The following is a 202556-nucleotide window of genomic DNA, read 5'->3' as shown; positions in this document are numbered from 1 at the left end:
CTTCAGTAACATCTGCTCTTCTGGAGATTTGTGTTGATCCATAGGAAAATGTGAGCAGACATGTGGGAACTGCTCAGAGCCCGAAATTGAAGGTAAAAGTTGATTTTTACATTCTACTTCCTGTATTTCAAATTGGCAATAAATATGCTAATTATTTTAATTTTATGATTTCAGTGAAAATTAAAGATTGCCATATAAGCTCCACAGTTTTATACACACTCGGTGCTGCTGTGTCCGTTGGTCTCATCGTCCTTTTTATTTATCTGAGGACTGAGCAGAAGAAAAACCTTTGTGGCTGTTGCACTGGTAAGAAACACGTCTCTTAAATGTCTTAAAGTTACTTGAGAAGCATTTTGGGCAAATTTACTTCACTTGTGTACTTTTCTTTCACCAAACAGCTCGTTTTACTCTGCTGTTTTTATTTCTCTTATTTTTAAAACAGCTGCCGTACTCAGTTGCACAACAGGCGCGAGTGACGAGGACACTCAGCCGGTGAGGATCAGAACAATCAAAAGCGTTATAGACGTGTAAATACTGATTTTTGATTAACATGGAGATTTTTCCCTGTGTCTGCTCAGACAGAAGAGGAGATGTGTTATTCTGCTCCAGTCTTCACCAGGAGCAAAGCTCAACCAGACAGAGGTCGTCTCAAAGACAAAGAAACAGTCTACTCTGAAGTGAGGACCCCCGTGAGAGGAAATTAATGCAAATGTAGGAAACACATTGTTTATTAAGACAATTCAAATGAAATTACACACAGTACAAATATGGCGACGTTATCGCTCAGCTTTTCAGAGTTTTAAGAGCTGCTTTGTATCCATAGAAGGACCGATTTAAAATTTAAAATTGGTCCGGTCAGGTTTGATCAGTTCTGCTCCTCTCAACCTGAAATTGTTTCTTAATATTGTTCATTGTATTATTGTGATTATTGTAGATTTTTCTTTTTAGCAGTTTTGGTGTTTTATTTCTATATTGTCTTTTTTGTAGGTTTGTTAAACTGTTCTGAAACTTGCTCAAATAAATGCTGGTGTGTCCCAGCAAAAGCATTTATGTTATTATAAACCAGAATTAACTAAAAGTTTGCTTTAGTGTGTTTAATAAACGGCTAAAACGTACCTTTTATGTTTTGTTCCAGATTTTTCCCAATAATTTAGTTCATTTGTAAGGCAGCCGTTAATAAGTTACTATGTATATAAGTAAAATAGACATTTGGTTGACAATGAACAGATGCATCCGATAAACACGGAAATTGAAACCTATGAAACTGTCTAAACCACATAATTGTCTGTCAAACCATTGGCCTAGAATATAAATTAAGTGAAAAAATGTTCAACTATTCTTTATATCCACTGGAGGTCTGGACATCCGCAGACATTGGTCTAGTATTAAAGCACCGTGTGGCTAGCTTTATAAGAATCTTTTATGTGAGCTGATTAGATCAAAAAATTATAATAATTAATAATTATAATGCAATCCTAGTTTATCATTTGTTTAATAATTCTGCACATCAGGATGTCACCAGACTTTGATGGACTGCCTATTAGATTGAGCCACATCAAACAGACCTACTGGTTCCAGTTCAGGTTCAAAAACCTGCTGCAAGTTTAAGCACAAATGCGTAATTGTTGGTGCTGCAGTACAATTTGAATATGTACTGTAGCGTGATGTCTCCCCCTCGTGGTAGATGAAGTCATTACACCACTTGTTTTTCCATTTCGCTTAAACAGACTTGTATATTATTGTTCTTTGAATTTTAAATCTAAATATTTTTGTGCTGAACGTGTCTATTGTCTTTCTAACCCCCCTCTATTGCACCTCTTCCTCTCTCTACCAGTTGGGTTAAAGGAAACAGGGTCATTTCATGGTTTCTGCCTCACCACACTTGCCTCAAGGAGAGAGTTTGTTCATTCTTAATATTATTCTATATTAAATACATGTAATTATTAGTAAATTAGTTTAAATTAAATTGGTTTGAAGTGTAGGTGATCTTATTGGATGTGCTAAAACACAAACCAAAATCTCTTCTAAACATAATTTTGGGTTACTGCTGTAAATTTCTGGTTGGCGAGTCAGGGAGCTAAAATTCAATGAATTCCCTTCACCATCAAAACTAAATACTCTCAGATTTAAGAAAAGGGAAATGTCATCACAGTGCTTTTACTTTAAAAATAAAAACTCTGCTTCAGTTTCAGAGGTTGGAAAACGAGCTGATATCACTTCCCTGTGCTCTTACTGAGAACCAAGCACACTGTGATGAAACTGTTTCCTTCATCTGATCATTTGAGCAGCACCTTTAACCCGTGAGACGCGACAGGCGCACTAAGTAGAAAATGCTGATTCTATTTTATATCCTCCTCTTTCCTGTCAGATTTGGGGGTAAGTAACACAGGAAACTACATTTTTTTTACTAATTAGGTCCAAGAATCTGCTCTTTGCTCTGTCCTTTTGGAGAGATCAAACACATTTTCCTATGTTGGGTGTATTATTTGCCTTTACAGGATGCACAATAACAACATTGAGACCAAGAATGTAACTGTTGGAGAGACTGTGAGACTGAAGTGTCCCCGCAAGACGTCAGCACTCCTCTCATGGATCAGAGTTATTCCTGGAACCTTACCTGAACTCCTCGGAAATAATCTCATCATACAAAAGATTCTCACTTCCAAACCAAAATGGAATCAGGATCATTGATTTGGTTATTAAAAACCCACGTGTGGATGATACTGGAGTTTATTTCTGCATGACGGAGAGAAAAGTGCATTTTTGAAAAGAGTAGACCTAACAGTAGTAGGTGAATATCTGCTGGTTTGGACATAGTTCATCTTTGGAAACTCACAGTTCATTTATCAGAATTCATTGTGCCTAATTTTGTCTCAGAATCCGAAGTTGATGGTGTCCCCACGGCTCATCCCTATGATCCGACCCCTTGGAGAACGCTCTGTGCTCCTCCAGTGTCCCGTCCTCTCTGACTCCGAGAACCCAACGTCTCTGGATGACCTCAACAGCCGCTGCTGTGGCTCCAGATCTGTTGGGCCATTTTTCAGTTTTCATTGCAAGAAACAACGTGGAAGTGGATGAAAACAACTTAAACAGATCCAGAAACAGCGTCTTCAGTAACATCTGCTCTTCTGGAGATTTGTGTTGTTCCGTAGGAAAATGTGAGCAGACATGGGGGAACTGCTCAGAGCCCGAAATTGAAGGTAAAAGTTGATTTTTACATTCTACTTCCTGTATTTCAAATTGGCAATAAATATGCTAATTATTTTAATTTTATGATTTCAGTGAAAATTAAAGATGGCCATATAAGCTCCACAGTTTTATACACACTCGGTGCTGCTGTGTCCGTTGGTCTCATCGTCCTTTTTATTTATCTGAGGACTAAGCAGAAGAATAACCTTTGTGGCTGTTTTGCACTCTGGTAAGAAACACGTCTCTTAAATGTCTTAAAGTTACTTGAGAAGCATTTTGGGCAAATTTACTTCACTTGTGTACTTTTCTTGCACCAAACAGCTCGTTTTACTCTGCAAAGGAACTGCTTGTAAAAGTCAGTGTTGATCCTGCAATCAACAGGTTAAAGACATGATAACAGCCATACATAATGTTTAATAATGATGATTGTCCATGTTTTCTCCCAGACCAGTGAGGAGCAGGATTTGGTTTCGCCATTCCAAACATTGCTCTCGAAGAAAATCAGTGAGAAATGATGATACAGAGAAGGAAGAAAGAAGCATCTACTCTGATGTCAGGGAATACTCTGGAGGGGCTTGATTAAGGCTGACTTCTACATTATACTTCATTTACCATATTTTTGGTCATTTCCTTCATTAACAAATGAAATTGTGTGCAAAGAGATGCTGTGTTTTACGTATTTAACTCACTGTAACTAAATGCCACGCCTCTCTGGGGGCAGCAGGGGAAAGTTGACTGTACCTAAAGGCAAAATTGGTGGCTGATGTTATTGTGACGTTGTGGCCAGGACGAGGAACGACTCAGACTGAGCAGATGGTTTTAAAAACGTCTTTATTCCGCATCCACCAGACAATACTAAATGGCGCTTCGAACAGTGCATCTAATGAAGGGACTAACCACGCCCATCACCCCATGCATCACCTGGGTGTGAGATACACCCCTATGTGTCCCGCCACAATGTAACTCAGTTTAACGCCTGCTTTAGCTGATACCTTGAAGTATCCACTGATAACTCACACATCATCAGCACATGGTGAATATTTAAATGGGGGATTGGTGACAAATGGACCACCCCAACGTTTCCCTAAAATGGTGTTGTTGTTGATTCAGTTCATTCACACACAAAAAAAACCTGTTTAAGAGTTGCTTTACGACCACTTTAATGATTTTTGGGGGACCAAATTAACTACAATAATCGTCATTTTTGGGGGGTTTGGGTTTTTTTGGCATACCATCTCATAACAAAAATAAATGACAATAAAATGAGAATTCTATGTGAAAACGGATCCAATGAGTTTGGTATATATATATTTTATTTATTTATTTTGCAGTAAACCAGTACTTAGTTCCCCTCAGACTGAAACTTAGATTCTCGCATCATTTCCTGATGTGTGCACATTTGCCATTCTGCTAATTCTGCCCACATATATAACCACATGTCTACAATCGTTGCAGTTTTTTCAGAGTCACCACTCCCACATTAGGTCCACAGCAAAGACGCATCCATTTTGTCATCCTGGGTGAAATACCTCTTGAATGATTTTCTTATTTCTTTCTATTTCTATATAAGTCTTTTCAGCCTCTGACACCAGAGTAAATGCACTCTGGGGGTAACTCCCCCTTTGCTGCATGCCTTTTCTTTCTTGAGGGGAAATTCAGCGTTACATAGCTCTCTTCTCTCAACTCGCATCCTGAAAATAATCAACACACGTAAATCTCCAATGATGACGTGTAAATCTGAGGCGGTGTCCAAAATCAACCCCTATACCCTCTATAGTGAGGAACTCAATGTATCCACTGTGACACAGCACCAGTGCGTGTTTGATATTTGTTCATTTGTAGGGAGAAAATAAAATTACTCAACACTGATGTCGCTGTGGTACATAGACATTAAGTGTCTGCAACTTTGGCTGCAACAAATATAGTGATGCATTTGGGCATTTGTGGTGAAAGCTATGCATTACTTGTTTCATTGTTGCAGGATATATCATGACTGACCTCCAACTGTAGCCTTGAGTAACACATTTGTTATACACAAGCATATACATTTGACAAAAGTTGAATCATCATCACTCAACCATGTAAACAAAATTTACTTTTGGGGGTTTTTTTAAGTTATTTGCTGGGCCTTGGGCCCCCCAGTGGTCACAGAGGTCCTAAGCAGGAGGAGGAGAGGGAAGCGAGCATGCACGCAAAGGCATCACTAAAGATGCAAAGTGGAACAGAGGGTAAGTCCACAGTGGTTGGTGACACTGTGATTTTCTTTCAGAACCTGTTTATAAGCATGAGTTTGTCTTGAAAGGTAAAATAAAACAGATTTGCTTCCTAGGAACAATTTTAGAGTCGTTCCTTTTGTTGTCAAATGAACACACATGTATCTCCAGGATTTTAATCACAGACCAAGGAAAAACTGCATCTTTGCCTAGTTAACGCTCCCTACCCTTTCATCCAATATATGCTGCCACAAGTCGTCATTCGCTAAGGAATTTCCTTCTGTTTCCTACAAAGATGAAACCCAATTTTATATAAAACAGACCTGTCTTCTGTTTCACCATCCGCTCCATCTCTACCATCACTCACCTCACTCACTCTCTGTCTGGAGGACATAAAGGCATGAATGAGCCAGAACTTTCTCCTGAATAACTTGTTCATGCCTTCATCTCTTCCAGGCTGGACTAATGCGACTCACTCCTGATAGGAACCAAAATCTCCTGAAAACTTGAGTCTATTCAGAACAGAGCTGCAAGACTCCACCAGTGCATCCACACTAACGCTCCCGACCTCAAAGAGCTGCTCATTCTGAACAACACAACACGCTCCCTCGGCTCAAAATCCTCACCATGAGGGACCCGGGGCCTCTTTGCAGGTCCCCACAGACACAATTTATTAAAAACAACTTTTAAAGACTTTTCCCCCCCATACATATGTGACTGCCTTTCATGCATTTATGTTTTATGATGGATTGTTTGGCACTTTTTGATTTTTATTTATTTCTTTTATTATTTATGTATTTATCTATTATTATTAGTACTACTACTACTAATAATAATAATAATAATGTTATTGTTATTATTAACTCCATGACATACTTTGATAAAGAGTCAGCCTGGTTAATATATAGGGTATGATTCATTTCACATTATCCACACATATATTTACCTCCAGATGATCCTCAGCTGAGCTGTGGGGGTCACCAGTCGTGAGGACTGCTGGTTTTCCTATTAAAGAAAGCATCAGTGCTAAAAAAGCTTTATTCAAAAAATCAAATAAATGTTGATTTTGAATGACAATTCAGTGAAAACGATGGACCTACGCTTACTGCAGATGATTAAAGCAGCCAGCAGCAGCACGCAGCAGACGGACAGTATTCCGATCACAACAACGAATTGGACCCGTGCATCTGCTGGAAATGGAAACCATCACTCATTTCACGTGTGTTTTCTATAAAATCATTATAAGGAACCAAGAATAAGAACTGAAACAACAGCGAATGTAACCTAACAGTTCCATACACACAGTAACACAATATATTTATATATAATTGTGCCACAAATGATAATAGCACAGTTTGTTCAGTCAATTCAAAAAATGTTTCCAACTTTAACCCAATACCAGCAAATCCAGCATCATTCCTGCCACCCAACCCATATTACTCCTTTACATGTTAAATAAAATTGATGAAGATGGGAGATCTTTTTTGTTGTTGTTTTTTTAGGTCTGCAGCACTAATTACCTCGAATAAACTGAAAACACGTTCACAATAGCGCAGTAGAGCTTTGAGATGCTTCGGATGTTTTTACCAAGTAAATTATTGCATAATCACCACACTCCTGCTTATCTGAGAACCGCCTTGCAAAAGTCCAAAGAGAACAAAAGAAGGACAACACTGCAAATTATCCAGCCAACCTCATCAAAACTATACAAGAAAAATTGGTTAATTGTCAGTAAATATATTAATACAGGTAATATTAAATATGTTTCCTTTACTTGGCAGCTGCGTGGTTCCTCCACCAAAAAGGATCTGCCCACACATGTCCACTACGCAGTAGTAGTACGTTCCTTTATCAGAGACGTTGACCGTTTTGGACAAAGTATAGAAACAGCTTCTTTCCTCCCCTTCACAGCTGCTGTGGCTGGGTGTGTAAATGATACTGGGGTGGGATTCTCCTGACCCCAGTCTGATCCAGTACACATTGTCTTCAGCTGGACACGTGTGCCGTTTTTTTTCCTTCTTGGAGTGGAGCGAGCACTGGAGAGTCACCGACCCACCCGGGTGGACTGATTTGCTTTGTTTCACCTGTAGCGAGTTCTGACCTTTGTGGTCTGGGTGAAGTGGATGGAAAAGAGAAAGCATGTTATTCTCAACTCACCAGAAAAAAGACTCAGGTGTGGTCTTACGTTACCGTTCACAATCAAAACTGTTCCGTTGGTAAATGACATTTCGTACGCTGTTCCTGCTTGACACAAGTATGTCGCTTCATCTTCTTTGGAAGCGTTTCTGATCTTAAAAAGATGCAGAGAATTCTCTGTGGTTGCTGTAAATCTTGGTGTGTTAAACTGTCCTCGGAGCGACACTTTGCTGTAGCCACTTGCAAATGTCTGAGCTAAGTAACCGAACTTTATTTTGTGTAAGAAAAACCCAGTTACATCAGAAGAACCTGGACATGTCAAGGTGACATTATCGCCCTGGTTAACCACACGCACAGGGATCTTGTGAGGAACGTCTTCATTTTGAGCTGGAGGCAATGAAAAAACACAGAAGAAACAAAGCAAATTAGTATCTACCTGTTTCGATCTTTTAACTGGAATTATATTGGTTGCAGTCATTTCAACATAAAAAAGGGCACTTACATAACCTACTGAGGAGAATCAGAGCAGCCAGACCTCCAATCATGTGATGCAGCATCTTTCTCTTGCACAATTGGTGTGGTAGCTCACTAACAGTCCTCTCGATATGGGAACGCTTACAGTGTAACTATTCTGATTGGCTGAAAAGCAGGAAATGTGTTTTTTGTAAATATGCCCATCACATTTTCAGACTACAGACTCTTTAATTCGTCTTTGCTGATGCGGTTGAGGGTAAACCATAACGCACAAGCATTCAATATAAAATCAATATAAAATCTGAGCATGAGAAGCATTTTATGTGATCTTTGTTATTGTGGTTTAGTCCTTGTTACTACTTTTAAAATTCATAATCCAACATGCGGAACCTAAAAGTTGATGGAGGGCAGAGGCAGAATCAAGTCAACAAAGCATGCAATCTAGCAGGTATTTAAAAGGTGTAATGTCGCCCTGCTGGTGATTTGCTGTGCATGCACTGAGAAAATACAATTCCAAAGAATCAAAATCAAAACTTCCTTTGGTGTCCATTTGAGGTTTAAGTTTTCGGCCCTAAAGTAGAGCCGCAACTCGAAACATGAAGAGCAGTTCACAAGGTTTATATACAGTTTCATCAAAAAGCAAAGGCTTAGTCCAATTTGTTAAAAACACAGAAAAAGGGTGCAACATTAATGACTGGAAATGACTGTCTGATGCTGATCATGAACGAGACACTGTGGGAAATATCGGGAGGGGAATGAGTCCCTCAATGACACTAATTTTAAATTTTAAGGTCTTTTTTGCACAATCTGGGGCTCATCGTTAAAAACATTAACTTGATGACATAATTCATATTCACTCACAGAAATAAGTGTTTAAATCCTCAGAGAGAGAATAAGTCCTTTGGTATATTGCACACCCTTAACATGACCCATAAGTGAATTTTTAAACAAAGTATCTTCACAACATTTTAAGTCAAACTGTCACCTTTATTTTGGAATCTTCACACGTAAAAGCACATCACATCACCAGCATCACTATATAACTGCTCTGGCTCTTCTGCTTCTTGTGACATCCTTTGATGTCAGGAAATGAAAGAAGAACCCAAATACCTCTCACACTCGATGCTCAGAAATAAACCCATGGGCTCAAATCCAAATTAATTTGACAATAAAAAAAAGTCTGTCAGAGACTGGGTTGAGGAACAGAGGGGTCTTGGTTCAAGGCCCGGTGCCTACAAAACAAGTGTTCTGGTAGTAGGGCCAGGTGTCAGGACACATTTGGAGTGTAGCCGGGGTACCCTTGAGCAAGGTAATGCACCTCCAAATGCTGCAATGAGCTGGCAACTCATTCAAGCAAGTAGCGATAGGCCCCCTGTGAAGAAAAGGAAGGAATGAAATGAAATCAGATATTTCATTTGTCAGTTTGTGGTTGTTTAGGATGAAACATGCACATCAGCCCAGATAAGATATTCAAAGGTTATTTTCAAATAACCTTTTACTGTCTTTTAGCAAAAAACCTACCACAAATAAATAAAATAACTACAGCCAAAATACTTGATAATTAAATTAAACACATTATACTGCATTGCATCTTTTCTCCACCTTGAGGTGGTGGCCCAACCATGTGTGCATGCGTGCATGTGTGTGTGTGTGTGTGTGTGTGTGTGTGGTGTGTTGGGGGACGTTAGACCAGGACTATCATTTTGAGTCACATGTGCTATAGCTGAGAAGAAAGACTAGATTTTTTGTAGAAGTGGGGAAGTAATATTCATTTATCCTCACAATAAGATGTGCCTGGCCTTTTGATTCTTTACTTGTGCTTGTTGGTTATTTTTGACACATTTCCTACTGAAATGGAAGTTACTATATTAAATTTGTCATTTAGAAAATCTAAAGTTCATCTATCACTTCAGCTGCACTGAACTATATTTGATGATCTCATGACCTAGCAAGCATATCACAAGCATCTATTTTTAAGAAATCATGATTAACAGATCAATTTCAGTTGCACATTACTGTGAATTACTATCAACTCCCACCAGCTATTTTTTTTACGGCCCTTGCACTGTCAGCCCCTGAAGGTGCACCTCACAGGAATTTAAATTTGAGTCATTGTTGTCCATTTTTTTCCTGCCAGTACAAATAGGCAAGTTTTGTAATTCATAATCCAAGTTAAAAATGCATTGTTACTATTTATATTTATACATTTTTGTTTTTGGTAAGGAAAAAAATAAGTTTCCATTTCGACTGCATGCCTTGCCCAACTGACAAACATCGGTCTGTGGTATTTGCTTCTCATCACCTTTGAAAGAAACAAGCCAGAGGTAAAAAAGTAGACTGCGGTTGGCTGCATGTCTTTCTTTTACCAGAACCCATATGACTTGCTCAACAGGATACTGGCCCCAACAAATGCCTCAAACAATTTTAGTACATGCGGTTAACATTGTGCAGCTCTGACCTTTTAGTGAGTTGACCTTAATCAGTATAGACAAAAGAAAAGATTTATCAGCTCAAAATTTACCCTCTGCCTCTTCAGTTAACCCATTCATAGCATTAGATAACATCTGCTAAAACTATTAGTGGGTGTAGGTGAAGGACAGCTGCACCAGTGGTCCAAGGATCAAAAATCAAACTAAGTAGACAGATGATGAAACATTTTTGACATGTTTTTTGTTACGCCTGTTCGCCATAAAATCTCTCTGTTGGGAATTTAAAAATAATAAAAATTGCAATTCTTGAAACATCTGAGAAGCAGTTTTATTTTCATATGCTTTAAAAAGAAGTAGACCCTAAAGCCTCATTATGACCAAACCCACCACAAATGTGTGAATTTTCCATGGTCCTTTGTCACCGTGCAAGTGAGAAAGAGAGCAAGAAAGAGAGAAAGAGTGTATGTGTGTGTGGTGTGTGTGTGTGCGTGTGTGAGGGACAGAGAGAGAGAGAGAGAGAGCGCAGTGACAGTCCAAATGCAAATGAATAATTGAGTTTCATTTTTGCTGTGGTGCAGGTGTGAATGTGATGTACAATAACAATAACAATTGTGTAACTAAGAAAGTATCAAGGAAACCATGCAATAAAAAAAAAAAAAATGACATGTGGTCATGCTCTGGAATACAGATGTACTATTATAATGTTTGTCTATTTCATAGTCATGATACTCAAAAAAGGTTGTTTCTGCAGTGCACATATCACTAAGCACATTGTTTCATAGGCCTGGTTTGCAATTTACCAAGTTTACAGTGGCGGTGCAACTCTTTAGTGTTGCTTCCTTTTGCAGAGCGAGTGGAGGTGTGCTGTTGAGACTTTATTTGTATCTGTACACATCTACTCATGACTGATTATCTGTGCAGGCCACAAGACTTTTGCTCAGAAAGTCTCTCATGTACCCACCAAAGTAAAAGTGGGTTAATATTTACTAATGTTAGAAGTCATAAAGCGCAACGTCGCAGCTATATTTGTGTGGTGGTAAATAGCACCACACCCTGTCCTTTGTCTGTGGTTGAGGTGAGCTAGTTAGAAACCTTGATCCCTATTCTGTCAGCGGTTGCACGTGTTTTCTCGGCGAGTGAGAGTTTCTGCAAAATGTCTACCTGGAAAATCACAGTGATGCACTGCAAATGGTGTCTGTGCAACTTCTGGCATTTCCAAGTTTCAGCATTCAGTCTAGACACAAAAATCTGCTCAAAAAAGCGGAGACCCGGGAAGCCTGTTTGGATTCTCTGTGGCCTTGCACCAGCAGCAGAACCCTACCAGGAGGAACCTGTGAGTACAAAACAGCCTCAGTTGTCTTTGAATACACACGTCTCACCAATTGAGGTGTTTTGTCCAGATTGCTGGTGGGAGCTCCACGAGCCAAACATCAGAACCAGGTCAATGTTACCGGTGTTGTTTACCAGTGTGACCTTGCAACAACATCTGAACGCTGTGAGCCCATTGAGTTTGAATAAAGGATGCTGCTGGAAATATGGGCCATTTTCGCTTGCTGTGATGGTTGGGGGGGGTTCTCTTGGTGATTTGTACTTTACCAGTACACCAGTGATTTGTACTTTACCAGTACAAATTGAATTGTATGAATTGTCCAATATTTCACTAGGGTTTGAGTTTTTATTAAGGAACACAAGGGCTTGTGTTGCAGCTTAAGGTTCATCTTATAATTTAGGTCAGGAAAGGGTCAAAACTCTTTATCTGCTTATAGTTCAAAAACAAGTATGAGAAAAAAACAGTTCCTGATTTTAAATTTAAACTCCTCAGTGGTTTTATTTTCTAGAGTTCCTTGAAAGTAGAGGAATAGACGGCCAGTGGATGGGAGTAAGAGTAACAAGTCAAGGTCCTGGGAAAAATGTAATGGTGAGTAACACAACCTGAAAGAATAAAGCAAAACCTGGAAAACTGAAAACCGGTCTCACCTGTTTCTTATCTGTCTCTGTAGATGTGCGCCCATCGTTACCAGCAATGGGTCCCAGATGTTTGTGGCTCACCTATTGACAGGCCAGTGTTACCTCTTAGGAGATGACCTGCAGGCACAGGTCCAGACGCAAGATAAGACGTGGAGGAGGGTGGTTTGTGACTCTGAACATCTCAGCAATTTCCGGAACAACCACCATTGGTTTGCATATTGCCAACAGGGCATGTCATTCTAATATTTATAATAATTTTATGTGATTTATCAGGAATCGTACGCATGGAGGCTATAGACGACTTTCCATTTCCAATTGATGACCCACGGGAGACCGGAGATATTGACCACTTTAATCCCGAGCTTATTCCTCTCCTGAGGAACAGCTACCTGGGTTGGTTTTGAGTTTGGTCTTACTCTTTTCCCATTGAATGAAAGTTATAGTTTCACTAATAAGTGTAATGGGTCTGTCCTCCAGGATTCTCCATTGATCTGGTCTGGCTCTTATCAGGAAGGGTGAGCTGACCATCGTTTCAGGGCTCCCAGAGGAGGTTACAGTGGTCAGGTGGCCTTTCTTAGGCCAGACCCTAGAGAAGAAACACTTGTCTGTGGAGTTGGTCCTCTCTGGTCCGGGTCTAGCCTCTTCTTTTGGATATGATGTGGTGCTGTAGCTGATTTCAACGGTGATGGGTAGGTTTATTTAGAACAATATCTATTAATTATCTTTTATTTATCCTCCGAGACCTTCAACTCTCTCCCAGCCTCTTTACAGTCAATGATGGTATTACTGTACAATTCACCTAACAATCAATATTGACATTAGTGGCTGTTTTTTTCTTTTCCAAAGATGGGAGGACCTTGCTGTAGGGGCACCACAGTTCTATAAGAAAGATGAGTTAGTTGGAGGAGCAGTATATATATATATTAACGACATGGGAGAAAACTGGGAGAAGATCGCTCCAATTCAGCTTCTTGGACAACAAAGCTCCATGTTTGGACTCGCCGTGGAAAACATAGGAGACACCAATCAAGATAATTATGAAGGTTAAGTCATTTTAATATAAAAACGACGGACACACTGAAACGTCAACCACAGAGCTGGCAAGGAGCCGTCAAAGCAAGACGAAACCTAGTAAACAGCGACCTCTGCGGTCATGTGTGACAACTACAGGCTGATAATCTAGCTGAAAAAGAACTGCAGTATATTTAAATACAAATCACACGCTTAAGACAATGCCACGGACCAAAAAACTAATATCGTGTATGTTACTGTTGTTTCCATTGTTAGATATTGCTGTTGGAGCACCATATGATGGGTCTGGCCGAGTGTATCTTTACTGTGGCTCGTCAAACGGTATCAACACAAAGGCAGCGCAGGGTAGGGACGTAAATATGGAAGCCTGGAAGGGACATTTCTGCCGAAAGGGAGATTGAATGTTCTCTTTTCTTCAAGTGCTCTCATCCAGATCCAGATCTGTGACGCTGTTTTGGATATTCACTGTCCGGGAACTTGGACGTGGACGATAATCTGTACCCTGATTTGGCTGTAGGATCTCTGTCCGATTCTGTCTTTGTTTATAGGTATTTAAAAACTTAAGCACGTGGAGATGAAGACAATTGAATTGAAATGATCAACAGTCTTTCTGCGGCTTCCAGCGCGAGGCCCGTGGTCCGTGTCAGCAGCACCCTGCGAGTTACACCGGATAAAATAGACATCACAAAGGAACAGTGTGATAAACGTACATGGTATGGTATAAACGCAAACGATACATGACATGACAACATGAGCACCTTTGATCGGGTGTTCTTTTGCACTTGTACAGTTATTTTACAGCTCAAGCGTGTTTTTCTTACATATCACACTCGTCTTTTCAAGTTTCTCTCTATTTGATTGACTGAAGATGCTACTTAATAGGAGTAAAACAGCGTGAAGTGATATTTTAAAAAATGCATTTACATGATATCTCTTAAAGGCTGCTTAACTGAATCGTCTGCTGCATCCACATGCATTAATTTTCTCCCCTTTGCAGTACTCAATTACACTTTTGAGGCTGATATTAGGAAGAGCAATGTCAGGCTTCCTCCCAGAGTGGGTTTTCTGGGGCTTCCTCGAGTGAAGCTGGAGCTGCCGGGGCAGGATATGGAAATCTGTACTGACATCAAGCTCAGACTCCTGGTACTCTTTTCTTGTGTTACAAGACCCATCATCTGGTTCACAGACAAAGATGACTATGACCACTTCTCTTGCAGCGGGATTTCAAAGACCGGCTACACTCTATCCCCGTCTCAGTTACTATGTCTCTGGGGAGTTCCACTCAATGGACCAGTGGGCAGGTTACACCCATACTGGACCGCTTTCAGCCCAATAACAAGGTCTCAGAGGTACACAAATCTTGACCATTTAAATTTAGAAAGCGCCTTTGTCCACAAGAGCATATTAGAACCTTTGAAAGAGTAACAAATGACCTCTGCCCTGTGTGTTTTTGACAGATCACCCTCCTAAACAGAGGCTGCGGCAGCGACAACATTTGCCAAAGCAACCTCCATCTACAGTATGACTTCTGCTCCAGACAAACAGAAAATGGCAAAAGCGTGTTCAGATCGCTCAGCGGGTAAGACGAGGCACCACAAGCCCAATGGAACAGATCTACAGCTGAGCATGATTGGACGCTCTGTCCTTCTGTCAGAGAGGATGGTGTAGCAGTCATCACTCCAACTGAGGAAGACATCGCTTTGGAGCTGACAGTGACCAACTGGGGCGGGGATGACGCCCACCAAACTCGCTCAATCATCAGTCTGCCAGACACTCTCCGTTACTCTGATATTGTCAGCACAGCTTCGGTGAGTGCCGGAGGATTTAGGAACCTTTGTAAGTTACCAGAGCGGACGACATGCTGCAGCTGTAAAACCAAATCATCTTTCATCACCCTAGGAGCCAAAGGTGGACTGTACAGTCAATGACAAAGGGACTCTAATAGACTGTGGACTGGGAAACCCAATCCAGAGAGATGCAGAAGTCAGTCCCACAGAATTTCCTCACCAGTTTCTCTTCTATCCTCACTTTCTTCTTCCTCCCTGTAGGTTACATTCTGTGTGATGCTAACAACATCAGGCATCTCTTTGAGTACAAAGGCTGTGAATATCACTCTGCAGCTTCAAACGTAAGTGATCAGAGACCGGCATAAGTTATTGATCAGTGAGCTATACTCTACATGAATGTGAATAATCTTTCAGAACCAGCAGGCAGGACTTAAAACCAGTTGAGGCGGTGGCCAAAGTATTTTTTGAACTAAAACTGCAATTATACGGGTAAGTGTGCATCATTACCTCATTGTTTGTCATTTAATAACGCAAATGAAATGTTTTCTTTCATTGTTATGTGCTTTTTGGAGGTCACAGAAGTCAAATGTGTTTTTAATTATCTGAAGATGCAGAACAAGATCTTCAGATGCAATGTAATATGCAAAACTGATAATGAATTTGAGGTTGAGCTTGCAAAAGGTTCATTTTGTCCATCTCAAGTGTCCTTTGGCCAAAGCTTGGAGGGTAAGAGCACCATAAAATCGGCAGAGGATATCGGAGCTGCAGTTCAGTATGAATTTATGGTAAATCATCTTTTCCTCTACTTTTTCATACAACATATTAGGTTTACATCTGAAGCAAAAAGTCAAACCACGCTGTGATGTCTTATTCCGGCAGATAACAAATTTGGGTAGATCACTGAAATCCTTCACTAATGCTTCACTGAACCTCTTCTGGCCAAAGGAGAATTCTGCTGGGAAGTGGCTTCTGTACCTGAGTCACACCAGCAGTAAAGGTGTCCAGTCTGTGCCCTGCTCGCCTGTAAATGAGATCGATCACCTTAAAGATGTAAAGGTACCCAACACCTCTGCCTATTACTCAAACTGTTTTACACAACACTTCTGACCATCATTGAAAACCTGTGAAGTCTTAGCTCTCTGTTTCAGGATTACAGCTCATTTAATTATTTAATGATTACCGTGGATGCGACACTCAGTTTGACAAACTCTCCAGAAAACACTGGGCTAAAATCTGGCAGACTAAGCACACAGGTAAACACCAAAGATAGTAAAATCACACTCAGCTGCCTAACTGTGGGGAATAATCATTCCTATATTCACTTGAACGTCAACAGGTAAAACTGACAGTATTCATGGAGAGAGAGATCGAGTATTTCACCATAGTCGCCTGGTGGATCATCTTCCTCACTGTCACTGCGTTGCTTTTGTTGCTGGCAATGATGGTCTTCTTGTTGTGGATGGTAAATGAAATCATTTCTTAGTGGAGGCTTGAAAATTGCATTCATTTCAGCTATGCTGATGCACATATTAAAACACCAAGTTATTTAACAACGGTTACTCCATGTTAAAGACGGCCCTCCAAACTGCTGCAACATAATATTCTAAATATTGGCTACAAACATACATAATTATTTCTATGTTTTCTGTGTGATCAGCGTGGATGTATCCACTGGCCAACTCGGAATCAAAAACCCCAAGCTGAGGACCCAAACCAAGAAACTCTCCACCTTAAAGATGGGATTTCCTGAAGAAATTTACCTTTTTTTTTTTTTTTAAAGAAATTGAAGCGGAAAATATCACTCGTTTATTACCAAAAAACTGTTACAACATGAAAAAGGCTGTGCTATATTTCAATGTATGAGGAAGGTGCGAGAGGTGGGAAGAGATGGGGGAAAATGTTGAGAATGAATGAATACTGATCATAATGACTATGGATCAGAGAAAGCGTCCATGAGGACCATACTGATGCTTTAGTATCAACAGTGTTTTGTTTTTACAACAGTGTTCATTTTACCATATTTTTGGTCATTTTCCTTCATAAACAAATGAAATGTGTACAAAGAGATGCTGTCCTTTACGTATTTAACTCACTGTTAACTAAATGCCATGCCTCTCGGGGGCAGCAGGGGAAAGTTGACTGTACCTAAAGGCAAAATTGTGCTGATGTTATTGTGACGTTGTGGCAGGACGAGGAACGACTCAGACTGAGCAGATGGTTTAAACGTCTTTATTCCGCATCCACCAGACAATACTAAATGGAGCTTCGAACAGTGCATCTAATGAAGGGCTAACCACGCCCATCACCCCATGCATCACCTGGGTGTGAGATACACCCCTATGTGTCCGCCACAACGTAACTCAGTTTAACGCCTGCTTTGCCGTACCTTGAAGTATCCACTGATAACTAACACATCACCAGCACATGGTGAATATTTAAATGGGGGATTGGTGACAAATGGACCGCCCCAACGTTTCCCTAAAATGGTGTTGTTGTTGATTCAGTTCATTCACACATAAAAAAAACTGTTTAAGTTGCTTTACGGCCACTTTAATGAGCTTTGAGGACAAAATCAACTCAATAATCGGTCATTTTTGGGGGTTTGGGGTTTTTTGGCATACCATCTCATAACATTTAAAAAATAAATGACAATAAAATGAGAATTCTATGTGAAAACGGATCCAATGAGTTTTGTATATATATATTTTATTTATTTATTTTGCAGTAAACCAGTACTTAGTTCCCCTCAGACTGAAACTTCTGCTCATTCTGCCCACATTTATAACCACATGTCAACAATCTTTGTGGTTTTTTGTTGCAGAGTGATTATTCAGAGTCACCACTCCCACATTAGGTCCACAGCAAAGACGCATCCATTTTGTCATCCTGGGTGAAATACCTCTTCAATGATTTTCTTATTTCTTTCTATTTCTAAATTTCACATTCAAAGTCTTTTCAGCCTCTGACACCAGAGTAAATGCACTCTGGGGGTAACTCCCCCTTTGCTGCATGCCTTTTCTTTCTTGAGGGGAAATTCAGCGTTACATAGCTCTCTTCTCTCAACTCGCCATCCTGAAAAAAATCAACACACGTTAAATCTCCAATGATGACGTGTAAATCTGAGGCGGTGTCCAAAACCAACCCTATACCCTCTATAGTGAGGAACTCAATGTATCCACTGTGACACAGCACCAGTGCGTGTTTGATATTTGTTGATTTGTAGGGAGAAAATAAAATTACTCCAGCACTGATGTCGATGTGGTACATAGACATTAAGTGTCTGCAAACTTTGGCTGCAACAAATATAGTGATGCATTTGGGCATTTATGGTGATATCTAAGCATATCTTAACTGCAGCGCCCCCTAGAGTCACCTCCGCCTCCTCCTGAAGACTTCCTTATTTTTGTCAAAAACCAATGAATGAGAGAAAACAGGGGTTTGGTAAAATGTAAAATATGAATAACAATCAATGGTGCACATACAAATTAAGTTCACCTTGATGTTATTTAACGGTATTTGTATTTTACAATAACGTCCTCAACCAGTTCTATTATCTATTATATTAACACATTTCTATCCAGGAAAGCTCCTTCTCAGCAGCCTGTGAGGTCACAGCTCACAATAACATCAGCCAACATGAAACTTGAACCCTCATTTGTGTCGTTTCGGCTTCAATGTGGAGCACGGCTTCCTGGGCTGGACTGTGAATGTTCTGTTGTCTGTGTGTGTGTGTGTGTGTGTGTGTGTGAGGGGTGGGGGCAGTCTGTGAGAGGTTCCTCCACAGTAGTTTGATTACTGCTGAATTTCTACATATGAAGAGAAAAGAAAACTAATTGACAGATTCTTCCAAAGTCTGGTGTCCTCAGTGTTTGACCAACAATGAGCCACATCAAACAGACCTACTGGTTCCAGTTCAGGTTCAAAAACTGCTGCAAGTTTAAGCACAAATGCGTAATTGTTGGTGCTGCAGTACAATTTGAATATGTACTGCAGCATGTATGTCTCCCCCTCGTGTTAGATGAAGTAATTACACACTTTCTTCCCACTTCGCTTAAACATACTTGTATATTATTGTTCTTTGAATTTTAAATCTAAATATTTTTGTGCTGAACGTGTCTATTGTCTTTCTAACCTCCCTCTATTGCACCGCTTCCTCTCTCTACCAGTTGGGTTAAAGGAAACAGGGTCATTTCATGGTTTCTGCCTCACCACACTTGCCTCAAGGAGAGAGTTTGTTCATTCTTAATATTATTCTATATTAAATACATGTAATTATTAGTAAATTAGTTTAAATTAAATTGGTTTGAAATGTAGATGATCTCATTGGATGTGCTAAAACACAAACCAAAATCTCTTCTAAACATAATTTTTGGGTTATTACTGTAAATTTCTGGTTGGCTAAAATTCAAATGAATTCCTTCACCATCAAAACTACCGTAAATACTCTCAGATTTAAGAAAAAGGGAAATGTCATCACAGTGCTTTTACTTTAAAAACTTAAAAACTCTGCTTCAGTTTTCAGACGTTGGAAAACGAGCTGATATCTCCTCCCCTGTGCTCTTACTGAGAACCAAGCACACTGTGATGAAACTGTTTCCTTCATCTGATCATTTGAGCAGCACCTTTAACCCGTGAGACGCGACAGGCGCACTAAGTAGAGAATGGTGATTCTATTTTATATCCTCCTCTTTCCTGTCAGATTTGGGGGTAAGTAACCCAGGAAACTACATTTTTTTACTAATTAGTTCCAAGAATCTGCTCTTTGCTGTCATTTTGGAGAGATCAAACACATTTTCCTGTGTTGGGTGTATTATTTGCCTTTACAGGATGCACAAATAACAACATTGAGACCAAGAATGTAACTGTTGGAGAGACTGTGAGACTGAAGTGTCCCCGCAAGACGGTAGAAACCCACTTATGGATCAGAGTTATTCCTGGATTCTTACCTGAACGCCTCGGAAAATCACTTGAACATACAAAAGATTCTCACTTCACAACCCAAATGGAATCAGGATCATTTGATTTGGTTATTAAAAACCCACGTGTGGATGATACTGGAGTTTATTTCTGCATGAAGGGGCAAAGTGCATTTTTGAAAAGAGTAGACCTAAGAGTAGTAGGTGAATATCTGCTGGTTTGGACATAGTTCATCTTGAAACTTCACAGTTCATTTATCAGAATTCATTTGTGCCTAATTTTGTCTCAGAATCTGAAGGTGATGGTGTCCCCACGGCTCATCCCTATGATCCGACCCCTGGAGAACGCTCTGTGCTCCTCCAGTGTCCCGTCCTCTCTGACTCCGAGAACCCAACATCTCTGGATGACCTCAACAGCCGCTGCTGTGGCTCCAGATGTGTTGGGCCATTTTTCAGTTTTCATTGCAGAAACAACGTGGAAGTGGATGAAAACAACTTAAACAGATCCAGAAACAGCATCTTCAGTAACATCTGCTCTTCTGGAGATTTGTGTTGTTCCGTAGGAAAATGTGAGCAGACATGGGGGAACTGCTCAGAGCCCGAAATTGAAGGTAAAAGTTGATTTTTACATTCTACTTCCTGTATTTCAAATTGGCAATAAATATGCTAATTATTTTAATTTTATGATTTCAGTAAAAATTAAAGATGGCCATATGATCTCCATAGTTTTATACACACTCGGTGCTGCTGTGTCCGGTGGTCTCATCGTCCTTTTTATTTATCTGAGGACTGAGCAGAAGAATAACCTTTGTGGCTGTTGCACTGGTAAGAAACACGTCTCTTAAATGTCTTAAAGTTACTTGAGAAGCATTTTGGGCAAATTTACTTCACTTGTGTACTTTTCTTTCACCAAACAGCTCGTTTTACTCTGCTGTTTTTATTTCTCTTATTTTTAAAACAGCTGCCGTACTCAGTTGCACAACAGGCGCGAGTGGCGAGGACACTCAGCCGGTGAGGATCAGAACAATCAAAAGCGTTATAGACGTGTAAATACTAATTTTTGATTAACATGAGATTTTTCCCTGTGTCTGCTCAGACAGAAGAGGAGATGTGTTATTCTGCTGCAGTCTTCACCAGGAGCAAAGCTCAACCAGACAGAGGTCGTCTCAAAGACAAACAGTCTACTCTGAAGTGAGGACCCCCGTTACAGGAAATTAATGCAAATGTAGGAAACACATTGTTTATTAAGACAATTCAAATAAAATTACACACAGATACAAATATGACGACGTTATTGCTCAGCTTTTAAGAGTTTTAAGAGCTGCTTTGTATCCATAGAAGGACCGATTTAAAATTTAAAATTGGTCTGGTCAGGTTTGATCAGTTCTGCTCCTCTCAACCTGAAATTGTTTCTTAATATTGTTCATTGTATTATTGTGATTATTGTAGATTTTTCTTTTTAGCACTTTTGGTGTTTTAATTTCTATATTGTCTATATTTCTATATTATACTCTGCAAAGAACTGCTGTAAAAATCCGTGTTGATCACTGCAATCAACAGGTAAAGACATGATACACAGCCATACATAATGTTAATAATAATGATTGTCCATGTTTTCTCCCAGACCAGTGAGGAGCAGGATTTGGTTTATGCCATTCCAAACATTGCTCGAAGAAAATCAGTGAGAAATGATGATACAGAGAAGGAAGAAAGAAGCATCTCCTCTGATGTCAGGGAATACTCTGGAGGGGCTGATTAAGGCTGACTTCTACATTATACTTCATTTTACCATGTTTTTGGTCATTTTCCTTCATTAACAAATAAAATGTGTGCAAAGAGATGCTGTGTTTTATGTATTTAACTCACTGTTAACTAAATGCCATTGTGAGAAGAATTATTGTTGTTGTTGCTATTATCATTTAAATGCTATGATGATTAGATTTAGAGTGTTTAAGGAATGTTGTTAAGAAAAGGAATGTGTGAATGTTTAAACTAAGTGCTGGAGCTGTTTATATAACCAGCACTTAGAGATACCCTGTTCGATAAGACAAGGAGGTCGTAAAAATGGGAAAAGTAGTTAGGAAACAAGGAATCGTGAGGTCCTGATTGACATAAATCTTGTATGCACCAAATAAAAGAGGTGAGTGAGCAGCAGACGAGCAGAGTTGACAGATGAAGCTTGAACTGCTGCTCAGCTCTACCTTGAAAGGACTCCAGTTGTTTGTGGGGTTTGTCTGAGTCTTAACATAAGAGTAAAGAACAGCGCGGGTGACAAACTACACCCTCACACCATGCCTCTCGGGGGCAGCAGGGGAAAGTTGACTGTACCTAAAGGCAAAACTGTGCTGATGTTATTGTGACGTTGTGGCAGGACGAGGAACGACTCAGACTGAGCAGATGGTTTAAACGTCTTTATTCCGCATCCACCAGACAATACTAAATGGTGCTTCGAACAGTGCATCTAATGAAGGACTAACCACGCCCATCACCCCATGCATCACCTGGGTGGGAGATACACCCCTATGTGTCCGCCACAACGTAACTCAGTTTAACGCCTGCTTTGCCGTACCTTGAAGTATCCACTGATAACTAACACATCACCAGCACATGGTGAATATTTAAATGGGGGATTGGTGACAAATGGACCATCCCAACGTTTCCCTAAAATGGTGTTGTTGTTGATTCAGTTCATTCACACACAAAAAAAAGTAATTAAGTTGCTTTACGACCACTTTAATGAGCTTTGAGGACAAAATCAACTACAATAATGGGTCATTTTTTGGGGTTTTGGGTTTTTTGGCATACCATCTCATAACAAAAATAAATGACAATAAAATGAGAATTCTATATGAAAACGGATCCAATGAGTTTGGTAAATATATACTGTATTTATTTATTTTGCAGTAAACCAGTACTTAGTTCCCCTCAGACTGAAACTTAGATTCTCGCATCATTTCCTGATGTGTGCACATTTGCCATTCTGCTCATTCTGCCCACATTTATAACCACATGTCTACAATCGTTGCGGTTTTTTGTTGCAGAGTGATTATTCAGAGTCACCACTCACACATTAGGTCCACAGCAAAGACGCATCCATTTTGTCATCCTGGCTGAAATACCTCTTCAATGATTTTCTTATTTCTTTCTATTTCTAAATTTCACATTCAAAGTCTTTTCAGCCTCGGACACCAGAGTAAATGCACTCTGGGGGTAACTCCCCCTTTGCTGCATGCCTTTTCTTTCTTGAGGGGAAATTCAGCGTTACATAGCTCTCTTCTCTCAACTCGCCATCCTGAAAATAATCAACACACATTAAATCTCCAATGATGACGTGTAAATCTGAGGCGGTGTCCAAAACCAACCCCTATACCCTCTATAGTGAGGAACTCAATGTATCCACTGTGACACAGCACCAGTGCGTGTTTTATATTTGTTAATTTGTAGGGAGAAAATAAAATTACTCCAGCACTGATGTCGATGTGGTACATAGACATTAAGTCTCTGCAAACTTTGGCTGCAACAAATATAGTGACGCATTTGGGCATTTATGGTGAAAGGTATGCATATCTTAACTGCAGCGCCCCCTAGAGTCACCTCCGCCTCCTCCTGAAGACTTCCTTATTTTTGTCAAAAACCAATGAATGAGAGAAATTAGGGCTTTGGTAAAATGTAAAATATGAATAACAATCAATGGTGCACATACAAATTAAGTTTACCTTGATGTTATTTACCGGTATTTGAATTTTACAATAACGTCCTCAACCAGTTCTATTATCTATTATATTAACACATTTCTATCCAGGAAAGCTCCTTCTCAGCAGCCTGTGAGGTCACAGCTCACAATAACATCAGCCAACATGAAACTTGAACCCTCATTTGTGTCGTTTCGGCTTCAATGTGGAGCACGGCTTCCTGGGCTGGACTGTGAACGTTCTGTTGCCTGTGTGTGCGTGTGTGTGTGTGTGTGTGTGTGAGGGGTGGGGGGCAGTCTGTGAGAGGTTCCTCCACAGTAGTTTGATTACTGCTGAATTTCTACATATGAAGAGAAAAGAAAACTAATTGATAGATTCTTCCAAAGTCTGGTGTCCTCAGTGTTTGACCGACAATGAGCTGCTGTCTTTGATCTGAATTGTGCGTCTCTTTTTTATGATAATCTTGAGTATTTCTCTGGTCATCAGGTAGTTTCTGCACTGCCAAAAAATTCTAAGGGTGAATTCATGCTAAATAACCCGTCGTGTAAATATTAAATCCACTCAAGGTAATAACTCTTTTTTCCAGTTTCCTGTTGTATTTTGTTTTACTGCATGTCAACTGTAGAAAACCGGACCTGAACATGAAAGAAACCTTGGTGCTGCTGGTGGTTTATGTGTTCCAAAGACAGTTGATTATTTCCACTGTTGTTCACAGTAGTCCAATCAGAGGATGGTGTTTCTGCGCCCTCCCATTTGATACGAGTACATAAGATGGACATTTTTGACATTTCAGCCCATCTAACCGTCTCCTTAGCTGGATTAGCCAAACATGAGGTTTATATTTTATCTGCTGAGTCTCCGACTCGTGCGTAAGTATATACAGTCCTCTTTTATTCAATTTATATTCAACGTTAATACAGAATAGTGCCCATGTTACTGCATTGGCTGTTTTCTTTAGGTGGGGTGGATGAGCAGCACTTTGAGATGAAACGTGCTGATATTGGAGAAAATGTGACTCTGACTTGTGAACGCGAGCAATCTGGAGAGCCAGCAATGTTCTATTGGATCAGATTTGTTCCTGGAAGCCCACCTGATGTCGTGGGAGTCATTTATTATTTTTCCTACAAGCCTCCAAACAAATCCTCTCATTTTATTTGTGAACAAGGGCCTGGCACGATTTTGTTGCATATTCTGTCAGTGACTCCACATGATGCAGGATTTTATTACTGTATTAAAACTACTTATACAAGCATGACATTTCTTCATGGGATATTTCTCAGAATTCAAGGTAAGAATGATGTAAAATAACAATTTACATTCATATTCTTTTAAAATGTTGCAGATAAAGATAAGATATCTTTATTTCTGCCACAGTGGGAACATTTACATGGCTGCAGCAGCAAAGTCTGTGATTCAGAGCGATAGATTTGACAGAAACCCGACATGTTTCTTGTCCTATTTCAATTTCTCAGGGACGGAGCCTGATGTCAAAGCCGTAATCCAAGTGCCTCCGTCTGATTCGGTGCGTTCAGTGACGCTGCAGTGTTCTGTCCTCTCTGACTCTGAAAACACAACCTGCAGAACAGAGCGCAACGTGTGCTGGTTCCAGTCTGGACCTGATGCATCTTATCCCAGTGTCTTTGCTGCACACGGAGGCAGCCAGGATGGATGCCAGGGTGGTGTCAGAGGTGGCGCTCCACAGAAATGGGAGAGCAGCAGCTCAGAGTTACTGGGCTCCTCTGATGCTGGGCCCTTTTCCTGCGCTGTGGCCACATGTGGGGAGTTTTTCTTTGGAACCCTCAACTTCAGGACTGCAGGGGTCTTAGATGAGAACACTATATTGGTGGTTCTGCTGGCTGCTGCTTTGGTTGTAAGTGTCATTGTAAATGTCTGCCTGGTTTGGATCCTAAAGGGCAAATCTTCGAGCTGTTGCGAGGGTACGTTTTTAATTTTTTTTAAGGAGTTTAAAAACGTAAAATTATTTCCCATTATTGTTCAGTGAGAATATATTCAATAAAATACCTTCTGAAACAGCTGCTTTTATTTCTCTTATTTTTAAAACAGCTGCCGTACTCAGTTGCACAACAGGCGCAAGTGGCGAGGACACTCAGCCGGTGAGGATCAGAACAATCAAAAGCGTTATAGACGTGTAAATACTGATTTTTGATTAACATGAGATTTTTCCCTGTGTCTGCTCAGGCAGAAGAGGAGATGTGTTATTCTGCTCCAGTCTTCACCAGGAGCAAAGCTCAACCAGACAGAGGTCGTCTCAAAGACAAACAGTCTACTCTGAAGTGAGGACCCCCGTTACAGGAAATGAATGCAAATGTAGGAAACACATTGTTTATTAAGACAATTCAAATAAAATTACACACAGATACAAATGTGGCAACGTTATCGCTCAGCTTTTAAGAGTTTTAAGAGCTGCTTTGTATCCATAGAAGGACCGATTTAAAATTTAAAATTGGTCTGGTCAGGTTTGATCAGTTCTTCTCCTCTAAACTTGAAATTGTTTCTTATTATTGTTCATTGTATTATTGTGATTATTGTAGGGTTGTTTTTTTTTTTAGCAGTTTTGGTGTTTTAATTTCTATATTGTCTTTTTTGTAGGTTTGTGTTCTGAAACTTGCTCAAAATGATGCTGGTGTGTCCCAGCAAAAGTATTTATGTTATTATAAACCAGAATTAACTAAAAGTTTGCTTTAGTGTGTTTAATAAACGGCTAAAAACGTACCTTTTATGTTTTGTTAGAGATTTTTCCCAATAATTTAAGTTTATTTGTAAGGCAGCCGTTAATAAGTTACTATGTATATAAGTAAAACAGACATTTGGTTGAAAATGAACAGATGCATCCGATAAACACGGAAATTGAAACATATGAACTGTCTAAACCACATAATTGTCTGTCAAACCATTGGCCTAGAATATAAATTAAGCGAAAAATGTTCAACTATTCTTTATATCCACTGGAGGTCTGGACATCCGCAGACATTGGTCTAGTTTTTAAAGCACCGTGTGGCTAGCTTTATAAGAATCTTTTATGTGAGCTGATTAGACCACAAAATAATAAGATTTAATAATGCAATCCTAGTTTAGCATTTGTTAAAATAATTCTGCACATCAGGATGTCACCAGACTTTTATGGACTGCCTATTAGATTGAGCCACATCAAACAGACCTACTGGTTCGAGTTCAGGTTCAAAAACTGCTGCAAGTTTAAGCACAAATGCGTAATTGTTGGTGCTGCAGTTAATTTGAATATGTACTGCAGCGTGTATGTCTCCCCCTCGTGGTAGATGAAGTCATTACACACTTGTTTTCCACTTCACTTAAACAGACTTGTATATTATTGTTCTTTGATTTTTAAATCTAAATATTTTTGTGCTGAACGTGTCTATTGTCTTTCTAACCTCCCTCTATTGCACCTCTCCCTCTCTCTACCAGTTGGGGTAAAGGAAACAGGGTCATTTCATGGTTTCTGCCTCACCAGCCTTGCCTCAAGGAGAGAGTTTGTTCATTCTTAATATTATTCTATATTAAATACATGTAATTATTAGTAAATTAGTTTAAATTAAATTGGCTTGAACTTTAGATGATCTTATTGGATGTGCTAAAACACAAACCAAAATCTCTTCTAAACATAATTTTTGGGTTACTGTTGTAAATTTCTGGTTGGCGAGTCAGGGAGCTAAAATTCAAATGAATTCCTTCACCATCAAAACTAAATACTCTCAGATTTAAGAAAAGGGGAAATGTCATCACAGTGCTTTTACTTTAAAAACGTAAAGACTCTGCTTCAGTTTTCAGAGGTTGGAAAACGAGCTGATATCTCCTCCCCTGTGCTCTTACTGAGAACCAAGCACACTGTGATGAAACTGTTTCCTTCATCTGATCATTTGAGCAGCACCTTTAACCCGTGAGACGCGACAGGCGCACTAAGTAGAGAATGGTGATTCTATTTTAGATCCTCCTCTTTCCTGTCAGATTTGGGGGTAAGTAACCCAGGAAACTACATTTTTTTTTCTAATTAGTTCCAAGAATCTGCTCTTTGCTCTGTCATTTTGGAGAGATCAAACACATTTTCCTATGTTGGGTGTATTATTTGCCTTTACAGGATGCACAAATAACATCACTGAGACCAAGAATGTAACTGTTGGAGAGACTGTGAGACTGAAGTGTCCCCGCACGACGTTAGAAACCCACTTATGGATCAGAGTTATTCCTGGAACCTTACCTGAACTCCTCGGAAAATCATCTCATCATACAAAAGATTCTCACTTCACAATCGAAACGGAAACAGGATCATTTGATTTGGTTATTAAAAACCCACGTGTGGATGATACTGGAGTTTATTTCTGCATGACGGAGAAAAGTGCATTTTTGAAAAGAGTAGACCTAACAGTAGTAGGTGAATATCTGCTGGTTTGGACATAGTTCATCTTGGAACATCACAGTTCGTTTATCAGAATTCATTTGTGCCTAATTTTGTCTCAGAATCCGAAGGTGATGGTGTCCCCACGGCTCATTCCTATGATCCGACCCCTGGAGAACGCTCTGTGCTCCTCCAGTGTCCCGTCCTCTCTGACTCCGAGAACCCAACGTCTCTGGATGACCTCAACAGCCGCTGCTGTGGCTCCAGATCTGTTGGGCCATTTTGCAGTTTTCATTGCAGAAACAACGTGGAAGTCGATGAAAGCAACTTAAACAGATCCAGAAACAGCGTCTTCAGTAACATCTGCTCTTCTGGAGATTTGTGTTGATCCATAGGAAAATGTGAGCAGACATGTGGGAACTGCTCAGAGCCCGAAATTGAAGGTAAAAGTTGATTTTTACATTCTACTTCCTGTATTTCAAATTGGCAATAAATATGCTAATTATTTTAATTTATGATTTCAGTGAAAATTAAAGATTGCCATATAAGCTCCACAGTTTTATACACACTCGGTGCTGCTGTGTCCGTTGGTCTCATCGTCCTTTTTATTTATCTGAGGACTGAGCAGAAGAAAAACCTTTGTGGCTGTTGCACTGGTAAGAAACACGTCTCTTAAATGTCTTAAAGTTACTTGAGAAGCATTTTGGGCAAATTTACTTCACTTGTGTACTTTTCTTTCACCAAACAGCTCGTTTTACTCTGCTGTTTTTATTTCTCTTATTTTTAAAACAGCTGCCGTACTCAGTTGCACAACAGGCGCGAGTGACGAGGACACTCAGCCGGTGAGGATCAGAACAATCAAAAGCGTTATAGACGTGTAAATACTGATTTTTGATTAACATGAGATTTTTCCCTGTGTCTGCTCAGACAGAAGAGGAGATGTGTTATTCTGCTCCAGTCTTCACCAGGAGCAAAGCTCAACCAGACAGAGGTCGTCTCAAAGACAAAGAAACAGTCTACTCTGAAGTGAGGACCCCCGTGAGAGGAAATTAATGCAAATGTAGGAAACACATTGTTTATTAAGACAATTCAAATGAAATTACACACAGTACAAATATGGCGACGTTATCGCTCAGCTTTTCAGAGTTTTAAGAGCTGCTTTGTATCCATAGAAGGACCGATTTAAAATTTAAAATTGGTCCGGTCAGGTTTGATCAGTTCTGCTCCTCTCAACCTGAAATTGTTTCTTAATATTGTTCATTGTATTATTGTGATTATTGTAGATTTTTCTTTTTAGCAGTTTTGGTGTTTTATTTTCTATATTGTCTTTTTTGTAGGTTTGTTAACTGTTCTGAAACTTGCTCAAAATAATGCTGGTGTGTCCCAGCAAAAGCATTTATGTTATTATAAACCAGAATTAACTAAAAGTTTGCTTTAGTGTGTTTAATAAACGGCTAAAACGTACCTTTTATGTTTTGTTCCAGATTTTTCCCAATAATTTAAGTTCATTTGTAAGGCAGCCGTTAATAAGTTACTATGTATATAAGTAAAATAGACATTTGGTTGACAATGAACAGATGCATCCGATAAACACGGAAATTGAAACCTATGAACTGTCTAAACCACATAATTGTCTGTCAAACTATTGGCCTAGAATATAAATTAAGTGAAAAATGTTCAACTATTCTTTATATCCACTGGAGGTCTGGACATCCGCAGACATTGGTCTAGTATTAAAGCACCGTGTGGCTAGCTTTATAAGAATCTTTTATGTGAGCTGATTAGATCAAAAAATTATAATAATTAATAATTAATAATGCAATCCTAGTTTATCATTTGTTTAAATAATTCTGCACATCAGGATGTCACCAGACTTTGATGGACTGCCTATTAGATTGAGCCACATCAAACAGACCTACTGGTTCCAGTTCAGGTTCAAAAACTGCTGCAAGTTTAAGCACAAATGCGTAATTGTTGGTGCTGCAGTACAATTTGAATATGTACTGTAGCGTGTATGTCTCCCCCTCGTGGTAGATGAAGTCATTACACACTTGTTTTCCATTTCGCTTAAACAGACTTGTATATTATTGTTCTTTGAATTTTAAATCTAAATATTTTTGTGCTGAACGTGTCTATTGTCTTTCTAACCCCCCTCTATTGCACCTCTTCCTCTCTCTACCAGTTGGGTTAAAGGAAACAGGGTCATTTCATGGTTTCTGCCTCACCACACTTGCCTCAAGGAGAGAGTTTGTTCATTCTTAATATTATTCTATATTAAATACATGTAATTATTAGTAAATTAGTTTAAATTAAATTGGTTTGAAGTGTAGGTGATCTTATTGGATGTGCTAAAACACAAACCAAAATCTCTTCTAAACATAATTTTTGGGTTACTGCTGTAAATTTCTGGTTGGCGAGTCAGGGAGCTAAAATTCAAATGAATTCCTTCACCATCAAAACTAAATACTCTCAGATTTAAGAAAAGGGGAAATGTCATCACAGTGCTTTTACTTTAAAAATAAAAACTCTGCTTCAGTTTTCAGAGGTTGGAAAACGAGCTGATATCACTTCCCCTGTGCTCTTACTGAGAACCAAGCACACTGTGATGAAACTGTTTCCTTCATCTGATCATTTGAGCAGCACCTTTAACCCGTGAGACGCGACAGGCGCACTAAGTAGAAAATGCTGATTCTATTTTATATCCTCCTCTTTCCTGTCAGATTTGGGGGTAAGTAACACAGGAAACTACATTTTTTTTACTAATTAGGTCCAAGAATCTGCTCTTTGCTCTGTCCTTTTGGAGAGATCAAACACATTTTCCTATGTTGGGTGTATTATTTGCCTTTACAGGATGCACAAATAACAACATTGAGACCAAGAATGTAACTGTTGGAGAGACTGTGAGACTGAAGTGTCCCCGCAAGACGTCAGCACTCCTCTCATGGATCAGAGTTATTCCTGGAACCTTACCTGAACTCCTCGGAAAATCATCTCATCATACAAAAGATTCTCACTTCACAACCAAAATGGAATCAGGATCATTTGATTTGGTTATTAAAAACCCACGTGTGGATGATACTGGAGTTTATTTCTGCATGACGGAGAAAAGTGCATTTTTGAAAAGAGTAGACCTAACAGTAGTAGGTGAATATCTGCTGGTTTGGACATAGTTCATCTTGGAACATCACAGTTCATTTATCAGAATTCATTTGTGCCTAATTTTGTCTCAGAATCCGAAGGTGATGGTGTCCCCACGGCTCATCCCTATGATCCGACCCCTGGAGAACGCTCTGTGCTCCTCCAGTGTCCCGTCCTCTCTGACTCCGAGAACCCAACGTCTCTGGATGACCTCAACAGCCGCTGCTGTGGCTCCAGATCTGTTGGGCCATTTTTCAGTTTTCATTGCAGAAACAACGTGGAAGTGGATGAAAACAACTTAAACAGATCCAGAAACAGCGTCTTCAGTAACATCTGCTCTTCTGGAGATTTGTGTTGTTCCGTAGGAAAATGTGAGCAGACATGGGGGAACTGCTCAGAGCCCGAAATTGAAGGTAAAAGTTGATTTTTACATTCTACTTCCTGTATTTCAAATTGGCAATAAATATGCTAATTATTTTAATTTTATGATTTCAGTGAAAATTAAAGATGGCCATATAAGCTCCACAATTTTATACACACTCGGTGCTGCTGTGTCCGTTGGTCTCATCGTCCTTTTTATTTATCTGAGGACTAAGCAGAAGAATAACCTTTGTGGCTGTTGCACTGGTAAGAAACACGTCTCTTAAATGTCTTAAAGTTACTTGAGAAGCATTTTGGGCAAATTTACTTCACTTGTGTACTTTTCTTTCACCAAACAGCTCGTTTTACTCTGCAAAGAACTGCTGTAAAAGTCAGTGTTGATCCCTGCAATCAACAGGTAAAGACATGATAAACAGCCATACATAATGTTAATAATGATGATTGTCCATGTTTTCTCCCAGACCAGTGAGGAGCAGGATTTGGTTTACGCCATTCCAAACATTGCTCGAAGAAAATCAGTGAGAAATGATGATACAGAGAAGGAAGAAAGAAGCATCTACTCTGATGTCAGGGAATACTCTGGAGGGGCTGATTAAGGCTGACTTCTACATTATACTTCATTTTACCATATTTTTGGTCATTTTCCTTCATTAACAAATGAAATGTGTGCAAAGAGATGCTGTGTTTTACGTATTTAACTCACTGTTAACTAAATGCCACGCCTCTCGGGGGTAGCAGGGGAAAGTTGACTGTACCTAAAGGCAAAATTGTGCTGATGTTATTGTGACGTTGTGGCAGGACGAGGAACGACTCAGACTGAGCAGATGGTTTAAACGTCTTTATTCCGCATCCACCAGACAATACTAAATGGCGCTTCGAACAGTGCATCTAATGAAGGACTAACCACGCCCATCACCCCATGCATCACCTGGGTGTGAGATACACCCCTATGTGTCCGCCACAATGTAACTCAGTTTAACGCCTGCTTTGCCGTACCTTGAAGTATCCACTGATAACTAACACATCACCAGCACATGGTGAATATTTAAATGGGGGATTGGTGACAAATGGACCACCCCAACGTTTCCCTAAAATGGTTTGTTGTTGATTCAGTTCATTCACACACAAAAAAACTGTTTAAGTTGCTTTACGACCACTTTAATGATTTTTGGGGGACAAAATTAACTACAATAATCGGTCATTTTTGGGGGGTTTGGGTTTTTTGGCATACCATCTCATAACAAAAATAAATGACAATAAAATGAGAATTCTATGTGAAAACGGATCCAATGAGTTTGGTATATATATATTTTATTTATTTATTTTGCAGTAAACCAGTACTTAGTTCCCCTCAGACTGAAACTTAGATTCTCGCATCATTTCCTGATGTGTGCACATTTGCCATTCTGCTAATTCTGCCCACATATATAACCACATGTCTACAATCGTTGCAGTTTTTTCAGAGTCACCACTCCCACATTAGGTCCACAGCAAAGACGCATCCATTTTGTCATCCTGGGTGAAATACCTCTTGAATGATTTTCTTATTTCTTTCTATTTCTATATAAGTCTTTTCAGCCTCTGACACCAGAGTAAATGCACTCTGGGGGTAACTCCCCCTTTGCTGCATGCCTTTTCTTTCTTGAGGGGAAATTCAGCGTTACATAGCTCTCTTCTCTCAACTCGCCATCCTGAAAATAATCAACACACGTTAAATCTCCAATGATGACGTGTAAATCTGAGGCGGTGTCCAAAATCAACCCCTATACCCTCTATAGTGAGGAACTCAATGTATCCACTGTGACACAGCACCAGTGCGTGTTTGATATTTGTTCATTTGTAGGGAGAAAATAAAATTACTCAACACTGATGTCGCTGTGGTACATAGACATTAAGTGTCTGCAAACTTTGGCTGCAACAAATATAGTGATGCATTTGGGCATTTGTGGTGAAAGCTATGCATTACTTGTTTCATTGTTGCAGGATATATCATGACTGACCTCCAACTGTAGCCTTGAGTAACACATTTGTTATACAAAAGCATATACATTTGACAAAAGTTGAATCATCATCACTCAACCATGTAAACAAAATTTACTTTTGGGGTTTTTTTTAAGTTATTTGCTGGGCCTTGGGCCCCCCAGTGGTCACAGAGGTCCTAAGCAGGAAGAGGAGAGGAAGCGAGCATGCACGCAAAGGCATCACTAAAGATGCAAAGTGGAACAGAGGGGTAAGTCCACAGTGGTTGGTGACACTGTGATTTTCTTTCAGAACCTGTTTATAAGCATGAGTTTGTCTTGAAAGGTAAAATAAAACAGATTTGCTTCCTAGGAACAATTTTAGAGTCGTTCCTTTTTGTTGTCAAATGAACACACATGTATCTCCAGGATTTTAATCACAGACCAAGGAAAAACTGCATCTTTGCCTAGTTAACGCTCCCTACCCTTTCATCCAATATATGCTGCCACAAGTCGTCATTCGCTAAGGAATTTCCTTCTGTTTCCTACAAAGATGAAACCCAATTTTATATAAAACAGACCTGTCTTCTGTTTCACCATCCGCTCCATCTCTACCATCACTCACCTCACTCACTCTCTGTCTGGAGGACATAAAGGCATGAATGAGCCAGAACTTTCTCCTGAATAACTTGTTCATGCCTTCATCTCTTCCAGGCTGGACTAATGCGACTCACTCCTGATAGGAACCAAAAATCTCCTGAAACTTGAGTCTATTCAGAACAGAGCTGCAAGACTCCACCAGTGCATCCACACTAACGCTCCCGACCTCAAAGAGCTGCTCATTCTGAACAACACAACACGCTCCCTCGGCTCAAAATCCTCACCATGAGGGACCGGGGCCCTTTGAGGTCCCCACAGACACATTTATTAAAAACAACTTTTAAAGACTTTTTCCCCCCCATACATATGTGACTGCTTTCATGCATTTATGTTTTATGATGGATTGTTTGGCACTTTTTGATTTTTATTTATTTCTTTTATTATTTATGTATTTATCTATTATTATTAGTACTACTACTACTATTAATAATAATAATAATAATGTTATTGTTATTATTAACTCCATGACATACTTTGATAAAGAGTCAGCCTGGTTAATATATAGGGTATGATTCATTTCACATTATCCACACATATATTTACCTCCAGATGATCCTCAGCTGAGCTGTGGGGGTCACCAGTCGTGAGGACTGCTGGTTTTCCTATTAAAGAAAGCATCAGTGCTAAAAAAGCTTTATTCAAAAAATCAAATAAATGTTGATTTTGAATGACAATTCAGTGAAAACGATGGACCTACGCTTACTGCAGATGATTAAAGCAGCCAGCAGCAGCACGCAGCAGACGGACAGTATTCCGATCACAACAACGAATTGGACCCGTGCATCTGCTGGAAATGGAAACCATCACTCATTTCACGTGTGTTTTCTATAAAATCATTATAAGGAACCAAGAATAAGAACTGAAACAACAGCGAATGTAACCTAACAGTTCCATACACACAGTAACACAATATATTTATATATAATTGTGCCACAAATGATAATAGCACAGTTTGTTCAGTCAATTCAAAAAATGTTTCCAACTTTAACCCAATACCAGCAAATCCAGCATCATTCCTGCCACCCAACCCATATTACTCCTTTACATGTTAAATAAAATTGATGAAGATGGGAGATCTTTTTTGTTGTTGTTTTTTTAGGTCTGCAGCACTAATTACCTCGAATAAACTGAAAACACGTTCACAATAGCACAGTAGAGCTTTGAGATGCTTCGGATGTTTTTACCAAGTAAATTATTGCATAATCACCACACTCCTGCTTATCTGAGAACCGCCTTGCAAAAGTCCAAAGAGAACAAAAGAAGGACAACACTGCAAATTATCCAGCCAACCTCATCAAAACTATACAAGAAAAATTGGTTAATTGTCAGTAAATATATTAATACAGGTAATATTAAATATGTTTCCTTTACTTGGCAGCTGCGTGGTTCCTCCACCAAAAAGGATCTGCCCACACATGTCCACTGCGCAGTAGTACGTTCCTTTATCAGAGACGTTGACCGTTTTGGACAAAGTATAGAAACAGCTTCTTTCCTCCCCTTCACAGCTGCTGTGGCTGGGTGTGTAAATGATACTGGGGTGGGATTCTCCTGACCCCAGTCTGATCCAGTACACATTGTCTTCAGCTGGACACGTGTGCCGTTTTTTTTCCTTCTTGGAGTGGAGCGAGCACTGGAGAGTCACCGACCCACCCGGGTGGACTGATTTGCTTTGTTTCACCTGTAGCGAGTTCTGACCTTTGTGGTCTGGGTGAAGTGGATGGAAAAGAGAAAGCATGTTATTCTCAACTCACCAGAAAAAAGACTCAGGTGTGGTCTTACGTTACCGTTCACAATCAAAACTGTTCCGTTGGTAAATGACATTTCGTACGCTGTTCCTGCTTGACACAAGTATGTCGCTTCATCTTCTTTGGAAGCGTTTCTGATCTTAAAAAGATGCAGAGAATTCTCTGTGGTTGCTGTAAATCTTGGTGTGTTAAACTGTCCTCGGAGCGACACTTTGCTGTAGCCACTTGCAAATGTCTGAGCTAAGTAACCGAACTTTATTTTGTGTAAGAAAAACCCAGTTACATCAGAAGAACCTGGACATGTCAAGGTGACATTATCGCCCTGGTTAACCACACGCACAGGGATCTTGTGAGGAACGTCTTCATTTTGAGCTGGAGGCAATGAAAACAACACAGAAGAAACAAAGCAAATTAGTATCTACCTGTTTCGATCTTTTAACTGGAATTATATTGGTTGCAGTCATTTCAACATAAAAAAGGGCACTTACATAACCTACTGAGGAGAATCAGAGCAGCCAGACCTCCAATCATGTGATGCAGCATCTTTCTCTTGCACAATTGGTGTGGTAGCTCACTAACAGTCCTCTCGATATGGGAACGCTTACAGTGTAACTATTCTGATTGGCTGAAAAGCAGGAAATGTGTTTTTTGTAAATATGCCCATCACATTTTCAGACTACAGACTCTTTAATTCGTCTTTGCTGATGCGGTTGAGGGTAAACCATAACGCACAAGCATTCAATATAAAATCAATATAAATCTGAGCATGAGAAGCATTTTATGTGATCTTTGTTATTGTGGTTTAGTCCTTGTTACTACTTTTAAAATTCATAATCCAACATGCGGAACCTAAAAGTTGATGGAGGCAGAGGCAGAATCAAGTCAACAAAGCATGCAATCTAGCAGGTATTTAAAAGGTGTAATGTCGCCCTGCTGGTGATTTGCTGTGCATGCACTGAGAAAATACAATTCCAAAGAATCAAAATCAAAACTTCCTTTGGTGTCCATTTGAGGTTTAAGTTTTCGGCCCTAAAGTAGAGCCGCAACTCGAAACATGAAGAGCAGTTCACAAGGTTTATATACAGTTTCATCAAAAAGCAAAGGCTTAGTCCAATTTGTTAATAAACACAGAAAAAGGGTGCAACATTAATGACTGGAAATGACTGTCTGATGCTGATCATGAACGAGACACTGTGGGAAATATCGGGAGGGGAATGAGTCCCTCAATGACACTAATTTTAAATTTTAAGGTTCTTTTTTGCACAATCTGGGGCTCATCGTTAAAAACATTAACTTGATGACATAATTCATATTCACTCACAGAAATAAGTGTTTAAATCCTCAGAGAGAGAATAAGTCCTTTGGTATATTGCACCCCTTAACATGACCCATAAGTGAATTTTTAAACAAAGTATCTTCACAACATTTTAAGTCAAACTGTCACCTTTATTTTGGAATCTTCACACGTAAAAGCACATCACATCACCAGCATCACTATATAACTGCTCTGGCTCTTCTGCTTCTTGTGACATCCTTTGATGTCAGGAAATGAAAGAAGAACCCAAATACCTCTCACACTCGATGCTCAGAAATAAACCCATGGGCTCAAATCCAAATTAATTTGACAATAAAAAAAAGTCTGTCAGAGACTGGGTTGAGGAACAGAGGGGTCTTGGTTCAAGGCCCGGTGCCTACAAAACAAGTGTTCTGGTAGTAGGGCCAGGTGTCAGGACACATTTGGAGTGTAGCCGGGGTACCCTTGAGCAAGGTAATGCACCTCCAAATGCTGCAATGAGCTGGCAACTCATTCAAGCAAGTAGCGATAGGCCCCCTGTGAAGAAAAGGAAGGAATGAAATGAAATCAGATATTTCATTTGTCAGTTTGTGGTTGTTTAGGATGAAACATGCACATCAGCCCAGATAAGATATTCAAAGGTTATTTTCAAATAACCTTTTACTGTCTTTTAGCAAAAAACCTACCACAAAATAAATAAAATAACTACAGCCAAAATACTTGATAATTAAATTAAACACATTATACTGCATTGCATCTTTTCTCCACCTTGAGGTGGTGGCCCAACCATGTGTGCATGCGTGCATGTGTGTGTGTGTGTGTGTGTGTGTGTGTGTGTGTGTGTGTTGGGGGACGTTAGACCAGGACTATCATTTTGAGTCACATGTGCTATAGCTGAGAAGAAAGACTAGATTTTTTTGTAGAAGTGGGGAAGTAATATTCATTTATCCTCACAATAAGATGTGCCTGGCCTTTTGATTCTTTACTTGTGCTTGTTGGTTATTTTTGACACATTTCCTACTGAAATGGAAGTTACTATATTAAATTTGTCATTTAGAAAATCTAAAGTTCATCTATCACTTCAGCTGCACTGAACTATATTTGATGATCTCATGACCTAGCAAGCATATCACAAGCATCTATTTTTAAGAAATCATGATTAACAGATCAATTTCAGTTGCACATTACTGTGAATTACTATCAACTCCCACCAGCTATTTTTTTTACGGCCCTTGCACTGTCAGCCCCTGAAGGTGCACCTCACAGGAATTTAAATTTGAGTCATTGTTGTCCATTTTTTTCCTGCCAGTACAAATAGGCAAGTTTTGTAATTCATAATCCAAGTTAAAAATGCATTGTTACTATTTATATTTATACATTTTTGTTTTTGGTAAGGAAAAAAATAAGTTTCCATTTCGACTGCATGCCTTGCCCAACTGACAAACATCGGTCTGTGGTATTTGCTTCTCATCACCTTTGAAAGAAAACAAGCCAGAGGTAAAAAGTAGACTGCGGTTGGCTGCATGTCTTTCTTTTACCAGAACCCATATGACTTGCTCAACAGGATACTGGCCCCAACAAATGCCTCAAACAATTTTAGTACATGCGGTTAACATTGTGCAGCTCTGACCTTTTAGTGAGTTGACCTTAATCAGTATAGACAAAAGAAAAGATTTATCAGCTCAAAATTTACCCTCTGCCTCTTCAGTTAACCCATTCATAGCATTAGATAACATCTGCTAAAACTATTAGTGGGTGTAGGTGAAGGACAGCTGCACCAGTGGTCCAAGGATCAAAAATCAAACTAAGTAGACAGATGATGAAACATTTTTGACATGTTTTTTGTTACGCCTGTTCGCCATAAAATCTCTCTGTTGGGAATTTAAAAATAAATAAAAATTGCAATTCTTGAAACATCTGAGAAGCAGTTTTATTTTCATATGCTTTAAAAAGAAGTAGACCCTAAAGCCTCATTATGACCAAACCCACCACAAATGTGTGAATTTTCCATGGTCCTTTGTCACCGTGCAAGTGAGAAAGAGAGCAAGAAAGAGAGAAAGAGTGTATGTGTGTGTGTGTGTGTGTGTGTGCGTGTGTGAGGGACAGAGAGAGAGAGAGAGAGAGCGCAGTGACAGTCCAAATGCAAATGAATAATTGAGTTTCATTTTTGCTGTGGTGCAGGTGTGAATGTGATGTACAATAACAATAACAATTGTGTAACTAAGAAAGTATCAAGGAAACCATGCAATAAAAAAAAAAAAAATGACATGTGGTCATGCTCTGGAATACAGATGTACTATTATAATGTTTGTCTATTTCATAGTCATGATACTCAAAAAAGGTTGTTTCTGCAGTGCACATATCACTAAGCACATTGTTTCATAGGCCTGGTTGCAATTTACCAAGTTTACAGTGGCGGTGCAACTCTTTAGTGTTGCTTCCTTTTGCAGAGCGAGTGGAGGTGCTGTTGAGACTTTATTTGTATCTGTACACATCTACTCATGACTGATTATCTGTGCAGGCCACAAGACTTTTGCTCAGAAAGTCTCTCATGTACCCACCAAAGTAAAAGTGGGTTAATATTTACTAATGTTAGAAGTCATAAAGCGCAACGTCGCAGCTATATTTGTGTGGTGGTAAATAGCACCACACCCTGTCCTTTGTCTGTGGTTGAGGTGAGCTAGTTAGAAACCTTGATCCCTATTCTGTCAGCGGTTGCACGTGTTTTCTCGGCGAGTGAAGTTTCTGCAAAATGTCTACCTGGAAAATCACAGTGATGCACTGCAAATGGTGTCTGTGCAACTTCTGGCATTTCCAAGTTTCAGCATTCAGTCTAGACACAAAAAATCTGCTCACAAAAAGCGGAGACCCGGGAAGCCTGTTTGGATTCTCTGTGGCCTTGCACCAGCAGCAGAACCCTACCAGGAGGAACCTGTGAGTACAAAACAGCCTCAGTTGTCTTTGAATACTACCACGTCTCACCAATTGAGGTGTTTTTGTCCAGATTGCTGGTGGGAGCTCCACGAGCCAAACATCAGAACCAGGTCAATGTTACCGGTGTTGTTTACCAGTGTGACCTTGCAACAACATCTGAACGCTGTGAGCCCATTGAGTTTGATAATAAAGGATGCTGCTGGAAATATGGGCCATTTTCGCTTGCTGTGATGGTTGGGGGGGGTTCTCTTGGTGATTTGTACTTTACCAGTACACCAGTGATTTGTACTTTACCAGTACAAATTGAATTGTATGAATTGTCCAATATTTCACTAGGGTTTGAGTTTTATTAAGGAACACAAGGGCTTGTGTTGCAGCTTAAGGTTCATCTTTATAATTTAGGTCAGGAAAGGGTCAAAACTCTTTATCTGCTTATAGTTCAAAAACAAGTATGAGAAAAAACAGTTACTGATTTTAAATTTAAACTCCTCAGTGGTTTTATTTTCTAGAGTTCCTTGAAAGTAGAGGAATAGACGGCCAGTGGATGGGAGTAAGAGTAACAAGTCAAGGTCCTGGGAAAAATGTAATGGTGAGTAACACAACCTGAAAGAATAAAGCAAAACCTGGAAAACTGAAAACCGGTCTTCACCTGTTTTCTTATCTGTCTCTGTAGATGTGCGCCCATCGTTACCAGCAATGGGTCCCAGATGCCTTTGTGGCTCACCTATTGACAGGCCAGTGTTACCTCTTAGGAGATGACCTGCAGGCACAGGTCCAGACGCAAGATAAGACGTGGAGGAGGGTGGTTTGTGACTCTGAACATCTCAGCAATTTCCGGAACAACCACCATTGGTTTGCATATTGCCAACAGGGCATGTCATTCTAATATTTATAATAATTTTATGTGATTTATCAGGAATCGTACGCATGGAGGCTATAGACGACTTTCCATTTCCAATTGATGACCCACGGGAGACCGGAGATATTGACCACTTTAATCCCGAGCTTATTCCTCTCCTAAGGAACAGCTACCTGGGTTGGTTTGAGTTTTGGTCTTACTCTTTTCCCATGTTGAATGAAAGTTATAGTTTCACTAATAAGTGTAATGGGTCTGTCCTCCAGGATTCTCCATTGACTCTGGTCTGGCTCTTATCAGGAAGGGTGAGCTGACCATCGTTTCAGGAGCTCCCAGAGGAGGTTACAGTGGTCAGGTGGCCTTTCTTAGGCCAGACCCTAGAGCCAAGAAACACTTGTCTGTGGAGTTGGTCCTCTCTGGTCCGGGTCTAGCCTCTTCTTTTGGATATGATGTGGCTGTAGCTGATTTCAACGGTGATGGGTAGGTTTATTTTAGAACAATATCTAATTAAATTATCTTTTATTTATCCTCCGAGACCTTCAACTCTCTCCCAGCCTCTTTACAGTCAATGATGGTATTACTGTACAATCACCTAACAATCAATATTGACATTAGTGGCTGTTTTTTTCTTTTCCAAAGATGGGAGGACCTTGCTGTAGGGGCACCACAGTTCTATAAGAAAGATGAGTTAGTTGGAGGAGCAGTATATATATATATTAACGACAATGGGAGAAACTGGGAGAAGATCGCTCCAATTCAGCTTCTTGGACAACAAAGCTCCATGTTTGGACTCGCCGTGGAAAACATAGGAGACACCAATCAAGATAATTATGAAGGTTAAGTCATTTTAATATAAAAACGACGGACACACTGAAACGTCAACCACAGAGCTGGCAAAGGAGCCGTCAAAGCAGACGAAAACCTAGTAAACAGCGACCTCTGCGGTCATGTGTGACAACTACAGGCTGATAATCTAGCTGAAAAAGAACTGCAGTATATTTTAAATACAAATCACACGCTTAAGAACAATGCCACGGACCAAAAACTAATATCGTGTATGTTACTGTTGTTTCCATTGTTAGATATTGCTGTTGGAGCACCATATGATGGGTCTGGCCGAGTGTATCTTTACTGTGGCTCGTCAAACGGTATCAACACAAAGGCAGCGCAGGTAGGGACGTAAATATGGAAGCCTGGAAGGGACATTTCTGCCGAAAGGGAGATTGAATGTTCTCTTTTCTTCAAGTGCTCTCATCCAGATCCAGATCTGTGACGCTGTTTGGATATTCACTGTCCGGGAACTTGGACGTGGACGATAATCTGTACCCTGATTTGGCTGTAGGATCTCTGTCCGATTCTGTCTTTGTTTATAGGTATTTAAAACTTAAGCACGTGGAGATGAAGACAATTGAATTGAAATGATCAACAGTCTTTCTGCGTTCCAGAGCGAGGCCCGTGGTCCGTGTCAGCAGCACCCTGCGAGTTACACCGGATAAAATAGACATCACAAAGGAACAGTGTGATAAACGTACATGGTATGGTATAAAACGCAAACGATAACATGACATGACAACATGAAGCACCTTTGATCGGGTGTTCTTTTGCACTTGTACAGTTATTTTACAGCTCAAGCGTGTTTTTCTTACATATCACACTCGTCTTTCAAGTTTCTCTTCTATTTGATTGACTGAAGATGTAACTTAATAGGAGTAAAACAGCTGTGAAGTGATATTTTAAAAAAATGCATTTACATGATATCTCTTAAAGGCTGCTTAACTGAATCGTCTGCTGCATCCACATGCATAATTTTCTCCCCTTTGCAGTACTCAATTACACTTTTGAGGCTGATATTAGGAAGAGCAATGTCAGGCTTCCTCCCAGAGTGGGTTTTCTGGGGCTTCCTCGAGTGAAGCTGGAGCTGCCGGGGCAGGATATGGAAATCTGTACTGACATCAAGCTCAGACTCCTGGTACTCTTTTCTTGTGTTACAAGACCCATCATCTGGTTCACAGACAAAGATGACTATGACCACTTCTCTTGCAGCGGGATTTCAAAGACCGGCTACACTCTATCCCCGTCTCAGTTACTATGTCTCTGGGGAGTTCCACTCAATGGACCAGTGGGCAGGTTACACCCATACTGGACCGCTTTCAGCCCAATAACAAGGTCTCAGAGGTACACAAATCTTGACCATTTAAATTTAGAAAGCGCCTTTGTCCACAAGAGCATATTAGAACCTTTGAAAGAGTAACAAATGACCTCTGCCCTGTGTGTTTTTGACAGATCACCCTCCTAAACAGAGGCTGCGGCAGCGACAACATTTGCCAAAGCAACCTCCATCTACAGTATGACTTCTGCTCCAGACAAACAGAAAATGGCAAAAGCGTGTTCAGATCGCTCAGCGGGTAAGACGAGGCACCACAAGCCCAATGGAACAGATCTACAGCTGAGCATGATTGGACGCTCTGTCCTTCTGTCAGAGAGGATGGTGTAGCAGTCATCACTCCAACTGAGGAAGACATCGCTTTGGAGCTGACAGTGACCAACTGGGGCGGGGATGACGCCCACCAAACTCGCTCAATCATCAGTCTGCCAGACACTCTCCGTTACTCTGATATTGTCAGCACAGCTTCGGTGAGTGCCGGAGGATTTAGGAACCTTTGTAAGTTACCAGAGCGGACGGACATGGCTGCAGCTGTAAAACCAAATCATCTTTCATCACCCTAGGAGCCAAAGGTGGACTGTACAGTCAATGACAAAGGGACTCTAATAGACTGTGGACTGGGAAACCCAATCCAGAGAGATGCAGAAGTCAGTCCCACAGAATTTCCTCACCAGTTTCTCTTCTATCCTCACTTTCTTCTTCCTCCCTGTAGGTTACATTCTGTGTGATGCTAACAACATCAGGCATCTCTTTGAGTACAAAGGCTGTGAATATCACTCTGCAGCTTCAAACGTAAGTGATCAGAGACCGGCATAAGTTATTGATCACTGAGCTATACTCTACATGAATGTGAATAATCTTTCAGAACCAGCAGGCAGGACTTAAAACCAGTTGAGGCGGTGGCCAAAGTATTTTTTGAACTAAAACTGCAATTATACGGGTAAGTGTGGCATCATTACCTCATTGTTTGTCATTTAATAACGCAAATGAAATGTTTTCTTTCATTGTTATGTGCTTTTTGGAGGTCACAGAAGTCAAATGTGTTTTTAATTATCTGAAGATGCAGAACAAGATCTTCAGATGCAATGTAATATGCAAAACTGATAATGAATTTGAGGTTGAGCTTGCAAAAGGTTCATTTTGTCCATCTCAAGTGTCCTTTGGCCAAAGCTTGGAGGGTAAGAGCACCATAAAATCGGCAGAGGATATCGGAGCTGCAGTTCAGTATGAATTTATGGTAAATCATCTTTTCCTCTACTTTTTCATACAACATATTAGGTTTACATCTGAAGCAAAAAGTCAAACCACGCTGTGATGTCTTATTCCGGCAGATAACAAATTTGGGTAGATCACTGAAATCCTTCACTAATGCTTCACTGAACCTCTTCTGGCCAAAGGAGAATTCTGCTGGGAAGTGGCTTCTGTACCTGAGTCACACCAGCAGTAAAGGTGTCCAGTCTGTGCCCTGCTCGCCTGTAAATGAGATCGATCACCTTAAAGATGTAAAGGTACCCAACACCTCTGCCTATTACTCAAACTGTTTTACACAACACTTCTGACCATCATTGAAAACCTGTGAAGTCTTAGCTCTCTGTTTCAGGATTACAGCTCATTTAATTATTTAATGATTACCGTGGATGCGACACTCAGTTTGACAAACTCTCCAGAAAACACTGGGCTAAAATCTGACAGACTAAGCACACAGGTAAACACCAAATATAGTAAAATCACACTCAGCTGCCTAACTGTGGGGAATAATTATTCCTATATTCACTTGAACGTCAACAGGTAAAACTGACAGTATTCATGGAGAGAGAGATCGAGTATTTCACCATAGTCGCCTGGTGGATCATCTTCCTCACTGTCATTGCGTTGCTTTTGTTGCTGGCAATGATGGTCTTCTTGTTGTCGATGGTAAATGAAATAATTTCTTAGTGGAGGCTTGAAAATTGCATTCATTTCAGCTATGCTGATGCACATATTAAAACACCAAGTTATTTAACAACAGTTACTCCATGTTAAAGACGGCCCTCCAAACTGCTGCAACATAATATTCTAAATATTGGCTACAAACATACATAATTATTTCTATGTTTTCTGTGTGATCAGCGTGGATGTATCCACTGGCCAACTCGGAATCAAAAACCCCAAGCTGAGGACCCAAACCAAGAAACTCTCCACCTTAAAGATGGGATTTCCTGAAGAAATTTACCTTTTTTTAAAAAAAAAAAAAAGAAATTGAAGCAGAAAATATATCACTTGTTTATTACCAAAAAACTGTTACAACATGAAAAAGGCTGTGCTATATTTCAATGTATGAGGAAGGTGCGAGAGGTGGGAAGAGATGGGGGAAAAATGTTGAGAATGAATGAATACTGATCATAATGACTATGGATCAGAGAAAGCGTCCATGAGGACCATACTGATGCTTTAGTATCAACAGTGTTTTGTTTTTACAACAGTGTTCATTTTACCATATTTTTGGTCATTTTCCTTCACAAACAAATGAAATGTGTACAAAGAGATGCTGTCTTTTACGTATTTAACTCACTGTTAACTAAATGCCATGCCTCTCGGGGGCAGCAGGGGAAAGTTGACTGTACCTAAAGGCAAAATTGTGCTGATGTTATTGTGACGTTGTGGCAGGACGAGGAACGACTCAGACTGAGCAGATGGTTTAAACGTCTTTATTCCGCATCCACCAGACAATACTAAATGGAGCTTCGAACAGTGCATCTAATGAAGGACTAACCACGCCCATCACCACATGCATCACCTGGGTGTGAGATACACCCCTATGTGTCCGCCACAACGTAACTCAGTTTAACGCCTGCTTTGCCGTACCTTGAAGTATCCACTGATAACTGATACATCATCAGCACATGGTGAATATTTAAATGGGGGATTGGTGACAATTGGACCACCCCAACGTTTCCCTAAAATGGTGTTGTTGATTCAGTTCATTCACACACAAAAAAAACTGTTTAAGTTGCTTTACGACCACTTTAATGAGCTTTAAGGACAAAATCAAAAAAAAAAAAAGGACAATAAAATGAGAATTCTATGTGAAAACGGATCCAATGAGTTTGGTATATATATATTTTATTTATTTATTTTGCAGTAAACCAGTACTTAGTTCCCCTCAGACTGAAACTTAGATTCTAGCATCATTTCCTGATGTGTGCACATTTACCTTTCTGCTAATTCTGGCCACATTTATAACCACATGTCTACAATCGTTGCAGTTTTTTGTTGCAGAGTGATTATTCAGAGTCACCACTCACACATTAGGTCCACAGCAAAGACACATCCATTTTGTCATCCTGGCTGAAATACCTCTTGAATGATTTTCTTATTTCTTTCTATTTCTAAATTTCACATTCAAAGTCTTTTCAGCTTCTGACACCAGAGTAAATGCACTCTGGGGGTAACTCCCCCTTTGCTGCATGCCTTTTCTTTCTTGAGGGGAAATTCAGCGTTACATAGCTCTCTACTCTCAACTCGCCATCCTGAAAATAATCAACACACATTAAATCTCCAATGATGACGTGTAAATCTGAGGCGGTGTCCAAAACCAACCCCTATACCGTCTATAGTGAGGAACTCAATGTATCCACTGTGACACAGCACCAGTGCGTGTTTGATATTTGTTAATTTGTAGGGAGAAAATAAAATTACTCCAGCACTGATGTCGATGTGGTACATAGACATTAAGTGTCTGCAAACTTTGGCTGCAACAAATATAGTGATGCATTTGGGCATTTATGGTGATATCTAAGCATATCTTAACTGCAGCGCCCCCTAGAGTCACCTCTGCCTCCTCCTGAAGACTTCCTTATTTTTGTCAAAAACCAATGAATGAGAGAAAACAGGGGTTTGGTAAAATGTAAAATATGAATAACAATCAATTGTGCACATACAAATTAAGTTCACCTTGATGTTATTTACCGGAATTTGAATTTTACAATAACGTCCTCAACCAGTTCTATTATCTATTATATTAACACATTTCTATCCAGGAAAGCTCCTTCTCAGCAGCCTGTGAGGTCACAGCTCACAATAACATCAGCCAACATGAAACTTGAACCCTCATTTGTCTCGTTTCGGCTTCAATGTGGAGCACGGCTTCCTGGGCTGGACTGTGAACGCTCTGTTGCCTGTGTGTGTGTGTGTGTGTCTGTGTGTGTGTGTGTGTGTGTGTGTGTGTGTGTTGGGGGTGGGGGGCAGTCTGTGAGAGGTTCTTCCACAGTAGTTTGATTACTGCTGAATTTCTACATATGATGTCACAGCCCCATTTCCCAGTTCCCTGCCTCTGCTCCACTCTACCTGCCAGCCACTCCCACCCCGTCAGCTCAACGCCACTTACCTGCAAGCACAGCTGCAGCTTATTCCTCTCAGTCTTTGCCAGATTGTTCTTCTGCTTTCATGCGAGACTTTCCAGCGTTGTTTCCCTGCTGGATTACCCGTTACCGACCCCTGCCTGTCTCCCCTGTTCCCCGGACAACTTACCTGCTTTCTGCCCCTGACTACGACTTCTGCCTCAGCGTCTCTGGTTCCTGTCTGCTCACCTGGTTTTGACTTCTCCACCCGGCCCCGACTTCGCTGCTGCTCGTCCCCAGTCTGCCCCGCTACATCGTCAGCCTCCTCTCCTGTAAGCCCCTTTCTGTCACTACTGCCCGCTGTCAGTGGAACTGCACGGTTCCGAGGATTTACATCCTTCCCCCTTGGTTCCGCATTCCGGCTCTGCACGACCCACTCCCCGAGCCTGCAACCCATAGACTTTGTGCGGGCCCTGAGCCTGAAGAACGGACTATTTCCTGTGTTTCCTTGTCTGCCTGAGTTCCTGTTTGCCCGTCTGCTAATTAAAGTCATTACCACGGTCCAGTTTTCCAGAGTGCTGCTTTTGGGTCGCACCCGTCACATATAAAGAGAAAAGAAAACTAACTGATAGATTCTTCCAAAGTCTGGTGTCCTCAGTGTTTGACCAACAATGAGTCTTTGATCTGATTTGTGTGTCTCTTTTTTTTTATGATAATCTTGAGTAGTTTCTGCACTGCCAAAAAATTCTGAGGGTGAATTCATGCTAAATAACCCGTCGTGTAAATATTAAATCCACTCAAGGTAATAACTCTTTTTTCCAGTTTCCTGTTGTATTTTGTTTTACTGCATGTCAACTGTAGAAAACCGGACCTGAACATGAAAGAAACCTTGGTGCTGCTGGTGGTTTATGTGTTCCAAAGACAGTTGATTATTTCCACTGTTGTTCACATTAGTCCAATCAGAGGATGGTGTTTCTGCGCCCTCCCATTTGATACGAGTACATAAGATGGACATTTTTGACATTTCAGCCCATCTAACCGTCTCCTTAGCTGGATTAGCCAAACATGAGGTTTATATTTTATCTGCTGAGCCTCCGACTCGTGCGTAAGTATATACAGTCCTCTTTTATTCCATTTTTATTCAACGTTAACACAGAATAGTGCCCATGTTACTGCATTGGCTGTTTTCTTTAGGTGGGGTGGATGAGCAGCACTTTGAGATGAAACGGGCTGATATTGGAGAAAATGTGACTCTGACTTGTGAACGCGAGCAATCTGGAGAGCCAGCAATGTTCTATTGGATCAGATTTGTTCCTGGAAGCCCACCTGATGTCGTGGGAGTCATTTATTATTTTGACTACAAGGCTCCAAACAATTCCTCTCATTTTATTTGTGAACAAGGGCCTGGCACGTTTATGTTGCATATTCTGTCAGTGACTCCACATGATGCAGGATTTTATTACTGTATTAAAACTGTTTTTACAAGCCTGACATTTCTTCATGGGATATTTCTCAGAATTCAAGGTAAGAATGATGTAAAATAACAATTTACTTTCATATTCGTTTAAAATGTTAGAGGTAAAGATAAGATATCTTTATTTCTGCCACAGTGGGAACATTTACATGGCTGCAGCAGCAAAGTCTGTGATTCAGAGCGATAGATTTGACAGAAACCCGACATGTTTCTTGTTATTTCAATTTCTCAGGGACGGAGCCTGATGTCAAAGCCGTAATCCAAGTGCCTCCGTCTGATTCGGTGCGTTCAGTGACGCTGCAGTGTTCTGTCCTCTCTGACTCTGAAAACACAACCTGCAGAACAGAGCGCAACGTGTGCTGGTTCCAGTCTGGACCTGATGCATCTTATCCCAGTGTCTTTGCTGCACACGGAGGCAGCCAGGATGGATGCCAGGGTGGTGTCAGAGGTGGCGCTCCACAGAAATGGGAGAGCAGCAGCTCAGAGTTACTGGGCTCCTCTGATGCTGGGCCCTTTTCCTGCGCTGTGGCCACATGTGAGGAGTTTTTCTTTGGAACCCTCAACTTCAGGACTGCAGGGGTCTTAGATGAGAACACTATATTGGTGGTTCTGCTGGCTGCTGCTTTGGTTGTAAGTGTCATTGTAAATGTCTGCCTGGTTTGGATCCTAAAGGGCAAATCTTCGAGCTGTTGCGAGGGTACGTTATTAATTTTTTTTAAGGAGTTTAAAAACGTAAAATTATTTCCCATTATTGTTCAGTGAGAATATATTCAATAAAATACCTTCTGAAACAGCTGCTTTTATTTCTCTTATATTAAAAACAGCTGCCGTACTCAGTTGCACAACAGGCGCGAGTGACGAGGACACTCAGCCGGTGAGGATCAGAACAATCAAAAGCGTTATAGACGTGTAAATACTGATTTTTGATTAACATGAGATTTTTCCCTGTGTCTGCTCAGGCAGAAGAGGAGATGTGTTATTCTGCTGCAGTCTTCACCAGGAGCAAAGCTCAACCAGACAGAGGTCGTCTCAAAGACAAAGAAACAGTCTACTCTGAAGTGAGGACCCACGTTATAGAAAATTAATGCAAATGTAGGAAACACATTGTTTATTAAGACAATTCAAATAAAATTACACGCAGTACAAATATGACGACGTTATCGCTCAGCTTTTAAGAGTTTTAAGACCTGCTTTGTATCCATAGAAGGACCGATTTAAAATTTAAAATTGGTCTGGTCAGGTTTGATCAGTTCTTCTCCTCTAAACCTGAAATTATTTCTTATTATTGTTCATTGTATTATTGTGATTATTATATTTTTTAGCAGTTTAGGTGTTTTAATTTCTTTTTTGTAGGTTTGTTAACTGTTCTGAAACTTGCTCAAAATAATGCTGGTGTGTCCCAGCAAAAGCATTTATGTTATTATGAACCAGAATTAACTAAAAGTTTGCTTTAGTGTGTTTAATAAAAGGCTAAAAACGTACCTTTTATGTTTTGTTACAGATTTTTCCCAATAATTTAAGTTTATTTGTAAGGCAGCCGTTAATAAGTTACTATGTATATAAGGAAAACAGACATTTGGTTGAAAATGAACAGATGCATCCGATAAACACGGAAATTGAAACATATGAACTGTCTAAACCACATAATTGTCTGTCAAACCATTGGCCTAGATTATAAATTAAGCGAAAAATGTTCAACTATTCTTTATATCCACTGGAGGTCTGGACATCCGCAGACATTGGTCTAGTATTAAAGCACCGTGTGGCTAGCTTTATAAGAATCTTCTATGTGAGCTGATTAGACCACAAAATGATAATAATTAATAATTAATAATGCAATCCTAGTTTATCATTTGTTTAAATAATTCTGCACATCAGGATGTCACCAGACTTTGATGGACTGCCTATTAGATTGAGCCACATCAAACAGACCTACTGGTTCCAGTTCAGGTTCAAAAACTGCTGCAAGTTTAAGCACAAATGCGTAATTGTTGGTGCTACAGTACAATTTGAATATGTACTGCAGCATGTATGTCTCCCCCTCGTGGTAGATGAAGTCATTACACACTTGTTTTCAACTTCACTTAAACAGACTTATATATTATTGTTCTTTGATTTTTAAATCTAAATATTTTTGTGCTGAACGTGTCTATTGTCTTTCTAACCTCCCTCTATTGCACCTCTCCCTCTCTCTACCAGTTGGGTTAAAGGAAACAGGGTCATTTCACGGTTTCTGCCTCACCACACTTGCCTCAAGGAGAGAGTTTGTTCATTCTTAATATTATTCTATATTAAATACATGTAATTATTAGTAAATTAGTTTAAATTAAATTGGTTTGAAGTGTAGATGATCTTATTGGATGTGTTAAAACACAAACCAAAATCTCTTCTAAACATAATTTTTGGGTTACTGCTGTAAATTTCTGGTTGGCGAGTCAGGGAGCTAAAATTCAAATGAATTCCTTCACCATCAAAACTAAATTCTCTCAGATTTAAGAAAAGGGGAAATGTCATCACAGTGCTTTTACTACTTAAAAACTCTGCTTCAGTTTTCAGAGGTTGGAAAACGAGCTGATATCTCCTCCCCTGTGCTCTTACTGAGAACCAAGCACACTGTAATGAAACTGTTTCCTTCATCTGATCATTTGAGCAGCACCTTTAACCCGTGAGACGCGACAGGCGCACTAAGTAGAGAATGCTGATTCTATTTTATATCCTCCTCTTTCCTGTCAGATTTGGGGGTAAGTAACACAGGAAACTACATTTTTTTTACTAATTAGTTCCAAGAATCTGCTCTTTGCTCTGTCATTTTGGAGAGATCAAACACATTTTCCTATGTTGGGTGTATTATTTGCCTTTACAGGATGCACAAATAACAACATTGAGACCAAGAATGTAACTGTTGGACAGACTGTGAGACTGAAGTGTCCCCGCAAGACGGCAGCAACCCACTTATGGATCAGAGTTATTCCTGGAACCTTACCTGAACTCCTCGGAAAATCACTTGAACATACAAAAGATTCTCACTTCACAACCAAAATGGAATCAGGATCATTTGTTTTGGTTATTAATAACACACGTGTGAATGATACTGGAGTTTATTTGTGCATGAAGGGGCAAAGTGCATTTTTGAAAAGAGTAGACCTAACAGTAGTAGGTGAATATCTGCTGGTTTGGACATAGTTCATCTTGGAACATCACAGTTCATTTATCAGAATTCATTTGTGCCTAATTTTGTCTCAGAATCCGAAGGTGATGGTGTCCCCACGGCTCATCCCTATGATCCGACCCCTGGAGAACGCTCTGTGCTCCTCCAGTGTCCCGTCCTCTCTGACTCTGAGAACCCAACGTCTCTGGATGACCTCAACAGCCGCTGCTGTGGCTCCAGATCTGTTGGGCCATTTTTCAGTTTTCATTGCAGAAACAACGTGGAAGTGGATGAAAACAACTTAAACAGATCCAGAAACAGCGTCTTCAGTAACATCTGCTCTTCTGGAGATTTGTGTTGTTCCGTAGGAAAATGTGAGCAGACATGGGGGAACTGCTCAGAGCCCGAAATTGAAGGTAAAAGTTGACTTTTGCATTCTACTTCCTGTATTTTAAATTGGCAATAAATATGCTAATTTGCTAATTATTTTTAATTTTATGATTTCAGTGCAAATTAAAGATGGCCATATAATCTCCATAGTTTTATACACACTCGGTGCTGCTGTGTCCGGTGGTCTCATGGTCTTTTTTATTTATCTGAGGACTAAGCAGAAGAATAACCTTTGTGGTTGTTGCACTGGTAAGAAACACTTCTCTTAAATGTCTTAAAGTTACTTGAGAAGCATTTTGGGCAAATCTACTTCACTTGTGTACTTTTCTTTCACCAATCAGCTCGTTTTACTCAGCTGTTTTTATTTCTCTTATTTTTAAAACAGCTGCCGTACTCAGTTGCACAACAGGCGCGAGTGGCGAGGACACTCAGCCGGTGAGGATCAGAACAATCAAAAGCGTTATAGACGTGTAAATACTGATTTTTGATTAACATGAGATTTTTCCCTGTGTCTGCTCAGACAGAAGAGGAGATGTGTTATTCTGCTCCAGTCTTCACCAGGAGCAAAGCTCAACCAGACAGAGGTCGTCTCAAAGACAAAGAAACAGTCTACTCTGAAGTGAGGACCCCCGATAGAAGAAATTAATGCAAATGTAGGAAACACATTGTTTATTAAGACAATTCAAATAAAATTACACACAGATACAAATATGGCGACGTTATCGCTCAGCTTTTAAGAGTTTTAAGAGCTGCTTTGTATCCATAGAAGGACCGATTTAAAATTTAAAATTGGTCTGGTCAGGTTTGATCAGTTCTGCTCCTCTAAACCTGAAATTGTTTCTTATTTTTGATCATTGTATTATTGTGATTATTGTAGATTTTTTTTTAGCAGTTTTGGTGTTTTAATTTCCATATTGTCTTTTTTGTAGGTTTGTTAATTGTTCTGAAACTTGCTCAAAATAATGCTGGTGTGTCCCAGCAAAAGCATTTTTGTTATTATAAACCAGAATTGACTAAAAGTTTGCTTCAGTGTGTTTAATAAAAGGCTAAAAACTTACCTTTTATGTTTTGTTACAGATTTTTCCCAATAATTTTATGTTTATTTGTTTGTTAAAGCAAAGTTTATTTATAAGGCAGCCATCAATGAGTTACTATGCATATAAGTAAAACAGACATTTGGTTGAAAATGAACAGATGAATCCGATAAACACGGAAATTGAAACATATGAACTGTCTAAACCACATAATTGTCTGTCAAACCATTAACCTAGAATATAAATTAAGCGAAAAATGTATGATTTCAGTGAAAATTAAAGATGGCCATATAATCTCCATAGTTTTATACACACTCGGTGCTGCTGTGTCCGGTGGTCTCATGGTCTTTTTTATTTATCTGAGGACTAAGCAGAAGAAAAACCTTTGTGGTTGTTGCACTGGTAAGAAACACTTCTCTTAAATGTCTTAAAGTTACTTGAGAAGCATTTTGGGCAAATCTACTTCACTTGTGTACTTTTCTTTCACCAATCAGCTCGTTTTACTCAGCTGTTTTTATTTCTCTTATTTTTAAAACAGCTGCCGTACTCAGTTGCACAACAGGCGCGAGTGACGAGGACACTCAGCCGGTGAGGATCAGAACAATCAAAAGCGTTATAGACGTGTAAATACTGATTTTTGATTAACATGAGATTTTTCCCTGTGTCTGCTCAGACAGAAGAGGAGATGTGTTATTCTGCTCCAGTCTTCACCAGGAGCAAAGCTCAACCAGACAGAGGTCGTCTCAAAGACAAAGAAACAGTCTACTCTGAAGTGAGGACCCCCGATAGAAGAAATTAATGCAAATGTAGGAAACACATTGTTTATTAAGACAATTCAAATAAAATTACACACAGATACAAATATGGCGACGTTATCGCTCAGCTTTTAAGAGTTTTAAGAGCTGCTTTGTATCCATAGAAGGACCGATTTAAAATTTAAAATTGGTCTGGTCAGGTTTGATCAGTTCTGCTCCTCTAAACCTGAAATTGTTTCTTATTTTTGATCATTGTATTATTGTGATTATTGTAGATTTTTTTTTAGCAGTTTTGGTGTTTTAATTTCCATATTGTCTTTTTTGTAGGTTTGTTAATTGTTCTGAAACTTGCTCAAAATAATGCTGGTGTGTCCCAGCAAAAGCATTTTTGTTATTATAAACCAGAATTGACTAAAAGTTTGCTTCAGTGTGTTTAATAAAAGGCTAAAAACTTACCTTTTATGTTTTGTTACAGATTTTTCCCAATAATTTTATGTTTATTTGTTTGTTAAAGCAAAGTTTATTTATAAGGCAGCCATCAATGAGTTACTATGCATATAAGTAAAACAGACATTTGGTTGAAAATGAACAGATGAATCCGATAAACACGGAAATTGAAACATATGAACTGTCTAAACCACATAATTGTCTGTCAAACCATTAACCTAGAATATAAATTAAGCGAAAAATGTATGATTTCAGTGAAAATTAAAGATGGCCATATAATCTCCATAGTTTTATACACACTCGGTGCTGCTGTGTCCGGTGGTCTCATGGTCTTTTTTATTTATCTGAGGACTAAGCAGAAGAAAAACCTTTGTGGTTGTTGCACTGGTAAGAAACACTTCTCTTAAATGTCTTAAAGTTACTTGAGAAGCATTTTGGGCAAATCTACTTCACTTGTGTACTTTTCTTTCACCAATCAGCTCGTTTTACTCAGCTGTTTTTATTTCTCTTATTTTTAAAACAGCTGCCGTACTCAGTTGCACAACAGGCGCGAGTGACGAGGACACTCAGCCGGTGAGGATCAGAACAATCAAAAGCGTTATAGACGTGTAAATACTGATTTTTGATTAACATGAGATTTTTCCCTGTGTCTGCTCAGACAGAAGAGGAGATGTGTTATTCTGCTCCAGTCTTCACCAGGAGCAAAGCTCAACCAGACAGAGGTCGTCTCAAAGACAAAGAAACAGTCTACTCTGAAGTGAGGACCCCCGATAGAAGAAATTAATGCAAATGTAGGAAACACATTGTTTATTAAGACAATTCAAATAAAATTACACACAGATACAAATATGGCGACGTTATCGCTCAGCTTTTAAGAGTTTTAAGAGCTGCTTTGTATCCATAGAAGGACCGATTTAAAATTTAAAATTGGTCTGGTCAGGTTTGATCAGTTCTGCTCCTCTAAACCTGAAATTGTTTCTTATTTTTGATCATTGTATTATTGTGATTATTGTAGATTTTTTTTTAGCAGTTTTGGTGTTTTAATTTCCATATTGTCTTTTTGTAGGTTTGTTAATTGTTCTGAAACTTGCTCAAAATAATGCTGGTGTGTCCCAGCAAAAGCATTTTTGTTATTATAAACCAGAATTGACTAAAAGTTTGCTTCAGTGTGTTTAATAAATGGCTAAAAACTTACCTTTTATGTTTTGTTACAGATTTTTCCCAATAATTTTATGTTTATTTGTTTGTTAAAGCAAAGTTTATTTATAAGGCAGCCATCAATGAGTTACTATGCATATAAGTAAAACAGACATTTGGTTGAAAATGAACAGATGAATCCGATAAACACGGAAATTGAAACATATGAACTGTCTAAACCACATAATTGTCTGTCAAACCATTAACCTAGAATATAAATTAAGCGAAAAATGTATGATTTCAGTGAAAATTAAAGATGGCCATATAATCTCCATAGTTTTATACACACTCGGTGCTGCTGTGTCCGGTGGTCTCATGGTCTTTTTTATTTATCTGAGGACTAAGCAGAAGAAAAACCTTTGTGGTTGTTGCACTGGTAAGAAACACTTCTCTTAAATGTCTTAAAGTTACTTGAGAAGCATTTTGGGCAAATCTACTTCACTTGTGTACTTTTCTTTCACCAATCAGCTCGTTTTACTCAGCTGTTTTTATTTCTCTTATTTTTAAAACAGCTGCCGTACTCAGTTGCACAACAGGCGCGAGTGACGAGGACACTCAGCCGGTGAGGATCAGAACAATCAAAAGCGTTATAGACGTGTAAATACTGATTTTTGATTAACATGAGATTTTTCCCTGTGTCTGCTCAGACAGAAGAGGAGATGTGTTATTCTGCTGCAGTCTTCACCAGGAGCAAAGCTCAACCAGACAGAGGTCGTCTCAAAGACAAAGAAACAGTCTACTCTGAAGTGAGGACCCCCGTTAGAAGAAATTAATGCAAATGTAGGAAACACATTGTTTATTAAGACAATTCAAATAAAATTACACACAGATACAAATATGGCGACGTTATCGCTCAGCTTTTAAGAGTTTTAAGAGCTGCTTTGTATCCATAGAAGGACCGATTTAAATTTTAAAATTGGCTTGGTCAGGTTTGATCAGTTCTGCTCCTATAAACCTGAAATTGTTTCTTAATATTGTTCATTGTATAATTGTTATTATTGTAGATTTTTCTTTTGAGCACTTTTGGTGTTTTAATTTCTATATTGTCTGTATTTCTATATTGTACTCTGCAAAGAACTGCTGTAAAAGTCAGTGTTGATCACTGCAATCAACATGTAAAGACATGATAAACAGCCATACATAATGTCAATAATAATGATTGTCCATGTTTTCTCCCAGACCAGTGAGGAGCAGCATTTGGTTTACGCCATTCCAAACATTGCTCGAAGAAAATCAGTGAGAAATGATGATACAGAGAAGGAAGAAAGAAGCATCTACTCTGATGTCAGGGAATACTCTGGAGGGGCTGATTAAGGCTGACTTCTACATTATACTCCATTTTACCATATTTTTGGTCATTTTCCTTCATGAACAAATGCAATGTGTGCAAAGAGATGCTGTGTTTTACGTATTTAACTCACTGTTAACTAAATGCCATGGCTCTCGGGGGCAGCAGGGGAACGTTGACTGTACCTAAAGGCAAAACTGTGCTGAACTCATGTTATTGTGGCGTAACTCAGTTTAACGCCTGCTTTGCCGTACCTTGAAGTATCCACTGATAACTAACACATCACCAGCACATGGTGAATATTTAGATGGGGGATTGGTGACAAATGGACCACCCCAACGTTTCCCTAAAATGGTGTTGTTGTTGATTCAGTTCATTCACACACCAATGAGTTTGGTAAATATATACTGTATTTTATTTATTTATTTTGCAGTAAACCAGTACTTAGTTCCCCTCAGACTGAAACTTAGATTCTAGCATCATTTCCTGATGTGTGCACATTTGCCATTCTGCTCATTCTGCCCACATTTATAACCACATGTCTACAATCGTTGCGGTTTTTTGTTGCAGAGTGATTATTCAGAGTCACAACTCACACATTAGGTCCACAGCAAAGACGCATCCATTTTGTCATCCTGGCTGAAATACCTCTTGAATGATTTTGTTTTTCCTTTCTATTTCTAAATTTCACATTCAAAGTCTTTTCAGCCTCTGACACCAGAGTAAATGCACTCTGGGGGTAACTCCCCCTTTGCTGCATGCCTTTTCTTTCTTGAGGGGAAATTCAGCGTTACATAGCTCTCTTCTCTCAACTCGCCATCCTGAAAATAATCAACACACGTTAAATCTCCAATGATGACGTGCAAATCTGAGGTGGTGTCCAAAACCAACCCCTATACCCTCTATAGTGAGGAACTCAATGTATCCACTGTGACACAGCACCAGTGCGTGTTTGATATTTGTTCATTTGTAGGGAGAAAATAAAATTACTCCAGCACTGATGTCAATGAATAATGCAAATGTAGGAAACACATTGTTTATTAAGACAATTTAAATAAAATTACACACAGATAAAAATATGGCGACGTTATCGCTCAGCTTTTAAGAGTTTTAAGAGCTGCTTTGTATCCATAGAAGGACCAATTTAAAATTTAAAATTGGTCTGGTCAGGTTTGATCAGTTCTGCTCCTCTAAACCTGAAATTGTTTCTTATTATTGATCATTGTATATTGTGATTATTGTAGGGTTTTTTTTTAGCAGTTTTGGTGTTTTAATTTCCATATTGTCTTTTTTGTAGGTTTGTTAATTGTTCTGAAAAACTTTGCTGGTGTGTCCCAGCAAAAGCATTTATGTTATTATGACCCAGAATTAACTAAAAGTTTGCTTCAGTGTGTTTAATTAAAGGCTAAAAACATACCTTTTTTGTTTTGTTACAGATTTTTCCCAATAATTTAATGTTTATTTGTTTGTTAAAGCAAAGTTTATTTGAAAGGCAGCCATCAATAAGTTACTATACATATAAGTAAAACAGACATTTGGTTGAAAATGAACAGATGCATCCGATATACACGGAAATTGAAACATATGAACTGTCTAAACCACATAATTGTCTTTTAAACCATTAGTCTAGATTATAAATTAAGCGAAAAATGTTCAACTATTCTTTATATCCACTGGAGGTCTGGACATCCGCAGACATTGGTCTAGTATTAAAGCACCGTGTGGCTAGCTTTATAAGAATCTTCTATGTGAGCTGATTAGACCAAAAAATAAGAAAAAATTAAGTAATAATGCAATAATAGTTTATCATTTGTTTAAAAAAGTTTGCACATCAGGATGTCACCAGACTTTGATGCCAATTAGATTGAGCCACATCAAACAGACCTACTGGTTCCAGTTTGTCCATGTTTTCTCCCAGACCAGTGAGGAGCAGGATTTGGTTTACGCCATTCCAAACATTGCTCGAAGAAAATCAGTGAGAAATGATGATATAGAGAAGGAAGAAAGAAGCATCTACTCTGATGTCAGGGAATACTCTGGAGGGGCTGATTAAGGCTGACTTCTACATTATACTTCATTTTACCATATTTTTGATCATTTTCCTTCATTAACAAATGAAATGTGTGCAAAGAGATGCTGTGTTTTATGTATTTAACTCACTGTTAACTAAATGCCATTGTGAGAAGAATTATTGTTTTTCTTGCTATTATCATTTAAATGCTTTGATGAGTAGATTTAGAGTGTTGAAGGAATGTTGTTAAGAAAAGGAATGTGTGAATGTTTAAACTAAGTGCTGGAGCTGTTTATATAACCAGCACTTAGAGATACCCTGTTCGATAAGACAAGGAGGTCGTAAAAATGGGAAAAGTAGTTAGGAAACAAGGAATCGTGAGGTTCTGATTGACATAAATCTTGTATGCACCAAATAAAAGAGGCGAGTGAGCAGCAGACGAGCAGAGTTGACAGATGAAGCTTGAACTGCTGCTCAGCTCTCCCTTGCAAGGACTCCAGTTGTTTGTGTGGTTTGTCTCAGTCTTAACATAAGAGTAAAGAACAGCGCGGGTGACAAACTACACCCTCACACCATGCCTCTCGGGGGCAGCAGGGGGAAGTTGACTGTACCTAAAGGCAAAACTGTGCTGATGTTATTGTGACGTTGTGGCAGGACGAGGAACGACTCAGACTGAGCAGATGGTTTAAACGTCTTTATTCCGCATCCACCAGACAATACTAAATGGCGCTTCGAACAGTGCATCTAATGAAGGACTAACCACGCCCATCACCCCATGCATCACCTGGGTGGGAGATACACCCCTATGTGTCCGCCACAACGTAACTCAGTTTAACGCCTGCTTTGCCGTACCTTGAAGTATCCACTAATAACTAACACATCACCAGCACATGGTGAATATTTAAATGGGGGATTGGTGACAAATGGACCACCCCAACGTTTCCCTAAAATGGTGTTGTTGTTGACTCAGTTCATTCACACACAAAAAAAAGCTTTAATGAGCTTTGAGGACAAAATCAACTACAATAATGGGTAATTTCTAGGGGTTTTGGATTTTTTGGCATAGCATCTCATAACAAAAATAAATGACAATAAAATGAGAATTCTATTTGAAAACGGATATAATGAGTTTGGTAAATATATACTGTATTTTATTTATTTATTTTGCAGTAAACCAGTACTTAGTTCCCCTCAGACTGAAACTTAGATTCTAGCATCATTTCCTGATGTGTGCACATTTGCCATTCTGCTCATTCTGCCCACATTTATAACCACATGTCTACAGTCGTTGCAGTTTTTTGTTGCAGAGTGATTATTCAGAGTCACCACTCACACATTAGGTCCACAGCAAAGACGCATCCATTTTGTCATCCTGGGTGAAATACCTCTTGAATGATTTTCTTATTTCTTTCTATTTCTCAATTTCACATTCAAAGTCTTTTCAGCCTCTGACACCAGAGTAAATGCACTCTGGGGGTAACTCCCCCTTTGCTGCATGCCTTTTCTTTCTTGAGGGGAAATTCAGCGTTACATAGCTCTCTTCTCTCAACTCGCCATCCTGAAAATAATCAACACACGTTACATCTCCAACGATGACGTGTAAATCTGAGGCGGTGTCCAAAACCAACCCCTATACCCTCTATAGTAAGGAACTCAATGTATCCACTGTGACACAGCACCAGTGCGTGTTTTATATTTGTTAATTTGTAGGGAGAAAATAAAATTACTCCAGCACTGATGTCGATGTGTCTGCAAAATTTGGCTGCAACAAATATAGTGATGCATTTGGGCATTTGGGCATTAATGGTGATATCTAGATGTGGCAGGGCGTGGCCTGCCCTCCGAACAGGTGCCATATGGAGGTAGTGCCTTAATTGGTGGGTGGGGAGAAAAAGGTTTATATAAGGCACTGCCTCCAGCGGGCTTTAGTTGATTTCCCCCTTCGACGAAGGTGTATCGTGGTTGCAGCTTATCTGGGCTGTTTGACCAACTGAACCTGTCCCAGAATGAGCATGCTGTCTGGCAGCGCCAAGCTAAAAGCACGGCATGCTAACGCATATTTCCTCTGGTTACGACGTAAAGTGCAACAGTGCTGGAACGTGTGCTTGCTACTTGTTGCAGAAGGTTGGTGCTTCCTCCCGCCATCCTTCCGTCCAGAGCGCTATGCCGTAAGGGCGTGCGCGCTAGTTGGCACTGGGCAGGTAAGGCGCAGCAATGCGCGTCACTGACTCCCCCACTCACTTAGTTGATAAATGGTAATGGGGCTGTTCTCGCTGCAGTTGGCTGCCGGCTGGTGTCAGTGGGTCGCGATGCCCCAGCGGGAACCCCTCATGGAGTAGATTGCCTCGCTTACTGGACCCACTGCTGCTTTGGCTCGGTCCTTTGGTTCGGGATTCTCTCTCGTTCTCTCCCTCTCCCCTCGCTCCCCTTTGCTCGGAGAAACGGCGCTGAGACGTGGTGGTGCCGCCGAGGCGACCACGGAGCTTTTGCCTAAATTTTAGACTCTTAACAGTGTGTAAATTGTATCAATTTATATTTACTTTTTTTAGGTTTTGTTGCTTTTCGTGTCTTGGTTGACGTTGTTTTCTTTTAGACGACCTGGTCACCATTTATTTGCCTGTCTGTGTGAGGTGTGTGTGTGCGCTCGTCGCGTCTGATTGTTTATCATTGTAAATTTAATTGTTCTTTTTTCTTTGTGGACAGGTGCTGCGGGGACCCAACCCCTGGTGGAGGGCGTTTTCATCACACCTCTCGTGTGTAGTTTTGTTTGTAGTAGCACGGGTGTTTTTAGTTTATCTCCCCTAATTGAGTTTTACCTGCCGGTGGGGCCCAAGCCCTGTCCACCCCCTTTTGTTTGACTTTTGTACAGCCGAGTTATTTTGGTGTTGAGTTGGATTTAATAAAATTGTACTGCCTAACCCTCAATCCTGTCTCTGCCTCTGGAACCGAACCGTATCTGCGCGTGCCTGTTTCCGGTTAATTCCTGGGGTGAAATTCCCCAGGTGGCGTTGTCGTTGACCGTTCCACCTCTCTCCACCCCGCCACATAAGCATATCTTAACTGCAGCGCCCCCTAGAGTCACCTCCGCCTCCTCCTGAAGACTTCCTTATTTTTGTCAAAAACCAATGAATGAGAGAAAACAGGGGTTTGGGAAAAATGTAAAATATGAATAACAATCAATGGTGCACATACAAATTAAGTTCACCTTGATGTTATTTACCGGTATTTGTATTTTACAATAACGTCCTCAACCAGTTCTATTATCTATTAACACATTTCTATCCAGGAAAGCTCCTTCTCAGCAGCCTGTGAGGTCACAGCTCACAATAACATCAGCCAACATGAAACTTGAACCCTCATTTGTGTCGTTTCGGCTTCAATGTGGAGCACGGCTTCCTGGGCTGGACTGTGAACGTTCTGTTGCCTGTGTGTCTGTGGCAGTCTGTGAGAGGTTCTTCCACAGTAGTTTGATTACTGCTGAATTTCTACATATGAACAGAAAAGAAAACTAATTGATAGATTCTTCCAAAGTCTGGTGTCCTCAGTGTTTGACCGACAATGAGCTGCTGTCTTTGATCTGATTTGTGGGCAATAATTTAGTGTTTAATCTTGTTTGTTGAAGCAAAATTCATTTGTAAGGCAGCCGTTAATAAGTTACTTTGTATAGAAGTAAAATAGGCATTTGGTTGAAAATGAAGAGATGCATCAATATACACGGAAATTGAAACACATGAACTGTCTAAACCACATAATTGTTTGTCAAACCATTAGCCTAGAATATAAATTAAGCGAAAAATGTTCAACTATTCTTTATATCCACTGGACATTGGTCTGGTATTAAAGCACCGTGTGGCTAGCTTTATAAGAATCTTCTATGTGAGCTTATTAGACCACAAAATAATAAGAATTAATAATTAATAATGCAATCCTAGTTTATCATTTGTTTAAATAATTCTGCACATCAGGATGTCACCAGACTTTGATGGACTGCATATTAGATTGAGCCACATCAAACAGACCTACTGGTTCCAGTTCAGGTTCAAAAACTGCTGCAAGTTTAAGCACAAATGCGTAATTGTTGGTGCTGCAGTACAATTTTAATATGTTCTGCAGCGTGTATGTCTCCCCCTCGTGGTAGATGAAGTCACTACACACTTGTTTTCCACTTCGCTTAAACAGACTTGTATATTATTGTTCTTTGAATTTTAAATCTAAATATTTTTGTGCTGAACGTGTCTATTGTCTTTCTAACCTCCCTCTATTGCACCTCTTCCTCTCTCTACCAGTTGGGTTAAAGGAAACAGGGTCATTTCATGGTTTCTGCCTCACCAGCCTTGCCTCAAGGAGAGAGTTTGTTCATTCTTAATATTATTCTATATTAAATACATGTAATTATTAGTAAATTAGTTTAAATTAAATTGGCTTGAACTTTAGATGATCTTATTGGATGTGCTAAAACACAAACCAAAATCTCTTCTAAACATAATTTTTGGGTTACTGCTGTAAATTTCTGGTTGGCGAGTCAGAGAGCTAAAATTCAAATGAATTCCTTCACCATCAAAACTAAATACTCTCAGATTTAAGAAAAAGGGAAATTTCATCACAGTGCTTTTACTTTAAAAATAAAAACTCTGCTTCAGTTTTCAGAGGTTGGAAAACGAGCTGATATCTCCTCCCCTGTGCTCTTACTGAGAACCAAGCACACTGTGATGAAACTGTTTCCTTCATCTGATCATTTGAGCAGCACCTTTAACCCGTGAGATGCGACAGGCGCACTAAGTAGAGAATGGTGATTCTATTTTATATCCTCCTCTTTCCTGTCAGATTTGGGGGTAAGTAACCCAGGAAACTACATTTTTTTTACTCATTAGTTCCAAGAATCTGCTCTTTGCTCTGTCATTTTGGAGAGATCAAACACATTTTCCTATGTTGGGTGTATTATTTGCCTTTACAGGATGCACAAATAACAACATTGAGACCAAGAATGTAACTGTTGGAGAGACTGTGAGACTGAAGTGTCCCCGCAAGACGTTAGAAACCCTCTTATGGATCAGAGTTATTCCTGGAACCTTACCTGAACTCCTCGGAAAAACATCTCATCATACAAAAGATTCTCACTTCACAACCCAAATGGAATCAGGATCATTTGTTTTGGTTAATAATAACACACGTGTGAATGATACTGGAGTTTATTTCTGCATGAAGGGGCGAAGTGCATTTTTGAAAAGAGTAGACCTAACAGTAGTAGGTGAATATCTGCTGGTTTGGACATAGTTCATCTTGGAACATCACAGTTCATTTATCAGAATTAATTTGTGCCTAATTTTATGATTTCAGTGAAAATTAAAGATTGCCATACATGCTCCACAGTTTTATACACACTCGGTGCTGCTGTGTCCGGTGGTCTCATTGTCCTTTTTATTTATCTGAGGACTGAGCAGAAGAATAACCTTTGTGGTTGTTGCACTGGTAAGAAACACGTCTCTTAAATGTCTTAAAGTTACTTGAGAAGGATTTTGGGCAAATTTACTTCACTTGTGTACTTTTCTTCCACCAAACAGCTCGTTTTACTCTGCTGTTTTTATTTCTCTTATTTTTAAAACAGCTGCCGTACTCAGTTGCACAACAGGCGCGAGTGGCGAGGACACTCAGCCGGTGAGGATCAGAACAATCAAAAGCGTTATAGACGTATAAATACTGATTTTTGATCAACATGAGATTTTTCCCTATGTCTGCTCAGACAGAAGAGGAGATGTGTTATTCTGCTGCAGTCTTCACCAGGAGCAAAGCTCAACCAGACAGAGGTCGTCTCAAAGACAAACAGTATACTCTGAAGTGAGGACCCCCGTGACAGGAAATTAATGCAAATGAAGGAAACACATTGTTTATTAAGACAATTCAAAAAAATTACACACAGATACAAATATGACGACATTATCACTCAGCTTTTAAGAGTTTTAAGAGCTGCTTTGTATCCACAGAAGGACCGATTTAAAATTTAAGATTGGTCTGGTCAGGTTTGATCAGTTCTGCTCCTCTCAACCTGAAATTGTTTCTTATTGTTCATTGTATTATGGTGATTATTGTAGATTTTTCTTTTTAGCACTTTTGGTGTTTTAATTTCTATATTGTCTATATTTCTATATTGTACTCTGCAAAGAACTGCTGTAAAAGTCAGTGTTGATCACTGCAATCAACATGTAAAGACATGATAAACAGCCATACATAATGTTAATAATAATGATTGTCCATATTTTCTCCCAGACCAGTGAGGAGCAGGATTTGGTTTACGCCATTCCAAACATTGCTCGAAGAAAATCAGTGAGAAATGATGATACAGAGAAGGAAGAAAGAAGCATCTACTCTGATGTCAGGGAATACTCTGGAGGGGCTGATTAAGGCTGACTTCTACATTATACTTCATTTTACCATATTTTTGGTAATTTTCCTTCATGAACAAATGCAATGTGTGCAAAGAGATGCTGTGTTTTACGTATTTAACTCACTGTTAACTAAATGCCATGCCTCTCGGGGGCAGCAGGGGAAAGTTGACTGTACCTAAAGGCAAAATTGTGCTGATGTTATTGTGACGTTGTGGCAGGACGAGGAACGACTCAGACTGAGCAGATGGTTTAAACGTCTTTATTCCGCATCCACCAGACAATACTAAATGGAGCTTCGAACAGTGCATCTAATGAAGGGCTAACCACGCCCATCACCACATGCATCACCTGGGTGTGAGATACACCCCTATGTGTCCGCCACAACATAACTCAGTTTAACGCCTGCTTTGCCGTACCTTGAAGTATCCACTGATAACTGATACATCATCAGCACATGGTGAATATTTAAATGGGGGATTGGTGACAATTGGACCACCCCAACGTTTCCCTAAAATGGTTTGTTGTTGATTCAGTTCATTCACACACAAAAAAAACTGTTTACGTTGCTTTACGACCACTTTAATGAGCTTTAAGGACAAAATCAAAAAAAAAAAAAATGACAATAAAATGAGAATTCTATGTGAAAACGGATCCAATGAGTTTGGTATATATATATTTTATTTATTTATTTTGCAGTAAACCAGTACTTAGTTCCCCTCAGACTGAAACTTAGATTCTAGCATCATTTCCTGATGTGTGCACATTTACCTTTCTGCTAATTCTGGCCACATTTATAACCACATGTCTACAATCGTTGCAGTTTTTTGTTGCAGAGTGATTATTCAGAGTCACAACTCCCACATTAGGTCCACAGCAAAGACGCATCCATTTTGTCATCCTGGCTGAAATACCTCTTGAATGATTTTCTTATTTCTTTCTATTTCTAAATTTCACATTCAAAGTCTTTTCAGCCTCTGACACCAGAGTAAATGCACTCTGGGGGTAACTCCCCCTTTGCTGCATGCCTTTTCTTTCTTGAGGGGAAATTCAGCGTTACATAGCTCTCTTCTCTCAACTCGCCATCCTGAAAATAATCAACACACGTTAAATCTCCAATGATGACGTGTAAATCTGAGGCGGTGTCCAAAACCAACCCCTATACCCTCGATAGTGAGGAACTCAATGTATCCACTGTGACACAGCACCAGTGCGTGTTTGATATTTGTTAATTTGTAGGGAGAAAATAAAATTACTCCAGCACTGATGTCGATGTGGTACATAGACATTAAGTGTCTGCAAACTTTGGCTGCAACAAATATAGTGATGCATTTGGGCATTTATGGTGATATCTAAGCATATCTTAACTGCAGCGCCCCCTAGAGTCACCTCCGCCTCCTCCTGAAGACTTCCTTATTTTTGTCAAAAAACAATGAATGAGAGAAAACAGGGGTTTGGTAAAATGTAAAATATGAATAACAATCAATGGTGCACATACAAATTAAGTTCACCTTGATGTCATTTACCGGAATTTGAATTTTACAATAACGTCCTCAACCAGTTCTATTATCTATTATATTAACACATTTCTATCCAGGAAAGCTCCTTCTCAGCAGCCTGTGAGGTCACAGGTCACAATAACATCAGCCAACATGAAACTTGAACCCTCATTTGTCTCGTTTCGGCTTCAATGTGGAGCACGGCTTCCTGGGCTGGACTGTGAACGCTCTGTTGCCTGTGTGTGTGTGTGTGTGTGTCTGTGTGTCTGTGTGTGTGTGTGTGTGTGTGTGTGTGTGTGTGTGTGTGTGTGTTGGGGGTGGGGGGCAGTCTGTGAGAGGTTCTTCCACAGTAGTTTGATTACTGCTGAATTTCTACATATGATGTCACAGCCCCATTTCCCAGTTCCCTGCCTCTGCTCCACTCTACCTGCCAGCCACTCCCACCCCGTCAGCTCAACGCCACTCACCTGCAAGCACAGCTGCAGCTTATTCCTCTCAGTCTTTGCCAGATTGTTCTTCTGCTTTCATGCGAGACTTTCCAGCGTTGTTTCCCTGCTGGATTACCCGTTACCGACCCCTGCCTGTCTCCCCTGTTCCCCGGACAACTTACCTGCTTTCTGCCCCTGACTACGACTTCTGCCTCAGCGTCTCTGGTTCCTGTCTGCTCACCTGGTTTTGACTTCTCCACCCGGCCCCGACTTCGCTGCTGCTCGTCCCCAGTCTGCCCCGCTACATCGTCAGCCTCCTCTCCTGTAAGCCCCTTTCTGTCACTACTGCCCGCTGTCAGTGGAACTGCACGGTTCCGAGGATTTACATCCTTCCCCCTTGGTTCCGCATTCCGGCTCTGCACGACCCACTCCCCGAGCCTGCAACCCATAGACTTTGTGCGGGCCCTGAGCCTGAAGAACGGACTATTTCCTGTGTTTCCTTGTCTGCCTGAGTTCCTGTTTGCCCGTCTGCTAATTAAAGTCATTACCACGGTCCAGTTTTCCAGAGTGCTGCTTTTGGGTCGCACCCGTCACATATAAAGAGAAAAGAAAACTAACTGATAGATTCTTCCAAAGTCTGGTGTCCTCAGTGTTTGACCAACAATGAGTCTTTGATCTGATTTGTGTGTCTCTTTTTTTTATGATAATCTTGAGTAGTTTCTGCACTGCCAAAAAATTCTGAGGGTGAATTTATGCTAAATAACCCGTCCTGTAAATATTAAATCCACTCAAGGTAATAACTCTTTTTGCCAGTTTCCTGTTGTATTTTGTTTTACTGCATGTCAACTGTAGAAAACCGGACCTGAACATGAAAGAAACCTTGGTGCTGCTGGTGGTTTATGTGTTCCAAAGACAGTTGATTATTTCCACTGTTGTTCACAGTAGTCCAATCAGAGGATGGTGTTTCTGCGCCCTCCCATTTGATACGAGTACATAAGATGGACATTTTTGACATTTCAGCCCATCTAACCGTCTCCTTAGCTGGATTAGCCAAACATGAGGTTTATATTTTATCTGCTGAGCCTCCGACTCGTGCGTAAGTATATACAGTCCTCTTTTATTCCATTTATATTCAACGTTAACACAGAATAGTGCCCATGTTACTGCATTGGCTGTTTTCTTTAGGTGGGGTGGATGAGCAGCACTTTGAGATGAAACGTGCTGATGTTGGAGAAAATGTGACTCTGACTTGTGAACGCGAGCAATCTGGAGAGCCAACAATGTTCTATTGGATCAGATTTGTTCCTGGAAGCCCACCTGATGTTGTGGGAGTCATTTATTATTTTAACTTCAAGGCTCCAAACAAATCCTCTCATTTTATTTGTGAACAAGGGCCTGGCACGATTCTGTTGCATATTCTGTCAGTGACTCCACATGATGCAGGATTTTATTACTGTATTAAAACTACTTATACAAGCCTAACATTTTTTCAGGGGATATTTCTCAGAATTCAAGGTAAGAATGATGTAAAATAACAATTTACGTTCATATTCTTTTAAAATGTTAGAGGTAAAGATAAGATATCTTTATTTCTGCCACAGTGGGAACATTTACATGGCTGCAGCAGCAAAGTCTGTGATTCAGAGCGATAGATTTGACAGAAACCCGACATGTTTCTTGTCCTATTTCAATTTCTCAGGGACGGAGCCTGATGTCAAAGCCGTAATCCAAGTGCCTCCGTCTGATTCGGTGCGTTCAGTGACGCTGCAGTGTTCTGTCCTCTCTGACTCTGAAAACACAACCTGCAGAACAGAGCGCAACGTGTGCTGGTTCCAGTCTGGACCTGATGCATCTTATCCCAGTGTCTTTGCTGCACACGGAGGCAGCCAGGATGGATGCCAGGGTGGTGTCAGAGGTGGCGCTCCACAGAAATGGGAGAGCAGCAGCTCAGAGTTACTGGGCTCCTCTGATGCTGGGCCCTTTTCCTGTGCTGTGGTCACATGTGGGGAGTTTTTCTTTGGAACCCTCAACTTCAGGACTGCAGGGGTCTTAGATGAGAACACTATATTGGTGGTTCTGCTGGCTGCTGCTTTGGTTGTAAGTGTCATTGTAAATGTCTGCCTGGTTTGGATCCTAAAGGGCAAATCTTCGAGCTGTTGCGAGGGTACGTTTTTAATTTTTTTTAAGGAGTTTAAAAACGTAAAATTATTTCCCATTATTGTTCAGTGAGAATATATTCAATAAAATACCTTCTGAAACAGCTGCTTTTATTTCTCTTATATTAAAAACAGCTGCCGTACTCAGTTGCACAACAGGCGCGAGTGACGAGGACACTCAGCCGGTGAGGATCAGAACAATCAAAAGCGTTATAGACGTGTAAATACTGATTTTTGATTAACATGAGATTTTTCCCTGTGTCTGCTCAGGCAGAAGAGGAGATGTGTTATTCTGCTCCAGTCTTCACCAGGAGCAAAGCTCAACCAGACAGAGGTCGTCTCAAAGACAAAGAAACAGTCTACTCTGAAGTGAGGACCCCCGTTACAGGAAATTAATGCAAATGTAGGAAACACATTGTTTATTAAGACAATTCAAATAAAATTACACACAGTACAAATATGGCGACGTTATCGCTCAGCTTTCAAGAGTTTTAAGAGCTGCTTTGTATCCATAGAAGGACCGATTTAAAATTTAAAATTGGTCTGGTCAGGTTTGATCAGTTCTGCTCCTCTCAACCTGAAATTGTTTCTTATTATTGTTCATTGTATTATTGTGATTATTGTAGGGTTGTTGTTTTTTTTAGCAGTTTTGGTGTTTTAATTTCTATATTGTCTTTTTTGTAGGTTTGTTAACTGTTCTGAAACTTGCTCAAAATAATGCTGGTGTGTCCCTGCAAAAGCATTTATGTTATTATAAACCAGAATTAACTAAAAGTTTGCTTTAGTGTGTTTAATAAACGGCTAAAAACGTACCTTTTATGTTTTGTTAGAGATTTTTCCCAATAATTTAAGTTTATTTGTAAGGCAGCCGTTAATAAGTTACTATGTATATAAGTAAAACAGACATTTGGTTGAAAATGAACAGATGCATCCGATAAACACGGAAATTGAAACATATGAACTGTCTAAACCACATAATTGTCTGTCAAACCATTGGCCTAGAATATAAATTAAGCGAAAAATGTTCAACTATTCTTTATATCCACTGGAGGTCTGGACATCCGCAGACATTGGTCTAGTTTTAAAGCACCGTGTGGCTAGCTTTATAAGAATCTTTTATGTGAGCTGATTAGACCACAAAATAATAAGATTTAATAATGCAATCCTAGTTTAGCATTTGTTAAAATAATTCTGCACATCAGGATGTCACCAGACTTTGATGGACTGCCTATTAGATTGAGCCACATCAAACAGACCTACTGGTTCCAGTTCAGGTTCAGAAACTGCTGCAAGTTTAAGCACAAATGAGTAATTGTTGGTGCTGCAGTACAATTTGAATATGTACTGCAGCGTGTATGTCTCCCCCTCGTGGTAGATGAAGTCATTACACACTTGTTTTCCACTTCACTTAAACAGACTTGTATATTATTGTTCTTTGATTTTTAAATCTAAATATTTTTGTGCTGAACGTGTCTATTGTCTTTCTAACCTCCCTCTATTGCACCTCTCCCTCTCTCTACCAGTTGGGTTAAAGGAAACAGGGTCATTTCACGGTTTCTGCCTCACCACACTTGCCTCAAGGAGAGAGTTTGTTCATTCTTAATATTATTCTATATTAAATACATGTAATTATTAGTAAATTAGTTTAAATTAAATTGGTTTGAAGTGTAGATGATCTTATTGGATGTGTTAAAACACAAACCAAAATCTCTTCTAAACATAATTTTTGGGTTACTGCTGTAAATTTCTGGTTGGCGAGTCAGGGAGCTAAAATTCAAATGAATTCCTTCACCATCAAAACTAAATACTCTCAGATTTAAGAAAAGGGGAAATGTCATCACAGTGCTTTTACTACTTAAAAACTCTGCTTCAGTTTTCAGAGGTTGGAAAACGAGCTGATATCACTCCCCCTGTGCTCTTACTGAGAACCAAGCACACTGTGATGAAACTGTTTCCTTCATCTGATCATTTGAGCAGCACCTTTAACCCGTGAGACGCGACAGGCGCACTAAGTAGAGAATGCTGATTCTATTTTATATCCTCCTCTTTCCTGTCAGATTTGGGGGTAAGTAACACAGGAAACTACATTTTTTTTACTAATTAGTTCCAAGAATCTGCTCTTTGCTCTGTCATTTTGGAGAGATCAAACACATTTTCCTATGTTGGGTGTATTATTTGCCTTTACAGGATGCACAAATAACATCATTGAGACCAAGAAAGTAACTGTTGGAGAGACTGTGAGACTGAAGTGTTCCCGCAAGACGGCAGAAACCCACTTATGGATCAGAGTTATTCCTGGATTCTTACCTGAACGCCTCGGAAAATCATCTCATCATACAAAATATTCTCACTTCACAACCAAAATGGAATCAGGATCATTTGATTTGGTTATTAATGACACACGTGTGGATGATACTGGAGTTTATTTCTGCATGAAGGGGCAAAGTGCATTTTTGAAAAGAGTAGACCTAACAGTAGTAGGTGAATATCTGCTGGTTTGGACATAGTTCATCTTGGAACATCACAGTTCATTTATCAGAATTCATTTGTGCCTAATTTTGTCTCGGAATCTGAAGGTGATGGTGTCTCCACGGCTCATCCCTATGATCCGACCCCTGGAGAACGCTCTGTGCTCCTCCAGTGTCCCGTCCTCTCTGACTCCGAGAACCCAACGTCTCTGGATGACCTCAACAGCCGCTGCTGTGGCTCCAGATCTGTTGGGCCATTTTTCAGTTTTCATTGCAGAAACAACGTGGAAGTGGATGAAAACAACTTAAACAGATCCAGAAACAGCGTCTTCAGTAACATCTGCTCTTCTGGAGATTTGTGTTGTTCCGTAGGAAAATGTGAGCAGACATGGGGGAACTGCTCAGAGCCCGAAATTGAAGGTAAAAGTTGATTTTTACATTCTACTTCCTGTATTTCAAATTGGCAATAAATATACTAATTATTTTAATTTTATGATTTCAGTGAAAATTAAAGATTGCCATATAATCTCCATAGTTTTATACACACTCAGTGCTGCTGTGTCCGTTGGTCTCATCGTCCTTTTTATTTATCTGAGGACTGAGCAGAAGAATAACCTTTGTGGCTGTTGCACTGGTAAGAAACACGTCTCTTAAATGTCTTAAAGTTACTTGAGAAGCATTTTGGGCAAATTTACTTTACTTGTGTACTTTTCTTTCACCAAACAGCTCATTTTACTCTGCTGTTTTTATTTCTCTTATTTTTAAAACAGCTGCCGTACTCAGTTGCACAACAGGCGCGAGTGGCGAGGACACTCAGCCGGTGAGGATCAGAACAATCAAAAGCGTTATAGACGTGTAAATACTGATTTTTGATTAACATGAGATTTTTCCCTGTGTCTGCTCAGACAGAAGAGGAGATGTGTTATTCTACTCCAGTCTTCACCAGGAGCAAAGCTCAACCAGACAGAGGTCGTCTCAAAGACAAAGAAACAGTCTACTCTGAAGTGAGGACCCCCGTTAGAAGAAATTAATGCAAATGTAGGAAACACATTGTTTATTAAGACAATTCAAATAAAATTACACACAGTACAAATATGGCGACGTTATCGCTCAGCTTTTAAGAGTTTTAAGAGCTGCTTTGTATCCATAGAAGGACCGATTTAAAATTTAAAATTGATCTGGTCAGGTTTGATCAGTTCTGCTCCTCTAAACTTGAAATTGTTTCTTATTATTGTTCATTGTATTATTGTGATTATTGTAGGGTTTTTTTTTTAGCAGTTTTGGTGTTTTAATTTCCATATTGTCTTTTTTGTAGGTTTGTTAACTGTTCTGAAACTTGCTCAAAATAATGATGGTGTGTCCCAGCAAAAGCATTTATGTTATTATGAACCAGAATTAACTAAAAGTTTGCTTTAGTGTGTTTAATAAATGGCTAAAACGTACCTTTTATGTTTTGTTACAGATTTTCCCAATAATTTAAGTTTATTTGTAAGGCAGCCGTTAATAAGTTACTATGTATATACGGAAAACAGACATTTGGTTGAAAATGAACAGATGCATCAATATACACGGAAATTGAAACATATGAACTGTCTAAACCACATAATTGTCTGTCAAACCATTGGCCTAGATTATAAATTAAGCGAAAAATGTTCAACTATTCTTTATATCCACTGGAGGTCTGGACATCCGCAGACATTGGTCTAGTATTAAAGTAGCGTGTGGCTAGCTTTATAAGAATCTTTATGTGATCTGATTAGACCAAAACATAATAATAATTAATAATTAATAATGAAATCCTTGTTTATCATTTGTTTAAATAATTCTGCACATCAGGATGTCACCAGACTTTTATGGACTGCCTATTAGATTGAGCCACATCAAACAGACCTACTGGTTCCAGTTCAGGTTCTAAAACTGCTGCAAGTTTAAGCACAAATGCGTAATTGTTGGTGCTGTAGTACAATTTCAAAATGTACTGCAGCGTGTATGTCTCCCCCTAGTGGTAGATGAAGTCATTACACATTTGTTTTCCACTTCACTTAAACAGACTTGTATATTATTGTTCTTTGATTTTTAAATCTAAATATTTTGTGCTGAACGTGTCTATTGTCTTTCTAACCTCCCTCTATTGCACCTCTCCCTCTCTCTACCAGTTGGGTTAAAGGAAACAGGGTCATTTCACGGTTTCTGCCTCACCACACTTGCCTCAAGGAGAGAGTTTGTTCATTCTTAATATTATTCTATATTAAATACATGTAATTATTAGTAAATTAGTTTAAATTAAATTGGTTTGAAGTGTAGGTGATCTTATTGGATGTGTTAAAACACAAACCAAAATCTCTTCTAAACATAATTTTTGGGTTACTACTGTAAATTTCTGGTTGGCGAGTCAGGGAACTAAAATTCAAATGAATTCCTTCACCATCAAAACTAAATACTCTCAGATTTAAGAAAAGGGGAAATGTCATCACAGTGCTTTTACTTTAAAAAATTAAAAACTCTGCTTCAGTTTTCACAGGTTCCTTCATCTGATCATTTGAGCAGCACCTTTAACCCGTGAGACGCGACAGGCGCACTAAGTAGAGAATGGTGATTCTATTTTATATCCTCCTCTTTCCTGTCAGATTTGGGGGTAAGTAACCCAAGAAACTACTTTTTTTTTACTAATTAGTTCCAAGAATCTGCTCTTTGCTCTGTCATTTTGGAGAGATCAAACACATTTTCCTATGTTGGGTGTATTATTTGCCTTTACAGGATGCACAAATAACATCATTGAGACCAAGAATGTAACTGTTGGAGAGACTGTGAGACTGAAGTGTCCCCGCAAGACGTCAGCACTCCTCTCATGGATCAGAGTTATTCCTGGAACCTTACCTGAACTCCTCGGAAAATCATCTCATCATACAAAAGATTCTCACTTCACAACCAAAATGGAATCAGGATCATTTGATTTGGTTATTAAAAACCCACGTGTGGATGATACTGGAGTTTATTTCTGCATGACGGAGAAAAGTGCATTTTTGAAAAGAGTAGACCTAACAGTAGTAGGTGAATATCTGCTGGTTTGGACATAGTTCATCTTGGAACATCACAGTTCATTTATCAGAATTCATTTGTGCCTAATTTGGTCTCCGAATCCGAAGGTGATGGTGTCCCCACGGCTCATCCCTATGATCCGACCCCTGGAGAACGCTCTGTGCTCCTCCAGTGTCCCGTCCTCTCTGACTCTGAGAACCCAACGTCTCTGGATGAACTCAACAGCCGCTGCTGTGGCTCCAGATCTGTTGGGCCATTTTTCAGTTTTCATTGCAGAAACAATGTGGAAGTCGATGAAAACAACTGAAACAGATCCAGAAACAGCGTCTTCAGTAACATCTGCTCTTCTGGAGATTTGTGTTGTTCCGTAGGAAAATGTGAGCAGACATGGGGGAACTGCTCAGAGCCCGAAATTGAAGGTAAAAGTTGATTTTTACATTCTACTTCCTGTATTTCAAATTGGCAATAAATATGCTAATTATTTTAATTTTATGATTTCAGTGAAAATTAAAGATGGCCATATAATCTCCATAGTTTTATACACACTCGGTGCTGCTGTGTCCGTTGGTCTCATCGTCCTTTTTATTTATCTGAGGACTGAGCAGAAGAATAACCTTTGTGGTTGTTGCACTGGAAAGAAACACTTCTCTTAAATGTCTTAAAGTTACGAAAGAAGCATTTTGGGCAAATTTACTTCATTTGTGTACTTTTCTTTCACCAAACAGCTCGTTTTACTCTGCAAAGAACTGCTGTAAAAGTCAGTGTTGATCCCTGAAATCAACAGGTAAAGACATGATAAACAGCCATACATAATGTTAATAATAATGATTGTCCATGTTTTCTCCCAGACCAGTGAGGAGCAGGATTTGGTTTACGCCATTCTAAACATTGCTCAAAGAAAATCAGTGAGAAATGATGATACAGAGAAGGAAGAAAGAAGCATCTACTCTGATGTCAGGGAATACTCTGGAGGGGCTGATTAAGGCTGACTTCTGTATTATACTTCATTTTACCATATTTTTGGTCATTTTTCTTCATTAACAAATGAAATGTGTGCAAAGAGATGCTGTGTTTACGTATTTAACTCACTGTTAACTAAATGCCACGCCTCTCGGGGGCAGCAGGGGAAAGTTCACTGTACCTAAAAGCAAAACTATGCTGATGTTATTGTGACGTTGTGGCAGGACGAGGAACGACTCAGACTGAGCAGACGGTTTAAACGTCTTTATTCCGCATCCACCAGACAATACTAAATGGCGCTTCGAACAGTGCATCTAATGAAGGACTAACCACGCCCATCACCCCATGCATCACCTGGGTGTGAGATACACCCCTATGTGTCCGCCACAACATAACTCAGTTTAACACCTGCTTTGCCGTACCTTGAAGTATCCACTGATAACTAATACATCATCAGCACATGGTGAATATTTAAATGGGGGATTGGTGACAAATGGACCACCCCGACGTTTCCCTAAAATGGTGTTGTTGTTGATTCAGTTCATTCACACACAGAAAAAAAAGGTTTAAGTTGCTTTACAACCACTTTAATGAGCTTTGAGGACAAAATCAACTACAATAATCGGTCATTTTTGGGGGTTTGGGGTTTTTTGGCATACCATCTCATAACATTTAAAAAATAAATGACAATAAAATGAGAATTCTATGTGAAAACGGATCCAATGAGTTTGGTATATATATATTTTATGTATTTATTTTGCAGTAAACCAGTACTTACTTCCCCTCAGACTGAAACTTAGATTCTAGCATCATTTCCTGAGGTGTGCACATTTGCCATTCTGCTCATTCTGCCCACATATATAACCACATGTCTACAATCGTTGCAGTTTTTCAGAGTCACCACTCCCACATTAGGTCCACAGCAAAGACGTATTCATTTTGTCATCCTGGCTGAAATACCTCTTGAATGATTTTCTTATTTCTTTCTATTTCTAAATTTCACATTCAAAGTCTTTTCAGCCTCTGACACCAAAGTAAATGCACTCTGAGTAAATGCACTCCTTTGCTGCATGCCTTTTCTTTCTTGAGGGGAAATTCAGCGTTACATAGCTCTCTTCTCTCAACTTGCCATCCTGAAAATAATCAACACACGTTAAATCTCCAATGATGACGTGTAAATCTGAGGCGGTGTCCAAAATCAACCCCTATACCCTCTATAGTGAGGAACTCAATGTATCCACTGTGACAAAGCACCAGTGCGTGTTTGATATTTGTTAATTTGTAGGGAGAAAATAAAATTACTCCAGCACTGATGTCGCTGTGGTACATAGACATTAAGTGTCTGCGAACTTTGGCTGCAAAAAATATAGTGATGCATTTGGGCATTTATGGTGAAAGCTATGCATTACTTGTTTCATTGTTGCAGGATATATCATGACTGACCTCCAACTGTAGCCTTGAGTAACACAGTTTTTATAAAAAAGCATATACATTTGACAAAAGCTGAATCATCATCATTACTCAACCATGTAAACAAAATTTACTTTTGGGGGTTTTGCTTATTATTTGCTAAGTTATTGCTAAGTTATTTGATGTGCCTTCGGCCCCCCAGTGGTCACAGAGGTCCTAAGCAGGAGGAGGAGAGGAAGCGAGCATGCACGCAAAGGCATCACTAAAGATGCAAAGTGGAACAGAGGAGTAAGTCCGCAGTGGTTGGTGACACTGTGATTTTCTTTCAGAACCTGTTTATAAGCATGAGTTTGTCTTGAAAGGTAAAATAAAATTTTACCTTTCCAGACTTTGCTTCCTAGGAACAATTTTAGAGTCGTTCCTTTTCGTTGTCAAATGAACACACATGTATCTCCAGGATTTTAATCACAGACCAAGGAAAAACTGCATCTTTGCCTAGTTAACGCTCCCTACCTTTTCATCCAATATATGCTGCCACAAGTCGTCATTCGCTAAGGAATTTCCTTCTGTTTCCTACAAAGATGAAACCCAATTTTATATCAAACAGACCTGTCTTCTGTTTCACCATCCGCTCCATCTCTACCATCACTCACCTCACTCACTCTCTGTCTGGAGGAGATAAAGGCATGAATGAGCCAGAACCTTCTCCTGAATAACTTGTTCATGCCTTCATCTCTTCCAGGCTGGACTAATGCGACTCACTCCTGATAGGAACCAAAAATCTCCTGAAACTTGAGTCTATTCAGAACAGAGCTGCAAGACTCCAACAGTGCATCCACGCTAACGCTCCTGACCTCAAAGAGCTGCTCATTCTGCACAACACAACACGCTCCCTCGGTTCAAAATCCTCACCATGAGGGACCGGGGCCCTTTGAGGTCCCCACAGACACATTTATTAAAAACAACTTTTAAAGACTTTTTTCCCCATACATATGTGACTGCTTTCATGCATTTATGTTTTATGATGGATTGTTTGGCACTTTTTGATTTTTATTTATTTATTTTATTATTTATGTATTTATCGATTATTAGTAGTAATAGTACTACTACTACTACTACTACTACTACTACTACTAATAATAATAATGTTATTGTTATTTTTAACTCCATGACATACTTTGATAAAGAGTCAGCCTGGTTAATATATAGGGTATGATTCATTTCCCATTATCCACACATATATTTACCTCCAGATGATCCTCAGCTGAGCTGTGGGGGTCACCAGTAGTGAGGACTGCTGGTTTTCCTATTAAAGAAAGCATCAGTGCTAAAAAAGCTTTATTCAAAAAATCAAATAAATGTTGATTTTGAATGACGATTCAGTGAAAGCGATGGACCTACGCTTACTGCAGATGATTAAAGCAGCCAGCAGCAGCACGCAGCAGACGGACAGTATTCCGATCACAACAACGAATTGGACCCGTGCATCTGCTGGAAATAGAAACCATCACTCATTTCACGTGTGTTTTCTATAAAATCATTATAAGGAACCAAGAATAAGAACTTAAACCACAGCGAATGTAACCTAACAGTTCCATACACACAGTAACACAATATATTTATATATAGTTGTGCCACAAATGATAATAGCACAGTTTGTTCAGTCAATTCAAAAAATGTTTCCAACTTTAACCCAATACCAGCAAATCCAGCATCTTTCCTGCCACCCAACCCATATTACTCCTTTACATGTTAAATAAAACTGATGAAGATGGGAGATCTTTTTTGTTGTTGTTTTCTTAGGTCTGCAGCACTAATTACCTCGAATAAACTGAAAACATGTTCACAATAGCGCAGTAGAGCTTTGAGATGCCTCGGATGTTTTTACCAAGTAAATGATTGCATAATCACCACACTCCTGCTTATCTGAGAACTGCCTTGCAAAAGTCCAAAGAGAACAAAAGATGGACAACACTGCAAATTATCCAGCCAACCTCATCAAAACTATACAAGAAAAACTCTTGGAGTGGAGCGAGCACTGGAGAGTCACCGACCCACCCGGGTGGACTGATTTGCTTTGTTTCACCTGTAGCGAGTTCTGACCTTTGTGGTCTGGGTGAAGTGGATGGAAAAGAGAAAGCATGTTATTCTCAACTCTTTCACCAGAAAAAAGACTCAGGTGTGGTCTTACGTTACCGTTCACAATCAAAACTGTTCCGTTGGTAAATGACATTTCGTACGCTGTTCCTGCTTGACACAAGTATGTCGCTTCATCTTCTTTGGAAGCGTTTCTGATCTTAAAAAGATGCAGAGAATTCTCTGTGGTTGCTGTAAATCTTGGTGTGTTAAACTGTCCTCGGAGCGACACTTTGCCGTAGCCGCTTGCAAATATCTGAGCTAAGTAACCAAACTTTAATTTGTGTAAGAAAAACCCAGTTACATCAGAAGAGCCTGGACATGTCAAGGTGACATTATCGCCCTGGTTAACCACACGCACAGGGATCTTGTGAGGAACGTCTTCATTTTGAGCTGGAGGCAATGAAAACAACAGAAGAAACAAAGCAAATTAGTATCTACCTGTTTCGATCTTTTAACTGGAATTATATTGGTTGCACTCATTTCAGCATAAAAAAGGGCACTTACATAACCTACTGAGGAGAATCAGAGCAGCCAGACCTCCAATCATGTGATGCAGCATCTTTCTCTTGCACAATTGGTGTGGTAGCTCACTAACAGTCCTCTCAATATGGGAACGCTTACAGTGTAACTATTCTGATTGGCTGAAAAGCAGGAAATGTGTTTTTTGTAAATATGCCCATCACATTTTCAGACTACAGACTCTTTAATTCGTCTTTGCTGATGCGGTTGAGGGTAAACCATAACGCACAAGCATTCAATATAAAATCAATATAAAATCTGAGCATGAGAAGCATTTTATGTGATCTTTGTTATTGTGGTTTAGTCCTTGTTACTACTTTTAAAATTCATAATCCAACATGCGGAACCTAAAAGTTGATGGAGGCAGAGACAGAATCAAGTCAACAAAGCATGCAATCTAGCAGGTATTTAAAAGGTGTAATGTCGCCCTGCTGGTGATTTGCTGTGCATGCACTGAGAAAATACAATTCCAAAGAATCAAAATCAAAACTTCCTTTGGTGTCCATTTGAGGTTTAAGTTTTCGGCCCTAAAGTAGAGCCGCAACTCGAAACATGAAGAGCAGTTCACAAGGTTTATATACAGTTTCATCAAAAAGCAAAGGCTTAGTCCAATTTGTTAATAAACACAGAAAAAGGGTGCAACATTAATGACTGGAAATGACTGTCTGATGCTGATCATGAACGAGACACTGTGGGAAATATCGGGAGGGGAATGAGTCCCTCAATGACACTAATTTTAAATTTTAAGGTTCTTTTTTGCACAATCTGGGGCTCATCGTTAAAAACATTAACTTGATGACATAATTCATATTCACTTACAGAAATAAGTGTTTAAATCCTCAGAGAGAGAATAAGTCCTTTGGTATATTGCACCCCTTAACATGACCCATAAGTGAATTTTTAAACAAAGTATCTTCACATTTTATGTCAAACTGTCACCTTTATTTTGGAATCTTCACACGTAAAAGCACATCACATCACCAGCATCACTATATAACTGCTCTGGCTCTTCTGCTTCTTGTGACATCCTTTGATGTCAGGAAATGAAAGAAGAACCCAAATACCTCTCACACTCGATGCTCAGAAATAAACCCATGGGCTCAAATCCAAATTAATTTGACAATAAAAAAAAGTCTGTCAGAGACTGGGTTGAGGAACAGAGGGGTCTTGGTTCAAGGCCCGGTGCCTACAAAACAAGTGTTCTGGTAGTAGGGCCAGGTGTCAGGACACATTTGGAGTGTAGCCGGGGTACCCTTGAGCAAGGTAATGCACCTCCAAATGCTGCAATGAGCTGGCAACTCATTCAAGCAAGTAGCGATAGGCCCCCTGTGAAGAAAAGGAAGGAATGAAATGAAATAAGATATTTCATTTGTCAGTTTGTGGTTGTTTAGGATGAAACATGCGCATCAGCCCAGATAAGATATTCAAAGGTTATTTTCAAATAACCTTTTACTGTCTTTTAGCAAAAAACCTACCACAAAATAAATAAAATAACTACAGCCAAAATACTTGATAATTAAATTAAACACATTATACTGCATTGCATCTTTTCTCCACCTTGAGGTGGTGGCCCAACCATGTGTGCATGCGTGCATGTGTGTGTGTGTGTGTGTGTGGGTGTGTGTGTGTGTGTGTGTGTGTGTGTGTGTGTGCGTGTGTTGGGGGACGTTAGACCAGTACTATCATTTTGAGTCACATGTGCTATAGCTGAGAAGAAAGACTAGATTTTTTTGTAGAAGTGGGGAAGTAATATTAATTTATCCTCACAATAAGATGTGCCTGGCCTTTTGATTCTTTACTTGTGCTTGTTGGTTATTTTTGACACATTTCCTACTGAAATGGAAGTTACTATATTGAATTTGTCATTTAGAAAATCTAAAGTTCATCTATCACTTCAGCTGCACTGAACTATATTTGATGATTTCATGACCTAGCAAGCATATCACGAGCATCTATTTTTAAGAAATCATGATTAACAGATCAATTTCAGTTGCACATTACTTTGAATTACTATCAACTCCGACCAGCTATTTTTTTACGGCCCTTGCACTGTCAGCACCTGAAGGTGCACCTCACAGGAATTTAAATTTGAGTCATTGTTGTCCATTTTTTTCATGCCAGTACAAATAGGCAAGTTTTGTAATTCATAATCCAAATTTAATATGCATTGTTACTATTTATAGATATGACAACCATTTTTGTTTTTGGTAAGGAAAAAAATAAGTTTCCATTTCGACTACATGCCTTGCCCAACTGACAAACATCGGTCTGTGGTATTTGCTTCTCATCACCTTTGAAAGAAAACAAGCCAGAGGTAAAAAGTAGACTGCGGTTGGCTGCATGTCTTTCTTTTACCAGAACCCATATGACTTGCTCAACAGGATACTGGCCCCAACAAATGCCTCAAACAATTTTAGTACATGCGGTTAACATTGTGCAGCTCTGACCTTTTAGTGAGTTGACCTTAATCAGTATAGACAAAAGAAAAGATTTATCAGCTCAAAATTTACCCTCTGCCTCTTCAGTTAACCCATTCATAGCATTAGATAACATCTGCTAAAACTATTAGTGGGTGTAGGTGAAGGACAGCTGCACCAGTGGTCCAAGGATCAAAAATCAAACTAAGTAGACAGATGATGAAACATTTTTGACATGTTTTTTGTTACGCCTGTTCGCCATAAAATCTCTCTGTTGGGAATTAAAAAATAAATAAAAATTGCAATTCTTGAAACATCTGAGAAGCCGTTTTATTTTCATTTGCTTTAAAAAGAAGTAGACCCTAAAGCCTCATTATGACCAAACCCACCACAAATGTGTGAATTTTCCATGGTCCTTTGTCACCATGCAAGTGAGAAACAGAGCAAGAGAGAGAGTGTGTGTGTGTGTGTGTGTGTGTGCGTGTGTGTGTGTGTGCGCGTGTGTAAGAGAGAGAGCACGCAGTGACAGTCCAAATGCAAATGAATAATTGAGTTTCATTTTTGCTGTGGTGCAGGTGTGAATGTGATGTACAATAACTCCAATTGTGTAACTAAGAAAGTATCAAGGAAACCATGCAATAAAAAAAATAATAATGACATGTGGTCATGCTCTGGAATACAGATGTACTATTGCAATGTTTGTCTATTTCATAGTCATGATACTCAAAAAAGGTTGTTTCTGCAGTGCACAAATCACTAAGCACATTGTTTCATAGACCTGGTTGCAATTTACCAAGTTTACAGTGGCGGTGCAACTCTTTAGTGTTGCTTCCTTTTGCAGAGCGAGTGGAAGTGCTGTTGAGACTTTATTTGTATCTGTACACATCTACTCATGACTGATTATCTGTGCAGGCCACAAGACTTTTGCTCAGAAAGTCTCTCATGTACCCACCAAAGTAAAAGTGGGTTAATATTTACTAATGTTAGAAGTCATAAAGCGCAACGTCGCAGCTGTATTTGTGTGGTGGAAAATAGCACCACACCCTGTCCTTTGTCTGTGGTTGAGGTGAGCTAGTTAGAAACCTTGATCCCTATTCTGTCAGCGGTTGCACGTGTTTTCTCGGCGAGTGAAGGTCCTGCAAAATGTCTACCTGGAAAATCACAGTGATGCACTGGTTCACGGTGTGTCTGTGCAACTTCGACCTCTTGGTCATTTGTACTTTACCAGTATGAATTGAATTGTATGAATTGTCCAGTATTTCACTAGGGTTTGAGTTTTAAAAAGGAAAACAAGGGTTTGTGTTGCAGCTTAAGGTTCATATTTATATTTTAGGTCAGGAAAGGGTGAAAACTCTTTATCTGCTTATAGTTCAAAAACAAGTATGAGAAAAAACAGTTCCTGATTTTAAATTTAAACTCCTCAGTGGTTTTATTTTCTAGAGTTCCTTGAAAGTAGAGGAATAGACGGCCAGTGGATGGGAGTAAGAGTAACAAGTCAAGGTCCTGGGGAAAATGTAATGGTGAGTAACACAACCTGAAAGAATAAAGCAAAAACTGGAAAACTGAAAACCGGTCTTCACCTGTTTTCTTATCTGTCTCTGTAGATGTGCGCCCATCGTTACCAGCAATGGGTCCCAGATGCCTTTGTGGCTCACCTATTGACAGGCCAGTGTTACCTCTTAGGAAATGACCTGCAGGCACAGGTCCAGACGCAAGACAAGATGTGGAGGAGGGTGGTTTGTGACTCTGAACATCTCAGCAATTTCCGGAACAACCACCATTGGTTTGCATATTGCCAACAGGGCATGTCATTCTAATATTTATAATAATTTTATGTGATTTATCAGGAATCGTACGCATGGAGGCTATAGACGACTTTCCATTTCCAATTGATGACCCACGGGAGACCGGAGATATTGACCACTTTAATCCCGAGCTTATTCCTCTCCTGAGGAACAGCTACCTGGGTTGGTTTGAGTTTTGGTCTTACTCTTTTCCCATGTTGAATGAAAGTTATAGTTTCACTAATAAGTGTAATGGGTCTGTCCTCCAGGATTCTCCATTGACTCTGGTCTGGCTCTTATCAGGAAGGGTGAGCTGACCATCGTTTCAGGAGCTCCCAGAGGAGGTTACAGTGGTCAGGTGGCCTTTCTTAGGCCAGACCCTAGAGCCAAGAAACACTTGTCTGTGGAGTTGGTCCTCTCTGGTCCGGGTCTGGCCTCTTCTTTTGGATATGATGTGGCTGTAGCTGATTTCAACGGTGATGGGTAGGTTTATTTTAGAACAATATCTAATTAAATTATCTTTTATTTATCCTCCGAGACCTTCAACTCTCTCCCAGCCTCTTTACAGTCAATGATGGTATTATTGTACAATCACCTAACAATCAATATTGACATTAGTGGCTGTTTTTTTCTTTTCCAAAGATGGGAGGACCTTGCTGTAGGGGCACCACAGTTCTATAAGAAAGATGAGTTAGTTCTATATATATATAACTAACTAACTCATCTTTCTTTAAAAAAAAAAAAAAAAAATCTCTTCCTCGCCCTCCTGGGCGGTGCCTCCTTCCTTCAGACTCGGGTCCTCTACCAGAGGCCTGGGAGTCTGAGGGTTCTGCGCAGGATCTTAGCTGTTCCTAGGACTGCGCTCTTCTGGACAGAGATCTCTGGTGTGGTTCCTGGTATCTGTGGGAGCCATCTACTCAGGTTGGGTGTTACTGCCCCTAGTGTCCCGATCACCACTGGGACCACTGTTGCCCTCATCCCCCACATTCTCTCCATCTCCTCCTTCAGCCCTTGGTACTTCTCCAGCTTCTCGTGTTCCTTCTTCCTGATGTTGCTATCACTCGGGATTGCTACATCTATCACCACCACTGTCTTCCGGTGTTTATCCACCACCACTATGTCAGGCTGGTTGGCCACCACCATCTTGTCAGTCTGGATCTGGAAGTCCCACAGGATCTTGGCCTGCTCGTTCTCCACCACTTTTGGAGATGTCTCCCACCTGGTCCCTGGGACCTCCAGCCCATACTCAGTGCAGATGTTCCTGTATACTATGCCAGCCACCTGGTTATGCCGTTCCATGTATGCCTTGCCTGCCAGCATCTTGCACCCTGCTGTGATTTGCTGGACTGTCTCAGGGGAATCTCCACACAGTCTGCACCTGGGGTCTTGTCTGGTATGGTAGACCCTGGCCTCTATGGCTCTGGTGCTCAGGGCCTGTTCTTGTGCAGCCATGATTAGTGCCTCTGTGCTGTCTTTCAGTCCGGCCTTTGTCAGCCACTGATATGTTTTCTCGATATCAGCCACTTCCTCAATTTGTCCGTGGTAAATTCCATGCATGGGCTTGTTCTTCCATGATAGCCCCTCAGGTTCCTCCTCCTTGGTGGGCTTTTGTATATATATATATATATATTAACGACAATGGGAAAAACTGGAAGAAGATCGCTCCAATTCAGCTTCTTGGACAACAAAGCTCCTTGTTCGGACTTGCCGTGGAAAACATAGGAGACATCAATCAAGATAATTATGAAGGTTAAGTCATTTTAATATAAAAACGACGGACAAACTGAAACGTCAACCACAGAGCTGGCAAAGGAGCCGTCAAAGCAGACGAAAACCTAGTAAACAGCGACCTCTGCGGTCATGTGTGACAACTACAGGCTGATAATCTAGCTGAAAAAGAACTGCAACATATTTTAAATACAAATCACACGCTTAAGAACAATGCCACGGACCAAAAACTAATATTGTGTATGTTACTGTTGTTTCCATTGTTAGATATTGCTGTTGGAGCACCATATGATGGGTCTGGCTGAGTGTATCTTTACTGTGGCTCGTCAAACGGTATCAACACAAAGGCAGCGCAGGTAGGGACGTAAATATGGAAGCCTGGAAGGGACATTTCCCCCGAAAGGGAGATTGACTGTTCTCTTTTCTTCAGTTGCTCTCATCCAGATCCAGATCTGTGACGCTGTTTGGATATTCACTGTCCGGGAACTTGGACGTGGACGATAATCTGTACCCTGATTTGGCTGTAGGATCTCTGTCCGACTCTGTCTTTGTTTATAGGTATTTAAAACTTAAGCACGTGGAGATGAAGACAATTGAATTGAAATGATCAACAGGCTTTCTGCGTTCCAGAGCGAGGCCCGTGGACCGTGTCAGCAGCACCCTGCGAGTTACACCGGATAAAATAGACATCACTAAGGAACAGTGTGATTAACGTACATGGTATGGTATAAAATGCAAACGATAACATGACATGACAACAGGAAGCACCTTTGATCGGGTGTTCTTTTGCACTTGTACAGTTATTTTACAGCTCAAGCGTGTTTTTCTTACATATCACACCCGGAGTCTTTCAACCCAAAACTGAGTAAGTTTCTCTTCTATTTGATTGACTGAAGATGTAACTTAATAGGAGTAAAACAGCCGTGAAGTGATATTTAAAAAATGCATTTACATGATATCTCTTAAAGGCTGCTTAACTGAAGCGTCTGCTGCATCCACATGCATAATTTTCTCCCCTTTGCAGTACTCAATTACACTTTTGAGGCTGATATTAGGAAGAGCAATGTCAGGCTTCCTCCCAGAGTGGGTTTTCTGGGGGTTCCTCGAGTGAAGCTGGAGCTGCCGGGGCAGGATATGGAAATCTGTACTGACATCAAGCTCAGACTCCTGGTACTCTTTTCTTGTGTTACAAGACCCATCATCTGGTTCACAGACAAAGATGACTATGACCACTTCTCTTGCAGCGGGATTTCAAAGACCGGCTACACTCTATCCCCCGTCTCAGTTACTATGTCTCTGGGGAGTTCCACTCAATGGACCAGTGGACAGGTTACACCCATACTGGACCGCTTTCAGCCCAATAACAAGGTCTCAGAGGTACACAAATCTTGACCATTTAAATTTAGAAAGCGCCTTTGTCCACAAGAGCATATTAGAACCTTTGAAAGAGTAACAAATGACCTCTGCCCTGTGTGTTTTTGACAGATCACCCTCCTAAACAGAGGCTGCGGCAGCGACAACATTTGCCAAAGCAACCTCCATCTACAGTATGACTTCTGCTCCAGACAAACAGAAAATGGCAAAAGCGTGTTCAGATCGCTCAGCGGGTAAGACGAGGCACCACAAGCCCAATGGAACAGATCTACAGCTGAGCGTGATTGGACGCTCTGTCCTTCTGTCAGAGAGGATGGTGTAGCAGTCATCACTCCAACTGCGGAAGACATCGCTTTGGAGCTGACAGTGACCAACTGGGGCGGGGATGATGCCCACCAAACTCGCTCAATCATCAGTCTGCCAGACACTCTCCGTTACTCTGATATTGTCAGCACAGCTTCGGTGAGTGCCGGAGGATTTAGGAACCTTTGTAAGTTACCAGAGCGGACGACATGGCTGCATCTGTAAAACCAAATCATCTTTCATCACCCTAGGAGCCAAAGGTGGACTGTACAGTCAATGACAAAGGGACTCTAATAGACTGTGGACTGGGAAACCCAATCCAGAGAGATGCAGAAGTCAGTCCCACAGAATTTCCTCACCAGTTTCTCTTCTATCCTCACTTTCTTCTTCCTCCCTGTAGGTTACATTCTGTGTGATGCTAACAACATCAGGCATCTCTTTGAGTACAAAGGCTGTGAATATCACTCTGCAGCTTCAAACGTAAGTGATCAGAGACCGGCATAAGTTATTGATCACTGAGCTATACTCTACATGAATGTGAATAATCTTTCAGAACCAGCAGGCAGGACTTAAAACCAGTTGAGGCGGTGGCCAAAGTATTTTTTGAACTAAAACTGCAATTATACGGGTAAGTGTGGCATCATTACCTCATTGTTTGTCATTTAATAACGCAAATGAAATGTTTTCTTTCATTGTTATGTGCTTTTTGGAGGTCACAGAAGTCAAATGTGTTTTTAATTATCTGAAGATGCAGAACAAGATCTTCAGATGCAATGTAATATGCAAAACTGATAATGAATTTGAGGTTGAGCTTGCAAAAGGTTCATGTTGTCCATCAGATTAACTAGGCCATCTCAAGTGTCCTTTGGCCAAAGCTTGGAGGGTAAGAGCACCATAAAATCGGCAGAGGATATCGGAGCTGCAGTTCAGTATGAATTTAGGGTAAATCATCTTTTCCTCTACTTTTTCATACAACATATTAGGTTTACATCTGAAGCAAAAAGTCAAACCACGCTGTGATGTCTTATTCCGGCAGATAACAAATTTGGGTAGATCACTGAAATCCTTCACTAATGCTTCACTGAACCTCTTCTGGCCAAAGGAGAATTCTGCTGGGAAGTGGCTTCTGTACCTGAGTCACACCAGCAGTAAAGGTGTCCAGTCTGTGCCCTGCTCGCCTGTAAATGAGATCGATCACCTTAAAGATGTAAAGGTACCCAACACCTCTGCCTATTACTCAAACTGTTTTACACAACACTTCTGACCTGTTACTGCTTGGAATCGAGGGTTGGCGAGGACCCTCCAAGAAAAAACGTGAAGCAGAACTTGAGGCACTGACGAGCGGTGACTTCTTATTTCTCCCGACAAAAAGGAAATACAAAACGCTAGTGAGAAAGCTTTGAATTGCGTTTATTTCTCATGGATTGGTGTGTGAACGTGAGCTTCAGGTGTGTTTTCTCGCAGACCTGCACAGATGGACTGAGGTGTGTGGAGATCCACTTCCCCCTGCAGGGTCTAGACAGTACTGCGATGGTAGTTCTGCACTCTGGTCTCTGGAACACCACATTCCTGGAGGTGGGAGCTGACCACGCTTTCAAGTTATTTTTCCATCATTGAAAACCTGTGAAGTCTTAGCTCTCTGTTTCAGGATTACAGCTCATTTAATTATTTAATGATTACCGTGGATGCGACACTCAGTTTGACAAACTCTCCAGAAAACACTGGGCTAAAATCTGACAAAGCACACAGGTAAACTGACAGTATTCATGGAGAGAGAGATCGAGTATTTCACCATAGTCGCCTGGTGGATCATCTTCCTCACTGTCACTGCGTTGCTTTTGTTGCTGGCAATGATGGTCTTCTTGTTGTCGATGGTAAATGAAATCATTTCTTAGTGGAGGCTTGAAAATTGCATACATTTCAGCTATGCTGATGCACATATTAAAACACCAAGTTATTTAACAACAGTTACTCCATGTTAAAGACGGCCCTCCAAACTGCTGCAACATAATATTCTAAATATTGGCTACAAACATATACATAATTATTTCTATGTTTTTTGTTTGATCAGCGTGGATGTATCCACTGGCCAACTCGGAATCAAAAACCCCAAGCTGAGGACCCAAACCAAGAAACTCTCCACCTTAAAGATGGGATTTCCTGAAGAAATTTACCTTTTTTAAAAGAAATTGAAGCGGAAAATATCACTTGTTTATTACCAAAAAACTGTTACAACATGAAAAAGGCTGTGCTATATTTCAGTGTATGAGGAAGGTGCGAGAGGTGGGAAGAGATGGGGGAAAAATGTTGAGAATGAATGAATACTGATCATAATGACTATGGATCAGAGAAAGCGTCCATGAGGACCATACTGATGCTTTAGTATCAACAGTGTTTTGTTCGTACTGCAGGTGCACAACATTAGACTGTTGCAATCAAACTGTGAACATGGGTCCAGATGATCAATTTCAAAGGGTAGATTCTTGCACAAATCACGAGAAGTTTCCTGTTTGACTCCATTCAGACATTCAATATGCAACTGAATTGAGTGAAAAATTAAAATGAAACCTTTCTGCTGGTACTTTTTGTTTTGCACAGGTGCAGTCGATCATTTGGCAAAAAAATACATCAGTTTGTCTTCAAACCACCTCCATACATTCTTTACAGTCCATCCTTAACAGCTTCTGATTTTTCAGGGGGAGGGAGCAGCAGCAGCTCTTTCAGCTGGCATTGAAATGAAACACTTTTTTGTGTTAAACTTAGTGTGGCCTGACATTCATAATGCAATATCAATCTTTTGTGGTTCGACACCAAAGCATAAGTATACTTAATTAGTTCTTCTATTGCCTCATCCTTCTTCAGCCTAACCAAACTACATTCCAGCAACCAATGACCTCATTCACCTCAAAACAATGACACCAACATTCAATGGTATAAAACCTTCGTACAAACGGACGATTCCTCTTACACACTCCTTGGTTAATGCTTTTAACAGTGGTCCAGTAATGTGACATGCTGAGTTGTTTCCAAAATGATGTGAATAACTGATTCATACCAGGGAGTGTTGAATACAAACTTTTCTCTCAAAGGACCAAAACTACTAAGAAACATACAGCAAATTAAATATTACGAATAAATTAAAAACAATATAATTACAAGTTACAATAAGTAACTTCTTGCCATTATTAAAAACCTCACTTTTTTTTTAGGTACATTCAAAATTGAAACATTTGTTTGGCTTTGAGTCATGCTGTTTTTTGTTTTTTTTTAAATCATCTCTCACCCAAAACTGACACTATATTAACACTTTTATAAGATGGAAGCAGATTTCCTAATGAAGCTCATTAACTTGAAAAAGCCTCACCACCCAAAATGATTTTTAAATTCCTCTTTTGTTTCGTCACGCTTCCACACTGCGCGCCTTTCAAGATTCCAATAGTTTAAAAGTATCACAAATTGTGCTAAAAAGGACATTTCTTGTAATCATTTATGGCAGGGAGCTGGCTCTGTTGCAGCAATTAATATACACGTTTGTTCCTTTGTGCTAGAAACTAATTTTTCCATTATTGCTTGGTTAGCCTTTTGGGGTTTCTTTTTTTTTTTTTAATATATTTCTGCTGGTGCAACCAAATGGAATTATTTTTTCTTCATGATGTGCTTGACTGATAGAAGCTAATGCTCCATCATGGTTGTAATGCCCAGCTATCTCCATATGGGGGATGCAGTAGCCATAATAGTTAGAAACAACAAAGGAAACAGGGAGAAATTGTGCTGAATTGAGGCAGATTTAACCCGCCCGTTGTTTCTGTTCCACTTGGGCCCGTTTCTTTCCTTGACTCGCGGCGGTTTGGCAGGGGATGCTGCAGGGTGGCGAGCTGGTTTGCTATAAGGGGGAGAATGTGATCCATGTCCTGGCCAGTCATCATTGTAGCTCTCAATGTGATCTCCACCTCCAGAACCACTGCCCTCCTCACCTGGATAAATGCATAAAAATATGATCTAACTGATTAATGCTCTTGGTGCAGTCATAAGTCTTAAAAAATCCTGCTCGGGCACACTCACTGTCCATGAAATCCATGTCCTGTCCAATTTGAGCATGTCTCAGTTTGTTTGTTGCCACCCTCAGCTCCATAATCAACTGCCTGATCCTCACATCTGGCCTGGCAATGTCCACCTCCACCTCAGGATTGTTGATTTGGCTCACTAGCCCATCACCAGTAACATCTGGGAGGTACCTAGAGATGCAGAAGAGGGGCAATGTTCGAAAAGTGAGACACTAATGCCTCTCACTAATGTGAGTGTGTCAAGGCCTCTCAAAACAGCTCATAAAGAGTGCATATAGATGGAATCCAACTAACCCCCAGCCACGCTCACCCCCCCTTCTGCCCAGGCTCACCTCCCCCGGGTCTGCCCATTCCAGCAGCGGTCCTCATTGACAAGGTCTGCAGCCGCCTTCTCATCATTGCAGATGGTTTGTGGGAGGGACACCCAGAAGCCACGCATGGGCCTCAGCCGCTCCTTCAGCTCTGTGACCTGCATGGAGGCGGAAAGAAATTAGGTATGACTCAGACCTGCTTTTAAAGTATCCTTGTTTGGTACAGCTGGCTGCACAAAGCATATTGATGCTGCAGTGCTGACGTTGGTTAAGGCTGAGGGAAGACACGATGCAGTTTCTGGGTCAGCTACTTTTTTCAACATTTTTATAAATAGACCACAATATCCTTTCATTTTTTTCCCCCTCTTTACTTGTTTGGAATTTGGTCATTCAAGCCTGCTGGTCTTTCTCAGTTTTACACCACATATAATGGATTTTTTTTTTCTTTATAATTCAGCTGAAGTCGCTCCTAAAACTGTATTTCGCTGTCCATACTGAAGTCTCTACACAAAGGACCTGCAAACCATGAGAAATGACTTGATATAGTGTCATCTGGTAGCCAATTCTGATTTGATGCAATACTACAGATTGAGGATAAGATGTTCAATTCCCATACACTAATCAATGTGACGACTGCAGAAATGATTCCCATTTAACTAAAGTTTGGCAGCTGTTTTGGTCTTATTTAAACCAAAACAATTCACCACTGCACAGGGTTTTTTCTTCTTCCTCACCAGTCGGTCCAAGTTAGTGCCTGCCGCCGTGGTGGGCTTCTCCTCAGGACTGTAAGTACGAAAGGGTCTCTTGTTTCCTCCTGCTTCTTTGGGTGAACGCCTAGAGCGTCCTTGAGTTGGCCTTGGGTTCCCACAACCTTGGAACACCTAAATGTAGAGTAGATTTTACTTATTGAAAATAACTTCAAAAATTAAATAATTAATTATCCCAACCCCCCCCCCCCCACACACACACACACACTTCTCTCTTTCCTTTACTTTTCAACATGCCCTTTGTCTTACCATCCTAGAAATATTATAATATTGAGCAATCCTTCATTTTCTCCCTTGAAAATATCCCAAATTATTTAAAACTAGAATCATAATATTATATTAGAGACTCACAGTTAATACGAAAATGAGTAAAAACATAAAGTGAGAACATAATAGAAACAGCTTTCCTTTTTTAAACCAGATGTGAGCATCTCTGGTGCCATGTTTTAAGGGTTGCCGTTCTTTTTAAATGCTTTGGGGATTTTGCGCTGTCATAATGAAGATTTATGCGCAGTGATTAGGATTGAGGAACATTAGCAAGTTTTTCAGACCTTTGTGGAGATGCTGACACTGTTTTCCTGCATGTGCATGATGGCTTCTGACACTTTGACTGAGACAGAATCGGCAGCGAGCTCGATGTTGAATGGCCCCTCTAGCTTCTCTGAAACCTGGTAGAGAGCGTCTGAAAGAGGAAAAAAGAGACACAGGAAGCGGTATCAGACATCATGTTTAACTATGTTCTTATTGGCTGATCATTCTTGATCACTGTTTGGAATCAGTCACTGTCTGATTATTTGAAATGGTGTAATGACATCTGTGTTTGAAGATTAAAAGGTTGTGGTTTTGAGAAGAGTAAAAAATGTGAATCAAATGAGGGTGAAATGTGTAGTGGTGCCTTCTCAATGGACTGCATGATGACAGGTTGAGGAAAGGAAACCAGGAGCGACAGATCAATCGTAAAAGAGCAGACAGGTGTGAATGATTAATGAAGTGGGAATTCATTAATGCAAAAAAGGAAATGAAGGGGAAACGGAGAACCTGCTTGTAGTTGTACTCAATATATTAAAAATCTAATTCTGAATGTAATGTCAGTTAAGCCATGGCATTTTCCTTATTAATCACACTGAAATTAGAGATGCTGCTATATGATGGATTTATAATTTGAAAATGCGCTAAATGCTGCCTTCAACCTCATTAAACACTGGCAGCACATCAGGATGTTTCTGTCCTGAACCCACCAATGAAATTGTTCCATTCAGTGTCCAGATCAGCCTGATTGGCTAAGCAGCCCTTCATCACATTGAGGCAGAGAGAGTGGCAGGGCTGCAAGGAGGGCAATCCTCGACACAGGGGGCAGTACCACTGACGCATCAGGCCGCGGACGCACTGCGAATCAGCTGTCAGCTAAAACAAGCACAGATGTGAAATATTGGATACTATAATAATGCACTAAAGGTTTTATAATGGCATTTTTTTCTCAAATCTACAGTTCAAATTATCAGCAACAGTTCTTTACTCACCTTTGTTGCTTTGTTAACAATATCCCGACCGGTTGACAAGGCCTGTGATAGAGCTCTGGCAGCAACAAAAGCCCGGGACATCTTTTAACAGGGGACAAGAGAGGCAAGAACTTAATCAATCCAGTCATGTCAGTGGGGAGGATGCATCGTCTTGATACGCACTTGTACACGCAATTTGCGCGGCACGTCCCCAAAAGGCTGCAGCTGTTCGGCATGTTTGCTGACACACTCCAGGTAGTCATCACTGAACTGATACTGGGGATTTACCAGAGAGAAGAGACGCTCCACCAGTCTGGACCAGAAGTCTGACAGAACCTCTGACAGACTGACGCTGCCGCCTGAAGACACAAAGATGCCCGAGGATGATACACATGTATCCACAGTGAATTAAAGATATTACTGTAAAACGGGATAAACAATTTGCTTATTTGCAGGCTGTAATGGGTGTTATAATATGCTCAGTCTATGTAGATAATTACAGAATTGTAGACAGTCTATTGGCAGACAGGCTGTGCTCTTCTATACAGCATCAAATGAGCCATACATGCTGTTTGGCAAACAAAGACAGCTTGACTAGTTTGCCACAGCCGGCAGGCAGTCTTGCCAATGCACTGTCATTGTGCCAAAAAACACAATATAAAAATAGAATCAGTTGTCTGCAGGAGTCCAATTCTTCCCTCTTGGCATTTCTTTCTAGACAAAAAGCTGACTCTTTTGTCATTTTCAGAGCAACTGGGGAATCACCACCAGAGCAATCCAAACTGGTAAATCTACACTAAACCTCCGGATTGACGTAGAACCACCAACTCCACTGATTTTAATGTTTTGTAAAAGGTGAACAAAACCAGAAAGGCCCAATGTGAGCACTGGTATAATGGATAGAGGGATCTAAAATTACCAGAATAATATCTGCGAAGCTCTACAAACAGTTCCTGGAACACATGGGAATTCTGGGTGAAGAGCCGGCCGTAGGTCTTGGTGAACATTTGGTTCATGGACTTCTCCGACAGGTCGATCAGCTCCCTGAAAAACTCTGCAGAATGATGAAAAAAACAAACAAACTCAGATTTCTTAATCTGTCAGCAACATCTGAGCCAGGTTCTTCATGTGGAATCAGCAGCTCCCATTGACAGGTGGCTCATCCTGTAAATGAGTCTTAACAAAATGGAATCTATTTATGCCCCCGGGACTCATATGTGGGCTTCCACACCTTCCACGGCTTTAAGTGATTCATCATAGACATTATATAAATGAAAATAGAAAAAAAGGTAATGGCTGTGCACGCTGAGGAGGAGGAGGAGGTAGTGTTCAGTTCTGCTTTCTACTGTAGCTGATATGTCCAGAATCTGAGACAGCGTGGGCTGAATTCCCTGAAGCGCTGCCCAGCCGTCTATAGGTAGCATTATCCCTGATTTTAAAGGGACATGCCACCACATTTAAATGACTCTTTCTTCAGTAATATTTCATGTCTTCTGAGACTTTGTCTGGCAGCTCTGGGGAGGAAAAAACATGTCATAATGATGGCGTCATCCAGGTTTAGTCAAGATTTAATGTCTGTGGGGGAGGAAAAGTGCTCCATCATGACTAAATATTTCATTCAGCATCTCTACAGCATTTGATTTATGTGTTAAACAGTGTTAATCTTGTTCAGTAGACTTCACAATATGCTGTACTTTACTGCAACTAGGGGCAATGTGAAAAGGATTAAGTTAATCATGTTTACTGGAACTTGAAATGCATATACAGATAAACCAGTACATTGATGTTATGTCTTTTTTCCCCACGTGAGCTGCAAGAATTAATTATATATGCAGACGGGTGACACAAAGCATTTTCCAGAAAACTAGCTGCAGTAGAAAAACACCAGCAGGATGAGTTTGAGAACTGGTATAACCTTCCCGTGACCTCGAAAGGGATAAAGCGGTTAAGAAGACGAGAGTTTGAGAACTGCACTGTCCATACGAGTCATTTAAAGGTGCACCATGGCAGATGGAAATGCAGTGATGTCTTCACTATTTCTTTAATAAGTTACAGTATCACACGAGGTTGTCTGTGATTCTGGGAAAACCAGAAAACTGTGAAATTCTAATATTAGACAGAAGATGTGTGGCTAATTTGAGGTTTAATGCCCTCAGCTGTGACTCTAATGCTCAATAAAAAGTCAGAGTCATCGGGTTTATTCTCTGAATCATACTTTCTAGAGAAGAACATCGGAAATGAAAGTCAGGATATCTACAACACCACCACTGCTTCGACTATGACCCAGCTCTAATAAAGTGCAACAGTAAACTCAAATTGATTAAACATAAATAAGACCCATGCTGGGACCTCTGCAATATGTATGCCCCGCTGTGCTTTTGGCTTCCAAAGTCAGCGAAAGATGGAGAAACTCTGCACACGGAGAGGCTTAATAAGTTTTCGCTCTGCTGTCAATCATCACCATTTGCACTTTTTACAAAAATCGCAGAGACCAAACTAAATGCATTGCAGCTTCAAGCAAAACCCTGCAGTTTTTTTTTTGTTTTTTTTTCAATAAACTTACTGCTTAGAGTCCATAAAATCAAGTCCAGGTTTCATCTGGCTGCAGCTGTGTTTTTCTTTTTAGATTAAGCACCGTGCAAGTTGTGAATTCTCACCATCAAACCTGCGGTGCCTCTGGGTGAAAGTAGTCAAAAGAAACTGGCTGCTGTCTTCCACGGCCTTCAGAAAGTCTCTCTCGCTTTGTAGGGACAGCGTCTCCTCCATCTGACTGGAACAGCAGGTGTAGTCTTGAGGACAGAGACGCAGGTGCTCACCTACAAGGTAACAGCAGACGCAGGTTTGGATCAATCAGTGTCCTGTAAATATTGAGAAATTACTGTGGAGGTAGCTTGATATCATGCTTTCGACATAACATCTAGTTCTGATGTTGACACATTTCCATAGTATTTATTTAGAAATGTCTTATTAGTTTGCTCATATTTTGACTTCAGATTGACCTTATGATGTACATCCATCAGGGTTCTGGAAGCAGATTTTGGTCCACACTGGTATAAAGGCACCTGGCAGCTGCTGCAAATGTGTCAGCTGTGCAGGTGTAATACTCTTTGCTGTAGACATGCTAAAATGATTATATACATTTAATGAAAATGGAGAATGAAAATCAAGGTGCCAGGTGAGTTTTCACTGAGTTAATTCTACTGCTCGTCAATCTCTTCCGTCTCTGAATTGAAATTGTATCAAAGAAAGGGTGTGATGGTGAATTGAAACAACCCAGCATGAATTATTCTGCTTAATCCACCTTCCCTTGTCAGCTCAGGGTGGATCTTTGATCTGTCAAAGGTAATGAATGATATGCAACAATAAGAAGACAGTGGGTCGGACAGTCGCAATTTTTACAACAATCATGTATATTACTGCTCTTCATGGAGTCACAATTGCCATCCTTAACTCCACCCCTGACTCTTTTGTTCCCCGTGTGTGTGTCTCTCACTATTAGTCCCATCTCATCCCTCTATTTTCTGTCTGAACTGCTTCTCCTCATCCTTCGTTCTCCCAGCCATCTGCTCCCCTGGCCCACGGGACAGTGAGCTCAGACTCTCCAGCACACACGCACAAAATAAATCAATATTGCAGTTGCCTCGTCTCACACACGCAAACACACGCAACACACACACACACACACACACACACACACACACACACACACACACACACACATCAATTGCCACAAGTTAATCCTTCTAAGGCAGAGCTGTGCAACTTCACTTCTTTCATTTTTGAAACAAAGCTTCATGAAGATGGAGAACACCTTCTCCCTCACTTTTAACTGATAATCACCCCTCATCCTCTCTCTCTAAAACTTATTTTCCAAAATTCTAATCCATGTAATTTAGCAGATAAGATGATCAGCAGACAAAGCCGCCTTTGGGTATATGCGGGGATTTAACATTGGCTCAGGAAGGCAAAGACTAATTAGGGGCGAGGTGCTTTGTTACACCGGTGTTGGCAATTTGCTCATCTTCTTAATCATCCTATTTAAACGGCTCAGAAAGGAGGAGGGGGTGGTGTAATTTGTTTTAAATCAGCCTGCTTTATGTCTCTTGAGGAAAACCTGACATTATATTCAGGCCCTACATCCCAGGTGCTAATTAGTGAGTCCTGATGCATATTTTATTTACTTTTACGCGTTGTGACTGATGTATTTGTGACACGAATGTCTTGAATATATATCTTTTAATCAGGATAATACCCCCATAATGACTCAGGAGACATTTTCACAAGGTCTGTAATGTATGGAGAAATATTACCAGAGATCTGTGTCTGCGGTGCGGTGCCTGTGCTGTAGCCCATCTCTGCGTACACCTGCCGTGTGTCGGCGCAGCTCCTCCCCGCAGCAGCCAAGGGGCTCCGGAGCCCCGAGAGTGCAAAGACCGTGAGCAGGAACACCAGCAACGGCTTCCAATAGAAAGATAGGTGTGCATCCATTTTCATCGCAAATCGGAAGGAGATACGGCGGCTGAATACAACCAGAGTGAAGGGCGCAGTTCCCTTAAAAATAAATGAAGGATTGACCGGTTTAAACAAAAGTACTCGCACAATATAAGTAAAAACTCCTAGTTTCCCAGTGAATTAAGAGAGTAAAATTGGCGTTCAAGCCAGGATAAACCTGACACATTTGTTTTCCATTGACCGCGTTTCGTTAATTTGTCCTTCCAGGGAGCGGTGTTCTTGTGCGTGAATGGGGCACTCCCGTCTCCTCAGTCTCATCCAGAATCCAAACCGAGTCAAGCGTACGGGAACTAGAGGACAAACACCGGAAATACGTTTTCAAAATAAAATCTCGGGACTCTATAAAGGCAAGTCAAACATTTGCCATTCGAGGTTTTGACACACCTTTTAAAAAAAGTTTATTGGGGGAAAAAAAGGAGCAAGTAGAGAAAAAAGATGAATATCTTCCATACGTAAACCCTTCTTGATATTTTAAATGACCATTACCTCAACCTGTAATAAGAGATTGGGTATTTAATTCAATGCTAACCATGCAAGAAATAGTTTCATACCTATTCATCCATATACATGCGTCTACTGGTTAGACGTAGACATTTTATTTAGAAGGCAGAAACCGGAGGTGGCGAGTTGTCCACAGAAAACCTTACTTCGGTTAAGACCCATCACAGATCGAACAATGGAGCCCAGAGGGAAGGAGACGGCGTAGCCGGTGGTGGCGGGGCGGGGAACAGCTGAGCCTGAGCCACCTTAGTGCCCATCAAACTATAGACAGGACGAATGCACAAGTGCCGATACCGGCAGCGAGGCGTAAAACAGGAACTAGCTGAAAAGAAATTGCCCAAAAGTTGTATATTCGGCCGTATTCAAAACGTAAATGGTTTTAAATTCACTAAGCTTGAATGTCTATTTGTGTTTAAAATTAGCAGCAAAAAAAATTGTGGCGCAGCAAATCTGTATACCGGTAATATATACATATATAATTTTTTTTACAATGACTAATTAGCATAATTCGCGCCTTTTCTACGGGATTAGTTCGTTACGAATGTGAAATGCATTGACACGTATAAATTAGTGGTAATGGCGGTAATCGTATAATCTTTTATTGACTTATTTGTCTGTTATTTACTTGTTTTCGTATCAGAAATGTCAATGTTCCTAAAATGTTCGACCCGTCGTTAAGCTTGTTAATAACTCTAGCTAGCTAACTTGGATGGTTGCGAAGAGAAAAATTTAAATCTCGTTTTTAAAGTAGGTTTCTTCGGAGACAGATTGTTAAACCCGTCAAAAGACGTCTAGATATCCCCAATTATTACCAAGAATGGACAATGGAGACTCCATTGTGGACAGGTATGGCAGACTTAACCTATAATTTCTTAACATTCATTTGAATGGCGCTCTGCTAATCCACCCAGACATGATTGTGGCATGGCAGTGGTTAATTTTACTGTTTTTAGAAAGAATATAGCCTCAGATTATTACACTTGTCATTTGTCCAGTATTGTGAGTTTATTGCACAAGTGATAAAGACAGATGGAACCTTTAACAGAGCCCTAACTAAATGGGTAAAACAGGAAAAAAAAAAATTTGGGGTGGGGGGGTGCATAAAACAAGAACTTTTAGCATATTTTATTCAAGATGATGTCTGCTTGTTGTGCATTTGCTGCTTTCTTTAGTCTTGAGCTGGATGACACCTCAGATGAATTTTCCAGTTCTGGGAGTGAAGTTGAAATGAAAGTCACAAAGCCACGTAAAAAAGCCGCACCTGCCTCTCCGGTTAGTTTTGCCCTTTCTAGTTGCATCAATATTGATAGTTTCCTGTTTTGTTCAACCAAGATCTCGAGCTTTCACCAGGTTATTACTGCAGTTACACTGTAGGGTATTTGCTTTACATTGAAAACTAACCTCTCCATGACTACCACTAATTCTGTTGACCCATCTATTCACATTTAAACCCTTGCCCCAATCCCCACCCATTTCTTTCTTTTCTTATCCCAGCCACCCAAGAGACCCAGGCGTAAAGCTGCATTGAAGGGGACATCCAGCAGCAGTAATAGCCCCATCTCTAGTTCTCCAGACCTCTCCCAATGGCAGCAGCAGTCCCATGGGACACGCAAGAAGACGTCTCCCAGACCCTTAATAGAGAAGAACCAGAACATCAGAGCAGAGGATATCTACGAAGCTGTCTCTTCTGGAAAGAATGCAATGTTGGTGAGCACCGACAGGGGTGAAAGGAGGGTGTAGATGAACACATAAAGGGAGGGAGGTGCTGAAGGAGGAGAGTGCTCCCAGCCAACAATGAGGGGATTATCATCTGCTGTCATTAGCTGACTGATGTGGTCCTGCAGGATTGCCTTTGATACGCAAAAACTCAAGCATTTTCACTGTGTTGTGTAGCCAGTGATGCATCCGTCCCAGCCATTTGTTGTGATCTTCCCACGTTTTCCAAGTTAAAGATTAAAAAGGAAGGACCACTAGTTGAACAGAAAGAAACTATTGCTGAGAGTAGATGGTGATCCTGTGAATGCGCGCTTTCAACCATCCCCACACTATCAAGTCTGATGTTGCTGTGCACTCGATGCCATCTTATTCATCTTAAAACCTTTTGCGTTACAATTGCATTGTGGCTGCCAAAGATAAAACATTCACAAATAAAACATTCAATTTTCACCACAGTAATTGCTTAAGGGAAGAGAAATTATGCATTTTATTTTCTTCTTGACAACGATTGAAAATTCAAATGCAAAAATAAATCCAGTGCATTTTACAGTGGGATTAATCAATAGTAGAATCTATTGCTTTGTGTAGTCCTGGAATTGTTACTTTAAAATGGTTTATCGAAAGCATCTTAAATACTTAATACCAGTATCCACATATTCATTTTAGATACTTAACTGAGATTAAGGATGGAAGTTACACTGTTAATCTATGTTGTTGTAAATCTGCTCTGTCAAATCAACGCATCCTCACTGGTTGCTCTCGATCCAACAGACGGTGGTGGATGAGTGGCTCGACAGCTACAAACAGAACCAAAAAGACAGTTTTCTGGTCCTCATCAACTTCATTGTTCAGTCCTGTGGATGTAAAGGTCAGAGATCAAGAGTGTCCACCGGAATAAGGGCAGGGGTCAAAGTTGAACAGATTATCTTTCTGATTTTAGCTCAGGCAATTATCAGCGGTCAAATATTGATCCCTCAGTATGGCAACAATACCACGTCAATATTTTATATAAAACATATCTGTTTAAAATCATCTAAAGAGTTGAACGTACCTCAAGATATAGAATTATAGGGATTTTTATTAACTTGTCATTTTGTTCAAATGATTCTTTTGCTTAGGTGTGGTTAGCAGTGAGATGTTTGACAATCTGCAGAATGCTGAGATAATTGGCGCATTAACTAAAGACTTCAATGAGGTAAGGAAGGAAAAACCTTGGTACTTGCATCAAAAAAAGTAGTTTCTGTTTTTTGTCTGTTTTTCTTTGTATTTGCACCTTGGGAGTTACTTGTTCGTTCATGTTATTTCCACTTATTTATAAGGATTCGGTGAACTACCCGTTGTCCACACCAGGCCCCCAGCTGAAGCGCTTTAAAGCTGGCTTGTGCGAGTTTGCCCAGCTTCTGGTGTACTCATGCCGGAATAGCCTCATTTATGATGAATACCTCTTCCCTTCTCTGCTGGCGTTGCTCACTGGCCTGTCTGACTCCCAGGTCAGGGCCTTCAGACACACAAGCACCTTGCTTGGTAAGCAAATGAATGGGTAGTCTGAACAACTCATTGTATCTTTATTTTGTATCTGGTGTTGCTGTTGATAAAAGGACAAAGCTTTACACTTGAAAAGGTTTAACCAGCCATAAACCTTCTGTTTTCATGTTTCTCCTCTTAGCTATGAAATTAATGACTGGTCTGGTAAAAGTATTTCTGGGAGTATCAATTCAGCTCCAGACTGCTCAGAGAAGATGTGATATTGAGTGCAGCAAAAGGGATCCTGACCGAGCTTCTGACAGACTGGAGGAGCTGAAGGCCTCTATTAGTGAGGTAACGCATAATTTCAGCTGCACACCTTGACAATAGATCACCACTTTTCCCTACTCTCACTAGTACCCAGGGATTAGGAAATAATTGCATGGCAGGGTGAAAACTGCAGTTTTCCAGGTTTGTAGAGCATGCGTTGTCGTTGAGAATCATTATCACTGGACTGCTGCCTCTTCATTCTCGACAGGCTTGTTTTACAAAGTAATTTACACCAACATAGGTTGGGTAAGGAGTAGAGGGGCCTTTAATGGCGTGAACTTGGTATAGGTTCTCTGTAAGGGAGAGAAATTGTAAGTTATGACTAAAATGTGCATTTTCCATCAGCAGCAGTTACAGCATACAACTGTAAAGTTATAAAATGCCAGTGTCAGATATTTAAGTCAATATAAACAAGCCTTTTTCAATAACCAACACTTCAATATGCTGATTTTTTTTTTTTTTTTTTTATATACATTCTCTTTGGCTATATGTGTGTATATACAAATGGCCATTACATTTGTCTTTGGTCTGATATTCTCTATGCATTTTCCATATGTTTGTCTTGCAGCTGCATGAGAACAAAGAGGAGGTGTCCTCCATGATGAATGGTATGTTTCGTGGTGTGTTTGTGCACCGTTACCGGGACCAGTTGCCTGAGATCCGGGCAATTTGCATTGAGGAGCTGGGCATTTGGCTTAAATTGGACCCTGAACATTTCCTTAATGACAAATGTTTAAAGTATCTGGGATGGACCCTGCATGACAAGGTGAGCAATATACTGTATATAGGGAGTGAAATACTGTACTGTGTGAAACTCTAATCCATCTGCAGACATTCGCACGCATAGAAGAAATGTTTATTGTTCATAAAGAAAAAAAAAAAGACCTGTAACAAACTTGAATCACTCCAGTTTTATTTGTGTGCTACTGTATCCTCTATCCTTTAGCGAAGTTCAGTGCGTCTGCAGTGTGTACGTGCGCTGCAGGGTCTGTACCAGGAGAAGGAATTCATTGGCCGCCTAGAGCTTTTCACCAGTAGATTTAAAGTAAGGAATCCCTCTGGACTGTGCTCGCCCTGCATTTAATTCTTCTTTCTGAGCTTCTTGTTACCGCTGATCTGTTTGTGTGTCTGCCTCAGCATCTCTTTTTATTGTTGTGGGGTTTCTTTTGTTTTCAGCATGTATGGCTCTGTCAAAAAGTACAAACACCCGATTATTATTTTCTCCCCTTTTTTGTTTAGCATTTTTTTTAGTATTCAAATTTGTTTTTCTGGTTTGCTTCTTCCTTTTGTGGGGACACGTATCTGGAGTTGGAGTGGAAATAATTGCTGTCAATTACTGATAGTTAATAAGCTGTTTCGCACACATGAAGAACCCGCTTTAGCCACATGTGCTGCAGCAGATAGATTTAATGCCAGGTTAGCTGCATAATCGGATGTTTTTTGTGTATGTGCATCCATTTTGGCACCTTTTTTTCTAATGTCTGGTCTTTAATGACTGCTTGTCTGCTGGCATGATTTCTCTCTGTGCCATTAAACGTGTGTGTGTGTGTGTGTGTGTGTGTGTGTAGGAGAGGATGCTCAGCATGGTGCTGGATAAAGACTCGGACGTAGCAGTGGAAGTGCTCAATCTGTTACTGCTGATCCATCAGTGAGGGTTCTCTCTGTCTCTGGTGTCTGCCTACCATCTCTACTGTCACAGTACACCACAGAGAAACTTTATTTTATTCAATCCAATCGTGACCACACTATAGTGATCCATTTCACATGGCCTGCATTCAACCCGTATTAGATTTAATACTGTTTAGAGTCAATATTTGTTTTATGCATTTTTATTACATTGCATTGCATTACTGCTCTTAAACAGGATATCAGAGAAAAACACATTACCCCAAATACAATAATGAATGCATTGGGGACTTTCTCTAAATATGTGCAGCTTTATGGCCTCTGGTACAGGATTGGTAATAGACCCTCCTACTAATTCTTTTCTGCTGTGGGATTTTTAGTAACTTACATGGTAGCAAAATAAATGCCCCCCCCAGTGTCTATTCACTTGTAGTTTTATTTAAGAACGTACTATATAGTTTGTTAATTACCGTACACACAATGGAATGGAGTTGTAGTCTTTTTCATGTCTGCAAATTTGTAGGGGGACAGAGGAAGGCCTGGGAGAGGAAGAGTGTAGTTGCATCTATCCTCTTGTTTATACTTCACACAAAGGCCTGGCTTCTGCAGCTGGCAAGTTCCTTTATAACAAGTATGTTTTTTTTATCCTTTTTTTTTGTGTGTGTGTTATCACTTACCGGTAAATCTTAAAGTGACTTATGTCCCAGGCTAAAAAGTGTGATTGCCAGTGAAAACCAGGTGTCAGAGCAAGAGCAAGATGAAAATGCCTCCTTTATTCAAATCCTCATCTCCTTCTACATCCAGAGTGAGGTAGTGACTCTTTCTGCCTTTTCTCTTCACTTAAAAAAAAAAAAAAGGTGTTATTTCTTGAGGTAGTGACTCTTTCTGCCTTTTCTCTTCACTTAAAAAAAAAAGGTGTTATTTCTGTCACATAGTTAACTAGTAAAGGCATGTAATGGGGAACTCTCTTCCTCGACAGCTCCATGAGCACGCAGCCTATCTGGTGGATAGTTTGTGGGATGTGGCGGGATCTGAGCTGAGAGACTGGGAGAGGATGACTTTTTTTTTGCTACAGGACTGTGGTGAGAAGCAAGGTGATTACTGTGAAAATCTGAATATGCTGTAACTCAAGTCCAAATCACTATTGGCTTATCAGGTCTTGTGTATGAGGAAGAGGGGGCACTGATAGATCTGATGATATGCACCATCAAACAAGCAGCCCTGGCAGTGCCACCTGTTGGGAGATCTCATGGAAAAAAGGTGTTGACAGACAAATTAACGATCCTTCTCTGTAGTCTGAGCGTGCTTTGTGTCCCCACACATGGATGATGCTGTTTTATGGACTATTGAGTGGATTTTTATGCTGCATTAGAACCTGAGTTTGAAGGCTAAGAAAATCCAAGAACAAGACAGGAGACGGCTCACCACACATTTCATCCCTCTGCTGCCACTGCTGCTGGCCAAGGTGCACAAGCACAATTCACATGTTGTAACTGATTTAAACTGATCTTTCGGATGAAGGAGAAACCACTCACAAAAAAGTCTTTCAGTTGTACTTTAAAGACTGCCCTCAGGGTTAAAAGGTCTTTGTGTCAATATCTTATTCTTTTCTACTGTTATTGCTGACTTACAGTACTCAGCAGATGCAGAGAAAGTGAGCCTTCTTCTCAAAGCTCCTCTGTATTTTGACTTGGAGATGTACAGCAACTCTTCACAACTAAAGAAAGTAGGAGTCACTCACAGGACATCTGTTTTATGATGACTAATGCTATATTTCAACCTTTCAATTTCTTGGTATAACTTTGTCAGCACCTGGACCTGCTGCTGGTTCAAATATGTGGGATTGTGGAAAAACACACGGAGCTCCCTGTGCTTCAGGCTTGTGCCCAGTTGGCCTGCACACTCTGCTCTGACTCCTACACCTTCTCCTCCCGTGCACATCTGGTATTCAGTCAATTGCTAGACAGCCTGGTGGAGTGCTTCAACACCTACTTAAGTGGGCTGCTGCAGGTGGGAGTATTCCGTCTTAGTGTTGCTTGGAAACTGGCATGTTACTAATGTATGCACTCGATATCCACTGTGTACGTAGTGCCTGCTGATATGTACCGGTAATCTATATTTAAGATTCTTTGTCAATAAAGCACAAGTATCTGTAATGTAACTGTGCGCTCATTACTTTAGTATTTAAATATGTTTGTGCACCTAGGGTGCTGCAGATGGTGATGACATTTACTGCGCAGCCACTGCCTTGAAAAGGATTGCAGCCTTGAGCGGGTGAGTGTGTTGTTTCAACAACCAGTGCAGAAATTTGAAAATGTCAAAAAATCCATGTCTTTGTTTCCAGTGCGAAGGACCTGACAGGTTTGCAGCTGTTTCACCCCTGTGTCAAGGTCCTGAACAACAGGATTGCTTGTGAAGAGCTTGAAACTGAGGTCTGTTTTAAATGACGACTGCATATGTTGATATTTAGTATAATTCAATGCTACTGTCATTGAGTCCAGCCTTGGCCATAGTTGCTGAGAGCGTTCTTGAAAAGTATCACAGCTGTGTTCATTCTGAACAATCTATTTTCTTTTATCAGCTTATTGTGTCAGCCCTGAAGTGCGCTGCCTTTCACTTGATGTGGGCTAAAGTGAATGCTGTCAACTCGACGCCAACGGAGGTTTTTTTTTTTTTCATAATAGAGCATCTGTGTTGCATTTCACCTTTTATATCACTTGCCATTTTCTATTAACACAATGAAACATCACAATGACGCCACATCTGCTCAACTGCACAATATCATGAGCTGTATGATAAGTGTGTTATTTCACTTCTTTTTTATCCCCCCATGCTCTAAGTACCGTATTTTCACAACTGTAAGGCGCACCGTATTAAAAGGTGCCGTCTCAGTTACGGGTGCTATTTCTTTAAGAAATACATAAGGCGCACTGCATTATAAGGTGCCCCATCCATTTTGGAGAACATTTAAGACTTAAGTGTGCCTTAGTCGCAAAATTATTGTATGTTATTGCCACTTATCCCACCATTCGCATCTTTCTTTCACAAGCATCAGTGAAAACACATTCCTTCCCAGTGTTCAGTTCACACCACCATGTACATGGGCTTAAAAGATCAACGCAATGATGAAAACCAGCAAGAACAAATCATATCAATAATTTCCATGCCTCTGCTATCTTTACCAGGCTGAACTGAAGCACCTAAAGATGGATGTGCGTTCTTACTGCAAAGTCTGTCAGATCTGTCTCTCCCTGGACTGCACTGAGATCAGAGACCAGGTAAGACCTACAGTGGAAGTGGTCTGTGCTACACATTTTCTCCCTTTTCACAACTAAATTTTAAACCCTTGAGATGTTTAAATTCTTCATTTACAGGCTTTTGAGTTGCTATGTGACCTGCTGCTGTTGTACAGTCCCAGTTCAGCACGCTCTACGCCCACCCTTCAAACGCTCGTCTACCTTCCATCTGATTCCTTGCGTTGTGATATGTCAGGTTTCCTTATAGACTACATCTTCTCTGATGACAGTTCTGATCTTAACGGTCAGTATTTTGTGTTGGAAATTGGTTTGTTTCCTTAATATATATGGTCTATAACATGGATTTCTGTTTTTATGCATTACCCCTTGGTATCCTGTCTAGTTAAGGGTGAGGATGAGATGAAGATAACACTCCTCCAGAAGAAACGCAATCAACTTGCTGGTTACTGTAAGCTGGTGATCTATGGAGTGCTTGACCTGGTTGCAGCCACTGATGTCTTTAAGCATTACAGCAAGGTAGAGATGGATCAAGTGTCACGAATGGTGGCATAAACATTTTGACTCTTCTTTATTGATCATTTATGTTAGCAGTGCAAGAAACGTTTGCATGAAAGCTGAATATTAAGGAGGATGTGTAAAAGAGTGGAGGAGGGTGACAAAATCAGTTTTAGAATCGGTGAGGTGCCAAGGATGACTCACGAAGAACAGTGTTTTAAAGAAACACAAGGGATGAGAACAAAGTGGATGATATTCAAATTCTTGGATGTTTCTGTAAATAAGCCTGGAGATTTAATTGAAAACTTTTTTTTATAGTGCTTCAATGACTTCGGTGACCTCATAAAAGAGACTATAAGCAAGAGCAAGCAGATAAATCCAGTTCAGAGTGCCAAGACGGTCTGTCTTAGCCTGCAGCAGGTCTGTACCCACAACTCGATAACCATTTTCTGTTTGAACATTTGTATAGAATTACTGCAGTGGAAACTTAGTTGTTATAAGTAAAGATGTACAGAGATAGATAGATAGATAGATAGATAGATAGATCAAAGGACTGGAAGGCCTTGACTTCTTAGGTATGTGGGTCAAACAAATTTAAGACCCTCAGTTATGCAAAATTGTATGTTTGTAGATGTTTTCCGAGATGCTGACAGAAGATCCAAAAAATCAGAATCTCGGTGAGATCAGAGAATTGGCCAAAAGGCTCGCCATGAGCTTTGGTATTGATCTCTATCATGTGCGTGAACCACTGGCGGCCCTACACATGTAAGTAAACATGTGTGATGAGACATTGGATCTGTCCCTTTAATATTTAACTCTGCGATGTTTCTTTTTTGTCACTTTTGTGTCTTGAGCTGCTTTGTGTGGGCTTTTTTATTTTTAGGGATGGAATACGTTTTGCATTTCATGAGCCACAGGATGGAGAAGACCGTCTCCCAAATGTGGCTTTCCTTGAGATTCTCAGCGAGTTCAGTTTCAAGCTACTACAAGCGGATCGTCCTAAACTGTAAAAGAAAAACTCCACAGAAATCTCTTCACTGAGATCTGACGCCGTGCTTTCTTTGCCACTCAAAATACAGCACTGACATATAAAGAATTGTTTTGTCAAAGGATAAACCTGTTCCAAAATTTAATTCCTACATGTTAGATTTCTGTTCATTTGTTGCCATTATTCAAAGATTGCTGCATACATTTTCCATGGAAAATGAGGGCATAAGCAGAGTGAATATGTAATATTGCTGCATTATAATAAATAGATTGAAAGTGATGCTGTTAGGGGGGAAAAATTGACTCGTCAGTTAGTCTTTGTTTGAATTCTCCATCACTGTCGTCCCTCCCCCTCCAGTGTTGCCTTCCTGAAGTCGGAGTGCCCCAGTGCTGCCCTCTCCTGGCCGCCCCTCAGAATGTATCAACGGTCTTTGGGTGTCGAGCGCCCTCCTGTGGCAGGGCAGGATGAGGAAGGCAGCGCCTGTTCCAGAGATGAAACCCCTCTATCCAAACGCAGGAGGACCACCGCTCAGGTTGAGACAGGTATTGTACGGCTGCATCGATATGATAGGATGTTAGTGATTGATTGTTAAAATTGCTTTTATTAAAATAAATGTATTTTAGACCAGTGTATTATAGAAAAGCATCCTGCTGGTGTGGAATATCCTCACTGTTATTGGGGGGGGGAAAAAAAGAAAGTCAATTTTAATAAAACTGAGGGTTGTCTTGTGTCTGAATCAGGTTCTGCATCCAGCTCCTGGCTAGACAGCCCCTCCATTAGTAGCAGACTGCACCACCCAGCTCTGACCTCCACCATGCAGAAGCTGCCGGAGAAGCCGTCCGGGAAACTCGGCTCTGCAACCGACGAGCTGAGTGAGCCTCATTCTGAAGACGAATTTTCAGGGTATGTTAAGTTAACATTTCCTCATCCCACCATGTCTTGTTTATGCCAGTAGATATGACGTTCCAAAGGCAGAAAATGGCTTTATGTTCAAACAAAGAATGAAATAAAGTTTTAACATGCCACCTGAATCCTGAATCAGGTTACCTGTTAGAAAAATAAAATCTGCCATGAAGCGCCGGCACTCTGTCTCCAGTAAGACCAGCCCTGTCCAGGCTCAGCAGAGCCTAAACTCTCACTTCAACTTGTAAGTGACAGTGATTCTCACAACTGGTTTCCCTTTATGTCTGGTTAACTGTCTCATTGTGACCGTCCTTATTTAAACTTGCAGCATGAGAACAAAATGTTTTTTTGCAGATTATCTCTGTTTGAAGACAACGATGAAATCCAAAGCAACTCTGAACATGGATCTGGTTTCTCACCAGTAAGTTATTGGCAAAATATGATACAATATGTGATCAAAAGATTTTTGTTAAATTTCTGTATTGACCAACCTTTTATTTGACAGCCGTCCGTGCATCCCACCCCTACCAGTGTCCTTACAGGGCTCTTTGACTGAAGCCATAGCAAGGCTGAAGCTGGTTCTGTGTGATTCAAACATCACTTCAATGCTCCTGTGTTGGCAGTTGTTCCAGTATCAGGGAGTGTATGAGTTGTTTTTGTTCTTCTAAAGCATTCCAGTTCTGTTCCAATAATGTTCATCATTGCTGGTTTTAAATATGACAAAACAAATAATATTCAACAGAGAAATTCATTTCAGTTACATTATGAATTTAGTTTCATTGTGTTTTTGTACTGTTTTCTGAGAATTATATTTGTTAAATTTTTGACCTTGAATGTTTAAAATAAGATTAATTCAAGACGACTGAAAATCGAATTAAACAGTAAAATGTGATTGCATGTGTTTTGTTTGAAATGCATTGTATAATTTAGTGTAATAGATATCTTGCTGAAAGATTTAAGAAACCACAATTATATAAAGTATCAATCATCTCAAAATAGTCGGACTTTGCAAATATTAAATGGGAACAAAGTAAGTGAAATTAATATTTTGCTGAATGTTTTAGAAAACCAGAATTCTATAATAAAGGTTATCTCAGCACAGTCGGACTTTGCTAATTAAAATGTTTTGAATGTTTTGTCATTATTCCGTCATATCAGCCTATTATGGGCCAGTTCACTCTGAGGTCACCGTACAAAATCCAATGACCGCCTTTCGCGCCACTCCCGATTAGGAGGGCGGAAGTTCCTTTGACACGTGATGCGTAATCACCCGTGGTTTTCGCGCCACCTCTATGCACCGCCCCTTGTCGCTGAACGCGCTCATACGATTGGCTGCCGAATACGTCACATTCGCGCCACTTCTTGCTATGTGACCGGAGACCACTCCGAGCCGCGAGTGAATGAGTCTATCGTGACAGAAAAATAGGACAAACTGTATTTAAATCCGTTTCGATTTCGGTCCCATTCTTTTGGCGCTTTGAATTGAGTATCCCATCCGAGAGTTACCGTCTGCAGTTATGGCTCGTAAGGATTATGCAGCAGAAAAAGGTAAGCATGTAACTCGTATGGTTAGGGCATTGCAGCAACAGGTTAGCTTAGCATGTAACTTACTCTTACGTTTAGATTTATTAAAATCATGAATGAAAATGCAACCTAATGCATATTGAATGATGTGTGTGTGTTTTTTCTTAAGGGTGCTTGCAACATGTGCTCAGTTAAAAAGAAGTTAATGAGTGACTCATTATTTAAAAGTAATCAAAGCCAGTTATCTATGTTCAGACTAACGTTAATTACCTCTACAACAAATTTCCGTGTGTCAAACTATATTATGTGTCTTTAGTTAAAGCGACCGGGTTTTTACTTCTTTTTAAAAGGAAATTCTATTCGGCTTACTTCTGAATATGCGGTGACCCGGATGGATCCCCATTAAACAAAGGAGCAGGCGCCACCGTGTAAAGCACATGGCCCTCAATATTTGAAATAAAGGCTGTATTGAGTTTCTTGACACTCCAACACTGATCGTTTTATATCCATCTATTTAAACTATTTGGGGAAAGAACATATGGGCCATTCTGGACACTTTTGACACATTGACAACATTCCAAAGTTACATAAATTACGCTATTCTACAGCGATTTGACATGTTGGATCTTGGTAGACTCATTGAGTTGAACTTGCAGTATGATTTCACATCGGAGGGTCTTGCAGGTGTTGCCAAATATTTCTTATACAAAGCCACACTCTTCATCTCTGCAACAACCTGTTATCACTAGACAAACCCAATGGATTGTTCCCTTTACTTGTACATTTCTCAATTTGTATGTCATTGTTGGTTAGTGATTTGCATGGACAGAAACTATTCTTTTAGCTTTTTGTGTCTAGGTTCAGACACAACACCGTGTGTTTTATTTATGTATATAAATATTGGAACTCGTTAAATAATTGCTGAGTAAACGTCCCAGAGTTCTATGCAGTCTCAGAATTACAGCTGCTTGGCAGTGTTTTGTACTTAACGTGCTTAATATGTATGTTACTTTTAAATAATCCTTACTATAAAGAGACAGCGGGGGTGAAGGGGGGTAAGGTTATGTCAGCCACCACTCGCTGATTGCCGTTTGTCTCTTCATGCACGCTAAAGTTAGCAATGCTAGGCTAACATCAGAAGATGGCTGGCCGTGCTTTTGAAAACAACCCGGACTATTTTCAGCAGCGGACGGTCCGCGGAGCGATATCCAAGTGACGAGGCACAAAAAGCCATGTGCTGCTTTGTTTACAATAACATCTTCGAACAGAGGAATAAAAAAAAACGCAGATGCAGTTTTTCAGTCGTAGCGTCAAACGAGGTGGATTATTTGGATTTGCACGCGGGGGAATTTTAGTTTCCTGTGACGTAGAATTGAATATTAGTAGTTTCGGTTCTTTCTAGAAGTGTGCGATATTTTTTTTTCCTCTAAAACATGGACACTGAACTCGGCGCGGCTGCTGTTGTATTTACATTCTCATGACGGCGCAATCTGCTGCGCAACGTCGATTATTTCTCTCTAAAACTCCCGCAGTGAGTATAATCGCGCATATTTCCACTCGTGTAGTTCACCAGCGGCCGTTTGCGCTCAGATGTGGATAATAGTGACTCATCGAGATTACAGGATGCCATGTTACTCAACAAAAGGGGGGTTCTCCTAGGACAACAAATTGCCTCCCAGACTCTAGGCCGACTGGTGTTGGTCAACATTTTCAGCTCGCAAAACTAATCCCAGTCGTTTGAACTTGTCTTTTTTCAAATCTTTTTCCAGAAAAGTGCAAAAGGTTCCTGCAGGAGTTTTACACAGAGGATGATAATGGGAAGAAGGTTTTTAAATATGGAGTTCAACTCGTAAGTATGTTATTTACACAGCAAGTGGCCTTCGTCCTGTTGCTAAGACAAAAAGCTTGAAACCACACAATTGTCTTGATCTTTAGGAAGCTAATAGGTTGATGTTAGTGATTTTAGGCTGCTTTTCTATAGCCATAGGTGTGAAGTGGTTGAACAATGGCATCAGTTCACTGCTGTTAAAGAGAGGACATTTACAAGTGTTGAATTGTATTTGAGTAAACCTGCTTGGTTAAATTCTTTGGATAAGTTAATTCTTTTATCTCAGTCATGTTTGTGTTCCCCGGATCAATTATTATAACATTGCAGGGCGTTTGATAAAGTGATTCAAGGATTATGAGATTTAGTTCTGTTCATTTTGTCCTGTTTTTAATGCCACACCAACGTCGATTAGTTCTAGAATGATTTTTATTGATGTTAAGGGAAATGCCATCATCACGAGCACGTGTAATTGTCTCTGGTGTGTAGGTGGCGCTGGCTCACAGGGAGCAGGTGTCTCTCTTTGTGGAGCTGGACGATGTCTCCGAGGAGGACCCGGAGCTGGTGGAGAGCATCTGTGAGAATGCCAAGCGCTACACAGCCTTATTTGCTGATGCCGTCCACGAGCTGCTGCCAGAGTATAAAGAAAAAGATGTGCGTATATAGTGACTGTTTCTGTATTTGTTGCCTTATTTTGTACAACATTGTCCAAATTCTAATGGGGAAAACTGCTCAATTCAGACTGTGGCCAAAGATTCTTTGGACGTGTACATTGAGCACAGGCTGATGATTGAACAAAGGGGCCGGGACCCGGCAGAAACTAGAGACCCCCGTAACCAATACCCACCTGAACTCATGAGGAGATTGTAAGTGCCGCTGGATTCAAAGTGGTTCTGCTTTGTGGAACAATCCAGACATTTAACTTTTGGTGTTATTCTCAGTGAGCTCTACTTCAAACCTCCCACCACCACTAAACCCAAAGTGGTGCGTGATGTCAAAGCCGACACCATCGGGAAACTGGTGAGCGTCCGTGGAATAGTGACCCGCGCCACTGAGGTCAAGCCCATGATGGCAGTGGCTACTTACACGTGTGATCAGTGTGGCGCCGAGACGTATCAACCGGTACGACTGTCTCGTCCAGTACAAATGCTGTGGAAATGAACCGTGGTCGGTAATCCCTGATGAAGTATTTGTATCCCACAGATCCAGTCTCCCTCCTTCATGCCGCTCATCATGTGCCCCAGCCAGGAGTGTGTTACCAACAAATCTGGAGGTCGACTCTACCTGCAGACCAGAGGGTCCAAATTTGTCAAGTTCCAGGAGTTGCGCATTCAGGAGCATGTAAGGAATCATATTTAAGGAAAATTCTGACCGAGTTGTTCTTTTTTTTTTTTTTTTTAATGTCCATTTCTATTTTTATGTGACAGAGTGATCAGGTACCAGTAGGTAACATCCCCAGAAGCATGTCTGTGTACGCTCGTGGAGAAAATACACGTCTTGCCCAACCAGGAGACCATGTAGCCATCACTGGCATCTTCCTCCCTCTTCTGCGAACAGGCTTCAGACAGGCAGTGCAGGTAAATTGCATTTTGATTCAAATTGCTAACATTAAGTTAAAATGATTCTAATGTATAGAGCGTTTGATGAAACCTAATTAGATGCATAATTTTTGTGCGATTTCAGGGTCTTTTGTCAGAAACCTACCTGGAAGCCCACAGCATCACGCTCATGAACAAAACGGAGGATGACGAGCTCGGCAGTGAGGAACTGAGCGACGAAGAGCTGCGCAGCATCACGGGTCGGTGTGCAAGGCTCATTGCCGGGGAATGGCACATTTTATGTTTGCTTTGTATAAATTAAAGTGAGTTCTATATTACAGAGGAAGGTTTCTATGAGAAACTCGCAGGCTCAATAGCACCAGAGATATACGGACACGAGGATGTCAAAAAGGCTCTTCTTCTGCTGTTGGTCGGGGGGGTAGAACAGGCACCTAAAGGCATGAAAATCAGAGGTGAGGACTTGAACTGGTTATTGCCGTTTGGGAGGCAGATTTTTCCTAATAATTAACCTTGAAATACCTCGACAACAACTTTGCTCTTTTTTTTTTTTTTACATTAGGGAACATTAACATCTGCCTGATGGGAGATCCAGGGGTTGCCAAGTCTCAGCTGTTGTCCTACATTGACCGTCTGGCTCCTCGAAGTGCGTTATTTCTTTGTCTCATGTAATGTCCTGTGTGTCGTTTAATATTTTATCCAGCAAAACATTCACTCCATTAGGCATTACATGGTAAAACATTGACTTGAGCCAAAGGGATTCTAGCTTAGTCATGGAAAGATCCTTGATGGAATGATTAGAACACTTCTCACTTACTGAGGTGCTTTTTGTTTGCAATGCTTTTGTGGCCTTTTTGGTGCTCAGGCCAGTACACAACAGGTCGTGGTTCATCTGGGGTTGGTCTAACTGCCGCCGTGATGCGAGATCCTGTGACTGGAGAGATGACCCTGGAAGGGGGAGCCTTGGTGCTGGCTGATCAGGGTATCTGCTGCATTGATGAGTTTGATAAGATGGCGGACGCAGACCGCACAGCCATCCACGAGGTCATGGAACAACAGACCATCTCTATCGCCAAGGTGAACATCCTTAACTGGTTGATTATGAATATTGTAGGAGTCGGGCGAATCCCCCCCTCATCTGTGTGCTTTGCTCGTCCTCAGGCCGGTATCATGACCTCGCTGAACGCCCGCTGCTCCATTCTAGCAGCCGCTAATCCTGCATATGGCCGCTACAATCCCCGGAAGAGCATCGAGCAGAACATTCAGCTTCCAGCTGCTCTGCTGTCCCGTTTCGACCTGCTCTGGCTGATTCAAGACAAGCCAGATGCTGACAGTGACCTGCGCCTGGCCCAGCACATCACTTACGTGCACCAGCATTGCCGCCAGCCCCCCACACACTTCACGCCCATTGATATGAAATTGATGAGGTAATGGCAGCCACAAGTGCCGTAGTACTGTAGCACTTACCTTCTGCTGGTATCAGTCTAAAGTGAGATCTGCTTTTCGTGCAGGCGCTACATTTCCCTGTGCAAAAGGAAGCAGCCGGTGGTCCCAGAATCACTGGCCGATTACATCACTGCAGCTTATGTTGAGATGAGGAAAGAGGCCCGAGTCAGCAAAGACACAACCTTCACTTCTGCCCGTACCCTCCTGTCCATCCTCCGCCTTTCAACAGCCCTGGTAAGAACTAGCTACCTTAATTCTGTGTAAACCCAAGACCGCAGGCTGTTGTTGCACCGACACTTTACTGTAAATTTAAAACCTGCCAAACTGTTTGTGTAGAGTGTTATTAAGCACCTTTGCTTCTCAGTAGTCCACTGTGTGATAAAGTGCTTACAGTGCAGGTAGTGATGATAACCTGGCCTACTGCAGTGTGAGCACTTCTTTCCCACCCTGGATAACAATCTTCCCGTTCCTGAGCACTGGAGATTACGGTGATGATGATGGAGAAGAAATCTGTGACTGTTTTTTATTACCTTTAGCTGTCAAAAGTGCTGTTTGTGCAGGTAGCTTTCATTCACCTACTGCAGAACCAGCACTTACGGCAGACAGAAGGGTAATTTGCTGCTCGTATACATCCACAAGAGGGCAAACTGCATCCATCTGTGTATCAACAAGCTGATGGTAGAAGCTGCATTCGCTTGGCACTTGTCAGTCAGTTGAAATTAATAACTCCAGATGCTGCAGATGTTGTCTATGCCCATGGAAAGATCTGGTTTATCTGGTCCTGGCTAGCTTTGCAGGGTGGGCAGTCAGCCTGTGTCTGTAAGGAGCAGCTGTGCAAACCCATGCAAAGCTGACCACGTCCAGAACCCTCATCCAGTTCAAATCCACAATCACCAAAGTATCGGACATTATCTTGCAAAGAGATTGGCTGGTGTTGAGAGGCGGAGACTTGGGCAATTGCCGGCCATCACAGAGGGCATTGCACTTGTCTCGGTCTGACAGTGCCGGCACAGCTCAGCTTTGAAAGTGCAACAGTGGGTCACAGATTTGTTTCATTCTACGCCTCGCCTCAAATCTTTACCCTCTGTCGTCGTTGCCTCTTTTTTTCAGGCTCGTCTGCGCATGTTGGAGGTTGTTGAGAAGGAAGATGTCAACGAGGCCATGCGGCTAATGGAGATGTCCAAGGATTCCCTCCAAGCGGACAAGTCCAGTACCACCAGGTTAGTGTTTCAGATTTAACGATGGGTTTTTGGTGAGCACCGACTCGTATACGAGGATCGGCTGAATTCCATCCAATCCAGAGTCTCCTTTTATGAGGCTCCTGCGTCTGTAAGAGAAGCTTTATATCCCAGAGGAAGCTGTAAAGGTTCTTGGGTGTTTATGAAGCTACCTTCACACAGCAGCCAGTTTAATGAAGAAAGGGGTCGACGTTGATTTTGGTCTGGCAATGGTTAATTGTCAGCTAATGAGTAGCAGATCAATTCTTCAATTGCTGAACTTGAGGCATTCAGGTCACCTTGATTTAGTAAAACCAAACACAAACGTGTCAAACGTGCACAAGCACGTTGTTTGTTTTTCTGCCCAGTGTATAATTAAGACTTGATTTTCTGTTCAGGACTCAGAGGCCATCTGATGTTATCTTCTCTCTGGTGCGCGAGCTCGCCACAGAGGGCGTGGCAGGCCGCACCGGAGCTGGTGGAGTGGTGCGTATGGCTGAAGCAGAGCAGCGCTGCGTCTCTCGGGGCTTCACCCCCGCCCAGTTCGAGGAGGCCTTGGAAGAGTACGAGGAGCTGAACGTGTGGCAGATCAACCAGGCCCGCAGCCGCATCACTTTTGTTTGAATAAACTAAAACAAACCTGGATCTCATCATGTGCGGGAAGGGGGGGGGGGGGGGGTATTACTGGTTTCCAGCAGACTGTGTTGGGGCACTTCCTTGTTCCTTCTATGCTTTAGTGTAGCACAAGTGAAGCAGAATGCGGACATTTGAGGGTGTTGTTATCTCTGCTTGATTCCTTTTTATGTTTTCACCTAAAGTTGCTTGTACATATGTATGTAACAGTTGTTTCTGCAGTTTGAAGCTTTGACTTTGCAGTTCTGTATATTTTAAAAGCTGTAATGCGAATGAGAGAAATTAAAGTTGGGCCCTGTTAGAAATGGTTCTGATAAATTGATGTTTAATCGTGCTTTTTGTCGACCACATGGATGGAATTAGGCCCGAACACCTGGTTGTCGGCTGGAGGAGACCTGACGTAATTGCTGCCTTCAGCAAGAAGTATTTGTTCATACATAAAACATGTTAACACGCGGGGTTGAACCCAGTTATTTTCTCTATTGCTACATCTAAAAACACGTCCTGAAAGCATGGTGGAATTTCAAATATCTTCTCTGATGGCACTTTTTTCTTTTTTTTTCCCATTTCTGGAAAATGGCACTAAGCCTTGATATTTACTTGCATTTATACTAAGTATTTTTAAATTTAGAAAAAGTTCAAATGTATCTTAAAGCAGTTTTACAATTATGTTCCTGAAATAGGATTTATTGTCCTAGTAGATGCTGCTACTGTGTTTTCCCACTGAAAGGCATTTTCTCATGGAAAAGGGCACCCTGATGGTGCTATTAAAGTTCATTATCCTTAAATACATATAAGTAAAAACTACTTGTAAAATTTTTTAATTTGACACATACAACTATCTGGTCATACAATTTCAAAAAGTATATTTCAACCATCCTTTGAAAAACACACGTTCTGCAATTATGCAGCTTTTGTCAGTGAATTTTCCGGAGCTGATATTGTCTTTGTGGGCAGCATTTTCCCCCAGAGTTGCAGTCGTCTCAGCAGGTGATGCCTTCCTTCCAGGCTTAATGGGTTTTCCATTTGAAGTATGTTCTCTTTATGGCTTTGCTGCTGAAAGTGTGGCTCCTTTTTTATTCTTAATTGGCACCAAAGGCTCCATATTAAACATTACTAAAAAAAAAAGAGGTGGAGCAAAGAGTCTTCTCGGCATTGAGCCCTATTGGACAGAAGATAATGTTTCAGGGGGTCTGACGTTGAAGTGTGTATTTAACCCGCTCAGCCCTGCCAGAGCAGTGAAGACGGTTCCTGATGCAGGTGAGCTTAATTTCACTCAAAATAGAATTAATATAACTTAAAATTGCATCACTTCAAGGAAGTAAAATTCATGATTTGCATCTATTTCAATTTTGTTTGTAATTTTGCACTGAATCACAGGGGTTCAAGATGATTTCCTCGCTATGGATGGCAGGGGCACTCTGCTGTTTGATGTTGCTTCCAGGTCAGTTCTGACTATTTGCTACACAGCTCTGATTTATTAAAACCAACAATAGTCACTAATCTCATGATGGGTGCTCCCTTCCAGGTCTCCTGGAGGCCAAATCTATGTTAAAAACCATGAAACAAGAAGGTAACAGAACATCTATGACTTCAGACTAAATACAAATACTTTTCAAGTGCTAAAATTCTTTCCCTTTTTCAAACAGAGATGGTGCCTGTCGGTGACATTAACATTGCCTCGGACAGGGCCAACAGCTTTTTGTCCCAGCCCAGACCAAAGCGTCACGCAGACCCCAAGTGGTACAGAAAAAACCCAGACTTCCAGGCTTACTACCGCTACTACAGCAGCATCGGATACCCCGAGGGGGTAAGAAATGGATTGCAGTTTTAAAAACTTGATTATTTAGATGAATTAATTTGCAAAAATTCAGTTACTTATTGTGGTCAGAATCCTTTCATTCACTACAGTTGAAGCTGAGAGTTCATCAAGTTAACTGAATTAAATAAAACTTAAGAGTGCTTTGATTTATTTTTCAACATTTTGAGAATTATTTATTTCGGAAGCCTTGTTTCCTAACTGACATTTTTCCCAAGTCGTTTTTCAACATGGTAAATTTGAGATTGATAAATATTTAAATCTCCTTTCATGACTGGAAATTGAGGCGCATAACGTGAAACACAATGTGACCGATGATGACGTCGCTTCCTTTTCATTGTTCAGCTTTACGAGACCGACAAGCTGCGGATGATCTACCAGCAGATGAGGTACCTGGAGCACGTGCACGGTCCAGATGCTTCCTACTACCAGAACAAACTGGGAATGCCCCCTCCACCACCAATGAAAGGGGTCCCCAAATCCACAGAACCATCTGCACCCATCACTCCTCCTCCACCACCTCCTCCTCCCGTCATCTCCCAAGCTGATGTTCTGTTCCTCTGCAATAGGAAGGACCCTCTCTGCAAGCCCCACATAGTCTACATGCCCACGGGTGCAGTGCCTGTCCTTTGTGACCCCCGACACCACCCCCACTGTACCCCAGAGAAAGCCAAAGAGCCTAAAGCCGTGCCTCAACTTCCTCCCCCTCCACCAAAGAAATCCGCCCCACCTCCTCCTCCACCACCAGTTGTGGAGAAAAAGTCCCCACCCGCCCCTATTCGCATTTTCAAGGGCATGGAGTACGACTGCGATCCCTTCTGGGACCCTGACTGCCTGATCGACCACCCACCCAGGCCTGTGAAGCTGGTGGTCCCCAAGCTACCACCACCACCCCCTCCTGTAGAGGAGAAAAAGGAACCAGTGGAGGAGCCACCTCCTGCTCCCATTGAGAAGAAAGTACCCCTCTACCCTTACCCTTACTACTATGGACAACCCTACAACCCCCGAGATGATCTGTATGACCCGATCCGCTTCCAGTACCCCCAACCCGCTGCTTCTGCTGATGAACCTGCAGAGTGAAGCATCCTGAACACGATGGTAAATAAATTCAAAAGCACAGACTTTGACATCATCACTGAGGTTTTAATCTCATTTTAATCATTGCTTAAAGTGTTTATTCTTATTAAACCATCATTTATTTGTCATGTTTGTTGACATGTACAAAAACAATTTCCCTGGCAACCATCTAACATAAATGAGGAATGAAACAATAAAAAAAATACTGTCAGGTTTTTTTTTTCACATCTTTGAGACCCAAGAAGAGGTAATATGGAATCTCCTGCTGCCACATGGTGGTAAAAGTAGTGTAGGAAAGGCTGTTGGCAGGGTGTGTGTGAGGGGGGGGGGGGGTCATTATGTCTAGTTCCGCTGTACATTTTATAGCCATAAAAATGCTGACTCCAGTAAGACCCCTGACGTCTTTCCTGCCTTTCTGCATGAACCTTAAACAGCAGGAGCTCGACTTCAAAAGATGAGCCGTCGCTCAGTCCAGACTATAAAGCAGCAGCTAAAACACCTTCACAAAACTTTCTTAGACCTATTTTCAGATGGAGGATGTTTTTATGAGATGCTGAGCACAGTTAAAATGTAAAGCCTATTAAAACAAAGAGTCAAAGTCCAATGAAAAATCAGCAGATCATTTAATAACATACACAAAATATGAAACAATAAAGCAAACAGGGTAAAATAACAACATTCATGTACAGTGGATTCGTATCTGCATTACCACATTTCTGTCGGGTGTCATTTTTTTGGGGTAATTGATAATTGTTCAAATGGTCTGAAAAGCTAATGGATGTAAGAAGATCAAAACTGAAACAAACCAAAAACCGAAAGGAAAATTGACAGAACTGGTAGCGCTCGTGTGTCTTTGCTATGCAGAGAAGTGGGCTCAAAAGAAGAGGCCTCTCATCCTCCGACCAATGCCCTGTCTGTCGTACAGGATGTTGAACTTGTTGATGAACTGATTCATGCTATTGCAGGTCTTGGTGATGGTGCCTAAGTAGGCCATGAGGCCCACATCATTACATTGCTGCAGGGGGGAAAAAGGGCATAGTTACAAAAAGTTTCAGACGCTCAAAACAGAGACACGTAATACATTAGGACCCGTAAAAGCATTCTATGGTCTAGCCCCCTCCCAAACACAAGCAGTAATTACTTAAATGCATCTTTAATTTATTTTGACCTGCCAGTGCATTAAATACCATTTTAATCTTAGGTCTAGTCTGAAGTCACAGCACTATTAAAGACACAGCATATACACAATGTATAGTAATCCCACAAACATCCTGCTTGCAGGCGTTTACAGGTTTAAAATAGTTAAATACTCAGGTTGTATGTACAACCTGTTTTGAGATGGCACTTAATATTAATATAAGTCACAAACAGCCCAACACAGACCATATAAATCACTAATTTTAACCTCTTCGCTTGCTATCAGAACCTATATTTACATAATGTGTATGAACTAAAACATCTGCATTTAATGCAGGACACATCACTTTTATTAAAATGTTAATTTAATGGTCTATTAAAATTCGCATTCTACAAAAGGTACTGAAATCTTTCTTACATCATAGAAGTCAGTTTTAAATTTAGAGGTGCTGAGGACCGGCAGTCTGTGGCAGAGGGCGTTTGCTTCACGGAGGATCTCGTGGTTGAAAGGAACTTCTCCTGCAGCACACAAAGAGTTAAAGTTAAAACACCAAAACAGCGAGGTAAAGTGATGCTGTCACAGCAAAAATCAAACTTATAATTAAAGAGAGGTGTTGTTAAGAGGCCTCCTTTAATGATGTAAGTATGGGAAACATCTTATTTAAGGAACAGCTGTTTTCCATACTTATTTTCACATTCTTTACCCTCAAAACCTCATAAAATGCCCCTGCGTCTTCTCACCTGCTTCCACGGCTTTGACGTACTCTAGGATAATCTTCACTCGACTGTGGAGCATCTTTATGGCACTGTGCTGGGCTATGAGGTGTTCAGCAACTACAAATAAAAGATGAGGTTTGAATTTAAAGATTTTTAATATTCTCCTGTCTTGCAAATGAATTTAGAGTCCATCAGAAATGAGATCTTGATGCAAAAGGCCATATTGTAAGTCAGTAAATTAAACACATGTTCTAGGGTGCATATGTGAGAGGAACTGAATGTTCTCCCAGTGACCCACATGAGCTGAAACGTTACCTGTTGAGTTTTCTCCAGTGCCTGTGGCCGTCATTCGAGCAACATGATCAACACCGATTCTTTCAGCTTCCTCTGTGGCCAGAGTGTAAGTCAGCTCAGCAAACAACATGGTGGCCTGAAGGAAAACACGTGTATGCACAAGTTTATCAACCCTATATCCGAAAATGGTTCACTAGAAGGCATTTGTAAATAATCTATATATATATATATATATATATATATATATATATATATATAAATAAAAAAAAAAGGTACCTCGCCACTGATGATGTCAATCACAGATTCATACACACTAACAGGAAGCTGAAATGAGAATGCACAATCTTTTAAAGCACCTGTATTTGAGTACTCATGGCAGTATTCTCTCATTTATGAGGCAAAAGAAAAAGGAACTCACGTCAGTGTGTTTCGTCATTGGGTTGAGTTTGAGGAAGAGCGGACTCTCAATAATCTCACACACCTGAGACATTCAAAGACAATAACATCAATAATAACTCAAAAACAAACATACCCAAATGAAGGGTACATTCTGCCTACCTGCTTATGAATATGGATATCTGACTGGTCAGGCGGGCCGCCTGTGGTGTACCAGCCCAAGAATTCCATGTCTTTGAAGACCTGTTTAACTGAGGAACAAAAGAAAATACAAAAGCAAGTAAGTGACATTACACACCAACTGCTATTAGAAATGGAATATTCACTTTTGATCAAACTATTATTGCCTCTATCAAGTTACGTGTGTTTCTGTAGGGGAGGCTAAGTAAAGCATAACATACTACTTATCATGCATATTTGTCAAAATGGAGGCAAAAAAGCAAAAACAAGACTGAAATCCTCTTGCACACAAACAACTTACATTGTTCCTCCTTGGTGTAGTAATACTCCTTATCAATATGCACTCTATCATCTATGGTGTGAGATAGCAACTCAAAAGAGTTCATCACTTCGATGTTTCTGCCCTCCTGCTTCCCAATCAGAGCACCAATTACTGAGGAGAGAGAATAAACATTAACTAACATCTGATATGGTATTATTCAATACAAGACAAAACAGAACAAATGCTGCATTCTGCTTACACATTATACATTTAAATAATATCCTACGTACCTTGTATGGGCCGTCCCTCTTGTGAGCGGATGCGAATCCAGTGGTCAGATATGTTGAGGATAACTAGAGGATGCAAAGCTACGGAGACGCTCCCCGTGACCCCCGAGGCCATAACACTGGGGCTGGCTGCAAACACAGAAGAGAAGCTAGAACAAAACAGCATCGTAGGATGACAGGAGTCCATTCGTAATTATTCTTGGATATCATAATTTATCAGTGGTTCCATTTACAGAAATTCTAGTGTTTGTATTATTTTTCCCCAACCAAATCTCAACCACTAGGATTTTGTAAGGCATACTGAAATAATCCTCGTTACCTTTTATAGATTCGTTTTTAAAGTGCAAACGCACATTAATCGGACCATCTTTAATAGCAACCAACATGATAGAGAACAAAAACATCAACTAAAACTACTGTTGCTAACGACGGGGGCCTAAAAAAAGAATCCTGTCTTGACATGTATATAAATAGTCGAATAGAATGGTCAGATGTGTTGTAATGATGAGGCATGAATTAAACTTAAGATATACATCCAATTTGTACGATATAGGCATTCGACGATAGACAAAAGCCCAAAAAACTATTTAACGAACAACTCACACTCATAAGTGAGTTCTTGTTTATGTTACAATGCATAAATATGATGACAGCTTTACAGTTGAGCTCTATGCGGTAACGCGATTATATCAGCAAGTTGGCTACGGACTATCTTATATGTTACAAAGTAAACAACGGGGGCCACCTAAATGTGAACACTCGAAATTTGGTACAGTATGCACCCGTGGTTAAGTAAAGATTATCAAGAAATTGTATGTTAAATTAAAAGTATTTGCCTGCCCCATCCACTTCCATTCCTCCACCATTGCTGGTCGCCATCTTGTCCGGTAAAGTGCGCATGCGTACTGGACTATTGTATTAGCGAACGTTTGGTGGCAATGTCATTTCGTCCGTGTCTTCACGGTCAGGTCAGTTTAAAATTACTGTAACCATATGTCGTTTTTATTGAAGTCCAGATTGATACAATACTGCAAACAAACAAGAATGATTATTATTTATTTATTTTGCTAGGTCTAAAGGTGTAATGTGTTGCTGTTTCCTGGGGGTTATTGATGTGAGCGCAACCCGTGTGCGTCAGGAAATCGGTCCGTGTAGAGGATTCGCAGAGTTTTGTTTACAAAATGGATGAATTTAGAGGCTGTAATCTGGACTACTTTCCTGAAAATATTTTAATTGACGTGTTGTCCTATCTGAACGTACGGGAACTTATAAGGGCCGGAAGGTAAGTTAATTGTAACTTCATAAGAACTGGCTAGTTATTACCGAAAATGAACTTAAGCCCGTCTGCCTTTGTTTTGGATCGTGTCACATTGTTAGTTTGATCTATTTACGGAATTTTCAGAGTGTGCAAGAAATGGAAACGCCTTGTGAAAGACCAAAGACTGTGGAGAAATGTCGATTTGACGTCATGGAAAGGGGTAAGATTTTTTTTAAGGACATGTGTTTTATTTGTCCTTTTAATAGTGCTTTATTGAGTAGGTTTGCATTAAATATATAGCTCTGCACTTTTAAACAGCCTCTAAAATTTAATAAATAGGATGTAATTGAAAATGTCAGCTATGAAATGGGGATATCGACATTTGCTGTCTTAAAACTTTCAAGATTCAGTCTTCATGCTTAAGACTTGGGGTCTTCCATTTTCTTTTAAATTCATAATTACTTTCTGATTATAATGGATGAACTGTCTCACGTACTTTTCTACTTTGAACTCTCAAGAGTTCTCGGACTTGTTTAAACCTTTATGTAAAGATGATGTTTTAATGTTGTACTATAAATCCTTTTAAGTGTGTATGTTTAGAATTTAGTATAAGAAATGTTCTTGTAACATTGCTACTCTTTTTTTGCTTGCCATCATTCATCCTCAACACACATATTATGGCCTGTCCTTGTGTATTAGGTATCATCCCGCATACTTTGGCTCTTGGTTCGTCAGTACCTGGGTTGTGGTCTGAGGTGTCTACGGTTACGTGGTTTGCTGCTTTCTGCCCGAGGAGGCACATTTCTCTCTGAATCTTGGCTCAAATCATTGTCTGCCAAGTGCCCTCGTCTGAGGAAACTCTATCTTCTGCATGCAGACCTGAGAAGTCTACCCAGTTTCCAAGTCCTTCCACCAACTTTGGTTGTGCTGGAGCTTTGCGGCTGCGAGCTGCCTCGTGATTTTTTCAACAAGACTCCTACTTCACATGCAGAAGCCTCATCTAGTGATGGTGCTCAACGGCAAAGAACGAAACGGAAAAGAAAAGGGGCTGGAAATCCGTTAGGGATTGCTATTGAGAGGTTAGTCCTTAATAATGTGCCATCTTTCACAGACCAGCATCTACAGAGTTTAACATCATGGGATAGCCTCCGTGGATTGGTGTTGCGTGATACATTTCGTGTGACAGCTAATGGACTCAGGAGCTGTGCTGCTAAGGATGGCATTGTTGGTATGGAGGGTCTCTCCATGCTCAAGTATCTGGAAATTGGCATCACTGGACGTCAAGGTTATCAATTACAGATGGCCTCACTTGGCCTAGGGGCAGGATGGCTTGGCCTAGAGGAGTTGAGTTTGGGTGGTAAGGAGGTAGGGCCAGGTTTACTCTGTTCCAGCCGTCTTAAAGACTTGAAGAGTCTATGCCTGTGGTCCTGCACGCTCAGTGAGATGCAGATAGTACGGAGCTGCAGAATGCTTAGAGGACTACGGACACTGAAGTTTCTGGACGTGATCTTTCAGATTCGACAGGACCCTCCAGTAGTGGAGGGGGAGGGTGGTGATAGAGAAGAGAGAGACAATGAGGAAGCCATAAGAAATAACACTGATGACGACAACAAGATTCTCGATATGAATGATCCCATTCCAAGTCTTCGTCGCTCACTGGCTGTCCATTTGCCTTCATGTACATTGATATTCTCTAACTGCTCTGTTCAGATTAATGCAGACTAAATTAGGTCACTTTGGATGACACAGGTTACCGTATGAATGGGTTGCAAACAATCTTTTGAGTGTTGCACATCCCAATGCAAGATTAACAATACTTTTAAGTTCAGTTACATAATTTAAAAAAAAACAAAAAAAACTGTGTTGGTGCAAAATAGTGAAAACGTGCAGGTGTTGGCAACTGAGGCAGAGATTCTGTTTGCAATAATGCACCTGTTTCCTGTTTTCACGACTGTCACTTTTCAGTGAAAATACTGTATATAAATTTGGACTTGATGTTTGCTTTGAGATTTTCTGAACAAAAGAAGCATACACTACCAGTCAAATGTTTGGACGTAGCTTCGCATTTGGGAGACGTAACTCGTCCAGGGGTGAACCCTGCCCGTGACCCCAAAAAGGGGAAAAAGTGCTAAAGAAAGAGACGGGACACCTTTGCATTTAATGGTTTTACTTCCTATTCGTGTCTATATGAATTGCAGATTCTCACAAATCAACACAAACTGAAAACTGTAAACAAAAAAAATTATGAAATAACATGCTTTAAATTGTTAAAAATAGCCATCCTTTTCTTTGACTACTACTCTGTACACTGGGCATTCTCTCGCTAAGCTTCCTCTGAAATAGTTTTCCAACAGTCTTGCTAAATTATTCCATGTATCTTGCTTCATGTTTTTCATGTCTTCAGTATGTGTCTACGATGTAGAAAGTAGTAAGACAAAGGTGTGTCCAAAATTTTGAATGGTAGTGTATGTTTAAAGTGAAGATTCTTGACACACAGTTGCTATTAATGTGTTTTTGTTTTGTTTTAGAAATCTGTTTATTGTGTAAATTAGCAAAGAATACTGTATATCACTTAAATGTATGTTTTAGTAAGACTAGCCATTTTTATTTTAGCTGTTTAGGGGAAAAAATTCAAAAGGCTTTGAATAAATCAGTTTTTATTAAAAACTATTAAAAGAGAACTGGTCTCTTTATTCATCAGCTCTTTGCATCATACTCAAAGAAAGCAAACAATAAATGTCTTCACAAATGACTTCTGAGCTGTTATAAATATGTAACAAATAATTTCAAACAAATAAATGAATGTCATTGTTGATGATACTAAATGCACTGTCCATATTATTTTCTAAAGTTAATGCCAGGCATAATGTCATGTATTCATTTATGTATTTATAAGGGAGATCATTAGTTTTAAAAATGTAAGATTATTGGGATTAAATGGTCTATTTTAAAGGAAAATTATTTATATAAAGAAGAGTTGAACCAGGGGACGAGAAAAAGTACAATGTACTTGGCCCTTTAAGGAAAAGGAGGCGGGTCCAACTTTGACTGACGTTTTGGTTCACCTATCACCGATTCCCTGTTTGGCTCCACCAATGAAATGCTGAGCACGTGCATCAGACCAACCAATCGTCTTCTCCAGATTCTGCATTTGAAAACAGGCGGCCGCGGAAGTTGGAAAAATAAAACGGGACTGTCTTAACTAAAGCTATCTTCTTTTAATTTCGCTGCAATGCAGGTAAGGTTTTACATTTAAATAAATAAATAAAAATAATCTACCATGTTGAAGTTAAATAAGTGAAGCGCAAGAACTTATGCTTACGAGAGTTTTCCTAAAGCATATCACAACATTTTAAGTAGACCTAACGTTAACAATAGTTGTTTAGCCGGAACTATCCGAGTTAGCTTGTGTTGCATATAAATAATTATCAGTAACTCTTTGCACAAAAGACATTATTTATAGTCTCATAAATCCCCTGGTAGTACAACGGTTCAGTATATTGTTCTCCGCAGTGTGCCTCACATGTGGCAAATCTTCCAACGCTAACCATAGCTAGCGTTAAATAGCAGCCCATTGTGCTATTATTCTTTCCAAAATTGCACATATGTTCTTTTAAAACCGTAGACGACAGAGAAAAGTTGTTTAAATGAGGACCAGTTTGTAAAATGTTTATTTTCCCCCCGGCTAATATAGCTACACAGTTTTCATAGACTTTAAGACAGTGATGATTAAATTTTTTGCATTAAAGCTTCGAGTTAGTCACTTCGATTCTGTACATCTAAATTTTGTCCGTTGACATTCATGCATTTCCTCCCATGAACAGAACAAGGAAAACTATGACCCAAAAAGTCACACACGAACGGTAAAGTGTAATGGGTTTAACCCATTAATTAGTCTGTTTTTGGAAAATTCCCATTTCAATAATCAGTAAGATGTAAAGTCACAGTTTTGGTTTATTTTTACTGTTAGTTCACAGCCCCTATGACGCTGGGTGGACCTCAACGTGTTCAGGTGAAGCCACGAGCAGAAATGGATAGAAGTGCCATCACAGGTAATATTGCTCTGCCTGGAATAACAAGACTTGCACTCCTTGAGAAATATCCTTGCATAAATAGAATTGTTCCTTTTAAGGCCCTGGGAGGGAGTGTGTTCCCTCATCCTCCACCTCATCCACAAGGTAAGTTTGTTCAGCCACATCATAAGTTGCATGTTTTGCAGTTGTATACTTGCCTTTACAGGCAATCATTTAATTGGTACTTTTGTGCTCTCCTCAGGAAAATCACAATTGATGACTTTGACATTGGTCGACCGTTAGGAAAGGGCAAGTTTGGAAACGTCTACCTTGCTAGAGTTAAGAAGCTGGAAGCTATTGTGGCTCTGAAGGTGCTATTTAAGTCCCAGATGGAAAAGGAGGGTGTGGAACATCAGCTCAGAAGGGAAATTGAAATTCAGTCACATCTCAAGTGAGTTCTCACATACTTTCACTCAGTTTTAGTGATTCATCATTTTCATACCTTTGTCCAATTGTAATTTCTTTTCCCCTCAGGCATCCCAATATCTTGCGCTTCTACAATTATTTCCATGATCGAAAAAGGGTGTTCTTGGTGCTTGAGTATGCACCACGTGGTGAAATGTACAAGGAGCTGCAGAGATGTGGGAGATTTGATGACCAGCGCACAGCCACGGTAGGACTTGTCCATTCCTATGCGATATAACAGTTTAAGCCATAGTGTGGAACTTTTGTATTTAAAATGACGTAAATCCTTTTTAGTACATGGAGGAGATATCCGATGCACTGCTCTATTGCCACGAGAGAAAAGTGATTCATCGTGATATAAAGCCAGAGAATCTCCTCCTTGGGTACCGTGGAGAGTTGAAAATTGCCGATTTTGGTTGGTCTGTCCATGCGCCTTCTCTTAGGTGAGAAACAACATGTTACGTTTTCATCTGGGTCATACAAACTATTGCTATCTCACTTTCCCCCTGTTCACCTCTTTGTCTAAACCTACACAGACGCCGTACAATGTGTGGGACACTGGACTACCTCCCTCCAGAGATGATTGAGGGCCACACTCACAGTGAGAAGGTGGATTTGTGGTGCATCGGGGTCCTCTGTTATGAGTGTTTAGTTGGAAATCCACCATTTGAAACTACAAGTCATTCAGAAACCTACAAAAGAATCACAAAGGTTGGTGCTGGTAAAATGTTTAAAAAAAACAAAAAACAAAAAAAAACATTACTACTAAACTACTTTAAATTTCTGCTGTTTCAAGGTTGATTTGAAGTTCCCTAAAGTTGTCTCCGATGGCGCACGGGACCTGATCTCAAAGCTGCTCCGTCACAATCCAATTGATCGTCTCACACTGCAGAATGTTATTGATCATCCTTGGGTGCGCTCCAACTCCCGCCGCGTCCTGCCCCCCATCTGCCCAGCCAAGAAATCCTGAGCCTTAAACTTTATGGTTCCATGTTTTGAGTCAGTGCCATTGGCTTCAGACTGCTATTATTCTAGCACATTTTATGACACACACACACACACCTACCCACTTTTTATATTGTATAGGGTGATGTTATTATCTATGTCTAGTATGTTGTGCAGATTTTTGCTCTTTTTCAAGCTTTTAAAATCCAGTACCTTTTTTTTTTTTGTTCTCCAAATTCTCTCTGGTGATGTTGACACCAAAATTCTACTGTTAAAGTGGAAACCATAGTTTGTTTTCCCAAAAGCTATACTTTAAAGCTTCAAATAAATATTACGATTAAAGTGTCCTGCTCTTTTTAATGGTTGATTTGCGGTCCCTATTGATACTATACAGAAACAAGTTAAACCTATGGGCATATGTGGTAGTGATCAAAGTAATTTATGTAGTACAGTGATCCCTCGTTTATCGCGGGAGTTGCGTTCCAAAAATAACACGCGAAAAGTGAAATCCGTGAAGTAGTCAGCTTTATTATTCTTTTTTATTTTACAATGCAATACTGAACTATAGAATGAAACCAAAAATCAAAACCTGTTTTAAAGCCCAAAATTTGTTTAAAACAATGGGCCAGATTCACGAAGCGTTCTTACGAACAAATTTGTTCTTAAGTCCCACTTACGAACAGTTGACGAAGATTGTGGCATTCACCAATTTCTTCTTATCCTGGATTTATGCGTAGGTAAGAACAAATCCTACGAACACTCAGGAGTACTCTTGCGCACATTTCAGTGCCGACATGTTGGCATGGTTGTGTTTTCTTCTCTTGTGCAGTTCAATAAAATTCAATATTACAATGATAATTCTGTCATATTTATTTATTTATTTGTTTATTTCCTATTTTTGGTGATTTACGGAAAATTTTAAAATTACGTAAATGTGCCAATGACTTAACATTAATCAACCAAATTGGAAACCATGCCAAAACTGTCTTTTTATTTGATTTTATCTTGATTTATTTTATTAGGGGATCGAGGATATGCCCTAGCTCCCTGGTTGTTGACACCACTGACCAACCCTCAGACTCCACAGGAGTTTTATTCAATCAGATGCATCCGCGCAGTCGCTCCACCATTGAACGCACCATCGGCATGTTAAAGGGGCGCTGGATGTGTTTGGACACAGAGCCACAACCCCGTGAGGATGTGCGTCCTGACGCAATGATGGGGCCAGAGTGCAGGCACGCGGTTCACGTTCGAGCGCGATTAATTGCCCGTTTGTGAATAAAATGCATTATTGTCACAATCCGAGCACAGCTTTTACACGTTTATTTTTTTTACATTCTTCTTTTTTTTTTACATTCTCGTTGATTTCTTTAAGCGCGTTGGCTATAGTCATCAGGGTTGAGGCAATTTTATCAAGCGTGTTAGCCATCCTTTCTTGATTGTTCAACACGGCGTCAGAAATCAGGCGTGGAGAGGCAAGCTTTGGGCATTTCGCTTTGGGCATTTGGCTGCTTTTTGCTCTGTCTACAGGGTCCTGCTGCAGTTCCTTTTATGGGCATTAGTGGGCGGTGACTTATGCTAATCGTATGTTAATTAGACTCACCTGGCACGCGCTTTCAATTTATGAACAGATGGCATTCATCAATCTAAGAACACAGCTGCGAACAATTCTGGGGCTTACGAACGCGTTGATGAATCCGACGTAGGGTTTTCTTAAAAAACTTCTTAATAACAACTTAAGAAAGAATCTAAGAAGATTCTTAAGAACATATTGGTGAATCTGGCCCATTGTTTTGGGTAGTTGTTGGCGCTCTTTCTTTTTCTGAGCAAGAAGATTTTTATAAACGGATATGCCACCTTCGATTATATTTGAGAACTGCAATGAACGACTCGCAAAAAAAATCCGTGAAGCAGCGAAGCCGTGAAAGATGAAACGCGATATAGCGAGGGATCACTGTACATTATAAAGTGACAATTTTTTAACGATGTGTACGGCGTCCAACAACATGGTGTCGTTTAACTATTTGTATGACGTCAAGCGATGACGACATAAGGTAGCGTGGCCGAGCGGTCTAAGGCGCTGGATTAAGGCTCCAGTCTCTTCGGAGGCGTGGGTTCGAATCCCACCGCTGCCAATTGTTTTTTATCATTTATCATTTTTTTTCTATTGGTTTGTCTGTTTATTTTGTATGTATTGGGATTTCCAGCGATTAACAGCACATAGGCCTTTCAAGGTCCCGTAATATGTCATAAACTGCAAATATTACCGTAACATAATTGTTATCGAAGCCAAATGCTACTTTTATTTTGACAGATGGGAGGTTCTTTAACATCCGGGTTGTCGTTTTCGTAGAACTTCCGGGTGACATTTGCTTCGAACTTCGGAGACCCTAATAGAATCTGATGCTTCCTGGCAGGTTATAACTTTATGTATTGCCAGGCTTATGGTTTTAATCTGTCGAATCTAACGTCAATTCCATTCGAAGATGGCTGGTTTGCCGCCCGGAGACCCTCAACTGGTCTCAATGATCGTCAGTCACTTAAAAACGCAAGGGCTCTTCGACCAGTTCAGGAGAGACTGTTTGGCTGATGTGGACACAAAGGTAATTAATGGTTCAAAATACATGTTTAAATAGTTCCATTGGCTAGTGTTTAATAGGCTTTTAGTATGCCACATGCAGGAAGATGTTAATGCTAACTATTTAGAGAATCTCTATTCTCTTGTATGTAGGAATCGTCACAATGCAAATATCAAAATGTTCATCGTTACAAAAAGGAAAAGTTTACCACGTTGAGTCAGAAAAAAATATATTTGTAAAAACACAATTTTAACAAATTAGTTATTAATTAATTGAAAGCTTCTCACTGTTAAATTGATTGTTTCTGTATAGCCGGCTTACTTAAACCTGAAACAGAGAGTGGACAACTTTGTCTCAAATCATCTCTCCAACCACACTTGGAGCCCCCATTTGAATAAGAACCAGCTGAGAAACAATATCCGACAACTTGTGCTTCAGTAAGTGATACCTGAGTAAAGTAAATGTCCAGAATGACAGAGCCCTTGTAACTGCTTATAATATGTACGGTGTGCAGATCTGGAATGCTGGAGCAAGGAGTGGACAGGATTGTGGCCCAGGTAGTGGACCCCAAAATCAATCATATCTTTAGACCTCAGGTGGAGAGAGTGGCCCGTGAATTTCTCTCCCCTGGCAGCTGCTCTGAAGAACCCCCGGCTCCGCCGCCTCCAACAGAACCCAAACCAGAAAGCAGCACAATTGAGCAAGGTGCAGCATTTTATTACATACCTTTATTACATATTTGGTGTTAATCATGAAATTGCTGAGAGGTTGAACAGAACCTTGGAATGTGCAGACTGTTATCTTGCAGTTGGTAACGCTTGCAATGAAATGTTGTTGCTGGATTATTCCTGATTTCTTGCAATTTGGACAGTTTATTTGACAGTAAATGTGCTAATATTAGTTGTTTCTAAACAAAATTTCTTAATATGCATAATGCTTACCATGTTGATTAACCGTCACTCAAATATCATTGAGGAGGAAATCAGACACATACACACACAGTAGCATAACTATATTTTCACATCTGATATTGTTCTTTTACAGTGACGTCGTCTACTCCTGCCACCACGTCAGCCAGCGATGCTATGTCTATTTTGGACACCATAACCACTCTCAACCAGGAGGCGAGTGTGAGAGCCAGCTCAAGCACAGAAAAAGTACGTAAAGGCCAAACCTCAGATGAGCCCTCGCAGCTTCAGTTGGAGGAGGGTGTGCAGGACATGAAGGTTGTTGAAGAAGGTGACAGCAGCAGCAGCAGTGACAGAAAGACAGAGGAAGGAGTGCAGGAACTGACATCAGAGGTGAAGATGGAGGAAAGTCAGGATCAGCTGGATCTGGGAAGAGAAAGCTTAGTGGAAGAGGTGAAACAGGAAGAGGAGAAATCAGGAGGTCAGGAGCCGATAGAGGAGGACAAAGACAAAGCAGTTGGAAAACCTGCTGGAAAACCCGAAGAGGAGCACACAGATGATATGCTGAAATCAGCATGTCAGGCCAAGCAGAAGGCTAAAGAGAGGATAAAAGAAGGTAGGTTGTCAAATCTAGACTTTTAAAAGGAACCTTCAAACACAAAAAATGTATAATTTTTTGGTTCATTATTTTGTTATATGTTTGCTGTATAAATTTGTACAAGTATACAAGAAGTATAAGCATATAAAAAAGAAAATTCTGAAATGATTTTGGCCTACAGAATACTTTTTGGAGGACTCTGACCTCGAGGGCCTGAGTGACATCACAGTGAGCTCTGTCCACACCAGCGACTTATCATCACTTGAGGGACAAAGCGACGATGATCAGCAGCTGTCTGATTCTTCTGAAGAAGGGGAGCTTCCACCTGATGGTATTAACATTTTACCATTTCTGATGTGTCAAAAAATTCTTCCACCAAAAATGTGCATATTTTGGCTTTTCCTGCGTGTACATCTACATATGTTCTTTTTTGCCCTTTCACAGATCAGGATGAAAAAGAGAAGAAACAAGGCGAAGAACATAAACCTCGTCGCAAAGCCTATGTTCACAAACCCTTCCTCTACTCCCGTTACTATAGCGACTCAGATGATGAAGTCACTGTGGAGGAACGCCGTAGGTCTGCGGTGAGTTTTCTCACTTGAACTCTAGATTTACATTATTACAAATATAATTCCATTTGGCAGCAAGTTTATTATGCTGGTAGATATTTTGTGATTGTTGGTTTCTCTCTTTTTTGGAATGTTCTGGTTGGCTCTCTCTGCTGTGAATGGTGGTCTCTCAGGCCAAGGACAAGGAGGAGAGGCTTCTGAAGAGACAAAAGAACAGAGAGCGAATGGAAGAGCAGCACAAACAGAGATCGGTGTGGACTGAAGACCAAGGTATTTCAGCCAACGTCAAGATACAATGCACAATGCAGACTGTCATACACAAATCTGAACAAAATAAAACAGTTTGTGTGACACAAAAGGGTCAATAATAGACTGGATATCTTGAAACTAATCAAATTTTCTGTTTCAAAAGTGTCTTCATATTTTAGGTACTGCTGTCACCTGGTGGCTATACTTGATATTGCACTATATGAATTCCAGCAGCTCATGAGTCATGTTATGCTGTATACTAAATATTTGCAGAGTATTTTTGATACAGCTGCCTGTTGTCTGATGTTTGATCCATGCAGCTTTTTAAAATGTATAATTCCTGTACAGATTACAAAAAACAAAAGGGTGGAATCTGCTTTGGTCAAGAGCACCCCAAAGCCAAACAGGCTCGAAAAGAAAGGAAAGTCCTGGAGAAGAAAATGGCTCTCAACAGAAAGAGGAAGCTAGGCTCAAAGTAGGTGCCAGACTGGATGTCTAAACATATCAACGTTGCCCATATCAGCAGATTTTTAGGCAATCCTGCCCAAAAAATGTTTCTATTAGCCTCCTGTCATTTTGTTAAGGTTACATAAATCAATGGTGCGATTGAAAAGCACAGTTTATAAATATTTTTGCTGTTCAGGAAAGAGGAAGATCTTGTGAAAAAGAAAGTAGATACAGATGGATCCAGGAAGGATGCTGAAAGCTCCAGGAAGGATGCTGAAGGCTCCAGGAAGGATGCTGAGGGCTCCAGGAAGGATGCTGAGGGCTCCAGGAAGGATGCTGAGGGCTCCAGGAAAGATGTAGAAGGACCCAAGAAAGATGTAGAAGGACCCAAGAAAGATGCAGAGGGATCCAAGAAAGTGGTATGTAAAATGGGCAGTTGTCCAAGTGCTAGATTTTACATGCAAACGCAATGCAGCCCACAAGACAAATGAATAAATAAATCCAACCTACAATTGAGATATTTGAAAGTATAAAACCTCTGAGTTCACTGTTATTTAAAACGCTGCTTTGATTTGTTGTTTAGGAAGTAAAACCAGCATTCCCGAAGTTTCCCCAGCCTAAATTGGGAAGAAATCTGTCTGAATCAGGGTCGTCCGATGAGAGGCACAGGAGGACAAGTGGCAGTTTCTCAGAAGACTTGAGTGAAGCCAAAAAGCTCTCTGACAAGAGCAGAACACATTCCTTCATCTTGGATCTGGAACAGGGTTCTCAAGAAGCTCTTAAACAGCGCTCAGTGGGGAAATTTGATCGGTTGTTCCGCAAAGAGCACCCTAAAGAACGCAAAGAGCGAAGTCTGTCAGACGAGCGGACCAAGCTCAAACAAAAACAGGAGAAAAAATATGAAGTGCAGCCAGATGAATCCCAACAGAGGGACGGTACTGTTAAAATGTCCTGTGAAGAGAAGGTTGAGAAGAAGCTCAAGATTAAAAGTGAGAAGAAAATACCCGGAAAGGCAACTGTTTCAGAAGGTGCAGCAGATGATGCTTCGAAAGATGCTTCAGTCAAGAAGACAAAAGCTCTTACTATGGAGGCAGTTAAACCAGAAAAAGAAAAGGAAAAAAATAGGGAAAAGGAGAAAGACAAAGATAAGAGCAAAGAAAAAGAAAAGCTCAAAGGAGAGAAGGCCTCAATTTCTAAGCATTTGCTCCGTCCTGATTCTACTGGTTCTTCAGAAGAGCGTTCTGATGTGGATCCTGGGACTGATGGCAGCAAGAAGAAAGAGAAACACTCAAAGGAAGCCCTAAAAAGATCAAGAAGCCACACTGAGGATAAGCAAGGAGACAAACCCAAAAGCAAAGACAGCGAGAAGGAAAAGACTAAAGGAGACCAGGATGGACAGAAAATAATCAAACCAAGCTCTGATAGTGACAAAGACCAAAAGAGAATGAAACTATCAGAAAAAAGAATCCTGGAAAAGTCAAAACTAAAATCCAAAGATGATACAAAGCCTCAGTTGTCGAAGATGGATAATAAAGTTCAAGTTTCAGAGGTCAAAAGTGCTGGAGGTCCCACTGTCAGCAAACCAGAGAAGAAAAAGGAAGGAAATACAAAAGAGCAGCGAAAAGTATTTGAAGAATCCCTCAATGAGAAAGCAGAACTTTCTGGTCCAAAGAAAAAAGCAGAGAAAAAGGAGAAATCCCAGGAGAGGAGAAGTGATAGCCAGGAGGAAAGGAGAACACCCCGAGAAGAGAAACCTGAAAAAGCTGGTAAATCAAAGACGGACATGGAGGAGGACCTAAAGAAAGTCTCCGTCCTCAGAGACGCCAGCACTGAATCTGATGCTGTCACCACCACCGTCGCCACCTCGTTCTCGGAAGACACCTGCGACGCTTTAAGCGACATCACCCCCGAGCCCCCCGAGGGTGACACAGAGTCTCGTCTGCGCGAGTTGCCGGCGGTTCCCGCCGAGGCCGACGCCCTGCTGACCCTCATGGACGTCTGCACTTCTGCGGAGGCTCGGCTTCCGCCCGAGAGCAGCCGAGAGGACGTGACCTCTGACCTGACTCTGCAGGAGGCTGACATGAAGATGAAGGAAGCGGCGCTGACCTTGCTCTCCATGGACAGTGCTGTGACCACCAGTTTGATTTGTCATAACGCCAGAGAAGAAGCAGAGTTGTATCACAGAGAACCTGAGATGGTGGAATCGACTTCAGCTAAAGCAGAACAACGACCTGCAGACAGTTTAGCAACTGGGGAGACGAAACCTGTCGAGTCCCAGCAAACTGTTGAGGTTGGAGCTGAAAATACAAACAAACCAGGTAAAGTATCAGTGAAAAAATGCATTATTTATTGAATGAATACGTCAGAATGTTGATGTAAATACAGATCTCGTCATTAAAGGTCTGCCAGAACATGTGCAAGAAGAGGACAAACCATCTGAGTCTATTACTCAGGTACATGATTTTAATATTAATATGAATTCCAAACATTTATTAGATTCTCATGATGCTAAAAGTCTCTTTTCAATGCAGCCGGATGAACTTACTTCAAATGAACGGGAGGCTGTTCTGAATGAAGGTGAAGCCAAAGATGTAGAAATTCCTCCTGAAAGTCAGCTGAGGGATGAAACAGCTGCAGCAGAATGGCAGGAAGGTGAACACTGTTCTCCTCTATTTTCTTTTATTTAAATCTTAATCTTAAAATGTTTTCTGTGAGTCATGATCTTCAAGATGATGTGTTTTTATTTCAGCTGCTGACACTGTGGGGTCTGAAACCACAGAGGTCAGCACGGATCAAATCAGTCCTGCTGAAAGTGAACCAACCACAGAAACGTCCAGTCAAAAAGGTGAGCGACTGACAACAGCAGCGGCATAGAGTTATTTTCCCATCCTAACTATAAACCTAAATATTTTATCTCCGTAGAACAACCGGAGACAGAAATTGCAGATCCAAGGTCAAACCCTGGGGTAGGAGAAATTGATTTGATTCAAATTTAGTTTCCTCCCTTTGATTTTCAAAACAAGGCTAATATGGATTTTGGTTTTATTTCGATAGACCGAAAGCTCTGTGTTTGGCAAGCAAACCAAGATAGACATCGATAACAGTAAGTCTTTAATCTGATTTAAGATGACAAGGGTAATAAATAACGTGGTCTTTTTTACATTAATCAGCCAAAAGTGTAAAATAAGAGCATTTACTTTCTGACCACCAGGTGAAGCCGAGCGTAAAGAACCAGAGACAGAAACACCAGAGGTCAGTGATTCCCAGCCTGTTGAGCTGTAAATGAGCTGTTGTGGTTGCACGTGTATCACGTGTCTGTTCTCTTGTAAATTCTGTTCAGGTCGAACTCGTCCCAGAAACCAATGAGGAGAACAGAGAACGTGGACCTGACAACCATTCGGAGCAAGTTAAACAAACCAGTAGGTTATCCTTACTGACTCAGTCAGTAATCCCATTGTGACATTCAGCACAATCTGCGTCCACTCCTGTCGACTGGAAACGTCTTTTCATGTTTCTCTCTTGTATTTATTCCAGATTTAGATGATGTCTCCAGCACAGACAACCAGGAAGACAAAGATCTCTCAGAAAAGGTAACGCTGACACCATTATGGTTGAGTGTTGATCCAGCCCCCCCCAAATGTGTTGTCGTGACGTTTGCTGTATTTTAACATGTAGGAAGAGACGAGGGATGGAGGAGGAGGACGGAAACGAAAGCTGTCCGCTCACAAAGCAGAGAAAGAATCTGGTAGAGCGTCTAATAGAATCCCAGAGACCCTCACTCTCCGTCTGAGAAATATTTCTAGCGTGTGACATGTTCATCTGCTTTGAATTTCTCAGGTGATGAAGGGGAGAAGGAGGATACCAAAGACGAACAGGTAAACTAGGATTTTATTTCAATCATCCATTTTTGACTTTCGTTTATCTGTTTATGTCTTTAAAAATAAAAAGAATCCATGACAAAATAAAAGTTGTTTAGCAAACGCAGAAGTGTGAGTTTGCCACCTGTGCTCATGAGCTCTTTTTATACCTTCAGAATACTGAAATCAAAAGACCATGCAGGGGTCAATCATCAGGATCCAGTGAGGGAGTGAAGGAGCAGCATGAAGAACCGGAGGTTCTGGAGGAGAGTCTGAGCTCTGGCGCCTCTGGGGCTGCAGACAAAGAGGGTAGAATTAAATCTGACGTCACAATAAACTTTCACAAATGTTCGGTCTTTGGTTCTGTTTTCTCCAATTTCACCAACGTGTCTCCAGATGCCCAAAAGGAGGATAAAGATGAGGACAATATCGACAAGACATCATCGAGTAAAACAGCTGACGAAGAGGTAAACAGGCAACGTAGACACAAGACAATTCAAATTACTGAACGCCGACCTGTTGTGGTTATTATGTGACGTAATTTTGTTACTGGTCTTATGTTGAATCTATTGCCCCCCCTCTCAAAATATAGAACACTGATGAGGAAAGGGGGCCTAAAAATGTGGAGCAAGGAGGGGAAGAGGCCCTGCTGCCTGCTGTAGATGGCAGAGAAGCTGCGGGAAGCTGCGACCCCAAAGAGACCCCTGACACACGTATACGATTCTTTTACACTTTTAGAAACGGGACTGAAAAAGCAGATTTTTGCTGTTTGTGTGAGGTTAAGACATATTTATCCTTGTTCTTATCACAGCAGCTGCCTCAGAAGCAAAAGAAGAACCAGAGGAAACCGCGATGGTGAGATTCGGTCCTCCTTGTGGATTTAAACATTGTCCACGTCCTGCATCTGTACCGGCTGTCTTCATTCTGCACTTCAGGAAGTGCAGAATTATTAGGCAAATGAGTATTTTGACCACATCATCCTCTTTATTCACGTTGTCTTACTCCAAGCTGTATAGTCTTGAAAGCCCACTACTAATTAAGCATTTCAGGTGATGTGCATCTCTGTAATAAGAAGGGGTGTGGTCTAATGACATCAACACCCTATATCAGGTGTGCATAATTATTAGGCAACTTCCTTTCCTTTGGCAAAATGGGTCAGAAGAGGGACTTGACAGGCTCTGAAAAGTCAAAAATAGTGAGATATGTTGCAGAGGGATGCAGCACTCTTAAAATTGCCAAGCTTCTGAAGCGTGATCATCGAACAATCAAGCGTTTCATTCAAAATAGCCAACAGGGTCGCAAGAAGCGTGTGGAAAAACCAAGGCGCAAAATAGCACTGAACCTAGAATGAGTCAAGCGTGCAGCTGCCAAGATGCCACTTGCCACCAGTTTAGCCATATTTCAGAGCTGCAACATCACTGGAGTGCCCAAAAGCACAAGGTGTGCAATACTCAGAGACATGGCCAAGGTAAGAGAGGCTGAAAAACCACCACCACTGAACAAGACACAAGCTGAAGCGTCAAGACTGGGCCAAGAAATATCTCAAGACTGATTTTTCTAGGGTTTTATGGACTGATGAAATGAGTGATTCTTGATGGGCCGTGGCTGGATCGGTAAAGGGCAGACAGCTCCAGTCCAACTCAGACGCCAGCAAGGTGGAGGTGGGGTACTGATATGGGCTGGTATCATCAAAGATGAGCTTGTGGGTCCTTTTCGGGTTAAGAATGGAGTCAAGCTCAACTCCCAGTCCTCCTGCCAGTTTCTGGAAGACACCTTCTTCAAGCAGTGGTACAGGAAGAAGTCCGCATCCTTCAAGAAAAACATGACTTTCATGCAGGACAAAGCTCCATCACACGCATCCAAGTCCTCCACAGCCTGGCTGGCAAGAAAGGGCCTAAAAGAAGAAAAACTAATGACATGGCCTCCTTGTTCACCTGATCTGAACCCCTTGGAGAACCTGTGGTCCCTCATCAAATGTGAGATTTACAAGGAGGGGAAACAGTGTCTGGGAGGCTGTGGTTGCTGCTGCACGCAATGTTGATCGGGAACAGATCAAAACACCGACAGAATCCACGGATGGCAGGCTTTTGAGTGTGTTTGCAAAGAAAGGTGGCTATACTGGTCACTGATTTGTTTTTGAATGTCAGAAATGTATATTTGTGAATGTTGAGCTGTTATATTGGTTTCTTAGGTGAAAATAAATAATTGAAATGGGTATACATTTTTTTAAGTTGCCTAATAATTATGCACAGTAATAGTCACCTGCACACAGATATCCTCCTAAAATAGCTAAAACTAAAAAAGCCCCACTCCAACTCCCAAAAATATTCAGCTTTGATATTGAGTCTTTTGGGTTCATTAAGAACATGGTTGTTGTTCAATAATAAAATTAATCCTCAAAAATGCAACTTGCCTTATAATTCTGCACTCTGTCTTCAATTGTCCAGGAAACCCCAACTAAAGAACAGGAGGTGAAGAAAAGTGATGGTCAGCAAGACCAAAGTGAGCAACTGAAACAGCAAACTGAGGATCCCGGTGAGGAACCTGACATTTTACATTACTTAACATCTGACTATTATTGCACATTATTAATTTTTAGAAGAGCTTCTGTCGTTTGTGACAGTCTCTGTCTTGTCTTTTTTTCCTGGTGTTTAGTTTCAGGGAGTCAAGAAATGGTTAAAGAGGAAGCAGAGAAGAAACCAGATGTATGTTAAATCAAGAAAAGTTGATCCTTCCAATACTTTTCCTCCGCAGTTCTCAGTATTAGTCTCGCCAAAACCCACATTTGAGTCTGCTATTACATCACAGGCAGAGGCAGATCAAACTCAAGAGGCCACCGAGGTGACCCCGAAAAGACCTGGTCGCAGGGGGCGACCACCGAAAGCAGCCACAGTCGCCGCAGCAGCTGCAGCCGCTGCAGCAGATGATCCAGGTGAGGAGCTTTAAAGTGCATTTCTTAGTTTTAACACACTTATTTGACTAAACTAATGTCTGGTTAAGGCAAAAGTGTTCCATGATTGCATAATTGATAAGATTATGTGTGTTTAAAGCTCATTAAAGTGATTACAGGTACAGATTTAAAGGTTTCTTTGACCTAAGAACTTTAGATTACTATATAGCTTAAAGGTTTTTGAAGAGTTGATGCTGCGCACATGTTTTAGAGCAACAGTCTGATAGGTGTTATTCATAATGCTCATCATATGGCTGCTTTTTATCCATGCAAAGATAAAAAGGACAAGAGGGCAGAGGCCAAAGAAAGCGAGCAAAGGGGTGAACAGGAAGCAGAGGAAGAGGAGGGGGAGAAAGGAACTGCAACCAGAGCAACCACACGCTCTGCATCCCGCCTGGAGGCTGAGAGGTAGTTCAAGGAGTCAAATATTAAAGATTAAAATGTCCTCAGCTCATCTGGACCCATCATTCAAACTTTATTATTTTATTTTTTTTGCTTATTTGTAAGAAAATGTAAAGAGAGCGGTGACTTTAATCCTAAAAGTCTACTAAATCGTTTCAGTCAGAGTTGGGAGAACGGTGCTGAATGAGCCTCTGATTGGCTTCATCCTGACACTGTCACATCCCATTAGATTAAAGCGGCGGAAGGGTTCGTGCTAACGCAGCAGCCGTTGTTTCATATTTGTTTTTATTGCTCCTCAGAAATAAGCCAAGCAAACCATCCACCCGGGCAAGTCGACAGAATGGCAAAGAGGAGACCGCAGCTGGCACACGGTGAGTTTGTCTCATTCAGCTTAAAGAGGAATCTGACCAAAACCCGGCAGTCGGGGCGTCGCTGTGCGAAAGCAAACATTTCACCAAACCTTTTTCCTTGAATTTTAAAATGTTTATGAGGTCTTAACTGCTGAAATAGAAAGGGGAAACCATTTTTCCAACCTAAAGATAGTTTTTTATTCAAGCTTCTCGATCCCAAAATGCTCATCCTGAACCTGAGTTGTGATCAGGATTCAAGTTTTTTTTTTCTTTTCCTCCTCCTGCCGTTGGGTCTCAGCTGCTTTTTCATTTTCTCGTAAAATAGACGTTGACAAATTTTAATGGCGCCTGAACACAACACTTACAGACTGACACTTGGACCTTGTTTTCCTCCTGCAGTGGGACGAGGGGCCAGGCCACGGCGGCGGCGGCGGCGGTGGCGGCGGTAAAAGGGGGCCGCAAGCGAGACGCCAGCCCACCTGCTGTGCGAACACGAGGAGGACAGAAATCGGAGGAGGCCCCATCCAAGAGGGCCAAACGCTGAAAAACCTCGTACAGGGGCGTACTGCTTCGCTCAGCAGTGTTTCCAAAACCCACGTCAGTTTTCTCATCAGGAGGTCAAAGAGTTCCTCCAGTCGGTTAACACGAAAAGCTCTTTCTGCTCCACTAAACTTCGATATCACCCAACTCTGAGGACACCACAGAACGTAAAGCTGAGGATCTGGGTAGGACCTGTGCCTCGGATCTCCTTCGTCTGCTCTCAGCCCATATGGTTTGGATCAGACCTGGTTCCCCCAGTAAAGCCCAGTGAACCAGAACGTTTGAGGCCAATCAAAGGCCGGACTCGAAGGCCAGACGGGCCAAAATGTTTCTCTTAACTGCTAATCCTGCTTCTCCTGTGCGGTTAAAACGCTACAGATGCCTTCAGAAGGTCTGTGAATTCAAGCGCTTGTACATAAGAATCACTGTAAAGTCATTTTACGCTTCATTGTGACTTTTGTTGTTCCGTATTCATTCTGTGAATGACACCATGAGCTAACGTGTTGGTTTTTCTTAAAGATTTGGTTTATATGCATCGTGCCGTGTCAGTTTTTTTGACAAATATTTTTGTTTTTAAAGCAGATATTTTCTTGTATGGTTGTTGGTTTTTTTTAGTATTTACAAGCAGAAAAGGAAGTTTGGATTTGAAAATGTAAAAACACTGAAGTTCATTTGTATTTCCGCTCCATCAGAAGCTGAATAAAGCACCGGCATCAGTCGAGTTTCAGACATTTTACTAACTTTGGGGATGAAAGCTCAGAATACCAACATCTTGAATAATCGACCTGCTCTGTCTCGCCTGTTCTCATCTCCTGCTTCTGTGTTTTAAAATAAGAGAAACCAACCAATCACCTACCAGAGGAGAAGAGCACATTCCTGCCTGCTAATGGTGGCTAAAGCTGAAAGACTCAGAATGAATGATTCCACCATTGTTAAGAGGCACCTGAACTGACAGGATCCTTTTAAAGAAACACCAGAGGCTCCACTTTTCCAGCTCTTTTTGCAGATTGTTCCATTCTGTCCCTTCCATCAGCAGGTGTTCCTCTCAGGTATTTCCTGGTTCTCTAACAGAACAGAAATATTAGCTCAACGCCTCTTTTTTTAAAACACTCGACTGGTTTCAGACACACAGGCCTCAATTCCCTTAAATTCTTGTCCTTTAAGACTGAATTAGAAAGTATTTTACGGCTTTATATTTATAATTTATGTTTATTTTTACATTTTATTCTGCATAATTACCCTAAATGTGTGACGTGACAATACGTCTATCAGAACTGTACAGATTAGCTTCAGATTCCCGGAAATGAAGCACAGCACTGTTTTGCAATCTTAGATCTAAACTCTGGGGCTCCTCTTGGTGGGTGGTGCGGGTTATTAGAATTCTGGCAGAACCTGCTGCTCTGGCATCTAAACCTGGGGGGATAAACTGGTGCAGGCAGAGCAGAGACAGTGGTTCCACACTTGAAGGTGAACTGGATTAAAAGTCACCCCTGCTGTTACCCCTCTACTGGGCTTTGCCAGTACCTCCAGTATAAAGCTCTCCCATTGGGAGTAAGTACATGTTCCGGAGTGAAAGTCTCAGATGTAACCAGTGACAGGTGGGAAGTGGAGATTTCACCTGTATTTCCTTTTTGGGGGGCCTCTTGGTGCACATACACACCAGAGATTAATACGTTCTGAAAACTGTCTGCAGACCAACCAGTGCGGAAGTTTGCTTTTTTTTGGTCTGATTTTTTTTATTTTTTTATTATCGACCGTTAAATGCTTACAATATATGTAATTCCTCTTCATTTGTGTCGGGATTCTGATGTTCTGATGTTAAACTCCAATATTGAGAGGCAAAAAAAAATGGAATATCATTTTAATTTTACCATAAACATCTTTTCACACCTAGAACTGTTGGACCACAGATTTAAACACACACACACGCAGTGGGGCAACTCAAAAATTCTTAGTGGTCCTTGCAGCTTTCATAAAAATGGTATTTTACACTTTAGCACTGCTTTGAATGTCATCTTTATTCAGGCATGAGCGGAGGAGAAAGGGCCCCGGAGCCCCAGGAGCCTTTCATGAGCACTATCTGCTGCACGCCCCAGGGAGACTGCAGCTCATTTGTCAGCACAGCAGAGCTGAAAATACACATCTGGGCTATACACACATTAATTGGACTGTAACACAGTCGCACTCACACACACACACACCCCGACCGACACATTTCTGCTTTTGTCTGCAGTCATGCAGTCGTTACTGGGATGTTTTGCATAGCTCCAACCAGACAGAGGGACCGCTCTTTATGGCTCTCAGTTCCATTTACAGTATTAAGTGTTGCACCCTGGGATTGTCTACTTAGTGCTCCGTGGCATGCAAAGTTAATCCTTTCCTCAGAAAAGAGCGTTCCATTTCAACTTGGGAGAATAAGATGTGCTTGAATACGGCAGCGACCCCTCCTTCCTTTGCCTTTTCCTTCCAATTTTGCTGTTCTGAGGCTGATTAAGGGTGCGATCATGGTGGACCTGATAGTTGGTGAGAAATCTAAAGGGCATTTATGGCAAATGCATCTTGGCAGTCCTCTCTCATGTAATTCTCCATCTGAACACAATTTGGGCTACTATTGCATTTGTGTGTGTGTGTGTGTGTGTGTGTGTGTGTGTGTGTAAGTCTGTGTGTCTGTGTCTCTCTGTGTTAGAGAGAGAGAGAAAGAGAGAGAGCCTTTTTCAGCAGCATGCAAGAAAAAAAAATATAAAAATCAAGATATGTCAAGAAAACACCCCGGTGAGTAGTGATGTTACTATGGCAACTGGTATGTTTCTACACCAGGCAGGATTTCTGTTTGAAGAGATTAAAGTTACAAGATGAGGCAGAGAAAATGGGTCTAGGGGCTGGTGGGTGTGGGGGAATATAATGATCTAATATGTCATTAAAGTTGATTTCCTTACTGGAAAGGTAGTGGGAATTTCAGGATAGTGTTGAATTGGTGGAGAGCAGACATCATGTCTGGATGGATCAAAGAATCATGTCAGTGCAGAGAGCATTAAAAAAAGATATTTTCCCGGCACAGCTATTATGCCGTGAACGTCTCATCTTTCAAAGGCTGCAGGTTCGTGCTCTCACCAGCAGAGGGAGCTCTCCCTGCCGTCCGGACACAACCCGAGAAAATGAAACGAGTTCATATTTGACAAAACTGCACTCAGTTTTCTTTAATAATCGTCTTCATTTTATACGTTTATGCTTTGTTTTTATCCTGATAAGTGGTTTTTACCATTACTGCTAAAAGCGCAAATTTTCACTTTTCATTTTTCAAAGGTTTATTGGGACAAATGGAAATATATGAGCTAAAAACAGTTCATTTTTAATATACTGACCTTATCATTTGAATTTGACGTAGTTGCGTGGGTGGAAAAATATGTTTCATGCACAATATTTATTATTTGTATGATAAGTAAACTGACAAAAATATATAAATGAAAGGCGCACCCATAATTTAAGTCATTTATCAAGAAAACAACCAAAAAGTAATTGTTAGGATGCAAAAATGCGAGTCTCCATTAAAATATTTTAAGGATTTATTGGCATTTCATCACCTATGTTTTAAATGACAATCAAGAATAAAAGAATTGATTAAATTAACTTTTTTTTCCTACTTTTTGATGAGTGTTATTTCCCATTTTCTGAGAAACAATTTAACCAAATGCTCCTGCGCGGATATAATTAATCCTGCACAAGGAATTCTTTTTACTCATTTGGCTGATTTGGAAGAACAAGTTCCTGTTATTATTTTAGTGTTTCCCTCTTTTGCTGCTGAAGAAACAATAATTGGGGCTTCAAGTGTGAGTCTGACAGCAGCCGTGTATCTATTCATAACCCTGTGGATGAAACCAAGCTGCTGTCTGTTTACATTTCCTGACACTTGCTACTTACTGCTTATTACTCTTCTTCTCAGTGTGGTTACCAAAACTCTGAGGAACCTGCGGGGCCGTGAGCTCCACATCACACCGACTCACTGTGTGAAACAATTGGCAGATGGTCTTATTTAGTTTTCATTTTTCCCAGACTGGAGCCGTGCATGCGTACGGGTCAGTTGGGCTGAGTTTGGGCCAAAAGAAAACAGAAGGTCTGAGTAAAAGGCAGAGACCAAACAGAGAGGACCTTGTGGTTCTATAATCAAGAAAACAGAATGATGATCCTCCGTCGGTCTTGGTTGGAATGAGCAGTTTCTAAAAGAACAAGGGTGTACGAAAATATCCAGACGGTGTCGGTGGTTTGTGCTTTTGCCTTCCCCCAGTTGTGTTTTCATTGCATGTGGTGACGCGGCCTTCCATGCAGAAGGTCACCGAAACAATGCCTTGAAATTTCAAAAGATTATTTCGAGAGTGAGATGGTAAAATAATTAAAGGTCTTTGCAGCCATAAACTGCACCGGCAGATAATCCCACCAGGGCCCAAAAGCCCCTGCAGGGTTAATCGCTTGGAGAGAAATTCATGAAAGTTCCAAAGTGAGCTCAGAGATGACAGAAGAGGTATTTTCTGTGGCCACTAGATGGGATAATGTGTGCAGGGCTGGTGACAAGAGCGCCGAGGTTACAGGAATATTCTGACCACGATAGTGAGGGAAACACCCCCGATAATCCGCAATCAGAAAACCTTCCTGGTTCAGTGTAAATTCCAATCAAACGTTAAATTCTTAATTCATTCAGCATATTTCACACCGATTTTTGACGGACTTTCAGCAAAAGCATCATTTCTAAATTCAGCCTAGTCTGGATAGTAAAAATAATGATTAAAAAAAAAAAGACTTGCACCAGAATATTGCACAAATTTAATATTAATTTCACTGTTTTCTTCATTTATTCCACTTCATCGTCGTTACAACAGGCTTTAAAGTTTCTTCATGATCATCATCCTTAAGTGATTTTGCTTCATTGATAACAAAATGAATGGAACTATTATTGTGATTTTTAATTTTTGCCACGTATTATTTGGAAGAGCCGGAGCTGGGATTTATACTCAAAACAGTTTGTCTTTTATTAATGGTTTGATGATTAATTAAAACACAACAATTGCTGTAAACGAAGGGCAGATTGACACAAAAACTGACTTATTATTGCAAATTAAACTCGCCTTAATAGTAGTCTGAATGTATACGTTTGTACGGGGGTTTGCATTAAGAACATTAACAAACTGCTGATATATACTTTGTTGAAGTCAAGTTCAACGTGAGAAATTCAGGGTTTATTTTGTTATTTTAGAATTCAAATGATGGTCAGAATACAGGAGTTCTGAAAAAATCAATTAAATTAAGTTAATTTCAAGATCTTGATTATGCTTTAATTAATCGATTTAAAAGCTCAAAACAGAAAGTCTTTGTAGAAGGGAGGAGAAAATTGTCGATGATGAAAATGAGCTCTAATCAGCTCGGAAAACTTTTTTATTTTAAACTTTCTACTTTATAAATGAATATGAATATAATTTCAACAAACCAAAGCCTCTCCGATGATTTTACGTCGTTACGCACCAAAACAGACGCGATAGACGGTGTTCGGAATTTTGCCTTGAGAGGTTTGTTGATAAAAGGTTAAATCTAAGATTTGATTACACATACAGTTACCATTTACTGTGTTGCATTCAAGGCTTGTTAAAAGAGTCGGAGACTTACTAAAGGATTTTTTTTTAGAAATGTTTTAACGGCGTTTTTGACATCTGATTTTACGCACAGAACTTTTCCCCGGAATTAAAAAACAAAACAAAAACAAGATTAATGTTATTTTATCAGAATAAATTCAAAGTGATCGATTAAAAACAGATGCGTAAAGCTAAATTTGCGACTCTTCAATGGTAAAAGTTCCTGTATTTTTATTTCATAGTTTCATATTTTTGTGTGTGTGGCTAAAAATCGGTTTATCGTCCCGCGAAACTTTTCTTCAACTTTTCCCCCCACTCGTGTGAAAGCAACGTGACGTCATTTACAGTGTCCAATCACGCAGAGGTTCTCCTCCTCTGTGGGCCAGTAGAAGACGACAAGGAGCGCCTGTCAGTCACAGGTGAGGGTGGCTGGTTAAAAAAAAACAAGTGGGTGAAAAGAGCCAGAGATTGAGGGAAGCCGAGGCTGATGGCAGAGCTATGCAGAGAAGAAGCATCGTGCCTGCGGACCTAGCAGAAGCTTTTCACGGCTGCTCCCGTGGGGATGTAACAAGGAACCAAGAGTGGAAATCTAAGCAGAAGAAACGGCTCTCCGCGGACGGAGTGGCCTAAAATGTGAATGGTTGCTTTTTCGTCTTATCTAGGTAGTTTTCCACTCATAGAAGCACCGCAAACTTCGTGAAAATGGCCGTTCGTGGCAACTCGCTGATGCCTTTCTCAATCCAAGCCATCCTGAACAAAAAGGACGAGAGCCGACACTTACCAGATCTGGACATGTGCTTCTCAAAGACGGCGTGCTGGAAAATATTTGGGGAGATGAACGGCGCCTCTCGGAGGGGTGACGATGACGTGTCGTGCGAGCAAACAAACCCGAAAAACTACGACTCGGATTCGGGGCTCAGCGAAGACAATGACAGCAAGATCCCGGTGCCGTGCACGTCGGAGAAGCACGGAGATCCTGCGTCGGATGTACCGGAGGAAAGTTTACAGGAGACGGATCACGAATCTGCAACCGCGGAGAATGCAAAAAGTGACAGTGAGCCGAGCAACACCACGGGTAAGATCACATGTTCTTGATTTCATAAGATCGAAAGGAACTCGGCTAAAAACGTGTTCCTTATTTCAGTCACATAAATAAGCTATATCTGTGGCAAATGTTCAGAAATCTAAAAAGAATGGCCTTTGCTTCTCATATTGTGTCGCCTTTATTTGCTAAATCTGCCGACATTTACGCACGATTGACCAGAATTACGCACGGCTGTTGACGGGCAGTTGTGGTCACACAGTCCAACAGCGACACTTAAGCAGCTATCTTTAGATTTATGTGAGTCTCTGAGGACTTCAATTGACTGGTGAAAAAATCAGGAGCTGCCGTTAAGAGGCGTGTAATCAAATTAAGCCTATGTTTTAAGAAAATAAACGGCAGCTCATGCTGAGTAAAGAGAGTGAATCAGTGCACTAAACTGATTGGATAATTGTTTTTGCATTAGATTTGACAGCCACTTATCATAAATTATTTTTTAAGTTCAAAACAGAAGTTTACAAGAGAAGTTTCAAATCCTTATTGTGCATAATTCAACTACTGCAACATAAAAAAAACCCCGCAACGGTTCATTGTTGGAGTGAATATACTGAATGAATGTGCTGAACAAACAACTCCAGGAGCTCATTTGCATGTTTCATCTCTGTCCCAGACTCCAGCACCGTAGAGGACAAGAGCCCGGACCAGCCCAAGCAGCGCAAGAAGCGCTCCAGGGCCGCCTTCTCGCACGCACAAGTCTTCGAGTTGGAGCGCCGCTTCAACCACCAGCGGTACCTGTCCGGGCCGGAACGGGCCGACCTGGCGGCCTCTTTGAAACTCACAGAGACTCAGGTCAAAATCTGGTTCCAAAACCGCCGGTACAAGACGAAACGTCGGCAGATGGCCGCCGACTTGATGGCTTCGACCCCGGCAGCTAAAAAGGTGGCGGTGAAAGTTTTAGTGCGGGACGACCAGAGACAATACAGCCCGGGAGAACTCCTGCGACCTCCGCTGCTCTCCTTGCAGCCGTCTTACTATTATCCATACGCGTACTGCCTCCCTGCCTGGACACTCTCTGCGTGTGCGGGCAATCAGTGAGACCTCCGTAACTGTATTTATTGGTTTTTAATTTGCAATCATGAATCCTGCTCCAACGGAAGAGAACCTCAAAAGACTCTCCAGGCTCCCGAACTGTTTTAAGGTGTCAAGACAAGAGGTTCCCGACGTTTTCGTCCCATCGGGGGAAGATCTCTTTCTTTTATTAAGTAAGAGTTTACCTTGAGAAACTCGGTATTTTTTCCCATTTAAATCCAAACAGTCTGAAACAATAGGTGAGAGAACGGACCGCCTTGTGAAGCACCAGTTTACCCTTTAAGGAGAAGCACATTGGTATTTTCCTCGTATTCCCCTCCGGACGCCCGAAGCCCTTCAGAGGCCACGAAAGACTCAATTATCGCCTTATTTCAGTTTCTATTACACGCGCCTTCCTACCTCTGCAGTGATTGGAAATAATCATATTCAATTGAACGTTTCATATACCTGTCTATTACATGTTGTGTTTTTTTTTTTTTTGCTGTGTTTGTAAAAATGTTTCAGCACTTTCAGCATATACACGCGAGTTCCATATAAAATTCTTTATAGTGTGAGACTGAAAGGTGGCGATTTATTGTTCCTGCATGGACGCAAGACAAAACAAAAACATCTAACTGAATTGTAATTCTGTTATCTGTGTTGACTAAAAACATTAAAACATATCAGGTATTATCATCAGTTGGATGCAGTTTCATTTAAGCCTTAAACGCAATTATCGGTCAGAGCAACGATTCGTTTAAAAAGTTCAAAATTCTCTTCGTCAAAGTTCTAATCAGAAGAATTGAAATTAATGAGTTCATTTTTTACGAAAATGTTAACTTCTAAACCATATAAAATAATACTATAAGCGCCTTAAAATCTGCAACACGGTGAATTTGCGGCCAGTAAAGAGTTAATAGTTTAGGTAAATCCAAATGTAAAACAGAAAGTCATAAGCCTGGATTTAAAAACATGCTCGTGAAATTATTTTTAAAAATGTGAAAACCAAGCAAACATAAAAATACGCTTTAGCCTATTTCTCTTGTTTTTTTATTTAGTTTCGAGGAGAGGACAATGTGTTTCCCCCTACATAACCATTAGGTTCGGAGGTTACGGATGTCATCTGGGCCACCATGACTTCTTCCCCAAAACACCTGCCAGACAATGATGAATAGCTTCGTGATTCGCGGACAGGGTAAATTGACAGCTACCTTTTGAGCTGCATGTCAACATGAGGAGAGGGGTGTTCCGGGTTAAGGAGGCCCATGTCACTCCTGTTGAAGAAGGAAAGGAGGGCTTCTCACGATTGATTCGTTTTGTTTTTCAAATGGGAAAATGTGCTGTTTAAAGCGGGTCTTAAAAATGAAGATGCAGTCTATCACCAATACCAGTTGATGTTTTAGCTGATATGACCAAAATCGCATGACCGTGCGCTTTTACGCACGTTTACGCCGACCATTAGTGGATCAGCGCTCCATCCCCGTATGTTCAAAACAGACCCGTGACTCACGAATGGCGCCCATTTATCCTCAGATCTGGTTTTCTTAATGCAGGTATGCCACCAGAGGCCACCCCCGAATGCAGTGATGCTGAAGGACAGCGAGATGCTGAGTACTGGACCGTCCCACATGACTTCCTTTCATGCCTGCATGTGGCGATATCTGATACACAGCGACGTATCGCGGCTGGTTTCTCTTTTAACCTGCGACGTGGAATTGAAAACACCCTCATCAGGATGCATGACACTAAAACCTGCGTCTCTTCGTTATATTATGCGCATAAAAATTGAAATTTAGGGCGTCGAATAAATCAATCCTGTCTGCTATTCAACAAGATTTGCCAATGAAAGCGCAAATTCCTGAAGAAAACCTTTTAAATGCCTTAACATTTTTTGGTCAACAAAATGTTGTAATCGTTCTTGTGTTTTTAAGTGGAACGCATAGAGTGGAGCTGGAAATATGACTTTCCCAGCATAAATTCTGCCCAACTTTTTTTATTAATTGCGCAACGTGGACTCATCTTCTGGGCTAAACGGATCCATGTGAGTCGAGACACAGCTCCTCCCTTCGCTTGGCAATAATTATTTTGTTTTGCAGAAAGTATCTCCAGTTGTTATTGGTTATAGGAAGAATGTGTTTTAACACTGCGGGTTTCCATGTTTTCACGCAGGAGAACCTGCTTTTGTCAACCTTAAAAAATCGAAGGGCGGTGAACAGTCGGCGTCCCTTTAACGCAATAGTTTGCGTGTGTTTTGTGGCTAAGAAACACCAACTGTTGGTCCATTTATGATGATGCAGTTAATCATACAGTTAATTATAGTCGTGACTTTGGTTGTCGTTCATTAGACTGGATGATGAATATTGTTTTAAGAGCCTCATTCGGACAATAGACATCACGAAAGACTTAAGTACAAGTTAAAGGCCCATAAAGCAGCAGAGTGGCGCAGCGGAAGCGTGCTGGGCCCATAACCCAGAGGTCGATGGATCGAAACCATCCTCTGCTAATAATCTTTTAAAGGCATCGAGGGGACAGTGAAATTTAATCCCTTTCTTATTCAAACCTTACTTTCATTCATTGGTCGCAAAACATTTTATTTATCGTCCATGTACCATATTCACGCCGTTGGCGGTTTTTCTCTGTTATCCTTTGCTATTTTCCGAACTTTTGTTTTTACCCCCCTGTGGACGCACACAGGCAATGCGCAATGACAATTCACAAAACAGGACCGAAAAAATGAAACCAGAAAAAGGTGTGGAGCTACTTGAATGTTTGCGCAGCTTTCAGCGCCTCCACGAAGGGCCCTGACAGTCAGTCACCTGTTTGATGGAGATTCCTCAGCAGTGAACACGCAGGCCTCCGTGTGACTTATATAATCCATGGTTTGTGCCTTTTCGAGAATTAAACATAAAAACTACCACCCAATCAGAAAAATTTGTGAAAATAAACAGAGGCCCATTTTTCCTATTGCATGCCAGGCCTGGGAGGATGTGTTTAAAGGTATTGGGAATTTGGATATTTGTTTAGTTCGGCTTTACAAAAATTCTGAGGTGTAAAGCTATAATTCCACAAAACAACCCCCCCCCCTCCTTAAAAAACATAAAATAAATAAATTTAAAAAAATATACCAAACAAAAATTGTGGACTAAATAAGTGGTCTTAAATGTATTTGTTTTTTATGGTTTCAGTGAAACTTTGGAATTCCTGATTACAAATTGCACCTTACATTTCTACAGGGATGCGTTTGATTTATGCTTTTATCAAGCCATACTAAACACACCGAAATATCAGGAGAAAAAGTTGCGAGGTTTTTGTTCTGTCTTTGCTATAATGATGTAAGGTTTGCAAATTCATCAGTTTGTCACCATGGCATTTACATTACACAGCTGGCTAAACACTCAAACAGTGAAGATGAAATTCTTCATATCATCTGCTCTGCGAGCAGGCCAGTTCTTTCTGTCTGTGCGGGAGACTTGAAAAGTTGATAAAGCATCCAGAATATCCAGCAGAGGCAGCAAAAGTTTTTGATTAATGTTGGCTTTCTTGGCTCTATGTACAGCTGAGATGTGTGCTTTGGAGGGAGGACGACACAAGAAGAGTGAGGACTAAATAATAATAATAATAATAATAATAATAATAATAATAATAATAATAATAATAATAATAATAATAATACGAATAATAATAATAACAACAACAACACCGACCTGCCGTATAGATTGTATTGCTGTGACAGGTGTAGTGTTGACTACTGTGACCACTTAGATAACTAAACTATTGGATTACATGACAATGAATATGTAAGCAGCATTATCTAGTCCAGTTTAAGTCTTTTCGGGCTTCATCACGTATCAGTTTTCGAGAACAGTTCACTCAGTTATTGCAGGCGCCCTGTGTGGTCGAGGGGAAACATTACACGCCTGTAATGGTACTTTAATGTATGCTCAAACATCCCGTTTCGTCATGAATTATATGTGCGATTTGCATTTTGAGGAATAATTAAAAAGTGAGCTGCAAAAATTATACAAATGCAGGAAGAGACTTCTAGTCAAAGAAGAAAAGTGAAACAGTCGCAAAGTCTGAAATACAAGTACCCCCTTTGACCTGTGCAGCCATAGCAACGCGTCTCACACGTCACATGCAGGACGCTACCAAGTTGTTGGTGTTGTAGTTTCTGGTTTGACACTTTTATTTCAAAGGCGAAATGGCTCTCCGAGTCATGTGGCTATACTCTAAGTTATAATGCGCTTTAAAATAGGTGTTTTTTGGTCCCATTGTATTTGTTTAATCGTAAAAATAAGTTTAAGCCCAGCGAGCAGTGAGTGAATGGACCACGCCAAGTGGAGCAGCATCAATGTTTCAAAATGGCGGCTGTCCGTGTCTTTCTCCACTATCTTATAATTCAGTCGTGATTAGCCTAAAAACGTGTTTTAGACACCTGTAAAATTTTGTCGACGCTTTTGATTTTCCTCAATAAAACACAGTCGGGTCAGAATTCAACGCCATGTCGGATTCGGAGGAGGACAGCCAGGACAGGCAGCTTAAATTTGTAGTGATTGGAGACGGAGCGTGCGGGAAGGTGAGAGTTTAGAGATATTTTATAGAATTGACCCTCACGACACCGTTAAAATGACAAATTGTCCCAAATATCATGCTGTCAGACGTGATTGTTATGACGCTGCACCGTCTTCCCCGTGTCCATGGTGACCGACGCGATTGAAGCTATGCTAGTTGTGAGCTAACACAAGAGATCATAATAGGATAAATATGAATCTATACTGACATATGCAGCTTTTAATATAATATCGTGTGTATGGACTTCTTTCAGGCATTTTGTCGTACTCATTGGAAGGCAAGCCACCTTCATAAGGCTTTCAAAAATTAAAATATGAGGTCTGAGAACTATCGGGGGCTGTGTCCTGAATCGACTGTTTATTATTACATATTTACATGCACTGTATTAAACATAAACACATATTTATCTCAAGAGTTCATTAATAATGACGCATACTACACAGATCAGTTATCTTTTCATCTGCGTATTCTCTATATAACTATTGTTTAATCATTTACTGTCTGCTGAACATTGCTGTAATGCATTATCTTTAACCAGTGGAAACAAGTTGAGTTTTTTTCCCCTTCATTTTTAGCAAAAACTGACAATAAATGTCTCTTTCTTGCCAGTAGGATCGTGAATGGCTTCATTTTATTTTAATCATAGAAATAAACATTCATATTTTCACCACACAAGTTTCCTATTTGCATGGTGTATGACAATAATGTCTTAAGTCAGAACAATCTTTAATAGGAGGGAATTTAATGACAACATGCAAATGATTCCACAGATCTGACCTGAAATTCTACTCTTTATTTTATTAATAAATATGAATATAAGTATAGGTAGAAGAATACTGGTTATAGTTATTGAAATCAAGAGATTTATGCTTGACAAAAAAGAGCTTGAGAAACAGTGAAATAGAATAAGCACAAACTTTTTAATATTTTTACTTTTAGGTATAATCAGAGAGTAGTTGTACATGGATTTTAATATCTTGCTTTAATCGATATTATACCGTAATAAATGTTTCATTCAGCTCACCACTGATGTATTAACTGATTTTAAAAACATATGGTATAGGGCCAAATAAACAGATGTGTAATGATCAATTTCCAGTCCTTACATTGTGACACGCAATCTTCAGCCGAACAGTCATTTGCAGCAAAGCATGAACGTTGCCATGACAACCCAGCTATGTTTTTTCTTCAGTGCATCTCAAATCTCAGATCACATGAACGGGTGTAAATGTGATGCCGGCACGTCAAGTGCTTTTCAGTTACACACCCCCCTTTCGTAACTAATCTCTCCTTCCTCTGGGAGAAGGAAAATAAATGTAGGTGTAATGCTGAGACCCAATGAGAAAAATGAATGTTCTCATTCTGGAAGGTTGACATTTTCTTTTGGGGAGGAGGTGCAAAGAACACACCCAAGTCAGTTCCCAGTAGATACGCTACATTAATAACCCACCTCACGCTGCTGCCAGGTGTCAGCTCGTCACTGTCTGAATGACTTACCTGCTTGTCTGTTTTGGGTTGGAAACAGGAGACGTGCCCCCCATTTTGAGGAGGCACTACTGACTGACATCTTGAATGCAGTTCCCCCCTTATTAATGTCAATTTGCTGAGCAAATTTGCAATCGGATCAGTTTTTCTTGGACAGCATTTTTTGCGGTATTTTTGCTTGTGGTTAGGTGTCTATTCAGAAATGTAGGGAAATGTGGGAAGGCTTGTCCACCTGAGGAAGATGTTTTAAAAATATGGAGTCTCACATTCAAACAGGCTCTTTAGATGCTGGGCTCTGTTCTTCACACTGAGCTACAGGTCACTTAGTCTTCTGCTCTTGGGCAATGCTACTACAACTGCTGCTACTATTACTACTGCTACTGCTACTACTGCTGCTACTATTACTACTACTACTGCTGCTACTGCTGCTACTATTACTACTACTACTACTGCTACTGCTGCTACTATTACTACTACTACTGCTGCTACTATTACTACTACTACTACTGCTACTGATGCTACTATTACTACTACTACTACTGCTACTGCTGCTACTATTACTACTACTACTGCTGCTACTGCTGCTACTATTACTACTACTACTACTACTACTGCTGCTACTGCTGCTACTATTACTACTGCTACTGCTGCTACTATTACTACTACTACTACTGCTACTGCTGCTACTGCTGCTACTATTGCTACTACTACTGCTGCTACTACTACTACTACTACTGCTACTACTGCTACTACTACTACTGCTACTGCTGCTGCTACTGCTGCTACTATTGCTACTACTACTGCTGCTACTACTACTACTGCTACTACTGCTACTACTACTACTGCTACTGCTGCTACTATTGCTACTACTACTGCTGCTACTACTACTACTGCTACTGCTGCTGCTACTGCTGCTACTACTACTACTACTACTGCTGCTACTGCTACTGCTACTACTACTACTACTACTACTGCTGCTACTGCTACTGCTGCTACTATTGCTACTACTACTGCTGCTACTGCTACTGCTGCTACTATTGCTACTACTACTGCTGCTACTGCTACTGCTGCTACTATTGCTACTACTACTGCTACTACTACTGCTGCTGCTACTACTATTGCTACTTGTACTGCTAATACTACTACTACTACTGCTACTACTGCTACTACTGCTACTCCTACGACTGCTACTACTGCTAGTACTGCTACCATTACTACTAATACTACCACTACTACTACTGCTACTACTACTGCTGCTGCTACTACTAATAATATAAAAGATATACTTTTCATACTTTAGTAGGGAAATTTAGTTTCTACACACTTACATTTAGTGATTTAGTTTTTTTCTTTTATTAAAAACACATTGAATAAACAAATGAACTCATATGATAACGCTCATCATTAGAATTCCACCATTTTAAGCTGTTGCATGGAAAACAAAAAGCCCGTTCTGATCAGAAGAAACAGCTATTCTGAGCTGCATTGCATTGACAAACCCAACTTGCCACATTTCCCCTCAGTCCTTGTTTTTGCTTTCAAGAGGAACCCCCCCATTTCCCGGCATCCATATCATCGCTGACCCTAAGTTGTTCTCTGTTAGAGTGCAAGTATTAAGCCAGGCTTTAACATTTGCTGTATAGTTCCAATTGCATGTTTAAAAAGACGTACATATAAAAGGAGAAGAGCCAAGCTACTAGAATGCCAAGGCAAATAGCCAATGAGGCCACTGCAAGCATGTGGAATACATTTTTGCTGTCCAAACTTGTTATTCCTGTGTTGTTAGGGACTGTTTTGGCTACTTAAATGGCCCTGTTTTCTTTTTGTTGCATCAGTCATGTCTGGGTAATTTATAGTCACATTTCACTCTGTCACATTCAAGCCTGTCGATTAACTGAAATAAGTGAAATTGGACTGATAAATGCGCTTCTTCTCATCAAAGGGGTAAAGTCCACCCATTTAAACCACTCTCAAATCACATTAACCACATTAAACTGAACTGTATCACTTGCTGGAAAACAAAGTTCAGCTGACTTGAAAGAAAAACTAGTCCGCTAATACTAACCTAGCATTAAATATATTAAAACATATTGCTTTAACACTGAACAAACCCCATGGCTTTTGCTGTTTGTTAGCTCCCCGTTTTGGAAATAGATTTTAGACACTCAGGTAATCATCATCCATCATAGTGAATCACATCTGGCACAACAGCTGAGCGCTGTGATTTCACATCGATCACAGGAGAGCCCCTTACCCGCTATTTTCCTCCTCCTCCAGCCCAACACTGACAGTGATAGAGGCTTTTATAATTTGTGGCAATTATTAGGTCTGCCGTTTGCAGACATGACACATACTCTGTCACCTGTTTTTGTAATTCACATGGATTCTCTCTGCCAGAAGTGCGGCTGCGTATTGAGACAGCAGAGCAGGAAGACGGTTACGTCACCGTGGCCACCAGTCAATCATGATGTTTTTGCACACGGAGGATTTTGTAATGATGAAATTAACCTACTGCAAAACATACGTGAAGGTTCGCAGGACGTGGAAAAGGCTGACATGATGGATTATCCTCTTCTTTTTTTATAGAAGTAATATAAAGTAAAAAATGTTTAAAAAGCTTAACTTAGAAATGTGGCAAGTTTTTCTTCATTTGCAGAGCCAAAATATCCTTTTTATTAGGAAGTTCCATAATATTCTGTATTTTTTCTGGAGGTTCTTTTTGGGTCATTTTTCACTTTTGCTTTTATGATGAAGATTTGATATTATGGGTGTGAATAATACTTATTTGTAAAATGCAATGAAGCAAGAATTCTCCTTTCTCCTCAGACCGTATATAAAGTGCTTGTGTATGTTTTTGCTCACATAGATTCCTACAAAGATGTTCTGGCTGTCATTCTTTGCATGTCACTCTTTTGTCCGTCTCTGTTGTAGACGTCAATCGCCACCAGGTTTGCGCAGGAGGCTTTTGGGAAGCAGTACAAACAAACTATTGGCCTGGATTTCTTTTTAAAGAGAATCAGCCTTCCAGGTGAGACACCTTGGTGATCTTTAGGGAGGGATCACTTACTGAGGGAATCATCTTGGACATGTGTGAGACACAAGAGCTGAATGTAGATAATAAAATACAGATTAGGTCTGTCGTATATCCAGGATTATGCTGAGGTTAATTGGCTTATCTATAAAGCTGTAATTCGATTCTATTCCAAATGTTTGAAACACATGAATGTTTTGTATTTTCTAATTTCCCCTTCTTCCTGCCAGGTTGTCCCACAAGTTAACTGAATGTTTATTTACTGATCACATTATACAGTGTCTCCTATTTCTCATGCATATTCACTTTGAAAGTTCTTTTCTGCAGAGCAAACAGTGCATTTTTTCCTCCTCCAAGGCCAGTGGGTAGCTTCTGCCCATGCAGGCAGGCCTTGCTCATAACTCGCTGGCCTCAGTACAGCGTAAATACATTAACATTTTATATACTGATCTCTCAATCCAAATGATCTTTGTCCTCTGCCACATAAAACATTTATGTTATTTTTTTTTTAGCCCACAGAAATGCTGCCACTCTGTATCCCTTTTAGATGGGTGAAATACACTAAATGTTTATTGACTAATGTTATATTTATATTAAAGCTTTCATTTTCCCTTCCGACTAAAAAGGTGATCTTAAAAATGATTCTGAAACTTGGCAGTCCACATCTTCCAGTTTGCCAAGTGCCTTGATTCTTTCATTACTATTAAAACAACATCAAGCGAGGGTAAATTAAGTGCTAAAAGTAAAAGTTACACTGATTTGTGAGTTGGCTGAAAGGTTCTGTTTTGATTTTGTGTCAGTCTCAACTTATGAGACTTAGGAAGGCTGAACCCCCAAAAATGCTGTGGTAGAGAGTGGATCAAAAGAGCCAACCATAAGCTCAGCCAGGGCTCTGCTCTTTATGAACATGTGAACAAATGTTGTAATGGTATGACCTTGATTTCCACTAAGTTTCTCTCCTGAACCAGTTGCTGATGACTCTAATGATTCGATACATCACATGGATGTCTCTATCACTGGGGCAGTAACAGCACTAGGACCAGCACCAGAGTTGTTAAAGGCCCATTTTCTGGGGAATTGGGTGTTGATGAGCTGATGAAGAGAGGTAGACTTTGCGATCTGGGTGGTCCCAAACTTCGTTAGGACCCCCACCTAGCCTTGTATTGGAAAGGTTATGTGGCTCTCTGGGTCTCTGTGGGACTGTAAGGGTCTTTAGCGGGAGGGGAGGATAACCTTTAGCAGTGTTGGCCTCTCCCACCATGAAAACCTGGCTTGTCAAACTCAATGTACATTTTCCAGCATGAGGAGATGAGAAGCGAGACTTCCATACACCAGTCTCTCCTGTAAGGACTTTTTTTTTTAATATTTATATAACAATAGCCCTTACAGATGTTTCAAGGTAAAACTTTGAGATACAGGCAGTGAAGTGGATTGATTTAAAGTGAAAGTTATGACATTCCAACAAGAGAATAATAAGATTAGTGAGACATTCTATAACCACATTATCAAGCCCTGCCCCTATGCAACTGACAGTTTTATCCATCTGCGGTTTTTCCACGCTAATTTGGACAAAATACACTTTTGACAGCTGGGATTAACAATGGCTTCAGAAAGATGGGGACAAAGAGCCAGGGAAACGGGCGTCTATTGCATATATACTATATATTATGAATTTGTTAAATAGAAGTACTTTGGAGGACTTTCTGGGAATCAATGTCAGGATGGGACTAAAACATAACCATATTAATATCAACAAGATATATCTGCATTTGAATATACAGCTGTATATATCTATATCTGTATTTTAAAGAAAGTTATTACTTTTAGACTTTAATCCATGGTCACTACTGGTTTTAAAGGCGCCCCTATCTTTTTTTACAGTTTGCAAAGTATAAGCAGACAAAAATGTCAGTGTCTGTCGAGTCAGCGCTGTATTTTTAAAAATATAAATAAAGCTAGTGTACAAGCATGGTGGGTGGGATGGAACTCTTCTATGGAGCTTTACATTGACATTGTATAGTCTAGATGTAGTGAGTGTGAACATCAGCATTTCCTTTCCCCGCTGTAAAAAAGCGAGGACTCATGAAGGGCTCCAGTCGTCCAGCCGTGTCCGGAGGGTACGCTCTGCTCCCCGCCGCTGCTCCAGCCCAGGCCCCCATCACACCAACATAAACTCCCCACTGTCTCGTCCTCCCTCCTTCCCACCCTCCCTCCTCCTCTTCTTCTTTCAACCACTCTTCATTTTCCAGAGGAAGAAATATTTCCTTTCAGATGTGATTTTTTTTGTACCATCTCTCCATCTTGCCTCTTCTGTCTCTTTGAACAGGCACTGGACAAGCGTCTTCTTATCTTTTAAACTTGTGTGCTATATTTTAAATAACTAACCACTTTGCTACCTTGGCAGAATGTGGCACAATACAAACAGCTCTTCTTATTCTCATTAGTCTATTTTTTGCTGTCAAGGTATTGAAAATTTAAATTATAGGGTGAGCATACCTTTTCATTCACCTCATTCTGAAGGCAAGATATTCTTGGATGTGAGATGTGTATGTCTTGCCAGACAAGAGTGCTTAGTGTGAAAGATTAAACTCTGATTTATTATTTTCCTTACATACATGAAGTGTTAGCTATTATTATAGAAATTGCTACCTTAAAACGCAGGCTCTGGATACAGCTTACCTCTGGATGAACTTTAAATAAAATAAACATATCAGTGATTTGAAAGAACAAAAACATGCTTTTTGTCACTCAAATTCCAGGTCAGTTTTGTGTGACTCTATTTTTTTTATCCCTTTTCTCCTCTACAGGCAACGTGAATGTGACTCTCCAAGTGTGGGACATCGGAGGCCAAACACTAGGAGGAAAAATGCTTGATAAATATGTATATGGAGCTCATGTAAGATAACACGATGCGCAGTTTCTTACCGCTACCTTTAATTGTCTTTTATGATCTAACACTCAATATCTGGGATTCAACATTCACTTCATCAGACTTAAGACTTAAGAGATAAAAATTCACAAAGGGAAGAATCAGCATCAAAATACCCAATAGTCAGTTAAAGCTTATTGTTACTCCCAGTCCAGCTTCATTCAGGTCCGCCACTCCCTTCCTTAATAACCAAATCATAATAAACTGTCCTTTGGATTCAGTGAGTAGCAGGTCAAAAGAGCTTAAATAAACCAAACCAATTCTTTTCTATTCTCCAAAGTTACTGCACATTGTAGGCCAGGGCTTTCCTATTGAGTGCTACAAGGATCTGCAGGTAGCTCTGTTGTTATAGTCACTTCCAGACTTGATTGAAGAGGCCTTTTGAATGACCGTAGTTTGTCTGCCAAACCTCTCATGAAGCTAATGATCTAGGTTTTTAGGCACAAGAAGGAAGCCTGTCACCATATACTTGCTGTATGCCAACCGCCATGCTGCCCTATAGAAGCTACACAAACATAGGTTAGAGGTTGTTTTCCATTCCTTAAATATAGCTCTATTTAAAAATAGCTAAAGTGACATGTTTTTTCTGTACTGTGCTTTAGAGGTTGCCATAAGAGTGTGTTTATAATCCATGTCTGCGGCGCCTCCTTTACTGTGTGTCTCCTTAATGAACAAAATGATCGTCCTTGCCACATGACAACACACTGCTTTGAGAGTTTCTCTTCTGCTCTGTATGGAACTTTCACACCTTTTGTTCCGTGCTGCATGTCCTGTAATCAATCACAGCTTTTCAGAGATACTGAACGGAATTGTCAGAGGCCCGAGCTGTCGTCACTGACCTTGCATGTTGTGACAGCGTGTGTCTGCTGAACAAAAAGCAACAGACACCTCTTTGGTCATGTTGCATCATGCAGTGAAAGTAGAGTCATTTACTTTGGCCTCATTTTCAGCCACAGCTGAAGCAGCGACAGCATGTGTGCTGGCATGACTTCATGATTAATTATTGTGTTTGTGTAAACAGCCCTGCTAACCTGGCTGGTTCACATATCATATACATTCAGATACTTTTACTTACACAAAAAGTATTGTTTTAGATGATCAAGATTCCTCCCAAAGGACATTTTTGCATGAAATCTTAGCTTTTAAAGACATATTTTTATAACGTCCCTATTTTATGTATCTGTTTAAAAAGAGGAGCAGCACCACCTACTGTCCCCCCTCCCTTCTTTTAATTATCAGTAATGTTAATCTGAATAAATTTGAGATGAACAAATATAGTACATCAAGTATTTCAAGGCTCCTCAAATCAAAGGATTATGACCATGTTGCTCCTTTTGTTTTTATTTCGAACAGGGCGTTCTCCTGGTTTATGACATCACCAACTACCAGAGCTTTGAGAATCTGGAGGACTGGTTCAGCATGGTGAAGAAGGCCAACGAAGAGTCCGACGTCCAGCCTGTCGTTTCCTTGATTGGCAACAAAAGTGAGAATAACACACATATAAATATATATTTGCACAAACACACATTTGAAAGGATTCAACTATTTCTAAAGACGGCCACACTTAAATCCTATTTGGTCTAATACTGTATGTATTGCCTGTTGTGGCATGATGCATTTATCATTTTGCATGTCTGTGTTTGTGCGTGGAGGAGTGAGTGTTTGATGGTAGCAGACGTGTTTGTTGGAGCAGCACATAACTGATTGGCATGATAAGCCAGTTGATAAGAGACTGGGGTTTTGGAGCGATGGGAATGCTGATGTTTGTGAACTCTGGGGAGTGAATGACCATGATTTAAGATCCCTGGGCGAGTGGACCCAGGGTATTGCTTATCTATGCCCCCCTCCCCAACCGGTACCCATCTTCCCAAGTCTGCGCTGCTGTCCTGAGTCCCTGGTTAAGGAGAAGAACTGGATGTTAACCAGATGGCTCTTCTGTTATCAGTCTGCACCCATCCACCCATCTCGTCCCAAAATAAAGGCTAATAATGGCGAGCCTTTTTAAACATCCACTTGACAGATGTGGAGTCGTAGCTGCTGCCGTGTTATTGTAAAGTGGGGCGTCAGTGCGCGCCTGTAATGGCGACTGTCCACCTTGTTGAGCAATGATGAAGTACCAGGAGAGTGGTGCCTGCTCACAGGAAGCTTTCGTTAATGTTACTCAACAGAGACCACAGGTCAGGATTTAGCTCGCCTGTCTGGAGCACATTCTCTTGTCTTTGCATCCATTTGCATCTGCTAATGCCCTGGCTTTAACGGTGGGCGCCTCTGTATTTAGGCTAGGTTTTGGGTGTGTGGGTGAGTGTGTGTACTGTAATATTCATCCCACTGTCAGGCTCTTCACCCCCACACTCATGCAGCCATTCTCCCCCTAATGACCATTGCTGGGAATGGTGCATGTTTTTTTTTTCTGGTCCTAAGGGCTGAAAAAAGAAAAAAAAGATCCCACACAGATTGCCCCTCAAGGAGCAATCAATTACTTTTCAAGACTTTATGAATCCTCCCATGGATGCCTCTTTTTTTTCCAGGGAGGTTGACATGTATTACTCGAGCTTTCTCGCTGGAAATGTCCACACTGACATTTTTTTATTTAGGCTTTTTATGAATTTCCCTTTTCTCCTCAGAGGAGCTCTTAAGTATTGCTGGCTAACTATTTTTTTTTCGGAATATGAATGCACAGCATTCTTTCAGACGTGGAATTTTGATTGGATCAGATTTAGATTTGGCTCAGAGTTAGATGAGATATTTGTGACAACAAAAATAAGAAGCACAGGCACAACATTAAAAAAACAAACCTAATTTCGTCTATGGGGTCTGGGGTAACTGGGATGTTTCTCTGCTATTATTTTGTGTTTACGAATGTGGGCATTAACCGTACAGGTATTTCGAAGCAGCCATTACCTTTAGTGGTTTCATTTTCCACATATTAAAGGTTGCGTTTTTATAAAGTTATGAGGGCTCTTTTTTCTCATAAAAGTAACATGCAGGCCACAATTAAATGTGACTTTTTATACATTACATGTCACGTACTACTGTATCCACTGAGCTTAAATTTCCTGAATTACCCAAACACAGTCTTCTTTACTGCTTCTGCTGTAATTGAACCTCCATGTGGACCAGGCTGCTTCATTAATGGTTCGGTGCCTTCCTCTTCTTACTCTGACTTGACTGCCCTCCTGTGCCATGTCACCACTGGGAACAGCCTTTCCTTTCTTTGGGCCCAGTATGGCTGCTTGGGGTTAAGTGTGCTTGTTAAGCGCCGTGCGCTTTCCCAACATACAGTATAATACTGCAGGAAACCTTTCCCAAAGGAAGCCAATAAAGAATTAAATTAAGGGGGCATTATTATTTATTTCCACTGCACTGAAAAAGTGGCCCATGGTACTGTGCAATATTAGAAGGCATATTTCTTAGCAGACATTAAGCTTGTGTCGTTTATCAAGACAATTTGTTTTTATTAAGTGGGGATCGCAGGACCCCTGCTCATTCCCCACCCATCACAGTTCCCATTGCTAGAGCACTCTCTCCGGGGAACTCCTGAACATCCATCATGGACTTGCACAGCCCTTATTTGGGTGACTTAAATGGGTTCAGTTCTCTTAACCCCTCCTCATCACTCATGGCCCTTTGGCTCTGTAGTTCCAATACTGTTCCCCCTATCCACTCTACCCTGCCATGAGAAACATACTCATTTGTGACTGGCGAGGTTGTATTTTACCTGTCTCTCTCTCTTTCTGTTTATTTTTCCCTATCTTGTACCATCTATAAAACACATGTGCACCTCTATTTTCTTCCCTGTGCAAATGTTCGGTAACACCTACTCTTAATGCTAGTCTTTCACATGTGTAGAGTAACACTTACACTTGAGCTTTTACTGTAATGTCTTTTCATTGGCTCTCTGTCTGTTGTGTTAAACAACATGCTTGTTTTACCTTCCTGCACAGTATGTCAGATCAGGCTGCATATTGTTACTTGTCCCACTTCTTTCCGTAAAGTTTTCCATCTAGCTACGTGAAAGTTAAAACCTTATATCGATCCCCCAACCCTTGATCATCATCATGAGGCATACTCTTGCCACCAACATTGTTGGTCTCGAGTTATTTGGCCTCTTGGCAAGGCCGCAGGTGAAGTTGAAGCCCCCCCCCCCCCCCCTCCGAGCTCTCTCACCTCCGTGCCCCTGTAAAACTGCCACAGTTCCTGTCTGTTCAGTGCAGGCCTGCACATTTCTCAATAGAGGGATGCTCAGAAGTCCAGGAGTGCAGAGGAGCTCAATGTGCTTCTGTTTTTGGTTTAACTCAAAAATGTTTTTCCTGGCCCAACTCACTCGTACTTAGGTCCTCTTACAACAAACTAAAAGGTCCTAATTGCCCCCAAGGGAGAGGTTTAGCCACAATAGACATGTGGTGGGACAAAAGCCCAGTACTCATTCCCCAGCACCCTCACCCCTCCCCAGATAGAAGAGATGAACACGTCAGCAGTGTCTGTTTTGCAGTGTGGGTAAAGAGACCACAGGTTCGAGACAGTATATATACAGTGAGGTGTGGTATACAGTTGAATAACGCTTTGGAATGTTTACAGATGACTTCAGATCCAGAGTATCCTGTTTCTCTTTACATTTTATTTAAGGAAAAGGGTCAGAACCAATGTGCTTATCAGATTATCTCAATGACCAAACTGTCTTTCAAGCCTGGAAAAGATAGGAAATAACGTTAAAACCTGGCTACGGGGGTAATAAATCGTCTCAGCTATACGCTTCGCTTTAAAGGTCATATGAAAAAGCAGCTGTACGTTTTTTTTTTTGTGATGTATGAAACATACTTGTATGTGTTTTTTGAGGAAGCAATTAAATACTAAATTTAAACTGCTTCTTTATACAACTCCAGCCCCCTACTATCATCTCTTTTAAGTCTCGTGCCTGTCGAAACATGGAAAGTCCTCATTCGTTTTAGCCATCCATAAAGCAAATATTGTTGCACATGCAGTAGATGATCAGTCTTCGCATACCTTCTTGTGTGGTAAGTCATGGGCCATTTGAGTTGTACAGCACAGCTTAGCCACCTGACCTGAGTGCAGCTTGGAACCCTCATCATGCTCAGGCTGTACATTATTTCTGCACTACTCCACAACTTAGAGACCCAAGAACTCCTAGAATTTAACCTTGGCGACACAGAGTTGATAAAGAGCTAATTAACCTGGATCCAGAGGTGCATATCATGCGAAGAAAAATTATGTCACTTTACTCCAAAGACAAGTTCACTATCTTAACAACCTGCTTAGTCTTTTGAGAAGAGAACATTCTGTTGACATATGAGAGCACATGGAGGGTACGAGCGGAATATATGTGGTATTTTAACACACCGGGATGAATTTATAATTGAGAATGGACACATAGGAGCTTAATGTGTACAATAATGAATGCTCCCTTGTGCTCCATATACTTATTATAGCTCATAGTTACATTGCTGGCTCACACAGGCATGTATTGCTGCTTGCCCATAAAAGACCACTTAGTTTAACAGCGACAGGAGAGTTTGGAGGACATGGCCAGTGAAACCCCAGGCTGCTTCTTGTGCGGTCAGCTCAGAACTGGGCCTTTTGTTCACCGTTCACAAGTCCATGGAGCCTATTAACCGTGCTTGCAAGACTTTCAGCCCCAGCTTTTACTATAGCAGTGACACTTTGGCACTTCAGCCCTCTACCTGCATGTGGAGCTACTGCTGGACATCCTGTTTCTGGAGCAAGGAGGAAAGGCGCATTATCTTAAGGTCCGGTTTCTCATTATTTCAAATGCACACGTGCATCCACACGGGTGTGCGCCAGCATACGTCTGCATGTTATTTTATGAAAGATGATCAAATGACAAGATGAGCTGTGATCAATGAGCTGTCGACAGAACACTTCAGACCAAGTGGAAAGAGAGTCCCTTGACAGACCCGGTCCGTTTCAGGCCACCGGGGCAGGGGCACTGCAGCACAAAGAGCGCTCTGTCTCTGTCAGACACCCCCAGAGGACTGTTGCATAGGCCCTGCTCACCTCCACAACATCAGGCTACTAAGAGTACTTCATCTGTCTGTACTCATCTCAAAAAAGTTAATAACCTTCATCATGCTCAGACTTTAAATTGTGGTAAATGCTTGAATGATTTAACTGGGCTACACCTAGCTATTACATTTTTTCCTACATTTCAACTTTGTTTAATTTCAAATATGAAAAATCATATTGAGTGTCTTGACCTCAGGGTATTATCATAAGATCACATCTAGTTTCTGTGCTACTTCTGCCTTTTACCGTTTTATACATTTTAATGGAACATTGTTATTGTTTGCATTTAAATTATATTTTTTGAAGACATCTGCCATCAAATGCTCTGTCCAAGTCATGTAAAACAGTTGGACCCAGTCAGTGAAATTCTTCACATAAATTCCACTTGTCATTTGGTTTTACTGGGCACTTCTGCTGTGAAACTTAAATCACTGTCTAACTCGCTCAAACATAATGTCAAATGATGCCTTAGACATTTTCAGATTTTGAAGCCTTTCCCTGTATGTTCAGGAAAATGGAAGGGTAAATAAAATGTCACTAGCAATTAACCTTACCTGATGGCTAATGGCTGTGTTTCATGCTCCTGCTCTATAGAATCAACTGAGCTGTTTTAGGTGTCCACGGATACAGTGTTATTTTTTCACAGTGGTTTTCAGACACACGATACTGTACTGTTTTACAGGACATTTGTCAAACCAGACTAAAGAGTTTGTTGTCTTTATTGTGTTTTTGAACGATTCCAAAATATTTCTGATCATATTTCTGATGTGAGCTGCAGAATAACTTGCTTATAGCTTTTACAGTAATTCACAAGTAAAATCATTGGAGTTGTTCTTGATTCATGATGAATAATCAAAATTGCTGCATACAGGGAAAACAGGATCTGAAATGTAGCATGAAGTAATGTTCCAAGTGATATGTTCTCCCTTGAGGTTGACTAGGTTCAACCCTGTAACTTTCACTTATGGAGATATGACCCCTCAGAGTCCTGGAATTTCTCGCAACACTCACATAGCCCACCATTTCTGCCTCACACAAACACATAAACGTGCACTCGGTTTACACATTTCACTTGCAGTTCTCGCTCCCCTTTGCAACAACCTCAGTTTGGTTTATAACGAGGCTGCTGGCAAATAACTGTGTTTTGTCAAGCAGTTGCTCGCTGGGTAAACTTTTCCAATTGGTCCCCAGCAGCCGAGCCGGTACGACTGTAAGTAGGTGTCTCTGTTATCACAGCATGGTCGTAAAAAGCCCACCGAGGATCACCCCGCGTGGTGTTGAGTTTCAGGCTGGTTAGCCAACAGAGCTATTAACTTATTGTTTTCCTTCTGCAACATGTGCTGCTGAGCACTAAAGGAAAAATCCATCCTGGAGCTCTCACATTTGACCTTTTGCTGTGTCAGAGAGATAATACAACAGACTGTGTCAGGAAAGGGAAGGTACATTACCAGAGAAATGTTCAGTATTTCCTCATCTTTGAAAGGTGAATGCTATGTCCATGCCCTCGTGTTGCCACAGGTTCGTGCAACCGCAAGTGCCTTATTAGCAGTAAAAGCCCAATATGTCTGCCTCATATTAATCTCTGTTGTCTTGTTATTCAGCACAATGACAGGCAGACCTTTTAAATAAACAGTAATGGTCACCAGTGTGAGGGAGGCCCATCGCTCTTGACGAGTGATGATCACCTCCACTATCTCCATACCCGTGGAGGCCCAAACAGTTTAGTTCGTGTTTGCAGTCACTTCCTCAGGGCTGTTAAGCTGATGTACAGTTTGACAGACACGGACGGAAACCAGATCATCGAAGGAAGATTGTTTTAACCTGATAAGTAGAAATGGGTACATTAGTAAGAAAAATGGAGCAAAACACTAAAACTGTGGGATTAGTCTTGTGTTCAGTTTACACGGACAGATGCCACATGCTGAAAAATGCCTCTGTCTGAAAATCGGAGCCCCCGTTCAGAAGGGCAGGACTTAAATCAGATGTTTTCAAGCTGTCATGTGATATGTCTCTAGCTGTGGAAACACCTTTAAATTATGTAGAGGAGGATTACAATTCAATTTTAATAGATCAAAATGAATTCCAGTGCCTTAAATGTCCTCACTTGTTTACATTGTTTGCACCTGTAGTTTTCAGCATTAGAAAACATTTATCATTAATTCCACTCACATTCCTCTGCTCGGATTCATGAAAAAGAAGCAGAAAAGTCACAAACTCAAAAAAGGTCTTACAGTAATGTGCCTTCTTCAGTTCCTCAGCCATTATGTTAACATTGGCTAATCTGACTGTGACACATGATTGATAACCTTTCCCAAGTGTGCAGGATCCAAAGGATTAACAGTGTTTACTTCTAGTAGCATGCTGGGTACCTCCGCCGTTAATGACTGGAATTAATAACCTACTGACGCCGATGAGACAGCTCTGTTTATGCGCAGGCACAGACGTGACAGGCTGCCTCAGACATTGAGTAGTTGTTAAAATGTCTGCCCTTGCCCAGAAAGCTTCGTGTTTATATGTCACTGAAGAGGGTGGTATAATTTGATTTACTGTAGAATTATTCTTTCCAGAAGTTTCTTTTGGACTTTAACTTCTTTGGGTCATATGACTGAGATATTAATAATGAAGGATTAGTGCAGTGTTTACATTTCTTGCTTGCTTTGTATCGGTCTTTTTCTTTTTTCTGCTATTGCCCCTCTACCTCCCCTCTCAAAAACACACATGCGCACACCTACGTGCACACGCATACTTGACAACTCCAATAATACCCCACACAAAGAGTAAAACTTTAGGGGGCAAGAGAAATGCAACACCGTACAGTAGCCTGACCTCCTCCAGCTACCACAGACATGTATATGCACCAGATACTGGGTGTGGTCGCCTTTCTGCACAAAGCCAGAAATAAAGAGAGGAGCTATTGCTTTCAGCCGTGAGACCCCCGGGTGACCTCTCTAACTGACCCTGGTGTGACCCCGCGGTGAAGAAGTAGAGGAGAGGAGCGCCTGGTATCACTGCACAGCAGTTGAATACACGTAACAATAGCTGCAGAGGAAGGCGCTGATGTTTCCTGCTCCCACTAAATCACATGAATGTGACGGGCAAGCTTCTTAGGCTTACGTGCCCACCTTAAAGGCCAGCGAGCTCATAAGTCAAACTGTTCTTCTTCTACACTCTTACTGAGAGAGTTGCCTCAAGACTTCAGTCATCCACTCACTGTATCTTGCGTATTCATCCACAGCTGAACTGGTTTGTCTGTTTCAGTTCAAGAAGAGGTTCTTGCTTCAGGGTTGAAAAGTACTCGGTTTACACACAGGAATTTGTCACAGTAAGCTTTAATGCCAGTGATTGAGTGATGATGAGCATTGTGGGAGCAGTTTGTGTGTCCTGTGATGCACCGCTGACCTGTCCAGGGCCACCCGGCAGCGCCCTTCTGCATCCTACAGACTTTCTAATAACAAAGTATTTTCTTTTCATCAGAATGTTTTACTGAATTTACATTTATTTCACATTACAGTAGATTTAACCTTGGTTGTTTTCTTTTCAGTAAGTTTCCCTTTTAGAGTTCTGGATGCTTTTTGCAACATAAATCAAATTAGAATTCTTCCAGTTGGACACAACATAACAAATGAATTATGCTTTGTTTTCACAGTTAATTTACATGCACTGTTCTCGTACACTGCACAGATCCCCTTCCATCTTAACACAAGTGTAAACAGTTATCTTTTCTGTTTACGTCCAGATACGTGACGGTTAACCTTGCAAGAGTGCTGCATAACCACCGCATAAATCTATCGATCGATCTCTGGCGAGTTTTCTCACATCACGCTGCCTTTCGTCCACAGTCGACCTGGAGCACATGAGGACGGTGAAGGCTGACAAACACCAGCGGTTCTGCCAGGAGAACGGCCTCCTCAGCCAGTTTGTTTCAGCAAAGACGGGAGACTCGGTTCGTGTTGGCCGATTCAGAAACTGAAAATGTAAAATGATTTTATTACCTTTCATTGTTCCCCTCCAGGTTTATCTGTGCTTTCAGAGAGTGGCTGCTGAGATTCTCGGTATAAAGCTAAACAAAGCGGAAATAGAGCAATCGCAGGTAAGACATGATTAATACTTGCTGCAGAAAAATGTCTGATTCTGCAGCAGCATTTGTAAAAACACTATCCTGCTTTTTATACAGATATATTAAGGATAACTCAAACTGTGGGAAGAAGACAGAATTGTAAAATATAGTTTCAGTTTTAACAATGACAACCCCCCAAAAAAAGATTATATTGTAAATATATTACAGAAAAACTATTGTAATTATAAGGCATTAAAATAAATAGAAGGGTTAAATTCTGTGTTAGGAAAAAAGAATGAAAGTTCAAAAGCTTCAGCTTCCTTATTTTCTCATGCTATACGTGCATATTTATATTGCTCCGTGATATTTCCTGAGCCCCGGTCTAATGTGTAATGTTATCTCTGACCTTTCCAGAGGTCAAAGTGAGTGTGTTAGGTCAGTGCAGGTCACCACACACACAGTAAAGAACCTTTTGTTGCGTAAACACCAGCTTGTTATGTCTGCCGCCTGTGATGGTCTACCTGCCACAGACGCTGCCCATCTGTAAATACGCCCTCAGTGACCACATTACTGCGCAGAGTCAGAGGTCAAAGCCAGGCTGTTGCAGAGGTGAGAGGCCTGGGATTGGCCGGTTGATTTATTTGCTTTATCTCCCACTGTTCATGGGCCAGAACAGATTCTCAGCTTGCCATCCAGACCGGTGGTGCCCAGTGGTGGCAGCTTTTGGATTTACAGGGTCGCCTCCCCCACAGGCATTAATCCTGAGTCTGATTTGACTGGCTGGAGCCACACTGGCTGGGTAGCGCTTGATGAAGTGGGGGCTATGGAGGGGTCAGGGCCCTGAGTGGAGGGAGAACATGTTAGTGAAGGACTGGTCAAATTCTCGAGTCCCTCTCCCATCACCCACACTAACACTGACTAACTAAAAAAGATTGTTTACTAATGGAGCTGTCCATCTACTTTATTTCTTTTTTCTCTATCAAAACATCTCTGTCAATAAACTAAAGTGCTTTGATCCAGTTCACACTCCTTTTTATGACAATTTAGTGGCTTCTTTAGTAATGACAACACATTGGTGACAGTTCTATAATGACCACATTATGATGGCAAAACATGATTATAGACACCAAAGGTTTAAATGAAGTTTTCATGAGCCGATAGGGTGACCTGTATATAAATTGTGTCTTTTATTCTAATTTATTTTATTAAGTAGGCTGACAACGTGATTTATAAATAGCAAAACATTACTGTTCATGATAAAAATGCATAGTCCTGATATTAATCGGGCAGAGACCTAAAACGGACAAACTCAAGATAAAAATGTGAACGCGTCGTGCAAATTTTATGGCACATATCGAAGTGAAGCTTTGGGCAGGTCACGGCTGAGCATAGCCATGGGGCCAGGAAGACCTCATTATCAGCTGACAGCCTCGGAGAGTTGAACACGAGGGTCACGACCCCTGACGGTATTATATCTGCCTGGTAGTCCCCCTCTCTGTCATGGTCCTCTGTCTTTTGGATCAGATAACGAAGCCACAGATCACCCGCCAGCTCCGACATCAGGCTTCGGCAGCTCGTTAATCAGACAGCCGCTCTGCTCCCTTCTTCCCGGTTTTGTGTCAGATAGTCCAAGAACATGCCGAATCATCAGGATCAAATCAAAATCTGGGCTCCCACTACTTATAGAGCTGGAGGTTACAGGATGTAATGGATTCCTAATCATATGTCACCATTTGTTCACATTGTTTGGTTCCTCTCACATCAGGACTTCTCTTGCTCCATTTCTGTCCTCAAACTATTCTACTTTTCATTGTCGATCATTCTGACCTCTGACCTTTTCATTCCTGCTTTCGCTTGCCTGACGTGTTGAACCTGCTCAGAGGATTGTGAAAGCTGAGCTGGTGGACTACCCGCAGGATGAAGGCCCAATTAGAAGGGAGACCTCCCAGCAAAGCAAAATTTGTTCTCTTCAGTAGTTCAGTGTATGTTTCCCCTGCAGAACAGAGATTTTCCCCTAGATCCAGCATAGATTTCCCAAAGCAGTCGTGATATTTAAAGTAGTGAAAGTAGTGAAAAGTAGACATCTGGCTCGTGTCCACATAGCTGCTGATGCTGGTGAGCATCATATCAGTGTCCAGCCCATTTGTTCCCACCAGAGGGCATTTTTCTTACACATATTCCTGAAATGCATATTTTTCTACTCAATAGCTGCACACAAAGGTTGAGTGAGACAATAGCTGCTTCTTTTTTTCTCTCTCTCTAACCTCAAAACGTCTGCTGAACATCTGCACCACCACTGCTGGACAGAATGATGCTCAGAAACAAAACACTATGTGGATGCAGTTGAACGATATTCTAGCCTGGTTTCAGGGTTTCGCCTTATGATGTTCTAGAGTGTTTAGGTTAAAAAATCCTATACGAATGAATATGTTCAATCGACATGGTGCAATTTCCAATGCCGTCATGGTGTTTTTAATACCTTCTCTCCATATCTGCAGCGCGTGGTGAAGGCAGACATTGTGAACTACAGCCAGGACACCATGGCGAGGACAGTCAACCCTCCCCGCAGCTCCATGTGTGCACTGCAGTGAACCCCCCTCCACATGCCAGCACACTCAAAGATGTAAAATTGTCTTTAGTCAGTATTCCATGACTTTTTTTTTTCTTGCTGGAGGGCGGGGGATCGCTGTAAGAGTGTGTTCTCTGTGTTCCTGTGTGTAGGGAAGATGAAGAACAGACTGTGTGGTTTTTTAAAAGCCACGCTCTGTAGTTGGGCGGTTCACCAAAAAAGCAACAGAACCTCAGTTTTTTTTTTTAAAGTTTACACGCAGCTGTCATTTCTAAAACTTATCAAACATATATATTCATATCTATATTTATGGATCAGCTGGTGGTTTATGGAGGAAGAATAACTGCTGCGATGAATCCAGATGTTAAAAGAAGGGCGGTTTAAATCATTGGAGCAGCTGCAGCATTGCGCCACTGTCACCTGTTGAGGCTGATTTATCTATGAAACTAAGAAGCTACTCAGATGTGGTTTTATTTTTTAACTTTTTTTCTTGTGGTGCTTGAGCAAATCTGAAATTAGCCGTCTTCAGTTTGCCGTTAGAGGCTTGCACTAGTCGTAACGCAAGAAATCATTTCCATTTATTTAGTCCTCAGTTGTTTTTTCTCTACGGGGGACAGATCATGTAAGTGTGTAATTGTTACTACTGTACGCCACATTCCTGGCTTTGTTCTGTTCAGAAAAGTCGAACTTTGTCTAAAGTGCTGATAGATGTGTGTGGACGTATGTGAGTGCGCAACTGTGCATAGACTGACAGCATTTTAGACACCTGTGCGAAGCCTTGTTCAGCTGTCTGTTACAGTACAAACCTGAAAAATGACCCAGGAGGTGTTAAATGCTTCATAGAGCCTCGGTTTTTCATTTGAATAGCTTACTTTATAGTATTAGAGACAGTTATGTCAGTGTGAACTGCTGACTTTAATGGGGGATCAGTCAGCTGTGATACCTGCCAATTCTGTATGTTTGCTCAGCAAACCCAAGCTCAGCTCTGGTTCTTTCATAATAAAGGAAATGGGAATTAAATATCAGAATGTACAGTTCAAAGAGAATGTTTAGTTTTTGTGTTTCTCAATAAAGATGCTACAACAATATTAAAACTGTGGGCAGTTTTGGGGCATTTTTTGACTGAAATGACATTAATATTCATTCTAAATAACATTGTCTCTGCTGATGAGCCCCTGAGGTGCTCCCGGCCTGCATGAAGAGCGATACAGATTAAGGATACAGATACAGATTAAGGACTGAAACTTGACCACCCAAGAGATCTCCTTCCATTCAGAGAATAAGCCTCTGGTAGCTAATGAACCACCTGGTCTTTGTTCACTAAATCTTCCCTTAAATGGCCCCTAAATCCACCCTGGACAGCTGATACAAACGTCTTTTTAAATGGTTGTAAGATGTATTAATTAATCACCTAAATAATCTGGCCTTTTGTTGGCGCCAGAACGTTTTATCGCCGAGTCGAGGTCACTGAATCTTTGCTGTCATTAGGAGGATTAAGTGTAGTTTGAAACGCCGCAGACTGTATCCTTACAGGTATATCGGCGATTCTTATCTGCTCTTACGTGTTGTTAAATGTCACAGTCTGGTGCCAAACCAACACGGATGACAATGAAACCGAGCGGGGGGCGAGGCAGCCCAGCTGGGGTCATTCCAACGCACGTGCATCGTTTCGCTCGAGTGAAAGTCTTAGGAACTCTCTCTCGGCGGATTTTTGTGGGCAGCTGTCACCGACGCTGACAGGCGAGACTTGTCCTTGGCTTTGCTGCTGTTTAGACAGGTGTTTTCACAAAGAAAACAACTGCAGGCCATTTTCTAACTGGGATGCTCACAACAGTGCTGGAATATCGCCGTGCTGACCCTGAATGGGGAGGGCGAGGCCTCTGACGGACTGGTGAAAGTCGAGGCAGGCCTGTGTCACATTTGTTGACCTGGCAACGCATGAATCATTTTGGACACGTCTGCTAATTTTGGTGCAGCAAAAGCACCAAAATAATAATAATAGTAATAATAATAATAATAATAATACAGTATCCATCATACTGTTTTAGCTCTTGACAATGGGGTCAAACCCATAAGGGTCCTGCCATGAAGAGACTCTGCTTGTTCGTTATGTGCGTAGATAAATATGGCTAAATAAGATATAGTCATCAGTTTGATTGTTATTGCTCGTATTCCAGGGGTTGACATATTGTAAAATAATTTATGTAACTGATGTTCCTTAACCTCTTGGAACGTTATTGGAGAAGAGTGGATCAGTAACCTTTAGGGCAGAGTAGCATCTTGGAGGAGCTAAAGCAGCCTTTTAGGGTCTTTTTGCAGGTTCATATTCCCTGTATGATAATGGAAACTATATCAGAATGGAGAAGGAGTAGTTCCATGAACCAGGCCTGCATGGGCAAGATCAGAAACTGCCTCCTGGCACTGCACAGTTGCTGCCCTGAGAATGGGTTAAAGCCATTAAAACTCTAACCCTACATTTTGTGCATTTGGAAACATGTGACTACTCTCACCCCTGTCACATACCATTTGGACCAACCTTGAATGACCATATTTATTGCGATAACTTCAGTTTTGATGATCATAATCATGCAGATTTCCTCTTTCTTCCCTCCCTGTTTCTCTTTGCTACATTTCTATGATGACAGTCTTTAAAAAACCCACACATGACGAGCTGTAAGAGGGCCACATTTGTGGGCTGTGCTGTTTTGTGTGGGCAGAACCGGGGCCAGTACCCTCATGATTACCCACTCACCCTCTTCCGTTTTCCACCTGCGCAGAGTGCCAGACCCGCAGCGCTGAGGGAACCAGCAGTCAGGTCTGAGTCAATGACTCTGATGAGCTCCAGCGCCCCTGCTCCCAACACTGGCTCCCATTCTTTGTTTCGGTGCGTCGGGCCTGCCAGCGGCGAGAGGAGTGACAGGCAAAGCCAGGCTGCGCCTACGGCGGGCCAGGGCTGGCACCTCGTACTTCAACGGTAGCTCCCAGGGTATTTCGCAGGACCGCTCTCCCGTGTTTGTCTGCGGATATCCCAAAGTGTGTGTACAAGGATGTGTTCTGGCAGATTGTGATGTGAGAGTTGTGCCTGTCAGCCTGCCGCTCCTGTAAACCCACCGTTCGGGTACGGCTGCCCTGGGTCTGCTCAGGCTGGGGAGTGCGTGATGTATTTTCGGGGTAAGGATGTGGCCGTTCAGAGGGGTCATATTTAACGTCTGTTGGTCTGGTGAGGAGACTTGCCAGTATAAGCACAAATTCTGAAAGAAAAAAAAAAAGTGGCATGGGGATGAATGCTATTTTCAGTGGGCTGTAATGAATAGCGTTTACTGAACAGCTCTAGGATCAGATTCTAGAAAGAGCAGTCAAACAACAATAACAGAGCCTCATTATGGGCATGCAATATTTATTTAATCATTTAAAACAGCTCGTGTGGAAGCAAGACATTACAATATATGTTGCTGATTGATGACCCTTGATTTCTAAAAGAGCCGCACACAGAAGATTTGCATTCGGTTCTATAATAAAACATTTTAAACATCTGGACAGTGTTTCCAGCTGCTATTGCTCTGGTTTTTCTTTCAAGTGCAGAAGAAACAGAAGTCTTTCCTTCTGCATACGTGCCTTTTTCCACATGTTGAATGTGTGTGCGCTTGCATAGGCTAGATTATTTAGACTAGTGTTTACATTCAGGGCAACAGAAAATCATCATCTAGCCTCAAAATGCTTTTATATTACAGGCTGTGTAAGTATTGTACTGAGTATTTTATGAAATGCAGAACAATTTTGTCAACAACAGGAGACGCTAACAGTTAGGGTACTGATCTGATGTGTTAGTTCTCAGCAAAATTTAGTATTTGTGGGAATGAAAAGGTTCCAAAAACATCACCCCTGAACCTGTAATTCATCGCTCCACGCAGCCGAGACTGCTGCATGGAACTTGTCAGATTAATTTATCAGGACAACGTGTTCTCCTTTCGCGGCTAAGTCTTTCCGCCATAGTTATTATCGTCCGCTGTTCTTGTTAATATTTTCAAATTCGCGGTGTCCTTGTGCGCCTGTGTTTTCATTAATGAAAGGCAGAGGCTGTCTCACTCCTGAGAAACTGGCCTTTACAACTCCTCTGTGTTACTATCTTCTAAAACAAAAGGCGACATAAAGTTTTATTCATAACAGAACATTCAAAACAGCATTTTCCCAAAGAGGACACATTTCATCGACACAGACAATTCCACTGAAGAGAAAAAATATAGAGGCTTGGCAACTGGCATCTTCCTGGGGTGGTGAAAGTACAGTAACAAGATCAAGCTAATGTCCCTGTGGAGATAGGATGGCTGTGGCCACAATTAATTGAGCGTTATTGCTAATTACAGGGAGCCTAAACCTTCTGGATTTGCGTAAGTACGCTAATGCTACGTTGATCCATACCTCAAATTATGTCCCATTTAACATGTGACAGAGTGGAACTCTGAGTCTGTGACTGACTGGAAAATCTGTTGGTTCAGTCAAAAACCTCAGAAATGACTCAGCCCTCAAGAGGATGTGTAGAGAAACAACAACCAACGACGATCGTGCAGCTCGTCTGTGTTTATTGTCCTCGACTGTATGACTAATTCAGGTGGTTGTGTCTCTTTCTGTTGAAACGTGTTGAAAGTATGCAGCCTCTCCTTCCTGTCTGTTTCTCCCGGAACACACAAAAAAAGCATATGCAAATTGAATTGTTCCACCAGGTGTTTTTGGAAACGGCGTGCATCACGGTGCGTTGGCTGTCAGTGAACCTGCACGAGGTCAGGTTTTTTTTGAAATCCAAAAAAAGGAACTGAATGAAGGTGCATCTTACATGGCAGCTCTTTGGTTTTCTGCAAACAGCCTCAAAATTTTATGGTTAAGACCAATAAAATTCCATAACTGCATGACAATGACAGGATTTATATGCACATGGCAGCTGTCAGATGATCACTTCTTCCAAGGAATCAACAGTGTCCTAGAAACATTTGCTGCACTTTAACAGAGAACAGCTACAGATCCAAAAAATCCCAAAAGTTTATTTTCATGTCGGTGCTCTGATCGCTCACTCTCGAGCCAACAGTCGACACTCCCTTGAGTTGTTCAGGGATAATCTCCGCTCCACTGGATGAGTTTACATGGAAGGGTGGGATAATCCTACAGTGAGAGCGTGCTATGGCCTGATAGCACAAGGAAGAGGCCAGAGGAGGTCTCCAGATCCACCTTCGCCAGGTTGCTCTGCCCCACCCCACGCAGAGCCGAAGCACACGGGGCGAACAAACATTAGGTGTGCGTTTGGCTAAACAGTCGCCAACTCAATCAGAAAGTCCAACCCCATGACTGATGTTTGTGTTTGTGAGCCAGCGGCTACAGAAAATGTGACTACTGGCTACTTTCATAATTACCGTCAGTTTAGTAAAACATACTGGGATTAAGCAGTTTTCAGTGGTTTCCTATTAGTTATTTATTATTTTCCAACCAGCTCACTGTCTTTTATGAGTGTTGGTCATAAACAGGAGTGGAGAAACCTACGTCACCACCCGCTTACGTCAGGACAGAGGACGTGCAGTCAGGGAATTATCAGATTAACCGTTTACACAGTCCAGTTGCTCTTTGACTGCTTCACGTTGAGGTTTGGGCTCAGTGTAAATGATTTATGGACTATTAGGTAAAGTTTGAGTGGCAGGTCTGTGAGTCCGAAGCCTTTTGAGATACAAACCAGATCAGAGTGGTTAATAAAACAATGATGCAGGATTTCTGCACCTCTGGAATGGAACCAGAGTGGAACCGTTCTGGGAGACTCTGCACCGGAACAGGCTTAAACGCAGCCATTTACTGGGTGTTCTTGTGCGGATTTGTGCCTTTTCTGAGTTAATTCCGGTCCTCCGTCTCTACAAAGCTGCATCTTTGGAGTTGTGACTCCAAAGGGCACCTCAGCAGGGCGGATTTCAGCTGTCATGGGAAATTGAGTCCAGGTCCTCTGGCTGAAGGACCGTGACACCAAGCACCACACCACCCTGCTGGCCCGGCCAACAACAATATATGGTCCAATGTGGGACTGGCACGATACGGAGCCGCAACGAAATGTTTAAATGAAGGTTGTTTTTTTTTTCTTTCTCTTGAAATGTTTGAAAGAAATGCACGGAGACTGTGTTTCGGTCATTTCTCGGCAGTAGCAGACAAAGTTCTCTCTCCGGATTGCCAATAACAAAAAAAAAAAAAAAAAAAAAGGATGCTGGAAAATGTAGCTGCCTTATATTGAGAAGCACGAAGGCTTTGATATAATGTGAGGTGACGTTAGAATTCCTTTCTCTGTCCAACACAATGTGGGCAGTGTGGAAAACCTGGATGGTGTGATTTTTTTCAGTGTATCCATCACGACGTCACACATCCTGCAGGTCTCGTGCACAGTGCTCAGCACTGTTAATGAAAACCAGCCAGGTCGGGGGGCTGGAAGGTCATCGACCACGGGGAGGAAATTATTGATGGAAATAAAGGTGCTGGGCAGCCTCAATGGTCCCGGGAAGTAGATTTTTTGAGACAAGCTGCGTTATTAAAAAAGAAGGTGCTCAAATCTGATTTAAAGGCTGCGTTTGTTGTGACTAGTGCCAAAGATAGACTCGTGCTTTCATTGGCTGTTTAACCCTGTTTCCATTTCTTGACCTGTAGTGGACGTCCATTGGAAGCTAATAAGTCTTTAATGTTTTCTTACTTTGAGAAATTACGTTTTATAACACACGAACTCACTCACAAGTGGCCCTAAAATTCAGGGTGGCCCGTCGCATCTGGGGTAATTGCGGAGCGTGCTGACGCTGCGTGTGTGCGAGGCGTGGCGTGACGTCATCGCACGGATAGAGAAATCCTGCAGAGTAAAGTGTCACAAAAGAGGAAAGGGAGCTGGGGGGGGTCAGGTTCCCGTGTGCAGGCTGTTGGGTAAAGTGTCTGGTGATTGCCAAGTTGTTCTGAGGAGGCTGCTGGACAGGGAGGTGAGAGGCAGGTTAATTACTATACTGAGAGGGAAGGGTGAGGTACTTTACAGCGCTCTTTGTGGCCTGTAGTCTTGGGTTTCCAGCACAGAGAGCAGAAGGTGACAGCACGCAGGCTGAAGTGAAACACCTCATTTATGCTGCTGCAATATGCAAAAAAAAAAAAAAACAACAACAAAAAAACAACCAAACAAACCCAGATACAAATACTAGGATGGCAGAACCATGACTGACCAAATGCATCAGATGGGGGTATTGTGGACGTCTTTGCAGAAACTGTCACAGTCACATGGACCAGTTTTAGCTTCTGAGCTAAGTGAGATGTGGAAGTCGGCTGCCACTAGCAAGAACTTTAGAAACAAGGCATAACTTTCCTGTTAGATGGTGAGTGATCTGGTCATATGGTGAGTCACCAGCTGGGATTCTTCTCTTAGCTACAAACCACATCGAAATGGTTTCATTCTCGCTGCTGTTGGTTGCACAGTGACATGTATTCGTGCACGCTAAGACACCAGTGAGAGTAACAGAAAGAGGCAGATTTCCATATGAGAAGCTTTTTTTTTAAAAATGAAAATAAAAATGATGTAAATCTGCTCCTCAGTGAGAATCACAGTTCACGGGAAGTTGCTCAAAGGTTGCCAGCCCCATGTCCCCTTTAATTTAGGCTCTTTAAGCACAAATTGTCATTTTCCTCAGTGGCCCTCTCACTCACTTGCATGCACATGGAAATGTTATTAATAAATTCCAAATGGCTTATTTTGGATGTGTAATTCTTTGCCGTGGCCCGCACAAAGCCGTTTTATTATTATTTTCCAGTAAAAGACCAACCTTTGCTGTAGTTGTTCCACCCTCTTTCATAAATGAAGATATTTATTTCTATATTATCAAAGATTTGGCATATTTTACTTGTCTAACTGTGATGTGTCTCTCTTTTTTTATTTTTACCCTGAACACAGCCCAGTACTCTTCTGGGGGCTTTATTAAGTAAATGAGCAGGTGTTTCCCCCCCCTGAAGACTTACATAGTTACATTATTGGGTAATTATGGACAGGAAATGTAGAAAGCGCTGCACACAGGAAGATATTAGGTGTGTGTACAGCAAACTCAGTGTGGAGTTTTATTTAAAAAATAGAAAAGCAAGCAGGGTGTTTTTTTTGCACAATTAGTGATTAGAAACAGCAAACTACGTTTATTTTTCCTGACCCTGACCACAGCCACAGCCATTAGGACCTTGTGGGGAAAATAGAGCTCATATGCTCACTGTAAGGAGGTTGGTAAATATAGGAAAAGTTTATGTATTTTAGGTTGAATACTACATTTAATAAAGCATTTGATCCTCAGAATGTTGCAAAGAACTGTTTAAATTTGTTTACTGGTGCAACCGTGTCCTTTTGTTTCTGCACATTATCAACAGATTATAAAACAGCAATAAATAATCCTGTTAGCAACAGATTATTATTATTATTATTTTTACATAATTGCCATTTTTGGGTTTAAATCCAGCCTTATTATGCAACACTTTGGTTTGGGACCACCATGAGTGAGGAAACTGCTGTGAATTCAAGTCCATTATGATGTGTTTTACACCAGATGACATGTTTAGTAACCCTCCATCACCTGAAAACAGAAAAAAGTACAGGACAATGCTAAAGACACAACTTTAGCCAATTTACTGTAACTGGCTCTCTCGCTGCACACTGTCAATGTCAGTAACGATGGAAGGAAGTTTATTTTCGTCCACCTGAAGGTCTCCAAACAGAGCTGAGTGCAACAGTTCCAGCTCATGTGGAGGAGGACACAGAATTTTACTCTTTTCATTTGAAATCCTTGTGAATGGGCCACTGCCTCGGGCCCCAGGCCGCAGTTCGAACCACAGCAAGCGGCAGTCGGAGCCCTGAGCTCCCACAGGGGGGCTCACCTGACAACACTCAATCCAGCTGCACACTGCATACAAGTATCTGTGTCATGTGCTCGACAATACAGGCCACAGAAGCAAAATGAGGGAGTTCACTTCTGAATCCCCGCGGAAGTGAAAAAAAGAGAAAAGAAAACACAGGAAGACAGTTGAGAGTGGTGCAGATTTAATACTGAAAAACTGAACCAGGTTGCATTCACGTTCTTCTCTTTTCTTACATCTGTTAGCTTTGCCAGTGAAAGTGTAATCGCTGCCAGTAGAGTTTAACAGGATCATCTACTGGGGCTGAGGTTCAGTCTGAGACACTGTGGGAGGAAGCCAGAGGACCTGGAGAGAACCAAAGGACACGCACAGAAAAGCTCCTGGGATTTAACAGGGACCATCTTGGTGTGACGCGACTGTGCTCACATCTGCACCTCCCACGATAACGCCACGCGCATCTAAAATCCATTTAGCATAAAAACAGCCTGCAGCCTGAGATGTTTCCATGAGGTTCTTCGTTAGGCCGAATTCCTCTCCTTAAACTTCCGCCATCAGCTTATGAATAGAAGAAACTCTGAAGCGCTCTGAGGGCAAAAACCTGAGCTCTGCCTCCTGACAAGAGCGGGGTGTGAATATGACAAAGCTTTCTCGTCTGACACCTGACCCAACAACAACAACAACAACAACAACGGCCATCCGTCATCATTAAAAGTGGGGCCCGATGTGCTACACTTAAGAGGCAGCGTAAATCTTTAATGTGCAGCATCAATTATGTGGGGTCAATTGTCTCTTCAATTATTGAGTCAAATTTACTTATTTATAAATGGATAAACAGCTGCAGTTAAAAGGGGCCCCGGTGGCGAATCTTCGGAGTATCGCCCAAAGTGTCCTGAGCGTGTTACTAATTCATTGATGAGCTGATCTGGTCTCCTCGCCGCCCTCGCCTCGTGTAAGCAAAGCCAACGCCACATCTCCGCCGCCTCACAATGGGAGCCTCTTCAGACTTCATAACAGATAATCCTCCCCATGCAAAAGTCACCCGTCTCAGGTGTTTGGAGGTGAATGTCAGCTGAAACATGATCGCTCCTGATGGACCCCGCGAAACATATTTCCCTCCCTTTTTGTTGGCCTGTCAGGACTTAACGCCACTCATGGCCTTTCGGAGAAGTTCAGCAGTTGGATTTTCCACCATTCTGTTCACGGGTGTGGAAATTAAATCGTGCAACGGGGGATGTGATTACATGTTCTGTTCATTTCCAGAGCAGTTATTAATATCTGTGGTGTCCTGTGACTAATCCTGAGGCTCCACAATGAAGTGGGCTGGAGGTCATCACCCGGCTCATTGCAGGTAGGAGAGAGAACTGCTAGAACAACCCTCAACGCGCCTGCAACAAATTCAATTCTGAATAGGTTTTGAAAGGCAGAGGGGGGAAAAAAGTATCCGTCTTTTTGTAGTTTCTGTTTGCTTTGGCAAAACCGAGGGCTGATTTACCGTCACTGTAAACTCTGCCGGTCAGCGCTGTTCCTGAATTTCCACTGATGGAGAAACTGTTTCACGGCACCATCCAGCTACTCCGCCGCAACCATTACAACAGACGTTAACACTTTAGTAAACGATTCATCATCTTAGAGAAGGACACCAGGGCCAACAACAAAAAAGAGAGGTTAAAACGATAAAGTTCCTTTTGAAACACGGTTGCAGTGAAAACTCTTCTGGTGGGAACAGCACAAAAGGTCTACAATCAACAAAAGAGATTTTTAAGCGAGGATCTATATTATGTGTTCATGACGTCGAGCACGCTTCCTGTTTCCTGCCTACTTTCATACACGCTACCTGGAGGTTATGAAATTTGAACCCACTCTGTTTTATGAATAGAACATTAAAACTGTTTTCACGCTCTCTGAGTATTTAAAGTCGCAGAAGCATCTCGACGCACCACCTCACGCAGGTCTGGCTGTGCCACCGCCGCCGCCGCCGCCGCCGCCGCCACCGCCGCTGAGTGACAGCAGCTTTAATACTTGATGAGGGATTCAGGAGGATCTAAAGGCCTGTCTCTCTCTGTGGAGTGTGTGATGCAGGGAACACCCAAACCTCAACTATTGTTAGCCCTCCCCGTCCTGCCCAGCTATTCATAGAGCGGAGGATAGAGTTTTACACTCCTGCTATGAAAGTTTCACCAAAGGGAGACACACAATGAAGACGGGACAACAAAGGTGGCTCGGGCCTTCTTAGCATTAGTAATGGTACAGCAGCAGCCGCAGTTCATGTCTAACATCTCTAAACGTTCTTACCTTATTTAGATGTTTCCTCCAGAGATGGTTTATGTCTGACATGAGGAGTGATGAAGATGGTTTCCTCTGCAAGGGTTAAATCTGAACTAATGGCGGTGACGATGTACCTGAGCTCCGGCTCGGAGGTGAAATATACAGTATCAGATATCCTGCAGGTGTCTCTCAGTGGATCAGCAGGAATCCACGGGAAATACTGCCAGACTTAGAGCTGCTCACTCTTCATACCCCCTCTGGCAGCCTGCCTGGAGGAATCAACAACTCCGGGGACGTTCATGAGGGAGGTTTGGCATGTTGGAAAGAAACCCTGAAACTGATCCTCAAATTTGGATTTTTTTTTCTCCCTGTTCAGCTCTTAATCCGTAAACTCCCCTCAAACAGCCTCCTCGGCTCCCTCAGTCGTCACATTGAGACCGGGGAACACGAATAAAAGTGATATGATTGTTTTTGTTGATAGTTTTCTCCTCTAATGTCACATCATGGCAATCCCCCATTTGAAGAATGACATAAAAACAACTTCCGGCTTCTAGCTGGGATGTTTTAGAAATCTTAACTATATTTTTATTATAGTGTGACATGATGAAAAATTATAATATTGTGTCAATATTGCACTAAAGAAGACCGGTGACAAAATATAAATGCATAGTATAAAAAATGCATACAAAGCAGTGCATTTAATATCAATATACGTGTGAATACACTAAAAATATATAGTGACAATTATTACATGAAACTCGCGTGAGAGTTTCAAGTATTATCCAAGTTCATATCCAGGTCCTATTGTTTTGGATTCTTTTGCTCTCCTTAAAAATGTCCTACGTAGAGAGGGTAAATCTGTCCAACTCTGGGTCTTGTCCACCGCGCCTCTTCGCTGACCTGACCTGGCGCTCCCATCAGGCACCACGTCCACACACTTGATCTTTTCTGTCTCCCAGGAAATTGTTGAATCTCTCTCCGCTTTCTCCTCCGCTCCCTCGCGAAGCCACAACACAAACAAGGGCGGCCATATCAGGCCCCAGCTGCCAACACGTCTGCTGAGCAGCGTATTTATTTAAACCTGCCGTTGGCCCTGGAGGCCTCGCCAGGGGGCCTCCCCGACTTGTTTGAGAATCCATTCACACCTGCGCATTAAATTTCTGACACTAATGTTACTAGTAATGCTTGGACCGGCTCCCGGTTTGAACCCGTGCAGGTCTACGGGAATATTGAACATGTTTGGGAAGGTGGAGGAGTTCAGCCGTTATTTAACAGGTTTTCAGTTAAGTGAGTTTGCAGGTTGTATAATTTATGACATCACACTGGCAGAAAATGGGTGTATTTTATTTGTCGGGGGAGTGAGGAGGACACTGAGGACGGTGGGTTAACACCGAGCGCGCTGACAGTAAAACCGAGGACGTTGTCGCCTCGGGGTGGGGGTGGGTGACGCTTTGTTTGACTGCTACCTGGTTGCTAAGGGTTCAATGGCTTTTGAACTTGAGAGGTGTGGAGGCATGAACACCTGCAGGACCTCCCCCTCCCCGCCTGGATACCTTTCACCTCGTCTCAGTCTGCAGCACTCAGCGAGAAGAAAAGGGCTGCACGGCAGAGAAAGAAAGGAAAGCATCCCCGAGACTTCTCCCCAGTTGTCAGCCTGGGGTCAGGGGTCAAAGGTCAACAACTGAGGAGGTATGTCAGGTGTTAAGTGGAGCAGACAAACCAATGTAGGGCTTGTTACATGCTTACCTGCTAACCTGTGGCCAGGTGGGAACACAAAGCAGCTGCTTTTAGTACAAGATTACCCAAACAGGATGGAGAACAGAGGGGACATACCGGATATGTGGGGAGGTCTCAGGCCTGAATCCCTAAAACTCCAATTTAGTTCATGTGTAGAATACACAACGTGAACTGTGCACTGCTATTTAAAAAAAGCATTTAAACAACACAATACTGTAAAGGTCAAAATTATCTTTTAACGTTTCAAGCATATTTTCTGCCATCCAATAAAACAGATGAATATTTTTTTTCCAATCAACAACGCTAATAATAATAATAATAATAATAATAATAATACATTTAAGTGCTCTGTAATGTTGTTAGAAGCATGGTTACTCTGAAGGTCTTAAAATAATAACCTCCATGTGAGAGATTAAATGTGTGTGTGTGTGTGTGATCGCGTAAATGTGTCTCAGTGACACGCGATCATCTGAGCAAACAGTCTGGGACCAATTTAATTAGAATGCAGGTTACCACAGCGTGCTGCTGGTCACACGGCCTCCTATTCTGGGATGGTGATAACCACAAACTGGCCCTTGCTGATGAAAAGGCTTATTTGCTCCGGCGGTGTGTGTCTCCCTAAGCCGAGGGACAAGGCGAGACAACACTAATGATGATCTGTGACAGATGAGGAGGGGGGGTCCTCTTCAGCGCTCTGTGCAGCTGTCTATTATTTATTGATGCCTGTTCAGCGTGTCTATTGTCCTGCAGGGACGGCATGGAAACACACACTGCTGAAGTGAGAAGGTAACACTTCGGTCTGACCCGGAGCGGCCTGGACGCTCCGACCGCCAGCACGACCAGCAGCGGAATAAAGCCGAGCCGCAGAACGTGAAAGAGAAGCTGCTGAGAAACATAAAGCGGATTTATACACATGATTGATGACACGCTGAATGAGAAAACCAGTCGGTTGGGTCTCTCCACGTTAAAAAGTCTTCTGTCTACATGCAGTTCAAATGATATGTGCAAACAGTTTTATATGGGTAATTATTTTAGGACTTCAACGCAGCCGGCTGACAGCGTGCACCTGCACAGTAACTCACAAAGATCTCTGATAAACAATGTTTGGTGAGTGGATTTGAATATAAATACAGTGATCTACCACAACAACCTTCACAGAAAGGCTAATATTTTTTTACATTTCTTATATTTATTTCATGCTTATAACAATATTCTGTCCTCTTTGTTAATCTTCTAAGCCAATTTTTGAGCAAAAACGTCAAAGTTTCCTTCTATTTTTCACAGGACTGAAGTTCAAGCATTGCTGACTCAGCTTGAAAACCCCGAAGCCTGTCCGATATTGTGCAGCTCCCCACTACACGGGCATAAACTGTCACAGATTCAGGAGGTCTTTTTTGGAGCTCTTCAGGGATTTCTTGATGGTGCGCAGGTGATCTGCGGGTCATCTGGTTCGGTTTCTGATCTGCTGCTCATGTTTCCTTAAATGTTACCAACCGGCCGATCCAGCGTCGGAGCTTTGCAGTCAGCAGCTATTGTTTGCTTGATTGTGGCCTCTGCTCTTTAAGTTCTTCAAACCAGGAAATGTTTAAACGGGGCTAATTAGCCGTTATTCCCTGCAGTGTGTGGCTCTGGCAGTTCTTCAGCGTGGCTGATCTGACAGGAGTCGTGCCCTCTGGGGTCCTGTGGATCAATTACGGGGCCTTTTGCAGTCTGCGTCACAGTATTTTCCCTTTTCTTCTTCTTTTGAGTGGTTTTGGCTTTGAAATCAGGTTAAAAGGCTTTTTTCTTTTCCCCCCAGTCAGTGCCGACAAGAGCAGAAGTAACGTTTCAGAAGATCGCGATCCGTGATGGGAAGAGACGCACACATTGACTCCAAATGGACTGTTGAAAAGAGTGACGCTGCTGGTCCGTGGACATCTCATCTCTCTCACACACGCACATGCACAATTCCCTGCAGACAGTGTTTTACTCCCTCTGCTGCTGCCCCTCTGTAAACACAGCTCGTCCTTCTCATTGTCCAAAAACTCAAGATTTCAAACAGAAACAGGATGTGATGAGGTTGCAAATCTGATATTTTGATATTTACAACCCCATAATTAGATGAAAATAGCACAAAGACGAAATAACAAATGCTGGAACAGTTTTTTCTCTTTTAAAAGCTGGACGCCCGTTGGAATTCGCAGCCAACGCGTGTAAAGAGCCGTGGGAAAGTGGTGACAAAAGACTGTGAAAGTTGTGAAACGTAAAAGAAACCAGCTGGTGGATCATCTCATGGTTATTGAGGTGAACTGGCCACAGGTTAGTAAAATAACGGCATAGGAGAGCATTCCAGATGAATCAGCCCGACGTAAAGATGCAAATGCCAAAAATAAAACAATGTTTCCCAACGTGAAACAGCACGGAATTCATCATCAACAGTCCGATTCACGCGATTCGCAGAATCCGAAAGAAGGGAACGGAACCAACAGATGAAGATGTATTGGATCAGATCAGATGGCACGCTATTGAAAACAGACCTGATCCTGTGGTGAGAACCAGAGAACCAAAAACCATTATCTGCGAAGACGTTCCTCACTGGATCCAGGAGGAACAGATCAAACTCCACAACCCAGAGATGAGTCAGAACCGCCCGCGCTAATGTAACCGTGCTGCGTTTTCTAACTCATCTTCACGTAGTCTAAAATTGTAGCATCTGTGATGGTGCAGGGACTCATGGTCATTTGGGAAACCAGCAATACCAATGATAGAGGTGTTAGCGCCACATGGCGAGGCAAGAAAACATGTAGGGAAGCATCCAGGTACAATTTCAAGGTCACAGTGAAAGGACACGGCTGCTGCACTGACCTGAAGGGCGTGCACTGTTAAACATGCAAACACACCAAAAGTATCAAGTAAGAACACAGAAAACAGCCTTCACTCTTCATTCCTTTCAATAAAAGATCGCTCAACATTTAAAAATCAACTGCTTTTGTTGCAGGAAAGTTCTGTTCTCATGTGTTTTCTCCAATGATGAGCATTTTGAATATGTAGCTTCGTGTGCCATTTGCCACTAAAAATATATATTTTAGAAACTCTGCCATTTGAGCACCAGTTACCGGTTTAGAAAAAAAAGGCATTGTGCTGGTAGTTTTTCCAATTTCAATTTTATCCTTGTGTTTAAAAAGTGTGCTTCGAATTACCGAAAATGGAAGATAAACAAAAGTCAGACATGTGTCACCTTTTCACCAATTATCATTAATAAGGGCCGTATTTTGGGGGCAGAGGCTGGAACAAAAACACTCGCCGCTGCTCCTCACTGATGAAATTAGGCTGTCATTGGAGCGTCTGCCTAAGTCCCGCACGCTTACGGGAAAAATAGAGACCATTCTGAGTTCAGAGTGCCGTGTAACATTCAATTACAATTTAACAGACGGGTCTCTTATTAGCTGGTGTCCATTTCAGCGTTGGAGGCCCGGGGTCGCGACCCGCTCTTCCTTAAGACCCAGGCAGGTGCTTACTTGATTTTCAAAAAGTAGGACCAAACAGAAAGATTAGGTCCAATAGAAAACACACCTGGCCGACAATCTCTTCGTCCTTAATCTGTCAGGCAAACAGGCACACACACACACACACACACACACACACACACACACACACACACAAACACACACGGGAGTGGAAATTCAATCTGACAGTCAACATCTCAAATAAATATATTTCTCCATCTTTTTGTTTTAAGATATTAAAGTAATTTCTATAATTGTTTGAAACAAGTCCACTTTTCTTAATTTCCATCTGTGTCCTTGACAACCAGGTCACAGCCCACGTCCTCTGCCGGCAGCTGTGCCAGATGGTGAGGAGAGGGGACTTCTGTCAATGTCAAACAGAGAATTAGAGTTATTTCGCTGCCCTTTGAGGTTACCTGTCCGCTGCCCCTAAAATGACAAACTGACACCCTCGGGCAGCAGGAGTCAGCGGTGCGGTCTGGGTGAAGGGCTGGAGAAATCCCTACCTGTTAGAGAACAGTTTGAACTCCTAATTGTGCAGAGCCTTTGGCAAATCAGGGGGTGTTAGGGAGGAGGCCTTATCCAAACACAGAAGTATAAGACAACTATCCGAGAACACGAGCTGGGACACATGACTGTGATAAAGCAGGACAGAGGCAGCCTTTTGTTGCCTCCATGTGGAATTTATGCCTTCCTGGACAAACAAAATAGGACTTCTAATCCACCTGGACGCTTCAAATATTAATAATTCGTTTAAAATCGGCCTAGTTATTAAATATAGTTTCCCAGGTTTATAAAACTTCACATTTTGTGTTTTTAATTTTTATTTATTTATTTTTTTACTTCTTGAGACCGAAGTGTCCAAACTTCACTCAAAAAGTAATGTTATTTTATAGTTTGAAAAAATGTTTTCTGAAATTTAGGGGCAAATTACTTTAAAGTTGACTTTAATCAGACTCACCAACTGATTTTACTCAGTATTTATATATATATATATACACATCACATTAATGTGTTCCAGATTATATGTATGTTTTATTTTGCAATATTGCAAAGAGTGCAATATTTAAGCTTCAGTGGGATTTAAAGTACAAGTAACTTGAGACGTAACTAGAGAAAAAAGTAACATTTGACCTCACACACCTGGTTCTGCGCTGCAAATGATCTGGTTGATTCTATGCAATAATATTGTCAGACATTTGCTTTGTGTGAGATAAAACATATATATATATATATATTTGGTTGTTAATATGTGCTGTTTGCATTTAAAGACATGTTTCCTCCAGCTAACATGCATGTTCAAATGCACCACAGCTTCAGAAGTGCACACTAGCTGAAGCTGAAAGGTAATACTCCTGCACATGAAAACAGTTTTCCATTCAAGTATTTCATTAGTTCAAAGAGGCTATGCTGAAAATAATGTATGGATTTCCTGTGTAATGTATGGATTTCCTGTGTTATTAGGCTGAAAATATTCTCTCTAATAATGGAAAACATTTGGCTGCAGATACCAGGAAACAGCTGTAGATTGTGACTGTGGAGGAAAACAACGTATAAAAAAAGGTTTGTCCTTTAAAAAGATGCTGCTGCAGAGTTTAAGAGGGTCATTCTGTCTTCATAACCGTGGGTCAACGCGTTGAAGCTGGCACTGTCAGCAGCATCATTTAGAGGCTTTACGAGCACGAGGACGATAACGGTGTAAGTAGGTGTCAGAAAATATTCCATAAACAAAGTGGAAACATTCCCCACACGCTCACATTTGTTAAAATAAGGCTCTTAAAACAACACATGAGCTGTGAGAGTCAGCCAACAGGAGAGGCAAACCAGAAGATCTCACCCTGTGACAAAGCACTTGAAAGGTAACATTATAGGGGGGGCCGACTCCCAGAGATTCTGCAGACTACACGCTGGAACCCTGTGGAGGGACTTTCAGCCAGTGTCAACTCTCCCAGTCGCTGCCCGAAGTCCAATGTGGTTCTTATCGTGCAGAAAGTCAAATGTAACCAAACAAGTGCCGGCGGGGGGAAAGTGGGCACAAGTCTGCACGTGTTCAGTCCCAATAGAAGCATGAAAAATAAGCAGGCGGGGGGCTGACGACATCCTGAGCTCCGGAGGGGATTCCAGAAAAGGTCTAACCACTTCTGCTGGGGCGGCGATGTCAAACTTAGGAAGAGGAACCTTGAGAAAGTGTTTGGCTTTATTTAACATGGCCTGAATTAAAGCAGATCAGCCTCGAGGAAAAGAAAGGGGTGAGGTATCGTGTTTTAATGCTTTTTCTAGTGCACCGCTTTCATTCAGGTCACAGTTCACACAAGGATCACAGTTAATTATGGGTGAAACACAACACGTTCATTAAAGCACTCTGAATCAGACTAGAGGTGCAGGTTGAAATCCAACCGCTCATCAGTCTTTGTGCCATTTTGTTACTTTCCGCACTTTTATTTACTGAAAGAAATTATTCCTTTTTTTGTAATGTGGAAAATCGGCCTCAGGGTCAGTGTTTCCATTGTCTATTCACCCTCGTTAAAGAGGAACCATTGAAGCCTTTTTCATCCAGAGTTTGCCTGACCAACACACCGAAACCCCAAATATTCTCTCAAAGGATGAGAAAATGGAACAAAAGTTTTAGCTCTTCAAGAGGCTTCAGAGTATCGACTGTTTCCCGTAATTTTTTTCAGTATTATTTCTCTTCGAAGAGCATTCCCACCCGACATTTCTGCACCAAACCAACAAGACAAGAGCGCCGATTGTGTTTGATGTTGAGTTTGCTGTAAAGAGAAACACGAGTGACGCTTTAGATCTCATGGAAAAGTCTGAAAACCTGACCGAATTTCATTAATAAACACATTTACACACAGTGGACCAAAGACGGAGTGGGCGTGTCACCTTCGCTGATGCACATTTCCCAAGCTTCGGACACGCTAACGCTGGAAGGTTGCAGTGCAGCTCTGCCAACACAATGATTTCATCCCTTCTCATTCCAATTACAGCGCGCCAAGCCGTCTTCTGCGTGGTCCAACGGCACGTCGGCAGACACGCAGTCCTTCCTGCCGAGGATGTGCACCGCTTCATGAGACGCAAACTGTGACCAGTAAAAGCTGAGCAACTAAACGGGGATGAAAGAAGAGTGAAGGCCGACATTCGTCTGGGGTCAACTGTTAATCTGAAGAATTATTGGAAAATTATGCTTGTGCTTTATTGCAACAACTGTTGTTGATTTACTTCTATGCGTATGACATGTGGAAAAAAAAAAAGAGCATCTGCAGGATGTCAACTGGTCAAAGCCCACTTCAGATGAAATCAACCCAATCGTCCTCTTCAGCAGCTGGCAAACGTCACCTTCAGTCACCGCTGCATCTCCTCCACTCCAGGACCTTCCCCCATTATTAGTCTTAATACAAGGCCAGCAGACAAGGAGGGGAAACAGGCCTGGCAGTGCTTAAAAAAGCCCAAATGTCAGACTATGACGAGATGCCAGCTGCCCGCCGCTTTGATATCCAGCGGCTGGATGATGCTTATTTGATCATTTCATTAGAAAATTTGGTCTAGGTGTCAAAGAGGTTCCCTATGTCTGTGCTGTGGCTATTAGGCTCAATTATAGCTGCCAGGGGGAGGGAGAACTGAGCTGGCTCTGTGTGCTGCATTCAGAGTGGCCTTAAAGAGCCACTGAGAGTCACATTCATACAGCACTTAATAGCTTATGAATTAAGTTTTCCCTCTAATTATTCATAATCATACAGGTAATCACACATTTGGCTCAGGAAAGGTCAGCTGTAGACTTGTTTCAGCTGTTGTAGTCGACCAGTGTAACTGAAGAAAAACAAAACAAAAAAAACCCAAATCTGCCCAGTAAGTTAAAAATAGGTGATTTTTTTGTGTAATACAAACAAAGCTTGTATTAATACATGCTTGATTTGAAGAATGTATCAATACAAGCTTAACAATCACATTGAAAATCAGGAGAAAAACCATCAACGGCATCCTTTTACAGTACATCCTTGTTGCCATGGAAATGGTGCTTGCCAACGGTTGCCACTAAAACAGGTTTGTGAGTCTGTGGTCTCGTCTCATAAACTCGCTACTCAAGCAACAAAACCAATAACCATTATTGGATGTTTATTTCCCTCCCTTCTCTATTAAGGTTTAGCTTAATTAAAATCTTACTCGTATATCTTTCTGCACATGCTAACTTAGCTTCTGCAATGCTTTCCATGAGAAAAAAAACATGTGCTCCAGTTTGTCATTTCATATGTCCATTTTTGAAATTGCCTGCATGACGTGTGCGCACATACATGCAGTCCTTTCTTTTATTTTTTTGGAACCACTTATAGATTAGATGTAATAGACATGCCGGGAAATGTGCCTGCAGGAATGTCGACCACATGTTCGAAAATAAATAGACCTGCGAGAATTGGAACAAGCACTCATAAGGTTAATCAAACCTAATTTCTTCATGGCTTCTCCGCTTTGGACTGTCAGAATTCTATTATTTCTAGATTTCTTTCAGGGCAACAGTAATCCAGGCTAAACTAGGCCCTGCCACAACAAATTAGCTGCAAACGGAGTTGGAGCAGAGCAACGGAGAGCGATTCCCACTTTTCAGCATAGGCTGCACACTGGTGTCGCTATGGGAAATTAGCTAATTAGAAATAGAGGAGCTGGCCCACAATTACATTAAACAACTTTTCTACTCGCTTCGAGCGCTTCGCTAATCTGGATCAACTCTGAACCTTTGTAGGGATTGACTCATCAGAGCAAAATAAAGGCTAAAACAAACAGTTTCTGACCTTCCTGCTTTTAAGTTGTCCAAAGGTTGGGGTGGTGTTTAATGTTTAAACCTGAAAAACATCACGAGTGCAGCTTGGCAGCAGCTTTTTTCCCCCCTTTCCTCCATTAAGCCTTTCAGATTCATCAACTTCTCCATCTCGTTTACTCAAAGAATCAGAGTCCTATCAGTGAAATCAAAGGCGATTACACAGCTCACTACTCATTTAGGATCTCTGCGGCTGCGGTAAGAATGTCACGTAGGCCGCAGCCCCAAAGTCTCTGTTTATTCAGTAAAAGTGCTCTGTAATTTATTTAAAATAATCTATTTTAACAAATAAAGAGGTCATTGAGGGAGTGCATTGCTGCAGGCAGGCTTTTAAATGCCCCTTTAAGAGGCCGACTGGCTGACAAGCTGCCGATCTGCAAACAGAGGCCTCGGAACAAGGTGACTCGCCAGAATCTGGAGAGCCAGAACGCACCATTTAGGAGCACTTGCCCTCTGTAGATCTCACTGATCAGCGTGGTGAAGCTTTATTTCCCACTTCCAGAGAGCTTGTTTGAAGAGGAGCTGTGCTCTAGCTCCTGTGGATGTTTTTGAGGGGGTAAATACGACTGCGTTGCAAGAAAACAGCTCTCTGTGACTTCCCAAAACTGGAAATAGAACTGGTCTTTCCTGCATTCCAGCACATCTCCCCACTTGCTTCAGCAGCTCAGGTGCACTGTATCTACCTTCTGTCTGCCCGCCTGACGGGATCCGACCTGAACCACAGCGCTGGTCCCATCAAAGGGCGTCAAATACATGAGGCCAGACCAACTGTAAGAGGCCCAGTTGTATAAATGGAGCCAAAGTACTTTGCTTTATTTGGACTTGTTTGGCCTTATTTGTTTGTGCACCACACAGCTTGGTACTTGGCGAGATTCTGAGCACCGTTTTTTTCCTCCCACTTTAAATATGCAACTCATTGGGGCCTGGATATATAACTACTTAATTCCACCTTCAGATATCTTATTCTGCTCCTCTGCTATTCCAGCCGACAACATCTCCACTTCACTAAAGTGAGAGACCTCACTTTAAAGTTATAAAAAGAAGTCTCACGCGGTCAAAGCCGGAATGTGAATGCATCACTGTGACTGACTTGATGAATCACTTATATTCAGTAGATGTGTGATGTCTGAGGTTTGAGGGCTAACAAAGTGGATGTATACAGAGAAGGGGAAATGATGAAGACTGATGTTTAACCAAAGTTCTCCACAAAAACAAGTACAGGCCATAGATCATGGGACTGGCATCTGGTAGGTGTGTATTGATCTTCTCTTGCCAAAGAAAGCTGGGTTTAGCGTATCATCTTATTCATCAGCAGCACAAAGTCCAGTCGAGAAACTGTAGACGGGGTTTAAGAGGTTTCTGAGAGGTCAGTCCAGTAAAATACCTTTCTTTGATGAATGGGTGAAAAAATGTGATTTTATCCTCGTAAGACTACATCTGCTGTCATTTTCCGCTATCTTCCAGCTCCTCCCGACAGATAAAGTCTGTGTTACCTTCCGAGCACATAGCAGCTCTGTCTGTGTTGGCTGACACTGTGGTTTGGGTCAGCGAGTCAGGGTTAGACTGACGGATTACTTTACTAATGATTTTGGCCCGAGACTCAGCTTGTTTTAAAAGGCCGATATTCGACGAGTCAGTTTGGGTTTCATAGATGTTTTGGATTGGTGGGGTTGAGCGTGAGGCTCCTCTTCAATGGGCCAAAATCGACTCTTGATTATTTAATGTTCTTGTTTTACAAACTGGGCCTAATCTGCAAAGCAAAGAAACAAGGAACCGGACGGGCAGGGCTAATTTTAAAAACTTCACCAGGTTCTATTTCTCACAAACAAAGCCTGCAGACGGAACCTTGGGACCCTCCCTCGTAATGCAATCTACCGCTTCACATCTGAGATGTTTGCATGCACTGTACCACCAACAGAAGATGTCCTCCATGATTGGGCCCACCCAGACTGCAGTGTTGGGAGAGAACATGCCCCTTAACTCCCAATGGGGGCAACAACGTCCTGTGTCCACATTTCCAGCAGGGCTGTCACTCACAGTAGGGGAGAAAGGGTTCTGTCCTGGGGTCAACACTTATGTTCTCCAGCTAAGAAAGCAAGGTCGGCCCTCTGAGAACAGGCAGCAGTTCAACACAGCATGCTTTGTGCTGCATCTTTACAGGCGAGAACGGAGGGAAACAGACAGTGAGGAGAGTTAAATGGAACCCAGACTAACAGGGATGTGGTGCAGGGGCGAGTGTTGTCGGTCAGAAGTCAGACATTTGGGGGAATTAAGTTTTGTTTTTCTTTGTTATCTGAAGCAGATCCTATTTGTTTTGGCCATTAGCTAGCATGTAAACCGTGATGGATGACCATGATGAAATGGTCACTTAAATCACTATTTCCAGGACTGCTCCTAATGGTCTATCTGGTGAACCGCAATAGGCGGCTTCACAACAGGACTAATGTATTAGCAATTAGCAATCAGCAGTCTTTGTGCCCACTGAGGAAACATGCTCATGTTATTTCCATCAATCTATTCAAGGTAATTCTAAGCCAAAAATGTCAGTTTTATTGGCTTTTCAGTATTAACAAAACAAAGAGATGAAATATTTAACTACTGTATCGTGATCAGAAACATCTTATGAGCCTCAAAGGAATCTTTTAAAGCAGCTTTTTTAAAGCTGTCATCTGGGAGGAAAAATTTCAACTCAACTCCAGTCTTTTAGTTGCCATAAAAATTGTTTTTAAAAGTGTTTTTGTCGTCCAGAAGTTCCCTTCTTTTTACACTTTAATCTGGCACCTCCCCCTTTTTTTCCTGAACCTGCAATGTTGACAATTTGTCACTCTTTCAATTTTCTAATTAGATTATCCAGGATTACCATGCTTAACAGGCTTTATGAGACTCTCCGAGATAAAAGAGGGGGAAGAAGAGCGAGAGGGAGGCAGGGAGGGGGCGACGGATCAGCACACAACTTGGCCAGTGTCACCTTTTAATGTAATTTGGCGCATGATGCTATGTGCTTCTTTTGGTGTAGAGTTTCTTTTAAGTGGCTAATGCTTTCGGTGGGCGAACACCCACGGGGGACAAGAGAGGTCACTGTTTGGGGTGGAACGTGTGGAGAAGGTGTGGGGGATCTTCCTGTCATTCAGCGCTCATTCCTCCGAGCCCGGGTGACCTTTGACCTTACACGTAGACAACCCAACAGCCACACCGGCTGAGCGGATCTGCAGGCTGTGCAGGAAAAGGAGAGCGCGAAGTCGAGAACTTCATAAAACAAATCATCTCCGATGCATGTTTTCTTTATGGAGGCCTGTCATTTCTCGGCACCTGTACTGATTTCTCCTCACAAACTTCTTCTTTGTGAGTTTATTCTGATATTCTGATATTGGAATATCTGCTTTATCATTAAGTTGAATTAAAACAAAATGCCTCTGATGAAAGCTCTACCGAGAAAAGAGTCCACTGGGCTCGGACCGCCAACAATGGGCCGCCACTCAGGGCTCCCTTTCACCAAATTTTCCATCTCATTTATTCACCCACTTTCTCTCCTTATATGTGCAGATGTTGTGGGAAACTTCAATCAGCCCCATGATGACACAACCTCTCCGCTTTCATGCTCCTGCTTCATCTGTCCAATGAGGCTCACACACACAGCCACACACTCCGGTGCACGTTGCCCAGCTGGCAGACATCTGTTGATAATCATTGTCCAGTCTCAGCAGAGAACCTGTGATATTTAATATTTCCTCACCACTTGAACAAATAAGCTCTAATAACTACGAGGTACTTGACCACAGGAGTAGAGGAGATGTGCACCATGAAAGGAACCGTGTGCACTTGGATCAAATCAGCGTTGTTAAACTTTCCATACGATTTTACACATGACATATCACAGCATATATAATAAGAGGAGGAAACGAAAAAAGAAACCCGCCACTCACCAGCCCCCGCGTGCCCACAGGACCACAAAAATTAAACAGTGAACTAACACTGTAAATCCCTGCTTTAAAGAAGATATAAATAGTTACATATAAATACTGAAA

General features: G+C 41.1%; 17 protein-coding genes, 7 long non-coding RNA genes, 3 other non-coding genes and 1 pseudogene across 50 annotated transcripts in view; 23 read left to right on the top strand and 5 right to left on the bottom strand.

Moving 5' to 3' along the window:
* The window catches only part of LOC115252413 (uncharacterized), a 20566-nt gene extending 20082 nt beyond the window's left edge, over positions 1-484 (top strand). Inside the window, exon 3 of the long non-coding RNA XR_003890862.1 lies at positions 443-484. This is a non-coding gene — a long non-coding RNA (uncharacterized lncRNA). The remainder of the gene's footprint in view (positions 1-442) is intronic.
* LOC115252402 (uncharacterized) overlaps positions 1-8315 on the bottom strand; it is a 25792-nt gene extending 17477 nt beyond the window's left edge. Inside the window, exons 1-6 of one of the 4 annotated variants that reach the window (XM_029847448.1) lie at positions 8041-8171; positions 7593-7925; positions 7177-7512; positions 6503-6592; positions 6349-6407; positions 2984-3025 (exon numbers count right to left, since the gene is read on the bottom strand). In XM_029847448.1, the coding sequence (XP_029703308.1) occupies positions 2999-3025; positions 6349-6407; positions 6503-6592; positions 7177-7512; positions 7593-7925; positions 8041-8095 (900 nt within the window). In that variant the 5' untranslated portion in view covers positions 8096-8171 and the 3' untranslated portion in view covers positions 2984-2998. Of the gene's footprint in view, positions 1-2983; positions 3026-6348; positions 6408-6502; positions 6593-7176; positions 7513-7592; positions 7926-8040 lie in introns of those variants that run through there. The other 3 variants (XM_029847445.1, XM_029847447.1, XM_029847446.1) reach the window with 3 other exon arrangements.
* A 4378-nt stretch (positions 8316-12693) lies between these two features.
* On the top strand, positions 12694-15947 carry LOC105418976 (integrin alpha-6-like; annotated as a pseudogene).
* A 4759-nt stretch (positions 15948-20706) lies between these two features.
* LOC115252412 (uncharacterized) lies at positions 20707-21138 on the top strand. Its single transcript, XR_003890860.1, has 3 exons — positions 20707-20755; positions 20838-20969; positions 21106-21138. It is a non-coding gene; the product is annotated as an uncharacterized lncRNA (long non-coding RNA).
* Positions 21139-27620: 6482 nt separating this feature from the next.
* Positions 27621-29042, top strand: LOC115252410 (uncharacterized). Its single transcript, XR_003890857.1, has 5 exons — positions 27621-27828; positions 27951-28244; positions 28331-28651; positions 28733-28864; positions 29001-29042. It is a non-coding gene; the product is annotated as an uncharacterized lncRNA (long non-coding RNA).
* Positions 29043-31710: 2668 nt separating this feature from the next.
* LOC115252407 (uncharacterized) lies at positions 31711-32713 on the top strand. The gene is made up of 4 exons (XR_003890853.1): positions 31711-31759; positions 31842-31973; positions 32066-32124; positions 32189-32713. It is a non-coding gene; the product is annotated as an uncharacterized lncRNA (long non-coding RNA).
* Positions 32714-32869: 156 nt separating this feature from the next.
* LOC115252404 (uncharacterized) lies at positions 32870-36709 on the bottom strand. Of its 4 annotated transcripts, none has more exons than XM_029847454.1 (6): positions 36579-36709; positions 36130-36462; positions 35717-36049; positions 35043-35132; positions 34889-34947; positions 32870-33418 (listed from the first exon to the last, which is right to left on the bottom strand). In XM_029847454.1, the coding sequence occupies exons 1-6, from the start codon at positions 36631-36633 to the stop codon at positions 33302-33304; spliced, it is 987 nt and encodes a 328-aa protein (XP_029703314.1). In that variant the 5' UTR covers positions 36634-36709; the 3' UTR covers positions 32870-33301. The 4 variants fall into 4 exon arrangements, with proteins under 4 accessions (XP_029703314.1, XP_029703316.1, XP_029703315.1 ...); XM_029847456.1 differs by having other exon boundaries at positions 35049-35132; XM_029847455.1 differs by having other exon boundaries at positions 35043-35129.
* A 2965-nt stretch (positions 36710-39674) lies between these two features.
* Positions 39675-44513, top strand: LOC115252472 (integrin alpha-6-like). The gene is made up of 15 exons (XM_029847757.1): positions 39675-40318; positions 40389-40907; positions 40992-41354; positions 41441-41654; positions 41814-42010; positions 42257-42322; positions 42420-42482; positions 42998-43143; positions 43218-43349; positions 43458-43579; positions 43655-43808; positions 43902-43985; positions 44051-44130; positions 44204-44278; positions 44399-44513. The coding sequence occupies exons 3-15, from the start codon at positions 41246-41248 to the stop codon at positions 44427-44429; spliced, it is 1473 nt and encodes a 490-aa protein (XP_029703617.1). The 5' UTR covers positions 39675-40318; positions 40389-40907; positions 40992-41245; the 3' UTR covers positions 44430-44513.
* Positions 44514-48625: 4112 nt separating this feature from the next.
* LOC105419150 (uncharacterized) lies at positions 48626-51593 on the top strand. Its single transcript, XM_029847444.1, has 5 exons — positions 48626-48762; positions 48852-49181; positions 49364-49828; positions 49956-50005; positions 50091-51593. The coding sequence occupies exons 1-5, from the start codon at positions 48723-48725 to the stop codon at positions 50214-50216; spliced, it is 1011 nt and encodes a 336-aa protein (XP_029703304.1). The 5' UTR covers positions 48626-48722; the 3' UTR covers positions 50217-51593.
* Positions 51594-51728: 135 nt separating this feature from the next.
* Positions 51729-76784, top strand: LOC105419129 (uncharacterized). 3 transcript variants are annotated; one of them, XM_029847461.1, is made up of 6 exons: positions 51729-51872; positions 51995-52288; positions 52375-52695; positions 52787-52918; positions 76097-76155; positions 76220-76784. In XM_029847461.1, exons 1-5 carry the CDS (start codon positions 51827-51829, stop codon positions 76144-76146), a joined length of 843 nt encoding a protein of 280 aa, XP_029703321.1. In that variant the 5' UTR covers positions 51729-51826; the 3' UTR covers positions 76147-76155; positions 76220-76784. The 3 variants fall into 3 exon arrangements, with proteins under 3 accessions (XP_029703321.1, XP_029703318.1, XP_029703320.1); XM_029847458.1 differs by lacking the exons at positions 52787-52918; positions 76097-76155; positions 76220-76784 and adding exons at positions 53974-54105; positions 54242-54291; positions 54377-54615; XM_029847460.1 differs by having other exon boundaries at positions 76097-76784.
* On the bottom strand, positions 66746-80496 carry LOC105418978 (uncharacterized). Of its 6 annotated transcripts, none has more exons than XM_029847471.1 (5): positions 80385-80496; positions 79938-80270; positions 79143-79232; positions 78989-79047; positions 66746-66868 (listed from the first exon to the last, which is right to left on the bottom strand). In XM_029847471.1, the coding sequence occupies exons 1-5, from the start codon at positions 80437-80439 to the stop codon at positions 66752-66754; spliced, it is 654 nt and encodes a 217-aa protein (XP_029703331.1). In that variant the 5' UTR covers positions 80440-80496; the 3' UTR covers positions 66746-66751. The 6 variants fall into 6 exon arrangements, with proteins under 6 accessions (XP_029703331.1, XP_029703333.1, XP_029703335.1 ...); XM_029847473.1 differs by having other exon boundaries at positions 79149-79232; XM_029847475.1 differs by lacking the exon at positions 66746-66868 and adding an exon at positions 76903-78314.
* LOC115252409 (uncharacterized) lies at positions 73534-76055 on the top strand. 2 transcript variants are annotated; one of them, XR_003890856.1, is made up of 4 exons: positions 73534-74967; positions 75090-75383; positions 75479-75790; positions 75873-76054. It is a non-coding gene; the product is annotated as an uncharacterized lncRNA (long non-coding RNA). The 2 variants fall into 2 exon arrangements; XR_003890855.1 differs by having other exon boundaries at positions 75090-75790; positions 75873-76055.
* A 3691-nt stretch (positions 80497-84187) lies between the features above and the next one.
* LOC101078027 (integrin alpha-6-like) lies at positions 84188-90584 on the top strand. Its single transcript, XM_029847756.1, has 19 exons — positions 84188-84336; positions 84421-84783; positions 84870-85083; positions 85243-85294; positions 86596-86684; positions 86773-86886; positions 86959-87030; positions 87522-87705; positions 87814-87935; positions 88011-88164; positions 88257-88340; positions 88406-88485; positions 88559-88633; positions 88845-88947; positions 89042-89218; positions 89292-89393; positions 89470-89580; positions 89654-89754; positions 90077-90584. The coding sequence occupies exons 2-19, from the start codon at positions 84675-84677 to the stop codon at positions 90186-90188; spliced, it is 2055 nt and encodes a 684-aa protein (XP_029703616.1). The 5' UTR covers positions 84188-84336; positions 84421-84674; the 3' UTR covers positions 90189-90584.
* A 48-nt stretch (positions 90585-90632) lies between these two features.
* gpc2 (glypican 2) lies at positions 90633-99388 on the bottom strand. Its single transcript, XM_003970632.3, has 11 exons — positions 98957-99388; positions 97304-97462; positions 95566-95700; positions 94830-95005; positions 94668-94748; positions 94386-94551; positions 93699-93829; positions 93115-93261; positions 92402-92538; positions 92068-92240; positions 90633-91979 (listed from the first exon to the last, which is right to left on the bottom strand). The coding sequence occupies exons 1-11, from the start codon at positions 99138-99140 to the stop codon at positions 91708-91710; spliced, it is 1761 nt and encodes a 586-aa protein (XP_003970681.3). The 5' UTR covers positions 99141-99388; the 3' UTR covers positions 90633-91707.
* On the top strand, positions 98340-99393 carry LOC115252324 (uncharacterized). Its single transcript, XR_003890739.1, has 3 exons — positions 98340-98800; positions 98891-99122; positions 99366-99393. It is a non-coding gene; the product is annotated as an uncharacterized lncRNA (long non-coding RNA).
* On the top strand, positions 99382-111560 carry LOC101077570 (STAG3 cohesin complex component). 5 transcript variants are annotated; one of them, XM_011610914.2, is made up of 32 exons: positions 99382-99505; positions 100411-100505; positions 100832-100931; positions 101154-101366; positions 102147-102243; positions 102494-102570; positions 102695-102899; positions 103042-103193; positions 103738-103935; positions 104116-104214; positions 104738-104817; positions 105319-105426; positions 105488-105605; positions 105775-105877; positions 105952-106055; positions 106168-106260; positions 106429-106521; positions 106605-106805; positions 107002-107069; positions 107140-107227; positions 107377-107457; positions 107981-108073; positions 108170-108335; positions 108435-108568; positions 108866-108967; positions 109179-109312; positions 109431-109553; positions 109893-110077; positions 110276-110438; positions 110578-110682; positions 110793-110859; positions 110944-111560. In XM_011610914.2, the coding sequence occupies exons 2-32, from the start codon at positions 100477-100479 to the stop codon at positions 110992-110994; spliced, it is 3630 nt and encodes a 1209-aa protein (XP_011609216.2). In that variant the 5' UTR covers positions 99382-99505; positions 100411-100476; the 3' UTR covers positions 110995-111560. The 5 variants fall into 5 exon arrangements, with proteins under 5 accessions (XP_011609216.2, XP_011609219.2, XP_029702990.1 ...); XM_029847130.1 differs by lacking the exon at positions 99382-99505 and adding an exon at positions 99739-100028; XM_011610915.2 differs by lacking the exon at positions 99382-99505 and adding an exon at positions 99739-100028 and having other exon boundaries at positions 100408-100505.
* A 229-nt stretch (positions 111561-111789) lies between these two features.
* Positions 111790-118957, top strand: mcm7 (minichromosome maintenance complex component 7). 2 transcript variants are annotated; one of them, XM_011610911.2, is made up of 15 exons: positions 111790-111986; positions 113732-113811; positions 114277-114441; positions 114529-114653; positions 114729-114909; positions 114991-115128; positions 115215-115364; positions 115471-115585; positions 115667-115798; positions 115906-115989; positions 116209-116420; positions 116505-116770; positions 116855-117023; positions 117900-118009; positions 118405-118957. In XM_011610911.2, the coding sequence occupies exons 1-15, from the start codon at positions 111956-111958 to the stop codon at positions 118628-118630; spliced, it is 2184 nt and encodes a 727-aa protein (XP_011609213.1). In that variant the 5' UTR covers positions 111790-111955; the 3' UTR covers positions 118631-118957. The 2 variants fall into 2 exon arrangements, with proteins under 2 accessions (XP_011609213.1, XP_029702993.1); XM_029847133.1 differs by lacking the exon at positions 111790-111986 and adding an exon at positions 113225-113281.
* mir25 (microRNA mir-25) lies at positions 117717-117798 on the top strand. Its single transcript, NR_105289.1, has one exon. It is a non-coding gene; the product is annotated as a microRNA mir-25 (primary transcript).
* An 856-nt stretch (positions 118958-119813) lies between the features above and the next one.
* LOC101077345 (leucine-rich repeat extensin-like protein 1) lies at positions 119814-121746 on the top strand. Its single transcript, XM_003970630.2, has 5 exons — positions 119814-119899; positions 120020-120083; positions 120168-120212; positions 120289-120449; positions 120804-121746. The coding sequence occupies exons 1-5, from the start codon at positions 119894-119896 to the stop codon at positions 121536-121538; spliced, it is 1011 nt and encodes a 336-aa protein (XP_003970679.2). The 5' UTR covers positions 119814-119893; the 3' UTR covers positions 121539-121746.
* A 390-nt stretch (positions 121747-122136) lies between these two features.
* On the bottom strand, positions 122137-125779 carry cops6 (COP9 signalosome subunit 6). Of its 2 annotated transcripts, none has more exons than XM_029847264.1 (10): positions 125649-125680; positions 124812-124937; positions 124561-124692; positions 124242-124330; positions 124102-124164; positions 123960-124007; positions 123705-123819; positions 123414-123506; positions 123091-123191; positions 122137-122550 (listed from the first exon to the last, which is right to left on the bottom strand). In XM_029847264.1, the coding sequence occupies exons 2-10, from the start codon at positions 124921-124923 to the stop codon at positions 122410-122412; spliced, it is 894 nt and encodes a 297-aa protein (XP_029703124.1). In that variant the 5' UTR covers positions 124924-124937; positions 125649-125680; the 3' UTR covers positions 122137-122409. The 2 variants fall into 2 exon arrangements, with proteins under 2 accessions (XP_029703124.1, XP_003970618.2); XM_003970569.3 differs by having other exon boundaries at positions 122140-122550; positions 125645-125779.
* Positions 125690-128733, top strand: LOC101077118 (F-box/LRR-repeat protein 12). 2 transcript variants are annotated; one of them, XM_011610909.2, is made up of 4 exons: positions 125690-125776; positions 125880-126090; positions 126211-126286; positions 126766-128733. In XM_011610909.2, the coding sequence occupies exons 2-4, from the start codon at positions 125990-125992 to the stop codon at positions 127789-127791; spliced, it is 1203 nt and encodes a 400-aa protein (XP_011609211.2). In that variant the 5' UTR covers positions 125690-125776; positions 125880-125989; the 3' UTR covers positions 127792-128733. The 2 variants fall into 2 exon arrangements, with proteins under 2 accessions (XP_011609211.2, XP_029703123.1); XM_029847263.1 differs by having other exon boundaries at positions 125761-126090; positions 127582-128733.
* A 450-nt stretch (positions 128734-129183) lies between these two features.
* On the top strand, positions 129184-131852 carry aurkb (aurora kinase B). The gene is made up of 9 exons (XM_003970628.3): positions 129184-129304; positions 129891-129929; positions 130037-130118; positions 130199-130244; positions 130342-130530; positions 130614-130752; positions 130839-130987; positions 131081-131255; positions 131341-131852. The coding sequence occupies exons 1-9, from the start codon at positions 129299-129301 to the stop codon at positions 131512-131514; spliced, it is 999 nt and encodes a 332-aa protein (XP_003970677.2). The 5' UTR covers positions 129184-129298; the 3' UTR covers positions 131515-131852.
* A 1690-nt stretch (positions 131853-133542) lies between these two features.
* On the top strand, positions 133543-133624 carry trnal-aag (transfer RNA leucine (anticodon AAG)). The gene has a single exon. It is a non-coding gene; the product is annotated as a tRNA-Leu (tRNA).
* Positions 133625-133800: 176 nt separating this feature from the next.
* On the top strand, positions 133801-145660 carry bod1l1 (biorientation of chromosomes in cell division 1-like 1). Of its 3 annotated transcripts, XM_029847341.1 has the most exons (31): positions 133801-133906; positions 133976-134092; positions 134381-134505; positions 134583-134773; positions 135113-135592; positions 135756-135905; positions 136019-136158; positions 136317-136413; positions 136741-136867; positions 137036-137258; positions 137423-139157; positions 139240-139292; positions 139371-139491; positions 139589-139684; positions 139762-139805; positions 139894-139942; positions 140051-140091; positions 140180-140258; positions 140374-140429; positions 140515-140584; positions 140677-140714; positions 140873-141005; positions 141093-141163; positions 141289-141409; positions 141508-141551; positions 143144-143231; positions 143352-143401; positions 143505-143628; positions 143922-144054; positions 144348-144419; positions 144798-145660. In XM_029847341.1, the coding sequence occupies exons 2-31, from the start codon at positions 133976-133978 to the stop codon at positions 144940-144942; spliced, it is 5013 nt and encodes a 1670-aa protein (XP_029703201.1). In that variant the 5' UTR covers positions 133801-133906; the 3' UTR covers positions 144943-145660. The 3 variants fall into 3 exon arrangements, with proteins under 3 accessions (XP_029703201.1, XP_029703202.1, XP_029703200.1); XM_029847342.1 differs by having other exon boundaries at positions 133828-134092; positions 141511-141551; XM_029847340.1 differs by having other exon boundaries at positions 133828-134092.
* Positions 145661-150945: 5285 nt separating this feature from the next.
* Positions 150946-153364, top strand: nkx3-2 (NK3 homeobox 2). Its single transcript, XM_011610906.2, has 2 exons — positions 150946-151631; positions 152269-153364. The coding sequence occupies exons 1-2, from the start codon at positions 151259-151261 to the stop codon at positions 152691-152693; spliced, it is 798 nt and encodes a 265-aa protein (XP_011609208.1). The 5' UTR covers positions 150946-151258; the 3' UTR covers positions 152694-153364.
* Positions 153365-155097: 1733 nt separating this feature from the next.
* trnam-cau (transfer RNA methionine (anticodon CAU)) lies at positions 155098-155169 on the top strand. Its single transcript has one exon. It is a non-coding gene; the product is annotated as a tRNA-Met (tRNA).
* A 1822-nt stretch (positions 155170-156991) lies between these two features.
* Positions 156992-178445, top strand: rab28 (RAB28, member RAS oncogene family). Its single transcript, XM_003970566.3, has 7 exons — positions 156992-157242; positions 161655-161751; positions 164562-164650; positions 166037-166166; positions 174565-174668; positions 174738-174815; positions 177281-178445. Exons 1-7 carry the CDS (start codon positions 157168-157170, stop codon positions 177371-177373), a joined length of 666 nt encoding a protein of 221 aa, XP_003970615.1. The 5' UTR covers positions 156992-157167; the 3' UTR covers positions 177374-178445.
* Positions 178446-195742: 17297 nt separating this feature from the next.
* On the top strand, positions 195743-198494 carry LOC115252481 (uncharacterized). The gene is made up of 2 exons (XR_003890896.1): positions 195743-195972; positions 196709-198494. It is a non-coding gene; the product is annotated as an uncharacterized lncRNA (long non-coding RNA).
* Positions 198495-202556: the final 4062 nt, after the last annotated feature.

The sequence above is a fragment of the Takifugu rubripes genome, chromosome 14 (genome assembly GCF_901000725.2).
Source record: "Takifugu rubripes chromosome 14, fTakRub1.2, whole genome shotgun sequence".
NCBI lineage: Eukaryota > Metazoa > Chordata > Actinopteri > Tetraodontiformes > Tetraodontidae > Takifugu > Takifugu rubripes.
Note: the sequence above shows the minus strand (reverse complement) of the source record. Positions and strands in the feature narration are given on the sequence as shown.

Coding starts and splice junctions, on each gene's coding strand:
- gpc2 (XM_003970632.3), bottom strand. CDS start 99,140: ATGAAAATGGATGCACACCTATCTTTCTATTGGAAGCCGTTGCTGGTG. Junction 97,463..98,956: donor ACCGCAGACACAGATCTCTG/GTAATATTTCTC, acceptor GTTACCTTGTAG/GTGAGCACCTGCGTCTCTGT. Junction 92,539..93,114: donor GCACTAACTTGGACCGACTG/GTGAGGAAGAAG, acceptor GCCTCCATGCAG/GTCACAGAGCTGAAGGAGCG.
- LOC115252404 (XM_029847454.1), bottom strand. CDS start 36,633: ATGCTGCATCACATGATTGGAGGTCTGGCTGCTCTGATTCTCCTCAGT. Junction 35,133..35,716: donor AGGAACCACGCAGCTGCCAA/GTAAAGGAAACA, acceptor TTCCATTTCCAG/CAGATGCACGGGTCCAATTC. Junction 34,948..35,042: donor TTTAATCATCTGCAGTAAGC/GTAGGTCCATCG, acceptor TTTCTTTAATAG/GAAAACCAGCAGTCCTCACG.
- LOC105418978 (XM_029847471.1), bottom strand. CDS start 80,439: ATGCTGCATCACATGATTGGAGGTCTGGCTGCTCTGATTCTCCTCAGT. Junction 79,048..79,142: donor TTTAATCATCTGCAGTAAGC/GTAGGTCCATCG, acceptor TTTCTTTAATAG/GAAAACCAGCAGTCCTCACT. Junction 66,869..78,988: donor CAGCTGAGGATCATCTGGAG/GTAAATATATGT, acceptor GATTATTTTCAG/GATGGCGAGTTGAGAGAAGA.
- LOC105419129 (XM_029847458.1), top strand. CDS start 51,827: ATGCTGATTCTATTTTATATCCTCCTCTTTCCTGTCAGATTTGGGG. Junction 51,873..51,994: donor CTTTCCTGTCAGATTTGGGG/GTAAGTAACACA, acceptor TTGCCTTTACAG/GATGCACAAATAACAACATT. Junction 54,106..54,241: donor CCTTTGTGGTTGTTGCACTG/GTAAGAAACACT, acceptor TTTTTAAAACAG/CTGCCGTACTCAGTTGCACA.
- rab28 (XM_003970566.3), top strand. CDS start 157,168: ATGTCGGATTCGGAGGAGGACAGCCAGGACAGGCAGCTTAAATTTGTA. Junction 174,669..174,737: donor CAGCAAAGACGGGAGACTCG/GTTCGTGTTGGC, acceptor GTTCCCCTCCAG/GTTTATCTGTGCTTTCAGAG. Junction 174,816..177,280: donor CGGAAATAGAGCAATCGCAG/GTAAGACATGAT, acceptor CCATATCTGCAG/CGCGTGGTGAAGGCAGACAT.
- LOC115252472 (XM_029847757.1), top strand. CDS start 41,246: ATGGAGGCTATAGACGACTTTCCATTTCCAATTGATGACCCACGGGAG. Junction 41,655..41,813: donor GCTGATTTCAACGGTGATGG/GTAGGTTTATTT, acceptor TCTTTTCCAAAG/ATGGGAGGACCTTGCTGTAG. Junction 42,323..42,419: donor TTACTGTGGCTCGTCAAACG/GTATCAACACAA, acceptor TCTTTTCTTCAA/GTGCTCTCATCCAGATCCAG.
- LOC101077570 (XM_011610914.2), top strand. CDS start 100,477: ATGGACAATGGAGACTCCATTGTGGACAG. Junction 104,818..105,318: donor CTGTTACTGCTGATCCATCA/GTGAGGGTTCTC, acceptor GCAAATTTGTAG/GGGGACAGAGGAAGGCCTGG. Junction 108,074..108,169: donor GCACTGAGATCAGAGACCAG/GTAAGACCTACA, acceptor CTTCATTTACAG/GCTTTTGAGTTGCTATGTGA.
- LOC101077118 (XM_011610909.2), top strand. CDS start 125,990: ATGGATGAATTTAGAGGCTGTAATCTGGACTACTTTCCTGAAAATATT. Junction 126,091..126,210: donor GAACTTATAAGGGCCGGAAG/GTAAGTTAATTG, acceptor CGGAATTTTCAG/AGTGTGCAAGAAATGGAAAC. Junction 126,287..126,765: donor ATTTGACGTCATGGAAAGGG/GTAAGATTTTTT, acceptor CTTGTGTATTAG/GTATCATCCCGCATACTTTG.
- mcm7 (XM_011610911.2), top strand. CDS start 111,956: ATGGCTCGTAAGGATTATGCAGCAGAAAAAG. Junction 111,987..113,731: donor GGATTATGCAGCAGAAAAAG/GTAAGCATGTAA, acceptor ATCTTTTTCCAG/AAAAGTGCAAAAGGTTCCTG. Junction 118,010..118,404: donor GACAAGTCCAGTACCACCAG/GTTAGTGTTTCA, acceptor TTTTCTGTTCAG/GACTCAGAGGCCATCTGATG.
- nkx3-2 (XM_011610906.2), top strand. CDS start 151,259: ATGGCCGTTCGTGGCAACTCGCTGATGCCTTTCTCAATCCAAGCCATC. Junction 151,632..152,268: donor TGAGCCGAGCAACACCACGG/GTAAGATCACAT, acceptor TCTCTGTCCCAG/ACTCCAGCACCGTAGAGGAC.
- cops6 (XM_003970569.3), bottom strand. CDS start 125,708: ATGCGCACTTTACCGGACAAGATGGCGACCAGCAATGGTGGAGGAATG. Junction 123,507..123,704: donor CACTGGAGAAAACTCAACAG/GTAACGTTTCAG, acceptor TTTTATTTGTAG/TTGCTGAACACCTCATAGCC. Junction 122,551..123,090: donor TTAAAACTGACTTCTATGAT/GTAAGAAAGATT, acceptor TCCCCCCTGCAG/CAATGTAATGATGTGGGCCT.
- LOC105419150 (XM_029847444.1), top strand. CDS start 48,723: ATGAGGTTTATATTTTATCTGCTGAGCCTCCGACTCGTGC. Junction 48,763..48,851: donor GCTGAGCCTCCGACTCGTGC/GTAAGTATATAC, acceptor TGTTTTCTTTAG/GTGGGGTGGATGAGCAGCAC. Junction 49,182..49,363: donor GATATTTCTCAGAATTCAAG/GTAAGAATGATG, acceptor TCAATTTCTCAG/GGACGGAGCCTGATGTCAAA.
- bod1l1 (XM_029847341.1), top strand. CDS start 133,976: ATGGCTGGTTTGCCGCCCGGAGACCCTCAACTGGTCTCAATGATCGTC. Junction 139,293..139,370: donor CATCTGAGTCTATTACTCAG/GTACATGATTTT, acceptor TTTTCAATGCAG/CCGGATGAACTTACTTCAAA. Junction 141,410..141,507: donor CAAAGAGACCCCTGACACAC/GTATACGATTCT, acceptor TTCTTATCACAG/CAGCTGCCTCAGAAGCAAAA.
- LOC101077345 (XM_003970630.2), top strand. Junction 120,213..120,288: donor AAAAACCATGAAACAAGAAG/GTAACAGAACAT, acceptor TTTTTCAAACAG/AGATGGTGCCTGTCGGTGAC. Junction 120,450..120,803: donor GCATCGGATACCCCGAGGGG/GTAAGAAATGGA, acceptor TTCATTGTTCAG/CTTTACGAGACCGACAAGCT.
- LOC101078027 (XM_029847756.1), top strand. CDS start 84,675: ATGGAGGCTATAGACGACTTTCCATTTCCAATTGATGACCCACGGGAG. Junction 88,486..88,558: donor ATCACTCTGCAGCTTCAAAC/GTAAGTGATCAG, acceptor ATAATCTTTCAG/AACCAGCAGGCAGGACTTAA. Junction 88,634..88,844: donor CTAAAACTGCAATTATACGG/GTAAGTGTGGCA, acceptor GTTGTCCATCAG/ATTAACTAGGCCATCTCAAG.
- aurkb (XM_003970628.3), top strand. Junction 130,245..130,341: donor TCCTCCACCTCATCCACAAG/GTAAGTTTGTTC, acceptor TGCTCTCCTCAG/GAAAATCACAATTGATGACT. Junction 131,256..131,340: donor CCTACAAAAGAATCACAAAG/GTTGGTGCTGGT, acceptor TGCTGTTTCAAG/GTTGATTTGAAGTTCCCTAA.